This window comes from Bos mutus, chromosome 6, assembly GCF_027580195.1.
Source record: "Bos mutus isolate GX-2022 chromosome 6, NWIPB_WYAK_1.1, whole genome shotgun sequence".
NCBI classification, from domain to species: domain Eukaryota; kingdom Metazoa; phylum Chordata; class Mammalia; order Artiodactyla; family Bovidae; genus Bos; species Bos mutus.
Genome location: NC_091622.1, coordinates 25,936,945 through 26,160,978, shown reverse-complemented (window position 1 = coordinate 26,160,978; position 224,034 = coordinate 25,936,945). Strand labels below are relative to the sequence as shown.

Here is a 224,034-nt window from a genome sequence, read left to right as displayed (position 1 = left end):
CCCTCTCCCACTACTTAGTTTTAGAGACCACCTTTACATTAGTTTGCTACTCGTAAGAGTGCATTCTGACGGAAAGATGGGCGGCGCCACACAACAAAGCTTTTGTTACCAGTTTGTGCCAGGACTAGAGCACAGATGAAAAGCAAACAGACCAAAAATTAGAGGGGAGATGTCTGAGTGAAACGCACTGGAATGTCCTCCCTTCCTCCCTCCCGGTCCTGTTAGCTCCTTGGAATCTTGCTAACCACCCCACCCAGAGCGAACCCATACTGTGCTCAAAGCAAAATTGATTAAATACTGGCCCACAACCCTGTATTTTCCTTGATGAAACATGCTTTGAGCATACTCTCTGATAACAGTGGAGATGTGGAACAAAGTTTTTCAGTTCTAAAACAATTTCCTCTTGGGTGCAACAGGATATAAGGATTAGTGTGAATTGTTCTGGAAAACCCTGCATGTGAACATTTGAAAAAGAAATACTCTTTGGTATCATCAGAGGGCTTATTATCTAACTCTGCTGAACATAAAGGGTGAAGCTGTCTATTACTTAGGTGAGCATTATCCTTCGTATCCAACTGTTACTAGAATCAGTACGCTTAAAAGACACTGCTTGATGTGAGGAAGCCGTACATTTGAATTATACAAGTGTCTGTTAAAAAAGCACTTAGTGATAATTTGGGTGAATCTTCATGGCTATAACCAGGAAAATTGGGGTTTTCCCCACAGATATGGTCTATTAGTTTATGTATTTATATGCCATATAGCTTCATAGATAGGTTTTTGTTTTTTTTTTAATTTTTATTTTATTTTTAAACTTTACAATATTGTATTAGTTTTGCCAAATATTGAAATGAATCTGCCACAGGTGTACCTGTGTTCCCCATCCTGAACCCTCCTCTCCCCCCATACCCTCCCTCTGGGTCATCCCAGTGCACCAGCCCCAAGCATCCAGTATCGTGCATCGAACCTAGACTGGCGACTCATTTCATACATGATATTATACATGTTTCAATGCCATTCTCCCAAATCTCCCCACCCTCTCCCTCTCCCACAGAGTCCATAAGACTGATCTATACATCAGTGTCTCTTTTGCTGTCTCGTACACAGGGTTATTGTTACCATCTTTCTAAATTCCATATATATGCGTTAGTATACTGTATTGGTGTTTTTCATAGATAGGTTTTAAAGCTGTGTCTAAAATGTTGAAATAGCTATTTTAAAAGTGTGGTAAGTGGAAGGAGTAAGGTCTCTGAATGCTCTCTCTCCTGTAGTGACATCCTGGTTCTGTTACGTACTGGCTGTGTGACCATCACCACATTACTTAAACTCTCTGGGCCTGTTTTCTTATCGTGTTTAATAATCTCTACTTTCTAGAATTTTTCTGATAATTGAAGCGTTTAAAGAGGTTGACATTGAGGCTGGAGGGAACTATAACATATCATGGCCTAAACTATACTCCCCACCTTGCCCCCGCAGGATTCCTGGCTACAGGAATTCAAAGAACAAGAGCCAAACAGGAGAACTAGTTCTAGATAGAGAAATTGAGATTTCAATATTTGTCTGACTTGAGAGAATTTCTTTTGATATTAGGTTCTGTCTCATTAATTGTGTGTCTTATTAGTTTCTGGAGAAGGAAATGGCAACCCACTCCTGTATTCTTGCCTGGGAAATCCCACAGACAGAGGAGCCTGGCGGGCTACTGTCCATGGGGTCACAAAAGAAATATGACTTAGCAACTAAAAAAAATTCATAGTTTCAGGAGCACCCAGTTCTCCTCAATATGGAATGCATAACCCCTTACCTCCTTCCTGAAACAAAGATGGCCAGGTGGGCAGAGCAGGCCTTGAGCATGGCTCTCCACTGTAGTGTTTTCTCTTCCTGTCTCAGACTTCTTCATCTGTGAAGTGGGAATCACAGTACTAGCTCAGTGATATTAGCTTCTATTAGCAGAATTACTAAATCAATATAAACAAAGCTGTAGTACTATGAGTTTTTTCTCAATATAGAAACAAAACAATGCCCCTTCCCCATTTTCAGTGCTGCCAATTGTTTATATATACAATATACCTTTTTAATATACATACTTCATGTTTTTCTTATATATAATTGCTGTGTGCTTTGCATAACGGTTTATGTTAGCTGTGCCCCGAATCCTCTGGTAGAAGCCACCCATTTACCATTATGCTTCTTGACTAGACAAAGTCCCTGTTTCAGGGGTAAGATATTACTAGTTTCTTATTTACTGTAAATGGTCAGCTACAGTATCTGAAAGAAAAAGTGAACTTTGCATGGAATTTATGCTCCAAAGTTCAATCGTTCAATTTATTTATTCTTTCTCAGTTGACTTTTTAAAGTTAATTATTTCCTTATCCTTACTCTGTTCCCAGAAAAACAAACAAACCCTTTCACCAAATTGAGCTTTTCAGCATGGCCATAGAGGTTGTAATCTAACAACATTTCAAAAAAATGGGCAATATGCATCTGTCTGCTATTTATAACACTAGAGAGACACTTAATATGACAACAACTCATTTATATACTGGAACCAATTATAATTGGACCAACTTACGCCAGGGAGGAACCGATGGCTGGGTTCTCCTGCCATTTGTTTCCCAAGTCCCTGGCTTTTCTATGGCCTGATGTCAGATTTGTCCACAGAGAGATGGAGAGCCTCCCACTTCCTAAGCAAACTGGAGGATCAGGGTGTTGTCATGAGCCATGTGCTCTTCTTCCAAGTGACTTAAATGAAATGGTTTCTCTCATCCCATAATTATTAATGCAGCTTTCAGGGAGTAAAAATGGAGCAAGTTGGATGGCTGAATCATGGAAACAGGGGTTCAAGGGAGAAGTGATTTAATTCAAACACCATATACAACATAAAAATCAAACTTGCCTTTATCCTTCACCCCCAACTTCAGAGCACATTCTTGGAATTTATCCATGACTCAGAGATGTGTGGTTTTGCTGGTAGGCATGTGTGCAATCTTATATTAATCTGCTTAACACTATAAAGGTAAAACCACATTCAGTGGTGTGTGAAATTTTATAGTGTTCAGTTGGTTTTGGTCACATATATAGAGAATTTTCTGTTTCAGGATTCAGTTTTAAAAAAATTAGTTGGAATTTTTAATCTTCATCAAGGAAGTTGAAAACTTAATCCTGTCATACTTTGAAGCTGCTTAGTGTCAAATTTGGGATTTTTTCTTAAATAATTCAAAAAGATATTTTTTAGATTTCTGTTATCTTGAGATAAAACATTTTAAAGCTTTAAGCCAGATTTCCAGTATATAAATTTTAAATCCAACCACAGATCTTCTAAAATATAGGAATACTATATTATATCAGTTCAGTTGCTCAGTCGTGTCCGACTCTTTGCAACCCCATGAATCGAAGCATGCCAGGCCTCCCTGTCCATCACCAACTCCCAGAATTCACCCAAACTCATATCCATTGAGTCGGTGATGCCATCCAGCCATCTCATCCTCTGTCGTCCCCTTTTCCTCCTGCCCCCAATCCCTCCCAGCATCAGAGTCTTTTCCAATGAGTCAACTCTTCGCATGAGGTGGCCAAAGTACTGGAGTTTCAGCTTTAGCATCATTCCTTCCAAAGAAATCCCAGGGCTGATCTCCTTCAGAATGGACTGGTTGGATCTCCTTGCAGTCCAAAGGACTCTCAAGAGTCTTCTCCAACACCACAATTCAAAAGCATCAATTCTTTGGTGCTCAGCTTTCTTCACAGTCCAACTCTCACATCCATACATGACCACAGGAAAAACCATAGCCTTGACTAGACAGACCTTTGTTGGCAAAGTAACGTCTCTGCTTTTGAATATGCTATCTAGGTTGGTCATAACTTCCTTCCAAGGAGTAAGCGTCTTTTAATTTCATGGCTGCAGTCACCATCTGCAGTGATTTTGGAGCCCCCAAAAATAAAGTCTGACACTGTTTCCACTGTTTCCCCATTTACTTGCCATGAAGTGATGGGACCAGATGCCATGATCTTCGTTTTCTGAATGTTGAGCTTTAAGCCAACTTTTTCACTCTCCTCTTTTCACTTTCATCAAGAGGCTTTTGAGTTCCTCTTCACTGTCTGCTATAAGGGTGGTGTCATCTGCATATCTGAGGTTATTGATATTTCTCCCGGCAATCTTGATTCCAGCTTGTGCTTCCTCCAGCCCAGCGTTTCTCATGATGTACTCTGCATAGAAGTAAGCAGGGTGATAATATACAGCCTTGACATACTCCTTTTCCTATTTGGAACCATTCATGTCCAGTTCTAACTTGCTTCCTGACCTGCATACAGGTTTCTCAAGAGGCAGATCATGTGGTCTGGTATTCCCATCTCTTTCAGAATTTACCACAGTTTATTGTGATCCACACAGTCAAAGGCTTTGGTATAGTCAATAAAGCAGAAATAGATGTTTTTCTGGAACTTTCTTGCTTTTTCGATGATCCAGCGGATGTTGGCAATTTGATCTCTAGCATTCCTCAAAAAAATAAAAGTAGAACTACACTATGATCCAGCAGTCCCCCTTCTGAGTATTTACCCAAAGAAAACAAAAACACTAATTTGAAAAGATACATGCATCCCTATGTTTAAGATACAGAAGCCATCTAAGTGTCTATCAATAGATGAATGGATGAGGAAGATGCAGTGGTGTACACAGTCGTACCTCAATATCCACGGAGGACTGGTTCCAGGACCTGCCTTGAATACCCAACTCCACAGAGGCTCAAGTACCATGGATCCATGGTCCCACGTCTGTGGAATCAACCGACCTTGAAGAGTGTAGTGCCATAGCTTATACTGAAAAGACCCACATATAACTGGACCCATGCAGTTGAAACCGTGTTTAAGGTTTGACTATAATTTACAATGAGATATTAAAAGAGTGAAATGTTAGCATATGCAACACCATAGATGGATCTAGATGGTATTTACGCCAAGTGAAGTAAGTCAGACAAATGCCATATGATTTCACTTACTGTGAAATTTAACAAAAAACAGAACCACACACAGAGAAAAAACTGGTGGTTGCCACCGGGAGAGGGGCGTGTGGTTGTGCGAAATAAGCGAAGGGGATTAAGAACTACAGATTTCCAGTTACAACGTCACAGAGATGTGATACAATATTCTTGAATATAGTGAATATTGTAATAACTTTGTATGATTACTAGACGCACCATGGTGATTATTTCATAATGTGTTAAAATACCAAACCACTGTTGGTACACCTGAAGGTAACATAGTGCACATCAACTATGCTTCAACTTTTTAACCATCTAATTTTCAAGTACAGGTGACAGATATTACTTACTATTGCAGTAGTTCTTCTGTCATTTATTGATTCCCAGGAATCCTAAAGGAAAGAAACTCTAGCTGTACCCTCAGATTACTGTCAAAAACAAACTCCTATATGAATACTCACTCTGAATCTTATAGCCATATCTACTTTAACATAGGCCTCCCTTCTCCCCAGATGGTGGGACTGGGGGCAGGGCAGGGGGTGGTTTTTAATGGACTGTATTACAAAGGATGGAGCCAAGCCTGCTGAGACGCTGTCCTCGGGGTGTTCATACCTCAGATGAAAAACCCCTGCTCTTAGAGCACATTTTACAGTGCCCTCCCACGGTCACCATCACCCCACCACCAGGACCGGAGAAGGTCAGCTGCCTCTGACCTTGACTACATCTGGACGTCACAACCTGAATTGCCGGGCCCTTACTCTAAATTGCAGGCTTTGTCTGGTGCAGTCTCGGAAGGATGTCCTGGCGTGCTCTCCACAGCAGTGGCCCTGTGTGTGTGCGTGTATTTTATGTAGTCGAGGTGTTATGCCACATGTAGCTCTCTCCTTTTTTTCCACTTACACAATAAGCATTTTTCCACATTACTAAGAACTCTGTTTCATAACCTCATTTTTAATAGCTGCATGTTCTTCAACTATATGGATGTACCGTAATTTACTTTTACTCTAATTTACATAAGATATAAGCCATTTTCTTATATCTGGACATTAAAGATGTATTTCGAGTTTAGAAAAACAAACCCCAAGTGCTAAATTGTGAACATTTACAGATGCTCAACTAAAAACTCTCTGACCTGTCGGTCCCTCTGCCTTCTGCCCCTCATCCTAAGTTAGAAGCCATGTTCCTTTTTCTCTTCAAGGGTCCTCAGTTTCCCAGTGCAGCCTCTCTGCACTCTTCTGACCCACTTGCACTTCTGTCACCTTTTGGACACTCTTGGCTCCCGCCCAGCCCTTCCTAGTCTCCTAAGGAATCCCCCCACAAACGTCGGAAAGAAGTGAAAGTCATTCAGTCGTGTCTGACTCTCTGACCCCGTGGACTTCTCCATGGCCAGGATACTGGAGTGGGTAGCCGTTCCCTTCTCCAGGGGACCTTCTAAACCCAGGGATGGAACCCAGGTCTCCCGCATGGCAGGCGGATTCTTTAGCAGCTGAGCCACCAGGGAAGCCCCCCACACGGGGGAGTGGGGTCACAAAGGTGGGGTGACTGCATCTCCCCCTCCTGACATCCAGGCCTTAAATCAGTTCCACCCGCTCATCCTTCAGCAGCACCACTTACCTGATACTAGAGAGGGCACGGAACACACCTCCCAGTACCCGCTGGAGCTATAGCTAATGGAAGTCCAATTGCCTCTCAACACTGCCATCCACCACTCCCAACACAGACCTCTTACCATAGCCTGTGAACCGCCATTCTGATTGGTTCCCGGTGATGAACACTCTCCAGGCACCACTCACAAGGAGAGGAGGGAGAGCGGTAGAGGGCCTCCTTTCCCACAGGAATCCTCATTTCATCCTCCCGAGGCATCTGTGACCCGGCTGACCCATTTCTTCCTCAAAGATGGCAGACTGTGGGCCCTCACATCTTTGTCTGGTCCACATGGTATTTTGAAAAAATAAGAAAATGAACAGCTGTAAACATGGAAAATCTGGATGAATCTGCACACCCACACTAATCCAGTTAACTGACTTTCCTTTTAAAATGGGGAGAGCTGGCAATCAGCCATTCTGTGTTCCAGGAGGGCAGCGGGTGACTGTGACCCTGTGCCTCTGGACAGAGCATGCATCTCCAGCCTGTTCAAGTCCCCCACACCTGCCCCAGCTCCCCTCAATGCCACAGCCCCTAGAAGCCCATGTGGCTTGACCCTGTGGAGACCTCATGTGCCATCTGTCCGCTTCCAGACCAGGAGTAAGGGGTGGGGATTTTTAGGGAGAGAAAAGCAGTGCCAAGGGAAAGGCCTTGTCAAACACAGATCCAGATACTTGACCCAAGGGCGTTTTTATGACCTGTGCAAACTTGCATTGTTTTTAGCACCTCAGAAAAAAGACTTGACATTCTGAAGGCCAGTGACAGCTGCAGTCTGTCAAGTGTCAGGAATATGGAGACCCAGACAGCTGTTAGCCGTGCCCACACGTGTACCCACGCCATCCTGCTGACAGGAGGGTGCTGCTGCTGACCTTCTGTGCTCTCACATGGCTAGCAGCACCCAGAGGGGACTGCAGGAATTTAGAACATCCTTTCTCAGCTGGATCAGGAATGCAGCCCTTCTCCTGACGCCCAAAGTACCCTCCCCACCTCCTTTACCCCGTGATTAAGGGGCTCTTATGTAATGGGGAATCCGCTAGCCAAGCAATTACTCTCTCTTCTTAGAGAAGTGCAGAATTCTAATAACCTGCCAAACTCCCGGGATAACCTGATCAACCACAATTTCCTGTGGGTTCAATCCCTGAGTCAGGAAGATCCCCCAGAGGAGGGCACAACAACCCACTCCAGTATTCTTGCCTGGAGAATCCCATGGACAGAGGTGCCTGGTGGGCTACAATCCATAGGGTCGCAGAGAGTCGGACACGACTGAAGCAACTTAGCAAGAGTCAACCCTTCAGAAATAAGTCTCTTCATTTAAAAAGGCACATACAATTCAAAGTTTCAATCCACTCTCAGCCAAACACCGATGAAGAGAAACAGCCTGCTGCTAAATGTTTCACGGGCATCATGCACAAAAGGAAAGCATGTTCCCTGTTTCCCTGGAGTTGAGGAGTCCCGAGCCAGGTAAGTCTCCATGCCTCTGACCACCAGGAGTCACAGACAGAACAGGAGCTAAAGTGCGGCACTAGCGCACACATGGTTGTCAAACCTTGCAAAACTTCTCTAGAGGTGACTAGCCCAGGATCAAAAAATGCCAGGGTTCCCCACCTCCCTGCCATGACTGAATATAATATCAATATTGAATATGAAAATAATATCAATAGGAGATACAAAACTGCCTTTAGTTTCTGAGAAGATGAAGCGGAACATGGAAGAAGAAGAAGAAACCAATCAAGACTCAAAATCAGCGACAGGAACAGTGGACCTAAGCAAAGGCTGATGTTGGTAGAACCAATAAATAAATAATATAGATTCTTCTGGTGGCTCAGACGGTCAAGAATCCGCCTGCAATGAGGGAGACCTGGGTTCGATCCCTGGGTTGGGAAGATCCCCTGGAGGAGGGCATGGCCACCCACTCCAGTATTTTTGCATTGAAAACCCCATGGACGGAGGAGCCTGGCAGGTTACAGCCCATGGGGTTGCAAAGAGTAGGACACAACTGAGCGACTAAGCGTAGCACAGCAGATGCAAAGTATTATATATATAAGAACTGAATCACCTGGCTGTATACCTGAAATTAACACAACATTGTAAATCAACTATACTCCAATAAAATAAATTTTTAAAAAATAGACAAGAAAAAGGACATTTTGTCTTTGGGGCAGATATTGCAAGTGATTTACCCAACATCCAGCTACCCCTTCTGCCCTATTTACAGAACCCCAATTTTGTTCAGGGGGACAATGTACCAAGCTTAAAACACTCCAGTTCCCCAGCTTTCCAAGTGGGCATTACCCTTCTATAGAAGTTCATGGGGAGGGTATCCCTTAGTGAATTAGGCAAAGACCTGCTAGAAGGCCTTTGGCCCTTCGCCTTTTTTTCTTTCTTTTCCCTCCCTCAAACCTTGACATGGGTCCCAGAAGTACAGCAGCCCTCTTGCAACTGTGAGGTACAATCATGAGAATGCAAGCCTCCACATTAAGGACAGTGGAGCAGAAAGGTGGAAACAGCCTAGATCCCTGGTAGCACTAATGAACCAAAAGACCCGCTATGTACTGAGGAACCTCAGACAACACAGGAGACACACTTGCCTGCTTCAACCCCTACAGCGAGGTTTTCGGTTATTTGGATCAGGATGAAATCTTGATGCACATGGCTAGTCACTAAAGCATCAAGGCCTTCCTAGAACAACTTGTTGTGCTTACTGGCCATGGCCACAGAAGTCAGTGGATTGAAACAGTGGGGGCTACACACTCTAACCCTCAAAGTTCAAAAAATCCCCAAACAGCCTGATTTGCTGACCTAGCAGCCTGCCTCACTACAGAGATTTACTGAGCACATACTGTGTTGCACTCTGGATATCTTAGATAGATATGGGCCACTGAGGGAGGAGAAGAGGGATATTTACCTGACTGTCATAGTAAAGCAAGCAAGTAAGGATGCTAGCTGCTGTATAAATAGAATCATGGGGTTCTGCAGAGATGACTCAGCTCTGGGCCTCCTGGGGCAGAAGGCACCTGTAAAAGCAGAGAAGAAGCAAGAGACAGGGAAGGAAATATAGAGCAGAGCAGACAGAAGAGGGCCTGAGACATTTTAACTTGTTATTACGTAGTGGAAAACTAAAGTTTAAACAGAAGATTAGCAGATTGCTTTATGGTTTGATCTAGAACCAGAACTATTGCTAATGGAAGACAGAAAGACTAATAGAGATCTGCAGGTAATTGTGCTGCGTTCCCAGTGTTGGGAGACAGTTCTTCATGGGTGTCTTGCATTTCTATACTTCTGTGAAGAGCTTTCGTCTCAATCTCTTCAAGGATGTTCACCTAGCATACTTGTAAGAGAGACAGTGCCTCCCGCTGGAGGCAGGGGCAGATTTTTGTACCATGCAGAATAATAGAGAGACTTTGAGCCCAGGGGAAAGTTGGTCAGGATTGCTTGCAGACCCCTTATAAAGTTGGGGGACTCCTGGGACTTCCGTGGCAATGCAGTAGTTAGGACTTAGTGCTTTCACTGTGGTAGGCCCAGGTTCAGTCTCTGGTTGGGCAACTAAGATCCTGCAAGATGTGTGGCATGGCCAAAAAAAAAAGGGGGCGGGGGGATTCCTGAGCTCTGTGGACAGGTACTCTCTACCCAGAAACAAAGATCTGTTTATCCTCCTTTGACTTGCTCAAAGCCACAGCCTGGTCGGGTGCTAGAAACAGAGGTTCCCAATTCCATGGAAAAGAGATGTCATCAAGTAAGTTCGAATGTGGTGAGTTCTCCCAGACAGGATGCTGCAAGACTGCATCTTGGCGGGCTTAACAGAGTTCTGAGGGGACCTTCCTGAGAAAGCTGATTTAAGTGAGGTCTGGGGGAGAAGAGCAGGTCGACCCTTTTCATCTTTGCAACGTCTCCGTGATGTAGGCATGATTATCTCCATCTTATGAGGCAGGCACTGAGGACTGGAGAGAGAAGCCACACCCACACTGGCATCAGTGGCCAACGCTCTGGGTCCAACCAGCACACAGTCTGTGACTTTCTTATTTTGCTACACATGGACTAAAGCAACTTAAAGAGCTTTTCACTGAGTACAGACCATATGATATCCATCAGGCTCAGCAAGTGACCAGCTAGGGTCGCCATAGAGACTGAGTCATTAAGGTACATGTTCCACTGTCCAGTCCAACTCCAGTTCTTTCCACAACAGAGTCAATAAAAGAATCAACATCTCCTCCAGGCTTTGCTCTGCCCTGCGGGTGGGAGGAATGAGCCCCGCCTTACTCTTTGTTCTTATTTTAATACCTTCTGCTCTCTCCTTCTCTTGCTCTAGAATTCAGTATTAACAGAATGTTTCATATACATAAGGCTCAAAATGTGCATTCAGCTTGAGAAACAGAACATGAAATTGCCCGAGAAAGATGCCTGACCTCTACCAGGAAGAGAACATTTATATCACCAGAGATGTGGAATCAATGCCAAAATGGACCTATACAGACACATCTACTAAGATGACCTTCCCTTAATTTCCCCCCACTTAGTTGCTGGTCACTGGCCCCCAACACACTGCCCCAGCCCAGGCCCCTCTGTCTTGTCATCCCCACAAATTATTGCTCTTTGTGTAACAAGGTATTTAAGCTTTTGATCCTAATAACTCCTGGTCTTCATTTTCCTTTTGAAGACTGCCATATACATGTAAAACAATAAGTTTGTATGTTTTTTTCCTTGTTAAAAAAAAACGTGTGCTGAGAGTCCCCATTACCAATTATTCTAGGAAGCAGACTAAAGAAAGCATCAGCAGAAATTAAATTAAAATAAATTAGAATGTGAAGCCAGAGTCCTGAGATGATCTTTCCTAAAATGGCCCGACAGACCCTTGAGAGTCGTTCTGTCGTTCAAGCTTTCACACTCCAGGCATGTGACAGGGGAGGGCATGGAGCTCCGCACTAGAGACGCCTTGTGGAGTTGAGCATCTCCATCGTGACAGGTCTGGGTTGCGGTGTAACTGGCATTCTAATTCATAAGGTAAACAAAAATGTTAATCTGGAGCAGAAGACATTAATTTTTCCTCTTTCTATTTGGGTACAAATCTTGACTGAAACAATTTTTGCTTTAAAATTTAAATGTCTATGGTAAAGTATTCATTGGGTGCCACAAATGAGATGCTTTTAAAGCCTCTGATCTAGTCATTCCACGCTATTAGGACTCAGTCACTCAGTCGTGTCCTACTCTTTGCAACCCCATGGACTGTAGCCTGCCAGGCTCCTCTGTCCATGGGATTCTCTAGGCAAGAATATTGGAGTAAGTTGCCATGCCATCCTCCAGGGGATCTTCCCAATCCAGGGATCAAACCCTGGTCCTCCACACTGCAGGCAGATTCTTTACCTTCTGAGCCACCAGGGTATCTATGTGCAATGTATAAGAAATGTATAAGAAAGTTCACTGTACTGTTATTTAATGGGGAAGAGTCTAAATTTCTAATAGTGATGGGTAGATTAATTCAATTATAGTTTATCTGCATCAGGAGTTCTCAAACTTTTTGGTCTGAGGATCCCTTTAAATGGCGTAAGCCCCTGAAGAGTTTTTGTGTCTGTGGGTTATTTCCATGAATATTTAATATTAGATATTAAAAGGGAGAAATAGTTAAAAACAAAAATACACACATATTCCATTAGCTGTCAGAGTGATATCATATCATCATGTAGTCTCTGAAAAATGACACTGTATACTCGGAAAGAAGGTACCAAAAAGGGAAATGATGTCCTATTATACTATGAAAAAATTTTGAGCTTGTGGATTTGAGAGGGTCTTGGGAAGCTCCCAAATTCTCTCCACCATGTCTTGTGGACCCTTGATTGATACAATAGACTAGTATATCAGTTCAGTCGCTCAGTTGTGTCCGACTCTTTGCAACCCCATGAATCGCAGCACACCAGGCCTCCTTGTCCATCACCAACTCCCAGAGTTCACCCAAACTCATGTCCATGGAGTTGGTGATGCCATCCAGCCATCTCATCCTCTGTCGTCCCCTTGTCCTCTTGCCCCCAATCCCTCTCAGCATCAGGGTCTTTTCTAATGAGTCAACTCTTCGCATGAGGTGGCCAAAGTACTAGAGTTTCAGCTTTAGCATCAGTCCTTCCAAAGAAATCCCAGGGCTAATCTCCTTTAGGATGGACTGGTTGGATCTCCTTGCAGTCCAAAGGACTCTCAAGAGTCTTCTCCAACACCACAGTGCAAAAGCATCAATTCTTCGGTGCTTAGCTTTCTTCACAGTCCAACTTTCAAGTCCATACATCACCACTGGAAAAACCATAGCCTTGACTAGATGGACCTTTGTTGGCAAAGTAATGTCTCTGCTTTTGAATATGTTATCTAGGTTGGACATAACTTTCCTTCCGAGGAGTAAGCGTCTTTTAATTTCATGGCTGCAGTCACCATCTGCAGTGATTTTTGGAGCCCAAAAAAATAAAGTCTGACACTGTTTCCACTGTTTCCCCATCTATTTCCCATGAAGTGATGGGACCAGATGCCATGATCTTCATTTTCTGAATGTTGAGCTTTAAGCCAACTTTTTCACTCTCCTCTTTCACTTTCATCAAGAGGCTTTTTAGTTCAGTATATATAGTAAATTTAAAATGTTATTGTATAAAATATTCAGATACTGAAAATGCTGTTTTTTAAAAAGATTAAAGAACAGTATAAACCATATTAGACAATTTAAAACAAAACATGAGAGTAATGGAAAGACACACAGTAACATGGCTCTAGATGGTGTCTACCAGCATAGACCTCTAGGTGATGAAAATACAGCTTATTTCTTTTTCTGTTTTCTTGTGTTTTCTACATTATTTTGTAATCAAAATAAAATGTATGTAACAAAGATATGCATATTGCCCATGTATAATCACCCTTTATTTTCCTACCCAGATCTGAAAATTTCAGCTTAGTAAAGATTGAGGACGGGAGGAGAAGGGGACGACAGAGGATGAGATGGTTGGATGGCATCACCAACTCAATGGACATGAGTTTGGGTGGACTCCAGGAGTTGGTGATGGACAGGGGGGCCTGGCGTGCTGCAATTCATGGGGTCGCAGAGAGTCGGACACGACTGAGCGACTGAACTGAACTTTTAGGAAAGATCTCGACCAGAAATATCTATATGACAGTGGTTTTGCACAGCTCTACATGAGGCAAACCTCTAGACTGTCCTTGCCTCTCCAAGCGTGTTCTACAAAGGACATCCACATCCCCTGGGAGCCTGCAGAGCCTCAGATTCTCTAGTCCCACTCCAGACCAGCTAAATCAGACCCAGATAATTTTACTTTTTTTTCTTGTTGTTATTTTTTTGGTCACATTGCACAGCTTGTGGGATGTCAGTTCCCCAATCAGGGACTGAACCCAGGCCATGAGAATGAAAGCGCAGAATCCTATCCACTAGGCCACCAGAGAACTCCCAAATCCAGATACTTTAGACCCGAGTAAATTAAGACCCAGGTGATATATGTGTATAAAGTTTGAGATGCCCTAGTGGCATGTTCAAACCACCTGGAAGCTTTAAAACAGGGATGGGGAGGGGCTGCACACGGGTTTGTTTAAAGGTCTTGGGTGATCTTGACAGTAACTAGAGCTGAGAACTACCATGGAACACACAAACTCCAACCTCTGCCAGCTTCAGGGCCATGTCCCCTACTGCCACACGGCGAGCTCCATGCCAGCCCCCAGGTCATAGAAATTCAGAGGATGGTGGAACTAGATGGAGGAAAAAGGTGGATTTCAGAACACTTCCCACGGCCTGCAGAGCTCTAAGACTGTTTGACTTGCCAGTTTGCAAAGTTATGGTCACTTCTTTAGAAGGCCTGGGGTGTTACCAAAAAACTCACTATTGCCTTCTACAAAATGCTTTGATAGACAAGTCTGAGTTTTTAAACAGATTTTTGAATTTTGAATCAGATGGCAGGGGGGTTGTAACTGCAGATACTGTCCAGCTTTACCCAAAATTCTACTTTGCATCAGTTACCTCCTCATTCAAACCCATCTCCACAATTACCTACCCAAGTCATTTAGCAAGTTTTTGAGTGCCCAGCATGGGCCAGAGACTGGCCACAATTCCTGGACTCTCCGTACCTGAACTTCTCGGGGCTTACCCATGCTTCTCCCTCTTCTCGAAGCGCCAGGACCTCCCCATATCCCTAGCAGCACTCACCTCCTCATTCCTGCCCTGGAGTCTCTTCCTTCGCTCTCCCTCAGGGGCCTGGGTCAGGCCTCTCTTCCGCTGGGCCTGCTTGTGTTTCTCCCGTCTCAGCAGCACCACCTAGGGAAGCTCTTGGTGAAGTCTGCATTTTCCACAAGTGGGGTTTTATTCTTTCAGTTTACATTTCCTCAAAAATGCATGCAGAGTGCTCACAGCAAAGTGCCTGGAACACAGTAAACTCTCAGTGAAAGTCACGTTTTACTTCAAGGCTTGGAACAGCACACACACCTGGGAGCTGGCTTGCAGCGGGGGTTGGTGGATTAGTGGGCTGATTCGGTCACAAAGTAACAAGACTAAAGAAAGCACCATCGTGGACAACAGCTGTTTTATTTATAAGACTTTAATCCATCTCACAAGGTGCATTCAAGATGGTTTACTTCAAAGAAATACATACAGCAGTGTGACCACTTTTAATCATCATGTAATAAAACATTGCTTATGTCTTAAATGTCCCACAAGACACATCAAAGCAATTTTCAAAGAGCTTAAAGCAGATACAGAGAGCAAGTCCCAAGTCAGGTATGTCCATTCAAATAATAAGAGCCACATACATATTCTATACATTTCCATCCTGAAAGCCAGCAATAGGTATTCAGACTCTACTAGTTTCCTAGAAACTACGAAGCAAAATGCCACAAAGTAGATGGCTTAAACCATGGAGATTTATTGTCTCGTAACGCTGGAGGCTAAAAGTCCAAAGTTAAGGTGTTGGCATGACTGGTTCCTTCTGCAAGCTCTGGGGAAGAATCAATTCCACGCCTCTCTCCTGGTTTCTGGTGACTTGTCACCCGTCTTTGGCATTTCTTGCCTTATAGATGCATCGCCCAATCTCTGCCTTCATGTTCACATGGCATTCTCCTGTGTGCATCTGTGTCCACATTCCCCATTTATATAAAGATAATAACCTACCGGAGTAGGAACCCACCCAGTATGACCTTATCTTCATTACATCTCCTGCACGCTATTTCCAAATGAAGGCCACACTCTGAGGTCCTGAAGGTTTAGGGCTTCACATGAATTTTTGGAAGACATGGTTCAATCTGTAACAAACTCCTAAAACACAAGGTACAGTCGGGAACACTCCACCAGACTTCACAGCCCTTAAAAACAGGGTTGCAGAGTCTCAGATCAAAGTGAACTCCACGTGGTGATCCACAGGGGTGCTTTCAGAGGAAACAGTCATACAAGGAATGTCTAATCCTTGTTTCAGGAGTTTTGTTTGTTGTTTGTTTTGAAGAGGAACTGAGATGCAGATCAGGACCCTGGGGGCCACAGAACCCCCCTGAGTGCCAGTGGAGGGTAGGGGAAAGTATAAAGGTTCAGCACACCTCTCCTCCTTGGTGGGCATTTGGACAGAGGCAGTGCCTCCTGCCTGCAGATTAGCATTTTCAGACCATCACCACCCCATCTATAACCTCCAAGTCTAGGCAACAGGGCAGGGCCCAGCTTCAACCTGTACACATTGCTGCAGTGCACTGGAAAGTTTCAGCAGCAATATCAGGACTTAGATGGTGAAGGGAGCTTAACACCTGCTCCCTGACTTTCCAAAATAAGCTCTGTCATTTTCACGAATGTCAAAGGAATAAAACACCTTCCCACTCTCAGCAAGCAACATATGGCTGTACACCCTCAAGTTCTTCCAAAGAGCTAGTGCCTCTGAGCTAGTGCGGTCACTCTTCCAACTTGTCAGGAGTGCTTTTACATGATCGCCACTAGAGGGCAGGCTATTAAAACGTTCCTTTCAAACTAGAGGTTCTGCAAAAGCAAAAGCTAGCATGAGCTGACGAGCTGCACATTTAAAAGGCAGCTTTCTAGCTGGCCCTCTCGCACATGAACTGCAGCTACAGTCAGTGAAGAGCAACAGCATGCAAACGGCTACCTTGTATGCTACAGTTTTCTTTTTGGAGTAGCTTCACAGAGCAAAGCCCAGGAACTAAGCTGCTCTTCCTTCAGCTTTTCTACTGTTGGGAGTTCCTGGAAGTGAAGGGGTAAATTGCATGGTCAGGACAGGTCCTGAGGAGTTTGGTTTGGGTTAAAGGAAATCAGGATGGACTCACTCGGGCATCCCTCCCCTTGGAGGCCAAACTTACACAAGAACTACTCAGCATGAAAATCCCCCAAACGAAGCTGTATTCAATTAACTATTCAATTAACTGTATAAGCTGTATCCCTTAACTAAGTCTTGAAAACTATAATGTTATAAACTCTTTTGTTGCAAACTCTTCCAAAAAGAAAGGCTCAAGTCTACAGATGGCTTTGGTCCCTAAGCAGTCTGGCTTCCCTTCTCTGAGCCCTACCCCTAACCAGATACACCTGCCTCATCTGTTGTCACGCCTAGACTTTATCATGTCACCACAATAAGGCCAAGATAGAGTATTTCCAAACACTGCATTTTCCTTCTCATTCAAAGCTTAGGCTTCCTCCTCCTGAGAAGGCATCACAAAGAAACAGCCCCCTGGCCTCCCTGGAGAGAGTTGGCCACCAACCCTGTTGGCCAGTGTTTATGGAGGGGTTCCCAGTCCTTCCTTGGAGGTCTCCGCAGGATCTCCCTAGAGAAGGAGGGCTTTGTGGAATAAATGACAAAAGAGCTGGGGAAGTCCCTGGGCCCGGGGTTCTCATTGTTTAGCCCACCAGCTTCCCAGGGCTACGGTCCAAGCCCGCCAGAAACAGGAAACTGTAGAATTAGTGCATCCCTGCCTGCTCTCCCCCTACCCCAACCCCTGCCAACCAACACGCACAGGGCCCAGAGGAGGAAGCGGGCTGCATAAGAAGAAAAAGCCAAGCAACACTTTTCAGCATCCCCTTGAGAAAAGGGTGGCAGGGACCTGGAGCAGGAAGAAAGCTGAAAGAGAAGGAGAGGTTTATTCTTTGTGAGGAAAAAAAAAAGGAGAAAGAACAAGGAAAGGCACTTTTTTTTCAAGTGCTTCATGACATGAAAGTCTACTTTTGAATTCCTGCATTCATTAAAAAAAACTGTATATTTGTAAATCACAGAAGGGAATGCTATTTGTGGGCAACTGGTTAAACAAGAGAGATAAAGACAAATCCAATAATCATCCTCCAACGTCTATCTGCCAAACTTGGAAGAAACTTCCTGTAAGTTCTAAGCTTTGTAGACAAAGCATCTTTTTTTACTTCTGAGCTGTGACATTTCTCCTTTGTTGGCCCAGAGTTTGTTCTGAACAAAGAGGTCCAATTACCTCACATGTACACATAATCTCTACAGCACAGCTAAGAAAACTCAACAAATGTGAATTGGTTATCTCCAGTTACCCCTGATAAATTTCCTTATAGCCATAATAACAAAATAACATTGTCTCAAATATCCAGACAAGTGAGCTACACTGTTTCTCAAACAAGTACGGGAACACAATGTCATGGTCTGAGAATACTGTATGAACCTTCAATTTTTATTGTCTTTGAAAAAAGTCTTTAGTAGTTTGCAAGACAGAAGCCTTCTGCAGAGATAGTTCACAATGAAAGGACATTTATCAATACACTGGTATTTTAATCTTAAAAACTCAGGTGGGTTTTTAAGAATCCTGCTCTAAGGGGCTGCTAGAAATTATTTTCCCATAAAAAGCTTGTGCATGTTATTAAGATTTACCTAGGTCTATGGGTTCTAAATCTTATAGTGTGTTAAAATTGCATGGGAGTTTCTTAAAAAAAATATAAGCTCCAACTCCCACTCCAGGATTGCTAGGGGCAAAGCCTGATCTGTATTCTGCATGGTCCCCAGGTGATGGTGATCACAGACAGTGATTTCGGAGACAGATTTCCTACATCCTCAGTTCTGCCCCATCTCTCATTAGTCTGCGTCCAGCAGCACAAAGGACCTTTCCTTCCCCAGACACAAAATGTTCCCTCTCTCTCTTTTCCCTCTGAGAGAACCTGGTCAGAGGGGTGCCTTGACAAGTGTCTTTCCCAGACACGGAGCAACAGTTCACCTGGAAACTTGTCAAAAATGCACATTCTCAAGCTCCACCCAAGACCCACTAAATGAGAAATTCTGGGGATGTGGCAAACCCACTAATCTGTGTGCTAACAAGCTTTCCAGGAGATTCCAATGCATGCTAACGTCTGATCACCACCGGATTAGAGAATTTCACAACCACAAGAAAGAATGAAGACAGATAGAACTTGATGTAAGGTAGAACCAAGTTTATTAATGACAGCCTTTATTACAACCACTCTCAAGTGTAAAAAAAAAAAAAAAAAAAAGGGGGGGGAGTGATTAATTAAAATTTAGAACTCAGACTTGCTGTTTGGCCTTTTACTGGATGTGCCAAAGGGTGGGAAGCTTGCCTGATTCTGAATCAGCTGGTCAGGTGGAATTCACTGGAGAATGAATGAGGTAACAAACAAGAGTGCCAACCAGAGGGCTCAAGTCTTCTCCAGGTTGGAATGACAATCAATATGGAATGACAACAGTGGTGGGGACAGAAATGAAATAAAATCATCTCACAGCCAGAATACGGAATGAACATCTCTTAACTACACTGAGACACAAAAACACACATGCAGAGTCATACACACCTTAACTCTGGAGACTAGATTTTCAAAGAATTTTTGTCCTTTCTCTGAGCAGACGGACACGTTCATCAGCCACAGCAATGCAACGTGGGGCCACAATGGAAAAGCTTGCTAAGTTTCCACATGCTATGCTAGCTGGCTGCCCAGTTCTGTGTGGGCAAATGTGTCATCACTGTGAAACATGCCTGCGGTTTTCCCACGGACTAAGATCTGCTCCCCAGGGTAGGTGACATTCTGGTAGACACCAGTTAGGATTAAACTCTGGGGGCAAAACTTGTCTCCCCCATCCCCCGCCACCTGGAGTGGGGACAGGGCAAGAGGCAGTTTCTACAAGTGTTTCCCGCCTTATCGCAGAACTCTCGGCCAATCAGCACTCCCCCTTGATCGGCCAATCAGCACCCCCCCTTGATCGGCCAATCAGCACTCCCCCTTGATCGGCCAATCAGCACTCCCCCTTGAGACGTCTGTGCTTTGTTACCATCCTGTTGGTGAGTCGGTACTGAAGACAGAAGCAGCTATGGTCTTGCACTCTGGTTTCGTTTTTGTTTCATAAAAACAAACGAAAACCAGAAGAAAAAAACCATCAGAAGCTTTTGACTCTGTCAACACCATTTCAGAACTGGGTTTAATTCCATTCCAAGAGAAAGGGGAAGCCTGCAGAACAGGCCATGATGATCGATCGACATGGTTCACAGACTGAGTCCACAGATGCCCCTGTGACGCCCAGCTGGTCCCTTCCCAGACGGGGGTTGGCGTGGGGTGGGGGGGGACACACCACTTAAGGCTGCGGACCCACAAAATAAATGCTGACAGAAGAACGTTTATAAAGGCTTGTAGGAAAGACGGCATGAAAAGGAGCTGGTGGATTCAGATTCACAGGTCATGCAGAGAGATTATATAAAAAATTAATATTTGAGCTGAGTAAAAAAAAAAAAATCTAAACTTTAAGAGAAACTGTATCATAGCTTTTGCTTCTGGAAGACGGAAAAAGAGGGGGGTGGCCCACAACAAAACAAAACCCTAAAGTATTCCAGAGTTTCCAAAAAACCCAAAAACTAATTTGGTGGACTGCAGTATTCACTACCTCTTCGTTAACCTCATTTTCTCCTTGGATTTCATTGATAAATAAAGCTCAGGCCTACTTACAGAAAAGATTTGTCCTGCTAGAATTCAGCATCATGAAATGTTCCAAAGCCCCTGCTCAGCACGCAAGGAATACACAACTTCTATGAGGACACACTCCAGGAGAGACCAGATGAGGCCACCCAAGCTCCTTGTCGAATGCGGTCACAAAATGGGAACCCAAAGGCAAGCTGTTTTCTTCCTGGGATGATGGTTGTTAACAGTTCCTTGAAATGTAGGGATGCTAAAAACACACCCCTCCCAGGTAAGGGGCTGAGTTTCAGAAACGACACACTTCCTCAGGCTGTAGCCCAGAAGACAGCCTTCCCATCACTGAAGCAGGGACAAGACTCTTCCACAAACTTAGTACATCTGGCTCCCCCACCCTCCCTTCTTTTTTTTTTTTTCATTTGGTAAGTATCCAACCTTCCAGAAATTCATGGCTACAGTAGAGATTCATGGCGCAAAGACTTTCATACTGGTTATTTTTTAATTCTGTCAGTGAGCAGCATTTCCCAGTTTTACCTCCCCCACCAAAACTAAGTTCTCGGCAGCTCCATCAGTTGGGATTGCGGGATGCCTCTGAGATCAGAGTCCGTGCAGCATGGGTATCAGGTGGGCGCACTGGAGGGTCAGGAAGGCTGGGTCTGTCCAGTGTCTGGAAGTGGCTGTGGCAGGCGCTCTACCAGCTAGCCCTGACAGCCTCGATATCACTCACCAGGTTCTGGGCCAGGCAGATCCCGAAGATCTGAGAAAGGGAGGAAAGGCGTCAAGTGGAGGAAGGTTTAGGCTTTTTCTTTTGGCTACTGAATCCCACCTTTTAAAAAATCTTTGATTTTCAAAATTGAGATAGAATTCACATCCCACAGAATTCATCCTTTTAAAGTGTATAATGTAGTGATTCTCAGTACATTCATGAGAATGTGCGACCATCACCACACTATCTGAATCCAGAATATTTTCATTACCCCCAGAGAAATTCTGTACCCCAGGACAGTCACCCCACCATCCCCCTCATCCTGGCAGTCCTAGAAATCACTAAGCTATTTTCTGTCTCTGTGGATTTGCTTATTTTGGACATATAAATAGAATCATATAATATATGGCCTTTGTGTTGGTCTGCTCTCATGGAGTGAGATGTCTTCAAAGTTCATCCACGTTGCAACAGTAGTTTGATTCTTTTGATGGCTGAATAATATTCCATTATATGGATAAACTTCGTTTTGTTTATGAATGATGGACATGTGGATGGTTTCCACTTTGGGGCTATTGCAAATAATGCTGCTATGAACATCGATGTACAAGTTTTTGGGTAAACATGCTTTCAGTACTTTGGGGCACATACCTAGGAGCAGAATTGCTGAGTCATACGGTTACTCTAATTTTCTCATGAACTAGCAAATTGTTTTCCAAAGAGACTGTGTCCATTTCATTCCCTTTAGTGATGTTTGAGGGTTGCAATTTCTCTATATCCTAACCAGTTCTTATTAATGTCTGTCTGTAGAAGGCAATGGCACCCAACTCCAGTACTCTTGCCTGGAGAGTCCCATGGACGGAGGAGCCTGGTGGGCTGCAGTCCATGGGGTCGCAAAGAGTTGGACACGACTGAGCAACTTCACTTTCACTTTTCACTTTCATGCATTGGAGAAGGAAATGGCAACCCACTCCAGTGTTCTTGCCTGGAGAATCCCAGGGATGGTGGAGCCTGGTGGGCTGCTGTCTATGGGGTCGCACAGAGTTGGACACGACTGAAGCGACTTAGCAGCAGCAGTATGTGTGAAGTGGTATCTCACTGTGGTTCTGAATTTCTCTAATAATTAATGATGTCATTACAAAGAGCTAATGTGTATCTTCTTCAGACTAATGTCTATTCAAACCCTTTGCTCACCTTTAAATTGGGTTTGTCTTTTTTTTATAGTTGAGTTGTTCTTTATATATTCTATACACAGGACCCTGATCAGATGTACTGATATGCAAATTTTTTCTCCCATTTTGTGGGCTTTCTTTTCACTTTCTTAATTGTGTCATTTTCAGCACAAAAGTTTTTAATTTTGATGAAGTCCAATTTATCCACTCTTTTTGGTTGCTTGTGCTTTTAGCATCATATCTAAGAAAATACTTGTCTAATTCAATATCACAAAGATTTACACCTATACTTTCATCTAAAACTTTTATAGCTTTACCTTTTACATTTAGGTATTTGATCAGTTCTGAATTAATTTTTATATGTGATTAGGGATCCAAATGCAGTCTTTTGTATAAATAGTTAGCCCAGCACCATTTGCTGAAAAGACCATTCTTTCCCCATTTTGAATGGTCTTGGTTCCCTGGTCAAAAAAAAGTCAGCTGACCATAGACTAGAGGTTTTTTTTGAACTTTCAGTTCCATTCCACTAAACTATATGTCCAACCATACACCAGTATACACTATCTTGATTACCGTAGCTCTGTCGTAACTTTTGAATTGGGAAGTATGAATTCTCCAACCTTGTGCTTTTTAAAGTGTGTTTTGTTATTCTGGGTCCCTTGAATTTCCATATGAATTGTAGGATCAGCTTGTCCCTTTCTGCAAATAAGTCAGTTGTCATTTTGGCAGGCTGCACTGAATCTTGTAGATCAATTTGGAGAGTATTGCCACCTTAACAATATTAAATATTCCAATCTGTGACAATGGACGACTCTCCATTTATTCAGGTCTTCTTTAATTTCTTTCGATCATTGTACCTTATTTGTGGCCCTCTCTGTTGAAAGTATCTTATCTCCATAAAAAGAAAAGCCCAGTTCTTGGGGCTTCCCAGGAGGAAAAGTGGGTGCTCCCTTCCCTTCCCAGCACTTTGGAAAGATGATCCAGAGAGAGAAAGGAGCACAGAGTGTCTGAGAAACTCCAAAAAGCCTTAGCCTGGCCACTTGGGCAAGGCTCTCCATCTGACCATTCCCGTCTGATCAGCTGTCACAATGCCACATCACTAACCCCATGGAAACGCTGGAAAGCCAGTAGGCAACTAGTGACCCCAGCAATGTTTCCATCTTGAAAAGGAAGAAAGGTTCCCTAAAATCTTCCAGGATAGTAGCATCTAAAATCAGAGCCTTAACAAAATACAAACCAAATAGAGGTGAGGTCTGCTCCCCAGCCCTCCAAGGTGTCTTAACAACTGTGACGTGCAGGGACTAAGCAAAGCATCTGTCCTGGTGAGGGCTCTCCCAGGGCACCATCTCCCATGACAGCCATCTTACCTGTAGCAAGGCAATGCCTATGAAAATACCAGCCACAATGGTTAAGTTGTCCTGCAACCACTTCTCAAACTGGGGCACACAGCCTTTCGTGTAGATTACAATCTGCTGATCGACTTCCTTCACAGGGAAAAGGAGAGCACAGCGTCACTATGCAAATTCAAAAGCTCCTCCAACACCCTTCGTGCTAAGCGACAAGATGGGATTCCACTTACTGGTTTTTGCCTGGCATCATAGCCACACTGAGTGTTGATGACATCTTCCTGGTGGAGAAAAGAAACAGAAAACTGAAACTCACTCTTGTCAGACAGAAAGTCCATCCATGGTCAGCAGAAGATCCCTGCTAAATGTTGGTCATAAAATGTTTATTTGGGCACACAGATGTCCCAGGCACTGTGTAAACACTTTCACACAAAATTCCATAGAATTATTATAACAATCCTCAGGAGGTATTAAATATTCCTTCCTTTCCAAATGAGGAAAACTGAGACTCAGGAAATATCAGAGAGACTAGCAATTCCATTATGTGCGAGTCTCTGAATTCAAAGTTGATAACCTCAAGAAGCTAATGGGTTTAAGGAACTGGAGACAGACAAAAACCACAGTTAAGTTTCTTCTAATGACTTTCATAATGATTATCTCCATTTATGCTCTTCAGTGGGGAATTCTATCTTTGCATCTATATACTAGTATACTGGGCTTCTCTGGTGGCTCAGACAGTAAAGAATCTACCTGCAATGCAGAAGACCGAGGGTTGATCCATGGGTCAGGAAGATTCCCTGGAGAAGGGAATGTCAACTCACTCCATTTTTCCAGGCTATTCTTGCCTGAAAAATTCCATGGACAGCTTAGTGGGCTACAGTCCATGGGGTCACAAGTGTCGGACATGACCAAGTGTCTAAGATACAATACACAGTGTATTGTTTAAATGGTCTTTCCACAAGAACAAGTAATTTTGATAATTAAAAGCAACACCCTGACCACACGTGTGTGGATAGGCACCCTGACATCTCACAGGCCTGAGAAGAGACGTGGGTTCTGCTGTTTCAGGTTTGTTTATGTTTCTCGCCTGCAGGGCATGCGGTGGATTTTACTAGCTTAGCATTTATGGAATGAGACATCTCGTCCCAAAGGATCTGCAATTGAAAGGGGAGGGGGGCATCTTCCGAGAATCTTCAGAATCCTGCTGGAATATTCACTCAGGGCAGAGGCAGGAGACAGACAGAACACAGCTGTGTCTGCTGCCTGGGCGGGCGGGCACCCTGGGCTCTGTGCTGGGCGCTCTCTTGCCTCCCAGCCCACCCAGGGGAAAGGAGAAGTGAGCTGGTGAGGAAGGCTGGCTTTCCAGGGGAGGGTCCAGAGCACAGTCCTCACAGATTCTCAGTCTCCTTCAGACAAAGAGAACAGCCCAGGCTGAGCCTGGGGAAGTTCTCCTTTGCTACCTGAGACCATTGTCCCCTTCTCTCTCTTTTTTCATTTTTTAAATTGAAGGATAGTTTATTTTACAATATTATATTAGCTTCAGGGGCATAGCGTAATGATTCAGTGTTTTTACAGATGAACAACGGCCCCTTTTAAAGAGCCCTGCACCACCCACCTTGCAGGGGAGAAGCAGCCACTGAACTAACTCATCAGCACCCACATGGCCCTGTCCCTTGTAGGGAAGGGCGGGTCTGGGGGAAGACATGGGGTGGCTGACCAGTCAGAGAGAGGCTGAGGAGCAAGGAAAGGCCAAGGGCACCTTCCCTCTCACATGTACTGTTCTAACCCTCAATTCCAGCTTTTATACACAGATGGGGAGCTGCACTTGAAGCCATACTGTGTATCAGATTTCTCTGATGGCTCAGACAAAAGAATCTGCCTGCAATGAGGGAGGTCTGGGCTCGAGCCCTGGGTCAGGAAGATCTCCTGGAGAAGGGAATGGCAACCCACTCCAGTATTCTTGCCTGGAGAATTTCATGGACCGAGGAGCCTGGTGGGCTACAGTCCATGGGGTCGCAGAGTCTGACTAGACTGAGACACATTCAGTATACCAGACAAATAATTTGACTCAAAATACAATCAAACCCACAGTAAAGAGGGTGGCTTGTGGACAGGTTTTATAATTTTTCCTAACATACAAGCTGCAGTGACTGTCACCATTCTGGCCAAGAGTGTGGGCAGCCACAGTCTTCCTGCAGTGGTCTCGTCCTAGCTTGTCTCAGACTCTTCTTCTATTCCTAGGACTGCTTCAGAGCTGAGTCAGCAAGAAAAGGGTTACTAACCCCAAGCAACACAGTGCTTCCATACAAGCCCGTCCTTCTCACGAGGAAGGAATACAGGCGATATGGGCAGCTGCCAGAGTTTAGGCTCAGCCCCATCACTCGCCAGCAGTGCGAGCCTGGGAAAGCTACTTAAACTCCATGGGCCTTGATTTCACCTGAAAAGGGAAGACAATGGTAGTATCTGCCAGTGGGAAGGTCCCAAAGTGAAATGAGCCAATATGCACACAGGCTTAGAACAGGAACCAGCATGAACCGCTAAATTAATGTCGGGCATGAGTCGAATACAACTGAGCAACTAACATACATACATACATACATACATACATATATATATATATATGATTACTCCTATTGAGATGATCTGAGCTCTAACCCCCCACCCCCTGCAAGAGGAGCTACAATTAGGAATAGGTGGGTAAGAAGAGGTTTCCAGAAAAAAAAAGAACCTGCTCATCCCACACACACTGTCAGTGTGATGCACGGCCAGCGGGTTTCTGGCAGTCACTTACCGCGGGGTCTTTAGTACAGCAGGAGAAGGGCACACCGCATCGCTCTCGACTTGCATTGGAATCTGTGCAATTGAAGTAAATATTTAGGTTCCAATCATCAGCTCCAAAAGCCCCACAGCACTGCCACTAGAGCAAACAGGAGAGAATTAGAACATCTCAACTTGGAGGCGACCAGGTGCCCAGGCTCCACCTGCCAGAATGACCCACACCCAGCTTCTGCCAGCTCTAACCTTCTCTCTGGCCCAGAATTTTACTTTTAAACCAAGATGAACCTAAAGGGCCACTGTAAAAGCTTCTGAGTTAAGGCTGAAGGTGTGTAGTAAGCCTGTGCTGGTGATGGACAAAAAAGCCATAAGACCCGTGGTGGGAGGTGGAGGACGGGCAGGGGAGGATTGTACCAGCAGGGCCCAGTCAGAGCAAAGTCTGTTTGGTTCAAGTACATGAAGGAACACTCTAGAAGGACAGCAAGACAGCAAGCAGCAGCAGTGTCTGAAGGAGGCAACTGGGGTCATGGTAGGAGATCCATGGGTTTACTTCTTTTTTAAATTTCCATCTCTACACAGTTTTTATCTATTTTACTGAGATAGAATTGACATACAATAAAATGCACATATTTAAGGTGTATAACCTGGTACGTTTTCACATATTTATACATCATAAAAGCATCATTGCAAGCAAGATAGTGAACATATCTGTTACCACCCCCCAAGTTTGAAAGGCATACTTTTTATTCTGCATCTGTTTCTATTCTGAATTTTTAAAAACAAGAGCATGGATTTAGATTTTCAACCTAAAAACTGCAATCAGTTAAAATATAATAAAACAAGCTGTTAAATTCAGTGAGTCTTCAGGCTAGATTCCAGGGTGGCTTCATCATAAGTCCCTTTGACACTCCCCCATGCTGGCCCAGTCCAACTTCTCTGAGTTAAATAAACATCAAGCCTTGACCATTGTAAGGGTTTCAAGATCAATAGCTACTTCAAAGTATTAAAATCCAAGAGAGAAAAGTGAAATCACATGAAATAACAGAATTCCAATATAAAGCAGACAGCATCTCAAGAGAACGTGTATCCGCATGTTCTTCCAGCTCATCGGATCCTCCAAAGGCTTGGCTTGTACATCTCCAGTTGGCCTACAAAGCTCCATCAGATCTGTCATGCAAACTAGTCAGCAATAATACTTGGCAAGGTGTGAGCTTGCATCCATTATGACCCAACAAAACAGTCAAGTCTGCTGAGGAAATGAATCAGGGCTTAATTTCACACCTGAGGGACAGCAGGCTCCAGGACAGTCATTGCATCTTAGAACAAAACCAGCACAATTCAGCTCACTTCTGAGTGCCTATCAGGGCAGGGGGCCTCCCCTATGGCAAGCGCTGACGCAGCCCTCTCCTGCTCACTCTGGAAAACCAGCCAACCAAGAGAAAACCACTGGTCCACTGAGTTTCTGTCTGGCCTCCAGTTCTGCCACATACATGACACATACATGAATGTCATGGACTCAGCTGTTCAGTTCTGCTCCCCTTATCTATCTTCTCCGTGCATGCAGATAAAGGCTGTCAGTTTGTAGGGCAGTAACACCTGAAGCCTAATATACACCCATGTACCTCTTATTAGTGTCAGAATGTCCCCATGAGTTAAACAGCAGCTACTATTATTTCCATTTTACTCTTACGGAAACAGCTCAAGGTCCTTTTAGCCCAAGGGTGCTTAGCTGATGAGATTTTGGCACTTGCTGTGTGTCTTCTGGTCCCCTGTTGATACCATGTTGCATTTTGAGTGGAACAGGGCATCTGCTACCTCATTTGCATCGCAGAGGCCACTGTCTCACAAACATGTTGAGAAACTGGAATGGGAGGTAGCTCTACTCTATAGATTATTTACTTGTGAGAAGTCACCGAGGCTCAGAAGTTTCTCAGTTTTCAGTTTCAGGTATTCGGATAGGCATAATTTTAGGAACTTGGTGGATAAATATTCTATTGCTAAGTACATTATTATGAGCTATGAAGCATGGAGAATGACCAGGAAGGGGACCAAGAATAGAAAAAAATCCACATTTAGCCTACCCCCTCCAGTGCAAAAAAAGAGGGTAAACCTATAGCAAAACAAGAGACTTCAAATGTTGACAGGAGTGAGCACCCTTGATGATAACCTCTTTGCCTAAGAGTTTTCTTCTTTGTTCTTAGTAGAAACTGAGATAAGTGAAAAATCAGACATTTCCCATTAGAATACAAATCATGTAAGTTATACAACAAGTTAGAAAACAAGCAAACAAATGAAAAAAACATGCAGAAGAGTCAGAGGTAGGTTGCAACTGGCAGATGCAGAAGCCAGGAGGAACATTCACTGGGTTCATCCTTCCAAGAAGGCTTTCAACCTGAAAATAAGCCAAATTTAAACTTACATATTCCTGGGTGAAGTCTATGAGGTTCTGCAAATCTATGTCATCCCTGTATGCTCTGATGTTGTTGTTTATAAAGAAATACAGCTGGTCTTTGATCCAGTCTTTGAAAACAAATGCCAGAACCCCAGCAGTGAGCTCCAGGAAGAAAATAATTCCCAGGAACACAGAAAACTAAAACAAAAGGCACACAGAAAACAGTTATAAGTGCTATTTTTGGTCATATATACTTAAACGGTTTCTTCTAAAAAGGTTTGTAATTATATTGGGTTATTACCCATGCCCAAAGCAGATAACCTTCAATTTCTTAAGATTCATTAATAGAGTATTACACTCCAAAAAAGAATTTTTAAAAATCATTTCATAATCACATTGTAGGGGCTCTGGTGTTCCATTTTGGTAATTAACCAACAAAGCCCATAAGCAAACATGGATAACAGGAACTTCTCATTAGACCCACATTAACGCCTAATGAGTTTCTCCAGATTAATGCACTTGTCAGACGCTTGAACAATGACCTGCCCCTACCTCTGGTAAGCTTTTGTATGTTGAAAGATAAATTATCCCAATTTTTTATGACTGTCTGTCATTTGCTACTGTGGCCTTGATTCTGGATGCAATCTATTCCTTTTCTGGATTCAGGACACCATGTTTTAATTCCCCTTTGCACCTGCCACACAGAGTAAGAGAGCAGATGTGTGCACCTTAGACGAAGAGGTCAAAGAGGAAGTTGGTGGGGAACGGGGGGGTGGGGAGGAGGTAAGCTGTGACATGAACAAAATTTCCCATCATGAAAATAAAATGAAACCACTGGTTTGAGCACTGTCTTGGGAACGCGAGCCGTGCCAGCCTTCCCTGGTGAAGCACCAGGCTCGTGATATTTTAAACAACATCAACACGCAGCCGGAGGAAGACTTCCGGCTGACGTAGACAATGAGAGTTTAAGAGGAAGGCTGGAGACCACAGGATACACGGTCATTGCCCATAAATCTGGAGAAATTTCCCTTTCATCTAAAACGCCCAGAAGTGCCTCATCTTAGTCATATCTACATCCCGCTCACGCCCATGCTTCTTTCCGCCTCCTCCCACCCCCACATTCTCACCCTTTACGAACTATTTCATTCAAACGGATTATGAGAAATGAAGCTGTAAAGGACCAGAGGGTAAACTTCTGGTGACAAGGAAAGAGAGAGTGACACTGGGGCCACCCGTCCTGCTGGGCTCCTGCCACTGAGTGGCTGAGGGGCAAGGGCGCGAAAGCTGCTGCTGGGTCTACATTCAGCGAGCAGACAGCAAGGCGCTCAGGAGAGGAAAACACGTTGGCGAGGGGTGCAAAGGAAGTGCCGTAATTTGCTTACAAAAATTAAAAAAAAAAAAAAAAAAAAAAGCTTTTTTTTAATTCAACAAACATGTACTGAATGGCCCGGGAGAGCGCAGGCCCTGGCCTGGGTGGGCCTTGCAGAGTCAAGGGCAGGTAGGAGCACAGCCCTGCCCCCACAGAGCCCACAGTCTTCTGTGACTGGGGTCGGGGGTTGCAGAGGACCATGGGGCCAGGTCTTTCCACATTAGACAGTGTTTATCCAAAATGCTGGGAGGAGGGGAACGAGGGAGGGGAGGGAGGGGAGGGAGAGGAGGGAGGGGAGGGAAGGGTTGGAAGGAAGAAGGGCCTGCCAAAGTCCAGGACCCCATGGTTTAGGCCACAATTCTAGACCTTCTAGCTCAGCCCCTCAGGTTCCACAGAGCTCCTGGCTATCGGTCCTTGGTGAGTTCACCACAAAAGGAATCTAAACAGCTCTTAACAGTCACCAGTACTACCAAGAATTTCAAAGTAAGCTTTCCTCAATCTAGAAAAAAGAGAGGGAAAAAATCCTACCACTTTTTCACATACTGCCTACCCCACCACATAAAACGACTCCCTCCTTCATCAGGGAGCACTCTACACGTCAGTATAACAGATAACACACTATAGGAGTGAGAAAAACCATAGCCGGTTCCCAGGTGTGTACACGCAAACCAGAGGCCATGCAAAGGTATTAATTAGATGTCCGTCCTTGCCTCCATCATAGAGGCAAGTTCACGTTCCAGTCACTCTGATACGTTTTCTCATAATGAATCATAACGTACATAATCAGAAATTGAGTCCAAATAAAATTCTTCTCAAGTATTTGGCAGAAATCTGCCTCCCTCGGATGCCGTGAGCTAATTTCCCCCATTTCCTATGGGACAGAGATTGACACACAGGCTTCACCTCAGGGCCTCAGTCAACCAGGAAGCTCATTCCCAGCCCCTGGGTTTCCCTCAGCAGCTCTCTTAGCCTTCTGGCATCCGACCTTTGAGGCTGTTTGGAGCCGTGTTGACATTTACTTCCTACTTCTGTCACAGCTCCTGCTCAAAGCATATTCTAGGCCAGTTTTGATTGTACTAAGTGGAGAGAGAGGGCATTTAAAATATTCTCCAAGTCTCAAAAAAAAAAAAAACAAGAAACAACACTATTCTCTTCATTTTCAATGTGGGACTTCGTAAATTAAGATGCTAATCTAGAGAAATGTATGTATTTCTGTCTGTTCAGTTAACTCTGGTATCTTCAACTACAAAAATCATCAGATCTACTAAAGATACTACCCTTATAAACCAAACCACATGCCAGTAAATCACATTAAAGGGGAAAAGGAGACTAACACTGATAAAATAGTGGCCAGTAGTATGATCTGAGACCACTGAGGCTATAGAGAAGCTGAGTGAGGTGAGCTCAAACATTTAGAAATATCTCATGTCAAGAAGACTGCTGGGTTGGTAGGTCACAATCAGGGACAAAGCTCTCCTTAGGACTCCAGAGGTCAAGACTAGGTGAGGAATAAAGTGTGTGTGTGTGTGTGTGTGTGTGTAAAACTATCTACAACATGTGGTTGTGCTGTGATTAGTTGCTCAGTTCATGTCCGACTCTCTGTGACCCCATGGATTGTAGCCCGCCAGGTCCTTCTGTCCACAGGGATTCTCCAGGCAAGAATACTAGAGTGTGTTGCCGTTTTCTTCTCCAGGGGATCTTCCCAACCCAGGGATTGAACCCAGCTCTCTCGCATTCCTGGAACAGTCTTTACTTGCAACACAGACCTACATATAAAGAACAGGGAACCAAGCACTCATTAAATTGTACACAGGACCAAGCAATCCTTGGTTTTCCCTGTTAGCATGAGTTATATGAACTTTCAAGTTAAACAGCCTCCAGAACCTTGTCTGAGGCAGAGGTGCTCAAATTCAAAAAGAGTTAGCATGGGGTGGTGGTGGAGAAGACTCTTGAGAGTCCCTTGGACTGCAAGGAGATCCAACCAGTCCATTCTGAAGGAGATCAGCCCTGGGATTTCTTTGGAAGGAATGATGCTAAAGCTGAAACTCCAGTACTTTGGCCACCTCATGCGAAGAGTTGACTCATTGGAAAAGACTCTGATGCTGGGAGGGATTGGGGGCAGGAGGAGAAGGGGACGACAGAGGATGAGATGGCTGGATGGCATCACTGACTCGATGGACGTGAGTCTGAGTGAACTCCGGGAGTTGGTGATGGACAGGGAGGCCTGGCGTGCTGCGATTCATGGGGTCGCAACGAGTCGGACACGACTAAGTGACTGAACTGACTGACTGACTGACTGATGGATGGTGAAACTGAGTCTGCTTTTCTTAGGGAAATTCAAGAAAAGATGCCAGAGGAGACGTGGTGAAAGTGCTAAGGTGGGAATCCCATGCAGCATGGCTGTCGGGACCAGCTCTAGTCGATGCTCTTGTTTGAGTGCACATGTCCCTAGACAACGCTGCATCAGCAGAGGGAGAGGAGCCGCCCAGGGACGGCGGCTGTAACACTAATGCAGATCTCTCCAAGTCACGGTCTTCCCTCACCATGGAAAGGTGGGTTTGTCTTTTTTCTTTAATTCATTTTTCTGTTCTTGGAGAGGGAAGTGGATGCTGTTGTGCCATGAGACAGACACCTACCAGAATGCCAAGCTCCGGACAGGCAGGCACACTCCTGACCACTGACTACACCTACCAAACTGACTTCAGAGACACACAGGGAAGCACATGCCGTTTTGATCTCCTGCGGAAGAAATCTCCAAAGGAAGAGGCTTTTCCTTTTCATTCTTGACTTTTAATACTTACCCACCCCTGAGTCAAACTCCTCCAAAAATATTCATGCTAACAGATCACACCAGATATCCTGCAAGCGATCTAAAAATTACGCTGGTCACACAAAGGCGGCCTTTGCACCAGCAGAGAACACAGGAAATGCATGTTTACCATTTCTCTATAGTCACCAGGGCCTTCTGTTTAACAGACTTAATCTGGACAGGTCACAGCCACTGTGCTTATGTCTGGCTTCTCTGAACCAACTACCTGAAAGCCAGTCAGCTTTCTACTGACTATGTACTTAAAAGAGGGGGCAAAAATCACCCAAAAGAAGAAAACTAGATACGTATACAGACCTACTTTAGTTCTAAAGCTATTTTCAGGGCTGGACTGCAAACTTGTGATATCTATGTACAAAACCCCCATGGGTGGTGCTGATGTTATTAAGGAGGCATGGGTAGAGGGGCTTCCCAGGTGGGGCTAGTGATAAAGAACCCACCTGCCAATGCAAGAGACGTAAGAGACATGGGTTCAACCCCTGGGTCTCGAAAATCCCCTGCAGAAGGGCATGGCAACCCACTCACAGTATTCTTGCCTGGAGAATCCGATGGACAGAGGAGCCTGGTGGGCTACAGTCCATAGGGTTGCAAGGAGTCAGATATAGCTTAGTAACTTAGCACGCAGGCACATGGGTAGAGGAGGGTGGTGGTGGGCATCTAAAGTGCTCTTCTAAAAGAGAAACATTACTCAGGCCACAGTCTTGCCAGTGCCTTTGGTTGCGGCTCACTCCTGCCTCGAAAGGGTGTCCTCCTGATGTGAGATGAGGCTCTGGCTCTCAGTGTGTAAGTGGAGTATGGTACTTACAAACTTGAGAAGGAAAGTGTTTTCCCGCAGTGCTCCAATGCACCCAGCAAATCCCAGGATGAACATCACTCCTCCCACCACGAGGAAGAGCCAAACGGGGTCAAAGCCGCCGAGATCGGTGATGGAAGAGATGTTGGACAGAACTCCCTGTTGGACAGAGCAGACAACAGGGCATTGGGAGGCAGGGTCAGTTTTCCAGCATGAACAGATGATTACTGGGGTCTCTTCCCGCCCCACCCCAGGAAAACCTTCACAGGTGATCTGATCACGTCACATCACGTCAAGAAACACTATAAAATAGAGAAAAGAAAAGAAAAAGAGAAGAAAACCTACTTTCTTTCCAAGGGCTAGATGGGTTCATATTTTTAGTAAAACTATATAAAACGAAGACATGATCCCAAGAAACTGTCACTAGACCCTGTACGGAAAAGATATGGTTGTTACCTTTGCTTTCCGTATCTCCAAATACAAGTGGTCTTGAGTAAAAAACAGATGTTTAGGAAAAACACCTTTCAACACCCAAAAGGAGTCATCCTTACAGCCCTGGGGCATGCAGATGCCAGACCAGGGCCAGCTCCGAGCCCTTGGCATTTCTCAGGAAATAAGGGTAGAGCTGCAATCTTAAAGCCAACATGGCAGACAGCCCCAGCCCCAAGACCCTAAAAGTTTTCCAGAGAAAAACTCACCTCAGGCCTACCCTTGAACTGTCAGGAGACCCCATCAAGCTCATATCCCCAAAGCCCACTTGGGTGATTTGTACCGATGGGCTGCCCATGTTGAGTTACTAGGGTATTTTTTTACTCCCCTTTTTTTAAGGACTGGGATTTAAATGACTTACAAATCAGAGGTTATTCCCCAGCTTGCAACCTGTTTATTCTCCTGCCAAAAGAACCCAGAGTAATTTCATCTCTCCACAAATAATACCACTTCTTTACTGAAATCTTTTTTTAAGTGTGATAGCACATCAAATACCACCCAGAATCTATGTTAGAAATTATATGAGAATTTTTTTCTCTATAATGGAAGGTATATATTTAATATTCATTCTTACAGAGGCCAGCTACTGTTATTTTGAAACCGTGGAAATCTGTGAGTCTTAAATATCCAATATCATCAATATTTTTTTTATCTTATTAAGTTTGTTTTGAGCTCTCAAAATACCCCCAGAGTACCATGGTATAGTTTGCTATAAAGCCTTTAAAATTAAACAATTTGTTTTCAAAGCATTCCCAACAACCTGGAAGAATAGGAAGCAATCATCTCCTTTTATACTTGAGGAAAATGGAAACAGAGAGGTCTGGTGGCTTGCTGAAGGTCTCACAGCTATTGATTTTTTAGAACCAGAACAGAATACCTACTTCAATAATCCTTGTCTACCAAATGGAGGCTATGTATTTGCTTCCCAGCACTTCTCAGTCAGCACTAATCAACACTGGAGTTTAGGGTTTTTATGTTTTAACCCATTTTAAAGTTGCAGCAATGTTGAACAAGAGAATTTGTAAGGTTTTTGTTTCTTGTGGGGGGCGGGGGTAGGCAGGGATCACCTTAAGGACAATAATAGAATGTTAATAATAGTACACATGAGGCATAAAGGATCCTTACAATGTTCAATTAAACCTTATGAAAAAGGCCAGAGTTTAAATAAAGTCACAAATGAAGGGCTGAGAGAGTATTAAACACTTAGGAATGTAGGGTGTATTCACTAATGTCTGGGGTGACATCATACAAGGCAGCCACACCCTTCATGAAACTGCATAGACCAATGGCTGGATCCAATCTTGTGTTTCTTAGAGTTCCAAGTTCTGAACTATAAATACTGTACAGGGAAAAAGGAAAACACAGAAATACCATAACCAATTCTCCACCTACACAAACGATGCTGAGGGGGGAAAAAAAAAATTGCAAGAGGAGTCAGACAAAATCTAAGTGACAGTAAGTGGTGAGGGTCGCGCAATGGGGAGAAACCAACCTCTCCCCTCAGAATGCCTATGAACGTAAGTGTTAATACTTCAGGTCCTGATGTTTCAGACCCACTCAGCCAGGAGAGGAGAGGGCTTTTGGGCTATGTGATAACATTCTTACACTTTATAAAGTCAACTTTAATTATGGGAGACATAGATTCAATTTATCTGGCACCAAGGCTGGAAGAGACAGGAAGAGATGTCAGTTCCAGCATAAAGTGACCTTTCTAATGCCAGCAGGTCTCTAGTGATGGGTTGGAGAAGGCTGCTTGAGAAACCAGGGCTTCCCTTCATGGGGGTGCTTCCCCTCACGTGGGAATCAAAGCTGTGAACCTCCATCAGCAGGGCTCCAGGAGGGATTCTCAAGTGAAAGGGAAATAGGGACTTACTGACCTTTAGGTTCCTTCCAACTTTAAGACCATTCTATGATTTCATCCATGTTTAATGGGCTTGTTGTTTGTGATTCACACCAGAGTCTGAGCAAAGATCAGATTGTTCCCAAACACTCTTCGGTGATCCATGGCTGTACACAAAGAGCTCCGTGGATAACAAGGACAGTTATCTGGGGAATTCAGCAAAACAAGGAACCCAACACACACATATACACACACACACACCTGGGCCTGAAATACCAAGACATTCCCTCCCTTAAAGGCAAAAAAAAGTGCGATTCCAGCTGTCAGTGGATTCCTGGGGCACTGTCCTCTCTGTGTTTAACTTGGAATATGAGAATTTGGCTTCTCAGACAAACTCATTTTCATACTTTTAGATTCCCCAGCCTGCAGGGGCAGTTTTAATTGAGAGGCCTTCAACTGTTTCCATGGAAACAACAATCATTTGGGGCCCGAGCTGGACTGCAGATCCTACTCATTTAATCCTACATTGTGGCAAAAGACAGGGCTGGAGCCAGATACTGAGAGCTCGGAGGAAATAAAATTCTGCAAAGGACAGAAAAGACGACCAAGAACTTTATTTTAAATGAATTCCAGGTAGTTATCTGTTGGAAACCAACTCACATCTTAAAACACAAAGTGTGGCAGTCAATGCCTGGTCTTCTTTTTCTTAGGATTAGGATGGCTTACCTGATTGGAGATAGAAAAAAAGACTTTTTCACCTGTGCAATGCCTCCAAATAGTCACTAAAGAGCAGTCTTACTGCTTCTAACTACACAGAGCAACCAAAGAGGAGCTGAACATAATCGAGGCAACAAGACTGTGGATTACAAAAATGATGGGTAGCTGACAGTTCAGCCTTCTGCTGTCTCAAAGATGGGGTCTTTCCCTGGACTTTTTGATTGTGTTAAGCTCAATTTGACAAATGAGTAAGAAGTGCTAGAACATGCCAGCTGAAGAGTAATTATAATTAAAGCTTGTATAGTTAACAAGATGCCGGAAGGAAAAAAAAAAAATCTAAGATTACAGTTAAGTCAGCCAAGGGATTTAAAATAGACATTCAGATTCGTGGTAAATCCTCAGGAATGTGCAAGCCCGCCGGCAGCAGACACCTAGGCTTCTAGGAACCTAGAAGAAGGCACCGCCCTGTTCTTCTGGGAACAGGGCCCCCTCCTCCTTGTAAAGGTCCACTCTCCCCAAACCCACTCCATGAGCTACTCAGAGTTCTCACATAACCCCACCACCTGGGTGAGAGTCAGAAAGCCTGAAATTCCCCTTCCTCAACCCCAGGATTTAGAATAAATATCTGTCTCTAGAGTCTGAAGCTATAAAAGGTTCAACTCTGGAGCCCCATGCTGTGTGTTTTACTTTGTAGAGAAAGTCAGTCTGCAGCGAGCAGCGAGTAACGAGAGTAGGGAGAGAAATCCTGCTGATATTAGATCCTGGCCTGACCATGAGTTCTGCAAGTCACTCAGGAGCCTTAGACTCCATGACTGCGTAAACGGGTTCTATGTGGAGCCGATTTGCACCTGAGGAGTTCCACACAACAAAACAAAGCACTGGATACACTGGGCTTTATCGCTGCACGTATGGGTACATACACAGACACACACACACACAAGCACAACCAAAACTAAAGCCCTCTGGAGACAGCAGCATGGAAACATATACACTAACATGTGTAAAATAGATAGCCAGTGGGAATTTGCTGTATGACGCAGGGAACTCAAACTGGGGCTTTGTGACCACCCAGAGGGGTGGCATGGGGTAGGAGGTGGGAGGTTCAAGAGGGAGGGGACATAGGTACACTTATGGCTGGCTAGTTCAAGTTGATATTTGGCAGAAACCAACACAGTATTGTAATTATCCTTCAATTTTAAAAAAAAAAAGGAAAAAAAGAAATAAAATGTATCCATTTGAGTTTTTATTTAAAACAACAAAAACTAAAGCTCCCAATTTACACTGGAAAAAAAGTGTTGGGGGTGGGCTGGGAAACAGACGGGAAGTGGGATGGGAAGGTGAAGAGACAAGTGTTAGATTTAACGATACCTTTCCTCAGCTAGTTGATATTTCCAGTCCACACAGCGACTGAGTCAGTGTAAATAGTCTCATTCATGTTGACTCACTATCAACTCAGCATCATTTATGAAACAAGCAGTTATGGAAGGAACTTTTAGGTTTTGTCTATGTCACTGACAATCCGGACATGATTTTAGCTCTAGTTCTCCATATTGACTTGAATGTTCCGTCCTTGGGTTTAAATTAACAACTTTTTAAAACTCAAACTTATTGAAAAAAATAAACATACAAAATGTCAACTGGCTGCCCTCCTTTGCACCCCAAACTACTGCTGATGTGAGAACACACACAGCCTGTATGTACCCCACTAGGAAGTCCTCCTCTTCCTCCTGCGTGTATCCTGCAGCAAAGCCCTGGGAGTCAAAGACGTCAAGGGCACTAGATTTTGCATGTAAGCTCAGAAAATATCCTCTGAAGTAGAATCTAATTGGAATAAGGATAAATGGATGAGAAGCAGAGTAGTTGTCTGCATATACTTATTCCTTTAGTCAATTGTGATGGTTGATGTGAAGGTGAAAATCTGAATAGCAACAGCAAAGACAGAAAAGGAAAGAGGCAGAATGAGAGAGAAAGCCAGAGACCAAGACTGCAAGTCACAAGAAGAATATATTCAAATACCACAGTCTCAAGAATATAGGCGGATCTCCTATACACATATTCTTTGTTAATACATTGCATGCATGCTAAGTCACTTCAGTCATGTCAGACTCTTTGCAAACCCATGGATTCTCTGTCCATGGGATTCTCCAGGCAAGAATACTGGAGTGTGGTGCAAACTCCTCCTCCAGGCAATCTTGCCAACCCAGGGATTGAACCCCTCTCTCTTACGCCTCCTGCATTGGTAGGTGGGTTCTATACCACTGGCACCACCTGGGAAACCTGTTCATATATTAAGATTATATTAAGAAAAATTAGTATAAATAAGCATTCATAAGAATTCTTCATATTCATAATATCTGCGTGAAAGTGAAAGTGAACATCACTCTGTTGTGTCTGACTCTTTGCAGCCCCGTGGACTATACAGTCCATGGAATTCTCCAGGCCAGAATACTGGAGTGGGTAGCCTTTCCCTTCTCCAGGGGATCTTCCCAACCCAGGAATCAAACAAACCCAGGTCTCCCACATTGTAGGCGGATTCTTTACCAGCTGAGCCACAAGGAAGCCCAAGAATACTGGAGTGGGTAGCCTATCCCTTCTCCAGCGGATCTTCCCTATCCAGGAATCGAACCAGGGTTTCCTGCATTGCTGGCAGATTCTTTACCAACTGAGCTATCAGGGAAGCCCGTACTATCTATACCTGTATCTGTATTCTTGTGACTCTCAGTCATCTCCAAGTCTATAGCTGTTGCTGCAGCAGGCAGCAGAAGCAAAAACAAATTGACCATAGCAAAGTGCTGCTATAAAGACAAAATGAACAGCAGTCAATTTAAAAAGTTGAAACAAATACTTTCAGCAAATTAGCCAGTCCACAAATTGGCTATAAGACAACTAGCTCTTGGCGTATCAATCTGGAGTTTTTAAGTGATGATTCACCAGTGAAAATAGGAGATTTCCACTATCCCCGAAGTACTAGACGGTATCTCGCAGAACTAAGCAAGGAGACCAATAGGTGTCTAAGAAATAAGATACATTAATGGAACACAGCTGAGGCAATATCATTATAACAGAAGTTTAGAGAGTCAACAAACAAGAAAGGTACTGATGTGCATCTGTCACCATACAAGGGAGACTGAAATTCCAGCCACTCAGACAAACCTGCTCTAGGGTGTGGCAGAGAGCATTCCAGTCTCCTTCTGCACGAACCATCCTGTCCTCAAGCTCCCTGGCTCACCTGCAATTTCCCTTGGAATCCAGAAAAGGGGTAGTATATAGACAAGAGCTGGGTTCGATCCCTGGGTTGGGAAGATCCCCTGGAGAAGGAAATGGCAACCCACTCCAGAACTCTGGCCTGGAAAATTCCATGGACTGTATAGTCCATGGGATCACAGAGTCAGACACGACTGAGCTACTTTCACTTCAGACAAGAGCTACGACAAACCTAGACAGTGTGTTAAAAAGCAAAGACGTCACTTTGCCAACAAAGGTCTGTAGAGTCAAGGCTATGTCCTTTCCAGTAGTCATGTATGGATGTGAGAGTTCGACCATAAAGAAGGCTGAGCGCCAAAGAATTGATGCTTTTGAACTGTGGTGCTGGAGAATACTCTTGAGAGTCCCTTGGACAACAAGGAGATCAAACCAGTCAATCCTAAAGGAAATCAGTCCTGCATATTCATTGGAAGGACCGATGCTGAAGCTAAAGCTCTAACACTTTGGCCACCTGATGTGAAGAACTGACTCCTTGGAAAAGACCCTGATGCTGGGAAAGATTGAAGAAGAAGAGGGCCTCAGAGGATGAGATGGCTGGATGGCATCACTGATGCAATGGACATGAACTTGGGCAAACTCCAGGAGATGGTGAGGGACAGGGAATCCTGACATGCTGCAGCCCATGGGGTCACAAACAGTTGGACACGACTTGGCAACTGAACAACAGACAAGGGTTAAATGTAAGACAGACAGACAGAGAGGATGCTGCAGTATAGACTACGTTGTCTTGACTTTCAGTTGCACTACTTACACCAGAGTGATCTTGGTTAAGGTACCAAACCTGCCTAAACCTCAATTTCCACATCTGTGAAATGGTACCTTACATCATAAGGTTACTATGAGGATGTAGAAAATAATCCAAGTAAATTCAAATATTAGGCTACGTCTTTGGCAAATAACAAGAATTCAAAGTTGATCAGCATCATCATTTCATCATTACTAGACCAAGAGGACGACAGCAGATGCTATAGAACAGAGTCCCTGGCTCACGGCCTGTTAGGAACCAGGGCCACACAGCAAGAAGCAAGCAAGCCAAGCCTCCTGTGCCACTCCCCCGTCACTGCACTACCGCCTAAACCATACCGTCCCCCCGGCCCCAGCCCATCCCATGGAAAAACTGCCTTCCCCGAAACCGGTCTCTGGTGCCCAAAATGTCGGGGACCGCTGCTATAGCAGCACGCTGGAGGGGCCTCTAACCGACAGCTTTGGAGAGAAATCTATTTTGCTCTGGCACTTGGCCTGCGGGACCCTCTTCCAAGAAAGCCACGCCCACGTAGGATGATGTCTTACGGAGGTGGGAGGAACTGACCTGCCAATCAACCTTCTTTCTCCAGAAATGGGAAGTCACCTGAAAGGCACTCAGAGTAAAGGCAGAAGGGAGAGAGAGGTCAGGAGTAAGCAGAAGCCACGAGTGGGTGGGAGCCAAGAGTACAAAGAAGTGGTGAAGCAGAGGAGAGAGCAGAGAGAAGCAGCCAGGCGCAGGTCGGCCGCCACGTGGCCGAGATTACACACCTCAACCAGGCCAGGGGCACAGCTGCTGCTTAGAAACCCGACCAGGCACTCTGGTCACCAGGGAGTCACGGGTCCTGGATTACTTTCCACTTACTAAACCACGTCCCGTTCTCGGTGAGGTCTCATCCTTCAGTGGTCTGAGAGGCCTGGTAAGTCTCAGTGTGCGTGTGCTCAGCCACTGCAGCTGTGTCTGACTCTGTGCAACTCCATGGACTGTAGCCCATCAGGCTCCTCCGTCCAGGGGATTCTTCAGGCAAGGATACTGGAGTGAGTTGCCGTGTCCTCCTCCAAGGGAACTTCCCTGCCCAGGGATCGAACTCCTCTCTCTCACACCTCCTGCCTTGGCAGGCGGGTTCTTTACCACTAGCACCACCTGAGAAGACCCTGGTATGTCTCAGTCAGGATGTGAAAAACCAGCCCATCTTCCCTCCAGCTTCCATCTACTCATCAGCACCTCATGCATTCAATAATCTCTGGAATTTAAGTCATTTCTTTCCAGGGTTCTGCCATCAAGGACTATGTTCTGAGTTACTGTTTCTTCCTGTAAGAGGTTTCTACACACGTGCAGATACGAACATGCAAGCGAAGCTCCAGGAGGGTTTCAAACCCATAAACCTCAGGAGTATCTGTGGTTTTCCCCAGCAGCACAGAGCGACCTCTGTGTGCCACCTGGCAAGCTTCACTTTCTTTTCTCTCAACTCACATAGCAAAAAAAAAAAAAAAACAAAAAATAGCATCAATAAGCCCCCAAGGTCTGGGACTCTTCTGCTTTGGCATATACGAGCACATTCCTTCCAGCGGCTGGATGAGAAACAGAGACAAGCCTATGGAATGTGCAGGCACAGCCAGGCCAGATGGGCCCCTTTGAGATTTATGATCCTGCGTCCCACCTCACCCACCCTCTCTACACTACACTGGGTGAAACGGGCACCAGTTTTCCTAGAGTAAGAGGGGGAGCAGCATTTCCCTACTTGAGAAAGAATGCCAAGACAGGACAGTTTCAAGAAAATGAGCTACTTGGAGGGGGTGGCCCTGGAAAGCTGGTGACAATGACCACAGGAAGTCCAAGCTGGGCCACAGGGCCACCTGCCCCCAACAAGTCATCAGAGATCCTCTACAGATGTTACAGGACAAAGTTGCTCTGCACACCCCAGAACCCCCGTCTGTCTAAGGAACTGCTGCAGAATCCAGGGAGAGGATGTAGAGAGACAGGAGCTTGCTGGGACTTGAGCAGTTCAGAGAGATGTAAGGGCGCAGGGCAGCATAACTCACAGCCTGGCAAAGAGACACGAGGTTAAAGGAAGACCAGACGCTTTCAAGACATGTGGTTTCCCGTATTTTTCTTGTCAGAAAAGGTCATGGTGAGATTCAAGTAATCCTTTCTTAAAGATAAAAAATGGCCATGACCTGCTTTTGTGGTGAGGAAGAAGAAGAGAGACAGCTGTCTCTCAGGGCTCCAGAAAATCCTGCAACCGAGCCTCCGATGGGGAGGCCAGCCATGTGGTGCCCTCGCTGGTACCGCGCTCAGGCCAGGAAACCACCACCACCACCTGGGTGGAGCAACTGCCTCTTCGAACAAGGAAACACAGCCACCTGCGAAAGTGTCATTTTTCAAAAACCCAGCATGTTCCAAGCCACTCTCCGGGTATTTTGTGTCCATGTGCAGAAGATGAGAAACATATCCAGAATATTCCTAAGTAAAAAGTTTAAACTGAAATATGTAATAGAGACTCTGATCACAGTATCCCTGCAACTAAAGCCAAAAAAAAAAAAAAAAACCCAAACAAAGTCTAATGTAGTGGTAGGTGATCACTGTATCCTAGAGCTTCAGAGATGCACAACTCATTCAGTTCCTGAGCAAACAGTTTCCTGGGAATCACCTGAGACGCGCCAGATACTGTGCAAGTCATGGATATTCAGAGTGAACGTATGGGGACACCCTCAGGAGCTAGTCTAGAGGGGGGACAGGTTAGTAGGAGGGTTCTGGGAAGAGGTATTAGTGTGTGTTACATGAGTGTACACGGGAGGGGCAGAAGGTCATGTCAGCAAGGGCAGAGACAAGGTGGACCTGGCCCACCGCGGGGTGCACATGTGACTGTCACAAGTGGTGAGAGGAGACAGAGGCTGGCGGAGCATGGCTGGGTTTGACTCTGAAGGCATTCTGAGCAGAGGAGGCTCACGTGTGAATTCAGAAAGCTCACGCTATGGGCTAAGGAAGCTGTTGGGGGTCCTGTGGTGATGCTGAATTGTGGGATGAAGGCCCTGTTAAGAGCTACACGACTGAGCATTGACTGCCAGGCTCAGAGCTACCTGGATAATTTCCCCCTCACAGTTAACTTTCCAGGTATGACTATTTTCCATGGCAGGACACAGACCCAGAGATGGAGTAACTTGCCAGGCGACCCAGGTGAGAAAGTGGCAGAGCAGGGGTTTGAGCCCAGAGCAGTGTTCCAACCACAATGCTCTACTGTCTAAAGAGAAAAAGCAGCAGTGGGCAAGACTGTTCTTGTTTCCAGTGTAACATCATATGTGCGTGCATGCGTGTTAAGTCATTCAGTCGCGTCCAACTCCTTGCAACACTATGGACTATACAGCCCATCAGGCTCCTCTGTCCATGGGTTCTCCGGGCATGAATACTGGAGTGGGTTGCCATGCCCTTCTCCAGGGGATCTTCCTGACCAGGGATCAAACCCAAGTCTCTTATGTCTCCTGCATTGGCAGGCAGGTTCTTTACCACTAGCACCACCTGGGAAACATATACCTGTCTCTAAAATGTTAAGAAAAATATGATAGTCTTACCTCAGACTTTACTGATCACGATCTGAAAACCGAAGTGAATAGGAGATGACCTCCTACTGTGTGCGCATGCACACACACACACACACACACACACACACACCACGAAGCAAAGAACTTCCTTCTCTTGCACACCTCAGTGAAATCAAGGGGGTGAGGGGCTGGGTTATGGTATGAGACTTCTCAGCAGTTGCTGTGTTGTGTGACTCCACTTCCTAGATAAGGGAGCAGATTTCTTTTCATCCAAAAGAAAGGAACTACCTAGTAAGGAAGTTTCAAGAGGATCCCTGAGGAAGCTCGGAGACACCAGGTCTGGGCAGGGGTACTGGGTGGCCACCTAGAACAGGGATGCCCACCCAGAGGAAGGGAACTGCAAGGCAGAGGGACCCTGGGGAAACTTCAAAAGGGCCAAGGCACCATCCCCTTTACCACCTGCCAGGCTCAGAGAGCAAAGCTGCACCCACATTTCTGCCCTGGCAGGAAGTGGGAGAGAAACCTCTGGGGGATTGGGGAGGGGGGACAGGAGGAAGCAGGGGGCAAAGGCCCTTCCTCTCCAGGGGCCCAAGGTTGACTGTGCCAGGCAAGGCAAACATTTTAAAGCAAAGTGAGGTTTGGGGTTTCAATTTTTATCCAGCCCTGTCTAATAACTGGGCTTCCCTGGTGGCTCACATGGTAAAGAATCTGCCTATAGTGCAGAAGACCTGGGTTCAATCCCTGGGTCAGGAAGATTCCCTGGAGAAGGAAATGGCAACCCGCTCCAGTATTCTTGCCTGGAGAATTCCATGAACAGAGGTGGGCACCAGTCCATGGGGTTGCAAAGAGTCAGACATGACTGACTACTATTTTCATTTCTAATAACTGGGCCTGGACTAGTGCCTAAAATGAGAATGCATGTATGCTAAGTCACTTCAGTTATGTCCAACTCTGTGCAACCCTGTGGACTGTAGTCACCAGGCTCCTCTGTCCATGGGATTTCTCCAGGCAAGAATATTGAAGTGGGATGTCATTTCTTCCTCCAGGGCATCTTCCTGGCCCAGGGTAGGACTGCGGTATCTGAGGGTGGACAACAAAGACACTCAATTTTTGATCCACCTGAATTTTCATTCCTGATAAATTTCTCTGCAAAAAAGTTTACAGGGACATACAAAAAGAGAAAAATTAAGTTTTTTTTTCCCCTAACATATATCATGCCTTTGCTGAGCATACTGTTTACAACACCTCAGAGCATAGGCTGACTTTCTAGATACTCAACAAAAGCTGTTCAGTTTGCAGATTTTCAACTGCAACAGAGAGCCTGTGGGGATCACATGGACAATTGAGAAAGAGATGCAAACTTACATTTCAGTCCACGAAATGAAGCCTTCAAAAGTATTCTCGGCATCTCAGAAATGTCTCCTTCAAGTACTTTTTCAGGGGAGGCAAGCATTTTTCTCTTTAAGTTACCTGGGTAACCGCATCCACCTACCACTTCCCTCTGGCTACCTTGACCACCACCGTTATGAATTGCTTGAATCACTGAATCTCCTTGTCTAGCTTTTCCTTCCTGGGAAAAATCGGCAAAGTTCTTCCAGGTTGAGCCTATTGTACAATCGTGACAGGCAGCAACCGGAGGGTTCTGAAGTGAAGACTGGCATTACAGACAGTGGTCAGGGGGAAGGCCTCCAGCAAAAAGACTCACCCTTATCCCCAGGACAGCCAGGGAGAAAAGTGATAAAGACTAGAGAGCTCCTCTCATGGCCATCCCACCTGCCAGGGCCAGCACTGTGCCCCCAGCTCATGGGGTCTGCCACAATGTATACAGTTCTCCCGCACATTCTCATTCACGTGGTCACGAGCACCCGGATCTGACCATGCTAGACCTGAGCATAATAAACTGAAGAAGACAGGCTCCTGCCCTCAAAGAGCTTCCAGGTCAGACAAGCCAGGCCAGGTTTGCCCTCCACGCAGAGGGCTGGTGCTGTGTGAGCGGTGGCAGGAGGCACAGGAGAAACCAAGAGCTCACACTGAGGACCAGGGAAGCGCACTTTTCCCACTTGGAAAAGCCGAGTCTCCCCCTTGCCCCCAACAGTGTAGCCCCACTTACAACTGTCAGTGATCTATCACCCAGCCTCGTGCCCCTACCTAAGAATTAAGTCAAAAGCATTACCATGGGAATTCCCTGGCAGTCCAGTGGTTAGGACTCCTCGCTCCCATTGCCGAGGGCCCAGGGTTCAATCTAGGTTGGGGAACTCAAATTGCATAAAATCCCACACAAAGCAGGGAAAGGGTATAAACACTGGGCAAAACGGAAAAGGGAAGATATCCCCAATTCTTCCCTAAGTCAAGACAGACATACACAGATTACCGCTTATACACCAGAAATAATTTTTTTTCCCCCTGGATGTTAGAAATCTGCTGTTTCTACACTGAATGAACCCCTTACCATATCAGATACCAGAAACCACATATCACTTTACTTCCTTTTAGGCTATAAGAACTGATAATATGCTTACTAGAGGTCTGAATGATAGAGCCAGGGTTGAAAAGAACGCTTTCATCTTCCCTTTGCACATTCATTCTCCCACAAGCAATGTTTCTTGAATGGTATTACATGTCAGTTAATGTTCTAAGCGCTAGAGTGTAGTAGTAAACAGAAGTCCCTGTTTAGGGGGGTAAAAAAAATCCGTGTGAGTGGTAAGTCCTTTGACAACACAGAATGCGGGGAAAGCACACGGAAGGGGCTGGGACTAACGTGAGAAGTGGCTGCTTCAAACAGGCCAGGGAGGCCCACAGACGAAGGTGGCCCTGGAGCAGAGACCAGGAAGCAGAGGAAAGCAGCTGTGTGGGACCTCTACAGAAGAACACACCTCCTAGGGGCCGAGTGGCACGAAGACCCTGGGGTGGTAGGTCCATCCGAGACGGCGGAGGAACTCAAGACGATGAGCTGGGGCTGGAGCGCATCAGGGGCGGGCGCAGCGTGGGAAAGAAGGACCAGGAAGTAACAGTACTGTACTCAGCTTTGAGTGAGACGGTAAATGCACTGGAGGGCTCGAAGTAGAGACGCGACAGGATTCTGCCTTATGCTTGAATCACTCTGGGCAGTCCAGTGGTTAGAAGTCCACGCTTTCACTGCTAGGGACCCAGGTTCAAACCCTGGTCAAGGAACTAAGATCTCGTAAGCTGTGAGTGCGGCCAAAAATAGAAAAAGTAATAATAAAAATAAATAAATAAATAAAAGAATCACTTTGGCTGCTGTTTGGAGACGGCCAGGGCTGGGAGTGGAGGCACGAGAGCAGAGGCTGGGGAACAGTGGAGACGTCTGCACTAACAGAGGCAAAAGCCTGCAGCTTAGACTAGTGTGTAGAAGTGGAGGTGGTTGGAAGAAATCATATTCTCAGTGCAGTTTCAAAACAGAGCTGACAGTGTTTGCCGACAGACTGAATGTGGTATGAGAAGAAAAGACAAGGGTGTCAAGAACACCCAAACAAGTGAAGAGGACCGAGCCGCCATCTCCTGCAACTGGGAAGAGAAGGTGTGAGGGGAGAAATCGGGAGTGTTTCTCTGGGCTATGAAGCTCCAGAAGCCTGGCGGGCCTTTCAGCAGAGATGCTGGGCATGAGACTGGGGTTCAGAAGAGGGCAGGACCACAGATGTAAATTTGGAAGTCATCAGTGATCAATGATGCTTGAGGCCCTGAGCCTGAATGAGAATTCCCAGAGCCTGAGTGAAGAGAAACAAGGGGCTTCTCCAGAATTCAGAAGTTCAAGAGGCAGCTGGACTTTGCAAACAAGTATGAGAAGGCACTGCTAATGAGGTATGAAACTCAAGAATGTGATGGATCTTGGAAGCCAAGTAGCAAAGTGTTCCTAGAAGAGAAGAATGATTAAACATGCCTCAGTCCTCACTTGACTGATAAAGGTTTCTGGGTACCTGGGCAAGAAAATGATGTTCAATGAGAAAGTGCCAGCAAGGTTCATATGAGTCCTAGGCTAGTTATTCAGAGAAAAGACAAGATGCAGAAAGACAGTCTGATACAATGACAAGTAGATGGATTAGAGACTCCTTGACTAATGACACCCAAGGGCACACACAAGTCAATGATGTCAACCCCAAAGGAAATTTCCAGTGACATGTCACTGGGTTCTGTCCTCGGCCTGCTCAATATGTCACTGCCTTCTATCAGTGATAGCTATACTTGACTGCAATCAGAATAATACAGGAAGCTTGTAAAACAGAGCCTCCTGGTGTCCACACCCCAGACCTACTGAATCCGAATTTGCCAGGTAGCACTGGAGCAAGGAGTTAAAGGAAGGTCTGAGTTAAAAGGAGGACTTGATCGAGGACGTTGATCAAAAGTACGGCTAAAACCAAGCTGAGCGGAGTGGGGAATGTGCTGGTTGACAGAGCACTGAGCTTCCAGCTTCAGAGCAATCTCTGCAGGTAGGCAGGTAGAACAGACCTGGGGCAATCTGGACTCTTGTATCTGCCTCTGAAAATCAGCCAGATGTGAGATGGAGGGAGGAAACCCAGCTGGACCTGGACCAACCTGAGACCACTCAGTGATACATTGTGTGACCTCAGTGGTACTGAGCAGACAGGAGAGAGGGGACGCGATCCAGCCCTACCCTCTATGGCCCCTAAAACATCCTCTCCCTGGAGAAGAGAACCCATAGGGACGTCAGAGGAGTGAGATCAAGATGGCAGAGGGATCCCCCACCTCCACCAGAACCTGGAAATTCACAAGGAAACACACCAAGGACTAAATACGGAGAAGGGCTTACAATGGGCCCCAATGGGGCAGACCTACATTCCATGAATGAAAACCAGTAGGACATGATTCTAATTTGGCAGGAGGAAGGTCTTTCTAATAGTAAGAGGAACCCAGAGAAAAGTGGTGAGTGCTTTGCCCAAGGAATTGTTCAACTTCTGTACTCTCCAAATTAGCACAAATTGCAATGTATTACTTTATTTATAGATCCCCTGGAGGAGGAAATGGCAACTCACTCCAGTATTCTTGCCTGGAGAATCCCATGGACAGAGGAGCCTAGCAGGCCTCAGTTCGTGGGGTCGCAAGCATGGGACATGACTGAAGTGTAGTTTATGTATATAAGCACACCGTCCTAGAACAAACTAGCATTCAGAGTTTATGTATATAATCATGCCTGTCCTAGAACATGAATTCCCTGAGGAATTACATGCCCAGAATCCAGCGCAAGCCATGCCCCACGCTGTGTGCTCAATAATGTTCTTTGAATGGATGAGGTGATTACTGCCGGACGCTGCCAAGCTTGTAGTGGCGGTAATTCATGCAACGTGACTGTTAACGTTCCTTCTAAAACCACAGATCCTATGATTTCTGAAAAACTGCACATAAACCAGTTTCCCCTGGAGACACATTCATCCTTTGCATCTTGACGGTGATCTGGAAGCTAGATTAAATGTATTATTTAATTATTAAGTCTAATATTCCACTGTAATATTAGTCCTAAATCTCAGCCTGGTATTTTTAATGATTTTTGCCTCCAATGTTTCTGTGCTCCACATAAAAATGTGCAAAACCCCACCTATTAAAGAAATCTGATCCTTCCAGCCGTGACCCAGTTTGGGGATTTACCCTCTGGGCCTCTTTTCAAGTAAATGTCACCACGTCTCCGTTGGGGGGATTTACTGATGCACAGGCTGGTGTGACCCGCCCTGCAGGTGCACGCGGCCGTCACCCTCAGCCGCCTGCGGTTCACCTCAGAACATCATCCCAGCAGTGGCCTGGTCTAGCTTAGAACTTATCCCCAAGGGCTTCAGCGGAGCAGCCTCTGCAGCTACCAAGTCAATCAATGAACATCACACCCTCCTTAAGAGACCCCAGAACACAGCCGATTCTCAGTCCACAGATCAGAGCCTGGAATGCTCCAAAAATCTGAGGCAGCTCCCAAAGCCCCCATTCTGTGCTGGTGCCCATGTAGGGCATCCAAGGAAGGGAACCATGTCCCAGAAAGCATGTACCTTACACCAGGCCCAGTGTGGGGAGCCACCCCACTTCATCCTCACAGCAACCCTACAAGCTGACACGAGTGTCCTTTGCATAAACCAGGGAAGGGTACCCAGAGACGCTAAACCACTTGCCCAAAGTCACACTGACAGCAAAGGAAGGAGTCAGTACTGAATGCTGGTCTTTCAGCCCCAGAGCTGTGCTTTTTTTTTTCCCCTCATGGCAACCAGAGTGATCTTAAAAGCCAGATTAGGACACTCCCTTAATGGCCTGGTAACTTCCTCTCATTCAGCCTCTACTGGCCCCTGCCCCTCCTGGCTCTGCCTGCCTCTCTGGCCACCTGCCTTACATCTAGCTCCCCCTTTCTACTGGCCTCTTCCTGCTCCTCAGAATCGCTATGTGCCTGACTCAGGGCCACTGGACTTGCCAGTCCCTCTGCCTAGAATGCTACTCCCCCAATGCTCTGCAGACCCCTCTTTACTTCATCCAGGTCTCTGCTCCAGCACCCTCTTGTCAGGGAGACCGTTCCCAAGTGCTCTATCTAAAAGAGATCCCTTTTGGGGCTTCCTTGGTGGCTCAACGGTAAAGAATCCACCTGCCAAAACAAGAGATACAGGTTTGATCCCTGGTCCAGGAAGATTCCACACGCCTCAGAGCAACTAAATCCACGCACCACAACTACGGAGGCTGTGCTCTAAAGCCCAGGCGCCGTAACTACGAAGCCCATGAGCTGCAACTTCTGCAGCCCATGCACCCTAGAGCCTGTGCTCCACAAGAGAAGCCATGGCACTGCAACTGGAGAGTGGCCCCCGCTCACTACAGCTAGAGAAAAGCCCGCACAGCGACAAAGACGTAACACAGCCAAAAAGAAATAAAAAGTAAGAGAGACCTCTTCCCCACCACTCTTTAAGTAGCCCTTACTCTGTACCTTGCGTTTCTCAGCACTCATCCACACCTGCACACATGTTCCTGGCTAGTTAAACTGCTTACTGCTGGTGCCCCCACTAAAAACAAGCCCTACGGGACAGGGACTCAGCATCATTTGCTGCTGCATCCTCACCCCCAACTCAGGGCCCAAACATACAGCCAGTATGCACCATACTGAGCTGTTACATGTCCTTTGTCCTCCGCTACCTCTGCGTAGTCCCAGCTCACAGAGTTCTGCTACACAGTAGCTGGGCAACCCTGGCCAAGTAACTCCAGCTCTGCAGAGAAGCCTTCCCTTTGCTGATACCAGCCCTGAAAAAGGAGGGAACTGCTATTTCATCCCTCCCTAGAGACCACATCCGGAGAAGGCAATGGCACCCCACTCCAGTACTCTTGCCTGGAAAATCCCATGGACGGAGGAGCCTGGTAGGCTGCAGTCCATGGGGTCGCTGGGAGTTGGACACGACTGAGCGACTTCACTTTCACTTTTCACTTTCATGCATTGGAGAAGGAAATGGCAACCCACTCCAGCATTCTTGCCTGGAGAATCCCAGGGACAGGGGAGCCTGGTGGGCTGCTGTCCATGGGGTCGCAGAGAGTCAGACACGACTAAAGCAACTTAGCAGCAGCAGCAGCAGCAGCAGCAGAGACCACATCATCCCCTTGCTCTGATGTTTGTATGATACTGTCGGTTTTAGAATTTTGTGATTTAATCAAAGAAGAGACATTGGGGCGACTGATGAGACAAAAGGATAATTATATTTCACAAAGAGAAAAACCTTCAAAACAACATATTGTCTGTTTATTGCTAGAACAGATAATTAGTTCATATAATGCCCTCCAGCATCTTTTCAGAGCAGATAGAAATGGACTGATTAAAGGAGAGTTATACAAAGCTATATGATCTGGCCCTGAACCAAACAGAGGGCTTCTAAAAGTGGAATTTCTGAGATTCCACCAGTACAAACCTCCAGGCTTATAAAGGGATCGACACAGAAGCTGATCATAATCCAAAAGAAGGTCAGTTATTCAACAGAAAAGTTTCTGGAGATAAAATTCTGTTTTGGGAACTTAATTTGTTTCCCTTGATGTACAGTCACCACCCTTCCTCATAAGGTTGCTGGAAGGTGGTTCATTTTCCATAAACATTTCACAATCTGTACAAGTATTCTGAAAATAAACAGATGGCAGTTCAATTTCAAAACTCGGGATTTACTTTGAGTTTTACTGGATACAATCTATCTAAACATTGTTTTACTTGTGGAAATGCCTTCTTGCAGCTGAAGGGCTTTTGTTTGCTGGACTTTCTTAGTTCTTCTCTCCTTTCCTAATACACAGACCACTTCAAAGGAATGCCTGACTTCAGGCCTTGGTCAAGTTCAGAGGGTGAAATGTCAATGTGATAAGAGAATGGTCTTCTGGGAAAATTTCAGCTAAATGTCTTAGTTTACAACTTTTAACCAATCCATGCACGCCCTCACTCTCATAGGTGGGAGATGATAAAGCTTTACTGTGTAGCCAAATACCAGAACAGATAAAATGCTGCCAATGATCTCATGTCCAAAGAAGGAAGGAAAAAAGAGTATTTATTTTTGAATTCCACTGCTTGGCGTCAAAGGAGAAGCTGCAGAAAAAAACTTCAAAGGTATGGATAGGAAGGGAAGTGGAGGAATGGACACAGGGCAGTGTTGTTGTGAGGGTGTTGTTTACATAATAAACCACCCAGAACATTGTGTCTTCATATAGCCTTCTCCATAGATCCAGATTTATTTTTTTACTGTGTGATATTTGATGACACAGTTTGGATATTCCTTAACATTTCCAATCAGCACACAAGTGTTCACACTCTTAGCAACACTGATAAGTTTATCTGATTTTCAAACACGAATTGTATCTAGTTTCTTCCATACGTACCACATGCTAATAGCTTAGCATATAATGTTCACACTCAAATATAATCTTCACGGCTTGAATAATCTTCCAAAGGGTTTTTTAAAAAATAAAAGAGAAAAAAAGGCTCCAGGTGCTTATTTAGTATTGTTAGTATTATTTATATGCATTACTGAAATTCTTGTGCCAGAGTGTTCCCATGTTCCATGGGAACATGTCTCTCCGGCTAACTGATAAAATTCCAATAACACATTCTGTGTTATGCACGTGTGTTGTTACTTCTGTAATTATTTTTGTGCAATGATCAATTTAGGCTCCATTCTTCAATCTTTGAACTGTGACATTATTTTTCAGGGGTACTTTTTCGTTAAAGAGCCATGTTTCCATACACTTGGCAGTCATCAAAGAGGAAAAAGAGACAACATATAACGTGCAGCTTCTTACAAACAAAATGTGTGATTTTAATGATGTTTTACTTACTTTTTCATTCCACGCCCAGAGTCCGATTCCAAGAAATGCTATTCCCAAAAACTGAAAGAAAGCGAGAAAGTGATGTAAGTATGAGAGTAAATGCCATATTTTCACTAGTACAAAGTTTCAATCACTTTTGTTTTGGTTACTTTATCTGCTGAGAAAGTTTTCTCTAAAATCTAACAGTCTTCAACAGGAAAAGAAATACTACCATCCCCTTGATAAAATTATTACCACATTAAGAACAGCACTTGCTTAGAAGTCATTCAGATTATAAAGAATAATAATTAGGTAAAATCTTGAATAAAATTAAAGTCATCAATAATGTCTGATGCTGCCTTTCTGGACTGGAGAGGAAGCAGTGAGTATGCCATAAACCTAAGCATGATGTTCACTAGAAAATGGATAACTAGGGGCATGAATTTAGCAGAGTTGGAGATTTTCTCCTTGCCATCATGCCATTAAGAATGGGCTGCAGCAGGGAGGGCCTGCAGAAACCCCCAGTATCCCTCAGTCAACTCTTTATCACCCCTTCTAAAGGGAACAGGACCCTTATCAAGTCCAGGATGACCCAAACAAAACACCTGGAATCTTTGTCAGAAACTTATAATACTTACATTGTAGTTGAAAGGGCTTCCATGACTTGGCCTAAACTCAGTGCTATAACTTCACGCATAACACAGAGCACACAAATAACATGCAAGGTTGAACTAAAAATACACAGACTCAGCCATCCATCAGCTGCATTGAGTATGGGGCTAGAGAGGGGAGCAACAGTAACCAGGAGGATAGTCCATTTGAATCAGTTCTCACAGCATTCCATCTCCTTTAAGAGACACGTTTTTTCCAGCACACTTTAACATCTCTGAAATTGGGATGTGTCTTAAAAATGATGGTATCTCAGTTTAATTGCTTTTTTACCCCCCTTGACTGTACCTCAAATAATAGTGTGTCTTATAACCAGAGTTCCACAGGTTTGGAAACACGTGGCACACGGCTCAGAGCTCAGTGATCAGGACTGGCTGTAACTGGCCACAAGGAAAGACACATCTTAGTCCTCATCTTTATTATCCACAGCAACTCTGAGTTTCCTTTCCAAACAGTGAGGTGAAAAGAGGGTGGGCAGGTTGAGACTGAGGGCCGTGGCGCATGCTGTTTATTTTACTAACATCTTGATCAAGTTAAACGTCAGGGAAGCTGTCCACTGAGAGGGAGCCGTGGAGAAGATGAGAGTAAGGGTGGTTACTCTCTCCAGTTTCAGGGAAATCTGAGAAGGGTCCACCTGGCGAGGTCTTTGCCATTTGCAGCGGGGAGCTACAGACACTTTGTAGGCAATGACTAACAAATCCAAAAAGGGGCTGGGAAAACAGCAGGAGCAGAGGGAAAAGAGCGAACGGGAAATAATACAGAGGAGTGACTGCTCGGAAAAGGTGGTGGTGTTTTTACAAGCAGAACTTCCCAAGCCCTAGACAATTATCTGACACTGCAGTGACACAGCACTTGATGCACTCTGAGTTCCTACACAGAAAAGTTCGGCACTGTGGCCTCGATGGAGCAAAACCGAAGGACCCCTTTCTTCCAAGCTACCCTTGGTCACGGAAGTCTGAGAACATTTAGAAAAATGTATTTTCAGCATGCCAACAAAAAACCAGTATGCTTAGCCTCTCTACTGCCCTGACCAGAATGTTATTTCACTTTACAGTTCCTATCGGAAGCCACAAATGCACCAGCCTCTCAAATGACTCAAAATGTTTCTGGGTCTCTACAGTACAAAAATAATGCCACTCAGCATGTCACTCTCATTTTCACAGGTCCCAGACCAGTAGGGTAACAGAGACGACTGCACACATGGGAGACCATTAGACCTACATCCTTATTGACATCAAACTCAGCCCAGGGAAGTCTGAGACTTTCTCATGTTAAAGCCCTTTGCGGACAAAGGCAGGTCACTCCCCTGATGCAGTGAATCACAGTGTCACCCCGAGCAATGGTGGGATGCTGTGACAGAGGACACCATGACCTGCTGTCCGTCTTGCTGAGGAGGGCAGACAGGTCATCGCTGAGGTCCCCTGCCTCACTGCTAACATTACCTTCTCTTTATTACGTGTCAGGCACTGTGCTAGTGCCTTCTGTATGCCATGTCTCTCTTAAGCATCGCAACTATTTATTCTGAAGGAGGCATTATTATTAACTCCATTTTGAGAAAGATTAATTTGCTCAGAGGCACACAGCTTCTGAGTGGAGAAGCAGAGATTTGGACCAACATGAATGTAACAGCAACATTCGTGTTCTTACCAGTAGTGATAAGTCCCCATTTTCCTCTGTGGGACAGAAAGTTGATACATTCAGATTAGAAGTATATGGGATATGATGAGGATATCATATGTACCCGCCCAAGGAAGCAATGGGAAGTTGAGAGGGTAAAAAGAGATGAGAACTTTGCCTTCACATAAAGAACAGGCTATAGAACAGACATTCCCCAGGCTGGTGACAGCAACGGAGTAACATAGAAAACAAATTCAGTGGTGGGTCAACTTTCTCCTCTTTGAATAATCTTTTTCTTGGGAACACAGAGATTATTTGTCACTTTGAAAAATCGTTTTCTTTCCCAAATCATATAAACAGATTGGAAACAACATTTTTGACAAAGAAAAGAGAAAAAAAAATCAGGATCTGAAGAAGACTGAAAGACAATTTCCTTTACAATTTTGCTCCAATATTTCCTGCCTTAACTGTGACCTCCCAAACAAGGTTTGAGGATTTGGAGAAAGACACCGAATCTGAAATCCAGGAAAGCACTCAATTGCTAAGCGAGTGGTGCGGGGCCGGGACCTCAGCCCGTACATAGCTCTACGGCTCCATCATCAGCCAACATCCTCCCAATGACTTTCAGCCCATATGCTTTCTTTTAAAATCAAGTTGTTCCAGCTCCAACAATTAAACAGAGAAGAGCCAAAAAACAGACACAGGCACGCAGCACTTGAAGCACACCGAGTTTCCCCCTTCCCACCTCCAGAAGAAAAGGCGACCATAAACCCCCAAATTGACCTTGTTCTGAAACCCAAAGGCCACTTTACAGGGAACAAATGAGAACATTAAAGTCAATTCTTTATTCCTTTGAAATAGAAACAAGACCAGATCTGAGGCATCCTCCCATGTGGCAATGTATGCAAACACACAGGCAAATGTTTGTCTATCCAACTTTGATGTTTTAAAATGAATATTAATTTTGCCAACATTTGCCAAATGCTAATTATGAACTAAGCACCATACTAAGTACTGTGTTTTATATGAATGAGTTAAAACAGCAGTGCCTAACACAGCAGGCTCCCAGCCACCGGGCACTTGAAACATGGTTAGTTCAAAGTGAGATGTGCTAGGAGGTGTAAAATATACTCTGGATTTAAAAGACTTAACATTCTGAAGAATGTAAAAGTTCTCATTAACAGCTGCGTATTTATTTTTAATTGGAGTATAGATGATTTACAGTGTTGTCTTAGTTTCAGGCATACAGTAATGTGATTCAGTAATACATATATATCAATATATCTATTCTTTTTCAGATTCTTTTCCATTATAAGTTATTTAAGATGTTGTAGTTCCCTGTGTTATATGATACATCCTTGTTATCTATTTTAAGTATGTAGTACGTATCTATTAATCTCAAATTCCTAATTTATTCACCCCCACCTTTCCTTTCTTGTAACCATAAGTTTGTTTTCTACTTCTGTGAGTCTCTGTTTTGTATGTGAGTTTATTTGTATCATTTCTTTAGATTCCACATAAAAGTGATATCACGTGACATTTGTCTGACTTACTTCACTCAGTACGACAATCTCTAGGCCCATCCATGTTGCTGCAGATGGCATTATTTCATTCTTTTTTATGACTTTTTTTTTACAGCTGTTTTATTTTTGATTACACGTTGAAATGATAATACTTCAGCTATATTGGGTTAAATATTTTAAAAATTAATTTCACTTATTTTACTATTTACTGAAGTAGTTGATTTATAAGATCATATGAGTTTCAGGTATACCACATAGTGATTCAATATTTTTACAGATTATACTCAGTTTAAAGTTACAAAATCATGGCTATATTTCCCTGTGCTGTATAATGTATCCATGAAGCTTACTTAATAGATTTTTTAAAAAATATAGCTAGTGGAACATTTAATTTAAATTATATATGTGGCTTGCACTATATTACTATTGGACAATGCTGTTCTAAAGTATACCACGATAATACCATGCAGTAGAAATATTATCCCCATTTCATAGATAAGGAAACTGAGACTTGGACACATGGAGTAAGTCTCCCAAGATTACACAGGGGCCTGAGCTGGGCTGCTCAGGCAACTTGACTCCTCGGTCCAAGCTCCAGACTATTATAGTAGTATACTTTGCTGAGGTGCATAAAATGTCTGTTCAGCCAAACAAAGGATGGAGAATTATACTGAAACTCATGTTTTAAGACTCAAAAGTACTTCTTTAATTTCTAGGTATTCAAAGCAAAGCATGTTTTCCTGACTAGGAATGAGAACAGCACGTGGGTAGAAACAGAAAGGAGCGTGTGGATGGAAGCCCACCAGGCTTTGCAGAACAACAGCCAGCAGAGCTGATCCTCAAGAAAAGCTGGAGAGGACAGTGGCCCTGTGATGTGACTAGGACGATGGGGCTTCTCTGCCAGGAAGGTCACACCTGCCCCCTTTCCTCTTCCTCCATCTGTTGTTTTTGTCCTTGCTGAGCTCCCAACATATCAGAAATGGACCAATGTTCCATTATGCTACTTGGTACAACAACGGATGCTTCAAGAAGCCATTCACTCATCTATCTACAACCTTCAACAAACATTTTTCAAGTTCCTGCTTTGTGCTAGGCACTGCTTTTATCTTGTGATAAATGTAGGTAAGAAAACAGACATAGTCCCTGTTTCCAGAGATCTTAAAGTCTAGATAGAAAGATACATCTTTACCAAATAATGTGTAAAAGACAAAATCACCCTTGACGGTGCTCTAAAGGAGAAGAACATAAGACCAATACAAATGATAAGAGGGACATGTGACCGAGAATAGTAGTCCAGAAAGTGCGTGTATGCTCACTCGTGTCTGGCTCTTCATGATCCCAGATGGCAGCCCCCCAGGCTCCTCTGTCCATGGAATTTTCCAGGTAAGAATACTGGAGTGGGTTGCCATTTCCTCCTCCAGGGGATCTTCCCAACCCAGGGACTGAACCCACATCTCCTGTACTGGCAGGTGGATTCTTTACTGCTGAACCACCGGGGAAGCCAGTCCAGGAAGGCTTCCCTAAGTAAGCGACGTAGGAACTGAGGTCTGCAAGATGAGAAGACATTAACTGGGATAGAAAAGAAGGCAGAGTGATTCAGGTAGAGGGAAGAGAATGTGCAAAGGCCCTGGGGTGAGAGAAGCACAGCAAGTAAAGGGTCTACAAGTGACCGGTATGACAGGTGCACAAACAATGGGGGAAGCAGGTAGGTATGGCAGGCGTGCAATGAGAGATGAGTAGGACCAGCCTACTCAGGGTCTCGTACGTCACCTTAAGGAATCCAGTCATCACCCTAAGAGTGACAGGAAGACATTCAGGGCTGTATGTACGTACTTGGCTGAGATGGGGTGAGAAAGCAGGTTTTTATCAGATTTGGTCTTTGGGAAAATGACCCGAGTTGCAGAAAAGATGAGTTGAGAGTTCAGAGTAGATGCACAGCAGCTAGGAGGAGCGAGCTTTGGTCATGCAGATAAGACCCAACTGCATCCTGGACTGAAATGTACTGAAGAAGCACATGGAATCGAGAGCATTTAGAAATAAAACTGATATCTTCAGAGATGCCTGGATATGGTCACAGGATGGCGTGGGGTTAAGGCTGAAGGAGAGGGAAGTATAATATTAAGGATAATGCCTGTGTTTCTGACATCTTTTAAATGGAGACTATGGGTCCTCTAAATCCATCTTATGTCCTCTCTGACAGAAATAACGCTCGGGTGTCAATTTCATAACTAGCTTGAGATGTAGCAGCATTTCTGAAGGACAGCTTTCTTTCATGGGTATTTTGGCTGCTCTCTGAATTCTCTTTGAAGCAAGTTTCAGCTTGCATACTTTTAAAAAATAAATTATTTAAAACCTGTATACATGTCCACCACCTCCTACAACTTTTACTCACAAAAGGAAGCAGTTATGCATATCTGTATGTTAAAGTTCACAGGCAATTCTTTTTTATCCCCCCACAGGCAGTTCTTAAATGGACATTTTTGATCCTCTTTGCTTAAAAAACAACAACAATGACATCTGTCTGGCACCCTATGAACAGACTCGAAATAACAATGCAGCAAGGTAAACACAGTAGGGGAAAATAAAAATCAGGTCAATTTTCTCACCTAACTGGAACCTGGAAAATATCATCCTAAATAACAATGGAAAGAACTTTTATTCCTTAATCATTCTGATGACGTTGTTTTTAAAAATCATAAGCTGTGCCTGAATAAACAGGAGAGATGCATTTTAAAACCTTTGGCACAGAAGAGAGGAAAGGGAAAGAAGAGGTGTATTTTCCTGGAGTACGTGTATGTTTTATGAAGATGTTTTTCTGACACCTAAGTCTGACCCAGACTCCAGGTCTGGCGGGGTGGATGAGCGGAGCAGTCCACACAAGTGTGCTAAATACTTCTGTTAACAAAATCTATATCGTCTCTATCAAACATGGGCTGATGCAGGAGTAAAACACCTCTGGGCAGAATTCTTGCCATGTCAGAAGAGTATAAACACGGGTTAGTGGAAAATTCAATACGCAGAAAGGCAATCCCAATTTTGCCACTGGGTCCCCATGTCCCAGTTTGTACAAAGTGTCCAGAATCCTTATGATAAGATGGCATGGCAGATCAAGTACAGACTTGTAAACAGGATATTTCCCATCTGAGCCAGGGTCAACCTCTCACTTCACTTCGCCCTCGTGGCCTCCTCATGCAGCCCGAACACAGGCAGCCGGAAGAAGCCCAGCTCTGGCTGGGCTTGTGGTTTCGTGACCTCGGAAAGGCTCCTTGTTTGTTCAGCACACATTTACTGAGCATCTGCTATGAGCCAGGTAGCCCTCTAGGGGCCCTGGATAATTATCACTGGGAAGCGAAACAGACAAATGTGCCTGCTCTTGCAGCTGACATTCTCATCAGGCCATGTGGGGAACGAAAGACACTAAAAAGAAGCATATGTGAGTTAGATCACGTACAGCTGTAGAAGACGAGAGACACTGAGGGAAAAGAGAGCAGCATGGGGGAGTGAGGTGTGGTCCAGGGAGGGGTGAGCTGCTGTGACGCTGAAATGGGGCGGACAGAGCAAGTCTCCACCAAGACAGTCACGTAAGCAAAGACACGAGGGACGTGAAGGTGCTGGCTGGTAGGTGTCAGGGAACCGAGTTCCAGGCAAAGCAGCAGCCTGGCTAAGGGCCTAAGCTAAGGTGTCCAGGTTTAATGGAGGAACAGGGGCCACACTGGTTGGTTTCTGAAGGCCATGGCGGTGACTGGTTTCTCCTGGAGACAGAAGGAACCACGGGAGGGTTTCCTGATTTCCCAGAGCCCCCTGGTCCTAATGTGTCAAACAGAGATACTAAGGGCCCCTGAGGAAAGAGAGCAACTTCAGGGTCAATGTGACAGCGTAAGGACTGGGTGACTCAGAACTCGACTGACATGCCTGGAATAGTTGGCACTTCCTACATGTCTGTTCCCTCCCCATCCTCAGTCCTTTCTCAGCTGCAGCAGCCTCTCCCCAGACCTAGGCCAGGTCAGGATGACTCCTGCTCCCTCTGGGTGCAGTCTTGCCTCCTCCAAGGATGAGGAAGCATCCTCGTTCAGGGACCAGCGGCCCCTCTCTTCTCAGCTGCTGCACCTCTCACACGTGGACCCTTACCTGACATTTACACACACAGGGCTGAAAAGTTGCCACATGGCCCGAGGTCAGACTCTGGGAGTGATGGGGGCTGTATTAACTGGACGGCATGTGCTATTTAAGGGGCAGGAACACCTGCCTCCAATGAATCATCTCCTTCCCCTGCGCAGGCGGGAGGCTCCTTCCAGGAACAGCGTCTACAAGTACCCCTGCGCGTTTACAAGAAACACACTCCAGTCAGGATACCGAGACCGAGTTTAACCTCGAGTCTTTCCTCTTTCTTGTCTCGTCAGTCTCGTTCTTGAATACTGAGAGTCACTGGCGTCAGAACTTCAAAACCTGCTAATTCTGAAACCCCACATGATAGTAAGTTTCTCCCCATCAGGGCTTCTCAGTGCATTGTCCTTCCCCCTAACCTTATCACTCTTCACTTTTACCTTATACCCTTCATGATTTGTTTTGGTTCCTTTATATCCATTCTTAAAAACGGAATCTTTGGGGAAGAATGTGGAATATAAATTATAACCAATATCGGGACTTTTCTGGCAGTCCAGAGGTTGGGACTTTGCCTTCCAATGCAGAGGGTATGGGTTCAAAAGCTGGTCAGGAGGTTAAGACCCTATATGTCGCATGGCCGAAAAACCAAAACATAAAACAGAAGTAACATCCAAAAAAAGACTTTCAAAAAGGTCTACATTAAAAAAAAAAATCTAAAATAATTATAAGTAATATTGACTGGGGCAACATCTCCATCTACACCCCCCTTTTATGAAAACTGGCCACCCCCCTCAAGGGTGGGCCCCTGCAGTCATGTATGCAAAGGAGAGCCCAGCCCCTCTCCACCCTCTGTAGACTGAACAGCAGACTGCAGTAGGCCTGCATCTCAGAAAGAGCCATTTATTCAATACGAGACCAGAGTCTCTCTTGCCCAGAAATCGAGTGTTGGACATGGTGATTTTTATCAGCTTCAGTCTCCCTTAGGCTGGAAGAGACCGGGCTGCCTTGGAGGGAGCATGCAGATACAGAAACAGAAAAGGGGGACTTCTGTTACTGCCCACTCTCCACTCCTCATCCCCAGCACCCCGGCCACACGTCCTGATCCTGAGTTCCACGCGATGCCCCTGGGTCCCTACTGTACATCTCCTCCTCCCATCCTGACTCAAGTTACTTTGGGAGCTTCCTGTTACTTGCTACCAAGAGGGTCCTAAGACAGAAGTAAGAGACCAGTTTCCCTCGCACTTAGTCTGTGACAAGCTTGCTATAAACAGTTAAGTGTGTGGGACAGGCATGAGCACGATGGGGCTCCAGAGACTAACAATGATGTGGTGGAGGGTGCTTTTCCCAATAGCTGAGGACAGACTCTGGTGGCTCTGAACTACCGGGAAAGCTGTTGTGACCTAATGTGAGAAGCTACACGTGATTCAGCCATGTTCTTCCTCAGAGAAAGGGCTGCCTTCTGCTTGCTGATTGAATTTTGGAAGCAGAATGACACAGCCAGAACCCCAGAAACGGTTCCCAGGCAGAGACGTGGTTCCCAAGCATTATAGATCTGTGTTTTCTCCTCCTGTTTTCCCAGAGAGGAGGGCAGGGCTCTCTCTGCCTTTGAACTCCACCAGGAGACAGCCAGAGCACCTCTTGAAGAAATGTCTACAATCCAGGGACATTCTCATTCACAAATTCCTTTGTTAAGAGTTTGGAGCTTAACATTTTGGCAAAAACTAGTGCAATTTCAGTTTCTCAGTAATCCGAGATGGGAAGGGAGAGGAAGGCAGGGAGGGCCTGCAGGCCGTATAGCCCATATTCCTCTAGGAACTCTCTCAGGCAATGCACGCACACAGAAAGGAACACAGGGGATCGTGCAGTTCTGGATGGAATCACGGAGGCTGCAAGTTTACAGACCACTGATCTTTGTATCAGTCAAAGCCAGGCTTATACTGCCTGGATACTCCATCTATACTTCTCTGATAAGATAAAAACCAAGGCTAAGAAGAGACCACACAGATGTTCTGAAAGCTGAGGAGGACTGAAGGACTCAAGAATTTCACATGACAAGTATGAGCAGTAAGCTATCTGCAGACAAACATCAGCCTTGTGGAAATAAGCTCCTGTTTGCATTAAACAGCCAAGCAGTGCAGCTCCGGCGAACGGCAGCTTCAAAAGTTTAAGACTCTCACATGTACACTGTTTTTGTATTGAAACATCGTAAAGTTTTAAAGAAACATCTGAGGCAAGGCTTAATGGTAAATGCAGAGAAAAATTAAAATAGGATTACTCTTTTTTAAAAGCACAAGTAGGACTATGTATTTCAATTCCCTCAATAAGGGCACTATGCTAGAGGCCAGGGACAGGAAGGTCACAAGCATAACAGTTGGTCTCTTAAAGAGCTAGCTGTCGAGGGGCGGAAAGTGGGAACAGGTAAATAAAACCAAGACTCAAGCACAGGGAATGGCGTGGCACCTGCCCGGAGATGCAGAGCCACAGAGACAGAGGGGAGGCCCTGGGCTCCCTGCGGGGCGGGGTGGGGGCAGGGGCTCAGAGGAAGCTTCCTAGGAAGTGACAGGAAAGGAGAAAGGAAGTGTCTCCTGCAGAGGAAGCAGTGCGTGCAAAAGGAACAAAGCCTGAAACAGCCTGTCTCTCAGGAAACCAGAAACGCTGCCTGGGCTGGAGCGGAGACATCAGGCCAGGCCCCGGGCCAGCAGCGACTCCCAGTGTGGGTCCTGCTCCACAGACTAATGGAAAAATGCAGATTCTCAGGGGGTCCCAGGCCTACCTCCTCAGCAACTCTGGGGATGGGGCCCTGCAAGCCCTGTCTTAACCAGCACTCCAGCTAACTGTGGTACCCGGTGAAGGCTGACATTGCTAAGTAGGCTGTGTGTGTCCTGGGGACCAAGGCACCACCAAGCTACTTGAAGCCAACCAAGGATTTTTGATGAGATGGTGACAAGATCAGACTGCATTTTGGAAAAATCATTCCAGTACAGTACAGATAATAAAAAGAAGGGACGTGAGACTGCGGGTGAGATGAGTAAGGAGGTTCCTGCAGTAATTCTGGTGACAGTGACACGAGCCTAGAAAGGCAGAGGCAGTGGCAGTAAGATGAAGACAGAAGATGAAGGAGGAGATTCTGCAGGACATGGTGACAGGAAGCATGGGGTATAAGGTCAAGATCACGGTTTTCTCAACAAGAACGCTTCGTTTCCACCCTAAATACGTGACAATATGGGCAAGTCACTCAATCTCTCTATTCCTCAGTTTCCAAATCCATAAAATGAGGATACTGATTTCCACGAAAACACTGCTCCATGGAAGCAGAGATTCTTCCAGCTCCTTCTGTACCCCCTAAACTTAGAACAATGTGTGATTCACAGTAGGTCTTAAATAAACATTTGTTGAATGAATGAGTGAATTAGTGGTGGGAGATGAGGAAGAAAGAGGAATCTATGAAAATTCCCAGGATTTTAGCTGAAGCAACTTAATAGCCTACTGTCCTTCTCAAAGTTAGGAATGTGAGTGAGGGAGAAGATTTTAGGAGAAACATACATTTGTGAAATCAGTTTCAGACACGTTACCACTCAGATGGACTCAGATATGCAAGTTAAGGTGTCCTGGCATAGTCACATGAGGGCCAGGAGGCCAGAGTGCACACTCAGGTGAGAAATCCAGCTCCATCACTTACAGTGTGACCTCGGACAAACAGCTGACCCTCTCAGTTCTCTATTTCTTCCTCTCCAAATGTGGAGACAGCAGTATCCGTCTCAAAGAGCCACTGAGGGAGACTGGAAGCAATAATGCACGTAATGTGCTTTGAAAAGGGCCTGGCACGCAGGACATGCTCAATGAGTAATTGTTCCTGTGGTTATTGTTAAGGCCACGTAAAGAGTCTGTAGAGAAGAGGGCCGCGGCATCATCCCAGAGGACAGTGAGATTCATGGTGAAGTGCACAGAGGGAACTGGAGGGGGGGATCACAGAGGTAGACAGAGGGGTGGCAGGAGACCAAGAGAGACAGCTGCCCCCAAAAGCAAAGATAAAAAGTCTGCCACTTGTGATTAAATGTTGAAGTGAAGAGTCAGTCATGTCCGACTCTTGTGACCCCATGGACTGTAGCCCGCCAGGCTCCTCTGTCCATGGGATTCTCTGGGCAAGAGTACTGGAGTGGGTTGCCATTTCCTTCTCCAGGGGATCTTCCCAACCCAGGGATCAAACCCAGGTCTCCTGCATTGCAGGTGGATTCTTTTCCATCTGAGCCACTAGGAAGCAGAATAGGTCTGCTCTGCTAAGCAAAAGAGCTGACACAGTGGAGACTGCTTGTGTTCAACTAAACTGGAAATAAAACGTAGAACAACAAGAAAACATTCAACACAATCACTTCCCTTATTTCAGACTCGTCCCTGGCCTTGGAGGCCATGGGCACCACCACCAGACATTCCCAGCAGGATGCCTGAGCAAGACCCAAGATGAGCTGAGAGAGACAGCGGCCACCACAAAGGAACTTGGGACTGGCCTGGGCTCACCTCCGTAATGGCCTCTGCCTTTGTAAAATACAAAAGGGAAAGAGTTAGGCAATGGGTCTCAAAGACCAACAGACTGGGTGTCAGGAAACCCCAGGTTTCATACTAGCGTGTGAATTTGGGCAAGTCACTGGACAACCGTCTCCTCAAGTATAGATGGAGAATAACAACTCCTGCTCTAGATACATAGGACTGCAGTGACCAACACGAGGGAAGGGAAGACGTTTTGAAAAGGATACCGGATATAATTAAAATATCACATTTCACCCATCCGATAAAATTATAGTGAGACACATGCTGTTGCCACTGGCTGTGTCGTCGGAACATATGCAGCCCTTAAACGTCAGTGCACAGGAGCTGTTCATGGGATCTGTGCTTATTTGGGGTCTGTTTCCAGAGTATTTTATGTTGGCAGATCATTTTCTTGAGTTTCTGCACTCCTTATGAATCGATTGGCATTACAAGTGAGTCATTTGTGACAGACTATCTTTTCAAGAGATGTGTATAGCAGACAGCCTTAGAAGACGGAGACAGTGTTCCCAGAAACGTTGCAAAGGCTGCAGCAGACTTGCAACCCATTATAAAAGTTTTGAGTTCCCTCAATTCAGGGCTCCCAGCCTATAACACAGCTCATTATGTGCACAGGTGTCAGCTAGCCTGCTCTGCATCACCCTGTGGAAACCAGGGCTCAGGGAAAGAGTGAAGAATGTTGATACACTGGCTACTAATATTGTGTCCTGTATCTCTGACCCAGGAGTCTGGCATCTCTGCCAGCATCTATGACACTGAGATAGGTAACTTGCTAGCTGGCGGGTAGCATACAACCTCAGCTCCCTCACAGCTCTTGACATTTAGTAGTACTGTTTTACAGGAGGGCTGGTGTTCCCCTCACCCAACAGACTGTTCCCTGGTGCCCAAGGCTTGCCCTTGTCTGCCATGTTGGAAGTCAGCTCGGTCAGAGCTGAGGAGGCAGAGGAGCTATTAACTCAGAGTTATTTCTGGTATTCTTTTTTTTAAAAAAAAAAGCTAATACAAATACTCCCTATGCCTGTGTATCTGTGTGTTTTAAATTTTTGTTATACCTTTTAAGGGCTTCCCAGGAGGCACAGAGGTAAAGAATCTACCTGCAGTGCAGAAAACACGAGAGATGCAGGTTTGATCCCTCAGTCGGGAAGATCCCCTGGAGAAGGAAATGGCAACGCACTCCAGTATTCTTGTCTGGAAAATTCCATGGACAGAGCAGCCTGGTGGGCTACAGTCCAGGGGACTGCAAAGAGTCAGACACAACTGAGCACACAAATAGCAGAGCATGCTTTTTTAAAAAAAAAATGTTTGCTTATTCCATAAAATATCCTTTCTTTGGAATTTCCTGGCAGTCCAGTGGTTAGGACTCAGCACTTCCGCTGCCAGGGCCCTGGGTTCAATCCCTAGTCGAGGAACTAAGATACCAGAAGCCTTGAGGCACAGCAAAAAAAAAAAAAACAATCAAATACACACATACATATATATCCTTTCTTTTCAGAGAAATATAATGACATTTACACATTTTCTGGGGGGAAAAGTGACTCCCTTACTGAATGAATTTTTTTTGCTATAGTCAATGTATAATTCTTTCATTTAAAAATGTTCTCATTTAACTGTAAGTATTAAAAATTCTTCTAAAAAATAACTGCATATTTCAGGTGAATTTTAGAAATCATGTGTCTTAGTTAGAAATAATTATTAAAGAACACTAGGGGCATGTAACTCCAATTTTCCAGGCATTATAGATACAATGAGCGGAATGGTGGTACCTACGCTCTCCGCCTCCATCACCCACTCATCACCCACTTGCACAGCCTCCTCCCAGCCCACTTAGGCAAAACCACTACAGGAAACCATATTCAGAGTATACTGACCTCTTGTTAGAATTCAGGATGTATAAAATGAAATCTTATTGATAACATCAGTAACAAAGGCATCCATGAAGTCACCTTTGAGAACCACTAGTTCACATTAAACAGGAGTCCAATTTTCTCCCAGTGGGCCTTTGAAATGCTAAGTTCTAAGAGAAACCTGCTACACCCTAGAATTGCCATGTAGCCTTAATAGCTATCACAGATGTTGTAATTTTGATCCAATTAAATATGCACAAAAAAGAGTAATAGTACGTACCTTCATCTCAAGCTCTTTTTACATTTCCACGTACATGTTTTAAATGCCCTTAATGTTTTTACTGGATTGACAGCATCTTTCTGATGCTTTATATTTGATCACAATCTAAGACATCTTGAGAGATGAATGTAGAATACATAGAGCACACCCAGGAGATACAAATCCATTGATTATCATGTGAAAGGAGGCCTGGAGGCAATTAGGCCTTTGCCGTGGATGACAAATAAGCCCCACATAAAATGTTCTATACACTGAGGCGTCTTTGATAGGTCCTACTGGCTCAATGACTCACAAAGGATGGGGAGAGAGAACATCTGAAAACAAAGGGCAGGCTGCCGGCACCATTTAGCTATTTATTCTGTATGTTCAGCTCAGTTTTTCCCCTTTCCAACTTTTCATGAAACCATAAAAAGAAATGGAATGGATTCTTTTCAACCAGGAACATCAGCACTGCATACTAAGGAGGAAAGTATTGGCTTAACACAGGGCCCATATAAACCACTAAATATCAACCCAGTCTCTCTAGTTAGGTATTTTTAATAGGGGAAGTGGGTTTTGACAAATCACTCTTTTATATGTTCTTTCATAGAAGAGTTTAACACACAGACTCTCGGAAATCAATTTACATACAGGACAAGCTGTAGCTGAACCATTCACAGCTTCAGGATGGAAGACTGCGTTCTCAACAGGCACTGCCTTGGAAACTATCCGTGTATGTGCACTCTGGAATTTTCCTTTTCTGTTGGAATTGTCTGGAACCATTTCAAGATGAACAACAGCGTAAGTGATGTGTGAATAAGCTGTACCTATTTCCTCTCATTTAAAGATGCCCACAATTTTTTTGTTCTCTGAGCCAAAGCTGCAAGACATTAAAATGATTTGAAGACAGAAAACAATGTGCTATAGGTAACATGCTTCTAAAAGGATTTATTAATCCAGATGAATGCAAAAACTGAATATGGAAATAGGAATACTTTTTAAAGACTAAGACCACATTTTCCTCAAGTTAAAAGGGATAGTATAAAGGGACCAGATGAGCCATGAATAGTAACACAATCAAATGAGCATGGCCTTTGATGACAAACCATCGTTCAAGTCTGGGCCCTGGCCAAGATAGATGTGACCCTGGGCAAGTTGACAGCTCTCAGTTTTCTCACCCATAAATGGTGGTAGTAACAGCATCCTCACAGGACTGATGTGAGAAGATCAGAGTTAAGGGAAGTGTTCTGTGTATAGTATGCACCCAATGAACAAATTATTATTGCAATTAAAAATGTTATGGAAAAAGTCTCTTCCTTAAAGGTCATATAGGCTCACAACAAAAAGCAATGATCATGTCATCTGTGTGTTAGGTCAATCTAGCAGATTTTTTACTGGAACTGAAATGTATATATTGTGGGGAAAAAAAAAAGATTATGAAGAAGATTTTAAACCTTCCTTCCCCACCCCCACCGTTTTTCAAGAAGCTTCTTCTCATTCTCAATACAAGATTTCATTTAAAGCTGGTTAACCAGAGAGGGTTGCCATGGGAAAGTAAACCGCTGACAGTACACATTAGGTTCACACTAATTTATAAAGGTAGCATAACGCTTATGAAAAATAAGCTGGCTGGACGCCCATGGTTTGCCCTTGAGTCTCAGCCAACAAGGAAGTTTCATGCAATGTGATTAGTGAATGAGGAGACCCTGGGTGATTAATTAGTGCTCGCATCAATCCCATCAGACAGGCTTTCAGCCAGTAATGTAAAATAAGCCACCCGATTCTAACTTTCTCATCTCCATACTGACATCCGTGTGAACATGACTTTGTCAAGCACTATAAATATTGAAGGAAGATTTCCTCCAAATCTCTTTTAAGACAAATCCCGCTTCCTCTGACATATATCTTAGCTCTGATAAATGGCAGACTGGATGGGGAAGAATCAAAATAAGGAAGCTTCTGTGAAAATTCTCTGAGTGCTGAATTTAACTAAGCTCACTTCATAAGTCCCTACAAGTGCCTGGTGCTCAAACGAGAAAAACGTGCCTATGGATGAACAGATTTACTGTAAAAACCTAAGGGTCCATCAGCCTCTTAAAAAACAAAGTTATTATAAAAACTGTGCGTCAGTAACTTCTACTAGATGCTTTTTATGCAGTTAGCTGTGTGTTACTTCCCTTTTCACTGCTTCGTTGGATGTTAAGTAATTTGTTTTTAATCTATAATTCCCTAGATATTTCTGCTGTGTCCATTTCACTGTGGAAAGATGTCACCATGTCTAGATCTGCTGGTTTATATTGCTGCACAAACAGTTCTCTGCTATCGATTATTATTTCAGACAAGCTTCTTAAATTAGATTTAAAAGAGAAAAATAACTTTCCTGAATTAAATCAGTCCCTTTAAATGAGGTCGACCTTTGGGTAGATAATCTGTGTAAACATAAAATGGGTCCTGCATGCCTCTAAATCTCATCATTAGTCAGGATCTCAAAACTGGGCTCCAAACATGAGATAATGGTGCATGGCTAAGATATAAATACTCTATTACGGTTTATATAATATTTTTTTATGGTAGATGAAAGGGTCTACATCAATAATACTACGTATGCTGCTGCTGCTAAGTCGCTTTAGTCGTGTCCGACTCTGCGTGACCCCACAGACGGCAGCCCACCAGGCTCCCCCGTCCCTGGGATTCTCCAGGCAAGAACAATGGAGTGGGTTACCATTTCCTTCTCCAATGCATGAAAGTGAAAAGTGAAAGTGAAGTTGCTCAGTCGTGTCCGACTAGCGACCCCACAGACTGCAGCCCACCAGGCTCCTCCGTCCCCTCAATATAGGATCTAGAGAACAGTGTATCTACACATGGAAACATCTAAAAATGTCTTATGTCATAAATGCAGGTCTCATAGGCTAAAATCATTATCTGTTCCATGCTGCAAAGGCCTGAGGTTTAAAGATACCAGGCTGTGCTTAATCAGAGAGGAGGCTGTTACTGATCTTTGCTCACACACTGCTAGGGCTGAAAGGCACCTCAGATCTAGCAGAGTCATGTCAGGAAACAGGAAATTGAGAATCTCCATTTAGAAGCTGGAACCCTGATGCCAACCTGTATCATTCTTTTCCAGAGACACAGGAATCCAAGGCAGTAGTCATGGCAAGAAGCTTCTGCTGCTCCCGAGTCCACCCCAAATGGCTTTCGAATGTCAGCAAAGCAGCCAAAAGACTGAAGCAGCCAAGACACCAGGCAATTTCTTAACAAACACCTTGGAGTCTGAACCTCAGAGCAACGGGCAGGACTCCTGCTACACACAGGCTGATAAATGACCACAGGGACCAAGCATTTGCCATCTAGACACAGAGATAAGTCAATAATTAACCTAAAAACCAATTTGCAGTAAATTTCATAAATGAGATTGAGAAAAAAACGGTAAGTTCAGAGAAGGCCACCAGCTGCCAAGATGAGGGAAGATTACATGGTGGGGAGGGGGGAGATGGGTATCAGGGGAGGGTGAGACTGTCAAGAAATGGAGATGAGTCTTCCTAATCTGTGAGTTTTCAACCAGCAAGTTTGAAAACCTGCTGATATCAGTTTAGCAGGTCAGACCAGCATGTTCTATAGGGAACAGAATGTATTTCATGTGGCAAGATGAAGTACTGCTTCATGAAACTTCTGTTTCATATGTAAAATGTACTTCTTATTGAGGGTCTTGGTCAAAATGTTTGAGAGTTTTATGGAAAATGAAGAGTGAAAGTGTCTGTCTGGCTGGAAAATAATAACTTGGTAATGAGGTCACTGTAGGCCAGACTATAGAGGGTCTAGAACATACTATCAAAGAATATAGATTTTATATTTTAAAGGCAAAGAGGTCATTATAGGTTTTTAGCTTTTCACTTTTTTTTATTTTTAGGTTTTGCCAACATGTACTATGCTTAGTATCTCACATACACGATCTCACTTAATTTCAACAACCCTCCTTTGAAGTGGGTATTATTATCTCCATTTCAGAGGAAGAAAGTGAGAATCAGACAGATTATATAACCAGCCCATAAAATGAAGCCAGGTCTTTTGACTTCAAAGCTCATAATATTTAAAAAGAAACAAAACAAAACTATGAAATGATCAGAGCCTGGCTTTAGGCATATTAATCTTGTACCTTCAAACAGCTAAACTGAATAGACTTTAGACAATTATTATTAGTGGGGTTTCTTTTGATCGTTCAGTTTCAGAATTTAAGATCAATTTAAATACGCTCCAAATCTTAGGGGGGAAAAAATCACACCAAAATCAACAGTTAAAACTGCACTTTCTTAATAACCCTAAAAAGATTTGAGTGAAGGTTCTTATTTCTCAACTGCTACATCAGTATACCTTTTATTTCATCCTGCAGTAATTAAGTTGGTGAGTGTTATCACTTGACAAACTCTTTGAGGAAAATACAAAAATAGGTCCAAATGCAGAAGTCGGCCGAAAGCAGAAATACTGACATAAAATAAGTAACCCACTGCGTTCCTCAGACTCCCTCACTCTGGCCTCTATTCTTACACTCAGATGCTCTATCTGATCCTACCTCCGGGGACAACCGTGAGGACTCAGACTGTCATCTGTAAAGAGTGCAGAGCCCAGGGAAAGAAAGGCTGGAGAAAGTCTGGATATCGTCACGGGAGTGGGGGTGGACGCGTGTGTGCCTAGAACCTGCCAACGGTCAACTTCCTAACACAAAAATGTGACAAAGAAGTAACAGTTGATAGAACAATGGTCTGTCTCATTTAACAGGGGGAGAAGAGAAATGGCTGTATCTGATGAGTACAATATGGAAGGCAGGAGTATATTGAGTGGCAAAAGAGAAAAAATATGCTTCCCTTTTTCTGCTAAAAACCACACACAAGAATTAAAACACACACACACACACACAAGAATCGAAAAAGCCCTCCACACAGTCAGAATAACCCAGTCGCCCAATGCCCAGAGAAACCAGGACAGTAAAAGTACTGCCCTGGCCAGTGTGTGAGCTGGACAGAGAATGTGTACTGAGGGTCCAGCAGACCAAAAGAGCCAGCTGAGCACAGGACTCTGCCCTGCACACCCTGAATGAGCTAGCTAATGTTTCTTGACTGAAGTATGGACCCTCTTTAAAAGAAAAAATTTCTGACTCTCAGTATTGACTTAATTTACTTTTATTAAGATATTCCTTAAGCGTGCAGAATCAGAAAACTTGTATAAAGTCCCGAATACATTTGGAAATCAACTCCAAGCACTACCAAACTAACAGAACTCACACTAGCTACAATAATTAAATGTAACAGATGATGTTTTTCGCTGCCACTAAAACATTGATGCAGCATCCTGCCTGGTTCCAGCTTTAATCTGTTCTGGTGTTTTGACTTGCATAAATGTTTACCTAGACAACACTTGTTTATGAAAGAATGTTGAATAAAATAGCAAAAAACCCAGAGGGCAGATTGGGATAATCAGACCTCATATTTAACCCAAAGCCAGCCAATTACTATAATGAGGCATCATGATAACTCCGCAAAGCTCTCCTATTCACTTCAGAGGTAGCATGCGTGTGCATGTATGTGTCTGTGTGTGCATGTGCTAAGTCGCTTCAGTCATGTCTGACTCTTTCTGACCTATGGACTGTAGCCTGCCAGGCTCCTCTGTTGGTGGGATTCTCCAGGCAAGAATACTGGAGTGGGTTGCCATGCCCTCCTCCAGAAGATCTTCCCGACCCAGGGTTTGAACCCAAGTCTCTTACGTCTCCTGTGTTGGCAGGCAGGTTCTTTACCACTAGCACCAGCTGGGAAGTCCTTCAGAGGTAGCACTGCAAAGGTATTGAGATTTGCATTTTTCCTGCTTTACTGAGATATAATTGTACACTTTAAACAGACTTTTTACTCAACAATGTGATATTCTGATACTTTGTGAAATGATTACAATCAAGCTCATTAACACAGCCATCACCTCAAAGGGTTACCTTTTTATGTATCTGTATGTTAACAACACTTAAGATCTACTCTCAGCAAATTTCATACATACTATAGAGTATCATTCAGAGAAGGCAATGGCACCCCACTCCAGTACTCTTGCCTGGAAAATCCCATGGATGGAGGAGCCTAGTAGGCTGCAGTTCATGGGGTCACTGAGAGTCGGATACGACTGAGCGACTTCACTTTCACTTTTCACTTTCATGCACTGGAGAAGGAAATGGCAACCCACTCCAATGTTCTTGCCTGGAGAATCCCAGGGAAGAGGGAGCTTGGGGGACTGCCGTCTATGGGGTCACACAGAGTCAGACACGACTGAAGTGACTTAGCAGTAGCAGCATAGAGTATCATTAACTACAGTTGCATTACTGTACATTAGATCTGCAGGACTTAGTCACCCCGAATAACTGAAACTTTGTACCCTTTACCAACATCTCCTCTCCTCCACTCCCTTAAGCCCCCGGCGACCACCACCATTCTACTGTTTTTCAGTTTGACTTTTCAGATTCCACATATAAATGAGATTATGTATTAACTGGATATCTAATCCAATCACTTCTAGAGTGAGAAACAGGCATTTTTTTTTTTCCATTGTGTATTTACCAGCTATGCTCACTACCAATGAACTACAGTGCAAGGTGCACAAGCCAGGCTGGTCCTGCCCAGCCTCCCACAGGGCATGGGAGGATGGTGCTGACTGCTGCCAGTTCAGAGTGACCACAGTACAGACTGCTTCTCATTGATCTTATTGCATCTTTGCAATTACCCCAGGGCAAAATGTACTTTATCTACATTTAACAGGTGAGGAGACAGTTGAATTAAGTGACTCACCCACTGTCACCACGGTCAGATTGGCAGTGGTGAAGCCAGGATGTGAAACCAGGAAGCCTTCCTTGGACACCAGACCCCAAGGTCTAAACCGCAAAAGTTTCCTGACCACTGCAATCACCACGTGGCCCCCATTCACACACTGAGAATACACAGAGGCAGGTGCAGCCCTTGCCTCCAAGCATTATCTTATAATGTGGTTGAGCACATGATCCAGAAGATGCTAACATCTTTAACTGTCCACTAGATATCTTTATTTGGTGGTTCCGCATTCAACCAAGAGAGGTGTGCCCTCAAAGACCAGAGACTTGCCCTGCAAACTGGTAGGGTCTATATTAGGATTTGAAATGATTACTTCTGATGAGTAAGAAACTGCCAGATGTGGGAGCGAGTGTAAAAATCATAAGCCCGATATAAATAGAAACAAGAGCTAACAGTTACTTGAATCCCTGAAATGGCCCTGGTACAGGTGAGCACTTTCTCTGGACGATCCCACTGACATTTCACAACAACTTCTGAGGTGAACACCATTACCACCTTCACTGTGCAAGTGTAGAACCTGAAGACATATGTGGCCTGGCCTGGAGCAGGGAGCCAGGCATCCCACTCCAGAGGCTGAACCCCATCCACATTACCACTGGAGAAGAACTGGGACTTCTGCAACCAGCTTCCCCTGGAACCTGCCTGTCCTGTTTGGTCAAGAGAGATCATTCTGTCAGAAGAACACAGATTTATGATAAATCAGAACCTTCTGGCTTTGAGTCCAAACACTAGTAGGACCCTAAGGAGTGGTGCAATTAAAGATGAAGAGTCTGAGAATGTTCCAGCAAAGAGGTCCACACTGCCGTGGAAACACAAAGCTCAGCTTTGGTCAGAAAACTAGAGTGTGGTTGGTTCCTGCAGTCTCTCGCACTGACTGCCTGGTGGGAAAAGGACTGCTGGAGACTGCCGCCAGCCTCAGGCATGGGCTCGGGTTCACCCAGCCATCCCCTCACTCTTTAGGGTGTGTGCTGCCAGAGGCTGACGAGGCCATTGAGACCGGGACAGAAGACAGGTCCAGGGCAGAGAGGGCTCATAAGCACACCCCATGACACAGCCTCAGATGCCCGGGGACGGAAGTCCCTTTGATTATTAAGACACAGTGACAACAGCTTCCTCATGTTGGTCACCAGTGTGTGCCAGGAACTACAGACCATATAGTAAGAATTCTCACCACCCTGTGAAGTAGACAGTGCTAGCCTCCACCTATCACACAGCCGAGGAGACTGAAGTTCAGAAGGCAGACAGCCTTAGGAAGCAGCTTAAGGCCAGGGTCTCCTAAGCTCACAGCTGTTCCCACCTTCCCAGCTCTGCTCCTCTCTACCTGTGCCCCACTACGGGAGTGGGGGCAAGGAGACTGGGTGGAGGTTGGGCCTAGGGAGAAGGAGAGGGGAGTCAAACTGAGAAAGAGATACTGAGAGCCAACAGAGTTCAGTCCTTTCATTTATAGTAAACTAAAGACGTTCTTTGAAGAAGGCGATGGTACCCCACTCCAGTACTCTCGCCTGGAAAATCCCAGGGACGGGGGAGCCTGGTGGGCTGCTGTTTATGGGGTCACACAGAATCAGACACGACTGAAGCGACTTAGCAGCAGCAGCAAAGATGTTCTTGGGCTTCCCAGGTGGCGCTAGTGGTAAAGAACCTGCCTGCCAATGCAGGAGGCATGATATGCGCATTCGATCCCTGGGTCAGGAAAATCCCCTGGAGAAGGAAATGGCACCCCACTCCAGTATTCTTGCCTAGAGAATTCCACAGACAGAGGAGCCTGGTGGGCTACAGTCCACAGGGTTGCAGAGTCAGACATGACTGAAGCAACTTAGCACAGCATAAAGAGGTTATTAGATTCACACAGGATTACACGTTTATATTTTCAACCAGGATTACTAAACCCTCACTACGTACCAGCAATGACCCTAGTGCCTCCCAGCACATGACCTAATCCAATCCTCACCGTGATTCCCTTGGGCAGGTGCCCCATTTTACAGATAAGGACACTAAGGTGCAAATGAGGTTATATAACTCATTTTAGATCTTTCTGCTGCCAAACCCTGTGTTCCCCACAAAGTCCTTGTCAGCCACCCAGGGTTGGCCAATGAACGAGCCAACATTCGGGTCTGCAACACAGCCTCTCCCTGCCGGGAGTCTGTGAGGACCCCGCACGCAACAAGCCTAGCCGTGGCTCCCATCTGCAGCCACGTCCCCCGGCATCCTGTCACCGGGCCCTGGCTCCATCTTCCCTGTGACTCTGTTATTACACACAGCACTGCTCCCCAGGGAGAGGTGTCAGGGTCTGCCTTCTCACATGCTCCACGCAGGGTTCCAGCTGAATGCAGGACAAGATGGGGTGTGTGGCCGCCTGCAAGGGGCTCAGCTCAATGCCCGACAGAGAATCTTCTAAAGCGTAAGTAGCAACAGGAGAAAACATGCCCATGGGAAGTCTCAGGTTCCTCAGACTCTCTGACGGGGACCACATCTGGATCCGTCATGGGACGCACAGAGCTCCAGGCCTGAAACGGAGGATGTGTAAAGGGCTCCAGAGCCAACTGCTGGTCATGAAGTTGCTCCATTTTCAAAACAATGCCTCTGGGCACTTCAGCTCCCAGGGTCCAGCCCAGGAGCAGCGGTAGCTACTCTGTGGCTGTCCTGCCTGCTGTCCACCCAGGGCCACCAACAGGTCTGGCCTGAGAGGAAGAAACCCAGGAGTCGCCTCTGGCTGAGGCATGCAGGGTGGGGAGGTCACACGAGTTTGCTGTTTTAGCTCCTAGTCTGCCAAAGGGTCCCCAAATGGGCGGGGAGGGAGCCACGGACCACTGTGCTGACCAGAGGCCGGGTCTGGGTATCTCCTCACCTCCCAACCTCTAGGATTCACAGCTGTATGACTGGTGTAACACGCAACCCAAAGCAGCAGACGAGCAGTCCTAGACACTAGGCTCGAGCCACCCTGGGGAAACTAACGCGGTTTCCCTGCTGTTACTTTGTCCGCGCACACTACCATTCAGTGAAGTATTAGCTTCTCTTGAATGCGTAACCTAGGAATTCCTTCAAAATTCATATTTTGTTACACTTGTATCAGTTTATTTTGAAATTTTTATCAACATGTCCTATGACTGCCTATGCAGGTATTTATTCAAATGTATTCTATTGTGCTGTTTTTTTTGTGCCAATTTTTACTTGCAAATTTCCTTTGACTATAAAAGAATTCATTTAAATGTACTCGTATTACAGTTTGCTTTTGTAATACCACGATTCACCAAAACACTATACAGGTATGTGCGTTTCTTTTTAACGCTCTGCATGTGTGATTTTAAAATGTCACATCTATAAGTGTGTACTACCTACTGTGTACCCGTGAGTTTCCTGTATTATCTGTGTGACTTAATAGCTGGGGGAAGGGGTTATAGAACATTATTGCCTATCCAGATGTTACAATTTCCTATTAAATCTCAGTACACTGTTTTTCATAAAATTCTTTCCCCCCAAAAAACTTTTAAGTCACTTTCTATACATTTATGACTGAAGTGCCTACATATTTTTCTCCAAATAATTATTTGTAAAAATTGGAATATCTATTACAAATCTCTGCTGCTTATACTGTATCCAAAACAGGAGAGTGAATGGGGTCCAGGGGCCAAGACTCTCTCCACGTTTCAGCCTGGACAGAATCCTAAAGTCCTCATCCCATCTCCGAGGCAGCAGGACTCTTCAGTTTCCCAACACACGAACGACCTCAGGATCAAGGCTTGTCCAGATCCTTCCATTCATGCCGCTCCCATCACTCCCCTCTCCCCAGACTACACACAGCTCAGTACTGCAGACTCAGAATAAAAGCAGCAAGTGTCTCAAGGATGGGAGTGCCCTCAACAGTTCATCGGTGCCTTCATCCCTCTACACTGTGTTCCCTTCGGATGTTCTTTTCCCAAGTGATCTTTTCTATTTTGTAATACTCTTTAGGGAAATGGAAAGACCAGTGAGTAAAAACATACGTAATTTATTCTAACAAAATTTTAATTGACAAACAATGGTATGCAGCCTCGTTTGGTATGCAGCCTTGTGGTGGCCTCCGGCGATCCCCACTGGCTGGTATTCACAGCTTCAGCTAGTCCATCCTACGACATCATACCTGGGCTGGTTACGTGACTGACAGAATTCAACACAGGCAATGGAAGGCCATTTTTAAGACAAGCTTATAAGCGAGTCTGGCTTCTATCTTGGTCACCCCCCAGTGCAAGCTTCTTTCTCCCAGATCAACTTGGTGCAGAGAGGAGCCAATACCGTGAGCAGCCCAAGGGAAAGGAGTGGCAAGAACTGAAGCTTCCTGCCAGCACACACCTGAGTGAGTCTGAAAACAGCCGCACCGGCCCCAGTCAAACCTCCAGATGACTGCACTCCATGAGAGAACTGAGCCACTGAGCCAGCTAAGCCACTCCCAGAATCCTGACTCTCCAATAATATGAAATAAGACTTAGTCATTCTAAGCTGCTAAGCTTTGGGTAATTTGTTATATAGCAAAAGATAACCAGTATGCATAGGTTTTCATATTCTTCCTTGAGCTTTCTTCAGTTCTCCAAGTTTCCATGTTAAACATGAACTATTTTTGTAAACATAAATCTAAAGTACTGTTTTAAAAAGCTTCATCCTGTAAAAGATTATATGTGAGTGTGACTTCCTGGCTGAAGATGGAGTCGGCTGTCTAAGGTGGCGAGTTCCCTTTGTCATACATCCCTTACTCCTGGACTGGAAGCTACCCAGCACAGGCCTGCTGGAGATGCTACACAACAGGTGTGAACACGAGCAGTGGCGACCTGAAGGAGACTCCCTCCACCTTAAGATTTGACTAGCGCCCAGACACTGCTAACTGGCCTTCCTTCCCCCTTCAAGCAGACTCAAAAATATCCAAGGTGCAATTTCACTCACAAAATATCATCAAGCCCATAATGAGGTATCACCTCACACCCATCAGAATGGCTACCAGCAAAAAGACAAGAAATAACAAGTATTGACAAGGATGTGGAGAAAAGGGAACGCTCATGCACTGTTGGTGGGAATGTACTTTGGTGCAGTCACTAGGAGAACAGCATGAAGCTTCCTCAAAAACTAAAGCTAGAACTACCATATGTCCCAGCAATTCCACTTTGGGGCATTTTTTCTGAAGAAAACAAAAACACTAATTCAAAAAGATATATATATATATACACACACACACATCCCTGTGTTCACTGCAGCGTTATTTTCAACAGCCAAGACATGGAAGCAACCATCAGTAGATGTAGTTACAGAATATGTAGCGAGTGTGCGTTTGCTTGTGTATATATATAAAATTTAGTATTACACAGCTATAATAAAGAATGAAATCTTCCCATCTGTGACAACATAGATGGATCTCAAGGGTATTATGCTTAGTTAAATAAGGCAGACAGACAAATACCATAGCATTTCACTTATATGTGGAATCTAAAAACAAAACAAATGAACAAACATAACAAAACAGAGTCATAGAAACAGAGGAAAAACAGGTGGTTGTCAGAAGGGTTGGGGTGGGGGAGATGAGTAGAATTGGTGAGGCAGATGAAGAAGAACAAATTTCAAGTTACAGAGTAAGTGAGTCACGGGGGTGAAGGTACAGCAAGGGGAATAAGTCAGCAGTGTTGTAAGAGCTTTGTATGATGACAGATGATAACGAGCCTTATGGTGGTGATCATCGTGAAACATATAGAAATATCACATCACTGTGATATGCCCCAAGAACTAACAGCGTTAAAAGTTGATTATACTTCAATTTTTAAAAGTTCAATAACAGAGAAAAAGCCTTAAAACCATTTTACAATGCATGTGTGTATCAACTCATCATACTGTACACCTTAAATGTATACAATTGTTCTTTATACAGGAATTAATTGTATATAAATTATATATAAATTGCTCTTTATATCCCAATTTAAAATATATATATAAAGATTATTACCCAAATACTATGACCAATTGCTTTCATTGTTACTGAGGACTGCAGAAGGATATACACACTGATCTTAGCCAAACAGCCGAGAAGCAATTCAGAAGGATATAGATTGAAATTAAAGAGACATTTAGGAGTAGCTTTTATAAGAAATTCTTGCCAAGAGAACCTGTTGTCACATAACTGCCCTGCCCCATGAGGGGCATCACAAAGACCCTGGGCCTCAGCTTTATCGGGAAGAGGTCCACACCCAGCTTCCACTCCCTTCTGGTGGTGTGATTCTGGATAACGAATTTACCTCTCTGAGGCTCAGCTCTCTCAAGGGGCGAGAGAATCATCTGCCTTGGCGATGCTCAGCTGGCCTCATTCTTTCCTTTTCTAGACAGGATGGATAAAACTGCATCACTAGACCCTTTCCAGCCCTAAGAGTCTCTGGTAAAAGCTCTGCACTGGCTTGAGACAGATGTGACTAAGGTGTCCCTATCTACCAACCTTCCTCCTCCCTTGGCAGGCTCTGACTCATTTCCTGAATGTTTCTCTCAGGAAGGCATGCATCCCTTTCTCCTGGAAGAAAATGTGGAGCAAGCCAGGAAGCTTAATTTCACAAAGAACCTGTCACTAACTAGTTGGATCCTTGTAAAGCAAGTCATCTCACCCTTTTGGGCCTTGGTTACCCAGTCGGGATATGCAGGCGACGGGATAAGTGATTATGTAGGTCATTTCTACCTCTAGAAGCCTAGATTCTAATTTTAGGACACTGTGGAGAATGTTTTGGAAGGCTTTATGTGTTATGACAGGGTTTCTGTTTAAGGGACAAATATCTCTACACAGCTGCACTCTTGCTCACCTTCCCTGCACTTAATTGACCTCCATGTAAAATGTTCTCATTCCTTTTCCAAAACTAAATGACTAAGGCAGGTTGAAAGCTGGCAGTTAGAAGGCTACTCTTAGGCAAATCTCGCAGCCTCTCTGTGCATCATTCTCCCCATCTGGAATAAAGAAACAACAGGGCCTTACCCAATGGGGTCTGGGAAGAGTAAATGAGTCAGTCCACGTGAAGAGCTCAGAACACACGGCGACTCCCACACGAGTGTCAGTCACCGGTGGCCAGAGCACCAACACACCTGCTCACATTTGCTCCCACCGACAGAGCTGTGTGCTCATGCCAGGTGAACTGGGCTTCCGTTCTGTGCCAATTGCATTTGCTTCGCATTTATACTCTCCAAGCACCATGTAAAAGCGGTTAACTATGAACGTCAAAAATGAGTCATTTCTCTAAAAACAAAATTAAATACCTTGTAAAGGCTCAGTGAAGGCAAATCATGAAAAATTCTGCTGGTGAATTAGATGTGCAAGAGAGAATTCTTAAAGACTGGAAAAAGTCTAGAAGAATCCTGAACGTAGATTACCTTTGCAAGGAATGCTAAACCCTAGGTCTGCCTTAAAGAAATATAAGTGGGAGATGTAGGCAATAGATTATGGCTGAGTTTATATAACAGACACTACAGTCTGAGGATCCTTCTTCTAGGAAAAGGCCTTGAGCCAACATCAGAAAATTTTTGGTACTCCAAATTTTATACCAAGTGACAGAGCACTGGGAAAATATTATCAGGGTCACCATGTGTAAATTAATAGCTAGGAAAAAATCAAAATGCTAATCAACATGCTGCTTATAAATTTTCTCATTTAAAATAAAACATGTCAAATATGTGTCAGCTTTTCTGTATCCTCATCGTTTTAATCAACTCTCCAAGTTAACTAGTGACCGGTTCTTCTGAGTTTGACAACAGGGCAGCAACTGTGTGTGTGAATGTGTTTTCACACAAGTGGACGTGCCAGGAGTTACAAAGCTCCCAGTATATAATACATCCAGGTCACATCTGTTACTTGTCTGATATTTAATATACTTATGTTTTACATACACTTATGTATAAACTTACACATAAAAACTTTGTGACTTTAAAAAGAGTTTTTAAATGTTTTTACGGAACTTCCTAATTTTGCCCCGAAAGTAACACTTTGGGAATAAGTAAATTCATGTATTTGTGTACATCTGTACTTCTCAACATTTGGCTTATCTATCCTACACAGTCATAAAATATTAGAGCACAATATTGAGCTTTAAAAATAAAGGAATGCAAATAATTGCAAAAGAATTTGAATAGACATCCCTCCAAAGAAGATGTACAAATGGCCAATAAGAGCATGGAAAGATGTTCCACATCACTAATCATTGGGGAAATGTAGATCAAAACTACAATGAGATACCATCTCACACCCAAAAGGGTGGCTATTATCAAAAAAACAGAAAACGACAAGTGCTGACAAGGATGTGAAGCAATCTGAACCCTTTTGCACTGCTGGTGGGAATGCAAAATGGTACAGCTGCTGCAGAAAGCAGGATGGAGGTTCCTCAAAAAAAAAAAAATAATGTGTTACCATACAACCCAACAATTCCATTTCTGGATATATACCCAAAAGGACTGAAAGCAGGGTCTCAAAGATATATTTGTACAGTAATATTGATTGATTGCAACATTATTCACAATAGCTAAAACATAGAAGCAACCCAAGTGTCTATCAATGGATCAATGGCTAAGCAAAATGTAGTATACGCATACAATGAGCACTACGCAGCCTTAAAAAGGAAGGAAATTCTCTAATACGCTACATCATGGGTGAACCTTGAAGACATTATGCTAAGTGAAGCAAGCCAGTTGCAAAAAGATAAATATTGCATGATTCCAATTATAAGAGGTACTTAAAAAAGTCAAAATGATCGAGACACAAAGTTCAATGGTGGCTATCAGGGGCTAGAGGGAGGGGAGAATGGAAAGTTATGTTTAACAGGCACACAGTTTTAGTTTTACAAGATGCAAAGCTTGAAGGGAATGGATGGTGGTGATGGCTCCATAACAGTCTAAATATATCACTGAACTGGGCACTTAAATGGTTAAGATGGTAAAGTTTACATGTATTTTAACACAATAAAAAATAAACGAGTGCCTACCTTATTTCTAATTTAATTAGTGGGCTAAACGTATCTTGCCCATGGCAGATGAAAGGCTCTGGGCTATGACCTCAACTTCACTGGCTCCAGACCCACAATTCTCTTACACAACCTGGCAGACACAGTTCACCATCTGGAGCCCCAGTGTCCACAGTGCCCAATGTCTCTGGCCCCATCTGTGTCTGTGTGCACGTGTGTGTGTGTGTGTGTGTGTGTGTGTGTGTGTGTGTATGCATTCATGCATGCAGGTACAGGCACTAAATCAGGGGCTGTCCAACAACTCAGAGGCCCAGCCTCATGGAGTCTGGCAAACAGTGATCCTCACTCACAGCCAGGGCTGAAAAGGGTACGGCAAACACAATCTGACCCTCAGACTGGCCAGATTACAAAATTAAAGGGGGTGACCACTGAGGAAAGGGGGTGTCACATATCTGTATTTGCTTGTTTGCCACGAGAGCAACAAGTGCTAAAAGCTTGGGAAAGCATATGAGAGAGGGAGGCATAAAATAAGACAGACGGACATGATAACTTCTAAGCAGCAACAAAGAAGACTGGATGGCTGGGAAAGACTTTTTTTTTTAGCAGTAATCAAAAAAGAAGGGATGGCTCATCTTCCTACATAGCTGTACTATAACAAGTGGAAACAAAAAGGTAGTTTGGAACGAGAAGTAAGTGATAACACTACTCTCAGCTGGATTAGTCAAACACAATATCTTATGCAAAAAGTCCTACATTCCAAGAAGGAGTGGTAGAGGTGCAGAGTGCACACCTGTTGTGATTTCCCCACGCAGCAGCCCTGCCCTGTTATTCCTGTGTGGTTTGAGTGGGGCAGGCAGGTACCACTGCCCACCTTGACTCAGTGACTGAGGTGTCGGAAGTCAGAGGGGTGACCAGAGTCCATCCTTTAATAGAGCAAGGCGAGTTTAGCATGCAGCCATTGCTGTGCATCATTACTTTGCACGGTTACTAGGCAACTAGGGTCCTGCTCAACCATTGGTCAGCATCACAATGGGCCCCACCCACAAGCTACCAACTGTCTATGGGTGACCATTAGTGGTCCTGCTCAGCCAGTGGGCAGTGCCACAGTGGGCCCCACCCATAAACAACCAACTATCAATGAGAGGACCATTAGTGAGGCAATTCAGCCATTGGTCATCAGGGGAGGAGTGACGTAAGAGGTGACTCCTGGCCTTCTGCCCAAGGCTCTCCAGCTCACCTGGCCTTAGGCCAGTGGGTAAACTTGGGGGGGGATGCCAGGGAACAGGATGGGGGACTGGGTCCCTTAGGGCCCCAAAGCTCTTGCCAAGGTCACCCACTGATTGGGCCTGGACCTTGAGGCGGCAGTGAACATCTCCCCCATCCCTGTCTCTGTAACTTTGCAGCAGCAGCCATCTGCCTAGATCACAGTCTGAGAGACCTGGTCCCCAATGTTTGGGAGACCTGAGGAGTTGAGTCCTGGATGCCTGGTTCCCTGAGCGATGACAATTGGGCAGGGTCTGGGGATCTGAGGGACCTGCTGAGATCTGTCTCCTCTTAGTCCAGATAAGGACCTTGTAGGGTAAAGCTGTGTCTTGGGATCTTGCCCTTCCTTGTCAGAACAGACAGTAACATTCGTTTGGTAGAGAGTTACAAGAGCATTGTTACTTGATCATGACTCGACTTCAAGAACAATCGATCTGACACCAAAAAGTCTGCAACAACTCACCATGCTCCTCCCTCACTTTTCCTGTAAAAGGGCCTTGCTGAAAGCTTTCAGGGAGTTTGGGGTTCTTAAGGCATGAGCCACTCATCTTGCATGGCCCTGTAATAAACCTTTCTCTGTTCCAAACTCTGATGTTTTAGTATCGTTTGGCCTCACTGTGCTTCGGGCTCATGGACTTGCGTTTTCAAGTAATAATCCAAGTCAAGGCCCATCAGAGTAGCACTAAGTCAAAACCACAAAGGAGACTTTCTCTTTTTGCTACCGAGATATATAAAACCAGAGCAGCTGGTGGCTGTTTCTGCCACTGCTTGGGGCAAGCGTGCCTGAAAATGAAGCCAACAGGGAAAGGCAGAGCAAGAGAGGGAGAGAAAGACACTTCTGACATTGTCACAACAGCTGGATACAGCCAACACCGAAAGCAATACACCTAGACTTTTCCGTTATGTGAATCGATAATTTCCTGTTTTCGCTGAAGCCAGTTTGATTGGGGTTTCTGTTACTTGTAATTGAAAGCAGCCCTGACTCATTCAAGGTGTAAATGGTTGCAATATATTGTTTCCATTTAACTACGTGGCTTATAACCCACACTTTGGAACATAGGGTTTATCCCTACACCTAAGCCACACACTCTAAATGGGCTTAATATAAATTATTCCAAAGGGAAGAAGGAAAATGCATGCCAACTAAGAGTCCATGTAAATACTGAACTAGAATATTGACAACATTCACAGCAAACATTTGTTAAACATTACTACGTGCTTATGCTAAATTTTTTCTTATTATCTCTCTTTTAAATATACAGAAACCAACTCAGGTTAAGAAACTTACCCAACAACAAAGACAAATGGTAATGTCATAAAGCCAAGAACGAACCAAACACTCTAACTGGAACATTCTCACTTAACTGTTATGCCTACTGCCTCTAAGAGATCACAAGTGCTACTGCCAATACACAAGTTGGTTCTGCTGTGCCACACAGAGACTCAACTGCTCGGTGGTGCCCTGAGATACACCATAGCACCTCCTTGGGAAAGGTAGCTTTCCAAGTACAGGTAGCAAACTATTATTAGCGAGTCATGAAATTGATTCAATGAGAGGAGATCAGCAGTATTTCCCTCCATGGCATAGAAAATAGTGTTAGAGCACAGTGTATAAGAGTAAATATTACTTTCTGAAACCTTTTTAGATATATCTACACACACATTTATCAACTCTGAATATTTATTGGAAGGACTGCTGCCAAAGCTCCAATACTTCAGCCACCTGATGTGAAGAGCCAACTCACTGGAAAAGACCCTGATGCTGGGAAACATTGAGGGCAAGAGGAGAAGGAGCCAGCAGAGGATGAGATGGTTAGATAGCATCACTGACTCAATGGACATGAAACGGAGTAAACTCTAAGAGATAGTGGAGGACAGGGGAGCTTGGCATGCCACAAGTCCATGGAGTAGCAAAGAGTCGGATCTGACTTAGTGACTGAACAACAACAATACTATGCACATTTATACAGGTACACACTGGATCATGCTGTAAAATATACCTTGTTATATTATACTATAGGTCATTGTCAAAAGAGTTTTAAGCCATTAATTAGCAAAAGGCTCTGTGCATGCTGGCTGTAAAGTCACTGACACCAGGACTCACAGGGTCCGGGTGGGGACAGAGGGAGACATGAAAACCAAATGGCCTCAAGAGTTGAGGAAAACAAACCAACCCACACGGCACTACATTGCCACAGGGAACTCCTTCACCCGAATCCACTGGACTGTCTGGGAGAACTTTCATTCCTTCACAAAATATGAGAGTCTGAATCCTTCCACCAGACTCTCAATATCTGATGTTTATGTAGTCATTCAAAACTGAAAAGACTGACGTCAGTGATGTGAACACAGAATGCCCTGTATGTGAGCTAGGAAGGCTCGCACCTGGCTCCAGGCAGCCCCACAGACACAAGGCCGAAGCTGAGACTCACTGGGCCAACTTGAGTCTGGAGGGAAAAACCAAAATGGACAAGCGTAACAGCAGCCCTGACTGGGTGAAGTGAAACCTGAGGCTCACCTCTCCTTCTTTCTCACAAAGAAATGCCGAGGGGATTCGCCACTGATGTTAACTGCCACCCAGGCCTCCCTCCTCACCCCGCCAAAGGATGCTTCTCACGCTTTTATTAATCTCTTGTCATAAACAGCTTGTGAGAGCGTGTGTGCTAAGTGCCTTCAGACGTGTCTGACTCTCTGTGACCCCCTGGACCATAGCTCACCAGGCTCCTCTGTCCATGGGATTCTCCAGGCAAGAATACTGGAGTGGGTTTCAATGCCCTCCTGCAGGGGATCTTCCCAATCCAGGGATGGAACCTGGGTCTCCCACAATGCAGGTGGATTCTTTACCATCTGAACCATCAGGGAAGCCCTACGAGAGCAAAGTAATGCATTTTATCACTTTCCCTTTACCTCCTAACGAGGAGAGGCGGCCTGTACCTGCTCCAGAGCCCTGAGCCAAAATCAGCTGGCAGCACGTTCCCTGTCATGAACCATGGCACTGCAGCACTGAGGAGGCCCATTTTATTACAGGTTCATCCATAATATATTTCACTTGAACCTTGTACAGACTGAACTTATTAACACAAGTGAACAGTCCATCCTAAAGCCTGAAGTCCTTTAGAGTCTCCATTCCTTTAAGTTCTCCCCCACACAAGACGTTGCTTAACCTCGGTAAAGTCAGCAACTATCAGTGTAAGATATTTTCATTCCTGGGTCCTGAACTTTCTGTGGGTTTAGGGATCCCCCTTTAAGGATCTACTAAAAGCTATGCACGCTCTCTCAAGGAAGTTGCACACAGGTACAGATGTGTGCACACATAAAAATTTGCTAGGATTTTAGAGGGTTCACAGACTCTGTGGGAGAGGGAGAGGATGGGGAGATTTGGGAGAATGGCATTGAAACATGTATAATATCATGTATGAAACGAGTCGCCAGTCCAGGTTCGATGCACGATACTGGATGCTTGGGGCTGGTGCACTGGGACGACCCAGAGGGAGGGTATGGGGAGGGAGGAGGGAGGAGGGTTCAGGATGGGGAACACAGGTATACCTGTGGCGGATTCATTTCGATATTTGGCAAAACTAATACAATATTGTAAAGTTTAAAAATAAAATAAAATTTAAAAAAAAAAATAGAGGGTTCACAGACACCCAAAAAGTCCTCCATACCCTCTCAGAAATCATATGAACCTCAGGTTACTATTCTCAGTCCAAATCTGTTGCTTTTTACAGTATTAAATACATTTGTAGGGAAAATTCTTCCACATCCTTGTGGCAAAATAATAATAATAATAATCTGCCCACTTAGGGAGTTAAGTGATTTAAGTTGGATTTCTCTCAAACACCAAAAACCAAAACTAAACAATGATTTCAACATTTCCTACTGAATTCTACTTAAGTCTACTTCAGAGACTGATAATCAGTGAAGGATTTGGGGTCAGTTATTTAGGACCTGCTTAGTGCTGAAAGGAAATTTTAAAACAGTAGAAGTTTGTTTTTCATCTGAACAAAACCAGTGCAATGAAGCAATGGTGGAAAAAGAAGTCCACGTACAGTTATATGCTAAGTCACATGGCATCCAGCGAAAGGTTTGAGGGGAACTAGACTTTACTCTTTACTGATATCAGACAGCCAGGGGTTTTTCTTCCTGCTTAGAGTCTGTTTCTTCTCTTCTAGTTACATCATCCTGATCTTCGTTGGGGCAACACACTGGGTGAGATGGGAGGGATGTGATCCAACACTGGTAATCACAGCATTCCACCTGCCTTACCACAATGATTGGTTTGAAAATAGCAAGCGATCAAAGCTAGTTCAGGGAGACTCAATACCGGGACTTCTACTCAAGCATTTGGCAAGAGAAACTCTCATTTGCTTGGGTTTTTAAACTAGTGGGAAAGATGCCAGGAGCTGCTGGTGGCCATCTTGAAACCATATGGGGGTAGCCTGATGGAGAATGGAATCAACCCAAGAGAAAATGAAGCCAAGAAATGGACGGATCCCTTATGACATGGTCTGTTCATTGGATGCAGCTGTGGCTGAAGCACTTTTCAAGCATATGCGCTAATAAACTCCAAACTCATGAAGTACCCTGGAGAAGGAAATGGCAACCCACTCCAGTATTCTCGCCTGGAGAATCCCATGGACAGAGGAGCATGGCAGACTACAGTCCATGGGGTCACAAAGAATTGGACACAACTGAGCAACTAACACTTTCACAGATCACCACAGTAAGCTGAGCTTCTAGACTTCTACATCCTTCACTCCAGTGGCTCAGATGGTAAAGACTCTGCCCATAATGTAGAAGACCTGAGATCGATCCCTGGGTCAGAAAGATCCCCTGGAGAAGGAAATGGCAACCCACTCCAGTATTCTTGCCTGGAGAATCCCATGGACAGTGGAGCCTAGAGGGCTACAGTCCATGGGGTCACAAAGAGTCAGACATGACTGAGCAACTAACACTTTCATGGATCACCACAGTAAGTTCAGCTTCTAGACTTCTCCATCCCTTCCCTATAACTGGTTTACCTCTCAAGAACTACCCAGAATTTAAGTTTGTCATGTAAGATGGAAGATTTCAAACAATGAATGACTCGTTTATTGTTACTTGATGCCACTACAAGGATAGTCAACACCACAATGGTCTTTATACAAGCACGTATTTTCAATATTTAATTTAATATGCATTTATATTTAAAACTTTTTTTAATGGGTTAACACTTTAAAACGTTTTAGTAAGCAAAACATATTGCTAGATAACACTGCCAGTATAAAATTATCTGATTTGTTGTCCAAAGTAATAAGAGTAAATTAAGTAAAGCTGAAACAATGTAATAGTATTTTAAGACCAACCAAAATCTCCAAGAGGAACAACAACAACAAAAAACCCCAAGGCGAAAACACTCAAATTTATCTGGAAATGAAAACAATGCATTAAGTAGTAGATAGTTTGAAAACTGTTATCTCTAGGTGGTGGTATTACAGAAAAGGAAAATGAAAAGAATCTTGTCTCTCCCAAATTGGCCATCTAAATCACATTGCCTTGATATTGGGGGGGGGGGGGTTCGGGGGAGGGAAGGTGGGGAGGGAATTGAGCTTTTAAAAATAAAAGACAGGATAATGATACAGAGTGAAAATAATAATATGCTTCTGCTTCAAAATGTCGTAAGAATGGGTTCACTTCATTAAAAAAATTTATTTATATGCTTTTACTAAAAGAACCTTTAATGGTGAAATAGGCATTTGTACATTTTTAGGGATGTCTTCAGAAAGTTTCTTGGAATCACCGGATCAGGGGGTCAAAATAACTAACCACCAGTTTGGACAAGACCACACCAAACCAAATTTCACACATCAGCCAGTTTTTCTCCAAAAGTCTCCCAAAGAAAATGTTGAAAGCATTTTCAGTGATGTGTTAAATGCTAACAGGGTCTTACAATCAACAAGTTTTTCTCAAAGTGTAACTTCAATTCCATTTTATACTTGATCCCTTCAAAAGTAAAATTTTCTTTACATTATAAAAAGAAACATCTTATCCCAAATCCCCAAAGGATATAAAATATCTGGTTAGGTAACTGCCTTTTAACTTCTTAGCTGTGTTTTTAAAAATTTGAAACTCATCTTGATTTGAAACATGAGCCTATTGATTTCAAAAACCCTGCTATGATTTAGGGTTGTGTCTCATACTTTGTGTTTGTAGCACAAACCATTATAGGGAAAGCTTATTAAAAGTTCTCATCTCACATTACAAATCCATAATCTAACATACTAGTTATATTCATTTAGTGACTGAACGGATGTTCCGTAAGTACCATTGTACACAATAACCATTAAAATTCACTGTGGAATCATCACTTTAAAATCTTCATCTTGAACACATGACTATCTGAAATTACTGCATTATCGTTATTTCTAGCTTAAATTCAGTTAGATGCCCCTGCAGGCTTTTTACGTAAGATTATAAATATAATGAAGCAACAATCCCTCAAAATTCCATTACCACAGAAAATATAAACTCTGTTAACATACATAAATTCCCAATGAAAACAAACATTTCAGCTTGGACCCAAAGGGCAGATTCACAAATACTTTTGAGCAAGAATCCTCTGATAGAATAATGCTAGCTTTCTAAAAAGACTTTTGGAAAACATATAGCTAGCTACCAAATAATTCCATGTCCATGTTCATGGTGAAGGCAGGTGGGGGTGGGGTGTAAATGTGGCACTATGATGGGTTTCCCTGGTGGCTCAGATGGTAAAGAATCCGCCTGCAATGCAGGAGACCCGGGCTCAATCCCTGGGTCAGGAAGATACCCTGGAGATAGGAATTGCAACCCACTCCAGTACTCCTGCCTCGAGAATCCCATGGACAGAGGAGTCTGGAGGGCTACAGTCCATGGGGTCACAAAGGGTCGGACATGACTGAGCAACTAACACTTTCACTCTCATGATGAAATCCCACAGAAAAATACCCTGGGTGCTGCTAAAAGCATTTAGGCATTGGGTTGTTATAAAATAAACAGCCTGAGAAAAGTACAAGTTTAAATCAAACCAAAACCCTGACACTTAATTGGACGATACACACAAGTAACAACAGGGATGAACTATAGTCCCAAACGATGCTTCCCAATGGTCCCAGTGGAAATGGTTGGTTTTTCAATCTGCGTGCTGGTTACAGTTATATTCAATTTGTGAAAACTCATCACTACAGTCACTTTTCTGTAGACACATCATACTTCATGATCCGTGAGGATCTCCACGTCCTCCTTCCTACCACCTCTCCAACTTCACTTCTCACCACTCACTCCAGTAAGACAGGTCTGTTTTCAACTCCTTGACCACACCACAGAATTTCCCATTTCAACCCTTGTGCTAATTAACTCTCTTCCTTTTCCTTTACAGAGATGCGTTATTTCATGACCTAGGGGTTCATTTCAAATGACATCTCCTCAGAGAAGTCTTTTTTGGCCCACCGTTGCTAGTCTTGACTCCATTAGCTGTTTGCTTCCCCCTTCACCTCACCACATCCTGAAATTCTCTCTCTTGATTGTATTTGTAGCTGTTTTGTCAGCTGTTTCCCCTACTAGAATGTATGCTTCACAAGAACGGAGATCATACATGCCATTTCCTCTCATGTTTCCCCCACAGAGCACCTCGCACATAGGTGTTCAAAAACAAGTTGGCCGAATGAATAAATGGGACCGCACATCAAAATTTTTCCAAGTATTATGCTAAAAGGTAGATTTAAAAATAAGTAGATAAAAATTAAGAATTAGCTTGAAATTAAATAGAATACAAACTATGTTTAAAGATTGCTTTCACATATCTTGCTTTACTCACCACCATCATCAGTATCAACACAATGCTGACGATCAAACAATAAGCTAACAGCTTCTCAGTAGTCTAACCCACCCTTTTTAAATTAAAAAAGATCTACCACACTGTTAGGATGTTACTAGGGGAAAGAAGCAACTCTATAAATTCATTTTTTTCCTTCCTGTAAAAAGATTGGAAAAACACTTCAGGCACTTGCACGCACGCACGCACGCACGCACGCACGCACGCACACACACACACACACACACACACACCCACACCCACACACCCACCCCCAGTGGAGAATGGCTCTCCAGCACTGAACTGGTATTTCCACCTACAACTCAACCCACTGGGGACTTCATAATCCTTACACACAACCTTGGCCTGAGATACAGACATTTTATGCCAAAACTGTGGGTGGGAAAGCCAATTCTTTTCTTCCTGCAGAAGGATATACAGACAATTATTACACAACTTTAGGATGACCCATGCCTTCCTGTCTCAGGAAGCTCCCAGAGGTTCCCTAATTGCCTCTTATTCACCAGGGCAGTGGGTCTCCAACTTCTCCAATGATGGTGCACCTAACAGCCATGCGGCCCACTGAGGAACAACATGAAATACTGAAATACTTTGCTGCTGATGATGAACCAGGAGCAATTTTTCTGGCAGAAGAGGCAGAATATGAATGCCATGTAAAACCACAGCCTAAACTCATGTGTTCAACAAAATTAATAGACAGTTATTGAACTCATTGGCTGTCTGAGTTTTTCTGTTCATATTCTTTCACAACTTATTCATGTCTACCAATATTTAACAGGTATGTGGAGGCTGACGCCAAATGCTTAAGCTAACAAGATAAAAACTTGACACTGAAAAACTATTTCTATTAACCCATTTCTTCTTCTATGAATAGCAGTAGGGCATTTCTTTTTTAGAAATAAAATTGCTGGGTTGAAAGAGCATCTGTGAATCACTACCTTAAGAGAAATCATCTCTTAAAGTCCAAATATTATCATTGTTTCATTCTTTGCTAAAGAAAATATTATTCATCTTTATATGTATATGTATATATATGTATATATGTATGTATGTATATATAGGCTTCCTGGGTGGTGCTAGTGGTAAAGAACCCACCTGCCAATGCAGCAGATGCAGGAGACGTGGGTTTAATCCTGGGTCAGGAAGATATATTAATATTAAACATTTTACATTTTTTTCTTTTTCATCTTTAATAGCTACATTAAGATAATGAAATATACATATAAAATATACATATATATATACACACACACACACTTCTATGTTAGAAAGAAATTTCCAATTCTCACCAAGTTCATACTTATCAAAAAGTGAAATGGCTATTCTAAAATAGTTAAAAATTACACCAATATTTTGAAAGAACTAAGAAGCAAAATGATCCCCACAATGACATATTAAAATGTGCATAAATGTCAAATATGAAGTAATATGAAAGTTGATTACACAGAAAAATCTCTAATTATATTCTCTTACTGGGGATAACTAGTCAAAGCAATTAATAGACACAAAAGGCCGTCTTTGATGGAAATGCCCTTAAAACACATAAAGATGTTGAAACAGTAAGTTTTGTCATCATAGCCTTTTCCTAAACAGTCCACACTTGACAGTAACATATGCACAAACATGTCTGTGGGTTCCAAACGTGACACCAACGCAACTGAAGCAGAAGAAAATGCACAAACAGGATTAAATCTTGACACAGAAAAGGAGAGAGGGCAGCATCTGGAACTTCTGGCATGCTACTGAGAACACACACTGGCAGTGACACAAATCCTCTGATCGAGGCTGGGTGGCTTCAATCTGGGAAACCTATCCTTCCCTCTTAGTTAGAATAAAGTGTTTATCAAAACAAGTTTGTAGGTACCTATGATGAGTTCAACAGTAACCATTCTACCACCCAAGTAGTTTTCAAAGCCACACACTTAGAAATACATTTAAGAACCCCAAATAATATGTGTGATAATATATGCATATTTAAGAATTCCAAATAACATATGTAGACTCCAAAGTAAAGTATGGTACAAACTCTCCCCACAATGGTACAACCCTATTCCTTAAGTATGGGTTTTATACAGTGACTTCTTTCCAATAAGAATAGAGGGGAATGCAGGGGGTGAAGAGTAACTTTACAGTGGAGAGACACGACAGCCCTTTCACCAGCCAAGTGCCAAGGCCACATCCACAGTGGGAAGTCACACTGATACCAGTAGGTACCCTTGATACGACAACAGCACTTTACTTCTGTGATCTTCTCTCAAAAACTGTAACCCTAGTGGAATCGTAAGAAAAACATCAGATAAATCCTACAAAATACCCAAAGAGCTTTGAGAAGCAACTCAAGACCATCAAGGTCATCAAAATCAAAGTCTAAGAAACGTTCACAGACGAGGAGCCAAAGAAATCATGATGATTAATTGTAACGTGGTCTCCTGGGATGAGATCTTGGCAAAAAAAAAAAAAAAAAGACATAAGGTAAAAACTAAGGAAATCTGAATAAAATGTGGACTTTAGTTCATAACAATGCATTGATATCCATTCATTAACTGTAACGAATGTATGATAGTAGCACTTAAGATGTTAATAATGAGAAGCTGGGTGTGGAACAAAGGGAACTAACTCTTTATAAAATACTACCTTTGCATTTTTTTTTTTTTTTCGTAAACCTAAAACTCTAAAAACTTAAGGTTTGTTTTTAAAACTGATTGAGCTTGATGTTTCAGTTTCCTTATACCCACAGACAAGACTGAAATATGCTGATGAAAGCTCTGCCGACCTGTTAAAGGTTGTTTTCATTGTTGTACAGAAGGCTGCTGTTCTAGGTTGAATGAGAACATGAGATTCTAACAAAATCATCCCAAGAAGGAAGACAAACATGAGCTCCTTGGACTTTCCTGGGGGTCCAGTGGTTAAGACTCCACACTGTCAGTGCAGGGGGCACGGGTTCAGTCCCTGGCTGGGGAACTAAGATCCCATACGCCACACAACAGGGCCTTAAAAAAAAAATAAGATGACCTTGTTATTATGTACTTCCCTCTCAGGAAGCAGTGGTATCTCTTATATTGTTAAATTTAGCAGGCATCTCCCAACTTCCTGCACAAAGTAGCTGCAGGGCTGCCAGCTCCACAAAGCTATTATGGAGAAGAATCAAATGTGGGTGTGTGTTGCAGATGTTCTGTGCCAAAATCTCTTGGCAAGCTTAGTAATGTCAAGGTAAAATAGGCTCCTTTGTGGGTGAACATCTTCGAGTCTCTAATCCAACGTGCAGTGAAAAGGATGGTATTTTTTTGCATCATCTTCTAACCTTCTTCAACCAGAAAACTTTGAAGGGATGGAGGTGGGGAGGGGGCATCCCCTGAGAGTAGGTGTCATGGTCTAATTTTGGAAAACATAGCTCTGAAGGCAGTGTTACCAGAGCTCTTAATACAGTTCCTATAAAAGCCTCCTCTGGCAAGCTGTGCCTCCCACTATGGCACCCAGGACTTGCAGGATTCTTAGCTTCCTGACACTGTCCATCTACCCATCCCATAGAGTTAACAACTAGGTATTATTTTTATTTATTTAGGCAGATAGACTTCTACTTGTGTTTAGTCTGGTCCGACTCTTTGCAGCCCCATGGACTGTAGCCTGCTAGGCTTCTTTGCCTGTAGGATTTTCTAAGCAAGGATATTGGAGCCATTTCCTACTCTAGAGGATCTTCCCAACCCAGGGATCAAACTGGGGTCTCCTGCATTGGTAGGCTAATTCTTTACCACTAGTGCCACCTGGGAAGCCCAGATTTCTACCTAACTTTTTCACTTCTCTATCTAAGTTTATAGTTAAAAAGTTGGGGTGGGAGGGTTTAACATGTGCTTTTATCTGGGAGAAAGAAAAGCTTACAAAGAGTATATTTTCTCATTGCTATGCACCCCACATATATGATTACTGACTTTAATTTGGAAGGAAGAGTTATAGGACTTTGGGAATATTTCTTCATAAATTGTGGATCAGTCACTGCAGATAAGAACAGGAACTTTTTCAGTCAAGAATCAGGACACAGGGGTCCTTCTGAGCTGATCCTCTGAGGACTGAACAGCCAAACAGCTGGGATCATCAGTACATGGTGAAAAACCTAACATTTTTTTTTTTTTACTCAAATTTATTCATTCTTCTTTAATTTCACTAAACATAATTTTTTTTTAATTTTAATTGGAAGCTAATTACTTTACAATATTGTGGCAGTTTTTGCCATACATTCACATAAATCAGCCATGGGTGTACATGTGTTCCCCATCCTGAACCCCACTCCAACCTCTCTCCCCATCCTATCCCTCAGGGTCATCCCAGTGTACCAGCCCTGAGCACCCTGCTTCATACACTGAATCTGGATTGGCGATCTGTTTCACATATGATAATATACATGTTTCAATGCTATTCTCTCAAATCATCCCACCCTCGCCTTCTCCCAGAGTCCAAAAGTAGAATTAAAAAAAAACCCAAATACGTATGTAGATAGAAGGTTTGGCATGGCACTCCAAAATATTAATTAGATTTAATTTAATGAATACTGAAAGAAATCATCTCCCTTCCTAGCCATTCTAACCATGGTTATAATGTAGCAGTTATACAGTATTATGTCCATCCTTGAATGTGGCTGACGAAGGGTTTTATTTACCCAAACCTTGTAGCCAGTTAAGTCCCTGAATAGAACACAGGAATCAGCCTTAGAATCCTCTTTGCCATTGAGGCTATTTTATTGATCACTCAAGTATCAGTTTTAGAAACATAGCAGTTTGGAAAAAAAAAAAAAAAAAGACTAATAAAAATAAAAAGTATGTTTTTCTCAGAGAACTGAGCATAATCAACTTAAAAGAAAAATAAGCTTCTCTAAAATATTTTGCTACTAGAATACTATTCTATAACTATGTAATATTAAAAAGCCACTGAAACATTAAAAGCATGTCAAATTCTACTGGAGTATAAGACTAAAAAACTAAAAAGCTCAAAAAAAGTCTTCAAAAAGTTATTTTTAATGAAAACTAGCAATTAAAATTTATGTTTTGCATTGCCCCAGGATCTCAATCTCCTGGCTGACAAAGTCAGCCCACACTGAACACAGAACTGAGCTTATTAAGCAGAAAGTTTTTTAAAAAGTTGCAGAAAGAGGACCAGTGCACTGCTGCCAGAGCACAGGCCCGGCGGGGGCTTTTAAAGTGGGTCAACTTGAGAGGTCTCTACCAACTCAGCTTTGAGGCTGCTGATTAACATATGCAGGCTATTCCAAAGTGGCTTTCAAACTGCCACCCGCCCCGCCCCGCCACCAATCATGTGAACTCTCCAGTAGGCAGTCTTTGAATTCTGATGTTTAGTTTCAGCTTTTTCTAGCTTCTGCCTTAGCCTTCTGTGTTTAGGATCACCTGTCCACGTGTATCCAGCTTCATGGGCAAGCTGATCTGATTGCAATAGACCAGAGTCTTGAGAGAATGCAAGATTTGTCAGACCATCATTTAGACAACAAATAGAAAACTTTCATTCCTTTTCTTTAGCCACAGGACAGAAGCAAGGCCCAGAGTTCCTGCTTACCCTTTGCTAGGTCTCTGTATTCTGAAAGAGAAGGGAATATCAGACCACCTGACCTGCCTCTTGAGAAACCTGTATGCGAGTCAGGAAGCAACAGTTAGAACTGGACATGGAACAACAGACTGGTTCCAAATAGGAAAAGGAGTATGTCAAGGCTGTATATTGTCACCCTGTTTATTTAACTTATATGCAGAGTACATCATGAGAAACGCTGGACTGGAAGAAGCACAGCTGGAATCAAGATTGCCGGGAGAAATATCAATAACCTCAGATATGCAGATGACACCACCCTTATGGCAGAAAGTGAAGAGGAACTAAAAAGCCTCTTGATGAAAGTAAAAGAGGAGAGTGAAAAAGTTGGCTTAAAGCTCAACATTCAGAAAACTAAGATCATGGCATCTGGTCCCATCACTTCATGGCAAATAGATGGGGAAACAGTGGAAACAGTGTCAGACTTTACTTTTTTGGGCTACAAAATCACTGCAGATGGTGATTGCAGCCATGAAATTAAAAGACACTTACTCCTTGGAAGGAAAGTTATGACCAACCTAGATAGCATATTCAAAAGCAGAGACATTACTTTGCCAACAAAGGTCTGTCTAGTCAAGGCTATGGTTTCTCCAGTGGTCATGTATGGATGTGAGAGTTGGACTGTGAAGAAGGCTGAGCGCCGAAGAATTGATGCTTTTGAACTGTGGTGTTGGAGAAGACTCTTGAGAGGCCCTTGGACTGCAAGGAGATCCAACCAGTCCATTCTAAAGGAGATCAGTCCTGGGATTTCTTTGGAAGGACTGATGCTGAAGCTGAAACTCCAGTACTTTGGCCACCTCATGCGAAGAGTTGACTCATTGGAAAAGACTCTGATGCTGGGAGGAATTGGGGGCAGGAGGAGAAGGGGACGACAGAGCATGAGATGGCTGGATGGCATCACCAACTCGATGGACATGAGTTTGGGTAAACTCCGGGTGTTGGTGATGGACAGGGAGGCCTGGCATGGTGCGATTCATGGGGTCGCAAAGAGTCGGACACGACTGAGCGACTGAACTGAACCGAACTGTATGTTTTCTTATTCAGTCTCCCAGGACCCCAAGGAGTAGGTCCTGGAAATATCCCCACTTAACTAACAATGACACAGAATCAGCAGGGGGAAGTAACTTCCTCTAGGAATGTCAGAGCAGAATTCTAACCCATGCCTCTTTGCCCCAAACCTCTATTCTTTCTGGCTGGGGTGTCCCCTTCCCCCAGTACCAAGCAGCAGCCCACAGATGGAAACAGCTCTTCAAGAATTCAGACAGCATCAGTAAAAACAGTAAGACCGTGTGTCTTCTACACTCTCTACAACAAAAGGGCATCACTGTTTTGGTAAAATGTCTAACAGCCTAGAATCTCCCAAGTGTCTCAAATTTGAGAATTGTATAGGATAAGTTTAAATACAACGCAAATGGCTAAACATGAGCAGATATTCAAAATGTGTGGCTGGTATTAATGGTCTAATGAGGCAATGTTATACTGAAAGGGGGCAGAATTTATATCTATCCTTATTTATTCCTGTCCTTATCCAAAAAGGAAAGAGAATTTATAAATATAAATTAAAATAGGGTAATATATAAATTGCTGAATAGGAGTTCACAAGAGCCTTTAAGACTTTATACATGCTAAATTATATACACACTATTTTCTTGAACACTTTTAAAGCAGTTTTTCACTATCCTTAGATACTGATTTTGCTTGAATTACTTTCATAACAACTAGTTGGAAATACTTCAAAACGTTGTAACTAGCTCCAAAAACTTTTCTGCATTTGCTGAAACTTTAACCACACACAAGCCACAGCTATATTCCTTAGCCTTAGTATCTTGGTACAGAATTGGAACATTCAGGCACTCTTCAAATTGAGCCCGAATTTTCACAATTGGTAGGAAGTAAAAATTTGAGTCAACCAACTGTTACAGCTTACAGAAAACCAACCAGCACTTTCAGTTATTTTTTTCTTCAAAGTAAAATGAATTGACTGTATTGAGCTGTTTCTGTGCTTCCCTCTCTTGAGATGTGACTTCCCTGAAGAATTTCCACCAACATACAACCATCCTTTCAAAGCCATTCCCTTAAAAATTAATGTTAATCTTTTTATAATTCAAAACATTTGAGGTGGAAAAAAGCAATTTTTCTAAATAGAAGCATACTTCTGCTTGTCCCCAAGTCGATTCTAAATTCTAATCAGATTCAGTCCAAATGCCACTTAATGACTATGTGTTCCACCCAGATAACAAGACATGCTGCTAACTTACCATTTGGTGACAAATGCCTCTTTATTCAAGTGTCCTCCAACTGGTGGTATTATTAGCAATGAAGAGACTGACTTAGAGGCAGACTTTTTCAAAGGCTAGAGCAGAGCACAGATTTTCATCCAAGTTTTTTTCTCATGATCTGCACAGTATTTCACTTCAATTGCCATGAGTTTCTAAAATTAAATAATATATTTACCACAGGGAGATTTTTTTCCTAAGCATGCTGTTAATGATTTTTTTTCACTCCACAAATATAAATACTTGTAAATGCTTAGCACAAGGTGAAAGAGATACTGAATAAACGATATGCTCTAGGAGGACAGGGGCTTCAATACTTTGTTCAGTATGTGTCATCAAGGCATGTCCAGCAAAAGGCAGTATCACTATATAATTCTGAAATGCGAATGTCTTCAAGGAGTTCATAATCCTTGAATGTGTCAGGCACTATTCTAGGTTCTGCAGATACAGCTGTGAGCCAACACACTTTGTGCCCTCAAGGCCCTTATACTTTTAGGGGGTGACATGGGGAAGACAAATATTAAAACTACATGTAATATGTATTATATATAACAATAACAAATTATATATAAATGTAAACGATAAATTATATGTATGGGATGCTCAGATGCTCAGTTCTGTGTGACTCTCTGCAACCCCATGACTGCAGCCCATTCAGGCTTTTCTGTCCAATGGATTCTCCTGGCAATAATACTGGAGTGGGTTGCCGTGCCCTCCTCCAGGGGATCTTCCCAACTCAGGGATGGAACCTGAATCTCTTATGTCCCTCGCATTGGCAGGCGGATTCTTTACCATTAGCACCGCCTGGGAAGCCCATATGTGGGTTTCCCAGGTGATGTTAATGGTAAGGAATATTTTATACAACACACACACACACATATATACAATGTATACATATACACATACCACATATATATAATGTATACATATACACAAACTATATATATATATTTATACATATGTGTGTATGTATAAATCTAGTGTGCTTGACAGAGGCTCTACAGGGAAGAAAAAAAACAGTGAAGAAGCCGGGGAGCCTCTCTAGACCGGATGGCCTTACACTTGGAAGATCTTTCAGATGAGAATTAGATTTAAAAGAAATGAGGGGGCAAGTCTCGCAAATATTGGGGGTTAAAACATGTTCTAGACAGAGAGAAGAAACTCATGCAGGCAACTAATGATAACCCAGTTTGTGACCAGCATAGTGAGAGGTGTGGCTGGGATTGCCAGATGTCTACCAAAACCCCGTCTCTTCTTCCAGGGCACCCAGTGAGACCACAAGTCTCAGCTGTTCTTGCTTCAGCTGAGAACTTGTGACCTGTCTTTGTCAAGGGGGTGTGAGAGTAATGGTATGTGTCACTCCGGGGCAAGGCTGTCAGAGCAGGCCTGGCTACGCCATGCCTGCTTTTCCCTTCTGCGAATTACAGTACGGTGACACCAGCACAGCCACGTGGAAGGGGCTGGCCTCCTGCATCGGGACAGCCATCTGCTGAGCAAGCACGAACAAAATGCCGTCTCCTGTTACGCTGCGTGTTCCTTGAAGACTGGGACCAGTCTTTCTCATCCTCATAGCCCTAAAACCCAGCATGACTTCTAGTGAATGGCAGGTTCCCAGCACTAACTGGACAAACACTACTGAAATAGTTGGGGGGGGGGGAAGTTCTGTGAAAAGGTAACTAAGGAGAAGGATCTGAAAGGATTCACAATAAGGACATTTTAAAGGACAGAGTGAGTGACTTACAAGGGGTGAGTGGGGTGTAGGGGTAGATATTCTGAGCAGAGGAAAGAGCCTGAGCAAAGAGAGGAAGAAAATATAGGATACAATTGAAGGACATGACCCAAAAGGTGCCCACACTTGTATACCTTTCATTCAATAAGCAATTATTAAGCAACTATTGTGTGCTGGGCACTATCGAAGATGCTAGAAGCACAAAGCCTGGTGAGGCTAGGCTCTGCTTGAGAGGAATCTTGAAGGACAGGATGCAAAGATGACATAAAAAGGAATGGGGACTCTACTGGAGATGGTGAGGCCGTGGCAGATCGTGAAGCTGCAGCAGGACTCTCTGGGCAGACTGGCCACAGTGGGCACCCCAGAGAAGGGGAGGAGCAGAGGTTTCCCTGGCACAGAGTGTTCACAGAACTGCAAACAGCTCAGCCCTCTAGAAAGTAAGCTCCAGGAGAACACGCCCTGTATTCTTCACTGCGGAATGTCCAGTGCCTGGAACACAGCCTGCCCTGAGCAGATCAGGAGATTTGGGGAAAAAGGGTTAAGTTTACAAACAAGGCTGGAGGGGGAGGGGACTGGGTAAGAGAAGGAATCAGAAAACCCTGAGGGTGACAAGATCAGATTTAACTGTCTGGTTGAAAGGTGCAGGAAGGGGTGTGCCACCAGAAGAGACCCTTAGGAGATGACTCCAAGGGCCTGGGCTCCAGATGAGAGATGGAAATCGAAATAAGGGGTGTGTTTGTGCGGGGGGTGGGCAGAATGAAGATCACAGGATTCAGGAATTATATGGGGAGGACTCAAGGCTTGTGATGGTTTTATACACACACACACACACACACACACAGAGTCTAAGATGACTCCTATATTTAAGGAAAAGCAAGCTGGGAGAAAACAACAGTAATCTGATTTTGCATATATTACATTTGAGATGCTCCAGGGTTTTTTTGAAAGGAAATGTCCAAAAGGCAGCTGGGCATGCAGGTGTCATGTTCCAGGAAAAAATTTGGTCTGGGTTCAGAAACGGAAGAACCAGCAGCATCCAGGTCACGGGAGTGAAAGAAATTGCTCAAACGTGGCCACCGTGTACTGCTGCACCAGTTATGCACTGCACAACTCCCGAAGCATCAGCTGCCCCAGGTCACTGCAGTTTTGTACAGATAACACAGCACTTTTTTGGTAGATAACTACCATGCATTATCTGGAGAGAAGAGCATCATTTTCTATCTCATCAGTTATTGTGTAGATGAGCAACAGGTTTTCCAAGCAAAAGAGCTGCTCCTAAACAAGCAGAGGCAAGAGGAAGAAAAAGGGAGAAGGCAGGTGGGGGAGAAATGGGACAAAGCAACTCCACTTCAAAACTGATCTATAAAAATCTCCTATATCCTCTACACTGAAGACTGCAACAATTGTATTAACCCTTAAAGCTTCCATGGTCTCACCGGGTTCTGTTACCACAGGCAATACCAGGAGCTTACTGAAAGCAATCCTCGCCCTGCTTGCTCACTCCTGAGATCTCAGTTTGGGTCTTCCTTCAGCTCACAGGTTCCAGGGCTGCATTTTCTTTGTAAAATGGTAGTAACAATGATAAAGAAAACACTGCTACACCTATACACTTCCCTACACATGATTAACAATTCTTCCCTGGCCTAGAATTTTAAAAAAATCACTTCGAGGCATTTGAAAATGATGGCTCAGAGGTTAAAGCGTCTGCCTGCAATGCGGGAGACCCGAGTTCGATCCCTGGGTCGGGAAGATCCCCGGGAGAAGGAAATGGTAACCCACTCCAGTATTCTTGCCTGGAGAATCCCATGGACGGAGAAGCCTGGTAGGCTACAGTCCATGGGGTCACAAAGAGTCGGACATGACTGAGCAATTTCACCTTCACCTTCCTTTCCAAAACTAGGAATTAGCATAAGTAACTGAAAATCTGGAATGGCACAGGATGCTGCTGAGTTTCTACAGCAAGATGCACTGAGTCAAACCAGCGGTTCTGAAGTGGGGTGATCTGGTTTCTGCCCCATGGGCTTCCCTGGTGGCTCAGACAGTAAAGAATCCACCTGCAATGCAGGAGACCTAGGTTAGATCCCTGGGTTGAGGAGATCCCCTGGAGTAGGGAATGGCTATCCACTCCAGCATTCTTGCCTGGAAAATTCCTTGGACTTAGGAGCCTGGCAGACTACAATCCATGGGGTCACAAAGAGACAGACATGACCGAGCGACTAACACACACACAGTTACGTGAGACGTTTAACCGTATCAAGACATTTTTGGTTGTCATGACAGGAAAATGGAGTGGGGTTAGTTCTACTGGCTGCTGGTGCGTCGAGGCCAGGGATGCTGCTAAACACCTCACAATGCACAGGCCAGCTCCCGTCACAAAGAATTAGCTGACTCAAAATATCAGTAGAGTCAAGGTTGGGAAAAACTCTGTTAAACTATAAGCTTCTTGAGGCCTAGGTACCTGTGATGTCCAATAAGTACCCGTGATGCCCAAAAGTGTTTGATAAGACAAAGTAAAATGGAAGACAGTTGTTGCACTATATTGAAGAAATAGGCAACAATTTCACCTATTTTTTTTCTCCTGCTATTATTGCCTTCCATTTAGGCTCCCAATTCAGATTACAAAAAAGCTGACAAAAAGTGTTAGAAACCTAAATGATATACACAAGTGCTTTCTGATAAAGCAAATTCTATAAATTTCTGTCAAATTCTTATAAATAATGGTCCATTATAAAATACAAACACCTCTTCACCATTGTTTTCCACACTGAGAAATGCAATTCTGACAGTTAATTTAGATTAATTAAAAAACCAGAGAGTAAAATCAAAGTAGAAGCTAAATATGTGATCCAAGTTAATGTCACTCAGAGTCGTTTTATCCCATTACTAATCACTGCTTCCCACGCCTAACCTCAATAGCCATTCATTTGTTTTCCCCAAATTTAAATGGAAGTGAACCACAGTCACAGATTGTCCAATGAGACATCTGATTTATGTTCCACTATTTGCTTGGGTCATGACATTGAAATTGACTGTGTTCCTAATTTTTAAGGTTCTATTTTAATTTCCATTGTAACTAAATGAGAAAGAACAAAAGCTTTTTATTAAAAAAAAAAAAAGAAACTTAGATAATCATGCTCCTGCCCTTACTGGAAAGGGAGAAAGGATATCACTACCCAAACCAGCACCCTTTAGTAACTGAAGCCTTTTTGTCCCTCCAAGGTCCAGACAATGGCTCCCTTAAGCATCAGATGCCCGGGGAGTGCTACAACTACTGAATGGATTTTCATGGAACATAAATCACTCTCCCACTACCTGCCACTTACAAACCTGCTTCTCATGAACCTTGGACCCTGTGCAACATGGCTCACCGTGTCCTCTGTGACAGCTAGGAATAAGGCAACTGTTTGCCTGAGCAGATAAAGGGCACTTCCCCCTTTTGACTCTTAGGGGGTGTTTCCTCTCCTTGTGCAGTGACATTTTTTAAATTAAAATCACAGGAACATCCAATTTCCCCATGCCAATTAAATCTTAAAATATCTAAATATTTGCATGGTTTATATAACTGTTGAGCATTTTAATAGGATTTTAGCAACATATTTATCTGATTATTTCCTAATATATCTCCATGTGGATCAGATCTGCTCTTGTAATTCTGCATGAGAACTTTCAAGCAATTTTTCTTTCCATTTGGCTGGGGGTTTGAGGGGGCTGGGGAGGGGTGGTTCTTACAGGACTGCAGAGAATACAGACACATAGCAGACCTCACATTTAGTGGTCGAGAAATTTTTCCCCATATGGATTTCCAGATTTACTTAATCCTCTTGAAACAGAGTTGCTGAGAATCATGATGAAATATTCTGTTGTTGGTGTGACATCATTCATATACATCTAATTCCATTGCTCTGCATTAAATTCAGCCTGCTTTAAAGTAGGCAAGTTATATACTTCCCAGAGGGGTTGAAGTTGCCTGCTTTTTCGTGGCCCTTATCACAAGCAGCTGAGGACCCCAGGGGGCTGTTTGAAAGTCACCTAAGCAACATCTCCACTGAGTAAAACATAGCTGCCAATGGCCAGCTTGCTGTGTTCGTTCCTTTTCCACTGGCCCAGAGCACAAGCCTCACACCCGCATGCCCGACTCAGACATAAGCAGATGCCACTGCAGTGAAGTGGTCCAAACACACACACACACACACACACACACACACACACACACACACACACACACTCTGAGCCAGGTTATGCCAAAGGCTCTGCAGGCATGAAATCATGAAGCAATTTAATACAAGCTTGGATAAAAAGCCAAGTGAGCAATTTAGAAGTCGAAAGGAAACACAGGGGAAAGTTCTTTGGCTTTTTTTGAGAAGTGGAGGAAAGAGGCAGAGAGCATCTTGGATCCATTTGGATGGGAAACGATAGGAGAGGTGGGGCAGCAGCTGTCTGCTCAGCCTGTTTGGGGAAAATGGTGCAGAACAGTTTTCCCTACTCTGGCTCCTGAGATTACAAGCGCTTAGCATCCCAAACCTGTAATTCTAAATTCTTTCTAGGGTCAGAAGCACGTGACATTTAACGGAACTAAAGAAGAACAAGAGTTACGTGTGCTGGTTGTGCTGAAAACAAAGGAAAAAGCCTTAACACTTTTCTGAAGGTGGTTGGAAATCAGGCTTTGACTTGGCATGGAAAATCCTCGGGGGGTTGGGGTTTGTTGAAGCATCAGCCCAGACAAGTCTCAAAGGGAAAAACGTCTATTAATGCAAAGACCTTTACATCAGAGAAAGGTGGCGGTAGGGAGGTATGCTGACAACATTGAGAACAATACCGACGGCTGGAGCCAAGACATGTGATCCCAATGTCAGGCCTCAGCCCAGCTGGAGCAGCCATGGGAAAGAAAGATGCCATACAGAGGAGAAGCCGGGGGCCAGCGCTGAGTGAAGTGGGTGACAAATTGGTGCTAAGGCACCACAAGCGGCAGGCTTGTTTTCTCCGGCTCTGAGGATGTTAGCTGTGAGAGGCTTTCACCCTGGAAGCCTGGATGCTGGGGAGGGCCGGCAGGCGACAAGAGACACAGTCAGGCTTCGCTGAGGCTGCGGGAGGCCATCCCCACCAGCACAGCAGGGAAGACACGGTGCACACAGCGAGGCCAGCCTGCAAGACAGGTGGGTGCAGGGCCCTGGGCAGAGGCAGAGCCCCCGGGGCAGGAGATCCAAAATCCGACACAGCACATCCGTCCGGGCCAGCAAACACGCCTCGGCCGGGAGAGGAGGAATCGAACACTGCAGTCGATTGTCGCCGAAACAGCTGTGCACAGCCTGGGCAGCCAAATGCGGGGCCATCGGCATCATGTCCTCAAGAGGGTGCAGGTTCCTGAGCAGGGCAGACACAAAGTGCCCCCGGGTCCTGCTGGCCAAGTTTTGCCAAGGGGCACTCGATACATGATCATCCAATTGGCTCAAGTCTCCTCCTCCGGCCCTATCAGATGAAAAACCCATCCATCAGGCCTGGCCAAGGTGCTCCTAACCTGTCAGCCTGTGACAGGGCAGACTGGGGAAATACTCCCTCTGCCCTCAAAGGGCTTATTGTCGTCTGGGCCAGACGGTTTTTTCCCAAACCGTGGGTGGCCTCCCACAGCGGGTAGTCAAAATCAATTATATGGGTCAAAATCAGCCTTGTTTTTCACCCACACACATACAAGAATAAAAGAGAACATGCTTGTGGAACTTTTGATTCAAAAGTGTGTATTCACTACCACCATGTCATGGTGTTAAAATATACCCCTTACTGCAGGTCAAAGAAAAAAAAATGTTTGAAAGTAGCTGATCATTCACACGATCATCATTCAAATGTTTGAAAGTAGCTGATCATTTGAAATGATCAAACATTTCAAAGAGTGTTTGAAAGTAGTAGAAGACAGGAACATGGAGCCCTTTACAAAGAACTTCCACACATACTCATTTATGAAATCATCCAGGAACCCCATAAGGAAGCTGCCCGTTTTTTTCAGTGACTCAAGAGATATTAATCAACTTGTTCAAGGCAGCACAGCGGAGCCTGGATGTAATCCCAGATGGCTCTGACTCCAGTACATCCTTGAGTACCACAGGAGTTCAGGAATAATGGTGAGCAAAGAGGGCTGGAGAAGAAAGGAAAGGAGTGAGAGAGACTTGAAAGGGTGAGGAGATCTTGGCTGGGAAGGAAGGGCAGATATGTAGAAATAGGCTGGGTTGGATTGAAGGTGAGTGGAAGATTCAGCCTGATGTAGCAGAGGACACTGGGAAGTTCAGAGTGAATGGAGCTGGACAAATTCTGGCAGCCCCTATTAGTGCTGAGACATTTGAGCTTTCCCTTCCTCATCTATACAATGAGGACAATAATAGTACCTACTAAGTGAGGCACTATGTCTTAATAAAATGCTTGTGCTAAACATATGGTAGCTTTAAAAAAAAAAAAAGAAAGGCACCTCACCCATGCACCGATAAATCAATGATCACACATCATGTGACCCTACAACAATCCTATGACATAGACAAAGTTTTAGAGCTTAAGAAACTACAGCAGAGACACAGAGCAACTTGCACTGGAAGCCCTGGGTGGCTTATCCAACAAGGAAAACAGTAGATAATGGTGCCACAAAGGCAAACAGAACCTCAAAGGCAAAGCAGAGAAATCCAGACATCCACCACCAAGAGGCAAGGACTTTACAAGGTTTCTGAGGAAAAGACCTATGAGGTGGGGGGTGTTAGGTGGTATTAAGGCTCTGAAATTCGGGAAAGAGTGCTGCCCTCAGAGCTATACTTTGAAAGCCAAGATCCACAAAGACAAACACAAAGAGAAACAGCTCCAAAGCCTACTAACATGATAGTATTAAACCCAGGGGCAAGAATGACCGCCAGATGGGACCTGGTCAGATCTGGAAGTGGAGAAAAGTGAAGATCTAAAGAGAGCCACAGTGACCTTGCCACTCTAAGCAACAGACACGGAGAGCCATAGGCCACATTCTTGGGCCTTGGAGAGTGCAGGACCCACTGGCAAAGTCTGCCCCATCGCCAAGCAGGACGCAGGCAGCTGCAGCCAACTCCCTCTGGGTATTCCTGCTGGCAAGCCTGCTGACCGTGAAATGGACGCCTCAGACTTAACCTGATGCCATCTGACACTTAACTTCTCTTTGTTTTCACTCCGTACTGGCCAACTGAGCATCTGATTATGATTTGACTTCCCACACAGGCCACAGGAAGAGAATGTGTACCAGTTGTTCCCACACTGGAACTGCAGCCCATGAAATGCAAGTATCAACAGCTTGCTTCTCATTTTAAGTCAGTAAAGCTGGCAATCCGGCTTTCTACAGCCACTTTCTAAACCAGGTTAACACGATACAGAGATGAACTCTTATTATGCTCCTTAAATCCGTTTCTGAGACTTTAGAGCTTTGGGTCATCATAAGGACGCCTACTAGAATAGGCCGCTTGGCAAAACGTCCTGAGAAAACCCACTTTGACCATCTCCAGGGGTGACCTCATGGAGGGATATTGGGAGAAGTCAGTCTCCCTGGGGTGGGGCCAGCAAGGGAGATAGATGTCAGCAAAGCCAGCTTGCAAGACAGAACCATGGCTCTGTCCAATCCAATGACTGGCTGGGACCATAAAGGCATTTATTATGTTGTCGGTCACTCTTCTTATTCCACAAAGGTTTACTGAGTTCCTACAACATTCCAGATGTTACTCCACCATCCGCAGGAATCCCTGCCTTCCAAGAGCCTAAAGTCTAGTGGTGTTAACAGGTTAATTTACTATTTTAGTAAATATAGGTGCTATGATGAGGGTATGCATAGAGTACATGCTCTGAAATAATGAACAATAAAGGGTTCAATCCCTGGGTTGGGAAGATCCCCTGGAGGAGGGCATGGCAACCCCACTCTAATATTCTTACCTGGAGAATCCCATGGAGAGAGGAACCTGGGGGGCTACAGTTCTTAGGGTTGCAAAGGGCTGGACACGACTGAAGCAATTCAGCATGCACGCACATAGGGGAGGAACACCAAAGTTTTTCAGCCAAAAGAGAGCATCATTTTTCAAAGAGAAGAATCAATGCCCTTTTTCACCTTCTTGAATTTCTGAATCCAACGAAATGTTGAATTTTAAATCAGACATCAAATCATATCTAACTTTACTTCCATTCATCCTATAAGTGGTGCAAAAGAAATAGCAAGAGGATTGAAAAATATGATCTTAGCTGAGACATGTGGCACAACATGTGTAGAAAACTCCCAATAATAAAATAAAGGTAAATGCCAGATCTATGACAGCCCAGGAAAATGCAGGCTTCCAATATTCAGGCCAAAAACCCAACTCGTAAGACACTGCCTACGTAAAGACCACACACTCATCCAGTTTCATCATCCGGTACAGAATTCCCCAATTCAATTCATACTAACAATTTAATGTTCCAGTCACTGAGAATTTAAGAGATCATAAAATCTCAGGGTTGATAAGAAAGACAAAATTAGAAAGCAAGACAAATCCAGGATATTATCATCATGCAACCCAACGGACTTCTCCAAAAAAGTAATGATGTCCAGAGTATAAATCAAAGAAAATATTCTAGGGCCATGAAAATTGGAAATGCTGGAAAGACATAGGATCTTCCTCAATCACCATGATAGCATTGACAGAGGTACATAGAAAAATACATAACTATGAGCACTGAATAACAAACATTTAAAAAAAAAAAAAAAGCAGAGATAGAGGTCAAAAAGCAGAAATAAAGACAGTGTTGGTTAGAGTTCATACCTCCTGCCTACATTTTTCCCTCATCCCACACTCCACCAGTCTTAGTATAAAGTACTAACATACTGTGTTATAATACACTGTTTGCAGAAGGTTAAACACCTGTAACATCTGGCAGCAAATACTTCCATCATACATTCTATAGAATACACCTTCAAAACTGTTTTGTCCCTGGTGGACTGCTCTTACCGAGGTGGCTTTTTTTGGTTGTCCCAGTGGCCAACTCAGGCTTCTCTGGTGGCTCAGCAGTAAAGAATCTGCCTGCAATGCAGGAGACATAGATTGAAAGAAATGGCAAGCCACTCCAGTATTCTTGCCTAGGAAATCCCATGGACAGAAGAATCTGGTAGGCGACAGTCCACGGGGTCACAAAGAGCCGGACACAACCTAGTGACCTCAAACAACACAACATCAGTGGCCAATACTGAGGAATATTACAGGAAAAAGTCCTAACTGTGTTTACTGCAGGGATTCTGCTACAGCTGTTTTCCACTTCATAAGAGTATCCAGGCTACCAGGCCCGTGACTTCTCTAAGCAGTATCAAGTATTTTGTAACATGAGTCTGACATGTTTCCCTTTTTGCACTGGCTATCAGGAAGCTCAGAAAACATTAGCAGCATACTTTCAGCAAGTTCAACCACCTGCCAGTGTAAAGCTATTACTTTTATATCTGATCTTCCCTTCACACATTCTCCTAGTTAAAAACAATAAAAAGAAAAAAATATATATAACCTTCAATAGCAAATATTGATTGAGTGCTTACTACTAGACACTCCAATATCATAGCCTATCCATACATCTCTTATGTCATGACTCCTTAAACCAAATAAGTATTTTTAATATATATTAAATTTTATATATTTAAATACTCCCCTGTAGTACAAAGGCTACAATCCACGACAACATCTTATGTGTACCCCTCATTTGCCTTGTTTTAAAGGGTATATATCGGAGAAGGCAATGGCACCCCACTCTAGTACTCTTGCCTGGAAAATCCCATGGACGGAGGAGCCTGGTGGGCTGCATGCAGTCCATGGGGTCACTGAGGGTTGGACACGACTGAGCCACTTCACTTTCACTTTTCACTTTCATGCATTGGAGAAGGAAATGGCAACCCACTCCAGTGTTCTTGCCTGGAGAATCCCAGGGACGGGGAAGCCTGGTGGGCTGCCACCTATGGGGTCACACAGAGTCGGACACGACTGAAGCGACTTAGCAGCAGCAGCATAGGGTATATATAAATCCTGACTGCAAATTTCAGCCTTCTACGGGGGTGGGGGAGTGGAGGGGGCGGGAAGTGTGTATCTGATGAGCCACAAGATAGAATCTGAAACACTCATGGTGATGGCAGCTTAGACAGAGGGACAGGGGTTGAGGCAGCGTTGAGAAAGCTGACTCGCCCCTTGAGTCCTCACCTCTGCCCAGGGCCATGCTCTTTCATCTTGAACCTCGTTTTGCCCTCTTTGCTTTTCCCAGCCAAAGTCCACAGCCCACGTCCTGCATAACTGTTAGTGTGCAGGAAGTGTTCAGGCAACACCAGGCAGCAGGGACCCTGAAAAGGCCCAAGATTTGGGCCTCCCAGGGCCAAAGCCCGGCTTGACATAACAAACACCAATTTCTTTCAGCTCACTCAGCCCACCTGTCCATTTTCCTCATTCTAACAAGTTCCAGCAGGCTTGATGACCTGTCTTTCAAACCAGAGTCCTATGACAGAGCAGTAGATTAGAAGTGACGAGAAGGGTTGGCCATGAGCTGTACTGGCAGTCAAGGGGCATCACAGGCTGAAAGGCGGTACAGAGACTAAGCTAGTCCAGCAGTCTGCGGCCCTCATGGCGGGGAGGATGCCCAGGGTGCAGAAGTGGCTGCAGGACACCCAGGGCTGCCAGCGGAACACGGGGTTACTGTAAGAAGCTGGCCAGCTCCAGGGAGCACCAAGCATCGTCACAGAGAGAAGCTTCCCATGGAGTATGCAGGCTACTTTCCAAATTACGTTAGTATCATTAATAAAACTACTAAATTAAAGCACTACTAATCTTACAGCATTTCTATTATAGAATTTTTCAATCAGACAAGTAAAAAATGCATCTATTTTCATGATGGACGCATGTCATTATACATGTGCATATAAGTCACCAGTCGTGTCTGACTCTTTGTGACCCCATAGACTGTAGCCCGCCAGGCTCCTCTGTCCATGGGAATTCTCCAGGCAAGAATACTGGAGTGGGTTGCCATGCCCTCCTCTAGGGGATCTTCCCAACCCAGGGATTGAACCCACATCTCTTTAGTCTCCTGCACTGGCAGGCAGGTTCTTTACCACTAGCGCCACCTGAGAAGCCCCCACATGTCATTATATGTTTGTCCAAACCCACAGAATGTACAACACTACAAGTGAAACTGAAAAAGTGAAAATGAAAGTCGATCAGTCGTGTCTGACTCTTCGTGACCCCATGGACTACACAGCCCATGGAATTCTCCAGGCCAGAATACTGGAGTAGGTAGCCTTTCCCTTCTCCATGAGACCTTCCCATCCCAGGGATCAAACCCAGGTCTCCCACATTGCAGGTCGATTCTTTACCAGCTGAGCCACAAGAGAAACCCAAGCTGAAGGTAAACCATGGACTTTGGGTGATACGGCAGCATAAGGTCAGCCTTGGTTAAAAAAATGTATCCCTCTGGTGAGTGATACTGACAATGGAAGAGGTTATCAAAAGGCACACAGGGCGGGGTGGGGAGGTGGGATTCCCTGGTGGTCCAGTGGTTAAGAATATGCCTTCCAATGCAGGAGGGCATGGGTTTGTTCCCTAGCCAGGGAACAAGGTCCCACAGGCTGCAATGAAGATCCCCCATGTCATAATGAGACCCAAAGCAGTCAAATAAACAGGAAAAAATGTTTTGAAAAGGCACACTAGAGAGTAAGGGGTATATGGGAAATCTTGGTCTCATCCTCTCAATTTTATTATAAAACTAAGATTGCTCTACAAAAGTAAAATATTTTAAAACAATAATAAATAACAATAAAAAACAAAGTACATCTGCCATCATGTGTGAGGTCTGGGAAATCTGACAATGAAAAGGAAATCCTTTTGCTTGAAAAGGCTGAGAATTACCAACATCTTCAAAGATGGGCTCTGAAATCAGACAAATCTGGATTCAAATCATGGCTGCTTCTCTCAGTTGATCATCTGTGAATGGGCATGAAATCACCTACATCATAGGATTTTGTGAAGGAAAGAGCCCAAGGCAGTGACCATTTCCCTTGATGCATCAGTTTACATATACAGTGAATAAACAAGCAGTAAGTATCACCAGGCATCGTGAATACAATGATGAACCTCTACAATTTCCACTGTCGAGGATGAGATAGTCCAAGAGCGAGACAGACCAGAATAGGCATCAACGAGGCAGCGAGTGAATATGACACCCGTAAGCACAGAAGCAGTCATGCCTGAGAGGGTCAGCGGGCCAGCACACAGACAAAAGAACAAGGTACTGTGTAGCACGGTGGTGAAGAGTAAAGGACTTCTAACCAGTCAATTAGTTTTATCAGTAAATATTTAAAAGCTGCTATGTGCCAGGGCTTTAGGTCACAGCACAGAACAGTCCAAGACCCCTGCCCTCATGAAGCCTACATTTGGAGAAAGAACTGTAAAATGAACACATGTATAAGTAAAAAAAAAATATATATATATACACACATATATATGTGTGTGTCAGATGACTGAAAAGTGTGGTGAAAGAAACTAAAGTCAGGGCGAGTCTGGGAGGGGGTGCAATCTTTGAGCCAGGAGGGACGCAAGTGAACCGTGAACCTCAGGGGGCAGCATTCGCTCCAGGAGGCAGGGTGCCCATCTCAGAACTTAATTCTGCTTCCAGTGCTTTCAGAGCACGAAAAAGTCTTCAACAAGGTTACACTCGAAACAATGAAAACACAAATGTTGATGTTTAAAACCCTTAGCTCTCCAGAAAGTTGTGGACTAGGAAATAGCACCCCGCACCAGTATTCTTGCCTGGAGAATTCCATGGCCAGAGGAGCCTGGTGGGCTACAGTCAATGGGGTTGCAAAGAATCAGATAGGACTGAGCATGCACACTCCAGAAAGTTAGCTGTCACAGTAGTACAAGCGGAGGTTTATTTTAACTGCCTCTCTCAACCTCTTTTCTTCCTTTTTTCCCTTTTGCCATGAAAATGAGTAAGAAGATGAAAAGGAGTTGCAAATATACTTCCCTCTTGTAGCACCTTTTCGCCATTCACCTAGAACGTGCTTACCTAGTGTGACAATAAACAGCCCAGATTGTCTAACTCCTGAGAAGGCGTTCTGCCACAGTCACGGTGGTTTGTTTGAACAGTCTTGCCCACTGCATAATTAGCCCGCAGGTCACCATCTGTCTCTCAGTCCTCACAAAACCAACCATACGTTGTTCTCATCAACGGCTGAGCTGGGGTGGCATTCACCGCGCTTCAAGGAAAACGCTATGAACCCTCTGGTGCAGGGGCTCTTGGGGGGCACACTTACTCCTCCTTTATTGTGCTTTTTTAATTTAAAAAATCGTTAATTTGTTCTGTTTATGTCTTGTCCATGGCTACCAACCCTAACACTTTCTAGAAATGTCTCTAAAGTCTCTTCCAGGAAACACATGGCGAACAGGCTTAGAGCCCCCAAATTTTGGTTCTCTTCTATGGTGTGATCTGGTCATGTGAAGAGGAACACACACAGGCAAATGCATGTTACAAGCAATCCTTCTTATCTAATGTCTACTGCACTTTAGAACTCCAAGTCACGAAATATCAACTTTTCCATCAGAATAACTTCACTCTACAGTGGGTAACAACTACAAGTCATTTTTTTTTTTTTGCTTTGCTTTTTAATTAATTTAATTGGAGGCTAATTACAATATTGTAGTGGTTTTTGCCATACATTGACATGAATATAAGTGATTTTAAACCATCATTTGAAGCAGTACAAAAATCTGTCACCAAATGCTCATTTGATTTACGAGCGAATTTTCAAAGTGCTGAATACTCATCATATCCCCCACCAATGACTAAACAATCTTAATAAGAAACAGCTGTACAAAATGTTCTAGAGTTTGGTTTAATTTTTTAAGTGAAATATGAATAAAATGTATCACAAAAATTGTGCCTATGACTTAAAATTATATGACAGGGAACACTAAAGTATTTAGATAACGAAGAACATTAGAATCTCACGGTAGAAATGGGTCATTAACACTGTGGGTAAGATGTAAAGAAACCGGTTCTCCATTAACTAGCTTCCCCTAGGTCATCACAAAATTCATCTGACTCAAGCTCTACAGAGTCAAGCATAAATTATTATTTACAAAACTGACCACAATTTCATCATTTTTTAAAAAGGCCAAGACCCTCCTACAAGGCTAATGATTTCATTTGGCCTAAGAAAGTATTTGTTGAACTGAATTGAATGGTGCAAAGAAGAGAAATTTTAACTTTGCAGCTTTTTTGACTCATTAATCCTCAAGTTAACCCTCGTCACCAAAACAATAAACCTATTCAATCTTTAAATTTTAGTACATCATATTTCATGATCTGACTGGAGATGCGTTCCTTTATTTTCTTTAAATATACCAACTGTTAATGATGGGTAGGGTTCCTCCTCAGAGATCAGAGATTTTGCTAAAGATTATTTTCCCTTCGGCACCACAGTCATTTACCTTATACACATTTAGCATAAAACTAAGTTTTAGATTTTTCACATGTACCTCAATGTTCCTATCAGCACTATTTAAAACAGCCAGGACATGAAGCAATCTAAATGTCCATCAGCAGATGAATGGGTAAAGATGATGTGGTACATACATATAATGAATATCACTCAGCCATAAAAAGGAGCGAAACTGGGTCATTTGTAGTGATGTGGATGGACCTAGAGTCTGTCATACAGAGTGAAGCAAGTCAGAAGGAGAAAAACAAATATTGTATATTAATGCATGTATATGGAATCTAGAAAAATGATAAACATTTTTGCAGGACAAGAATAGAGACACAGATGTAGAGAACAAACGTGTGGACGATGTAGGGGGAAGCAGGAAGCGGAGGGCGAGGGGAATTGGGACAGTAGCCCTGGCATATATACACCATCGTGTGTGAAACAGCTCGCTGGTCGGAGGCTGCTGAACAGCACAGGGAACTCAGCTCGCTGCTCTGTGATGACTGGGAGGGGTGGGATGGGCAGGGGGCTGGGCGGTGGGGAGGAGGCTCAAGAGGGACGGGATGTATCATTATTCTTGTTCAGTCATGACTGACTCTTTTGAGACCCCATTGACTATAGCCTGCCAGGCTCCTCTGTCTGTGGGATTCTCCAGGCAAGAATGCTGGCATGGCTTGCCATTTCCTCCTTCAGGAGATCTTCCTGACCAGGGAGTGAACCCACATCTCCTGCACTGAAGTTGCCTTCTTTACCACCTGAGTGGCTGCGGAAGCCGATACATGTATACATACAGCTGATTCACTTTGCCGTACAGCAGAAACTGTTTTAGAAAACACTGTAAAACAATTATACTCCAATTAAAAAAAAAAAGACTAATCCTTAGATTTTTAAGTTATTTCTTAGAGATCTTCAACATTCTCCCAGAGACCTCCTTAACTTAAGGTAGTTCAGGATGAGGTCTTTTAATGAATACTATTTCCAGTCCAACAGGGCCTTGCTAATACCTAACAGTTACCAGGGCTGTGGTGGTTCATCAAGTGCCCTACGAAGATTTCTCCCCCTCTGCTCCTGGCAATGTCCTAGAGAGTCACAAATAAAAGAAATAAGAGGATCCAAGGGCGGAGAGACAGAAGTGGCTTTCAGTCCTGGCTCCGCCTCATACCTTACTTTCAGCCCTGGTTTTATCTTTTCTAAAGGAAGAACAGCCCTTCCCAGCCAGAGTAACTATGAAGGCAATGTGAAGGCATGAAGAGTGTTTAGCAAGGGGCTGATCCTCACAAGGGACACACAATAAATGATGTTATTGAAGAGGTTAGAGACTGTTCTGCCCAAAGAAGCCTACTTTTCGTAATCCAGTGAAAATGGTCTTTGCATACTTTTCAAAGCATTGAAACCCATCCAACTTTAAAAAAAAAAAAAAAAAGAGTACCATGTAGATTAAAAGCACAGAGAATGCAGGAGCTGAGCGCAGAGCAGGTGCTGGAACACTGAGTCCGAGTAGGGATGGACAAGTTGGAGCTCACAGCCTACAAATCCCCTCTTCAGAGAGCATCTAATGACATGGGGGCATTATGTACTGCTACAGTGAAAAAAAAAAATAAACCACAAACAAAAGAAAAGAAGGTGTGGATACATATATACAAATATTTGGAAAACACAGAAATATGGAAAATTGTTTAAAAACATAGATCAACCGGGACAACCAATACACCTACACACACACTCTCTCTCCTTCCCCACCCACCGCTTCCCTCCCACCTCCTCTCTTTCTCTCGTTCTGTCTCTCATATTCATATACAAGTGTTGGGGAATGATTTGAACACAATATATCTACAATGGGGGTTGAGAGTATTTGTTTTGAAAGAAGAACGAGCCCATACTGTCATTCCCCTTCCCAATGAGACAAGAGAGATGCTCATCTTTCAGATCTAAACCCTTCAGTACACGGATGACCTGAAAGTCTGTGAGCCCCCAGCACATCTTGTTTCCCAGCTCTTTCTTCTTCTCTGCCTGCTTATAACCTATCTGTGATCACTTACTGAGTGATTTCACCAGCAAGAGCCATGGGGGTTTATCCCTGGGCGTCTTCATATTGAAAAGGCGGGTCAGTTAGAGTATCTGAACTCTTGTACATACCCTAACTAATGAAAAACATCTGAGGGTTTAAATTTTTTCCCTAAATAATCAGCACTTAAAACAATATTTACACAATATTCTGAGAATTTTTTTCTTTCATTCAAAACTATAATAACCTGAATATTGTATCAAATGCCATCCCCTTGTAAGAAAGAAAATCATCTTGTTTCCAAAGACCTAGGGTATCTTCTCATTTTCTGGATATTCATATTATTTATAAGAGGTTTTTTTTAAAAAAACCAAATAGTATTTTTGCATTTTCCCTAAATTTATGTGCTCACATCCACTTTCCCAATGTTACTGCAACTTCAAAATATTCAATTAACTCAAAATCAACTTGTAATGCTAAAAAAGTTATTTAAAGTTATATTACCAAGTTGACAGTCTAGTCAAGGCTATGGTTTTTCCAGTGGTCATGTACGGATGTGAGAGTTGGACTATAAAGAAAGCTGAGAGCCGAAGAATTGATGCTTTTGAACTGTGGTGTTGGAGAAGACTCTTGAGAGTCCCTTGGACTGCAAGGAGATCCAACCAGTCCATTCTGAAGGAGATCAGCCCTGGGATTTCTTTGGAAGGAATGACGCTGAGGCTGAAACTCCAGTACTTTGGCCACCTCATGCGAAAAGCTGACTCATTTGAAAAGATCCTGATGCTGGGAAAGACTGAGGGCAGGAAGAGAAGGGGATGACAGAGGATGAGATGGTTGGATGGCATCACCAACTCAATGGACATGGGTTTGGGTGGACTCCGGGAGTTGGTGATGGACAGGGAGGCCTGGCGTGCTGCAGTTCATGGGGTCGCAAAGAGTCGGACACGACTGAGTGACTGAACTGAACCAAGTCAACAACATGCACCGAATTTGCTTTTTTAAAAAGAAGAAAAATAAGTCATACATCAAATTAGATTATCTGAATACATTGATTATCTTTGATTTTCTAGATACTTTGATTCAAATAAATGTCATGACTGATGATTCTTTTTTCTAGCATAAACTTATTTATTGCTTTTTATTAAGTCTTCTGGGGGAAGCCCCAGGGGACTTATGAAAGAATCTGCCTGCCAAGAAAGAATCTGCCTGCCAAGAAAGAATCTGCCTGTCAATGCAGGAGACACTGGTTTGATCCCTGGGTCAGAAAGATCCCTGGGAGCAGGAAATGGCAATGCGCTCCAGTATTCATGCCTGGAGAATCCCATGGACAGAGGAGCTTGGCGGACTACAGTCCACAGAGTTGCAAAGAATCAGACACGACCGAGAGACTGATCACATTAAGTCTCCTATCCTAGTAATTCAATTATTTCATATTCTGCTTTCAGTTCAGTTACTCAGTCGTGTCTGACTCTTTGCGACCCCTGAATCGCAGCACGCCAGGCCTCCCTGTCCATCACCAACTCCTGGAGTTTACCCAAACTCATGTCCATCGAGTCAGTGATGCCATCCAGCCATCTCATCCTCTGTCATCCCCTTCTCCTCCTGCCCCCAATCCCTCCCAGCATCAGAGTCTTTTCCAATGAGTCAACTCTTCGCATCAGGTGGCCAAAGTACTGGAGTTTCAGCTTTAGCATCTATTCCTTCCAAAGAAATCCCAGGGCTGATCTCCTTCAGAATGGACTGGTTGGATCTCCTTGCAGTCCAAGGGACTCTCAAGAGTCTTCTCCAACACCACAGTTCAAAAGCATCAATTCTTTGGCATTCAGCCTTCTTTACAGTCCAACTCTCACATCCATACATGACCACAGGAAAAACCATAGCATTGACTAGATGGACGTTTGTTGGCAAAGTAATGTCTCTGCTTTTGAATATGCTATCTAGGTTGGTCATAACTTTCCTTCCAAGGAGTAACAGTCTTTTAATTTCATGGCTGCAGTCACCATCTGCAGTGATTTTGGAGCCCAAAAAAGTGAAGTCTGACACTGTTTCCACTGTTTCCCCATCTATTTCCCATGAAGTGATGAGACCGGATGCCATGATCTTCGTTTTCTGAATGTTGAGCTTTAAGCCAACTTTTTCACTCTCCACTTTCACTTTCATCAACAGGCTTTTTAGTTCCTCTTCGCTTCCTGCCATAAGGGTGGTGTCATCTGCATATCTGAGGTTATTGATATTTCTCCTGGCAATCTTGATTCCAGCTTGTGCTTCTTCCAGTCCAGCATTTCTCATGATGAACCCTGCATATAAGTTAAATAAGCAGGGTGACAATATACAGCCTTGGCATACTCCTCTTCCTATTTGGAACCAATCTGTTGTTCCATGTCCAGTTCTAACTGTTGCTTCCTGACCTGCATATATTCTGCTTTACTAAAATCTAATTAAAAAAAAATTATCTTCAGTGATTTTCCTATTTCTGTTAACACAGAAGAAAGAATCAGTGTCATCTCCATTTATCAACCACAACGCTCACACATTATATTTACGTGTGGTGAAGTACCTGGAACAACCTCATCCAGAAATTACTGATGTACTGAAAGTAAAATGTTTACTACTCTTAAATGTTCCAAGAGACTAGACGACCAGAATCCTTCTTTTCCTCCTTGAAACCCCCAGTCCCCTCATCAGGGGGCTTCTCCCAGCTCACAGGTCTCTGCTGGTGTAAATTACACACCTTTTCCTCATTGTACTGCTCCAAAACTCACCTCTAAGGCACTACTGTGATCATGGCCTATCTTTACACAGCGATGAGATCTACCAAAATCTTTCTTAACCTGTGTTATGGTCTCAGGGTCTGTTTATTCGAGACCTGTGCCATACCCACTCAAATGCTATTTATTACATCTGACGAGAGCGTTAGGATGACAGACAGAAGCTGTGAGGAAGCATTAAGGAAAACAGAAATGTCCAAGAGAAAGCTGTGTTGCCTGGACTTTAGGAGCACTGGCTGTGTCAACTTGGAGTGGCTTCATCACTCTGAGAATCTGCTCCCACAGCTAGCAATGGAGATACTCATGGTGCTAATTCTTGGCGTTCGTGATGGTTTCAAAAACAGAGAATCAAAGGGAGTGATCAGGACAAGACCGCAGAACAATGCCTGGCCCATGCTAAACAACAAACACTAGCTTTTTCAGAGGCCTGTCTACCAACTCGGGAACAAAAAATGCCCTGAGACCCAATAGCATTAACTATACCTTTTCGAGGAGCTCAGTGTGTTACATTAGATCACAAGACTCAACACACATCTTGGTTTTTGGCATTTATTAACTCCAGAGAGTTCATCAGAAAATGAAATTTATTTTAGGAAAGAAATGCAAACAGCTACACAGAGTTAATCAATTATGCAAAGCTGTATGGTCAGGAGGCAGCCCTCAGTCTCACTGAACCTCCCGAGACATGAACTTGGAACTAGAGCTGAAAACCCCACCCCCTGTATCCCTGCGGAGCCAACCCACCTGCGAAGGAAGCTCATCAGAGTCCTTCCAATGCTTAGAGAGAAAATAATCCTCAAATTATATGCAGTTTATCTACTCAAAAATGAGTTCCCCTCTGAGGTCTTCCCCAAATAATAACCCCTAGACTTTTTCCCTTCTTTCCACCAATATTTATTAGCACTTATTACATGCCAAACCCTGTGCTGGGCTCTGGGAATAGGATACAAGCAAAAGAGCCACAGTCCCTTCCCTTATTTGAAAATTCATACCACCTAGATTTAAGTTTTCAAAAATCTACCTCAGAGTAAGGTGAAGGTATGTGGAACAGACAGGGCTGCCAGGCCATTGGGTGGAACAAACACTGACAAAAGGGTCCTCACAGCATACGAAACTGTGCGTCCCAAAGCACACACCCACGCACACCGGAACACTCTCCCCGAATCTCCCCTGTGCCTAAGGGACTCCCTTGTTAAGCACCTACTTGGTGGCGGAAGATTCTTGTTTTTGGCGCCACGTCCTCAGGCGGCCGGTGCTACCTCTTTCCTTCCAGATCTGGTGCAAGCTCTCGCCTCCTCTCCAGCCACCCCGTCCTCCTCAGAAATCTTTTCCTCTCATCTGAATACAGCACTTCCTTAAGGCACATCTCCCCCAGCACACATCAGCTGAGAGCTCTGAAGGGGTAAGGATGGTCTATTTTTCACCTGTCTACGTCCCACAACATGGACCATGTTGTCCTATGTTCTTGCATGAAAGAAAAGTAAAAGTCGCTCAGTCGTGTCCGGCTCTTTGCTACCGCATGGACTGTAGCCCGCTAGGCTTCTCTGTCCATGGGATTCTCAAGGCCAGAATACTGGAGTGGGTAGCTGTTCCCTTCTCCAAGGGATCTTCCTGACCCAGGGATCAAACCTGCGTCTCCTGTATTGCAGGCAGATTCTTTACCGTCTGAGCCACTAGGGAAGCTACATCCCAGATATGGTATAAATGCCAAGGAAAAAAGGAGATGTGTTGGGAGAGAGGCAGGGGAAAGGGCAGCTTTTCTCCACATAGAGTGGCAGAAGCAGAACAACTGCTTCCCCAGGTCCCAGAAAGGGCACCAGCAGCTGCTGCAGGACATCTACAATGGTACTGCTTTTCCAGGGAGCCAAAGCTGGCTCTGGTCCCTCCACACTCCTGGCTCCATCTTGGCACTCTCCAGCATCCTCTTCCCAGGTCAGAACCACCATAAACCCAACTGGAAAGGGGGAAAGATAGGGGATGGAATAAATTGGGAGATTGCAATGGACACATATACACTACTATATATGAAGTAAACAACTAATATAGAGACCTACTGTATAGCACAGGGAACTCTTCTCAAACTCTGTAAGACCTACACGGGAAAATAATCTAAAAGGGAGAGGATAAATGTGTAACAGATTCCCTTTGCTGTGCGCCTGAAACCACAACAGCACTGTAAATAGGCCAAACTCCGATAAAAACTGGAAGAAGAAAATAAATTTGACTTATTGCATTCATTCAATAAATTGAATAAAACTGGAGGAAAAAAATAATCAACCCCACAAACCTATCCCAACTGCAGCATTTCACACATGAACCAGGAGCAAGTTAAACCTCTGCAGCCCCAAACCAACAAGCAACCAGAGAAAGAGTTAACACCAATCTATGCAACTGTGCAAAAAGAAAAAAAAAACAAAAACTTCACAGAGCAAAGTAAATGAATGTTTAACCAAAGGCCAGAGCTCCATTTTCTATTAAATTTGATTATTTTTAAACCACGTCTTTGAATAACATTGTTATTGGTTTTCCCACTAAAACAGTAAGATAACAAGGAGGACGAGAAAATTGCTTTACAAGAACATACTTCAACATTAGGCTTTCACACACAGCTATCCTTCCCCATTACCAATTTTGCTTTTCAAGAGTTCTTCTAATCCTAGCTATTTTATGCAGCATCAGAATGGCATTTGGGCTTACCTGTAGAAAGCAAAATCTCCCAAGGTTGTATTTATTCAAGTCAAATCTTCATAAACAATGTGAAAAACATTTTCAAAAAAACAAATAATTTGGTTGCAATTATTATGTGAAGTTCTATGTGAGGATTTATGTAAAATTGTTCATACATTTGCATTTAGCTGCCAGGAAAACATTTTTTAAAACAATAAATCCAAAAGGATGTTTAAATTATCCTTTAAAAGAATTTATATGTACATATGATAACTAGCTAGGATATCTGCTTTGTGACATTTTAACAGTACAGAACAGTATTTTTTCCATTAGCAATTTCCTCTATGTTTTTGTCTAGAAAAAAAAAAATTCATACCTATTTGCCCTAGAAAATAGAAATAGTAGTGGAAACAAATTTCCATTACCCTTTTTAAGAATAGTAAGCTCTTGCCATGGAGAATGAAATGGCAACCCACTCCAATGTTCTTGCATAGAGAATCCCATGGATAGAGGAGCCTGGTGGACTACACTCCATGAGGTCACAGAGTCAGACATGACTTAGCCACTAAACCACCACCAGCTAAAGTGGGATTCCCTGGTGGCTCAGACTGCAAAGAATCTACCTGCTAATGCAAGAGACCCAGGTTCTATCCTTGAGTCAGAAAGATCTCCTGGAGAAGGGAATGGCAACCCACTCCAGTATTCCTGCCTGGAAAATGCCATGGACAGAGGAGCCTGGCGGGCTACAAGCCCACAGAGTCATAAAGAGTTCGACACGACTGAGTGACTAACACTTCCACTTTCAAGGTCCTGCCCATCACAATTGTAAATATACATGTTTAGATGTAGGTCTTACTTGCAGAAGTCTCTGAAAGATAGTATAGGTAGTGACCACCCACTAGGACCAGGCTAGTACCGATGGGGGCTGAGGACATTGGCTACAGAGACAAGTCCTCCTGACGCAACAAAACAGTCCATGCAAACACCACCTGGCTCGGATGCTCGGGTCCAGTGAGGCTGAGCTGTCCAGCTGACCTCCCTGACTCTCATGTCAACTGTGGAAAAGATATTGAGGGTAAAGTTACTCTGGCTTCAGTCTTCCAAGGTAGGCAGGACGTCCTACCTGTACCTGTTCACAGAGCAGCGGCAGACATTGCAACAACCAACCTGGAGAAGGTTGCCTGCCGCAGAGCTGAGGACAGAAGGAGAGCAGGCATCTGAACTGCTTTTTGGACATGGAAGACCATGTCCAAAAAGGCCAAGATGAACTGGAGGGCAAATAACTAAAAGAAAACTAAAACTAACATCTAATTCATCTGTGAACAAATTATTTGATTTTAAAGCCAAACCACAGACTTTTAAATAATTTAACATGAAAGTCTATTTTGTAATTCAAAAATGAGTCACCTGCCACTTAAGAATATTTACCATGTCAGCCTGGTGGACACAGGAATGGGAAGAAAGTACTCTCTCTGCTGCCTGGGCAGAGGCTGTGAGGAAGGGCAAGACTTACCTAATCCGATTCCTAGAGTTTTTTCCAAATGCAATTATTTCTGTGGAAAACAAGAAATTCTAGCTAGATTGGAGAAGGCACTGGCACCCCACTCCAGTACTCTTGCCTGGAAAGTCCCATGGATGGAGGAGCCTGGTAGGCTGCGGTCCATGGGGTCGCTAGAGTCAGACACGACTGAGCGACTTCACTTTCACTTTTCACTTTCATGCATTGGAGAAGGAAATGGCAACCCACTCCAGTGTTCTTGCCTGGAGAATCCCAGGGACGGGGGAGCCTGGTGGGCTGCCGTCTATGGGATCACACAGAGTTGGACATGACTGAAGCGACTTAGCAGCAGCAGCAGCTAGCTAGATCTCTCCCCTTTCTCTATTCTACTGCCTCCTCTTCTTCTCAAGTCCGTTTCACTTGGCTCCAAGCTAATGATTTCAATCTGAAGCACAAGCTTACCGCTGGAAACTCTAAAGCCAATAAAAGGGGCAAGAAAAATTAACTGGAACAATTTGTTGGCCCTGAGAGGCCCACCATGCTTGACAGAAAACCAAGCACTCATTTAGGGGAACCCCTCCTCCTGGTTTTCTAAGACTATATAGATGAAACAATGACCCAAAAGATATTTTAATAATAAAGTAACAACATGTAAATTAGAGAGATGAGAAAGTCTTTGAGAACATAGCAAAGCCCCAGTAGAGGGCCAGTGACCTGGTTGCAACGTCATTCTTGCTGATCCATCATCTCAGAACTCTATCATTTCTAATACATTTTACCTGTCTCACCCAGCTGATTATCTGATATGAACATGTATAATTAGAGTCAGGAAAGCTAAAAATCACCCTCAAGGCAATTCCATGCCTCAGCACTTTCTAAACTCTCATGTCTTCTGGACAACTCAGTCCTTTTATTCTTCTTGCACTTTTATCTCAATCTTTATCGCTAATCCCTCTGTGGGACATTAATTACCCTGTCACAATTACATTACTCCACAAACAAGGACAACACAATAAAGTCCAAAATGGATTAACTTTGTATTTATTGTATTAACTTAATATACTGTAATTGTATCATTAGTGCATATTTTGCTGGACATTAAAAAGAAAAATATAATTATTTCCCTTTGCCTTCAGCCCTACTGGCCTTCTGAATTTTTTTAAAGCACTGAGCTATCAGGGAAGCCCTTCTGCTTTTTTAAAGCACTAAATATATTTTGGAGTAACCTGCACAGCCAGTAAATTTGCCTATAGATGTGATTTTTGTCTAGAAGATATGCTGCATGGAACCAAATTATACTATTTTTCACAAGACTGGCTAGAAGTTGAGGTCACTTAGGGTCCCAGTGGGGAAAAACTCAAATGCTGATCAGAAAGACTCAGATGCCTTCAGTGATTACCACTAAAATCTGGTTCAAATTGTGGTACTACCTAGGACCAAATTCATCAAGCCAGAAAAGAAAATACATGCACACTGCTGCTGTTGTTGTTTACTTGCTAAGTCATGTCCAACTCTTTGTGACTCCATGGCCTGTAGCCTGCCAGGCTCCTCTGTCCATGGGATTCCCCAGAAAAGAACACTAGAGTGGGTTGCCATGTCCTTCTCCAGGGATCTTCCCAACTAGGGATCAAACCTGTGTCTCACATCTCCTGCACTGGTAGGCGGGTTCTTTATCACACTACACACGCACTAACAAAGGAAGTAAGACGGAAAAGGGTACAGAGGAGACTTGCTTGCAGGTTTTGGATGTGGACCATTTTTTAAAGTCTTTATTGAATTTGTTACAATATTGCTCTGATCTGAGCTCCCCAACCAGGGATCGAACTTGTACCCCGCTGCATCGGTAGGTGAAGTCCTAACCACTGGACTGCCAAGGAAGGTCCCTTGCAGTTTTGATAGTAAATAAAGGAAGGCATCCACCACAGAGATCTGATCAGAAGACTCACTGACAAATCTCACATGATCAACACTGAATCACAACTGAAAATTACAAGTCTTATAACAAACAATTCTGCAGAACAATTTTTTTAGGAGTTCCTCAAGCTTCTTATAAAATGAAGTCCAAAATATCTTTCCACTAGCTTGTTTTCCACATCACTAAAGTTTACATATGAATTCACACTATGTTTCTTGGTGCTTCCCCAGCACTAATCCCACTATATTGTAACCAGCCATGCCCTGCAAACTCTCTGAAGGCAGGGAAATTATGTTGGTTTTATTGTATGAAAGCATGAGTCCCCAAGAAGGAAGAAAAGTGTGCATGGTAACCCTAATAACTACCATTAATTATGAGCTCCTCATGTGAGACGAAAGCAAGACACACTCCTTACTTAGTACCATACAAAAAGCAAAAAGAGGGGACAGACCTACTTCCACCTAGAACTTGGAAAGCTGTATCTATCCAGAACTCACCAGCCCCTCCTCTCACTATGCCCGTTACCCTAAGCCAAAGGCAGCTTGTCGACTGAAATAATCTAATGGAGGCAAAGTGGGATGGAAGCTACGGATGTGATGCCTCTCATTTCTACTTCATTTTACCCCTTTGGTCCTGGATGCTTGTTTTTTTCTGGACACGGCAGTATAATTTTCCTCCAGTTTGTAGGTCCACAGAGATCCCATTTTAATGAGGAAAAGGAGGGAAAAAATTAGCTCTGTGGTCCCGACAAATTTCTAATTCATTACAAGAGGAAGGAGCGTTGTATGAGACAAGAGCCGGTGGGCTCGGACAGCAGAGAGTGCTGGATTAAACACCAGCTCCCTTACTCAGCCACAGGACCCGGTCTATGTTGATCCTCACAGCATCAGTGTCCTAATTAGCAATAAGGAAATACACAACAAGACCACCCTCACAGAGTTGTTAAGACAAATAAGTGAAACAATATATATGAAGCCCCCAGCATGAAGCCTGGATCACAGTGGGTATTACAGTAAATTGTACCAAATATTGCCTTTATTCACTGCTTCCCCACTCCCTTTTCCCTCCACTGTTCTGAACTCCACTGTTCAGTCAATAAGTCTTTGTGGTATTTACACACATACATTCTCGCAAACTCTGCTATACTTGGCCCTGGTCCTTCCCCACCCCACCCTCCAAACTCAAGTAATGCCCTCAGCCAAAGGCCATAGGACCTCACATACCCTCTGGCACCAGAGCTTGTTTGAGGAAAATAATAGGTGAGCCCTTACAAAGAAAGACCTTCTTAATTATTCTCAGTATAATAAGAATGCTTGAACTACCACCATCTTTTAAAAAGTTACTCAATGCTTCACATTAAATGTAAGCAGTCAAAATGCTCATATATTTTTAATTCCAGTTCCTGAACAAGTATATGCCTCAGTATTACTGAAGCCAGAGATTATGTATAACACTCAACTCTGCTTCCCTAACATCTTCAATGGAATGTGGAATGTAGCCCTCAATACAAGCCAGTACCTGTTGAATGAATGAATAACCAGCAGGTAAGAAAACACACTAGGGCTTCCCTGGTAGCTCAGTTGGTAAAGAATCTGTCTGCAGTGCAGGAGACCCAGGTTCGATCCCTGGGTCAGTAAGATCCCCTGGAGAAGAAAATGGCAATCCACTTCAGTATTCTTGCCTGCAAAATCCCATGGACAAAGGAGCCTGGTGGGCTACAGTCCATGGGGTCGCAAGAGCCGGACACAACTTAGTGACTAAACCAAGAAAACATAAATGAGAAACGAATACACAAAAGATACTATATGTGGCTCCTATGTGACCTGTAGACTTTCCCGTTCAAAGTCAGGAATCCTGTGTCCTACTGAAAAAATCATTTCCTAGCTAGAAGTTTCCTTTTAAAAGATTCAGTGTTTGCCTCAGGCTAACTTGTTCATATTCAAGTTTTCAAGAGGAAAAGCCTAAGAGACATCTTGTCTCCTCAAACCACGGGGTCCATGGCCATAGCAAAGCATGGTCAAGGGGACTTCAGAAAAGACAGAGTTACGAAGAGAACCAAATGTGCCTTGAATGGCAAGGTACCCTTTTGACAGTTCATCCTCAGAGCACCCCCAGTTCCAGACTCACTCTAATTACTTCCATTAACAACAAACACCGACAGAAAGAGATTTAAAATTTGAGGACACGGGGCCTCCTTCCTTCCCAAGGTGACTGGTTGTATGGCTTTACTCAAGAGAAGATCATTCGTCTCATGCTTGCTTCATACAACTTTACCTCAAACAGAACTCAGAGCAAGTGATTTAACAGGTCAGGACTGAGGTCCAAAGAGCCCTCCACCTGGAGACAAGGACTCTGATGTGAAGTCCAGACTCTGCCCCCAGGCAGAGGTGTGCCATGGGTGATCTAGTCCCCTGGGCGCAGAGACTGCAGAAGACCATGAAGGTTTCCTGCTGTACACACACCCTACATATTCAGCTGCGAAGATGGGCCAGTTTTGCTCTCTGGCTGCTGACTGAATACTATTTTTAAATTTTGCCTCTCAGTCTCCTGAAAAAGTTGGCCTGAGAAGATAGGATGCCACAAAACAATCTGGAAGAATAGTGCTATTAAGCAGTGAGAGGCAAGACTCCCTGACGGTAGGTTGGGAATCCAGCGTTGATTGGGAACCGATCTCCCTATGTGCTTCCAGCACTGCCAAAGGCACTGGAAAGTTCTCTCAAAGCAGTCTCACGTGATCAGAGGCCAGAGTCTTATTTTCTTTTGAAATGCAGGTAAAACTGCTTCCGAGTACTTTAAAAGTATTAATATTATACTGGAAATATTACCAGAAGAATAAACCCCTCTCACTGTTCTCCTTCTCTCTTCTCTATTAACCACTGAAGACCCTTTGAAAACATCCAATCTTTACCCCCTTAACTGCCTTCTGAGTGTGCAGAAGCCATCCTGAAGGCCTGCAGCATGCCTCACACAATTCCTGAGCCAGGGCATAGTTGCCAAGGTAACAAGTAAAGAAAAAAAGCAGAGATGGGTCTAGCACATTTAATATGCAGATGAACTAGGTCACTCAGTAGTATTTCACTAATAGGCAAGAAGACACATTAAAGCCCTCTGTTCTGTCTTCTCCTTTCTATCATACTAGGAGGAATTAATTTGAGGCATTTACAACAGACACAGTGATCCTTCTTTGGCAACAAATACAAAAATCCAAAGAGAGTTTGTTACAGTTAATCAAGGGAAAAGTAGCTCCTGTTGAGAAAGTCTACATGGAGAAAGGAACGGGGGTCCAGAGCAATGGATCTAATTCTAGACGCTTGTTTCTGTGGTTTGCTTACAGATAACAGACAACAAACAGCCCAGCACAGGACAGGCATCCTGGCCAACTCAGCACACAACAGCCGGCCAGAGTCCCCATCCTGACCTTCGCAACAAGCCAATAGCCTTCACAAGAAGCTCACAGTTCCCGAGCTGGAGGAGTGACTCTGGCTTCCAAATAGGAAACAGGCAGGGAGTTGAATGCGCTGGCAGTGGGGAGGCAGAGAGGGCCAAAAACCAGGGGTAAGGGCCCAAGGCGGGTGCGGCTTTTCCTTTGACAATTATCCTCCGATGGCCAGCCTGCAGCGCTGCCTTCACACATACCAACGACTGCTTCGTGTCCTCTTTCAAGAAGAACGGAAGAAGCCAAAGAAAGGAAGGGCGGTGGGCACGATGGGTCAGTTCAGAATACCGCAGTAACAAAACCAAAGAGATGCTGGGGAGGGACATGGGCAGAGACGATGAGAAACATTTGTGTGCACCAGTGGTCCAATTAGAGGACCCCGCGTGGCCCAGACGGGGCCGGGCTCCCCACAGTGACAGGACTCCCCCCAAAGCGCTGGGACACAGTGATTTCTAGTGTCCCGAGTGGCTAACAAAGATCCATTGTTTCCCCGGGCATCCGTGCTGCCAATTTGTCTCATACCTTCCAAAGAGGCCTAATTATTAGTCTCTTCCTCGGCTGCCTGCCTTTTTCTCAGCTCCATGAACGGTAAACATATTTCACTACTCTAAAGGCAGTGGGCAGGGGTGGGAGAGACAGACGAGTCAGGAAGACAAACTCCTCTGTCCAGACAGCAGGGAAGCAAGGCGCTCACGCCATCTCCACAAAGACCAGGGCACTTGGACCCAGGTCTCCAAGGCCTGGCCATTTCCAGCTTTTCTAATAATAATCAGTCCCTTTGGTATTTCCCTGAAGGCATTCCTTACACTTCCCACCCTGTTCTATTACTTAAAGTTCCTAAATAAAACCCATCCTCCAGCGGAGCACAGACCTGTACTGTCTATTCTGCAAACTGGATATTCTGTGTCCCACTTTTGAGAGCCCTTTCATTTCCCTGTTTTGTAAAAGTGGCTGAAAGTTGAAAAGACATTAGCTTCACGTCCTACAGGACAAAAAAAATAAAATAGAGTCATTAGGCTTCCAAGACATCACGGAGTCTTCTAAATGAGCCAACTGTGGCAATGTCACCTGAATGCGGTGAGCGGTACCAGAGACTGTAGAGGATCACAAAGTCTGTTCCGACCATATGTTCACTAAGTAAAGAAAGGGCAGTCTGGGTTTCAATTTCTTTTTTTTTTTTTTTTTGAGTCAACTCTATTCCCAAGTCTGTCGCTTCTGAAAAAATAAAATTTTAAATTACCATTTTTCATTTTTAAAGAATCTCTTTTCTCTTTCCAGAGATCTTGCAACTTATTTTACACTATTTGTAAAAATTTTCCAGTTTTCTCCATTATTCCCAATGACTGAAAATAAAGGACAAAGATAATAGGATTAAACAATGGAAAAAGAAAGCCAAAGAAAAGTCCAGTTATGATACTCATAGGGAGGACTTTGCCCTGTGGCATACTGATCCATCCTAAAAGGGCCTCACCTAGAGGAAATTTAAGCTTTACAATCATCTGTGTGCTCTTAGAAGACTTCAAATGTTGTTCCTCCAATGTGAGCGCTGAAATACTGTCACTCAATTTACATTTAATAACACTTACATTTGTAGAGTGCTCTGATTTTTAAGGTGTCTTCATTTACAATGCATCATTATAAATGTCACAGTAATTTTTTTATAAAAACCCTAGACGGTTGGCAAGAAAATAAGCTATTACTATATCTTCTACAGATGAGGAAAGTGAGGCCCAGAACAGGTAAGAGGCCATGAAAATGACACACAGCTGAAAGGTGACCTGGCTCCACATCCCTGACCCCTAATCCAGCGCTGGTTCTGCAGCTCCCCCACCTCCACCCCAGTGCTCTCCAGGTGGGCAGGAATCACCATGCACTGGTCCATGATGGTCCATGATGTCCATCTTGCTGGAAACAGGATGTATATTACCCTTAATACTGACAACTGTAGGTCACCACAATGAATTTCTGCACATTTAACACTGATCAGAAAACTGGAGTGGGCATATATTTGCACCATAATATTTCTTAAGGGTCAACTAATCCCCCAGAACTAAAACCAATCCTGGCCTGGAAGCACCACTGACGATCCCCATCCCCACCCCCACCCAAGTGGGTTTTAATAGCAGGATCACTGGCCTGACTTAGAGAAGAGGCTGGAAATACTCCCCAGGTTTTCAGTGAGGCCTCTGATGATGATGCTAACAGACAAAGGAAGAGAACAAGCAATTATCAAAGAATTTAATTCCCTATAAACACCAATTTGGAGTAATTGATGAGAGGGTGAGGGGTGCCTTTCTTTCCTCCATAGCAGGATTTCTTTATATCAGTTGGATAATTGCTTCTGTTCTCCAATTGCCTAGACCCACAACTGGGGACTGGCACGCCATCCACACACAGACTACCAGAATTAGAACAAAAGCCCTCATATTGTACTTAATAATTAAGTTTTTTACAAATACTTTACCCTGGCACAAAAGCTTTCATCACCTTGTGTTAAAAGTGTGTTTTCTCTGACCAAAGTGTACAGTGTTGGAGCAAAATACACTGACTCTCTCTCTGGCACTGCAGTATCAGTAGAAACGTATCAAGAAAATTGCCTTGGAAAGTGGGGTGATTTTTTTCTTCTCTTTTAAAGAATTTGCTGAGTTATTTCAATAGCACATCAAGCTCCATTTACACAGTCACATCTCCCCTCTCTGGCATTGCAATCATAGGTAAATGAGTCGCCAATGCTCAGATTTATTCTCAGCATCCCAGCCTGCTGTCTGCAATTCCAGTCACATCGCTGTACATTGTGAAGGTAAGGTTCACAACACAGGCCAAGAAATGAAGATGCCCAGCTCCAGTTCCAAACGCGCTATGTACTAACAAACACTGAGCACAGTCTCACACTCTCCTCGCCTCATTCTTATCATTCAAGCATTTTATGAAATGAATACAATGCAACCGTAGGTATATAACATGGATGAGAGTCAGGAAGCTACCCAACAAAGAAAGGAAACAAACTCAGGCTCACCACCTGCCCGTTGTGTGCCAGGCACGATGCCAAGCACTGTCCCCTCTTTTATCTCGTTTTCCAGAAAACTCTGTGAAGTTGACATCCCCATTTTACAGATAGAGAAACTAAGGCTCAAAAGACAAATTAATTTGCCCAAAGTTACGGTGCTGGCCAGTGCCATGGTTTGAACATGGATCAAACTCCAAGTCTAGTGCAATTTCTACTCATAACCTAAACCAGGATGAAGTGGTTTAACCTAGTGACCAGCATTAAAAAAGACTAGTATTGATCTTGAAGCTCAGAATTGCCTGTGATCTAATCTGCTTCTATGAGGATAACTCTAGGCCATAAATAGTCTGGCAATACAAGAGGGGTTGGTCATAGACTCCAGCATATTATCTAAGTGAGCAGACTTCACTCCCTTGAAAACTCAACAACGCAGCTTAAACCACTTCAACTTATGTTTTCCATGCCCAGCATTCAAGATACTGATTTCTTCAGACATTTCCCTTTAATTTGCAGGTCATCAAATCTAGGTTTACTTTGACAACATAATAGCTAAGAGATTTTGAGATCCTAAAGTAAGAGTTCTTCAAATAACTGACTCTCCAAATAACCAGCCATCAATGCAGGAAGCAGAGATGGCAAGAAGGAACATACATTTTGGGTAATTCAGCAAACCTCAAGTATCTGTGTGTCCATCAGGTAGGAAATCAACTCTCCTTGCTTTTTGCCATCCGTGATAACTCATTAGAAACCAGCATCTTCGTCCTGCCAGGTTTTCCTGTCTTTTGTGGTTTAATCTGAAGTATATGAGACATGGTCTATTTTCCTAAGTTCAAATGCAGGAGCTACAGGAACTGAAGAGTTACCTAACATGAAAGAATCAGGACAAGAGGAAAATGCACCAGAAAAGAATTCTGTCCTGTTGTTATTTATACTCCTCAAACAATAAAAGTGTAAAGTGTGCCAAGGATCTACAGGAAAATCCTGTTAAAACACACACTTTAAAAAGGCTTCAAAAGCTTTCTGAAAATAGCACATAATCCGAACACTGTTCAAAAAGAATTAAAACAGACCAATCATATAAAGTACAGATAATCCTCAATTTCATACAGATTATAATCTAAAGCCACTTTTTAAATTGGTTTTTTAAACTTGGAAAGTAATGTGTCTATAGAAGCAAGGTAATAAGAAGTAGCAATATTTACAGAAACAAAACACCAGAAATGTCTTTACTTTTTAACTGAAACTTTCAAAAAAGGCAATTCTGAGGTATAATTTATTTAAAATACAGTCATTCAGAAAGGACAGTGAAGGGTGTTTTGACAATTATATATACCATGTGGTCATTCCACATCAAGATATAGAACATTTCCACTACCCCAAAAAATTCCATTGTTAATCTCACCCCCAGCCCCAGATAGCCACTGATCTGTTTTCTATCAGTGCAGACTGCTTTTGCCTGTTCCAGAACTTCATATAAATGGATTCATGTAGTATGTATTCCTTTGTGTCTCACTGCTTTGACTGGGCACAACATTTCTGAGACTCAGGCATGTTGCTGTCTATACCCATAGTCTAGTCTTTTTTTTTTTTCATCACCAAACATTTACTGAGCACCTTCCATGTACCCACTGATAACTGCCTGGGAAGATGGCATGCATAGCTTCTTCTTTTGCTGCCTAGGACTCTGTTGCATGGATATACCACAGTTTGTTTCACTGGATGATGACACGTGGGTTGTGTCTAGTTTTGACCTATTACAAATAATGCTGCTATGAATATTCACACACAAGACTTTTGTGACATTTTAATTACTCTAGAAACTCTAAATGGTTTTCCAGCGTAACTGTACCATTTTACATTGTAATTAATAGTATAGTTTAAAAGCTGACCCACAAATGTCTTTTCAATCTGCTGTCTGTCTGAAACTATCACCACTGAGCTGGTTTTTTTTTTTTTTTAAAAAAAAAAAAAAAGCCCTGCAGTATAAGAGGATTGTTGAGAAGAAAGTCCCGTTTTTCTACTGGCAAAACTAGAAGCATTTTGCCCATTCCAAAATTTTTTTGGACAAAGTCCCATTTATGCAGTTCTCCCCCAACCCTCCACTTCCATGGATGCCTCAGTGCTCCCAGCCTTCACATTAATCTTATTCTAAATCCCTGATGAAGCTACAGAATTGGCCCATCTCTCTTCCAAACTGTTCCATTTTCTAAAGCTACCTCCTTCCCCTTGCCTTCCTCCCCCACTGCAAACCAAAACTTCGGCCCCTCTGTTTACCTCTTCATGTTTAGGGATGAGGGAGGCAATCTGAATACATGGACATTAGCACAAAGGACGGGTTAAGGCAAGTGTTCAAACAAAGGTTAGAGAGATGGCTGTCTATAATTCTACAGTATTACTCTTATTCCAAATGAGGCCCCAGCATGCAAGACATACAACAGTGCAATAGAGTGAGATAATGAAAGGTGGGTGTACAAGGTAAGGCAGGAGAAGATACATTTTATCATGTTAGGGTAGGAAGTTCACTGCATTTATAGACTAGACCTGCCTAGTGATATTCAGTCCCACGGGGTTCTTTCTGTTCTTCACCATTTCTTTCCTTCTCCTGTACCTCTGAACTCAAGATTCTTTTTATGTTAGAACCCATAGTAACAGAAGGCATGGTAAGGGCAGATGTCATTTATAAGCTGGATGTTGCCATCTATACTAGAATAAGATCCTGGACGATCATTTTAGCCACTAGTTCCTTTAGCCTTCACCCTACCGGGCATTTTGCTACGTGACCTTCTGGATCTTAGCAACAAATACACATGCACCTTGCTGAAGAAGAATCCCCAGCCATACCATTAACATCACACACGTTCCTGACGTTGTAAAAGGACATTTGCCATCGGCCTATTGTAAAGGAGGATCAGAGTTCAGAAACTCAAGCCTACAAGCCATTTCACTATCGAAATAAGTCTGCTGTCAATAGACTGCAAGTCTAAAACCATTCTTAGGTAGCCAGCTCACCCTAGGGCATGGAAGAGAAACAAACCCCATTGCCTGTGATTCATCCATGCCAATGTGGGTTCTGTCTTCTCCTATCTCAAACTCTCATGAATAAACTTCCCCACAGAGCTCAGCAGCAGCCAGGAAACGGATAAACCACTTTTGGCTTACGCAACCATCTTAGAGTTCTAGTGTAACAAACACTTTCAAGTGGACGACAGCTCTCTCAATTAAGTAATGGAAAGTGAATGTACCACACGAGGGTCCAATTTAATGTGGTGGGCTAATCCTGTGGCAGGTCACAGACAGCTCTCCACGACGGCAAAGCGAACCGGTGCCACGCTGACTCCTCAGCATCTCTCATCTCCCTCCCCTACTACTTACGCTGGAGTCTGAAGCCAGCTCCAGCCACCAGAGAATAGAAAAGCCACAAAGCCCCTCTAATCACTTCCGAGTTGTGCTGACTCTCAGGCTGCCCAATCCTAATAGGCACTTGAAAAACAATTACCTTTCTTGAATTTCGGGAATTATTTGGCCATTTTGAACTACCACTCAGTTCGCCTGCCATTTCCTCTCCTGACACTTACTCAGCCTTTGCAGCTGTGTGAAAATAGCGTGAGCCAGGATGAAAAGAGAGGGTATTAGCACTCTCCATCACGCAGCATCGCGTGATGCACCAGGTCAGCTCGTTACCATCCCTCTAGGAAACAAGGCCAAAACCGTTCGCATAATCACTCTCCCCATCACCAATCACCCAAACTTCAAAAATGTTCTCGTCTTCATACTAAATCAAAAGAGTCATTTCAGTCCATTTCCGGGCTTCGTGAAGATTTCTTTCCACAAAAATGAATGTTTTGTAATGCTCAAGCAGATTCTCACACTGAAAATCATTCTAACATGTCCTCATCAAAATGACAGTCACTGCAGCTTTGACACCATGCCATCCTGGAACCGAAAAGCTGAGATGAATGAATCAGCAATGAATCGACTTATAATACAGCTAACATGACCTGAGACTATTCATAGGAAGAAGGCATGTAAGGAATGGGAAGTTACTGCCCTAGCATCATCGAGGCAGTGGTTGGATTCATCTCGCAACACCATTTGTCATCTGAGCTTCCAAATGTCATCCGAGATTCCAACTTTCAAGATTTGTGAATGAACCAGGACGAGCCCAGGAGGCTTAGAGAAAGCTGTGTTCCCTAAATGTGTCAAAAGTTTTACAATGATCCTCAAAATCCAAAAAGAAGGGAAATGGAAAAGAAAATATTTCCTGAATATATTCTATGTTCTTAGTACTCTTTATAAGACTGTTTCATCTCTAATATGACCCTTAAAAGGGAGTTTTCATGCCTTTTGTGGAAACCAAGGCTCAAAGATATGAGGCAGCTTTGCCCAGAGATACCAGCTAGGACTCCTCACCCATCTCTCCCACTCAGATTCAGTCTTACAATATCCAACTGCTCCGGGCACTGCAAAGGCAGCAGATCCAAAACTGAATTCACGTTCCATTTACTCCACATTTTAAATAGTATATATATTAAATATTTTAAATAAATTTTTCCACGAGAGAAGATAGCTCACGATCATTGAACAATCAATAACAGCATGTTACTGCTTACTGGGTCTTCATGTTCCCTCCCTTTCGGTTCTGTGTGTGTGTTTGTGGAGGGGGGCGTTGTTGTTGTTAAAACAAAGAACTATTCATAAAGTCTAGTGCTCTGCTGAGATCATCATAAACCTTAAGGCTTGAAAGAGTCAAACATTTTAACCCAACCTTAAAGCAATAATTGGACTATCAGCATGTCAGGGAAAAAATATGCCAATTATCAAGCAACAACTTGGCTAAAGTTCAATTGTGGGGGCACTAACTAATTCACCAAAAAACTCTGCATCACCCTTCCAAAGCTAGTACCAGGATGGACCTGTGGACAAGACTCTTGACCTACAACTACAGAGGTGAGATGAGCAAAGGTCCCTTTGCCCGTCCACCTCTTCCCATGGCAGCTGCCCTCACCATGCCCTCCTGCATGACTCTCTTGAGCCTTTAAAACAAGGAATGCCCAGAAGACAAGCATACAATTTTCAGCAAACTACTCTACAGGATGAAGTGAAGTGAAGTCACTCAGTCGTGTCCAACTCTTTGTGATATTCTACAGGATACTGCAGTTCATTTATAAGGTTAATTTAAAATGCCTCCTGTTGACAAAGCTTTTAACAAGTTCAGGCCAAAACGGTCAATCCCTCTGAATACAGCTGACCCTTGAGCAAGGTGGGGGCTAGGGGCACTGACCCTCTGCAAGTTGAAAAAACCCACATGACTTCTAGTTGGTCCTCTGTATCCATGGATTCAATCAACCATGGATCATGTAGCACTGTAGCACTCTACTCCATCCCTGTGAATAACTGTAGGAGGAACCAATTTTCAAGACTTCTAAACAGTCTTAAAATGGATACACACATGTGGCTACTTAAAATTCACCCATTTTCAGTTAATGTGCATTGTGTATTTTTTTGTTCTCACATTGGGTTGCTTGTTTCTGATATCTTAGCGCCTTGTCCAGTGTTGCTCAGGAAAATCAAGCATCGCTACGAAAGGCACACCTTCCCAGCTCCTCTCTCTGCTGTGCGGACTTCATGGGAGTTGCCCTCAGAAGCAGCAGCTGCACTGCTCCCCTGCCCCTGGAATACAGAGTGCACCCTGGCTACCGATGTGGGCTCACAGTGAAACCACTACTGGTCGTCTCTATGGCATTTTTATGCCTTTGGCACATTTCTCCCAGAGGGCAGGTAAACATGTGTCTCTTTGTACAGCGCTCTCAGCTGATACGGGCAACCAGGACCATCTAAGATTATGCACATCACGAGAGTCTCCTTGCGTTTTACATCAGAACACCCTAAAGGTACCCTCCAAATCAAGGGAAATCCACTGAACCATTTTCATGTGACAGAGCAAAAAAACAGACCCAAAGAAGTTTGATTTTATTTCTGCAGATCACCTGCACCCTCGAAACAGTCTTTACTACATAAAGCTAATGTGTCACGTACAGTCCTAGCTTCACCCTCATTTTGAAAGAGTCACGCTCAGATCTGTACTTCTCAAAAGACAACAGGACAAACACAAAACACTCAGAGAACAAAACTTCCCAAAGCAATATCAGGTTATCCTCACAAGCTACCCCAGGAAGACAAGGAAACCCCTGTCTGCACCACATATTATTTCAAGGCAAAATCATCATGGAAACAGATCCTTCTTAAAAACTATGCATTTAAATATTTCCCACCCCCTACCTCATTCTCTACCCCTCACTCCAGATCAAAGACTATTATCAAGGAAATATAACTTGAAATACTTATGTATTAGAAAACCTGGTGTTTTTAGTTCTCTGAAACAACCCAAAAGCTATTGTTAGTAACGCCTTAAGTGCAAAAGCTTACACAATTATTCAACACACACGGAAGAAAATGAGGAACTGAATAAAAAGTCTTTTCTATTCCTGAATTTTTATGACTTTTTAAAGGATGAATAGGAGCAGGAAAAGAAAGCCTTGAAGTTCAGAAAAGAAACATAATTTGATTCTAAAGAGGCTTTATTATGATTAACATTCCAAATTTAAAAAATACATTTTCAACCTTGAGGCATGTATGAACAGTCATGAAGTGAACGTCCTTTCCAAGAAGGTGAGAGAAACAGTTCTTCGTAAGGGGCAAGCAGCAGACTGGCCATAACAAGGCACCATCCCCATAGCTCAGCTCTTGGATATTTTGGTCAAGATCCTGAATTCCTATAGCAGAAAGTCACCACTGATGTTGCTAGGTCCTGAAGGAAAGCACACTATCCCTCGTAGCCGTACTCCTGCAGTTCCAGAGTCCAATCTTGCATTGTCAGCTACTACAATTGCTGGCAGCAAAGAAAACTAAGTTCTCAGGAAGACGAGAGAGAAAACTCAGAGTCACATGCTGGGATCCCAAGAGCTAAGTATTCCACACAAAGACTTTCCCTATAAAACAACTGTAGAAGTGACGGGGGGCCGCGGGGGGGGGACATTTCCCTATGTTTGGGAAAAGTATAGATGATGACACATACATGGAGATATGCTATAAAATCTAAGAAATTAACCACAGACAGTATCCCACCTACCAAAATAATTTGCTTTCTTTCAGAAAGAATTATAATACCCAGCATATTTCTCTTTTTACCTTGGTTTCCAGGAAGCTCCAACTTAAACGTAACACTCATTTGCAGCAACTTCATCAGCCTAAGTTATTCGGTACATTCATTTGTATTTTATCAGTCCTGTTGCCTATAGTTACATTGTTACAATCTTCCTTAAATATATTTTGCCTACAATTAGAATACAGCTTGATAAATTTTTGTAATGCCTGCAGTAAAAGTTATATACACTGTAACTATTAATAAAATGGCATTTTATTTTTTGAGAAATCGTCAGAGTTTAACTTTGGAACCATATGCATTATAGAGTCATATGCTAGACATAAGCTGCTAGACTGTGACTGGAAAAAAACCCTGTTTCAATTCATGGAATTCTCTACTACATTACATAGACATCCTCTTCCCCGATTGTGGACAAACGTACCTATGACAGGAATCCTTCGTTTCCTTTCATAGTCCTTGAACTCCTTTAGGATTCTGATTTTTAAAAGCCATGGGATTTCTCCTCCAGAAAAACACACAGCCTCAAATATACACTTCCTAACGTAATTTAAGGTGTTCACAGACCCTGCACCCCATCTGGGTCCCTTCTTGCTAGAGACATGGCAAGGAAGATGGTTGATTTCTTCTGCAGGAAGCCACATGGAGTCCTTCCTGCACTAACACGCCCAGCAGTGCAGCTCACACAGAGCTAAAGGGGCCCAGCACCGCCTCTCCCCGTCCCTGCCCCCTGAATCACCACGAGGACCAGCCATCTGTGAGAGAACAGCTCCCAACACTAGCGGCTGACAGGGGCAGAATGAAGCTTGGGTCTCCTGACCCCACCCGGAACGCCAATGATTTTCACTGTCTATATTAAGTGACATAGATTTTTCTTTTCCTGAAGAGAAGCATTCTAACACGTTACCGCTGTTACAGAGGAAACAGATTGTATAAATGCAGTGTCTTATTTTTACCCACTGAAAAATTCACACAGTGCTGCCTTCAGTCTCTCCCCTGAGTATTTCTCCCTGATTTGAATAGTTTATTTTCCCGTTTTGAGAAATAATGGACCTACATCACTGTATAAGACCTACTTTATGGTGGTTTGATCTATAGATGTCAATGAGTACTACAGTAGGTTCAACTAACATCCAACCTCTCGTACACAGATACAATAAAAAGAGAAGAAAAAAACGGGGAAAATTTTCTCTTTGTGATAACAACTCCTAGTATTTACGCTCTCAACAACTTTCTTATATACGATTCAGCTGTGTCAGCTCTGGTCATTCTGTTGTATGTTACATCCCCTACTGCTTGTCTTATAATGAGAAATCTATGCCTTTTGATCACTTTTCTCCAACTCCCTTCCCCCCACCTCTGCTTCTGGTACCCATAAGCCTGACCCTTTTTTTCTAAATTTGGGTTTTTTTTTTTTTTTAAGATTCCACATACAATGAGATCATACAGTATCTGTCTTTCTCTGTATGATTTAGTTCTCTTAGCATAATGCTTTCAAGGTCCATCCACGTTGCAAATGGAAGGGTTTCCTCATTTTTCATGGCTGAGTAACGTTTCATTGTACACATTCCTAAAAATATACTGGCCTGTAGTTTTCTTTCCTGGTAGTGTCCATTTGTGGTTCTGGTATCATGGGGCCTCAAAAAATGAGTTTGAGACTTGGTGGAAGAGTTTAAGAAGGATTGTGGTTAATTCCTCATTAAATGTTTATTAAAATTCACCAGTGATTTGAATTTACTGAGAACTTTTCCCACTAAGTCCAAAAACCTTAGTTCTTGCCCTCAAAGACAGATGCTTGTTTCTTCTTTTCCCCCACCATGGCCTTAAAATCCTTCCTATTGTTCCCTCAGATAAATCTGCAGTCATCAATACATTGTATTCACTCTTTTTATTCAACAAGATAGCTCATCGTAAATCACGCCTTGTATCACTCCCTTGTGTAAGACATATTTAACGAGTTTTATATAGCATGTCAGTGTAGACTAGAAAATCACGGTGATCTTGAGGGTAGTAAAACAATGGATGGCAAAAAAAAGAAAGAAAGAAAAACAAATCCCACCAACACTTCGTAGTCCACCTAGACCAGAATTTTCAATCCCAATCATAACATTAAATTCAACTAGAAATGACTTAAAAAAAAAAAAAAAGAAAAGAAAAAGAAATACTGCTGCCCAAGCCTTATCCATAACTGATTAACTCAGAATTGCTGGAGGTGGGAGTTGGACACTGGACATTTTACAGCTCCCATGTTGCTCCCCTACAGGGCCAACGAAGAGAAACACCCAAACCAGCCCTTCTGCTGAGGGAAGTGGCAGGCAGGAGAGAGCATCAGGGAAAAAGCGGAAGTGGTGCCTAGAACGCTAGACGGAAAAATCAGGCTGTCCCTGCGTGTCCCTCTCACAGGTCCTCCCAGTAAAAATCACCAAGTTGGTGCAAAGTCAGGTGTCTGCAGGGCATGTGTTCTCTGACTAACAGTGGAGATGGACAGCAGCCCATGCAGCGCGGGGGACAAGAACATGGCCCCCAGCCCAGTCCCCAACCTCTTGGGTGAAGATATCCCTCTGACTCATGGGTGTGTACACACTTTTAGCACTGTGTACCATCACTACCACTTCTCAGTTCAGAGCACCCCTGATGCCCTCAACTCCTTCCTCTTCCCTGAGGGTCAAAGCAGAATTGGTTCCCTATCTTACTTAATGAGGTAGGAAGTTGCCTGCCCCCCAAAAATCACAGGCCTAGGCAGACAGAGCTGAGCCAAAGTGAGCATGACAACCTGCTGCAGCAGAGGGTTCTGAGCAGAAGGACAGCACACATAAGTCAGAAGAGGCTGACTATCTGATCTCTGTGGCTTTGAGAGCACCTTGCCTTCTTGGAACAAGCGGGAGGGCCCCTCATTCAATACAAACAGACTAACAGAATTTGCAGCGTCATTAGCTCTACCGCTGTACAGGAAACGCCTGGGGCCCACACAGCCCTCCCTCCTTGAGCTCCGCTCAGTAGCAAAAATCTTTCTTTGAAAACTTGATGACAGGTAAGCCAATCTCCTGCTTGTCTAGGGTGCAAAATTAGCCACCAAAGCAAGACTTTCATCATGAGTTATGAACAGAGTTGGCCCAGGCTAGCTTACAGGTACCATCCACCACAGGACTGCTCAGGCAGTCAGTACTCACTATGTATTTGCTGAGGGAATGAACTGGACTCCGAGAAAAACATGAAAGTCTATGTATAAAAAGCAGTCTGGTAAATTGACGGCTACAGGAGAACCATCATAAAGTGTTCTGAAGTCACTCTTTATGTATCTTTATTAGCTAACCACTCATAGAGTGTCCTTCCCTCACTCTAGTATTAAGAAGGATGAAGATGTGAAGAGACGTTTTTTCCAAAGAAGACATACAGGTGAATAACTCGCACATGAAAAGATGCTCAACATTGCCAATTATTACAGAAATGCAACTTCAATCAGGTATACCCTCCCATCTGTCAGAATGACCACCATTAAAAAGTCTATAAGCAACAAATGTTGGAAAGCGTGTGTGGAGGAAAAGGAATCCTCCTACACACTGTTGGTGGAATGTGAAGTGGTGCAGCCACTGGGGAAAACAATATGGAGGTTACTCAAAAACTAAAAATAGAACTACCATATGATCTAGCAATCCCACTCCTGGATATATCCAGGAAAAAAAAATGAAAACACACACATACGTACATATACATAAGCACATGGTGGAATATTACTCAGCCATAAAAAAGACTGAGATAATGTGATTTGCAGCAATATAGATGGACCCAGAGAGATTATTATGCTTAGTGAAATAAGTCAGACAAAGAAAGGAAAATACTACATAATTATCACTCATATGCTGTAGTCCATGAGGTCGCAAAGAGTTGGACACAACTTAAGTGTCCACAACCTAAGGGACTGAACAACATGTGTGGAATCCGAAAAACAATACAAATGAATGTATATGCAAAACAGAAACAACCTCACAGATACAGAAAACAAATTCGTGAATACCAAAGGAGAGAGGGAAAGGGGGAGACAAATTAGGGGTATGGGATTGACAGATACAAACTACTATATATAAAATAGATAAGCAGCACGGGTACGCTGCTTAGCACAGGGACCTATATGCATCTTGTAATAACCTCTAATGGAATATAATCTGCAAAAAATCACTATGCTGTACATCTGAAACACAATATTATCAATCAGCTACACCTCAATTTTTAGAAAAGGAATGAGGAATAATTTGGGAGACAGACCACAGCATCCTCTCTTGCTCCTTTTGGTAATAAGCCCCCCTAGGTGGTGCAGTGGTAAAGAATCCTCATGCCAATGCAGGAGCCCTGAAGACTCAGGATCAATCTCTGGGTCGGGAAGATCCCCTGGAGTAGGAAATGAATACTCCAGTATTCTTGCCTGGGAAGATCCTATGGACAGAGGAGCCTGGTGGGCTACAGTTCATGGGGTTGCAGAGAGTTGCATACGACTGAGCACGCATGCACGTTAGCTTCAGGCGTATAGCAAAGTGAACCTGTTATACATATATTCTTTTTAGATTCTTTTCCCTATAGGCCATTACAGAGTGTTGAGTAGAATTCCCTGTACTATATAATAGTCTTTGTTAGTTACCTACTTTACATATAGTAGTGTGTATGCATCAATCCCAATCTCCCAGTTTATCCCTCCCCCTTTCCCGTTTATTTCCTACATCTGTAACTCTATTTCTACTCTGTAGATAAGCTCATCTGTAGGCTTTTTTAAGATTCCACCTATGAGCAATATCGTATGATACTTATTTTTCACTACAGGGTCTCTTTCTTAAAGACACAGCCACCTGAACCACCAGCTGAAACATGCGGGCAAGCAGAGCTACGTGGGTCGGGGTGAAGAAGGCAGAGCCACCCCTCCAGTCCTTACTGCTCCCCTCTGGACTATGATCTGAGGACCACTGCACTTGGAGGTACATGCATGACAAAAAGAGACTAATCCACCTCATGACTGCGTCCAGAAGGAAGCAGCGAACTCCTCTTTCGGCCCTAATTCCAAGCTTTAATCTGCTTGGGGATTCCCAAGTGGCGCTAGTGGTAAAGAACCCGCCAATGCAAAAGACATAAGAGACCTCAGTTCAATCCCTGGGTCATGAAGATCCCCTGGAGGAAGGCATGGCAACCCACTCCAGTATTCTTGCCTGGAGAATCCTGTGGACAGAGGAGCCTGGCAGGCTGCCGTCCACAGGGTCGCAAAGAGTCGGGCACAAATGAAGACATTTACCACGCATGCAGCACAGGCCCCTTAACATCTCCCAATCCACCGTTTCCTCCTTTATAAACTGAGGATAAAAGTACCTGCTCAATCTTATCAATAAGAAGAATCAAATGCAATAGTAATGTACAAATGCTTTGGAAAGTTAAAAAGCAGTGTCTGAATGAATTATAACTATAATGAATTGTAAGTAATTCAGGTCCCACACACTTGTGGAAAGTACTGCCCCAGAAAGAAATTAGGTTTGAGTTATGCCACACTATTATTATTCTGGACAAGCTAAAATGAGAATTCAGCATGGTGATGAAAATATTTTAAAATACACTGCATACTTACAAATGTGATTTGTATGCACTAACTGCACAATTATGTCCATTAAAACCGGCTGACACACCAAAAGAGAAAAGTGAGGCAACCCAGTGTGATGTAATGAGGACTAAACATGGTTTAGCCACCAGGTCAGGGCAGCGCATCCCTGGGCGGGAAGGCAGAGTCCTGACGTTTCTCCCAGGCAGGGTCACTGCCAGCCCTTATGGCTGGGACATTTTAGAAATAGGCTTGGCTTGCTCAGTTGCTTTCATGACAAATTTGCAAAACAACAACCCTTTCCTCCAGGCTGATCCAACGCCACAGCCTTGGTGGCGGGGAGTGGGCTACATTTCAGGGGATTCAGCCCTTGGCCACGTGGCTCTTGTGCCAAAAAAACACCCTGCAGCTGTACACAGGCCGCTGTCCCAAATTTTAAGTGCCTATGGCATCACTGGGCTTCGCAGGTGGCTCAGTGGTAAAGAACTGCCTGCCAATGCGGGAGTCACAGGAGATAAGGGTTCAATCCCTGGGTCAGGAAGATTCCCTGGAAGAGGAAATCGCAACCTACTCCAGCCAGTACTCTTGCCTGGAGAATCCCATGGACAGAGGAGCCTGGTGGGCTGCAGTCCACAGGGTCGCAAAGAGTCAGACACAACTGAGCATGCACACATGCACAGCATTATTATCAACAATGTACTTGTACCTAATGTTTCCTGGGGATCCCAATCCTGTCCAAAGAACCCACTACCTGTCACTAAATCCACCAGAATTCCTTCACTGGAAATGGAGGTATATTTCATTTCAAAGAAGAGCAGCTAAGTGAACTCTTTTTCCCATCTCCCTTCCATGTGCTAGGGGGAAAAAAAAAGAAAGCTGCAAACATTACAAAAAGACAGGTTGGAGGTGAAGGCTTAGAGCCCAGTACTCCAAGCAGAGTGAACCCTGAATGAAAAGGCTAGGAGACTACAGCCAAGTATCAGAGGATTTGCAAGAACAATGATGCGTTCTTCAGTTACATTCTTTTGCTTAATCTTTCAGTTCTTGTAATGTTCTCAAGTGAAATTCATTAACAACTCCCCAAACAAAGCCAACAGACACCTGGGATTTGTTTTAGCAGACCTAAACAGCGACACCGCTATCACTGGCAAGGACCCCTCTGCCTTTAAAGGGACGTTCAAGCAAGTCATCTTGAAATCCCAAGGCCAAGGGAATGCAGAATAGACACAGAGCAGCCATATCCTCTAGAAACACACTCCCCTCTTCCGCCCCTCCTCTCCCTCCCAGGCCTCCAGCTCAGCCCTTCCGACTCCCTGAGCCTCCTCCCACTTCAGGGCGTTTCAGCACCTCCCACCCCAGGGTTACTCCTCTTCTTCCATCCCTGGGTCAGCTGCAGTATCACTTCCTCAGTCTTTCCCTCCCATCTACACTGTCCTTCCTGTCCTTTTCTTTCATTGCCCCCCTGGGTTTTGTTGCTCTGTCCACAGAAATGGAGAAATTCGTTTCCTGCACTATTTATTTATTTATTCCCTACTCCCTTGCAGACGTAAACACCAAGAAGTTAAGAATCACTTTGGTTTTGTTTGCCATTTTATACCCATCTCAGAGACAGTCAACAGCTCAATATGTATTTACAGAAGGAATGGAGGCCGGAAGAAACATCAGAATGAAAAGGACAGTGGTGGGCCCAGGACTAGAGACTGAGTCCAACAGCTCAGGGCTGAGCCCCTTTTTAAATTCCACAGGTGACTGAGATGCACAATGCCCTATTGAGAGGAGTACTAACCTGACATTTTCCTGGCAAAATAATACACTGAAATACCACGCCAATTGCTCTATATGAAAGAAGTGTGAAGAAAAACTTACAGTAATGTAACAATTCTGATAAGCACAATCTGCCCAGAAAGCAGCAGGCTTACAGACATAGCAGTAGTCTATGCTCTACTCTCTTATACTATTTCCAGATATGCTGACTGCACCACAAATGATTGTAATAAAACCTATCCAGGATATTACAATTTCCACAAGCATACAGAAAAGTTATTTTTGTGAATGAACAAGAATCCACATATACTGGCTAGTTGAGTAGTTACAACCATTTTGCCCCTAAATAATCCTGTGCTCCCTAGTCATGCAAAGGTGCATGCAAGGTCCAAAATCCCTTCTCTCATAATGTAACAAGGTCCCAGGCTGCTTACCTGAATGTCTATGAACATGCCAATCTTTCCCCATAAAGTTTTCTAGTTCTAGTCCCTACTGCAGACATCAAACCTTTGGTGTAACAACAGCATAAACGGTGACTGAGTTGGACTATAAAGAACGCTGAGCACCAAAGAATTGGTGCTTTTGAACTGTGGTGTTGGAGAAGACTCTTGAGAGTCCTTTGCACTGCAAGGAGATCCAACCAGTCCATCCTAAAGGAAATCAGTCCTGAATATTCATTGGAAGGACTGAAGCTGAAGCTCCAACTTTGGCCACCTAATGCAAAGAACTGACTCACTGGAAAAGACCCTGATGCTAGAAAGACTGAAGGCAGGAGAAGGGGCCAACAGAGGATGAGATGGTTGGATGGCATCACCAACTTGATGGACATGAATTTGAGTAATCTCTGGGAGTTGGTGATGGACCGGGAAGCCTGGCGTGCTGCAGTCCATGGGGTCACAAAGAGTCAGACATGACTGTGTGCCTGAACTGAACTGATGCAATCCAGCACTTCCTAAGGTATTTCTTGGTGATGGTTACAACATAAATCATTACAGTTTGATACAGAGAAATGGGGGTAGGGATAGGGAGGCTGATTCATGAATGCAAAATGCATGGTCGCTATTACTACTGAATACCAGTTTTTCATTTCAGAGTTCCCACCAACAATGACTCAAGCTGCATTTTTTACATCACATTCCAATTTCATCCCTCCCTAAGCACAACCAATTATCACTTCCAGCCTTCATCTAGCCGACTAAATGGCCCCTTGCATCTCTTTATCCCCTTTTTATTTCTGGAACTGTTTTTCCCATAGATCTCTGAAATTTTACCAAAACAACTGCCAACTGCCTGAACAATTACTTCATTTTTAATGAAGTATTTTAGCACTGGCTTGATATCTCAAAGCAAAAATGAGTTCTACAGTCTTCAGTTTTCAAAAAGTCATTTGGTGTCATTCATCTGTAGTTTATAAAAGGAGATGCAGAGAAATGAACTGAGCTGCCTAAAACTTTAGGAATCTCAAGCCCAAACCAGAGTTCTGCTGAGGGCTTTATTCTTCAATCTTGTAAGTCAGACTGCCAGGTTCCTCATCTTCAGCTCAGTCATGAGCCTGTCACACCCACAGCACTTTTTGAGGTAAAAGGTCCCAGACTGGTACCCAGGAGGCAAAGTTCTCTATATCAGGTGACAGCCCCTCTCCCAGCTGATTGGACCAGAAGCGAGAGTGAGACTCTGGACAACCAATGGGGAAGACAGTTCAGCAGGGCCTCTCAGAGTCGAGAGAATGGAGCCACTCTCAACCCTTCACGCTCCCAGTTATGTTAAAAATAAAGAGATGGCAAGACATTTTAATGCCTACATTGAATAAATTAACATTTCTAACACCCAAACACTTCTGACTAATTATGCTCTTCATAAGACAGTTACAAGATTTATAAAACATATTAATTCATAGGGCGCTACAGGCAGAATGTCTGTTAATGAGAAACAAATCTAAATTTGGATGATGAATGCTATCTTCTTTCAATCTTGCCAGTTTTTCTCTGCAACTGAATGTATAAGTTCCAGTTGAAGGAACATTAAAGGGATAAATTTGAGGCCCTTTATGAAGGCAAGGCCTGAATTAAATGGCCTTGCAGCTAACCACCTCCACCATCCTCCCTAACCACACACACACAGAGGCCTTGCTGACCAGCAATAGAGAACAAAGTACCGAAGTCAAAGTTCTACTGACATGGAGATGCTGGTGATTAGCTAGACCCACGATAAGTCATCTTAGCAGGTTTCAAGGAGGAAGTGGGATCATGAACTCCTGACAATCCCAATGCTGCCGTGGATCTAAAACAAACCTGTCAGCCCAGTACCTGTGAGGCCTGGGACACCATCTGTATCCTCAGACAGGCCCAAGAATCCCATCTCCTTTGTCACACATAACCCATGGCCTTGGGACCAAGAGAGCCAAAGCCATAATTCTCTGAAAACCCTTGAGACAGTGTCCCTGGACAAAATGTACACAAGCCAGAGAACACAGTGCTCTTTCCACCTCACTTCATCATCCCCGCCTTCATGGTTTTCTTGCCCTTTCCTTCTAATCATTTTGCTCCGTCCCCCAGCTTCTCTCTTCACTAAGAAAGCCCAAGTGCTTAACTCTTGCTGTTTCTGGATTCTCAGAGATTTCCTAACAGTGCTTTTAGGGAAAATAAAAACACCACATTAAATACACATTGATTCTTGGACTCCCGGGAATTTCAGACATGTTTTTTTAAAGTTAATACCTTAGAATATGGAGAAGGAAATGGCAACCCACTCTAGTATTCTTGCCTGGAAAATCTCATGAACTGTAGAGCCTGGGGTCCTCTGGGGTTGCAAAGAGTCGGACACGACTGAGCAACTAAACCGCCACCACATGGGTACCTCAAACCTACTATTACGGAAGGCTTCACCCACACGCATCCCCTGGAAGAGTTAAAACACATCTCAAGAGAAGGAGCTCCTCTCAAGTACCTGAGAAAGAATTTCAAGAGTTATTTGAACAACAACAAGTTAATGTCTTAGAAGGAAGAAAATAATGTAAGTTTGGGAGCCACTAGCAGCAGCAGCAGCATGCAGCTGGTGTTTAAAGTCCAGGACTGTCTGGGATGATCTGGGGTGGAGGGTGGGGTATGCAGAGAAGACAGCCAAGACTTAGTGCTAAATCTTTTAGATACTGAATCAAGAAGGCCAAAAGAGGATTAAAGTCAATGGAGACTGAAGGGAGATAATGGGAGGAGACTGGAAGATCCTCAAGGAAACCAGAGGAGCTTAGAGACATGATTCCAGACAGTGAGTGCCATCGGAAAGCAGAAGCCATCTCTTGTTTTATCTTTCTTCCCAAAGTTATTTCTCAGCTATCACATGATGGCTCAAAGTTAATTTCTTGACATAACTTAAAACTTAGCCACATTTAGACTATACATTATAAATCGAGAGAACATACTCAAGTAATTAATCTGCTATTGCGTAGCATAATTACAAACCTTTTATCAACCTTTTTTTTTTTTTTTCTATTACTGTTTACTGAAATTTATACTTGGAAGAAATGTTATACTTAGAACTATCTGCATCCTTGAAAAAAGGTAAATGTGTCCACTTCAATTAGGAAGAAGTGGTGGAATTAAAGCAGAAATGGCCAAATCTGGCTGGCAGCAGAGTCCTAGGAGATGGCATACAGAGCACTGGATGCCTGCAGCAAGGAAAGTAAAAACAATGACAGTCAAGAGGAAGCAAGACAAAGACCCTGAAACTCACTTTAGACAATGTGTATGCAGTCTCAATGGCACCCCACTCCAGCACTCTTGCCTGGAAAATCCCATGGATAGAGGAGCCTGGTGGGCTGCAGTCCATGGGGTCACGAAGAGTCAGACACAACTGAGCGACTTCACTTTCACTTTTCACTTTCATGCATTGGAGAAGGAAATGGCAACCCACTCCAGTGTTCTTGCCTGGAGAATCCCAGGGACGGGGGAGCCTGGTGGGCTGCCATCCATGGGGTCGCACAGAGTCAGACATGACTGAAGCGACTTAGCGGCAGCAGCAGCAGCAGCATGCCATCTCTAGAGAATGTTTCCAATTTCCCAGAGCTTCACACAAGAACTAGATCCACACACTAGGTAGATTTGCAAGGCTTTTCTGGCTGCATTTTTCCTTCACAATGGTTTCTTGGTTCCTTATTAACCCAACCCACTTAGCTCTTGCTTCTCTTGCATATTCCACAGAATCTGCATCACTCCTCGGAACTGTACCTCTGCACCCCTCATACAAATTAAAACCCCAGAGAAAAAAGTGATAGCAGAGGAGGAAGGGGAAAGAAGTGATCTCTCATGAAGAGTATTTCCAGGGCTTGAGCCCAACTCCTGAGAATCAGCCCATGTTTACCTAGACCACGCAGAAGAAGAAACCCAAGGCTCCTGGCACTGGCTCTAAAAACAGTACTTTGGAACATGTGTGACTTGACAGTTTAGAACCTAATGAATCAGGTGAGAATTTATTTGAATCATCTTTACCTAAGGGCATTCTGACAAGCACTGATAGAGAAATCATCTGGATGTGATGCCCAAGAGACCCTGGAGATGTCAAGGTGAACCAAGTACAGCCTTGGTCCTTGTGGGCTCCAGAGGCACAGTCTCAAGTAGTAAAACCTTTCTGGGTCTCAGACTCTCTCAACATGACAGAGTTGACCAGACAGCCTCTACTGCCATTGCAAAAATACACCTCTGAAATTTTACACCATATACTAGATATGGGGAAGTACCACCTGAGTCTTTAGGGAAGAATTAAAATGCAAAGAAAGAGTGCATGTCTCACTTTGTACCAAAGCAAATTTGTGAAGCCCAGTAGTCAAAGAAGCAAATACCAAGATATATGAATATATACATAAAATGGTTTAATCAGAGTTGAACATTAAAGGTCATCTCATACCTAGCCCAGCTTCTTCATTATATAGATAAAGTTAGACACAGAGAGAGAAAGTAATTTGTCCAAGGACACCCAGACAGTGAGTGGCAGGCCAAACACTAGGACCCAGCCAAGAATGATCTAATCATTCCAAAAAGGTATCAAAGGATGCTAGAAGAGTCTGGGATAAGCTCCTAGTCTCTGGAGACTAATGTCAAAGAGGACAGCCAAGCCCTCCCACAAAGCAGCGCTTACTGTTCCACAGAAGCCGGGACACCAGGCAGATGGATGCAGGACACACGTATCTTCGGCTCCCACGCTCACACATCTCCATCCGCACCAAAGGCGGCACAAGAACCACGGGGCACAGTAGCTGACACTCCTTCCAAAACAGGCCAACAGCTCCCAAGTGGTTACGACCGTCTCGGATTCCAGGCTGGGTTTCCCACCTCATGGCTTGGTACTGCACCACACACAATGGCCTCACCAAACCTCGGGAAGCCAGTGCTGCAGGGCCAGCCGACCAGCTGAGTGGCAGCAGCTGCCCCGAACACACCACCCTAGGCCCTCACTTCCTGTTCTGGCAGTCAGGACTACATGCACATGTTCGGGGTCCAGCCCATCGTTCTCAAAGCTTAGAGCTGGACAGGCCCCAGATATCAAGAAACCATCTGTTACAAAGCCCTCCCTCCTCCAACTTCACTTCAAAACACACCGTGGCATCTGCCACTGTCCCTGGTTACACAAGTGGGGATTAGCCACAGCCTTCTGAGCCAAGGATGAGGCCTTCTCACGGGTGACCTTGCCCAGAAGCGAGGGGGCCACCGGTTTTACATCAGACATCCTGAACCAAACCCTTCCATGTATTCTGTCCGGCAGCATGAACCACAGTAGATGCCAGAAAAACACATTCTGTTTGTTAAAAGTCCTAGAATTTTAAACCATTTCTCTGTTTCAGTTTATGTTTAACAGTCACTTCTCAAAGCAAAAGTTGTTTAAGTATTAAAGACAAGGTAGAAACAATCACACGAATAACACACAAATATCTCAGACCTAAAAACTGCATAAACTGACTTTCCAATTGAGAGCAAAACCAGAAGATGGAACATTCTTTGAAAGCCATTCCAACACCATTACATTTAAATTCCAAGTAAACCCCAAGCAGCTCCGTTTGTATAATAATAGTCATAAACTAACTAACACTGGTTGAGCATTCACTGTGTGCCAGACTGCCCTAGGATTGTAAGTACAGTCTCACTGGATTCTTCTAAACAGCTCTGTTATTATCTCCTCAGTTTTAAAGTCGCAGAAGGCAATGGCACCCCACTCCAGTACTTTTGCCTAGAAAATCCCATAGACGGAGGAGCCTGGTGGGCTGCAGTCCATGGGGTCGCTAAGAGTCGGACACGACTGAGCGGCTTCACTTTCCCTTTTCACTTTCATGCATTAGAGAAGGAAATGGCAACCCACTCCCGTGTTCTTGCCTGGAGAATCCCAAGGACAGGGGAGCCTGGTGGGCTGCCGTCTATGGGGTCTCAGAGTGGGACACGACTGAAGTGACTCAGCAGCAGTTTTAAAGTGAAGGATGCATCTGGAGGGCAACTATCTTGTCGAAAGTCACATCAATAAAAAGCATCAGGGTCAAGGGTCAAAGCTGGGTCCATGTAACTCCAAAGCCAGTGTTCTTAATATTACCCCACTCAGGCTTGGGAGCTTAGGTGTGTGGGAGCAAAAAGTAAAACTGCACTTTAATTTATCAAACTGTATCCCTCTGCATTTTATGGGCTTCTGTGTAAATGACTTCCCTGAATCTTTGTTTCACAGGCAAGGAAGGGAAACTGGCACTCATCTACCGAGTCTGTAGCACAGATGTCAAGCAGCTGTGCAGAAGCTGGGGGGACAAGGGAACCGTGTGCCTGGCAAAGTTACGTGTGCATCTGTCTCGGGCTTGACATTTTTAAAAGAAATGAGGAGCCAAGGAGATGAGAGGGAGACTCTCATTCTAAATTCTGCAGAGAATGTTAAATAAACATGATCAGTACCACACAGCTCTGATAGGCAGTGGGTTTAAAAAAAAAAAAAAAAACTGTATCCCTTATTAACCTCCCCTTCTTCACCTAACAAGCACAGAAATCTGTGAACACACACCAAAAACCCTATTAATATTAGCCTATTTAAACCTTAAATTTTTAATGCTGTTTATTCTCTTTGGGGGGATTCATTCAGCAAACATTTGGCTTCACTTAGACTACTGTTGCCATGTTTTACTGCAGACATCAGTATGACTTTCTCCTGGGTAGCAACTCTCAGGCACCTCACGCAATATCGACAGTCACAAGGCAGCCGCAGATTTACTGCTCCACAGCTAAGATCAAAAGGATGGAACATAAAGCTACAGGCCACAGGGCACCCTTACTTAGGTGACCGTGCTCGGATCAGCCACGAATGCCTGTGATGTTTATGATCTAAGCAAATGTCTTCTCCTGCTACCTTTTTCAATTTTTCACAGTCAACTTTTATTTCAGAGTCTTACCAAGCACCTATGATGTGCCATCCGTTGTGTTCGATGTTGGGAATATTAGGGTGAGCAAAATAAGCTGATTGCCTAGTTGGAAAGGCAGAAATGAATCAAATAAGGACACAAAGGAGTGATTTGCAAAGCAGCACTGTGAAGGAACACAGATCGGTGCGCACCGTGGCAGGCTTTACACACGGCTGCAGATTCTGACCCTCCTCCCATTGAGAGGTGAGGCCTGTGTCCGCTTGTTGTGAATCTGGGTAGGCGCCGACAGCTTCCATTGCTACAGTCGGGTGGAAACGATGCTAGGTAACTTGCAAAGCGAGGTCACAAAAGTCACGTTGCTTCCTGCTCCTTTTTATTTCCTAGAATAGTCAGTCTTGGAGCCCTGAAGTGCTGTGTAAGAAGTCTGACTACCCCCAAGGACTCCCTGCATGAGGAGGTCTAAGCCACGTGAAGAAAGCCTGGAGAGGAGCTCTGGTCAACAGTCCCAGCCAAGCCTGGTCTTTGAGTCACACCAGTCAAGGGCCCAGACACAAGAGGGGAGATGCGCTCAGATAAGTCTAGGGCCCGAGGCTCAAATCTCCTAGCTGAGGCTCCAGACACCACAGAGGACAGACAAGCCGTCTTCAGTGTGTCTGAGGTTCCGGCCCACAGGATCAAAGAGCATAACAAAATGGTTGTTCAACACTAGGAAGTTTTGGAGCGCTTTGTTACCCAGTGATAAGAGGTAGTGTCTGTAGTAAAACAGCCTGCCTTATACCAGCGAGTCCTACACACACAAGGAACATCAGAGCTGAGATCTGAAGGGTGAAAAGGCTTCCAACAAACACAAAGCAAGGGGATGGCCCAAAAGGAATAAAAGTAGGTTGCAGCACAGGCCCTGCGGTCAGAGGGAGCATGCCTGGCACAGCGGGGAAAGCCAGCTGGCCGGAGCACAGAGGGAAAAAGGAGCAAAGGGCTGACGAGGAAGGCAAGGGCAGAGCACGTTCAGGGCTGTGGTCTCTTACTTGTCAGCAGTGAGAAGTTCCTGGAGGGTTGTTTTTAGGGGTTTTATTTTTTTATAATTGAGGCAAAAATTCACATAAAACTCACTTTTATGGTTGAATTCTGGTCTTCCCAAAATTCATATGAAGTCAAAACCAGGACCAGAAAATGTGACCTTACTTCCAAAGAAGGTCACAGTAGATATAATCAGTTAAGTAAGTAACTGTTAGAGGGTCAGTAGCGTCTGACTCTTTGCAACCCCATGGACTGTGGCCAACCAGGCTCCTCCGTCCCTGGGATTCTCCAGGCAAGAACACTGGAGTGGGTTGCCATTTCCTTCTCCTTCTCTCCCTATTAAAGGCAACCATTAATCCTTTCCTCTCTGTCGCTATGGATTTGCGTCTTCTGGACGTTTCACATAAATGGTATCATACATTAAGTGGCCTTGTGTGTCTTGCTTCTTTCACGCTACATAACGTTTTCAAGGTTCATCCACGCTGTAGCCTACACTCCTCTATACAGCAGAATAATATTCCATTGTGTGTATTCTATTTATCCATTCATTAGTTGATGGTATTTCAATTGTTTCCATTTTTGGGGTATTACGTGTAGCAGTGCCGGTGAACATTCCCAGTCATATCTTATATGAACACCAGTGTTTGATTCTCTAGTGAATATACCTAGGAGTGGATCTGCGGAGTCCTGCGGCAATTCGTTGTTTAACTCTTTGAGGAACCAAGTGTCTTCCACAGTGGCTACCCCATTTCCATTCCCACCAATGATGTCTTGGGGTTGCCTGGAAAGTTTTAAGCAAATGGGGTAAACATCAGACGTGTGCTTTGAAACAAATAGCAATCAACTTTTGTGAAAGAGTCTGAGTTCGTTTGGGACTCCTGGCTCTGACCTGCCTTTTCAAACATTCAAGTGGAAACGTCAGCTAGCAGCGTCTTAGACAAGAGGCCAGTCAGCTTGGACTTAAAATTCTGAGACTCAGCAGCCTGAAGCATGGAGGAGATTCTCAAGAGAAAATACAGAATGCAGGAAAAGACAGGCTAGGTCCTATCTTTTAGGAGCTCCAAATGAATGGTGGGAGAAAGGAAAACCGAGTCTGTGAAAAGGAGCATGATAAACCGGATCTAACAAAACTGTAAAACTCATAGATTAAAAACAGAAAGGAGACAAACAATTAAAGAAACAAAAAAAGACAACAGAAAGAGAGAGAGAAAACTGTAATAAGAAACAGAAGATCTGAAAAGAGTCTAAGTTCTTCTACTTTAAGAATCAGATAAGCACCATTTTAGTTCTTCCTACATTTTTCCTTTTTCCTCTACCGCCCCCCCCCCTCCTTTTTCAGCGGGGAGGGGAGGTGGCGTGTAATAGAGAGGCACTGCTTTAGTTCCCTCAGTCTTAATGTTGTGAGAGGTTAAACTGCTCGACCTTTTATCAGAACTGGTGAATAAATGCTTTTCAGTCTGGATATCAAACCTAATTTAAAATAGACCTCCCATCAGGGAGCCGCATGGAAAGAATCTGGTTATGTACTTAACAAGTTCCTATTGTCTCATCAAAGCGTCTGAAAGCCAGGGAGGACAGCTGCGCACGACTTCAAAGTAAGAAATCCTCAGCGATTCAAGCGGAAGAAAAATTCTTGCTCTACCCACCCTCCCAGCCAAGAAGTAGGTATTTAATTACAGAGGCAAATCAAAAGATGAGAATCCTAAGAATAAACCTGTAATAACATCTGTCCCATTTTAAAATTACAGTTTAGAATACTTTGTTCCTCAAAAGCCATAGTAGTAGTGTTAGTTGCTCAGTCGTGTCCGACTGTTTGCGACCCCATGGACTGTAGCCCGTCAGTCTCCTCTGTCCAGGGGGTTCTCCAGGCAAGAATGCTGGAGTGGATTGCCATTTCCTTCTCCAGAGGATCTTCCCAACCCAGGGATCGGACCCTGGTCTCCTGCATTGCAGGCAAACTCTTTCCACTTGAGCTACAGGGAAGACCGCAAAAGTCACATCAGAGATTATAAAGCTTTACGTATCACTTGAGGGTGTAGCCAAACCTTTCAGGCCTACATTACAAGGAACTGAATTTTAACTCTAACTAGGTGAACAAAGATCTCTTGGGGTTAAACGATGTCTCAAGTGGAGAGAGAGGAACCGAGTCTGCGACCCTCTTGGGATACATCTGGGTACAGACCTATGCTTGGATAGCCTAGTCCTCTGGTGACCTGCCACACTGATACAAAATCGGGGAATGTAAAATCACACTACACTGAATTACTTTATCTGAACAAAACACACAATTCCCTTATTCACTCTATATTCATATCCCTTTCAGATTCAATATTACCAATTGATACGAAGAGGTATGCTTCCAGAGTAAGCCTGGAAATTAGCTATTTATAAGTCCATGGCTGGCAGAAATCCAATGGACATTAGAACCTAAAACATATCTTCTGCTTTACAAGAAAACTAGGAAACTGGTTCCAGTTACATTAGACAACTGAATCACACTGGGAAAAGTAATAAAATCACTATGAATATTAGCCAGTTAGCCACATGCACTGGTGTTTGTGCCTGGTATTTGACATATGTTATTCCAAAGGTATTATTATCCCTGTTTTACAGACAAAGGTCTGGAAGTGTAGAAACTCCAAATCTTGCCTCTGGTGACACAGAAATTGAAATTCAAACCTTTTTTTTTTTAAATTTTAAACCAGAATACTACAACTGCCTCTACCATACTAGGCCTTCAAAAACCTATTGTGGAACTTCTCAGAATGTTACTGCTAAGTACAGACGTAACCACAGCACAATGACGACAAAAAATAAAGTCAAAATTGAAAGGCAGTGATCTTCCAGAAGACAAACACTTAATACTTATTTACCAAGTAACATTTTATTACTAAAAGTTCTACGAGAAGTGGTTACATGATTTTGTTGTTGTTGTTGGGGAGGTAGAAAAATTTTAGATATAGGAAGTGATTTTCATTCTGTTTTAGATGTGGAAGTAATAAAACAGCCAGTGTGTTCTAAAGTACCATCTCCCACAGTACATAAGAAGAGTCCTCGCAATGCCCCTGGTTCAGAGAATCAGCTTGATGGTGGCACTTAGATTATAAAAGAGCAGTAAGTAATGTTAATTAGCATTTAACGGAGTAGAGCCACAAACATGAGCTCAGGCGTTAATTCTCCCCACACGTCCCAGAAGCAGGTATGTGTGCTCTCTCATGGCGGGGGGAAAGCAATGTTACAAGAGTGACGGTAACCTACTTCCAGAAAAGTGTTGGTCATAAATACAAAGGACAAACACTGCACAGAAGCCTTTAAATTCCTCGTATACACAGAGGCATGCAAGAACGTACTTTTGGCCACAATAACCACACTCATCCTAAAACAACAACTGAAAATCTGTAGTATGCTAGAAGGCAAAATATGATTTGAAAGCACTGAAATACAATATTAGTAATACCAGTAATAGAGGCTGGAAGAGAAACGTTAGTTATCATTGAAGAGTACAATATGCCCAACCTTGTTCTCCACACCTTGTGAGGATTGACAGTAATGCCCACAGTGAGCTTGTGAGGAGACTAGGGCCTCCCAGGCGGCTCAGAGATAAAGATCTGCCCGCCGATGCAGAAGACACAGGGGTTCGCTCCCTGGTCCAGGAAGCTCCCCAAGAGAAGGGAATGGCAGCCCACTCCAGTCTTCTTGCCTGGGAAATCCCATGGACAGAGGAGCCTGGCGGGCTACAGTCCCAGCGGTTGTAAAGAAATAGAGGGACATGCCTTAGTCACTGAACAACAAATGAGGAAACTGAGGTCTGGGAGTTGCCTGGAGTCACAGTGAGAGTTCAGAGGATTCAAAGCTAGTTTGGCTCCAAAGTCTGTGCTCTTGACCACAACACTAGACAGTTAAACAAGGCACAACTTGTTTTCACGGTGAACCTGGGATTACCCACGCAAGACTGAACATACTTCACCAAGGAGAAGAAACAGAAATCCCTTAATGCTTTACACTCAACTCTGTTTCCAGGGCTCTTTCTGACACATGTCCTGTGAACCTCCAGTACAGTAAAATGCCAAGCCAGATCTGGTTCTCTCCAGCTCTAAAATACTCATTCATATCTTTAATGGCTTCATCCAACCTACTACTCCCTGAATCCAATTTCCTCGTGAATACATTTAATACTTTTTTTGTGAATGAATCCTATTAGCACAATTTATTCATTCCTTCTGAAACCCTGTATTTGGAGGCAGGAAAATAGCATGTCAGAATTGTACATTTATTTCATAAAACACACATCTCATCTTTAAAAAAAAAATAGCTTTGCCTAGTTAGATCCTTACCTACTAGATAAGTTTCAAGAGGAAATTCATACTACCACGAATAATTTTTTGTGTAATGTTTATAAGAAATGAGTCAATAAGAGTGGAAACACTTCATATCCAAGTGTCTCTAAAGGATATTCCATAAACCAATTATTCACTCATTCCAAAATCACTTGTTACTCTATTTATCAACCTGTGGTTCAAGGACCATCCACATGAAAAGCACCTGAGGCGACTGCTGACACAGGCGAAGGCTAACGAATTTCACTCCTGGTGAAGAACTCCGCATCACTCAAACAGTGCATGCAAGTCTTAGGTATCCTGAAGTTAGACAGGATTCAGACAACCATGCAAAGAGCTTATCGCAGCCCCTTAATTGGCCTCCCTGGTTCTACCCTTCTCCTCATCCCTACACACCCGCTCTTCTCTGTGTAAATGTGTATGCCTGCATGCTCAGTCACTTCGGTCGTGCCCAACTCTTTGTGACGTTAAGGATGGACTGTAGCCTGCCAGGTTCCTCTGCCCATTCTCCAGGCAAGAGTACTGGAATGGGCTGCCATTCCCTTCTGCAGGGGAATTACCCAACCCAGGGATCAAACCCACATCTCTTACGTCTCCTGCATTGGCAGGTGGGTTCTTCCCAGGGGGGCCACCTGGGAAGCCCCTCCATGCAACAGAGGGTTCCATTTTAAAGCATAAGTCAGATCACGTCACTTCTGCTCCAGTATCACCCAGCCATCCTATCAAGAAGCACGCCACCTACCCACTCCCCCCACGCACACTATTTCCTAATTTTACTCTCTTAGCACTTATCAGTATCTGAAATACTTACTAGTTTGTTTATTTAATATTTATTTATTTATTTAGCTGTTTCGGTCTTAGCTGCAACATGTGGGATCTTCAGTTGAGGCATGAGAACTCTTGGCTGTATGTGGGATCTAGTTCCCCAGCCAGGGGTTGAACCCATGCCCACTTCATTGGGAGTGCAGAGTCTTAGCCACCAGACCACTAGGGAAGTCTCCTTATCAATTTACTTACTGTATCTTTCTTAGTGTCTGCAAATGTAAGCCTCAGAGCAGGCATTTTTCTTTTTCCAATCTCTTTTGATCCTAAATGCATCCCACTTGGCACACAGAAGTTAAAAGTACTCACTGGATAGATGAATGAATGAATGAGTATCATAAATGCTCAAATAAAGATATTAACGGAGTGCTGTAGGAAACCAGAGGAGAGACAACCAGTTCCTCATGGGAACAGCCCAGCTCCTCTCAGAGAAAGTAACGCAAGCTGGATCTTGAAGTAAGAACAGAGAACACCCTCTAAGAAAAGGAAGGACACTCTCTGGCAACTGGCCTTCAATCTTCAAAAACAGTGTCACGAAAAACATGGAAAGAATTAAGAACTATTCCAGATTGATGCAGACTAGAAAGACGTAGTAGCTGCATGTTGTAGGCTATTCTGAACTGGATCTTTTTGCTCTAAGGACATTATTGGGAAAACTAAAGAAACCTGGAGTCCATCAGCAAAGGTATATATATATATAGCAGTTCTTTTTTAGTATTCTTGCAACTTCCCTTAAGTTCTAAATTGTTTCAAAAGGAGAAAGAAGGTGTGGGGTGGGGGGAGGGGGAGGCAAAGAAAACACAAGTGAATGAGTGAATGTAATGCATTAAATAATCTGTGGATTAAATGCCTAATGAATAAAATAGGAGGAAAAAGGGCAATTTCTTCCAAATATTTCTATTCCCCTTGCTCCCCCATTCCTCCAAGAAAAACTTTGGGCCCATAGCATCTTGGTTTAGAGTCAGGCCAAATATGGTCCTTTTTCTTTAAGTGTAACACAAATAAACCGCGTGGATCACAGTGGAAACCCAGCATGCGGCAGGACATTCATCTGTATAAACTCTGTAGTAAATGACATCTCTCTTCTCCCTACAGAGTAGAGGCTTGATCTCCATGAATTGCTGTAACTCAAAACATACTTCTCACATAAAAATAATGATGGGGATGGAAAGAGCAAAAGTCAATCTTTGGACTGGATTGTTGTGAGCCAAAGAGAATGATTAAATATAAAACAAGAGTGGGGGGGGTGGAAATGCACTAGGGTATCAAGAAACAGATTGACATAGTCTTTTTTTTGAAACTGGAAGTTACAGGCAACATGAGTAGAATTTAGAAACCAGTATTAAGGACTGAACTCTCTTCCAAACATCTACAGCTCCACTGACAGGTCAAATAGTATTAGGACGAACACCACAGCCATAAGACCCTCTGAGTGACCCAAAGGGTGCCTAACTAATGACCTCATCTCAAGCACTATGTGAAAACTACCAGTGTTCTCCAGTTAAAACAAAACATTAGTACAAACATACAAAAGAAATATATCACACAAAAAAACTCACCAGAAGTTCCCTGATCTTCCATAATAAGGGAAAAGGCTATTTTAAAATACAGGAAAGAAATGAAATTAGCTTACATACAACTTCTCAGGGATGCAGCTATGTACAGTACAAACATCAACAGGCAAGAGAAAGCAGAAGTTCAATGCCACAGTAGGGGTCTAAGGAGAGGTGGAGAGCACCTTCCAATTTCCTGCCATCCTCTGGATGTGGGATCCAGCTTGCTCTCTGAGATCAGATAGTTTTAAGTTTTATTCCAAAGCAGTGAAGTTGAGAAACTGCTCATTTTAAAAACGTGAAATTCTAACTGTTCCTGGGAACTGGTTAGATCTGGCAACCCAGGCTCATGTTCTCTGGGCAACCATCAGCTGCAGGCAAGCAGCCCCGCCACCACCCCCCACCACAGACACTGGGCAGAAGGGTGGCTGACCCTTCACCGCACTCCACCTCTGACCCTCAGTGGCTTGCCCTTTGCCTGGTCCCTCAAAGTGGAAGAACATGCAACCCCAGAGCTTTGAAAAACTCCAGAACACTGACGACAAAACACCCAACTTGCAAGGATAGCAAAACTGAACCATGTCTTATGTAATAAATTCTGCACTAATTAGACTTCAGAGAGAACGCACACGTTAATAACATTATGCAGAATAAACTACATTCACATTCTTCCAAAGACATTGTCACAAGCCTCGCTGTCAGAGGCAAAGTTTATCATTTGAAACCATTTTGCTGTGGGAACAGGAATCCTTTGAAAGTCTCTCAGCTCATCAAAATGCGAAGCTGTTTGTTTTAGAAGCCCTCTACATGAGTTCGAAAACTAACCACCACAATTATATCTTAGTACACTTTAGAAAATAAAAAGGAAAAAAAATCATACATACATACTGTAATGGAAACAATTTAACAAACGTCAACTGCCCTAAATTGTCAAAAGAATGAATATTTTAACTTCTTTCCAAATATTTCCCAATTTTCCAGTTGTATTCTATACGTGATCAGAATATCTTTAGTCCCAGAGTAATTGTCCATGGGCACACGACCATGCCTACAGGCAAGTCACACACTTTCTGTCCCCAGTGTTCTCACCAGTACAATGTAAAGAACTCAAAGACACCTCATGGGGTCACTAGGAAGATTAAGTAAGTTAATATACAAGGAACACTTGGGAACAGTGCTTACCACATCATAAACATCATATAAAAATTAAAAAGAAACAATCACTACGGCCCGGCATTACATTACTTGATACAATAAGCTAAATTATTGATAAGTTATATTCTCTTATCAGAAACTCATCTCTGCCCTGGTTTGCACAGTGAAACACTGTTTTACGTAGTTTTCTACTCAAAGGACATTCCATTATTACCAACTTAAGTTAAATCTCAAAAGTCATTAATAAAAGCAGTGATTTCTCAAATGGTTTATGGTCAACCACTCTAAAAAGTACTTGGTAGAAAAGAATTCGCTCTAAGTCAGTATCCAAGAGATAGAGATTTATCAAAACAATTATCAAATTTGAAGAATAAAACCCCCAGCACAGTAAAAACACAGCATTAAAAAGATAAAATAAAAACCCTCAATGCAGGAAAAGACAAGTATTATACAAAGGTAGAGCCTTGTAAGTGAATGAACAAATTAAACAGATGACCACAAATGAACAAACTGGAGATATGCGGCCGATCAAAAATTTGTAATTTCTTTAAAAAAAAAATCTAATATGCTTATATTTAAGAGTCAGTGCCAAACTGCCTTGTCATACTTACAGAGCCAGGTAATAATGACATACGAAAATACTCAATTAGCATTGCCTCAACAATCTGTGTATGCATTGATGTATTTGTGCTCATGTTGACAAGGTGGTCTCTGCCCTGAATCTAAAATCTAGTTGGGGGAACAAAACTAACAGAGATAAACCTCTGAGTGGGCTTCTCTGATGATTCATTGGTAAAGAATCTGCCTGCAGGATTGAACAGGAGACCCAGGTTCAATCCCTGGGTCAGGAAGATACCCTGGAGAAGGAAACAGCAACCCACTCTTGTCTTCTTGCCTGGGAAATCCATAGACAGAGGAGTCTGGCAGGCTACAGTCCATGGGGTCACAAGAGAGTCAGACATGACTTAACAACTAAACAACAACCTCTAAGCATAATCTCCAAGTATCTACTGTAAGGCTTCACAGAGAGGGGCACCCAGGGGACACTGCAAGTGTCCTCAAAGTGAACAAGAACAGGATCCAGAGCAAGGAGGAGGTCTTCAGGGCATCATCACTGCAGCCATGTCTGTCTACCATGCGGCACACACCCAAGTGTAACATGCATTATACATGCTGCATCCTAGCAAGCTGGGGCGGGTGGTGAGGGCTGTTTGTTGTTTTGGGGAAAAAAAAAAAAAACTGAAAGTATTCTCCTCAGTTCAGTGGCTCAGTCATGTCTGACTCTTTGCAACCCCATGGACTGCAGCACGTCAGGCCTCCCTGTCCATCACCAGCTCCTGGAACTTACTCAAACTCATGTCCGTCAAGTCGGTGATGCCATCCAACCATCTAATCCTCTGCTGTCCCCGTCTCCCCTGCCTTCAATCTTTCCCAACATTAGGGTCTTTTCCATTGAGTCAGTTCTTCGCATCAGGTGGCCAAAGTATTGGAGCTTCAGCATCAGTCCTTCCAATGAATATTCAAGACTGATTTCCTTTAGGACTGACCGAGTTGATCTACTCGCTGTCCAAAGGACTCTCAAGAGTCTTCTCTAACACCACAGTTCAAAAGCATCAATTCTTCGGTGCTCAGCTTTCTTTATAGACCAACTCTCACATCCATACATGACCACTGGAAAAACCATAGCTTTGACTAGACAGACCTTTGTCAGCAAAGTAATGTCTCTGCTTTTTAATATGCTGTCTAGGTTTGTCATAGCTTTTCTTCCAAGAAGCAAATTTTAATTTCATGGCTGCAGTCACAATATTCAGTGATTTTGGAGCCCAAGAAAATAAAGTCTGTCACTGTTTCCATTGTTTTCCATCTATTTGCCATGACAGCACATATACTACAATTGTTCTGCTCAGCAAATCCCTGCTGCTGCTGCTAAATCACTTCAGTTGTGTCCGACTCTGTGCGACCCCATAGACGGCAGCCCACCAGGCTCCCTCGTCCTAGGGATTCTCCAGGCAAGAACACTGGAGTGGGTTGCCATTTCCTTCTCCAATGCATGAAGGTGAAAAGTGAAAGTGAAGTCTCTCAGTCATGTCTGACTCTTCGAGACCCCATGGACTGCAGCCCACCAGGCTCCCCCTTCCCTGGGATTCTCCAGGCAAGAGTACTGGAGTGGGGTGCCACTGCCTTCTCAGCAAATCCCTAATCCTCCTCAAAACGCACAGTGACACAGCCTCCTGAGAAGCACTGCCTGACCACCACGCCTTCCTCGGGCTTACACACCGCTTCCCGTGATGTGTATTTATGTCTTTCCTCCACTAGGCCGAGAACTCCAGTCCATCTTGTACTGCAGCCGTAGGCCTGCAGGCTCAGTGAACACCCCTGGAGTGAGAGAGTAAGGGGAGGATGCCTCAGCCAGGGGCAGGACCCCACAAACAGTGAGGCACTAAGGTGGAGCCCACGGATTCCAACGCCATGCTCCCTGGCACACGGGTGCTCCCCAGAGAAGGGAGGGCCTCTGTCCTCAAGGAACTCAGTCTACCCAGATTCCAGAAAGCTGTCTGAGAAAGCACCTTAAGCTCTCTAATGACACACTCCTTTTAGCCGGAATGTGAACCCGCCTGTTAAAATGAGGGGTGGTGGTTTTTAAAGGCCCTGAAGGCCTGAGCACTTTGGGATGCTCATACAGAGAGCGAGCAAGAGTTCACTGGGTCATGCGAGGAAGGGCATTAACTTACTCATAAATCTCCAACACACCACTCCCTCTTTCGCTCCCTGGCTGAGCAACTGCCATCTGGAAGGCTTAGCACATGAAAGGCATTATCACGGTTCTGCTGGAATATTTCTGGTAGGCAGAGAACACAAGATGCCAGGACTTAAAAAAAAAAAAAAATTACAGAATTCCGATTACCTCATTTCACCTTTCTTTTCAGCCAATCCAAACTCCGCCTGTTGTAGATGGTTAACTAACAGAGAAACCTTGTAAGGGCTTTGCTGAATCACTCAAGTGGCAAAGTCTCCGCGAGGCCCCGCATCTACCTGCTGATACTGAGGCCTGAGCTGACCTGAAGCAAACAGAGACCCCTGCTCTGCACACAACCTTCAGACTGAAAGACAGCAGAAGAGCAAGGTAGGCTGCATTCAGCTTCGTGGAACCCATCAGGACTCGAGGTCCACCTGCACATCCCAGAAGCTTGGGGCCTTAACACGCACTTCCTGCCCCAGCTTCCAGCCGGTCGAGTGGACATCCTCGAGATGACCCCACCTATGCTCTCATCAGGGCTTCCAAGGTGGTTCAGTGATAATACCTATGGCTGATTCATGTTCAAGTTTGACAGAAAACAACAATTTCTGTAAAGCAATTAATCTTTCAATTAAAAAATAAAGAAAGAACCCACCTGCCAATGGAGGAGACATAAGAGACGTGGGTCCGATCCCTGGGTCGGGAAGATCCCCTGCAGGAGGGCATGGCAACGCACTCCAGTGTCCTTGCTTGGAGAATCCCATGGACAGAGGAGCCTGGTGGGCTATGGTCCATGGGATCACAAAGAGTCGGATATAACTGAGCATGCACCCACACTGTCTCATCTGTGGTTCTGCTGTCTGTCTGCTTCTCTGGCACCTCTGCCTGCCTGGGCCCGAGGGTCTTCTGGGGGCTCCCCGGCCCTGCGGGGACAGCACGAAGGAAACCACCTCTCCAACGTCTGGCTGGGCTGCTGTGCAGAGAAGCCAGGTCTAAGAGGGGCTCCTGCCACTGTCACTGTTGTGAGACCTCAGGCGATGGGATCTGATAAAAACTATCTTCAGGCTAGTGCCACAAAAGCCCATGTCCCCTAATGGGACCCAGCAATTGGAAAGTGTCTCGCGGAGCATGTTCCTGCTCTAATCTTCAGAGTCTTCCCTGAGGCGGGCACACGGCAGCTCTAAGTCAGACACAAAGAAACTGCGTCTCCAGGGGCCTGGGCCATAGCAGACCTCACTAACCCGGGCCTTCCTCATGCTGCCTCTCAGGTTTTTGTATTTTTTTAATTCAACAAGATCGCCTGGCACTGTCCGCATCACCTTGTCTGAGTCTACAGATGGGTGGGGAAGTTGGAGCACGGATGAGCTCTGTGCTTCCCACCAGGCACTCCCAGACACACTGCCCACTGGAGACCAGCTTGCCCGAGTCTGAGGATGGCAAGGACCTTGCTGGCTGGCCCCAAAAGATGCCGTTAGCATTCTCAACCCTTTCTGATCAAAAGCTTGTCAGCCTCTGATGCAGGAAGCACCTACCTGCCGCTACCCTGTGTTTATTTTCCATTTCCTTTTTTTTTTTTAAACAGCCTCAACGCCTCCACTGTCACACTCTAAAACCCCAGGTGCAGAGGGAATGTTCTCAACTCTTCCAAACGTTAAAAACATGCACATCTGTGTATGCTGCCAGGGTTTCAAGAGTGTAAATTACCTTGGGACGGAATCAGAACCCAATGACAGCCTCTCCCTCCCCCACCCTGGGTGAGGGTCCCCTGCTCTAGACGCCCGACAGGGGAACCCTTGACCAGAGTGATTAACATCCTGGGGCTTTCGGTAGGATCACTATGTAGCCTGTCATCCAAAATGAATAATTTTCCAAGTCAAAGGGGACACTGTTAATCATTACATGGGGACTACAGGTATAAACAAAAGCGCTGCAGAAAACCAAGACCCGTTGAGCACATGCAACCCTGGTATGCTGAGATTACCATCGGAGTCACATTTATTGGGTAACCCCCACCCTCTCGAAGCTGACTGACCAGTGCAGAGCACAACCACATCATCACCCCAATAAATAATCATGATCTCACTTGATTATAATGGGTGCTTAGAAGGAAAAGTCCTGGGTGTTGTGACAGAATATTCCAAGGTTAACAGATTTGGGCTTCCCTGGTGGCTCAGATGGTAAAGAATCCGCCTGCAGTGCAGGGACCTGCGTTTGATCTCTGGGCCTGGAAGATCCCCTGGAGAAGCAAATGGCTACACACTCCAGTATTCTTACCTGGAGAATCCCATGGACGGAGGAGCCTGATGGGCTACAGTCCATGGGGTCGCAAAGAGTTGGACACGACTGAGGGACTAACACTTTTGCAGCCTAGTTTCCGTGTGCTCTCTGTGCAAAGGCTCTAAAGTAGGAAGGAGTTTCAGAGGGAAAAGAAAGGCCAGAGGGCTGGAGTGGGAGAGGAGGAAGGAGGGGATAAAGCCACAAACTGGGTGGGGCAGGGGGTGGGGGGGGGGTGTGGGGAGGCAAACATGAGAGGGAGGATCTCAGGTAAGACCAAGGGCAGCGGGAAGCCAAGGAGATCACTCAAAGCATAAGAGTGTCATGATCAGACCTGGGACTGGACCACCATGGCTCAGGGCAAAGAGTGGACCACAGGGAGGAAAGAGCAGGAGGCCAGCGAAGCCAGGAAGATGAAGGCTCAGACCAGGGCAACGGCTGGTCAGAGGACTAGAGAGGGCCCATTTAAAAATACTTAATGTCGGATTATGCTAGTGATCGGGAAAAGGCTGCCACGATGGCTAAGCCAGAAAATAACGGGCTGCACAGAAGACAGCAAAATCAGTTCCTTACACATAACAACCCTAAAATGCCGAGGTTTGTCTTTTAACCTTGCTCACACAGCCTCTAAAACCCTGAGAAACACAATGTTAAAATGAAATACAAATGCTAAAACTACCCTACCACAATTATCCCTCTTTCAGAAACCAACGAATCCTACACCATATCTAAAGAGAGATTCACTTCAACAATCCAATATTCTCAGTGTCTGTCGTGACCCCTTTAGTTATATTACCCAATAACACAATTGAAAATGAAGTTATTAAGAGGTCTGAGTGATACAGGAAGTTTGCCTTTTATCTTTAGAGATGGTATTCAAATCGCAAATCCTAGGATTTGAAATCTAGGATTGAAAATCTATAAAATCACATCTGGTCCCCATTTATTTCATCACTTTGATGAACAGAACTAAAAATGATTAGTGGTCACCCTTTGAGAGGATATGATAAATAAATGGAAAGGAATCATTTTGGTTACAGTGGTTATATCATCCCATATCATGACCCCTAAAGGTTAGCTTTTCATGAAATATATCACAAATAGAAAATAAAACAGTGTCCAGCCTCTCTTGTATGTCAGAATTTCCATGCACATAACTAACAATGATCACAGTAAAAATTACTTACAACTTACATTCATATCATACCCTCTAGTTTGCAAAGCTCTGATTTTTTTCCCCAGTGACCTTGAAAGCACAAACAGGCAAATACACACAACTATCCAGATTTGTCACAAGGGCCTTACATAAGCTAACAAAGGAAGACTGTCTGGGACCAAAGTCTGGGTGACAGTATGTAAAGTTTCCCTGAGAGTGCTGTGTTCCACATTTCAAATATTCAAATATTGTCAACTGACACACACATATGCGTACTTTTTTTCCCCTTTTTCAGTAAATGTGTTCTTTGCAATAAAACCGGTTCATTCAATGCAGTTTAATTTGTATGTGATTACAAAGTGAAAGTGTTAGTCGCTCAGTCACATCCAACTCTTTGCAACCCTATGGACTGTAGCCCACCAGGCTCCTCTGTCCATGAGATTCTCCAGACAAGAACACTGGAATGGGTTGCCATTCCGTTCTCCAGGGGATCTTCCAGAGATCGAATCTGGGTCTCCTGCATTGCAGGCAGATTCTTTACTGTCTGAGACACCAGGGAAGCTGATTACAAAGTGTTTGCTATAAAAGCAGCCTACAAACAGGAAAATCTGTTTTGGATGCTTTGCCCCAGTAGGATTTTTTAAAATATACAGTCACCTCTCTCTTATCTTACCAGACATATTCCAACTCACTCAAAAACAGAAAGGTCCTAAAACACAAAGGAGGAATCTGTGGGTCTGAGAGGAAATACAGTCTCCTGGACATGCAAAATTGTAGCAGAGAGAAGTCTCTACGGTTGGAGAAGTGCTTATAGGGGAAGGGAATCAAGGAATTAAAAAGGTTATCAACCCAACTGGAGGGTGTGGGAGAAGCGACAAAAGACACCCAATCTTTGGAAAGCCCTCTAGGTTTGAGCTGAAATCAGGGTGACAGTACTCAGGGCTGTCCATGGCCACGCTTGCTGAGTTTCCAGGGAGGGGTCAAGCAGGATGGGAGCCCAGCAGAGAAAAAGCCAAGAAAAACAGGCATTTCCCATCGCCCCGAGTCTCCACTGTCAGCTCCTGCTCCCGCACCAGCACAGATTTCCACATCAGCGAAGTGGGAACAAATTAGTCTGAGTTGGGCTAACAGTTAACCAGACCCTCTCACATTCTCTTATTTAGGCATTCATGCATGCAGAACAATTTCTGGAATGCCTTCTAGGAGCCAGGCCCTGTCAAGACCTGGAATGAAACCTCATTCAGGTCCTGTCCCACAAAGACCTCAAAGACCAGTGGAAAAGGATCCCCTCACTGAATCAGCACCAGAGACGACCACTGCAACAAGGGCCCCATGGAGGTGTAATTTCACCGACAGAATCCCTACAGGAGGGAGGGATTTACTGCCTCAGGTCTTCATCTTTTCACCATTGTTTAAAATGGTTCCAAGGACGGACCTAGCTAGATAGAACACAATCCATATGATCTGACAGCTTGTAAAACTCACAATAGCCAGCTTGTATTTTAACTGTTTAAACCCACCTTTGATGTATCCTTTTAAAAACAAACAATTTGCTGTGAATCAAAGACTGTGAGGTGAAAAACTGGGTGTTAAAAGGAAGAAGAGAGACTACGAAACAAAACAGATTGCCCAGAACCACTCAAACTGAGAAAGGCAGAGTGCCAGGCACGCTGTAGCTGAGAGCATCCCACAGTCACCCTCTATACATGCCATCCAACCGGCCAGAAGCAAAACATATAAGCTCCTTCTTTTCAGTACTGTAGTGGATGTTGGTGTATTTTTCATGGTTTTCAAAACATTTCTGAAATACATGCAGAAGGACAAAATGGCTAAATGAAGTATAGCTAAATGATGGGGTGGGATAACCTAGCGGAAGTTTAGCAAAGCATTCCCAAGGTTGTAATTCTAGAAACAGCTCTCCTAAGAACAATTACAGGAGCTCCAGCAGCAGCCCCCCAGGCCCTGAGATAAGTGCTTTGCACTCACAGCCTTTTTGGTCTTTACAACTTTTTATGGTCGATACCACACCTTTGATAGAACACAGACAGAAATGGCAGACAAATCACTGAAAGTAGAGCTAAGTGCAAAGTTATAGTCAGCAAACATAAATAAGTTCTTAGTTACAAAGGGCCAGTTACCAAGCCCCTATTCCCACAGGATGGTGCAGAGAGAACCTGGTGACAGCTGCAAAAACAGCAGACTGCATCACAGCAGAGTACTCTCAGGGAACCTAGAATAAACCTAGGGAACCCAAATAGTTTATAATGGACATCATATGTGCCTATCTCTTTGCTCCATACAAGTATGGCTGGGGAACAGGATGCCGATGAGAGGTGAGAAATAAGCGAAGTCCCTACAATGGAGTTTGACTTTAATCCCGTCCAAACTAAGTCATTTAAGTACTTAAGGGCTTCCCAGGTGGCACTAGTGGTAAAGAACCCACTTGGCAATGCAGGAGACGGAAGAGACGCAGATTCCATCTCTGGGTTGGGAAGACCCCCTGGAGGAGGAAATGGCAACCCACTCCAGTGTTATTGCTTGGAAAAGCCCATGCACAGAGGGGCTACAGGCCATGGGGCTGCAAAGAGTCAGACACGACTGAGCAGACACACGCTAGTAAGTACTTAAAGCAGGTGATGTGAAAGCAGGATCAGATTTACCACTAGAGAAGGCTCTGGGAGATGGAGTGTGGGGGAAGGAAGAGAGAATTACAACCCTGCAAATGAAGATGCTGATGATCTGAATCACAGCAAGGAAGGTGGTGGAGAAGAGGATGAAAGAACACGCTGAAAGAGTTAAGACTGAGCAGGTATCACTGCTGATAGTACTGTGTAGGTTCTGGGGTTTCAGTTTCAGATGCCAGCAGGATCCGTGCCATCCCTGGGTCAGAGACAAAGGCCAGTTCACCACTCACAGCAATACAGTAGCCACAGCATCTGCCCCAGTCCCCCGGGCAACAATTTCCACAGGACCATGCAGAGAGGGATCACATCATGAACTGCACTACAAGACAGGACCCTTAAGTTAGGGAGCCCAAATATTTTTTTCATATGCATCTATCTTCCAAGGCTTTTCACTCTACAAACATCCTTGAAAAGATGATCCAGAACAAAGGTGGTCAGTACCTCAGCTTGCAGTATCCTGCAAGAAACATGAGATTTATGGAGAATTGTTTTCCAACATCCTCACGTTACCTATGAGGAAACTAAGAGTCAAAAAGCTTAAGATGAGTCAGGGTAACATAGCTAGAAGGTAACAGAAGTGAGATTCAAACCCAGACCTTAGGACACCAAGTCCCATTGCCCTCCCCACTATTCAAAATCCTATTATGTAAAACATAGGGACTTCTGCTAGTGGAAGGAGTATAGAGACAATAAATGGGTCCTTCAGGCTCTCCAGGAAGTTGTCAGCTCGCCTGGAAGGGAACAGGGACACACTAGAGGCCCAGCTCCAAAGATGAAGGTTCTCCTTGGCTCATGTATCTCAAAACTTGAATGACAGAGCAGAACTAGGCTGCTATAGAAGTCAACGGTGGTGCCTCTCCATGTGGTGGGGAGATCTACGCCCAAGTCCTTGGTTAGCCCCTTCCTAAATCCAGCCTGCAAAATTACAGGTTTTATGGGAGAATGCTATCAGAATGGAAAAGAAAGTTTATATGTTCATACTAGGTCTTTATTCCCTAAAACTTCTTGCAGAGGTATGAAACAGAATAACTTTCCATATAAAGATGATCTCTCCTCATCCGTGCATTTAAATCAGCTAACACTTCACATACATAATTAAAAGAAAGTAAATATATATGCTTCCCAGGTGGCTCAGCAGCCTGGTGAGCTACAGTCCATGGGGTGGCAAAAGAGTCAGACATGACTCAGGCACCAAACAATAGCAGCCAAAGTAACTGGATTAAGAAACTGAAAAGAACTTGGTTAGCAGACCCTTCATTTTGATAACAAACATACTGGATTCAAGATTTAAAGGTAACTGCAGAGTTACTTCATAAATGGGATTCATTATTTTGAACATGAGTGATCAAGCTTATTCATTTATTAACATAAAGTGAAAAAATGACTTGCTTAGCTTCAAGGGGACAATAAGAGATGTTTGGCATATGCAGGACTTTGGGTCTTCCTGGTGTCAATGATGACCAGCTGGACAGCAGACTCTCTTCTGAGATTTCTTAGCTCAGTCTGCAAGGTCCTGAGACACCTGATCAGTCCTTGTCAGCCTGGGGAACCCTCTCCCTCAGCAGAAAGTTCCCACTCCCCATGAGAAGCCCCCACCATCACCACCAGGTTCCTCTTCAAGGGGTGAAAGGCACAGGTGGTGCTTATCACACTAACAGAAATGTCTGAATCCACTCAACTTAAAAGGATCACCCACTTTATAGGCCACTTATTTAAACCTTTGGATGGCTGCCCAATGCATGCAAGCTGCCACAGTGCACAATCCAGGGAGCAAGCACCATGCACATCCCAGGGGATGGTGCAGTTCACAACCTGTGCAGCCATGAGTGATGGCAGCCCTCAGGGATAGGGGGTCACTCCCAAGATATTTCCCCATCAAAGTTCACGTCCTCATCCATGGATTTTTTTTAGCCTAATCTATAAATCCCCCAGATTCTAGCAGTCATCATGGATTTCAACCAATGACTGAAGGAAGTTAATCATTTTTACATATCATTAAGTGAATAACAAATATTATTTAGAATTTGGTTCTGACTAGCTGCTGATAAAATTCACACTGGAAACAACAGGAGTAGGAAACATAACAACAACTTATTTCATATATTTGAGTACTGAGAGTCATCTCTCCATCTAGAATCTGTATGGCAGGCTTCCTTGGACAGCAAGCAGATCAAACCAGTCAATCCTAAAGGAAATCAACTGAGATTATTAATTGGAAGGACTATGCTGAAGCTGCAATACTTTGGCCACCTGATGCAAAGAGCCGACTCACTGGAAAAGACCCTGGTGCTGGGAAAGATTGAGGGCAGGAAAGGGGTGACAGAGAATGAAATGGCTGGAAGGCATCACCGACTCAATGGACATGAGTTTGAAGAAACTCCAGGAGACGGTAAAGGACAGGGAAGTATGGTGTGCTGCAGTCCATGGGGTCTCAAAGAGTCGGATATGACTTAGCAACTGAACAACAAGTACCACACATATTATTCTTTTGATGGATGAAGAAGTAAATACCTACTGCAGATAACCAGTAAGTAGGCTTTTACAGTTCTATTTGAAAAAACACACACCCAAGTTATTCTTCTGAACAAATGTTCTTACTTGGCTTTCATGGGTACACCACTGTTAATTAAAAGAAAGTGAAGTCGCTCGGTCGTGTCCAACTCTTTGCGACCCCATGGACTGTAGCCTACCTGGCTCCTCCATTCATGGGATTTTCCAGGCAAGAATACTGGAGTGGGTTGCCATTTCAAATGCTTCTCTAAATTACCGATACCGGCTTGGAGGTGATCTCAGTGTCATTCTCCAAGAGGCCGGTTCACTGATTGCTTGAAAATAATTCATTCCACAAGTATCAAAAAACAAACAGAAAGTCTCTTCCCCAATCCAAGTCAGCAGAGCCAGCCTGCTTCTGAGATGAGCGCTTCCTGATCCTGCTCAGCTCTGGTCCTAGGCTTGGCCCGGGCTTTCCCATCTCTTGTCTCTCAGGGCCAGACACCAGACAGTCTCTGCAACTTGCCCTGTCTGTGCCCTCTGGGGCTGCCGAGGCTCCCAGTCCTCTGGGCCCTCCTCCACTGCCACCAATAATCCTGGATCCTGTTGCCTGGCGCTGTTAACATCAGCCATTCCTGTGCATCAGCTCTCCGACTTCTCTAACTCAGGATGCTACACTTCTTGGTAAAAGGGTGCCTTGGTCTCCTTTGGTTCCCTGGAGTCACACTGGCCAGTGGTACAGCTATGAAGCATCTGAGAAGCCCTGAGATTTCTAAACTTGGCTTTCCTAACCACATTCTTGGTAGGTGAGGCCCAGGCGATTATGTCCCAAATAGGACACATCTGAACACATTTAACTGGCTATATATTCAACTTATACACAGCACACCTGTGTCTGGTCCTCATTTGCTTTTACCCTACTTCCAAGGTAATAAATCAGCCTCAGGACCGTTTCATGGAAGCTGGCAGAAGACATAAAACTCCTGGGTCAGAGACAAAGGACTGCATTATCCACAGCACAGCAGGCAACTGGGGCGCCATGTCTGCCAGTCCTCCTCACCCCGAAGTCCGACGGCGGTGACACCGCGGCGCCCAGAAGGAAGCCACAGAAGTGCTGCTTTACGTCCGAGTCACAGCTGTGGAACCTCTGCTTTATAACAAGCAGAAGGTGAGACTTCTCTTTGTCCCAGAGAGACATGATCTCATCTTCCAAAGTTGCTCGCCACAAACACAACCCTAAGTAATGGCCCAAGAGCATTTCTAGACCACCCAGCAAGACAGGCAGGACACAAGAGACATGTGGAGGAGCATCTCCAAGCAACCTGTGCGTTCGCCTCGTTTGAATGACTGTCCCTATGGGCTTCATGGTCCCAACAACTCCTACACGGGAGGCCCCTGTACTCTTCATGCCATGGGTTGAAAAGCAGCTGCATTATGCCCTTCATTGGTAAGGTGCTGTGAAACACCCCATAATTTAATTGTTGAACAGCACAGTCTGAGATCTCTCAAGTATATCCCTCCCTCAATACAGTAGCCAAAACCACCTCTGCATCTCCACTCCCTTCCTGTTTCACCTCCCCTACTTTTGGAAACTTATCTATAGTTAGAAATGCACAATAAATTAAAAAAATAAAGTGTATATGTGTATATGGGGCTTCCCTGGTGGCTCAGAGGTAAAGAATCCATCTGCCAATGCAGGAGACGCGGGTTTGACTCCTGGGTTGGGAAGATCCCTTGGAGAAAGAAATGGTAACCCACTCCAATATTCCTGCCTGGGAAATCCCATGGCAGAGGTGCCTGCAATCCATGGGGTCACAAAAAGTCTAACACAGCGACTGAACAACAACAACTATATATTAATAGTGAATAGGACAGAAGCTAGTCTCAATCTGGGCAAAATTTTAGTTCCAGAAATCTTCACCTATATAGCTGAAGGAAGAGAAATCACTTATGATAACTTGGGAAACGAAAGACAAGACAAAAGTCCGCTTGACAGATGCTCACACTCTGAAAGGCACTAACTTCAGGGAGGGAAACTGCTTGCTTTTACTATAATGTCAGTGATTTTTCAGACATATTTTTTACTTCCTATACAGTGGAAAACAATTTAAAATGCCAGATTCCTTAAAGTTCAACAGCTCATAAAACACCATTTGTAACAAAAACTTGTAACTATCTAAATAAAAATTAAATTAGAAAATCTGTAATTATAATCAAAATAAGGTATATATTAATTAATCAAACTTCATACACATACCTACTTGTGCATAACAAATTTTTTAGAGGGGCCCAGGTGGATGCTAATCTTTTTCTGAAGCTAAGAAAGTAATACATTTGGCCAACAGGTACATGAAAAGATGCTCATTATTGCTAATTATTACAGAAATGCAAATCAAAACTACAATGAGATATCACCTCACACCAGTCAAAATGGCCAACATTAAGAAGTCAACGAACAATAAATGCTGGAGAGTATACCAAAAAAGAAAAAAACAGAACCCTCCTCTAACTTCCGGCAGGAATGTAAATTGGTGCAGCCATTATGGAGAACAGTATGGAGGTTCCTTAAAAAACTAAAAATAGAACCATCATATGATCCTATAATCTTACTCCTGGGCATATATCCAGAAAAAAAAACATAATTCAAAAAGACACATGTACCCTAATGTTCACTGCAGCACTATTTACAACAGCCAAGACATGGAACCTAAGTGTCTATCAAGAGATGAGTGGATAAAGAAGATGTGGTATTTATATACAATGGACAGTCAGCCACCAAAGAGAATTAAATAATGCCATTTGCAGCAACATGTATGGACATAGAGATTATCATACTAAGTGCAGTAAGTCAGACAGAGAAAGAAAAATATATATGATATCCATATGATATCCACATATAACGTGGAATCTTAAAAAAAAGAACTTATTTACAAAACAGAAATAGATTCACAGATTGAAAACAAACTTATGGCTACCAAAGGGGATGAGGGGACGGGGAAGGACAAAGTAGGATTTGGGGATTAACGGTTATAGACTACTGTGGATCAAATAGATAAACAAGGACCTACTGTATAGCACAGGGAATTATATTCAATATCTTACAATAACCTAGAATGGAAAAAACCTGAAAAAGCATATGTACATGTATAACTGAATCATTTTTCTGTATACCTGACACCAACACAACATTGTAAATTAGTTACACATCAAGTGAAAAATGGTTATTGAGAAAGAAAATTACTATAGATTAAATTAACTTATTTCAGTTAACAATTACTGGATACCTGCTATATTTTAGGCATTTTTCCAGACATATTTCTATTATTAGAATTATTATTTTATTGGAACTGTAATGTTCTACATATACTACCATTAAAAAAAAAAAAAAACAGGTAGGTCCGTGGCCTCAAAATGACCCTCTAAGGCAAGCCATGAGAAATGCTGGTATTTGTGATTAAAGAAATGGAGGGGTGATCGGGTCATGCCAACAACGGATAAGATGAACAGCTGCAGCTAAACGTGAGGGGAGAGGAATTCAGGGTCCAGCAGGCAAGGAACGGAGCAGCTACTTGGCTCGAAACCTAAACTCTCAGACAGATCTGAGAGGAAGGAAAGGAAGTTGCCAAAGGAAGCCTGGAGATACAATCTCTTCCAGTAGGTGAAACACCAAAGGAAACAAAGTTCCGCCAGAAAAGTCCTGTCATACAGACAGCGCTTCCCTAGCAGAGCAAGTTGAGGCTCCTGGACTCTGACAACACCTCTCCCAGGTGATAATGAATCAAAAGCCTACACCTGTCCCAAGCAGTCACCCGTTCACACCTGATTCCAAGGTCAGCGGTCACAGAGCACGTGCGCCCTCAGGCTGTGCCTGTGCGTCTCACTGAATCTTTATAATTATCCTAGGGATAGGCATTACTGTTAGCCACTTTTTGCCCATAAGAAACAGACCAGCATGATGACACAGCTGTTCACAGTCACAAAGCTTGGCCGTGCCAAGGCCAATGTCTGAACCCTTAACCCCTATTTTAAACATCTCAATGTTCTCCGCATTGTTTGCGGGGCAGAGGGTAGGGGGAGTGGGAAGCTGGGGTGAGGAAGAAATAAAGAGTAAATGTATCATTTTTTTAAAAATCATCTTGTAATTTTATCTGGAGCACATCAGTGCAAAACAAATAACAAATCCCATGGGCATATTCATTTAGTAATAAAAAACCCAAATAGGACACATGTGAATTCATAGGTTTAGTTCATCACCACAGAATCACCCAACACCTAATAGCTTGTTTAAATGAAGTATGAACAATATTAGAGATGACAAAGAATTTCAGATAATACCTATGCCATCAAGCTTAATCTATTCAATGTGCAACTTTATGTGCAATTTAATTGGAAGCTTTTTTGTCTCTGCTGACTTAAAAGCCACATATGGAATCCATACGAAGAAGGAGTTTTTGAGTCTGCTCATTCCAAAGCACAAGAATAATGCATAATAAATAACCTGAATACTTAACATAAGCCAGGTTGATGTTAATCAAAGTGACCGCCCCAAACTGTTTAGTAGAACCAAAGGCGGTCAGAGCACTGGGACTCAGTAAACTTGGGCAGTTCAGCCAGCACCCAGCCTCCAGGTCAAAGGCCAACTTCATCCTCATTCAAGGAATAAATGGTACACAGATACCTTCTCCATCGTCCTCAGCACATCAAATCCGCCAGGACGCCCGCCGCCGTCCCCTCCTCGCGCTCTCCCCACGCAGCGAGGCCGGAACCGCGGAGCCCACGGAGACGCTCTGCGCCCAGAACACCAGCTGTACCTGCTTTGTAAATTGGGAGCTTTGAAGCAAAGGTTGATGGGAAAAAAGAAAGGATTCTATTAAGAGGGGAAAAAAGGTGGGGAAGGGGGCCAATATCTAGAGGTGGAACCAATTTTTCAGGTCCATTTCAATATGTAAGTCTTGAGATTATATAATCAAGAATTATACCTGAGTGCCCATACCTGAGCACTGAAAAGACTCGACAAAGAATACTCAAATATTTGAACAGCCATTCCTCTTCAAAATAATTCCAACCTTCCATGTTTTTATCAGCAGGCTACCCTTTTTAAAGTATGAGAAAGAGATTTGGGAGATTTTACCCCCAAAACAAAAAGTCCTATTTTCTCAGTTCTGGAATTAAATTCACAGAAAAGGGGGCAGGGGGAGGAGGGGGATTCAATAGAAACGATGCTTGAAATGAAAAAAATGCATTCTGAAAGGTTCCTAGCAATAATTAATGATTTGTTGGTGCCTCCAGCTAGGCTGTAGTAATTTCATACTTCAAAAGAGTTTATTTTCTAGTCTTCATCCAAGAACCAAAACAGCAAGAACAGTGTTTTTTCCTGCTTAAGTATTAGGTACTAAGACTGATGATCTCTTGAGTTTTATTTTTAACTTAAAAAAAAGTTTCATTTAGTTTGCATCTTTATACTGTTAGTGGTAGTCGCTCAGTCTTGTCCAACTCTTTTCTATCCCCACACTGGACTGTATGTAGCCCGCCAGACTCCTCTGTCCGTGGAGTTTTCCAGGCAAGAATACTGGAGTGGATAGCCATTCCCTTCTCCAGGGGATATTCCCAAGCCCAGGAATCAAACTCACATCTCCTGCATTAGCAGGCAGGTTCTCTACCGTCTGAGCCACCAGGGAAGCCCTTGCATCTTTATAGGAAATTATAATAAGGAAATTTTCATCTTTCATCACAAATTAGGGCTTCCCACATAGCTCAAACAGTAAAGAATCTGCCTGCAATGCAGGAGACCTGGGTTCAATCCCTGAGTCAGGAAGATCCCCTGGAAAAGTACATGGCAACCCACTCCAGTATTCTTGCCAATTAAATTATTTGGAGGTCATATAGTCATTTAAGTAGTGTCTCTTTCTTTATCCAAAGAAAGCATATATCTACTTATTAAAAAAAAAAAAAAGCCAAAGACATAAATCAACATTTACTATGCAAAAATTCCAAGGGTATATATCAATTTTAAATGGAATATATGTATTTCAAAAATATAAAAGATATTTCAGTCCTCTTTTTAGTGAAACTAATCCTTTCATTTCTATAAAAGGATGAATAAGACATTATTTTCTAACTTTTATCCAGTTGTTTCAGGCCCTCACTGGAAAGCAACTGTAAAATTCTCAGAGAATACAGTAAGAATACTAGGGACTATTAAATATTACAGACAGGAAAAAAATTAAAATGCCACATATAATGATCTTATCGAGTCACCTCTTCACTCAAATTATTCTTTAAAAAACTAACAGACAAAGCTAAAAAGTACTAAAAAGGAAAAGAAAAAAGAAAAAAAACAACAACACTATTTTCCCAGGATTGCAGTTATGAGATTAGAAAAAAAAAAAAAAATACCAAGCAGCTTTACTCACACGAGTTGTCATGTGGGCAGTTGCTGTCCATCCTTGAATAAGCAGATACCTTCAACAAAACATTCAATGGGAACAATGTAGTTCCTAACTACATTTTTCTGCCCAAGTAAAGGTCATGCTGAAAAACATCTAAAGCTAAGAGCTCATGTTTGAAAGGTTTTGTTTTTCAGTTACTGAATGCTATAACTCCTTCCTTTAAAAGTACAGGGGCTTTCAAATGCCTAAAGCAGATTTATTGATTTTTTGTTGTCATTGTTGTTGTGTGAAATTGATGTTTATTCACAGGGTATTTGTTCTGTATGTTGAAATACTTATTCTAAATGTTGTCCTGAGGGGGGAAATACTGGTAAAGTCAGAAGAAATGCTTAAAAGCTAGTGATGGAAAAGCACATTTTTACTTCACAAAGTTAAGTAACTATGGTTTGCTAAATTCAAGTTCTCGTAGATGCCTGCCACTCAAACTCTAAAATGGGCTTTTTGTTTATTTTGGGGTGTTTGTTCACTGCTCTCAGAGGATTTGACTAAGACTCTCTACTTTTAATAAAATTAAACTGAAAGTTATTATTGGGAATGCAGTACAATTTCTTTTTCTTAAAAAAGCATATTAATGTTGATGTATTGTTTTTACAATAGAAAGGTGTAAGTAAAGTACCCTGTTCTAACTGAGCTGAAGCTGAAGCTCCAATACTTTGGCCACCTGATGTGAAAAAACGACTAATTGGAAAAGACCCTGATTCTGGGGAAGACTGAGGACAGAGGATGAGATGGTTGGATGACATCATCAACTCAATGAACATGAGTTTAACCAAATTCCAAGAGATGGTGAAGGACAGGGAAGCCTCCTAGCATGCTGTAGTCCATGGGGTCACAAACAGTTGGACACAACGACTGAACAACAAAAACAAATTCTAAAAAATGCAGCAAATAAATGAATTCATTCCAAATTGAACATAATCAATAGTAAATTGAAGGAAGAGGAGACAGAGGAGTAGAGGAAGAAGCCCACTGAGATAGGTTTCCAACTATTTCAGGTTGACTTTCTGTTTGTCTAAAATCCAATTTCCCAAAGCATTTTCCCTTTTATACCTAAGATGTAATTATTCACTGGGGCTGGGGTTAGCAACTCTTCAGAAATTGGGAGTACCCCTCTTTTTCCCCAATAGTAAATAGAACCTAGAGTAGGCAGAAATTTGAACACATCCCCCCAGTCATTTTCCCTCTAGAGAGTCGTGAATCTTACTAATAGGTCTCAGCTTATAAATGCATGTCTTCCTGCAAATTACTTAAAAGCAGTGTTCCCCAAAGTGAGATTCCCTGGTGACCTCTGGTGACAGAGGAGACAGTTTTAGAATACAGCATTAAACAACCTAGAAGAAGAAAGTCATTTCCTTTTCAACTCTCTCCTAATCCTCTGGTCTAGTCAAGGAGAAAGTCTCCATTTGATGACAGGATGTTGAGCACTTGGTATACTTGTTAACCTCCACTGTCACAAAGGAAAGTAAGTCTGTAACTCAGGCCTGCCAGCAGGCACCGAGAGCTACCTAGACATTAACAAGCCATATAGTTGTCATTGTATGCATCTGAATATTGATATTTTTCAAGTTTCCTTTTTAAATAAATGTATTTAAGGTTTAAAAATGGAGTCGATTTAAAGGAAAAATAGTTTGAAATGGTCTAGATCCTTGCAACTGAAAATGAGATCAGTGAACCAACAGCATCAGCCTCACCTGGGAGCATGTTAATGAACCAGATCTTAGGCCCTTCTCAAGCCCACCGAACCAAAAAATGCATTTTAATCAAGATCCCCATGTGACTTAAAATTTGAGAAACGCTAGGGGTAGCACAAACGTCAGTCTGAAACCATGCAGGCCATTCGTTTGGGATCTGCTACTTTGGCTCATCAGCCATCCTTCAGACACTCAGCCAGCAGAGGGCAGGGGGACCAAGACGAAACTCCAGTGCCTTCCCTGGCAAGTCGCAAATCATCAACGGATGGTGAGGTCAGTGAGCGAATCTAAAGCAGCACTTTGGGGGTGCTATGGGTAACCTAAAATGACTTTAAATATGGGTAACCTAAAATGACTTTAAATATGCTCTTATGAATGGACTTGTGGACACAGCGGCAGAAGGAGAGGGTGGGATGAATTGAGAGAGTACCTCTGACATATCTACACTATCACGTGTAAAACAGTTAGCTAGTGGGAAGCTTCTGTAGAAGGCAGGGAGCTCAGCTTAATGCTCTGTGATGACCTAGAGGGATGGGATGGGGATGGGGTGGAAGGAGGCTCAAGAGGGAGGGGATACATGTATACATATAGCTGAGTCATAGTTGTACAGCAGATACCAACACAACATTGTAAAGCAATTACCCACCAATTTAAAAAAAATTTTAAGTGCTCTTATAATATCCGATCGTGCCACACAGATCATCTTTTTTACTAATGAATAATATAATGAAAATTCTACCTAACCTTCCCTTCATCCCTTCTCTCTTCCTTCAATGGCTGGGGCTTTCTGAAAAATTTCAGCATGGGAATGAGGGCCTACGCTCCTTGCACCTACTGAATTAGCATCCCCTGGCCTTTTCTCCTAGAGTTAAGGCCAGTTAGAGAATTATGCTTGGAAAAAGAAGCTTAGGTCTTTTGCATCAGGTGACACTGCTGCTGCTGCTAAGTCGCTTCAGTCGTGTCCGACTCTGTGCGACCCCATAGACGGCAGCCCACCAGGCTCCCCCGTCCCTGGGATTCTCCAGGCAAGAACACTGGAGTGGGTTGCCATTTCCTTCTCCAATGCATGAAAGTGAAAAGTGAAAGTGAAGTCGCTTAGTCGTGTCTGACTCTTAGTGACCCCATGGACTGCAGCCCACCAGGCTCCTCCGTCCATGGGATTCTCCAGGCAAGAACACTGGGAGTTCTGACCAAAATCCTACTTCTTCATCAGCAGGAAAGACATCCAGGGGAAATTCTGAATTATCTGTATCGCCAACTCAGCGTTCACCTTCACAACCTGAAAGAATGTGTTGGAAATACAGAGTAAAACAATGACTAAAATACACAGGACTTATGATACTACAAAAGCTAAATACATATGTTTACAGCCATCTAGGTATTTTCAAAACATCCAGATTTAACAGATTTTAGTAAAATGTTTCTATTTCTCCCAGGTGCTAGGCCTAACACCAAGATCCAACAACAGAAACTCAACTTCCCAGTACAAAACACCAACATGAGACAGTCTGGTTTTGCTGAGAAAATGAAGAGTGAATCCAATTGGGTAAAGAAAGATGGGAACATTAATAACAAACAATCAACAGGAATTCATGGTCTGGTATCCATGATAAGACTTACATGCCATTCATTACAATGAAAAGAACACTGTGAACATTTGTTAGATCCTTTTTCCCTTTAGTTATTCTGGGAATGTACTTCTGTAGGCAGAACATTACAGAGAACAAAAAAATATATGTTACAGTGTAAGATTACTGTAACAGTTCTGAAAGAAGTCAAGAAAATCCCACCAAAATGAAATTATAGGCATAGAGGAAAATAAGAGTAATAATTGCTAATACCTATCGATCATTCCAAGCAGTTTATATATACTAACTCCTCTAAATCCTCACAACTATGAGATAGATGCTGGGTCTTAATATTACTACTAAAGATGCCATTTTGCAGATGAGGAGACATAACTGTAAGGTGAGTAAGTAGCCTAAGATCACAAGTCTGGGAATAAAACTGGGTAAAAATTCAGACACATTCAGAATCCAAACTCCTTACCACCAGACTGCTGCCTACCACCAGACCACCAGAATGCCCAACTCAGGGTAAACATTTTATTACTCTCTAATACTGGACCCTACAAAGAATTCTTCTAAAAGGTCAATGACTGTGGAATCTTCACAAGTGAAGGGGCTGGGCTATATTGATAGGACTGTACCTTAAAACAGGAAAACTGAGTTTTGGCATTAAATGCTTCAGAAGTGATTAGAACTACTCACTTGGCAGAATTAAGTTTTAAGGCTGCTTCAGGGAAATATTAACAGTTGGGGGAAATTTTTGTTGGAAGCAAAACATTATACTTTGAGAAATGCTTAAGTCAAGTATTCCTCTTTTATTAGGACGACTTAATTAAATACAAAGCATTAAAATAGCTGGCCTGAATATTTATTAGAGCACCAGCTGTTCCCTCCAGATTTTTAGAAATTCAAGATGAAGTGCCAAGTATAATTTAGAAAAAAAACAAATTCAACAAGTAGAAAGAGCCCTATGTCTTGCAATACTTATCCAAATAGTAAATAGTAGTTGGAAGAGCTATAGAACATTACTATGCCTTTTCAATGAGAAGAGCCAAAATGTTTGGCCAACCACTTCCTAACGCTATTTTGTTACTGAGGTTGGTGATTACATTACTTAAATATTATACCTTATATTTCATAATTAATGATTCTTTATGTACAGACAGATAATACCATAGTGCTAACCACAGAATGTGTATACCACTCTGGGTGTGTTTATGAGTGCTGATAACTATGCTCCAGTTGAACATCTCAGAGAAATCATTCAGATTTTAATTCAAAATTTTATTTCTTTCAGAGACTTACGGACTTAGGGAACGAACTTATGGTTGCTGGGGCTGGGGGCAGGGGGAGAATGAGAGGAAGGGATAGTTAGGGAGTCGGGGATGGGCATGTACACCCAGCTATGTTTAAAATGGATAACCAACAAGGACCTACTGTACAGCATATGGAACTCTGCTCAATGTTTATGGCAGCCTGGATGGGAGGGGAGTTTGGGAGAGAATGGATACATGTATATTACGGCTCAGTCCCTTCTCTGCTCACCCGAAACTATCACAACATTGTTAACTGGCTATACCCCAACATAAAATAAAAGTTTTTTTTTTTTAATTTTATTTCTCTCAAAAGATTTCCACTTTAGGTGCCCAGCCATAATTGAACACCTGATTCTTATTTTTTTGTTTCAAAAGGGAGTAGATAAAAAGGAGTAAGTCAGAAAAAAATGAAAAACGTGTTATGCACATTGCAACTTTTCTTTCTAAGGAAAACTGGAAGATATCTCCTGTTTGCTTTACTGTCAGCTCTTCATGACAGTGCTGCACACTTAGATACGAGAGAAGAAATGTCCCTGCTTGGCATGTCGGCAGAGGGAAGTCAACAAAACTGCCAAGGAAGAGCACCTTGGACAGGGAGGCAGGTTTGTGGAGAAGAGCAGCGTCTGCTGTCCTGCGTCTGTGGTTAGACCCAGTCCACTGCACTGAAGTCTGCGGGACCACGAAGGCGAAAGAAGAAAACGTCTGCTTCTTCGCTGTTCCTGTCCAACGAATAACTAGCTTCTACCCCTATACGATGCTAATTTTTAGCATAGTAATTGCAGCACAAGAGGTTCTCTCTAGCGGAGATGTTCTCCTTTTGTTTTTAGGGTTTTCAGGTTTAAAAATAAACTGGCATTTTTGGATTAATAAAAAAATTCCATGAGGGATAAAATAGGCCACATAATTTTTTTTCTCATAAGCGAAGAACACTAGCTGTGTGTGCTGGTGCAGTCAGTCACCCTCTGGTCAGAACCCTATACCACCTACTCCCAGCTCCCCCAGCAACCCTTCAGAGAGTAATAGCAAGAGATGACACATCTTGCCAAGAAAAACAAGCTAGAGCTTCTCCACTTCAGCTGGACATCAAAATCACCTGCAGGGATTTTTAAAAATCCCCACTAATACCAGGGCCCCATCCTGGACCTACAGAATCAGATTCCCAGGTGGGAAGACTGAAATTTCCTAACAATTCACTGATTATGGTGCTGTGTCCATAAAGGGGTGAAATATCAACCAACCCTATAGAAAGTGAAAAGTGAAATGTGAGTCACTCAGTCGTGTTCCACTGTGAGACCCCAAGAATTGTAGCCCATCAGGTTCCTCTGTCCAAGGGATTCTCTAAGCAAGAATACTGGAGTGGGTAGCCATTCCTTTCCCTAGGTGATCTTCCTGACCCAGGGATCAAACCTGGATTTCTTACATTGCAGGCAGATTCTTTACCATCTGAGACATCAGGGAAGCCCCTAATCAGGGAGAGGGACTTCCAATGCATGAAAATCCGTAAGAGAAAAACCTGTATGAGGAATAACTTTTTCTAAACATGCCTTGACCTTCAAGATTGAAATTTATCTGAAGGCTAGAATGCTGGTTTTCAATTGTGTGTTTAAGCAGTAGACCCCTTTTTCAAGCAAAACTCTTCATGGTATCTCAAAATACCAAACCTACTATCTGAGCTGCTCCAGGAGCAACAAAGGGCAGAAACCCTCCCACTCAGGCCCCATACACCTTAAGGAAGCCTACAGCTGCTGGAAGGAAGTGAAAACCACTGGGCCAGAATAAGACATTTAAATAGGATAAATATATAGTACTAAATCTAAATGCAAATAATTAACTGGAGGGTTAGGGCTTTTGATTAGCACTTAGCCTAGGGAGATGGGTTTAAAAGAAGTTCACTTGAAAAAGAGATGAAGGTTTCATTCCACTAGAAGTTCAACTTGAGCCAACAATGTTCTCTGGCTGCCAGGAAAAGCATGTGCAGTTTAGCCTGCATTAATAACTACTGTTTGTACCGAGAGAATGACCTTTTAGAAAGCACTTTCACGTGTATGGAGAAGGAAATGGCAACCCACTGCAGTATTCTTGCCTAGAGAATCCCATGGACAGAGGAGCCTGGCGGGCTACAGGCTATGGGGTCGCAAAGAGTCGGACACGACTAAGCAGCTAACACTTTGATGTGTATGATCTCATTTAATACTGGATAACAACTCTGTAAGCTATTGGAATTATTTTTGCTGTATTTTAGATGAGCAATGTGGAAGGCCAGGGTTTGATCCCTGGGTCAGGAAGATCCTCTGGAGAAGGAAATGGCAACCCACTCCAGTATTCTTGCCTGGAGAATCCCATGGACAGAGGAGCCTGGTGGGCTACAGTCCATGGGGTCACAAAAGTCAAGACACGACTGAGCAACTGACACTTTACTTACTTTAGATGAGCAACTGAGGCAATAATGTGTAAAAGTAGCTTACTCAAAGATGAATCCAGGCTCTACCTCCTAACCTAGAACTTAAGGGGGACTTCGAGAATAACAACCCACCAGTCTCTGAATGGTAGGAACAGCGTCTGAAAAAAATGTGTTCCATTCTGGTTGCTGCATTAATAGGACCACAGGCAGAGTACAATAATCAGGGCAAAGAGCAATCTGGAAATAGTATATGAAGAACACATGAAAAACCTAAGAGCCTCTAAAGATGGAAAGCAGAGGGTTTAGAAATTTGTAAATAATGAAGGTCTATGCAGAGGCAGATAAGTCTTATATCACACAAGAGCAACCCAGGCCCTTCCCCTTCTCCTTCCTGAAAAATTCAGTCTTAAAGCCATGAGAAGGGACAAAGGAAGATAGATAGGCCTTTGTGCAGGAACGGGTATGGAGAGAGATGTGAAAGACCAGAGCCAGGTCTCAGAGAAAGGTGTTCACAGTGGGATGCAGGTTGGAGCACCAACAGGTAAGGAGAGTAACCAGGTAAGGGTCATGGGCAGCAGTGGAAGACTGGCTACAGAAGGGGAGATTTAATCAAATGAGTAAATTGTTAAGAACGATGGGAGCCAGGATTCTCACTGTCAAAGAGGTAGTTACAAATATGGAAAAGAAAAAAACTAAAGTAAGCCCTGTGGTGTCAGACAGGGATTTGAGATACCAGCGTGAACTCATGGTTTTGAAAATATATAGCTAGATATAGAAACACAGATGTAAACCTGTGTTATGTGTGCATATGTGTATACACACATATTCCACAGTCCTGTCCATTAAAAGAGCCCAGAGGTGGTGATAGCCTCCAAGCAATGAGCATACTTAGCCACCAGATATTGGTTTCTACATATCATTCTCTAGGCAAAGGAACTAGGGCTCCTTGGAGAAATAACTGATACAAAACATGACACTAGTAAATTACAAAATGAGCTTGGAAGATCTTTTTCTGAAAGAAAGCAAAGATGCGTTCAAAGAATGATGGGAGTTAAAGGGCATAAAGACACTGCCACTGACTGCCAAGCCTGGGACCAATGGGAACATTAAAGTAAGTAATGAGAGTAACAGTTTAATTAAAACATACTGGAGACAAAGAGACCAAAAGTTCTCACTAATATTAATTAATTAATTGAAATTTTGATGAGGAATGGGCTATTTACATAATTTCACAATAACTTGCCACCAAAAGGGAAAAAAAGTCACTTTATGATGGAGAAAGAGCAGGCAACACTTCAGTCAAGTGACCATCATCAGTAATGGAACAAACAGAAACAGAAATCAGTGCCCCTTGATGGATGCAATGAGAGGAACTCAGTAATTATCCTGCCAGAGATGGACAGCCTGAATCTAACAATGAGAAAATGGCAGGCCAACCCCAATTAAGGGACATTGTACAAAATAGCTAATTTAAAATCTTCGAAAGTGTCAAAAATCTGACCAGTGAAAGATTGAAAAAGACTAAAAGACCCAACTATATACAATGTGTCTTCTGAACTGAATTCTTCTGCTTTAGAAGACAAGATTGAAATAACTGAGAAACTTGAATGAGGTTTAAGATTTAGATGGTGGTAATGTATCAGTGGTAAATTCCTGGCTTTGATGACTGCACTGTGATTATCTTGGAGAACATCCTAGTTTCAGGAAATATACACTGAAGTATTGGTGTGTTTGATAGCCATTTGCCGGCAACTTTTTCTCAAATGATTCAGGATAAAAACAGATAGTACCACTTGCAATTTCTCTGCAGGTGTGAGACTGTTTCAAAATAAAAATTTAACAACAGTAAATTAGGAAAATGGACACTCCAGGGGGAATGATTCCATCTAGTTTGCAGGAAAGATGAAACTCTCAAATGATTAAAGTGGTCCCAAAGAAATCCATCCTAAGGAGGGTTGGCCAGATGTTACAGGGAAAATGCCTCCCTGAATAGTAAGTGAGAGGAGAGGAAGTCTATATACTCTCCAATGATTTCGTAATTCATTCACTCAACAAACATTTATTAAACACCTACTGTGTTTCAGACAATATGCTAGACACTGAACTTATGAAAATAACTGAGAGTCCCTGCAATTGAAGCCTTTAATAAGTCTAATGAAGGATGATGATTCGGAAGTCTGAAGGTACCATTTTAAGATAGTCATCAGCATTACATATGGAAAGAAGCATGTGACTCAGGAACACTGTCTTTAATATTCCATTTTTCATTTATGAATTATCAACAGACTATACAATAGTTTATTATTCTATCATACTCTTTAACAACATTTTCATCCTAACTTTTCTGTGCTTGTGGGTGGTGTTAATTGAGGCATATGCAAAAACCTTATCACTTTTCAATTATGAACAGATGTAAATGATTTACTTGATGTTTTATTTTAGAGTAACAAGCATCTTCTAAAATAAGTTTAAAGTAAGAAGCTAGGGCTATAGTTATTGCTAGAGACTTAACACTTTAAAAGTGGACCCTGATGTGGTCACCACCTCAAAAGTCACTCCACGTCTCTGTTCTTCAATTTCTACATCTGTCACAAACATGTCATAATGTGCTTGTATGATGCTTTGAAATGTTTAGAAGAAAGACACCATAATTATAAAGCTCTGTTAAAATACAGGTTGCTTTCACGTTTGGCCAGGGACTAACTACTACTGTGGATGTATTAAGACAGAGTGATCTATCTAAATGAGCTCACCTTGGCAATTTTATGTTGGGTGAGACATTAGTTGGTTTTCCAACTCTTCCCCTTGGCTTCATTTCAACCTTCCAGGCATATCATCAAGCGAGAATGCTTTGGTGCCTTCTCACTGACCCAAGAGTGAGAGGCCAGACCAAGCAAGTCAGTAGTCAATTACTTCCCCCCCTGAAGTCTGCACACCCTTCTTACACTTTTCCCATTTGACACTTTCATAACCATATTTAGCTTTCTTCCTACCATCTCCCTGTAATTCAAAAGGCAATTTAGACTCCCATATGGTTGCCATCGAAGCTAACAGATGTCTAGCAAATTAAAACAAAAATTATGACTTATAAACTGCTGATGTATCATCATTCCAGAACATCTTACAATTTACAGTGAATCATAAGATAAGGCTTCCAACTTGATGCCCCCCACAAGGTTCTCTAAATCTCTCTTCTCTGGGAATTGAAGCCCTGTGGAAACAAATTAGATGCGACATTCTGCCATCAAACCTGGGTAAACCTACACTTAAAGATACAATGTAATATTTGCAAGCACATCAAGGAGAAATTTGGCCTCAAGGATCCATGGCTTTCTAATCTTTGTACAGCAAAGAGAAGAAAAATGACTTGGATCTCCTAAGTCATTTAAGGCTTCCACTGATCCACAGTGCTCTTCTCAAATAAGTGATGAATAAATCTGTTGAATCTATTCACCTCATCTCCTTGGTAGATATCAAGAGGAGCACCATTACCTGGTAGTAATGACAAACTTCCAGGCTAAGGTATTCTAGAAGTTCTATAGCCAGGATGGAAACAGTATGAAATCTGGAGACAATGACACAGGCCATATCTACCATTTATTAAATATTGAGACAGTGTGCTCGGTAATATCTTATCCGATTGCATCCTCAAATCTACAACTCTACTGGATAACGTTGTGCTTAGTCACTCAGTCATGACCGATTCTTTGCGACCCCATGGACTGTAGTCTGCCAGGCTCCTCTGTCCATGGGGATTCTCCTGACAAGAATACTGGAGTGGGTTGCCATGCCCTCCAACAGGGATCTTCCCAACCCAGGGATCGAACTCAGGTCTCCTGCATCGCAGGCAGATTCTTTACCATCTGAGCCACCAGTGAAGCCCATTGCGTAATGTTACCTTTCCTTTAGAAACAAAAATGGCTCAGTGGTAAAGAATTCGCCAGCTAATGAGGGACATGCAAGCTCGATCCCTGGGCCAGGAAGACTCCCTAGAGAAGGAAATGGCAAAACACTCCACTATTCTTGCCTGGGAAATCCCATGGACAGAGGACCCTGACAGACTACAGTCCATGGGGTCACAAAACAGTCAGACACAGCTCAGCGACTAAACAAGGCTCAAGATTGTATTTCCCAAAGATGGCCACAACCCACACAACCTTGACACTCATCCGACAAAAGAGGAATTTGTCTCTTCACCTGCTCGAAACTGAGCAGGCTGCATGCATGCTTTAATCAGAGGAACAGATGAAAGTGACACTGGACCAGTTCAAGGAGTAGTCCACTGGCTGGACGCTGCTTCTTCCAGTCCTAGAGAAAGGAAGAAAACACGTTGAGGTGCTCTAGCCAACAACACTGGCTGAGCTCTCAGCTGCATCAACTGAGATGATGAGAGCCCAGTCATGGGGGGTGTTCCATCTTGGGTATCCCACCCCAGCGAGCCTTCAGTTAACTCCAGCCAGCTCCATCTCACTGCAACTGAAATGGACGGTTCCAAGTGCAAACTGCCCAGCAGAGCCTGGTCAAATCCCAGAACTGTCAGATATAATCAAGTTTTATCTTAAGCCACTAAGTTTTGAGGTTGTGTGTTAGATAGCAATAGATAACCAGAATACTGATATCAATTTGCTTGCCTAGTAACAGTTTTTAAGTATTAGAGTCAGAACCTAAAAAGGTCCAGAACAAAATATCTATTCATGCTGGGTGATGGGGTGTGGAGGTTCATTACCCAAAAGCTTTCTCTTCCCTCCCCTACCCCAGAGCAGTCCCAGGTTTTCCAAGAAATGCCCTAGTATGGCGACACCCTCCATAACACCAATTCCCTTCTGGCTTGAGTTCTTCCAATATAAAATAGGGTGAATAAGATTCCCCCACCACCTTGTGATAACTAATGAGAAAGGAATCTGTGCAAGATGTTGACTTTGTTACTCAGAATGCCATTATAAGCATTCTATAAAAGGATCCAGATTTTACACACGAAACTCTAACTCCAATAGTAAAAAATATATTTAATGACTCACAAGACTATATTTGAGATTCACAGTGGGGACACAAAAGTATGCATATGACACCAATAAGTGAATAAGCCAAGAAGAAATTAGGGAAAGATTTTTTCAAATGAAAGAATCCTTGAGGGAAAAATAAATAAATTAATAAAAGTTGATTTCAGACAAATCTCAGTGAGAGAAAGTCTATAATTTAATATGTCCCAATATATGCTATTTTCATTATATTTTTCCCCAGCATATTAGAGCTCAAAAGACCCATTCTTTTTTTCAGAACTAGAAAGAAACTTACAACTTGACTAACTCATTGTTTTTTGTTTTATAAATTGGAGTATAGTTACTTTACAATCAGCTATATCTATATATATATATCCCCTTTTTGGGGGGATTTTCTTCCCATTCAGGTCACCACAGAGCAAAGAATAGAGTGCTCTGTGCAATACAGTAGGTTCTTATTGGTTATTATTTTATACATAGTAGTGCAGATGTCAATCCCAATCTCCCAATCTATCCCTCCTTGGTATCCGTATGTTTTCTCTCTACATCTGTGTCTCTATTTCTGCTTTGCAAATAAGTTCATCTATACCATCTTTCTCAGAGAAGGCAATGGCACCCCACTCCAGTTCTCTTGCCTGGCAAATCCCATGGACGGAGGAGCCTGGTGGGCTGCAGTCCATGGGGTCGCTAAGAGTCGGACACGACTGAGAAACTTCACTTTCACTTTTCACTTTCATGCATTGGAGAAGGAAATGGCAACCCACTCCAGTGTTCTTGCCTGGAGAATCCCAGGGACGGGGGAGCCTGGTGGGCTGCCGTCTCTGGGGTCGCACAGAGTCGGACACGACTGAAGCGACTTAGCAGCAGTAGCAGCATACCATCTTTCTAGATTCCACATATATGCATTAATATACAATATCTGTTTTTGTCTTTCTGAATTATTCACTCTCTCTGACCGTCTCTGTGTCGATCCACATCTCTGCAAATGGTACAATTTCATTCCTTTTTATGGCTGAGTAATAATACTCCATTGCATATGTGTACCACATCTTCTTTAGCCATTCCTCTGTTGATGGACATTTAGGTTGCTTCCATGTCCTGACTATTGGATATAATGCTGCAAGAGACATGGAGCAAATGTATCTTTTCAAATTATGGCTTTCTCAAGGTATATGCCCAGGAGTGGGATTGCTGGGTCATACGGTTGTTCTATTTTAGTTTGTTAAGTAACCTCCATACTGTTCTCCATAGTGGCTGTAAATATATGGAGCGCCTCATGAATTTGCATGTCATCCTTGTGCAGGAGCCGTTCTCTGTAACCTTCTCTGTACTGTTCCAATTTTATTATATGTGCTGTCGGAGTGAGCACTAACTCTTCATTTTAACAGTTAAGAAGCTGAGGCCGGGGCAGTTAACTGAGTAGTGAAAAGTCAAACTGCTCATTACTAAGAGAACCAAACGCTTAGTGCTAGGGCTACCAAATTCTCAGTTTTTATTTTACCAGAACTTTATCTCAAAATGTCTACAATGTTTTAATTTTTTTTTCTAGAGTTTTGGTGTAGAAAATTAGGAAACCATGTTCTCTGTAATCAATGTCTTCATCATAACTGTGTAAGAGCCGCCCCAGTCTGCTGAATCCAGCAGTCACGATTAGGACGGCAACTGTAGAGAGCAGAGGTGTGAAACTTTACAGAATCAGGCCACCAGTCCCAGCTCTTCAGTCACTAACATCTTAGTCTAAATTACTGTCATCAAATATCATGGCTACCTCATCACTCTAGAGACCGGGGTACTGCAAACTCAGAGATTCCATAATTCCCAAATAATTCCCCAAATTATGAGGTAACCTTGAAGCAGACAGCAGGATAGCAAAAGTATGAGGGGGTATATGAGTGGAAGGCTTTAGGTGCAGTGAGGAGGGACAAGGTGTGTAGACAAACAGCAGAGTCAGAGAAGGGTCCTTGTAACAGAGGTATCTACATAACAGTTCTGCCTGGGACAGATGCTTTAGTTCCACAGCGCTGTGTCTCTTTTCAGGCTTCCCATAAAACTCCTCCCAAGAGATGAAGACCTTCAAAATCAGACACAATGTGACTTTCTTTTGGAACTCTCCGTGCAAGCACTCTGCAATTCTTTGCAGCTCTCTACAATTCCAGAGGTTTTGCTACAACCTAAGCCACAGAAAACACTAAATGTGCCTCTGTACACACTACAAAATTGCACCAAACTGTCAGGGAACAGGCCCAGATCCCTTTATTTCTTTTCCACCTCCTGCTATGAAACCGCAGAGAAAGCCCCTGGGTGCTTTTTGTTGCCTGGTAGCTGAAATGTTCAGATTTTGGAAGTGTTCAAGTAAAATCAAGAGGCTTGAACTCACCACCCCAAGAAGATCCAGTCCCAATTCGGTAGTCCCTGACTCTCAAAGTCATGAAAGTTTCAAGTTCAGATAAAATCAAAACGCCTCACCCAGGAATGTGACTTTTAAATATGTCCAACAAGGGTTGAAAAAAAGGAAGCAAGGAAAGAAAATAATTTCTTCTTCCCACATTTGTAGCAGTGTTTGACTATGTGGAGGGAGGGGGGTGACTGCTAACAGGAATCATGTTCAACCTCTGGCAAAAAGTGGCTTGCGAATGACTGGATCTGATATTTATTCATGTGTCGCCACCCCATTATCAGTCCTGAGGCCAGATGACATGCTGACACAGAGAGTGGTCTCCAATCACTCTCATTCCCTTTTGCAAAACATGCAAGAGCAATGCAAGACACTCCTGGAGAAAACAGAGAATAAAAATAAAATAGCCTAGTAAATGCGTGGTGGGAAGAAAACAATATAAAGAGCTGTATTGACAACTCTTCTCATCAATGTATATTTTCAAACACATGGCCAAAACTAAAGGGGAATCAAAATAAATACACCCCATGTTCAGACTGCTGTGGATTATCATTGATCCCACCACCACCACTGGATTATTGTTGACCTCACACTGAATCCACACTAAACAGCAACTTGAAGAACACCCCCCCCCTCCACCCCAACCAGACACCATCTTTACTTTCCATGGGGGGAATAGTGGGGGCCAAGGGAGTGCCCGATAAGAAAGAGGATGGAATGGGATGGGATGGAGAAGAAAAAGAACAAGGTCTTTGAAGCAACGTTTCCCCTTGTCCTAGTGAACTCTTTGTCTGGTTGCTGAACATGTTTGTGAAATCAAAGATGAGAATCCAAACAAAACAAAAGAGTAGGCATCCCAGCCTAATTACAATAGGTGCCCAGCATATTGTGGTGCCAGCGGAGCATGGATGAACCTTTCATTCAAGCATTTGCTCTCCCGGTATCCCCACAAAACATGTCTCGTACGCCTTCTCCTCTGCATCTCTCCAAGGTTTCCCCCCAAACGGCCCGCTCTATGTGTCACTCCTCAGAAAAGCAGGTCGTGAGGTGCGAACACACTAAAACATATGTTGATGGTGACTTGTTATTATCCTGACAATAATACAGACAGAGAAATAAACACCTCCGCCCCGCACACCCTCTGGTCAGTCCATTATGCAAAAGGAGCGCTTTCCCGATGAAGACGAAGAGAAGAGCGTGCAGGAAGGGATATTTACGTGCACATTACAGAACCATATACTGCCGCATCTGCATCCTACACAAAGCCCGAGATGGTGCAAGAAGATACACGCTGAGCATGGCACAGACTGGCCGCGGCAACACGGAGCCAAGCCCTCGTCCAATCAGATCCCCGTCAGAGGTGGACCTCAGGGTCGACTCTGCCCGATTAGCCTTCCCTATTATGACACCACGCTCTGCCCAACATCCATACTCCACCGGGAGCAAATCTCATTCGAGTGGTTGCTCATTTCTCCAACTGCCGAACCCTTTCTTTCATCTGCATCTACGTTATTCGTCCCTTAAAAAGCAATCTCAAGGCCTGGGTGCCCTCTTTCCGGCTCCGTTTTTCTTTTTTACCTTTTCGCGTTCCTAGAAAGGATTAAATGTTTATTTCTCCAACGCGCAGGCTGAAAGGGCGGAAGGCAAACGCCTCTGCGAGCTCCGACAAGCGCCCGAGGGGCTGCGAAAAGTAAAGGCTGAGAGCAACGTGCGCGAAATCATCGCGAATCGATCAGCCACAATAGTTGATATCCCAGAAGCGCTCCAACTTACCCAAAATATGACATTGAAGCCAAATATGAAATACTTGATGCAACAACTGACTTCAGGACCCTTGTAATGCTTCCCGGACATCCTCTGGGTTCATGAAGACACTTGCCCCGGCAGCCCGAGTTTGGAGCCCCGGAGCACCGTTGCTCGGAGCAGCCAGCGGGAAGCTGGGGATCGGGGACGCCGCTCGGAGCCGCGGCGCGGCGGCCAACCAGGGCTGAGCAGCGCAGGGACCGAGCAGCGGAGAGTGGCTCCCGCACCTCCAGCCCTTGGCGCGCGCCGAGGCCGCCGGAGCCGGGGTGGCCGCGAGCGGGCAGGGAAGCACGCTGCAAGCCCCGAGCTTCGCTGAGGCTGGCCCCCAGCACAAGGCGAGCTCCCAAGCCCGTCCGCCGGACGTTGGTCAGCCTCCGGGTTTCGGGCAAACGCGACCGCCGCGGATGCTGGTGGAGACGCTACTCGCCCGCCTGCCCGCTCGCGCGCTCCCTCCCACCCCCTCGCTCCGCCCGCCGATCGCTCCGCCCGCCCGGCAGGCTGCTCCTTCGCCCGCGCCGCCCTCAGCTCCGCCCGCCTCCCGCCGCCCGAGCCTCCGTGAGGTGCGCGCGCGCACGGGCTCGGGTGCTCCCGGGCGGCGGGAGGCACAACGTAGCCGCGCCGCCCCCTTCTTCCAGCGCTCTCCGCTCCTCCCGCTCGCTTCATCCCCGCCCCTTCTCAGGCCATCCAGGAGCGCCGCGGACCCCCGAGCACTGCGGGTAGGTAGGGAGGATGGCAGGCCGAAGGGAGGTGTAAGGATGCCCGGAGAGCGCGCCTATTGGGAGCAGCCTTGGAGGAGTGACTGGGGTTGATGGTCCCCCTCTGCCACCGGCGGCAGCAGACAGCTTCTGGAGGGACCAGGGGGAAAGGATCGCTTCGGGGTGAGAGGGCTGGTTGAGTTGGGATCCTCAGGACGAATCATTCCCCCTGCGCCCCACTGCAGGACGAGTATCCTGGGTGTAGCCTCACTCACACCCCCTGCTCCACCACCTGGTTTTGTAGCAAGAAAAGACGCGGGGCCACTGAGGCGGAGAGAAAAGAGGTCATAGACTTTGCTGGGAGCAAAGGGGAAGGATAAGGTGTTAGGGAAGGCGGGGAAGAGACGGGAAATGGGAGCGAATCCGGAGGATTGCATAGGAAAGTCCCCTGAATTCCCCTGAATGTGGCTCCAACTCAGCCTCCCCACCTGCGAGAGAGAGAGGCTTATCCTGGAGACGGGGACGAGGTAGGACAGATGGCCCAAAGGAATCCGACGCACGACAGGGCCTGTCGCCGACAGAAATCCGGACTGCAGATGCCCCCACAAGACAGAAGAGTGCCGAAGGAACCTGACCGGTCCTCACGCTAAGCAGGAATCCTGGAGTTCTAGGACGGTCTTCTGAGGAGTCTGATTGGGTTTACAGATCATGAACGACTAAGCTTTTGACCTCTGAGGAAGGAGAGAACGAAGCTGGAAATTATTTTGGAGCCCTGCCTAAGCATGTGTAACTGCCTTCCTCCTGGGACACTGTCATAGGTGCTGGCAAGCAGGTATCAGTATTTCACGAAAAAAGAATGAAGAACTGCTCAGAACTGCGTGTAAACATCTGTGGGTGTTTTTTTAAGGCTTGAAAAAGCTGCAAAGAGATGAGATCAGGGAAACTTTCCAGCCCCATGCCAGTGAAACCCGGTACTGGGCACAGAAATCTGCATGCTTCCTAAGCTCCCAAGTGATCCTTCAATAGGCTTGATAACATTTGGCATAGGATTTCCCTAGTTAACCACCCCCTCGCTTTTCTCAAAACCTAGCTAGCTAGTTGACAGCCTACATGGAGGAGCAGGAAGTTACTTTTTCTTGCAAGAAACCACACTTAAACAGGCTTAGCCTTGAGAGGGATTGGGGCTATACTGAGGTCACAGGTAGGAGCCAGGGTCCCCGCAAAGGTGGAAGAACCAGAAGATCGTAGAATCATGACACTGGTAACAGTGACTTCAGCCCTTTGGATGAAATAACCCTCTCTACCTCAAAAGTGTCCTTTACCCACCCAAAGCACACAGCAGACTACCACCAATCTGGTGGGCTTCAAAGGTAAAGTCTGCTCTTAGCAGCCAATTCCCCACTAACAGGAAGGTGCTGCCACACTTTACATAAGCTGTTGGTGCTATATTATAATTCTTTGTATATGGAAGTAAAGCAGTTACTGCAGATTCCTGGGTAAGTCAGAGGAAATGTCTATCTTAAGGTGATATGACACAACTCAGAAAAGTACTAGAAATTAGATCCAGCTGATGACTGAGTTGATCCTAAGCAGGATTTGTCTTTGAAATAAAACCCAGCAGAGAAGCAGAAGTTCAGATAACTCTGGTAATTTGGGGCAGGGGGACTAGCTGAATTCTCATTTCACATGTCAAAGCCAAGTTCAAGGAGGATTTATGAGTTAAATATATTTTGTAAAGCAAACCCAAAAATAGAATTGTTGTTCAGTCACTAAGGCATGTCCAACTCTGTGATCCCAGGGACTGCAGCATGCCAGGCTTCCCTGTGCTTCATTATCTCCCAGAGTTTGCTCAGATTCATGTTCATTGAGTCTGTGATGCTACCTAACCACTCATCCTCTGCCACCTCTTCTCCTTTTGCCTTCAATCTTTCCCAGCATCAGTGTGTTTTCCCATGAAAATAGAATACTATTTGTTAAACCTCTGGCTAGAAGTATTTCTCAACTTAGAAGCAATAAAAGGAAATAATCAATGGAGATGACTGGGTAATAGTTTAAAACTTCTATGTGTCAAACATTGTCTTAAACAAGAACATAGAGGACTTCTCTGGTGGTCCAGTGGCTAAGAATTTGCCTTGCAATGCAAGGGAGGCTGGTTCGATCCCTGATCAGGCAACTAAGATCCTGCATGCGACAGGGCAACCCAAGTGCAATAATTACTGAGCCTAGATCCCACATGATACTACAAAGATGTTGCATGCCGCGACTAAGACCCAACACAGTCAAATAGATCAATATTACATAGAAACCTAAACTGAAAAATGGTGACAGCAAATATAAAGAAAAAAGTATGAATATCTTAGCAGGGCTCATACAGTAAAATAAAATACAAAATCTCAGTGATTGAATAAAAGCAGAAAACAGATCACATACAAAGACATCAAATAGTAATAAATATGGTGAAAATTAACTTTACAGTAATTAAAGAAATAGAGGTTAACTCAGTGGTAAAGATATAGAGATAACAAGCAATGGTTTGCTCATACATTGCTGGTGTCATTCTAAACTGATTCCATCCATTTGGAAAGCATTTTGGTTATATGTCGTAGGTCAGGATGCTCCTACATTTTGATTCAGCAGTCCCATTTCTGGGAATCTAGCCAACAAAATACTCCAAAATATGAGAAAAGTTCTGTGCCACAAGTTGTACATCACAGCAGTGTTGAAAACTTGGTGACAACTTAAAGATGCTGGAATAGGGGCTATACCCAGCTCCCTGTGCTCGGGACCATGGCGTTGCTTCGTGTTTCTCTTCTTTGCACACATCCTTCCTGATCTCTCCCTAAGCATGCTCCTTGCCCTGTGTCTGTGAGCTGAGCCCTCTTCCTTATCCTCAACACTTTCAATCAGCATTTTCCAGGCTCCCTCTTTCATCTCAGCACCTCCTACATTCTCCCAATTTGGCACTTGGAGACTACCTGTAATTACTTGTTTACCTGCCTGTCTCCTGTACTCTGCTGTGCCCTCCTTCAAGGGTGTGGTCCATCTCCTTTTAATCTGAGAATTACTAGCGCCCTGCCAGTGTTTCAGGTGCTTGATAAATATTTATTTTAAAAACGGGTGAGTCATTTACTCAAATCTTTTACAGACATTAAGGATGATGATTATAGAGTATATGGTAACGTGACTGTATTATAATGTTCAATTTTATTTTTGTGGAAATATCTCAAAGTAATAGGAAAGTTAAATGAAACAAGCAAGATGCACAATGGTATACAGTGTAGGTTGCCATTTTTTTAAAAATAATAGCTTTTTTAGTGCCATCTGCTCGCAGCCCCACCTCCTGCTCCTCCTGCCGCTGCCCTGAGTCACTGCCTGCGCAGCTGGGGCCGCTGGGCTCCCCGCGCTCGCCACCGATATTTGGCATTTGTACAACATGGCAGACATCGACAACAAAGAACAGTCTGAACTTGATCAAGATTTGGATGATGTTGAAGAAGTAGAAGAAGAAGAAACTGGTGAAGAAACAAAAATCAAAGCGCCTCAGCTGACTGTTCAGATGATGCAAAATCCTCAGATTCTTGCAGCCCTTCAAGAAAGACTTGATGGTCTGGTAGAAACACCAACAGGATACATTGAAAGCTTGCTTAGGGTAGTTAAAAGACAAGTGAATGCTCTCAAAAACCTTCAAGTTAAATGTGCACAGATAGAAGCCAAATTCTATGAGGAAGTTCATGATCTTGGAAGAAAGTATGCTGTTCTTTATCAGCCTCTGTTTGATAAGCGATTTGAGATCGTTAATGCCATTTATGAACCTACAGAAGAAGAGTGTGAATGGAAACCAGATGAGGAAGATGAAATTTCAGAGGAGCTAAAAGAAAAGGCCAAGATTGAAGATGAGAAAAAGGATGAAGAAAAAGAAGATCCCAAGGGACTTCCTGAGTTTTGGTTGACTGTTTTTAAGAATGTTGACTTGCTCAGTGATATGGTTCAGGAACATGTGAGCCTATTCTGAAGCACTTGAAAGATATTAAAGTGAAGTTTTCAGATGCTGGTCAACCTATGAGTTTTGTCTTAGAATTTCACTTTGAACCCAATGAATATTTCACAAATGAAGTGTTGACAAAGACGTATAGGATGAGGTCAGAACCAGATGATTCTGATCCCTTTTCTTTTGATGGACCAGAAATTATGGGTTGTACAGGGTGCCAGATAGATTGGAAAAAAGGGAAGAATGTCACTTTGAAAACGATTAAGAAGAAGCAGAAACACAAGGGACGTGGGACAGTTCGTACTGTGACCAAAACAGTTTCTAATGACTCTTTCTTTAATTTTTTTGCCCCTCCTGAAGTTCCTGAGAGTGGAGATCTGGATGATGATTCTGAAGCTATCCTCGCTGCAGACTTTGAAATTGGTCACTTTTTATGTGAGCATATAATCCCAAGATCAGTGTTCTACTTTACTGGAGAAGCTATTGAAGATGATGACGATGATTATGATGAAGAAGGTGAAGAAGCAGATGAGGAAGGGGAAGAAGAAGGAGATGAGGAAAATGATCCAGACTATGACCCAAAGAAGGATCAAAACCCAGCAGAGTGCAAGCAACAGTGAAGCAGGATGTATGAGGCCTGAGGATAACCTGCACTAATCTACCTTCTGCTTCCATGGAAAGGATGAATTTACATCATTTGACAAGCCTATTTCAAGTTTTTTGTTGTTTGTTTGTTTGCTCATTTTTGTTTTTGCATCCTAAAATAAAAATGTCATATAATTAAAAAAAATAATAATAATAATAATAAATCGTGTTGACAAAGAAGAATGGAAAATTTATATATGCACACTTTCCTTTGTTAATGAGTAGGCTATGTATGAAAAAAATTTAGGTGTTAACTCTTTTCGAAATGATAATAGTTGTTAGACTATGGGACTGTGTTTTTGTGTTTCTGGTTTCTATTTAATGTGGTTATATCGCTTTTACAATGACAAAGATAAAATTATAAGTAAAGACAAACAAATAAATTAGTAATCATTATATTTATTTCAGCACTACCTTTCATGACTTAATAAATTCCAGCCTATTTTAAGGGGAAAAAACAATGAGAGTAATTATCTCCCCTGAGACACCCCTACAGCCATCTCCTTTATAATTCTGAGGTTGAAAAAAAATGGTTAATAAGTTTAATTACTGAAAAGATAATTAATCTTTCAATGGCAGTACGAATAGGTAAAGCATGTTTTTCTAATAGTCGCCTAGCTAAGCAGCAAGATATGACAATAGCTTTTTAACCTAAGACACCAGATTTAATGAGCTTGTCTATCTGTCTATTTCGCTCTCCCCACCACCTTTCTGCCTCCCTCCTTTCTGTCTTTCACTGTCTGTTTCTCTGCTCCTCTAGTCCTATATTTTTCTTTTCCTTCTCTGTGGCCAGCACCAAGGTCCCCTGCTCTTTTCATGTCTGTATGCTTGGGGAAATGAGCCCCGGCCCAGCTCCACTGGGTGAACCTTGACCTTCTGAGCCACACCTGGCTCTGACCAGTGTTTGGTTCAGAAATGGGCATGAGACACACTTCTGGTCAATGAGGAGAATCTGCTGGGTGTTTCCTCACATCTAAGAGAAGTTTTCTTTTTGGCCTTGGATGTAATTGCATTTGACAATAATAAAGACCATACCAAGCTGGGCAGAATGAGAAAGTGAAAAGAACTTGGGCTTCTTGCCGCTGTTGCCTCGCTGACTTAACCTGTCAGGACTTCCTGTCACAGGAGAGAACTTGCTGGGGAAGGCACTGTAAGAAAGGTTTTCAGTTTCATGCAGCTCAGAGAATTCTGTTTTATTAAGCGCTCTCCTCTGGTATTTCCGCCCGACCCCTTTGATTTTCTCTTCTTGAATAGCCATCAGTTTTCCACGGTTCTCTCAGTACCACTGTTCCCCTCTCCTCTCTTCTATTCCCCAACCATTCCTGTCTCTCTTCAACAGTTACAGGGGGAACCTTTAGCACAGTCTGCCCAACTCACACCCACCCCTTTCTCTCACTTTCTCAACCGCAAAGTGCTTCCCCACCTCTGCCTCATTTGTACCTTAGGGCTGACAGGCCTGGGTTGATCCAGGCTGGGCCAGCCCCTGAGTGTGTCCCTCTTATGTTGGGATTCATTAACAAAGGAATCCCTGCATAGTTGAAAGGGAGGTGAGGCTTTTTTAGGAGAGCTGGAGGGGCTTGTGTGTCCAGGAGGAAGCCAAGACTCTCACTCTCTGCAGAAAGAGGAAGGAAGCACAGACATCAAGAGAAACAGGGGCAGAGACTCTTAACAACAGGGGCCGCGAACACAGTGGTGTGTTTTGTGCTCTGAAAAGCTTCCGGCCCTGCTTAAAGGCTTTCTATTTCTGGGTTTCTTCAGGAGAACTCGATCCTTGAGGTTTCAGAAGTTTTTAGACAGAATTCTTCCATTGCACTCCACTGTGGCTTTAGCTGCTTCAAAGTGGGCATCTTGTATTTGCAAATCAAAAAACCTTGATTAGGGCTTCCCAGCTGGTCTAGCGGCTGGGAATCAATCCCTGCTCCAGGAAGATTCTACGTGCCACAGGGCAGCTGGGCCTATATGCCACAAGTACTGAGCCCAACCACCCTAGAAACAGAGGAAGCCACTTCAGTGAGAAGCTCGGGTACCACAACAAAGAGTGACCCCTGCTCGCTGCAATTAGAGAGACCACGTGCAGCAACGAAGAACCAGCACAGCCAAAAAAAAAAAGTACGTAAGTATTTAAAAAAAAAAAAAACAACTTTGATTAAAACAAGTCATCTCATCTCAAATCCAATGAGGTCAACTTAAAGCATTTTTAATTGGCCATAATATAAATGTGTTGTATTTAATGAATCAAATATTTTGCCTACAGTTCTTTAGTTGAAAAGTGAGTGAATTAAAATATTAAAATATTTCTCTAAAAAAACAATGGATCCCCCAGGATCAGTATCACCTCCATACCCCTCTCATTCTGTACCCGCACATACCCATTAAAGAGGCCTAGTTTTCAGGGCCCCAGGAAGAACATGAAGAAAGCATATCTGTCTCAGAAATATGATTAAACAAGCATACGTAGAACACAGTTGTTTCACTTTTAAAAATCAATTATAATTGCTTGTGTAATCAAATGAATTCTCTCTTTTACAAAATATAACAGAGCAGGCATTGATTTTTTTTATTCCACCTTCTTTTGGAAATATCACCTCAATTTCCTCCTGCTTTGGAGACAGCCAGCAAGGCCTCTAAATAAAGGTGCCAGGCCTGACCAGGGGCAAGCACGTGACACGCGTTTGGCCATTCAGAAGCTCCCTACTTGATACCGTGCAGAGGGAGGCAAAGACCAAAAGCTACCTGGAGTTCATTGATTGCGGCGCTTGGACATCCCACCTGAGGCTGCCCTTCAGGATCCTCCCTGGTTCTTCTGGTCTCCCTCCAGTCCTGTAAACTACCTTATTTTCTCCTAGTGGATTTCCTTCCAGATTAAATCAGTCATTGCCTGTTTCTATGACTTAGACCAAAAAAATTCCTAAGCAACAGCATGTGAACTTTTGAAACTGCACTTTTCAGAAAAAGATGAAAATGTTATCTTTTCTGATTTCCAAAGTAGGATATCCTTATTATACAATAGTTAGACAATACACAAAAGGTTTTCAAAGACTCACCATGACAACAGTTCCAAAGGAAACTGCTGTCAACATTTTGATATATTTTCTTCATTAATAAATATTTTTATATGATTGATCTCATTCTGCAGAGGAAAAAAACCTTAAACCTATTATATTTCCCATTTGCCAGTGCCCCCAAATAGTGCAGAGAAGCCCTCCATCAGAACAGAAGCAAGACTATCTCAATTTCCAGACTGTGGTTACCAGTCAGGATTCTAGTCTCATTGCTCCATATCGCTAACACTTGAGTGTTTTCCTTTTCCACCACGTATCAATCTGTTTCCTTTCTTACATGGCAAACATTCTTGCATGCTCCCTTACATTCCAAACTCACTCCTACCTCCAAACAATCTCAAAGTTCCATTCCCACCCCAAAACTCCACCCTTCCTTTCATCCATCACCAATTCAAATTATTTTGCAGCTAAGTATTTCAGCTCCTTAAAAATCTGCCCCCATTTAACACTAGACACGCTAATCCTATCTAGTAATTTCCTCTTTCACCATTGGGTTTCTTTTGCCTTCTAAAAACTTTGCTTTTGTGATGTATCTGTATTGGTGGAGCACTGAACTTAATGTCCAGAAACAGGGACTATATATTAGCAGATTCATCAGATGTTCATTTAAGTTTTATTATGCAGAGTCCATTAACTCAACAACAATTATTTATTGAGCATAATTCCCCTTAAGGCACCTTTCGTCATGGTTTCTGCCTTAAAAGTGAAATGGAAGAAATAAACAGAGGTAAGGACACAGGTCACAATAGACTGCTACAATTTCTACCAAGTACAATGTGATGTAGAATCATGAAAAAAAACTGGCAGTTCTACTTTTCTTTTCTTTTTTTCTTTTCTATAATAGTAGCCTTAAGGTGCAACCAATAGGAACAAAAACCTGTTCCATTTATGAAGACGGAATATCTTCTGTGTATCTGAGTATCTGAGTTATTTATTTGAATGAGTTCAGGAGTCTGAAAGACTAAGTTTTAATATTTATACTTAAGCACACTGGTCTAGCCATTGTGGAAAACAGTTTAGTGGTTCCTCAAAAAGTATTAATATATGATTCAGAAATTCTACTTCTAGGTATATACCCAAAAGAAATGAAAGCAAGGATGCAAAGAGATATTTGTATACCAATGCTCACAGCAGCACAAGAGCCAAAAAGTGGAAACAGCCCAGTGTCCGTCAAGAGATGAATGGATAAACAAAATATAGTAGATATACGATAGGATATTACTAGCCTTACAAAGGAAGGGTATTTTCATATATGCTACATGGCTGAATCTTGAAAACATTATGTTTTGTGAAAGAAGACAGACATATACAGCCATGTATTGTATGATTCTACTTATATGAAGTATTTAAAGAAGGCAAATTCATGGAGACAGAAAGTAGAATGGAGAGTAACAGGTTGAGGAGAAAGAATTATTGTTTAATAGGTACAGGGTTTCTGTTTGAGATGATGAAAAATTATGGAAATAGATATTGGTGATGGTTGTAGAACATTGCAAATATTTAATGCCTCTATACACTTGGAAATGGTTAAAATGGTAAACTTTATGCTCTTTATATTTTAGCACAATAGAAAAATGTCTGCTACTATTGCTAAGTCGGTTCAGTCATGTCTGACTCTGTGCGACCCCATAGATGGCCTCCTACCATGCTCCCCTGTCCCTGGGATTCTCCAGGCAAGAACACTGGAGTGGGCTGCCATTTCCTTCTCCAATGCATGAAAGAGAAAAGGGAAAGGGAAGTCGCTCAGTTGTGTCCGACTCTTAGTGACCCAGTGGACCGCAGCCTACCAGGCTTCTCCGTCCATGGGATTTTTCAGGCAAGAGTACTGGAGTGGGATGCCATTGCCTTCTCCACTTACAACAAATAACAAACTGAAGAATGGTTTGAAATACAAAAATAAGTTGCTCACTAAAGTCTATGATCAAAATTAAACAAACAGTATATGCATCTAAGGCTATAAGTTGTGTGTGTCCCCACTTGAGGAAATCTAATAGAAGCATAAAAATAAATGGATCTATTTTATAGAGGGATTTATCCAAGTATTCCTTTAAAAAGGAGCTTCCCCAATAAACTTTATTGTTTGCTAATTGATCACGAGCAACCCAAAAAAGGAAATGGCAACCCACTCCAGTTTTCTTGCCTGGAGAATCCCAGGGACGGGGGAGCCTGGTGGGCTGCCGTCTCTGGGGTCGCAGAGAGTCGGACACGACTGAAGCGACTTAGCAGCAGTAGCAGCAACCCAAGAAAGTCTGTTGAGAGCAGAAACACTCTGTGGAAAGAGGAATCAGGAAGCTGAGTCCCTCTCTAGCACTCAGTCTCTCACACAGGAGACCAACCACATGTGTTTCTCTCTCCCCAGAGGAGCTCTGGCCCCTTTCAAGGCTTCTAGGAGTATCCAACATAGCTGAAGTGAGTTGGGGTTACGATGGTGAGAATAGGAACAAGTAAAAGAGTTAGTTTCTCAGTTATGTCTGGTTCTATGTGACCCAAAGGACTGTAGCCTGCCAGACTCCTCTGTCCTTGGGATTTCCCAGGCAAGAATACTGGAGTGGGTTGCCATGCCCTCCTCCAAGGGATCTTCCTTAACCAGTGATCAAACCTAGGTCTCTTGTATTGCAGGAGGATACTTCAGCGCCTGAACCACCAGGAGAGCTCCTGGTGAGAGCATTAGCTACCTTCCAAGTAGATGACCTGAGCTTTCATTTCAATCACTCAGCAACCTTTTCAGTTGGACCACAAACTCCTTGAGGGCAGGGATCAGATTTCTCTGTAGTCTGTTACCTTGCGAGTATGCCACAGGCACTGGATGCGTATTATTACTTACTGAATGAATTAGTGAATAACTTTAGTACAAAATGTCAATGAAAGATCAAACAAAAATAGTCATGAAGCAGCTCTGAAATTATAATATATAAGAAATCCATTGAGTCATAAAAGTTCAAATGACACAGGTAATGTTAGAGAACCTCTCCTCGAAGCCTAAAGTGAGCAAAATCTGTGTCCATGCTTATCCTATCTTCTCCTACAAAGGGGACCCCTATTTTCCACTGCATTTGTAACTCTGTCTTGTACCCAAATGTACCACATTCACTGGGTTCACAATAAATACTGCTGACAGAGTGAATGACAAGGCAAAAAATAGCTTGCAGTACTTTTCATTTTTTACAAGTGTGGAAAGCATACTAAACCATCTGCTGATTAAAAATATGCGTGTTTTGACTTGCATATGACTCAAATTAACATACATAAATCCAGCATCTCCACATCACTAGATTCACAGCCACAGCCAATAAATGTCCATGTTTCTTCAGATTCATCAATCCCAGAGAGACATGGTTATCAGGCACAAAATACACAGTCATGGTTTATAACTAAAAGCTAACTCATGCTTTATTTCAATTCAATGATCATTTATCCTCTAAAAATAAAATAGGCCTAAGATCATTGGGACTCTAAAACTTTATGTTCAGCTTTGCTCTATAAATACCTCACGTCACCATGGGAAACTAAAATTTGAGATACAGAACAGAAACCATCATCCATCAACATAATGAATTAGGATTAGCCAAAGCTGTTGCTGGGGCTTCCCTTGTAGCTCAGTTGGTAAAGAATCTGCCTGCAATGCAGGAGACCTGGGTTCAGTTCCTGGGTTGGGAAGATACCCTGGAGAAAGAAATGGCAACCCACTCCAGTATTCCTGCCTGGAGAATCCCATGGACAAAGGAGACTGGCAGGCTACAGTCCATGGGGTCACAAGAGTCAGACACAAGTTAGCGAGTCAACCAACACCAAAGCTGTTGTTTAGTCGCTAAGTCATGTCTGACTATTTGCGACCTCATGGACTGTACCATGCCAGGCTTCTCTGTCTGTGGTATTCCCCAAGCAAGAATACTAGAGTGGGTTGTTACTTACTTCTCCAGAGCATCTTCCCGACACAGGGATCAAATCTGCATCTCCTGCATTGCAGGTAGATTCTTTTTACCCTGAACCACTAGAGAAGCCCATTAACCAAAGTATTACATGTTGAATCCTAGCACCTTGCTGCCTTACATAACCCCAGAAATGTATATGGTCTCAAGTTGCAGCTTCTAGAACTTAGCTTCTACCTGCCAGTCTGCTCCCACTGGTCCATCACCACCACATTCCCTCCAAGACTGCCTGGAGCAGAGAAGATTCTCTGAGAAGCAGAGAAACAGCTCTGTATTATAATACTGATATACTACTAATCCTATACACTGTACTACTAATGGACTTGTCAACCCTCGTGGAAGGAAAACACATCCAAACTGCAAACCTAGGTCAGATGCAACATCAGTTCAATTCAGTTCAGTTACTCAGTCATGTCCGACTCTTTGCGACCCCATGGACTGCAGCACGCCAGTCCATAATCAGCTCCCGGAGCTTACTCAAACTCATGTCCATTGAGTCAGTGATGTCATCCAACCATCTCATCCTCTGTCGTCCCCTTCTCCTCCCACCTTCAATCTTTCTTAGCATCAGGGTCTTTTCAAATGAGTCAGATCTTTGCATCAGGTGGCCAAAGAATTGGCCACTACACTCCAGGCAGTATTGGAGTTTCAGCTTCAGCATCAGTCCTTCCAATGAATATTCAGGACTGATTTCCTTTAGGATTGACTGGGTTGACCTTCTTGCTGTCCAAGTGACTCTCAAGAGTCTTCTCTAACACCACAGTTCAAAAGCATCAATTCTTTGGTGCTCAGCTTTCTTCACAGTCCAACTCTTACATCCATACATGACTACTGGAAAAACCACAGCTTTGACTAGACGGACCTTTGTTGGCAAAGTAAAGTCTCTGATTTTTAACATGCTGTCTAGGTTGGTCATAACTTTTCTTCCAAGGAGCAAGCGTCTTTTAATTTCATAGCTGCAGTCACCATCTGCAGTGATTTTGGAGCCCCCCAAAATAAAGTCTGTCACTGTTTCCATTGTTTCCCCTTTGATTTGCCATGAAGTGATGGGAGCAGATGCCATGATCTTAGTTTTCTGAATGTTGAGTTTTAAGCTATCAGGCCTGGACAAATTAAGAGAGGGTTAAGGGAATTCCCTGGTGATACAGTGGTTGGAACGTCACGCTTCCACTGCCAGGGGCCAGGTTCAATCCCTAGCAGGGGAATATGATCCCACAAGCTGCACGTTGCGGCCAGAAAGAGATGCGATCAGTCACTGTTACTGAGATACCTAGCCCTTTCCTCTTAACTCCTCAGTCTTTCGTGATTCACCTCCATCTAGAGTACCTGTCTACAGCCAAAGATGGAGCCTGGGCTCTCTGGCATCAAACCTCCTTTAAACCCTGCTTTTTAACAAACCACTGACAACATATAAATAAATGCCCAGCACTTTGGTCATTGGGTCCTCCCAGGAGTGCTGGCACTGAGCCACTGAAGATGATGGAACTCTTTCCAGAGCAGTATTTCCTAGCCTTGTCTGGTGATGAGAATCATTTAGGGCTGTGACATAAACACAGATTCCCAGGACCTTCCCTGAGATGTTCGTTATTAGTAGGTCTGTTTGGGGTCCAGGAATCTGAATATTTAACAAGGCCTCAGATAATGCTCTTCACCAGGGAATTTGGGGAGATTCAGTATATTCTTCAAAGTGTGCCTTGAGTCACCCGAGGGAGGGAGTTGCCATGTGTGGATTCAAGCCTTGTCATCTCTGGGGATAATGAAGGTGAGTGTGCTTTGTTCACTGGGACATCTCTGAATCCAAGACGTGTTATCATTATTACATATATTATATATGATACTTGAACCGTCGCCACTGGGACAGTGTGCAGCGCTGGGGTGAATGTCTCCTCAGTGTACGAGCTAAGGGACCAGTCCCAATCTCTGCAGATGTGCTGTGCTTAGTTGCGTTCATTTGCGACCGCGTGGATTGCTGCCCACCAGGCTCCTCTGTCCGTGGGGATTCTCCAGGCAAGAATACTGGAGTGGGTTGCCATGCCCTCCTCCAGGGGATCTTCCCAACCCAGGGATCGAACCCAGGTATCCCACATTGCAGGCAGATTCTTCACTGCCCGAGCCACCAGTGAAGAGGAGCGGCCCAAGGCAGAGGCGAAAGGGGGGAGGAGGAGCCCAGGCTGGAATCTGGAAATGAATACATATGTATTTCAATCCATAGCTGCTCTGGTTGCTGATATAAATTAAAGGAAGAAGGAGAGAGAGTCAGGAGAAAATATAAACAGCGTGAATTTTCCAGATATTAAAGACAGAATGAGTTTGCTGAATTATTCATTTATGGAACTTTGAATTTTATTTTTTAATACTACTACGTGTATAAATGTAAGCTGGCCTCTGAGATGGAACTCAGTGCTAAGATAAGCAGCTGTATGGGGGGTTGCTCTGCACGGTGGGGTGCCTGTGAGGTTTAGGCATCTACATGGGGCCGCCACAGCTGGGAAAAGTCTCTATGCTGGCTGTTTTGCTGCTGACTTCACCAGAAATTAAACATGGATCTGTAGTTAGAGCACTGTCTCCCCCATGGACACAAAGACCAGGTCCTTCCTTACAACACTGATGAGGAAAATTTGCAATGATGCCAGAAATGAAAGATTCTTACAGGGTGTTGGGAAATCATTTAGAAATAACAACCACTCTTTTTTTTTTTTTTTGAGATTTTTAACAAGAAGTTTTGAGTTAAATAGTAGATTCTAGAATCACCTGTCTAAAATCACTAAGAAAAGGAACATCATGCTCCAGGTCTCCTTAGAAAGATGAATCCTGTGATTGACAATGTTCCTGCATAGGAACAGAAATGGACAGCTTTTCATGATCTCAACTAAAGCCATGTTTTATACAACTAAATAATAGCAACTCAACTCAGCAATGGCACATTGTACACATAAATAGCATGAATGATTAGAGCAGTTACATCTCCTCAATGACAATTTTAAAGATACGAGAATTTAAAGGTATGCTCCTCAAAGTCAGAAATGTGTCTTAGCCTCTCATATAAAATCTGTATAAATAGTGATAAACTGAGTGAAATGTTGATAAGTGATAAATCTTGCTGAATGGTGTATAGTTCTTTGTACAATTTAAGTGACCCTCTGAATGTTTGAAATTAATTCAAAATAAAGGTAAAAGGAATACAGGAAAAAAAAAAAAAGAGTCTGTGTCTCCTGTTGTGACAAACATTCCCAAGGAGTTGAGTTTCAGTCAGGAGATAGCTTTGGGATAATTGGGAAGTATGCATGCATGCTAAGTCACTTCAGTTGTGTCCAACTCTTTGCGACCCTGTGGACTGTAGCCCGCCAGGCTCCTCTGTTCTTGGGATTCTCCAGGCAAGAATACTGGAGTGGGTTGCCATGCCTTCCTCCAGGTTAGATACCAAAAGTGTGTTAAATGCCAAATATACCTCAGAGTAGCCTCTTTTGACCATCACTCAAAACACGCAAGAGACACTTAACTGTTTTCATTTTCAACTATTATTCTTTAGGTCTCATCACTTTTTTCCTCAGATAGGTATGAAACAGAGTTTTTCCATACTCATCCTGCTGACAAATTTTCAACCACTGGAACGCTCTCTTTAAGATTAACAAGGTTTTTATCTCCCAGAGTCGGGCAGATAATGATTTTGCTGGCCACTCAGAATTACCAGAGAGAGCAGAAACTGGAGCAGTGCAGACAGATGCTATCCCCGCAGATAAAGCCCATCAGTCAGGGTAGTGAGAGCTCTGGCCTTCTCCCTCACTTAACCCTGCACCAAAGCGACTGTGGGTCATTTGATTCCCTGCTTACTTTTCTCTGTTGAAGCGGAATGTGAAATTTTAGGGCGATGTTAGAGGGGGTGGTAACACCCCATGAAGGAAGGAAAACTGTATAAGGACTTAGAGAATCCACCCTAACTAATTTACCACCTTAGATCAGTTACGTCACTGCTCAAGAACCTGTTTCTCATGTCTGCATTTCCATTGCTGCCCTGCAAATACGTTCATCAATGCCATCTTGCTAGATTCCATATATATGCATTAATATGTGATATTTGTTTTTTTTCTTTCTGATTTATTTCAGTCTGTATAATAGGTTCTACCTACATGAACCTCATTAGGACTGACTCAAATTGTTTTTTATAGCTGAGTAATATTCCACTGCATATATGTACCATAGTTTCTGTTGACGGACATCTAGGTTGCTTCCATGTCCTACACAGAGAACAGACTTGTTGACAGAGTTGGGGAAGGAGAGGGTGGGATGAATTGAGAGAATAGCATGGAAACATACATTACTATATGTAAAATAGATAGCCAGTGGGAATTTGGTGTGTGGCACAGGGAGCTTAGCCCAGGGCTCTGTGACAACCTAGAGGGGTGGGATGGAGAGAGTGAGAGGAGGGGGTTCAGGAAGGGGACATATGTATACCTGTGGCTGATTTATGTTGATTAAAAAAATATTTAAAAACAATTTGTTCCCTTGACTAAAAGGGGGCAGGTTAGATCTAACCTGTGATCTTGATCTGGAAGAACTCTCCCTGCTCAGGACAAGTGGGAAGAACAAGTGGGTTCTAGGCTGTGGTTTTCTCAGAATGGTTCTACTTTTTATCCGTTAGCATGTTAGTGTTTCATATAAGATTTCATTTTCTGAAAAGTATCCCATGCTAGAGAAAGTTGGCAAACCCCTGGACTGGAACCACTGTTTCCTTTCAGCTCTCACACACTCTGATTCTTCAACATCTAGTGACAAGAAGGGTGAATGCCCGCTAAAGCAGCCAAAAGCTCCCAATTATAATATGTAGATGTGGATAGAATCCACAAAGTGAAAAGACGCTTGAAGGATGTAAAAGAGGAAACTTAGAGAAATCCAGATGGCACATCTTTCTTCAGGTTAGAAAGAGACCTGTATGTATCATTCTTTCTTCCTTCACTTCTTACAGCAAATATCTGCCCCTTACTCATGGTTCTTGACTCTGTAGAACAGATTCTCCTGTGGACCTATTAAATTATGCAGGAGTCTGGATTCTGAGATTCTGAATTTACAGATGTAGAGATGGAACTTTTTCAGCTACCTCATTCTATTGGTTTTAAGATCCACAGGTCATTTTGATGTGTATCTAGGGTTATGCAGAGAATCTCTGCTTGGCTTCAGCTCACCAACCTTCACTAAGATCATTGCCTTAAAAGACATTAATGACCTCCCACAATGTCACTTGTTATTTTTAGGTAGATAGCTCCAATCTGAGCTCTCAGGAGGCATCCACTCTCCATCTGGGTGTTTCAGAAGCTCTTCACCCACCAAACAGCCTTGTCTCCAATGTCATTCTATCTGTTAGTGGCCAAGCCCTTCTTTCAGTGTTTAACACTTCCAGTGACCTGAAGGCATCCTTGATTCTGCCACTTCTGTGCTCCCAGCATCCTATCTACACAAACCTAACAAACCCACCCCATATCTGACCCTAAATTAGATCCCAGCCTCCAGTTCCTGCTGCCCCTCTTCAACCATGCTCCCTTTATGTCTTGTCTATATGGGCTATAGCCACTTTACAGGGCCCCCATTCTCCCATCTTCACCCTCTTTGATCCATATTGACCTGCTTTGTTAGCCCCTTGTTTATATAACTACAATGATTCCCTGTGGCCTACCTTTTAAAACATAAACGCCTTCATCTATCTTTTAGGTGCCACAGTAGGAACCCAATCTAAGTTTCCAGTCTCATTTTTAGTTACACAGCAGCATGATCCACACAATCCACCAACCAAAGAGCATTTGCTCTCTTTCTCAAACATGTCCTAGGCTTTCCTGACTACTTGCCTTCACTCTCAATGCTCTCTCAGCCCAGAAGACCCTCCTCCCTTCTGTGCCACTCCCTCCCTGAAGGCTCCCACAGCCTCCAAATGAATCTGAAGCACAATGAAGAAACATTATGCGTGACCCTCTTTCGTGGCAGTCATTGTATCCTGCCTTGCAGTGTGGTTATCTATGGTGGTGTCTTCTCCCCTTTACTGAGCTGTTGCTGAGCTCTTCAGAGCACTCTTCTGTGAGCCTGTAGTTGTATAGAAAGAGGAGCCAGAAAGCCCTGTGTTGAAACTACAGCTCTGCCACCCGACGGCTGTTTGAGCTGGTTCACATTACTTAATCCTCCAGTTTTACTTTCCCCGTCTGTAAACTGGGGATATGCTGTTTCTAGGAGTAGTGTGAAGTTTGCGTGATATAATACGTATAAGGCACCGGACACAGAAAAGGCTCTCATCAAATGGTGGTTCTCATTAGCAATGTCAAACAGAGGCTGGACAGGCTTTTGTCTACCGTGCAAGGTGATATTCTGCTCACCCAGACTGATGGAAACCTTCCTCTATAGATACTCACCACTCAGTCCTCTTTACTCATTGAGGTGATGACAGGGCTATTTCAAATTTTGAGACAAGATTCTGAAGCAGAGTATTGCCTTCTTCCCTATTACCTGTTGGCCAATAACAATTTAAGGGTTGGCAGTAATACTTAGTGAAATGGCAGGTGGAAAGAAAAGGGAAGAAAGAGCAGCCAGAAAAGTCTGGATTAAAATACCCAGCAGCACATATTGAGAGACATAAAATGTCTACAACTTTGCCAAACAAATACTATCAAGTTACACTATGCAGTACGTAAAGGAATAATTCACCATAGTCAGGGAGGTAGAAATCGTTAGATAATAGGAGAGTTATTAATATAATACATCAAATAATTACATAAAATAGAAAAAATGCCTCTACAGATGCTTAAAATGTATTTGATAAGATTCAACACCAATCCCTAATAATATTATTTTAAGAGTAGAAATAAAAAAATATTTCTTTAATATAAGAAAACAGTGTAAGATTAAAACAATATTATATTTATTTAATAGTAAAACATTATATTTAATAGTAAAACATTTGTGATATCACCATTAAAAATATGTAGAAAAGAAGGAATATTACTTAATATTGTTCTGAAAGTTATAGCCAATGCAATATGACATAATACAAAATGAAAAGTATATATTATTAATGAGATAAAATGATGTTTATTTTGGGGTGAAATCACTATATTAGTCCAAATAAATAATTTTAAAAGTTGATTAAACACAAGAGTATGAATGTAAGATGAGCAGACAGAAATAAAAAGTACTCCAACATAACTGAAATTATTAGCTAGATGCTTGTAAAGTATGGGGCTTCCCTAGTGGCTCAGTGGTAAAGAATCCACCTGCAATGCAGGAGATGTGGGAAATGTGGGAGATGCGGTTTGATTCCTTGGTTGGGATGATCCCCTGGAGGAGGAAATGGTAACCCACTCCAGTATTCTTCCCTAGAGAATCCCATGGACAAAGGAGTTTGGTGGGCTACAGTGTATGGGATCACAAAGAATCAGATATGACTGAGCATGCACACACTTTTAAAATATATATTTATATGTAGTACTAAAAAAGATTTGAGATGGTTATGAGAAAAAATTAATACAGAGAGCCCATACCCAGTAACAATAAAAAATAAGACATCCTAGAAGTGGCCTTAATACATAATGTCTTTCACCTATTCAAAGAAAAGAGCAAAATTTTGAGATATATGTATTAAAGCTTGAGAAAATGGAAAAACACACTGTGTTCCTGCGCAGGAAGACATTGTTATAAACATTTTCAAAATATTACAGGTTTAATCAAGATCCTCAACAAGTATTTACTGAGCACCTACTATATGCCTAACAAAATTCTAGGTATTGAGGATAGCCAGGCGAGCAGGGAAAACCACAAACACTGTGCCCGCATGGTGTTTAGACACTTACTGAGTTGACACACCAAATAAGCAAAGACTTCCTTTACTAAAATGTCTAGTAATGATACAGTCATTGAATAAAAGCAAAATAGGTTTTAAGAGAGAATGAAAGGAAGGAGGTATTGTTTAGAATAGAAGGGTCAGAAAAGGCCTCTAAAGAAGTAACATTTGAAAAGATATTTGAAGTGCAGCAGAAAGCCATGTGGCTGTCTGTAGGAACAGTGTTTCTTGCAGAGGGAACAGCACAAGCAAAGACCCAGACATAGAACCATGTCTTCCAGGAATAATGAGTAAGCCATTGTCGCTGAAGCAGAAAAAGTGAGATGGGCATCAACAGGAGACAGAGAGGCAGGTAATGAGGGACAGAGCATATGTGGGCCTGTAGACCACACAGGTATTTTGGGTTTTGTCCTAAGTTTGATGGTAGCCATTAGAAGATTTCAATCAGGTGAGAATGTGATCTAGTTACATTTAAAAGAAGATTTGTCTGGTCACCCTGCTGAGAATAGAAAAGGTCAAAGTGAGAGGGAATAGTGAGATCAATTAGGAGACTATTTCAATAACTCAGGCTAGAAAAAAAAGGTTCATATTGAATAGTGGGGTAGATAAATCAAAAGTGGAATCCAGATAGAGGTTGGAGATAGACGTGAGTCAAAATTCTCCAAGCCAGGCTTCAATAGTACGTGAACTGTGAACTTTCCAGATGTTCAAGCTGGTTTTAGAAAAGGCAGGGGAACCAGATATCAAATTGCCAACATCCGGTGGATCATTGAAAAAGCAAGAGCGTTTCAGGAAAACATCTACTTCTGTTTTATTGACTATGCCAAAGCCTTTGACTGTGTGGATCACAACAAACTGTGGAAAATTCTGAAAGAGATGGAAATACCAGACCACCTGACCTGCCTCTTGAGAAACCTATATGCAGGTCAGGAAGCAACTGGACATGGAAAAACAGACTGGTTCAAAACAGACTGGTTCCAAATAGGGAAAGAAGTACGTCAAGGCTGTATATTGTCACCCTGCTTAGTTAACTTCTATGCAGAGTACATCATGAGAAACACTGGGCTGGAAGAAGCACAAGCTGGAGTCAAGATTGCCAGGAGAAATATCAATAACCTCAGATATGCAGATGACACCACCCTTATGGCAGAAAGTGAAGAAGAACTAAAAAGCCTCTTGATGAAAGTGAAAGAGGAGAGTGAAAAATTTGGTTTAAAATTCAACATTCAGAAAATGAAGATCATGGCATCTGGTCCCATCACTTCAAGGCAAATAGATGGGGAAACAGTGACAGACTTTATTTTCTTGGGCTCTAAAATCACTGCAGATGGTGACTGCAGCCATGAAATTAAAAGATGCTTGCTTCTTGGAAGAAAAGTTATGACCAACCTAGATAGCATATTCAAAAGCAGAGACATTACTTTGCCAACAAAGGTCCGTCTAGTCAAGGCTACGGTTTTTCTAGTAGTCATGTATGGATGAGAGAGTTGGACTATAAAGAATGCTGAGCACCGAAGAATTGATGCTTTTGAACTGTGGTGTTGGAGAAGACTCTTGAGAGTCCCTTGGACTGCCAGGAGATCCAACCAGTCCATCCTAAAAGAAATCAGTCCTGAATATTCACTGGAAGGTTGATGCTGAAGCTGAAACTCCAATACTTTGGTCACCTGATGCGAAGAACTGACTCATTTGAAAAGACCCTGATGCTGGGTAAGATTGAAGGTGGGAGGAGAAGGGGATGACAGAGTATGAGATGGTTGTATAGTATCACTGACTCAATGGACATGAGTTTGGGTAAACTCCTGGAGTTGATGATGGACAAGGGAGGCCTGGCGTGCTGCAGTCCATGGGGTCACAAAGAGTTGGACACGACTGAGCAACTGAACTGAACTGAATAAGATAGGTAAGAGAAAGAGAGGAATCAAAGTTGGCTGCTTGGTTTTTGTGTGGAAGCAAGTGGCTAGATGCTAGAGTTATTTAATGAGGTGAGGAAGACTGGAAAAGTAACAGGAGTTTTGGGTTTAAAACAAGAGCTGTATTTTGAACATTCCAAATTTGAAACTTCTATCAGACTTCTAGTGGATATACTGAGCAGACAGTTTCCATGCATTTGAAACTCAGGGGAACTTCTTAGGCCATCAGCAGGTGACTGGAACATAAAGGCAGAGGACTGGATGAGGTTATCAATGCAGAGAATGCACAGAGAGATGCCCCGGACCTGTCAACATTAAGAGCTTGAGACAACAAAGAAAATCCTGCAGAGAAAACTGAAGGGAAGCAACTAATAAAATAGTAAAGAACCTGAGAGAGTTTGGAGTCTTAGAAGCCAAATAAGTAGTTTAATATAACTCCCATAAAAAATATTAATGATTTATTTTTATTAACTGACAACATCATTCTAAAACCTAACAGCAAAGCTTAATGTCCATCTGGGAAAATGGACCATCTCACCCCGTATTTCTCTTGTAACAGCTGATATGGACATGACGTTTTTTATGACCTTGTGAAATGAATTGGAAATCGCTCTTACTTAAAAATAAGCTATTTGCTTATGTAAGTATTCTGTCTCCCACTACACAACCCCTTCATTTTGTACTGGCACATTTATTTCAGTCACCTTGCTGGTGTCCCTGGAGCAAGTTAACAAAATGCATCAGCTGTTTGGGAAAAATCTGTCAAAGAAATTTTGCTTTTGATACTTGTAAATGGACCCTATTTTATAAGCATATTAAACCTAATTAAGCATTAAAGTATTCAATAAGTTATGTTGGGACAAGTGTCAAGAAATATGAAAACTAAATTGATTTCTCACTTTATTCTACACACCAAAGTAAATTCTAGGTTGATTAGAAAGTTAAATATTTAAAATTCTAACAGTAGAATTATTTGCAGAAAATACAAAATAACAATAAGGACCTAACGTGATATTGTCAATCAACTATACTTCAATTAAAACATCAGTTTCAAAAACAGAAACATTTTTAGAAAGAAAATACAGCATCTATTTATAAAAGGGGGAAGATTTCCTAAGCTTAGGAATAACAGAAGATTATAAAACAAAAGACCAGAAGATTTGAATCTATAAAAATAAAAAATGCTATGCATAAAAAACCATGTGGTAATGTTAAAATAGGAAAATATATTCAATAAAATGTCAAAGTTGATATATTTTCTACATAAAGAGTTTAAACAAACTGATAAGAAAAGCAATAGGATCCCAGTGATAAATGGTCAATAGAATATTCACAAAAGAGAAAATCCAGTTAGTCAAGCATATGTAAGCATGTTGATTCTTGATAATTATCAAGGAAATAAGACAATAAATTGTATTTTTCATCAATACTACTACTAAAGATTAGTTTTTTCAATCATAATATACAGTCTTAAGAAGAGTTCAGTAAAGAGGAACTTTACTGATTTTTTTTAAAATTTTTTCTTTACTATCTTTTTTATTGAGGTATTGTTGACTTATATAAGTTTCTGGTGTATAACCTAGGAATTCTCAATTTTTAAAAGTTATATTCCATTTACAGTTACTGCAAAATATTGGCTATATTCCCTGTGCTATACAGTATATTCTTGTCATTTATTTATTTTATACATAGTAGTCTGTACTTCTTAATTTCCTCCCTCTGTTTTGCCCCTCCTCTGCCAACCTATAACCACTGGTTTGCTCTCTATATCTCTGAGTTGGTTCTTTTTTTGTATATTCACTAGTTTCTCTTATTTTTTAGATTCCACTTACCAGTGATTTCAGACAGTATGTCTTTAAGAAGTCCTTCTTTTGTTCTGATGATATACATTTAGACAAACAACTTGAATTTGTATCAAGATCCTTAAAAAAAGGTCCATGCTTAATCGATGGCCCCATAACTCCACTTACAATCTTAAAAAATTAATTTTTATATGGAGAGAACTTTTTACCACGCCCCCCAAAATCAAAGTATGATTATTTATAATAGCTTCAAAATGGAAACAATAGAAAAGTTTCACAGATAGAGCGGACGGAATGGTTAAATTAGGAATTAGTCTTCCCTGTTACAGTCAGAAATATTATTAATAATAATTCTTAATGTTACAAAGGAAGGTTCACTGTGTGGGTATTTCTTCCCGGTGGGGAATCTCTTCGTAGCTCTGACCCTAATCAGTAAGTTACTTCATCCACCAAAAGAAGAATTTAGCTTTCATCCACACAATGCAGGCAGAGCATAGAGGCTACTGACCAGGAACAGAGAACCCAGATTAAAGGACTAGAAAGCTTCAGGGCCTTGCAATAGAATGGGAAGTTCCTCTGATAACAAACAGCAGCAGGCGTTTTTCAGAGCTTACCGAAGGAAAACAAAGTTTCCTTAGAGATAAGATTCATAAAGGCTATTATTTTGAGCAAACTCAAGGCAAAGAGATTTTCTGAAGAGAAATAGGGACTACAATGAAAGAAAACGACATTCTTGCAAAACCAGCATAGGAAAGATGATGAAGATCAGCAACAGAACTCAGCTGAAATTCAAAGCAGAGGAATCTAGACTAGACTAGAGATGGCTCACTTAGCCTCACTTCCGTGCCTATTCCCTTATTCAGTCTTTCATGAATTTATTAGTTGATTCATCAGTTATTTATTGAGCAGCAAATATTTAACAGGCAATAAGCAAGTACT

At 43.4% G+C, this 224,034-nt stretch overlaps 1 protein-coding gene, 1 non-coding gene and 1 pseudogene across 3 annotated transcripts; 1 reads left to right on the top strand and 2 right to left on the bottom strand.

The window, feature by feature from the left end:
* Positions 1–17,712: 17,712 nt before the first annotated feature.
* TSPAN5 (tetraspanin 5) lies at positions 17,713–199,655 on the bottom strand. Of its 2 annotated transcripts, none has more exons than XM_005910176.2 (8): positions 199,216–199,655; positions 53,738–53,788; positions 33,871–34,017; positions 28,897–29,067; positions 26,494–26,619; positions 23,936–23,983; positions 23,724–23,840; positions 17,713–21,238 (listed from the first exon to the last, which is right to left on the bottom strand). In XM_005910176.2, exons 1-8 carry the CDS (start codon positions 199,294–199,296, stop codon positions 21,173–21,175), a joined length of 807 nt encoding a protein of 268 aa, XP_005910238.1. In that variant the 5' UTR covers positions 199,297–199,655; the 3' UTR covers positions 17,713–21,172. The 2 variants fall into 2 exon arrangements, with proteins under 2 accessions (XP_005910238.1, XP_070228208.1); XM_070372107.1 differs by lacking the exon at positions 199,216–199,655 and adding an exon at positions 181,301–181,324.
* Positions 196,306–196,416, bottom strand: LOC138988365 (U6 spliceosomal RNA). Its single transcript, XR_011464667.1, has one exon. It is a non-coding gene; the product is annotated as a U6 spliceosomal RNA (small nuclear RNA).
* Positions 199,656–203,283: 3,628 nt separating the features above from the next.
* LOC138988217 (nucleosome assembly protein 1-like 1) lies at positions 203,284–204,938 on the top strand (annotated as a pseudogene).
* The last annotated feature ends 19,096 nt before the right edge of the window (positions 204,939–224,034 follow it).

Bases quoted from the DNA above. Each gene is read 5' to 3' on its own strand.
- TSPAN5 (XM_005910176.2), bottom strand. From the start codon at position 199,296: ATGTCCGGGAAGCATTACAAGGGTCCTGAAGTCAGTTGTTGCATCAAG. The intron at 29,068-33,870 runs GTAAGTACCATA...CTTTTGTTTTAG, and splicing joins ACACTTTCCTTCTCAAGTTT to TTTTCTGTGTTCCTGGGAAT. The intron at 21,239-23,723 runs GTAAGATGGCTG...TCCCTTTCTCAG, and splicing joins TAGGCATTGCCTTGCTACAG to ATCTTCGGGATCTGCCTGGC.